This window comes from Suncus etruscus, chromosome 5 (assembly GCF_024139225.1).
Source record: "Suncus etruscus isolate mSunEtr1 chromosome 5, mSunEtr1.pri.cur, whole genome shotgun sequence".
Lineage (NCBI taxonomy): Eukaryota > Metazoa > Chordata > Mammalia > Eulipotyphla > Soricidae > Suncus > Suncus etruscus.
Window position 1 is genome coordinate 946,211 of NC_064852.1, and position 285,740 is coordinate 1,231,950.

A 285,740-nucleotide genomic window follows, 5' to 3' on the forward strand; every position below is an offset into this window, starting at 1 on the left:
GTACAGAGCTGTGTCTGAGGACTCAGAAGGCCACTGACCTCATCCAGGACTCCCTGGGTGATGACTTCAAGATGGGACAGTGAAGAGAGGGAAACAACTGCCCAGACACCAGTGGCCAGAAGGTTCCAAGATCCCAATTCCCCCCCCCCGCTGTGTGGCTTGATCAAGACCCCATGCTTGGGGTCACCATGATGTGAGCTCAGTGTGTCTCGGCATCTGGAATAGTCAGTCTGAGCGTGGCCACAGATGGGGTCCTCAGCTCACTCCTGCCAGGCCTGCAGATGCACATCCACGTTCTTGGTAGTCAGCCCCCAATCAGTCTATGGATTATATCTCCATATGCATATTATATATAATAGAATATTCATTTCCTAAGTTAACATTACTATATTTTTTGCTCTATAAGACTCACCTGACCATAAAATGCACATAGTTTTTAGACGAGGAACACAAGAAAAAAAGTTGCAGCAATGAGCAAATAGTCTTCAACGAAAGCTCTCTGTGATGGTGGAAATAGTCTTCAATGAAAGCTCTCTATGTGACGGTGGAAGTGCATTACCCTGATTGCTCCTACCATGGGGACTGTCTGCTCAATAAAGGGGTGCCAAGTGGGTAGTAGATCCTCTTGTCCCCTGCACTTAGGCTTCAGTTCAGCCCCAGACAGTATTTGTTCCATAAGATGCATAGACATTTTCCCCCATATTGGGGGGTGCGTCTTATGGTACGAAAAATACAGTATATTTCCTTTCAAATGAGCATCACGGGCATTTGGGTTCTATCTGCAAGAGCCACTCTCTTGGCAATCCATCTCCTAAGAACCCTGGGTAACAGGAAACCCCAGGGCCTTGGAAAGACACCTGACCATCTCGGCTTCCTGTTATCATGTTTATCATGATGCCACAGACCCACAGAGATGAGCATGTTATCCACATGTGGAAACAGCATAGAAGTACAAGGATGAATCAGTGCCCATCCAGGCAGCTTGAGCTCTCCAGTCAGTCCCCGGAGACAGCAGTTGTTACCAGGTGTCTCCTGCTCTTTGGAAGATGAGCTGCAGGCAGAGAAAGGATCCTGCGGCTCTTGGGTCGCCAGGGAGGAAGGTGGCAGGTCCCAGCACAGCATTTCCAGGACGAAGCTATGGGAGCAGGGCGAAGAATTGGCTCACAGTCAGTGTTTCACTCCCTGACTTAGCTCATGCATTCACCATTGTTGATTTAATATAAAATATAAAGCCTAACGTCCACATGTCTGGGTGAGGTTTTTCTCAGCATGACAGCTCTAGGCCCTTCAGCCAGCAGGTCTGAAGACCTGGAGAAATAGGGGTGGAGAAATAACTCACAAGCAGTCAAAGTTTCATCGGAGTCAGCCAGTTCTATTCCAAGACTATCCGCCATGCGCTTTTCCTCACATGGTTTCTATGCTCAGCTTATTTCAAGCAGCTTCCTCTCTTCTGCTTCTCCCCTGGCTCTCTGTCTCTCTTCTCTTTCCTTTTCCCCCCAGCCAGACCCTTTTCATTATCCTCTAGATCCCACCCACTAGGGTGGGGGGGGTGGCCCTGTAATCCAGGTGTGATTAACATTTCAACAGAAAGCTTAGGGTGTTTGGGGGAATACTTCACAACCATGATTCAGGGGCTGGCCAACAGGGATGAAGAGAGAGGCTGGCCCACATATGGGCCTCCATGTTTGTAAGTCACACAAAGCACTGTAAATGCTCACTTTAGGGCACTGACTGGCCCACATGATTAGCGTGCTTCCAGCTCTCTCTGATTCAAGGGCTGTGGAGACCTTTCAGACCTTCCGTGTGCCTGGAGACATGGTCTGAGAGGCAGGGTGATAGGATAGTGGATAGGGCCCTTCCCTTGCATGTGGTCAACCAGGGTTCAATCTCCAGCATCCTCGATGTCCCCCCCCCCCCCAAGTACCCTCAGGCATGCTTCTTGAGCTCAGCACCAAGATTAAGCCCTGAGCACCACCCAATGTGGTCCAAAGCAGCAAACAAAATGAGATATGACCTGAGTGTGCCTGATAGGTCAAATTCCTAAATTAAAGGGGATGAACCTTTTTGTTTTGTTTGGGTCACACCCAGCAGCACTCAGAAATCGCTCCTGGCAGGCTCAGGGGGGACCATATGGGATGCTGGGAATCAAACCCAGACTGTGTTATCACTCTAGCCCCTTAGGGACAAACATTTTCTTTCTTCTGAGCCAAATCCAGGAGTAACCCCTGAGCGCACCAGGTGTGGTCCCAAAACAAACAAACAAGCAAACATTCACCCTGGCTGGTGAATAGGATGAGTATGAGAAACATGGCAGAGTCTGATGTGAAAGTTAATTTTTGTTTTTCTGATCACAAGCGTGATTAAGACTTCTATGGGGAGGGGAAGGGAAGCTTGGTAGCAGAGGGACCAAACCCAGAGCCTCTCACATAGGAGATGTGTGCGTGACGCCTGCTGGGTTCCTGCCCCACCCTGGATACTCTCTCCTGGTGTGCTGGAAGCCATCCCGGTATCTTTTCTAAGAACCACAGCACATCTCCTTGGCCCATTTTTTTCTACTCATTTTTTTTCTCACTGAGTTGTAGCATCTCTTTGCAGATAAAAAGGATTAGCCTTTTCTCATATTTCTGCAAAATATGTCTTCTCTCTGGGGCCAGGGATATAGTAAAATGAGGAGGGCATGTGCCTTGAAGGTAGCAGTCATGACTTTGATCTCTGGCATTCCTTATGGCCCTATAAACCCCGATGGTGATTCCTGATCTCAGAGCCAGAAATAAACCCTGAGCATCATTGGGTGTGGCCCCAAGCAAGCAAACGTGCTCATTTTGGGCCAGTTTTTGGCAATCAACTACCCCTTTCTCTACCCTCAGCCTTTTTTTTTTTTTTTGGTTTTTGGGCCACACCCAGCGTTGCTCAGGGGTTACTCTTGGCTGTCTGCTCAGAAACAGCTCCTGGCAGGCACGGGGGACCATATGGGACACCGGGATTCGAACCAACCACCTTTGGTCCTGGATCGGCTGCTTGCAAGGCAAACGCCGCTGTGCTATCTCTCCGGGCCCACCCCTAGCCTTTCTAAAGTGCCCACCAGACCACGCCACCCTCCTGCTATATATACAAAATAGGGCCCTGGGCAAATGAGGGATAGTAGTCAGGGCAACTCCTGGACCTGGTTCTATCTCTGGTATCACCTGGACACCCCACCCGGTGGCCCTTGTGGTCCCCAGTCCGAAGTTGCACCCCATACTAAGCCCAGCATTAAACTGTTTGCCCAGTTTTTTGGCCATCAGTGGCCCATCACAGGGCTCCTGAACTTGACCCACTTGACAAACTTGACCCACTTGACAGGCTCCTTCCCCAAAAGATACAAAGCACAATGCCATCATCTCCCTCCAGTTCCAACACCTCACTTTAATTTAGGGCCCAGCTTTCCACTAGCCCCGTGTCATCACAAAGTGACTACATGCATGATGCACAGGGGCTGTGACACCTGGAGAAGCACCCTCCCAGGGGTGGTGGGAGAGGACATTGGGGCTCTTGGCGCCCACAAACCCTAGCACAGGTTGCCCCATGTTTTGAGGATCCCCAAAAGCCCTTCTCCGGTGCCTTCCCCCTTGTTCTTCTTCCCCCACTCACCCTTTCCCCCATGTCTGAGAGCTCCCTGTTCACCTGCCAGAGGACTTCACCTCCTGGCCCCTCCTCTGAAAAGCAGCCAAGGCTTCCCCAGCTGACGAATCCTCCCCTCAGGCCCAGGCAGGCCCGCTAAGTCCCTCTCACCCATGATTCTTGACAGTGAAGCTGAACTTATCCATGTCTGAATCTCATCTGCCAGGGCCCAATAGAAAGGGGTTGTCTGTGTGAATTCATGGAGTGAGCGAGAGAGTGCATGGACAAGCCAGTGACTGGATGAGTGAGTGATGGAATGGATTAGTGAATGAGAGAATGACTGAGTGTTGGAATGAGTGATGGAATGAGTGAGTGTGATGGAATGAATGAGTGATGGAATGAAGTAGTGAATGAGTAAATGACTGAGTGTTGGAATGAGTATGAGTGAGTGATGTAAAGTGAACGAGAGAATGAATTAGTGAATGAGTGAATGAATAAATGATGTGAATGATGGAATGAGTGAGTGATGGAACGAGTAAGTGATGGAATGAATTAGTGAATGAGTGAATGACTGAGTGAGTGATGAATAAGTGACGTTAAGTGAATGAGGGAATGAATGAGTGAGTGAGTGAATAAATGATGGGAATAATGAAATGAGTGATGGAATGAGTGAGTGATGTTAAGTGAATGAGGGAATCAGTGAGTAAATGATGGGAGTGATGGAATGAGCGAGTGAATGACGGAGTGAGCAAGGGAATGGGCGAGTGACAGAACTCGTAAGTGATGGCATGAATGCAAGCATGAGTGAATGAGTGAGTGAGGCATGAAGGCAGCCTCTGATCGCCGAGCTCAGGGCATGAGGAGTGAGGGGTGCACCTCACTTCTTCCTCAGCCTTCTCATCTCTTAGAAAACTGCACACTCGCCTGTTGTACATACAAACGCCCATGGAACACTCTGTAGGGTGCAGGGTTCAGAAATGCAGCAGCCAGTTCCTCCGATGCGTTTGTGTTTGCGTTTGCGGAGGCCTTTCTCACTCTCTCTGAGCAGGAATGAAGACCCTTTCCAGGCAGGGTCTCCCTCGCCAACTCCCTTAGAAACCCCAGGGGACTCTGCCATCAGGATCTTCAGAGGAGGGTCCCCCTGGAACCTGCCTGGTCTGTGGGGGCTGGTGGAATGTACCCCTAGAACAGTTCCTGACCCCAAGCTCCTGTTCTCCATCTGCCCGGCTCTCCTGGCCGACCCTTTTGAAATGTGGTTCTACCCGAAGATAGGTTGGCGTCGCTCCCAGGCTCATGCAGGAGCCCCGATCACAGTGTCTCACACAGCTGTAGGGCCTCCCCCGTTCAACCATGTTTCCTCTAGGTCCCCCAAACCACAGAGCAACACCGGGTCCCTGCCTGGCCCTTGGGGTCCCTCTGGTCTCCCTTGTGAGTGATGTGGTGGGGGGAAGGGACCCCAGAGAGGAATTTTGGGGCAAGCCATGCGGCTCTCTGCTGTCTGCAGAGCTGGCCCATTGACCTCATGCACAAGTCTCCAGCATCTGGTTCAGCACACCATCTAGAATGTTTTGGGGATGAACAGGCAAATGGAGGTCGGGCGAAGGGACGGTGAGTAAATGACTTCCTCCTGCTGGAAACGGACACTCGGGAGCGGACAAAGTCATGTGGGTGAGCCTGGCTGGAAGGAAGTACCTGCGCCCCGAACTTCCCCTCCACACAGTCTGTCCCCATAAATAAATCTGGGCTACTTTTCAGCATCATTGCACGTCCCCTGGAAGGCGGGTCATGTGGCCTGCCGCCTATTAGGGGGCATGCTGAAGCGTGTCATATTGAATTCCACAGCCCACGGAGCCCTCGAACCCCATGCTGCTCTGAGCCCTGCGTGGCTTCAGACACGACGACCATGCATCTTATTTACCGTAATGAAGGCGGTGGATGGGAATCTGCAGGGGGGGTGCCATCCTGAACTCACTTCCTATCTACAGCTGACGGGATGGGGGCACGGAGGAGATTGGAGGGAGCAGAACCATGTGGACCTGGACTGGAGTTGTCAGCAAAGAGATGAGTCTCCGGGTATCGGCGGTGCTCACCTCCCGGCCCTTCCCCACCGCCTCTGCCTTTACTCATACATACACTCACTCATGCACACACATATTTACACATATGTTCCACATGCACGCATACAAACACCTCTGGGCATTTTAAATTTCCAAGAACCGGTCAGCTTTTCTCATTCGTCATCAGTCTCAGCGTGGATCCAGAAACAAGGCTTTGCCTTTATTTGAACCTCTGGTGCGCGAAATAGATGAACTTGAGTGAACTGGGACCCGCAGCAGCTTAGCAACAGCGGAAACAAAGAAGTCGACAGGACAATCCGCAGAGGCCATAGCCCCGGCAGACAGCACCATGGCCTCTCAAGCATTCTCCTTTCCCCAGGCGTATTGAGAAAGGCCACCCAGGCGCTGGGTGGGGGGACCCACCTTTGCCATACTTGTTCTCTCGACTCAGGCCCCAGCTCTCTCTGGGATGGAGAAGTTGAAAAGAAATATCCTGGGCCCGGAGAGATAGCACAGTGGCGTTTGCCTTGCAAGCAGCCGATCCAGGACCAAAGGTGGTTGGTTCGAATCCCGGTGTCCCATCGGTCCCCCGTGCCTGCCAGGAGCTATTTCTGAGCAGGCAGCCAGGAGGAACCCCTGAGCACCGCTGGGTGTGGCCCAAAAACCCAAAAAAAAAAAAAAAAAAAAGAAAAGAAATATCCTCCTTTGGTGAATTTCTGAGAATTCCTTGGGATTCCCTTTCTTGTGTGTAAAAGGTTTCCTTCTCATTATGGTTGAGGTCATTTGTTACAATCATGCTAACTAACATTTAGGACTGATTTACCAAAGTGCCTAAGACTCTCCATTCCTTGTGTCTGCGTCTCCCACCTTTCCCCCTGGCTCTGTTACCTCAGTTCTGTAATGATGGCCAAGGGTTTGGCATCATTCAATACTGGACAGACTCAACCACTGTCCTTGTTTCTCGGTTGCTTCCTGAAAACCCACAGAAACCCAGCATTTTCTTCCACAGAAGAACGCTCCTTTATCTGTGATTTTCTTTCCTTGTTTCAGTTACCTGAAGCCTGTTGGGCAGCCCAACTTCCCCACCCAACCAGTATCTCACTGCTGCATCCATTTGCTATTGTTGAATTAGGAGGAGATTCGATTCCGTGCAGTGCATGTCCCTCCTTCTTGCAGACTGCCCTGCCATCCCACTGCTGAGAGGACGGTTTCATTCTGAGGTGCCTCCTCACTGGCCTGTGCAGGGGGGTCCTGGGCTCCGGCCAATGCTGTGTCCAGAATCACACAAGTCCCGACCCTTGCTCTCAGCAGCAACACACTGCTCCCGGATCTCTGTCCCCCGCTTTCAGGGTCCTCACCAGTCCAGAGTGCCCACGTTCAAGTGAGGAAGGATATTCGTTTGCAAAGGGCCAACAGGGCCAGCCAGGGCCAAGCTGAGCTCAGGGGGACCAGGTATGGGAGGCTTTCTGCCTCAAGGGACAAGGCACCCCAAGAACTTGGGGGAGCTGGCAGGCTCATCCTTGCCAGGGCTACAGCCCTATGAGCAGCTGGCACCTCTTTTTTTTTTTTTGGAAGGCACCTCTTCTTTCTGCTACTTCCAGTCAGGAATCACCTGGGAGATGTGTTAAGCTTCAGGATGCAGAAAGAGATATCTTTGAGAAAGTGGGAAGAAGGAAGGAGGGAGGGAAGGAGGGAGGAAGAAAGAAGGCAGGAAGGAAGAGGAAGAAAGGAAGGAAGGAGCGATAGCGCAGCGGTAGGGTGTTTGCCTTGCACATTGCTGACCCAGAATGAACCTTGGTTTGATCCCTGGCGTCCTATATGGTCCCCCACGCCAGGAGCGATTTCTGAGTGCATAGCTAGGAGTAATGAGTGCATAGCCAGGAGTCACTGGGCGTGGCCCAAAAACAAACAAAAAGAACAGACTTAGGTCATGTCACAGGGACACAGAACTTGAGCTGGAAGTGGGGTTGCCAGCAGCCGAATCTGGGATGGTTTGTGGATTAAGGGAATTCAGTAGGCATGAATGAAGGGCCCTTAAAATAAGATTCTGAGGCCAGACTCAGATAAAAACATGTAAGAAGGGAGGACCTTTGCTGAGGGCAAAATTGGAGCCAGCTGGGGTCGTAGAAAGCAGATGAGGGGTGGAGAACCGTTTTCTGCAGCCATCCAGGAGAACTGATGATGGGCTCCCACTGATGGGGCACAGGGGTGGGGGACACTATGCTCTCAAGTTTCTCCCTCGAGTTGGTTGCAAAGACCACCCCTCCTCCTCAAGCCAAGAAATGCACCTGTGGGTTGGAGCAATAGCACAGCAGGGTGTTTGCCTTGCTTGGGTTCGATCATCCAGCACCCCAAGCCCACCAGTGCAATTCTGAATGCAGAGCCAGGAGTAACCTTAGAGTTCTGCCAGATGGGGTGAGAGATAGGAAAGAGAGAGGACATCACTTCTCGGCCTTTTGGCTAAGATCAAGTGTGGAAAGAGAGAAGAGAGGAGAGACAGGATGATTGCACTCATTTGTGGAATATAAGCACAAGATGATATGGTAATAATATCTAGAGACAAGAGACAAGGGCCAGGAGGACCAGTCAGTTCCTGGTAGAAAGCTTGCCACCAAGAGAGTGTGTGCAATTTGGGCAGGGAAGGGGCCACTATGACAATGATAGTCAGAAATGATCCCTCTGGACAAGAACTGGGGGCTGAAAAGATAGAGATATGCATTATACCCCTTCAGTAACAATATTGCAAACCAGTGTCTAAAGGGGGGAAAATGGAAAGACAGAGACAGAGACACATTTACTTCATAGAGCACTTTCTCAAGAAGGGAGGGTTGCAGATGGGACTCATGTCAATGCGGGAGGGGGTAAAGGTGGCCCCATGGCACAAGACCAGGCAGTTAACCCAGTTGGACAGGACCAAGGCACGCACGAGAAGGAAACAGGTTCGGAAAACACCGGTGTAGACAATAGAGTGGGGCCACCCCTTGCTCGGGTGATAGGAATCAACAGCAGCTGTGGAGGCAGGGGGCCGTCTCTGAGGTGATCTGAGGACAAGGCACGCTGCAAGAAACCAGGCAGAAGTCCACTGCAGGGAGCAACAGACGTGCCAAGCTCTGTTCCTCTTAAAAGGGGTAAACACCTAAATCGCCCTTGGCCCTGGAGTACAGGGAGAAGGACGGAGGAGGGAAACGAAGGTGGCACAAGAAAGCTGGCATGCAACCAGGGTGGGGGGCAGGAGGGGATTTGGGTAGGTCTGGAGTGTAGGGTGGTGGGAGAGCTGAATATCCAAACCAGAGATGACAACACTGAAAATGTGGGATCCAAACTCTAACAGTCCAACGTAAAGGAGCCTGTCTAGTGGCAGATGGGTTGGGAGGGTGCTGGACAGTTAGGAGGCCACACTAATGGACGGAGGTTGACACTGGAGGTGGGATTGGTGCTAGAACATTATACGTCTAAAACTTAACAACAAAGAAAATTGCAAATGATGAAACTTTCGTAACATTTTAATAAATAATAATGTACAAGCAGGTTGGTTATATTCTCCAAAACAGCAGTGGCATGAATGGGAAGAAAGGCCATCGGAATGTTCCAGGCCAAAGACGTCGAAAGGGTTGGACACCATCCGCATCGGCGGCCAAATGGGATCGGCGCCGGAGGAAACACGCCAAAGCATCCATCATGGGATCCGCTGAAAATGTGTACGTGAGCAACCGGAGAACAGTGCGGCTCAGGGCTACGTGAACTAGTTCCCACATGTGGTTCTGTAAGGCACTCACCCTCATCCTGCTATTGATGGCCGAGGGCCTTCCTTATTTGTGAAGAGCTCTGGCAAAGCTGGGGTGGTGGGGACAGGACTGTGAGGGCCCACATAATAAAGCAAGTGAGAGAGGATTGTTAATAGGACCTATGGAAGACATCCAGGGTCTATTTGTCCTTAGATTTTCTGTGTGTGTGTGTGTGTGTGTGTGTGTGTGTGTGTGTGTGTGTGTGTTTTGGGCCACACCTGGTGACGCTCAGGGGTTACTCCTGGCTATGCGTTCAGAAATCGCTCCTGGCTTGGGGGACCCATATGGGGCGCTGGGGGATCGAACTGTGGTCCACTCTAGGCTAGTGTGAGCAAGGCAGACGACGGGCAAGGCAGACAACTTACCACTAACTCCACCACTCTGGCTCCAGGACTTCAGATTTTTGATAATGTGTAAGTATAATCATTAACAAGGAAAATAGATAAATCACTTTTTTTAAATTTTTTTAAAAAATGATAGGCCAGAGATAGTATATGTGATAAGTTGTTTGCTTTGCATGTAACCAACCTAGGTTGATCCTGGCACTGCATATGGTCCCTCAAGCACTGCCAAGAGTGATCCCTGAGCACAGAGCCATCACGAGCCTTGAGAACTGCCTTGCGTGTGGCCCCCAAACCAAAAAGAAGAAATTAAAAAATGGATTAAAATGTGTTTTTGCTTAAATAAAAAGTTCAGAAATCAAGAAACCTTTTATAAAAAGCACTGATTAAAAAAGAGAAAATACAGGGCCGGAGAGATAGCATGGAGGTAAGGCGTTTGCCTTGCATACAAAAGGATGATGATTTGAATCCTGGCATCCCATATGGTCCCAGGAGCCTGCCAGGAGCGATTTCTGAGCGTAGAGTCAGGAGTAATCCCTGAGCGAGACCGGGTGTGACCCCAAAACAAAACAAAAAAAAAAGAGAGAGAAAATACAAAGCCAATATCTCAAAATCTCTAGGTCTATGTTTTTGACACCTTTAGTATTTATCCTTAATAACATCATTTGTTATTTTCAGCTTTTATTCAAATAATAATTATTTGGTTTTGGGGGACCATACCTAATGGTGCTCAGGGCTTACTCCTGGCTCTGGGCTCAGGGAATCTCTCCTGGTAGGGCTCAAGGGGACTATATGTGGTTTTAAGGATCAAACATGAGCCAGTCACTATGCCAATAATAATTGGAGCTCTTGACTGTCCTGACCTTAAACCATTTTGTCCCTCATCTGGAAATGATCACTCTGACCATGAACTGCATACTGAAAGGAGGTAAAGTGATGTGCATGATATTTTTGCAGTAGCAGTATTGTAAACGATGGTGTCTAAACGGAAAAAAAGAAAGAGAAGAAGTGTCTGGCACAGAGGTAGATGGGGGTGGGGAATAGGAGGAAGATTGGGGAAATAGGTGGCAGGAAATGAACACCAGTGAAAGGATGGATGCTGGAACACGGTATGTCTAAAACTCAACAATCAACAACTTTTGAACTCTATTTTACAGTAAAAATTTTTTTATTTTGCTCTACTATCACTCCAGCCCTAAAAGTAAATATTATCAGAAAGTGGGTGCAACAGGTAACGTGTCTGCCTTGCATGCATCCAACCTAAGTTGATTCCACGTATGGTACCACATATGGTCCACCCAGGCACGTCAGGAGTGATATTTGTGCATAGGACCGGGAATAAGCCCTGAGCACAGCTGGGTGGGCCAAATCCTTTTCCACCAAAAAATAATTACTGCTCCCATAGCAGGAAACATTTAGTGATGTCAGGAACTCAGCCGTGCAGGTTGGCAGGCATCGTTTGCCAACCGTCTCCTACTGCACAGATAGATGCTCTATTCCTGTAGTCTTTGAGGAAACCAGGGTTGTTGCCCCAATTTACCTGAGATCATCTTGATGCAGAAACGATTACCCCTACGATAAGAGAAATGACTGTCTCTCACCTTTACTTGTTTATTTTTCTGTTTTTTCCAGTCATGCCAGGAAAAATGGATGCCAGGATTTGAACCTGGGCCGGCTGCATGTAAGATAAGCGCTCTATGTACTGTACTATCACTTGGGTTGCATGCCTCTATTTCAGGGGTCTCAAACTCAATTTACCTGGGGGCCGCAGGAGGCAAAGTCGGGGTGATCCTTGAGTGCAAAGTCAGTAGTAAGTCTTGAACATTGGGGGTGTGACCCAAACAACTAACACAAAACAAAACAAAAAAAGATCCCTCTAGGGCAGGGCCACAAAATGTTGTACGGAGGGCCGCGAGTTTGAGACTATTTTAACAGATACTTAAATTTTTTAATCGGGGCCATCCCTAGAGCTCCTCGGGGCACTCAGATACATGGCGGGTTCAACCAAGTGAACAACCTTCCAATTGCACAGTACTTTTCAAAAACTTTACCAGATGCACATTAGAATTCTGTTGCCAGCTTTCACACTCAGTGCAGTATTAACATCTCTCAATAGAAATTTATTTTTCTACAAATTTATCAGTGACACAGTTTCTTTTTTATTAGATGGCTATGTTTTATTCATCGCCAAAGGCTCCAGATCAAAGCAAGAAATAAGAGCCGATAGTAAAAATCATCCAACAATATTCATAGCTGTAAGGTGTGTGACCTCTTGAGAACTGTCCTCTTCAGAGGAAGTTGTCTTTGCTCCTACACGGAGACGGATCCTTCTAGGTCATTTATCACGATTTTGTTTTTGTGGCTGGCACAGGGCAAACTGACCCAAGCGCTGCATCTATTCACACAATCATCATGCATATGAGCATCATCCTGAAGCTGACCATCCTTTTGAGATGGTCAGAAGAAGTACACCTAAGTCTTATCTAAGGAGGTGAGAGGTGGCTGGAAGAGCTAAGCCACGGGGGTCCAGATGAGGGGCAAAATGGTTTAAGGTCAGGACTGTCAAGAGCTCCACTTTGGACATCCCAATCTTGATGTCACATGGGGGCACATGACCCTGAAACGGTTGTGTAGGGCAATGAGCAGGGTATAAAAATGTGGAATGTGGGGGCTGGAGCAATAAATAGTACAATGGGTAGGGTGCTTGCTTTGCATGTATCCAACATGGGTTCAATCTTTGGCATCCTTTATGACTCCCAAGTCCCACTAAGATGAGTAAGTCCTGAGAACTACTCCAGTGTAGTCTCCAAACAAAATACCACCAGAATGGGGGCCAATCCCTTCACCTCTGGGCCAGCAATAGGGATGGACTTGGGTAGGGAGACTGGGCAGGAGCTGAGAGCTGATGTGAAAGTTGGTATGCAAGCAATGCAAAGAGTGTGACAGGGTAGAAACCCTCCCTCCCAGTCAATTGACATTGGACCTACCTGTGGCTCTGAGTGGGTGCATTGTGTGTGAAGCTGGCTTCTGGCCAGCAGCGTCTGGTGTGATTCCAGAACCCTGTGGGGCACTAGCTGGGCATACAGAGGGTGGAAGTGAGTCCTTGATCCTCCTAGTGAGTCTCAGTCTCAGGGCCCCTTGTTTTTTTTTCACCAACACACTTTTTTTTTTTAAACTTTATTGATTGGTTGGTTGGTGGGCCACACCCAGAGGTGCTCAGGGGTACCATATGGGATGCCGGGAATGGAACCCAGTCCTTCCCAGATTGGCCACATGCAAGGCAAACGCCCTACCGCTGTGCTATCTCTCCAACCCCTCACCAACACTCACTCCCACCAACTCTCCTCCTCACCAGTCTCTGGGGTTCCCTCTCCCCACATATCACTTAGCTCTACCCTCTAAGCTCTTTGCTAGGGAAAGCATAATCCGTACAACTTTGGATCTTGTTGCTGGGCTTTCTCTATGGATTGTGCTGGGTTCTTTCACCCCAGGTGCCAAAAAACTTGTTTCTGTCCTTCCTTAGTGACCTTTCTCCTTCTTGTTAGTCTTTTGCCTCCTTTGTGAATTCCAGTAGGTGGATACTGGACAGCCTGAACTGAGCTTCTAGGTGTCTTCTCCCATTTTCTCTAGGATATTGTGTCCCATTTTTCTGGGAAGCATGCCCTGCCTTTGGAGTCCATCTCTTCTCTCAGATATTCTTGTAAAGAAAAAAATAACCAAACCCTAAAAGGAATTCTCTCATAGTTTGTTCCTTTTGCTGTGCTTGCTTTATTTTCCTGTGATAGCAGCATTTAGGTTATTTTATTTATTTTACTGCTCTTCTCTTTCCTGTACTGTTTCTAATTTCTATTTATTGATTGTTGGGTTCATTTTTTTTTGTTGTTGTTCTTGAATATACACCTGGCAATGCTCAGTTTACTCGGCTCTGCATTCAGGAATTAGTCCTGGCAGAACTTGGGGTTGTATGGGATGCTGTGGATCAAATCAGGGTTAGCCACATGCAGGGCAAGCACCCTACCCATTGTACTCTCTCTCCAGCCCTGACTACTTCCAGCTTTTTTTTTTTTTTTTTTTTGGAGTTTCTGTCATACAATGTCCAACATCCTCCACCAATGTCCCCACTTAACAGGCGTTTACTTGAATTCTCTGTATCGAGATAGTCCTCAGTCAGCTAGCTAAGATCCAAACCTAGAATATTTGGCCTTCAGTGCCTTTCCTCAGTTCCTTTTTGAAAAGGCCTGACAGAAAAGATGGAGGAACAGACCGGTACTACGTGTACATAGGAAAGGATTATCCAGTATTTGGCTTGCACACAGGACATGGAAATGGCCAAACAGCCTTCTGCTAAATAAATAACCATGACATCACAAACACCTAGCAAGTTTGTGTGCTTGATTTACACAGGTACTCAAGGATCCACCCAGGAACAAGCCTGCTTCCCTGTAGCAGAACCAGGACACATTTCAGTGCCGCTGCCCCCCACCCCCATCTTCTGCATAACCTTCCCTGCTAGCAAGACCTGCCCACTTCTGGGAGGGGTCTTTGGGAGGTATCAAGAGGTTTGCCTCAGGGGCAGGAAGAGGATTTGGGGGATTGATTCAAAAATTCAGCGAGAGAGAAGGGGAAGGAGAGCTGGCAGGATGGAGGTAGGAGAAACATGTTAAGATGACAGGGCAGTGGAAGAGGCTGCTTAAATGGTTAGTGTAGGTGGCTGGGGCTTGAAGAAAGCTGAGGTCTCCTGAAACCTGACAGCCTGTGAGTCTCCCCGCCGCTATCCTGAACCTGCAGACCTGCCAGCTGGAGAGGGTTGCAGACGTGTGGCCCGGGCTGGAGGAGAAAGGCCCCTCCATCCATCTCACCATCATCCAGCCCCATCCAGGGTGTTAAACAACATGATGCCATCATCCCAATGACCTGAGATGGAAAAATTCCCACAGCTTATTATTGTCTATCAGCCCCTCAAAGTACATTGGTTGGACAAAAAGAAAAGAAATTTTTTTTTTTTTGGTTTTTGGGCCACACCCGGCGGTGCTCAGGGGTTACTCCTGGCTGTCTGCTCAGAAATAGCTCCTGGCAGGCACGGGGGACCATATGGGACACCGGGATTTGAACCAACCACCTTAGGTCCTGGATCGGCTGCTTGCAAGGTAAACACCATTGTGCTATCTCTCCGGGCCCAAAAGAAAAGAATTTTAAGGGGGAAAAAAGACATTCTTAGACTCATAACACTTACTTTTGCACATGACTATTTCCAGCTTTTTTCCTGTTGACCGGTCTCTCCTTTTGCAACTGCAATCTCACCGTCTCGTTTCTCTAAGATGTCCTACGTGCAAATAGAGGGTCTTTGGCTGGACCAAAGAAGCTTATGTGTTCAGGGAAACTCCAGAGCTAGTTTCTTTAACTTGTCGGAGTGTCTGCAGGAGGTGGGGAGGGGGGCATCCTGGCTACCTGTGATCTTTGCACACACCTGTGGTGTGTATACATGTGTGTATATGTGCTTACAAGTGCCCATGTCTGCACGACAATTGTCGGGACACTGATTCAGTCTGCATTGGGGAAACACCAGAGAGCTTTTTCACTGTCACTGTTCTCCCAAAGACTGTAGTCAGCAGCCTGATCCTGAAGTACCCTGACGACAGGAGCTTGAGGGGCAGAGGCCTGCTGTACCCCACATGACCCCCTGGTTCTGCCTGGAGAACTCAAGTTCAGCTAACCAGATTCCCTTACCCCCAGTCCCGAATATTCCCCAGTTCCTTCCAAGAGGAGGCTGAGACTGGCACCAGTATTGCCTTCCACTCCCAACCTCTTGGGGTTCCACAAGGCCTCATCAGCGGTTTTCTAGCTCATGCCCCACCCACTCTGCCAACTTAGCCAACTCAAGCCATCAACAGCCACTTGCATTTCTCCAGGGTCTCTGTGGCCTGCAGGCTCCTCTGTTCCTCTGACCACGCCCCAAGGGTGGTTTCCCAGTGGGCAATTCACACCCCCCCAAGGACAGGGTGGGGGTATGGTAGCAGCCTCAGGTGGGGACAGGTGATTTTGTTTCTGAAAAGGTGGTGCAGGAGGCCCAGGACATCTGGGTCACTCTCTTCTAGGGGTCCATCCCTCTGGCTTTCTTGTAGGGTTTGGGGAGGGAGGTGCATGTCTGGGAGGTTGAATGTCTTATCAATTCAATACTTATCTTTCATATTTTTTCCCCATGGCAGTATTTCTCTCACCTCCTTCCTAATTAAACTGACCAGGTTTCATTACTTGGAGACAAAGAGCAAGACCTCAAGATTTATTTTTTTTCTTTGAGCACCCAGTGGTGCTCAGCTTGGCTCTGGGCTCAGAAGTCACTCCTTGCAAGCTCAGAGGACCATATGGGATTCTGGGACTCAAACCACTGTCTGTCTTGGACTGGCCTCAGCCTCGTACAGCTGTGCTATCTCTCCGGCCCTGACCTCAAGATTCTTTAGACAACTTTCTAAGGGTTTCTTATTTCCATTTGTTGCATGTTAGGGACAGACTGGGTACTGCTGGAAAAATAGGGGGTTGGTCTCTGGCAGTAAGATGAGAGCTTGGCAGATTTCCTATGAAGAAATTCCGTCACTATTTTTGTTTTTGTTTTTTTTTTTTTTTTTTTGGTTTTTGGGCCACACCCGTTTGACGCTCAGGGGTTACTCCTGGCTATGTGCTCAGAAATCGCCCCTGGCTTGGGGGAACCATATGGGACGCCGGGCTAGCACTTGTAAGGCAGGCACCTTACCTCCAGCGCCACCGCCCGGCCCCAGAAATTCCGTCACTATTAAGGCCCCCTGGATGGGCCTCCAGTTGGGATGTGACCGCCTCTGGCTCTCCCTCAGGCCTTGCTCAACCCTTGGGCACAGCTAAGCCCACCGCAAAAGCTCACGGCCTCGCTGCCTGTTCAGAGGCACCCCTGGTTGCTGCAGTTGCTCTTAGTTTGGATGGATGAACCAAGGACGGGCCTTTGGGTGTACATTGGGGAAGGGCTGGGAGGCGGGAGGTGTGGGGCAAAAGCCGTTGTGTGCAGAAGTGGGCAGAGAAAGACTGGCCACAGGGAGGGAGGAAAGACCTAGGCTGGGACTGGTCAGGAGGAACTTGGATCCTGCAGGATCAAGTTTGGCAGAGACTGAAGGTGTGGGTGCCAGGAAGGCAGGACCCAGTGGGGTCTGCTTGGGAAGGAAGAGGGGGTCCAGGGAAGCTGCAGGAGAGGAATCGTGGCAGGAACAGAGCTGTGAGTGGGGGGAGTGACCCAAGATGGAGAAAAACAGAGAGACAGGGTAGGATCACAGAGTGGTTAGGTCTCCAGACTGGCACTAGAGACAGGACCCCTCAGCCCATCAGCACGGCCCAGATGGATGTCTATCATCATTCTGCAGTGCCCAGCACCCAGAGATCTGGCAGGGGCTGACGCACAGTTGCCCAGAGCAGGGCGCACCCTAGGGCCAGGCTGGGTGCAGAAGGCAGGGAAGACACAGAGCTCTGGGGAGCTAGACACGCCCAGTGGCCCTTGTGAGAGGCTCAGGGGGCAGGACACAGCCGCCAGTCATCGAGCCAGAGCAGAGGGCAGCACTTTTTCAAGGGTCTGAGCCTGGGGGAGGAGCAGGGATTGTGCCACAGAGGAAAGGTACAACGTTCCTCCCCCAGTCGCCAGTTTGGAGCCACTCAGAATTTAGGGGAGAGTCAGGCTGGCATGAAGCACCCCCAGCCTAGGGCTTTCTTCCATTTATTGGCTCCAAAGCCAAGAGGCACCTCTGGAGCTTCCCTGAGGCAGTGCCGGGCATCTGGTCCCCCATCCTGGAGGGGCTGAGAATACCAGATGGGCTCCAGGGCGAGGCGCCCCCCTGCCCTGCAAAGCAGTGCCCAGAACGCGGGGGTGGGGTGGGCGGCTGTCTCTGAGCATAGGCAGCAGGGGTCTGTGCATCTCAGCCCCAAGCTGCGGTGATCCTAGATGCCCGTTCCCTCCCCAACTTTCCTGAAGGCAGATTCGGGAAGGATCTCTGTGAGGGGGTACAGAGACACCCTCTCGGGGAGACCTGGGACCTCACCTTGAAGCTGAGAGAACATAGACCGTGAGAAGGGACAAACCTTGCAGTGAGCTGTAGCCACTGCCTCCTCCAGCTTTGGGGGACCCCTACTCCCCCTCGGGAAAACACCTCAGCCCCTCACTCAACTCCGTCACCCCTGGACCTCGTCCCGAGGCAGCCGGATGGAGAGGCGAGGCAGGCTTAAAATAGCTAAATAAATCTTTAATATTTCTAATTGCAAATGTACAGAAATTGCACAGCCACACATGGAGAACACCGACCACTTTCTCTGTACAGTATTACACAGTTAGGGTCACGGCTGGGCGGCCAGTGGCCCCAAATGTTTGCATTATTTCCTTTCCACATACTTACAAAAGGGGGGGGGAGTTTCAGGGGCGGTGCAAGGGGCCAAGGGTGGGGTATATAGAAAAGAGGAGGTGGCCAGACAGAGGGGCTGAAGGGAGGGGTGCCGGGGCAGATGCTCTGCCCAGGGGCAGGGGTGAGCGGCGCTCTGGCCTGGGATTCACTCGCACCCCTAATCCGGGCAGCCGTGAAGACTTCTCTTGGAGAAGCCGGGCAGTTTTCTCCACCCAAGACGTCGCGGCTAGGCCAAGAGGCGGACCCGGGGCGGCTTCACTCCCGGCTGCCCTAGAGACACTGGCCGCCCCAATCGTGGGGAATGCCAGTTCTCCTGTCCCCGGCATGGCACGGGGTGGTGGGAGGGGGTCCCCGCCAGCCAGCTCGCTGCCCAATCCATGCCCGGGACAGGGACCCCACGACTCCCCAAGATTCCAAAGCACTTGCCACCCAACTGTCCCCTGGGTGAGAGAACCACGTCGGGCCCAGGCAGCACCAGGACTGAGGGAGGCTGCGGAGCCTGTAGGCAAGTCACAGCAAAAAGTCAGACACCACTAACATTTACAGAGACCGCACACGTGTGCGGGTCCCACCCCAGCTGGGAGGCGTCTGGACGACATTTATACAGTTTTTGCTCTGGGTGGGGGGTCCAGGCTCTCGGCCCAAGAGCTCAGAGCCCACGCCTGGGGCTGCCAGCACCGACTCCGGGGCCCTCGGGGAGCCCCCACCCACACCCCGTATTGCTAAGACGAGCTCGGTCTGAGGTCGCTCGAGGCTTGTGGGAGGACGGGCGGGTCCTGCCTGAGTGGCCGGTAGAGGCAGAGTGTGCGGCCCACCCTTCCTTCCTGGGGGCCCCGCCTAGGAGAGTGCCCCTTCCCCTCAGAGCCCGGGGTGTCGCGCTCCTGCCCACCTGCACCCCACAAGGGGATGCATGGTGAGGGCCAAAAGATCCCACTCAGCCTAAGAGCCGAGCAAAAGGCGAGGGTTGGGGGGCCCACCCCGCCCCACTGAGTGCAGCGCCCGGGTCCTTGGAGGGGGGGCAGGAGGGTGAGGAGGCGCCGGGCCCGCTGCAGTGCCGGAGAGGGAGCAAGTCTCTCGTCCAGGGCCGCTATTTCCCATGCCGTGCACACGCCCAATTTAAAAGGCCCCTGGCTTCCAGCGAGTGAGCGAGAGAGAGAGCGAGCGGGCTTTTGTTTCTAATGCATACTGTGAAAGGAAGAGAAATCGCAGTTATCCATCTCCTCGGGGCCGCGGGCCGCAGAAACCTCTTGTCTATGTGTCCCTGAAGAGAGGGGCCTTTTCTCTTGGGGGGGGCGCCGCTGACCACACCAAGCCAGGTTGTGGGCCCGGGACAAGGGCAGGCACCGTGAGGGTGCCAGGCGGACTGCCTCGGCCCAGGTCTTTGGCATCGGGGAGCCCTTGAGCACCCCGAGAACACCTGTGGCTCAGGGGTGGGGCAAGGCCCTCGCATCCCCACTGGTCCAGGGGCCCGGAGCAAGCCGGGGTCCTCCCTGTGGCCTATTTGGCAGTGTGAGTAGTGTGGAGGGAGGGCGTGGGGGCAGGTTCAAGGTGGGAGTCTGCGGACAGGTGATAGGGTGGGGGCACCTCGTTCCTCAGACGTGCATGCAGGGGCGGTGGCTCCGAGGAGAGGGGCTCTGCCCCGCACTCTCCCTGCCAGCTCCCTCGGAGCAGAGGCTGGCTGCCAGGCAGCCCCCAAAGTAGGCCTCCTGCGTCCTGCACCCCACGTCTCCAGGAGGCTCCCTCCCAAGGGGCACATGCACTTGGCTGGGTCAAGGAGGACACGGCGGCCACCGGGCGAGGAGGTGATGGAGCCATTTCAGTGGCCCCCCGCTGCCACCCCCGTTGCAGTCTCTTCTGCCCGCTCCCACACTCGCTTCTTGGCCAGGAGAGCGGGGCAGGCCGCAGCCACCCCCCCCCCCCCAGCGTCTCAGCAGTCTCTGGCAGCTCCCTCTGTGGCCGGGGAAGGGGAGCCGAGCTTGGGCAGTTGGGCAATGGCCTCGCCCGGGCACCGCAGCGCCGCCCTCCATGGGCAGGTCAGCAGTTGCTGCTGTTCCTGAACTCGCCGTTCTCGGTTATCTGCAATTTGGTGGGGTTGGTGGGGGAGATGCCGTTACGGGCCTGCATGCTGTACCTCTCTTTCAGCTGTGTCAGCGCGCTCATGAGGCGGGCGTTGGCCGCATCCAACGAGGCGATGCGCTTCTCCTGTGGATAGAGAGGGTGCTAGCTGGGGGGGGTCTGGGGTGGTCTCTGGGCCACCTACAGACAGGGCGGGGGGGGGGGTGATGAGCCCAGGTCTTGAGGGCATTGTGGAGGAGAGGAAGGACAGACCTTGAGGATGCCTGAGAGGGGGGATGGTGGAACCAACGGGGATGCAGGTAGAGGAGGGACAGGATGAAGATGGGCTGCAGCGGGGAGGAGGAACAGGGATGCAACAGGGGATGCAGGAGAAGAAGTGACCAGGGAACACTAAGATGGGTACAGAGACAAGGGGGAACAGGAATGATGGGAGCAGGGTGGGGGCAGGTGATGCGGGGAGGGGTGCAGGAGCAGAGATGAAGCAAACAGGCTGGGTGATGGGACAGGGATGAGGGGTACAGGGATGATGGGGACGAGGTCATGGGGCAGGGATGAAGGGCGCAGGGGGGAGCAGAAACGCTTTGGTCTAGAAGGAAAGGCCCTAGGGCCATGGGACGAGCCTCCAAGGCGCCAAGACCGGGTGGGTCACCCGCCTGTCATCCTGGCTTTCTGCACACCCTCCCTGCCTTGACTTAAGGCACATGACCTAGCACATGAGCATATGTGACCCAGAGTCTTTGCGGCATAGCCTGAGACAGCAGGCCCCATTCTGGAGGACCAAAGAGGGTCTTTCATGGCCCCCCGAGTGCTGTGTGAGACACAGCCTCTCGCCCACCTGGGCATCGATGATCTTCTGCTTGGAGTCCACCGCTGCCTGCATCTCTGCATGGTCCTTCTTCAGCTCCTCCTCCACGGACATCAGCCTGCCGAGGGAGAGGCGTCAGGGCCGTGGAGCCAGCGGGGCTGGGACAGGCCTCATTGAGCCGGCCTGGCTTCTCCTTCCACTTGCTCTCACCAGGCTCTGTTCCCAGGTCCCAGGGGCTTCCCCATTCCTGATCACCTCCGGATCCAAAGGGTGGGAATGAGGGAAAGAACCTCTGCACCCCAGAGTTGCCAAGTAGGGTCCTATCTCAGGACCTGTGGACAGGTGGGTGTTGAAGACTCTTAAGACGTTCTCTAATGGAACCAGAGCAGAGCAGTGGCAGAGCGTTTGCCTTGTACATGGCCAAACTGGGACAGACCTGGGTTCGATCCCTGAATTCTGAGCACAGAGCTAGGAGTAACCTCTGAGCACTGCTAGGTATGGCCCAAAAACAAATAAAAAAATAACAACAACAAAAAATAATTTTTCTACTGTCTGCAGCTCCACAGTGTGGGGCAAGGACAGCAGGAAGTGTGTGTGTGTGTGTGTGTGTGTGTGTGTGTGTGTGTGTGTGTGTGTGTGTGTGTGTGTTCGTACCTACAGGAGATAGGTGTCTATGTGCAGCGGGTGAAATGTGTGTGAGCACTCACAGGTGAGTGTCTATGAGCACGTATGCACATGAAGGGGCTGTCACAGACAGTGAAACAAGCAAGTGATGGCCACCACCTCCACAGGGAAGCATGGAGGACAAACAGACTGAATGGGGAAAGGGCGGTGCAAGACAGCTGCGACAGGGCTGTGGGCAGCCAGGACAGGGATGCAGGACAGTGTAGCCTCACTGGTTCCATGACCATCCCTCCTCCCGACTTCCCTGGGCGTCCTCACCTGTCTCCCCACAATCTCAGCTCTGCGCCCCAGGGCAGATGTGCTGGAGGCCTCCCTCTGTTTCATGGTCCCCTCTCTCCTCCCCCAAGAGTCCTCCCTCTAGTTCCTGAGACCCCTGCCCTCCCCCTTCATCTCCTAAGACCACTCCTTCCTCCCTAAGACTCTTACCTCCTCCCCAAGACCCTTCTCTTTCCCCCTCCACTCCTCTACCAGCTCCCTGTGTCCTCTCCCTCCATTCCTCTATGCCAGGGGTCCTCAAACTTTTTAAACAGGGGGCCAGTTCACTGTCCCTCAGACCATTGGAGGGTCTGACTATAGTAAAAACAAAACTTATGAACGAAATCTTTTTTTTTGTTTTTGTTTTTTTGTTTTTTTTTTGGGCCACACCCGGCAGTGCTCAGGGGTCACTCCTGGTTGTCTGTTCAGAAATAGCTTCTGGCAGGCACGGGGTGGGGTGGGGGATATGGGACACTGGGATTTGAACCAACCACCTTTGGTCCTGGATCGGCTGCTTGCAAGGCCGCTGTGCTATCTCTCCGGGCCCATGAACGAATTCTTATGCACACTTCGTATATTTTGCAATGAAGAAACAAAACAGATACAAATACAATATGTGGCCCGCGGGCCATAGTTTGAGGACCACTGCTCTATGACATCCCCCTGTTCCAATCTACCCCCTTCATCTTGTTCCCCAACTTTATCCCTCCCTTTGCTCCCTTCACCCTCCCTTCTGTTCTGTCCCCCCTCCCCCCTTCCCCTGCATACTGAAATCCTCTCCTCATGACTCTCACAAACCATCTCAATGGCCATCTCATTCTCCTGGCCATCTCAGTTCGAGCGCTACAGAGGCTGAAGGAGGAGTGAGGCGGGACAGATACAGGGAAGGGGGCACAGAGCAGAAGAAAGGGGTCTGGGAGGCTGGTTTAGGGGGCTGGGTCAGGGCAGGAACTACATCTTCCTGCCAAACACCAAAGGAGACGAAACACCACGAGAGCCAGATGGGCTGCAGGAAACAAGGGTCTCCAGCACCACCTCAGCCACTGCGGGGACCACGGGGAGCCCCCCTCTGCCTGAGAGTACAGCAGAGCACAGCTCTCAGAGTGAGAGGACCCCAGCGGACTCACATTAGAGATCCCTCTGCATTCCATGCCATGGGGGCAGCCGAGCCCCCTCGTGTGCCCAACAGAATCCCCAGAAGGAAATGGCCTTCGCAGGGCACCTGATCAGACCTGCAGCAGAAGTGACGGGGATGTGCCCCAACAAAGCTTAAAGGCAGCAGCAAAAACAATCAAACCACTTCCTGTAGCAGCCTTCTTGTGTCCTTATTGTGTCCCGGAACAAAGGGAACTGGGACATCTGGCACCTGAGGCCTAGAGACAGTGCTGGACCCCGACTCCCAGAGGCTGGGCATGCAGAGAAACTGCACCCAAGAACAGGAGGGAAGTCCATGTCTAAAGCAGGCTATAGGAAGCAGACAATGCTGAAAGCATAACTACAGGACTTGCTGGGGTGGTGACACAGGACAGCCCCAGCACTGACATGAGCCATAGATAGACCTGAAGCCAACTGCAGGCTTGGAGACAGACCACCCAAAGGTCAAATGGAACAGACGGCGGGAGCTGGAGAGAAGCCAAGAAAAGTTCTAAGTGGTGGGGTCGGAGCGATAGCTCAGCAGTAGGGCATTTGCCTTGCACGCGGCCAACCTAGGACAGAAGGTAGTTGGATTCCCGGCACCCCATATGGTCCCCCGAGTCTGTCAGGAGTGATTTCTGAGTGCAGAGCCAGGAGAAACCCGAGTACCCCAGGTGTGACCCAAAATAAACAACAGAAAAGAAAAGTTCTAAGTGGTGAACCCCAAGAAGCAGGGAAGAAGCGCCCAAACAAGTTGAAACTGAAACAATGGGGTCATGGGACCCAGAGAGCATGTGGGGGACCTGTGATGGGCAGGGGTCCTAGAGGGATGGAGACACGGGCCGACAAGCCCAAGAAATGAAGAGGACGTTCCCTACGGTGTAATCCTGGGATCAGCACAGAAACGGGGGAGTGGGCCCGGGGCTGCAGTGCTGCGGAGTCTCAAGAGCAACAGCACCCTGGAACTGGAGACTGAATCCTGTCCAAAGGCCCAAACAGTCACCTTGGCCCCAGAAAAAAAACCCTTAAATATACACCCTTAAAATACATACATACAACAGACAGGTGTAAATGTTCACACAACCTCACAACAGACAGATGCACACTAACATGATCACACGTGTCAACTCATGCACACAAGAGCCCACATACACACATGTAGACACGCATATTCATGTGCACAAAGTGGCTCAACAGATAGTGGACCTCGTAGAAGCAAGTGCTACTTTCTGCCTGGACTGTACAGATAAAAAAAAGGGGGTGAGGCTGACAGTGACTGTCACTCCCAAACCTGTGGACATGATGGTTTCTGTAACTGGCCAGGCCACATCGGAACCACTAAGCACTGACATTTTCCCTGCCCAGGAAGGAGATGCTCACAGCTATACAGTGCCACATGACAGGCCATCAGCTCGGGAGAGTTAGGGGGTAACCAGGGACAGGTCATGGGTGGGGGGCACAGACCTGGAGACAAGCTGCATATGGAGAGCAATGAACCCCCCTAACAGTGCCCTCAGAGAACCAGCAGGGACCTTACACCATCGCACACACCACACCAAGCTTAGCATCACTCTCCCTGGGCCCCCGCCCCCATCCCACATTGGGGCTCTTAGGAGAGTGGTGGGACCGGTCCTGTCTTTTCCACCCTCTCTCTATCACTGCCATCATCCCCTCCCCAAATGGCGCCTGTGTGTGTGAGAGTTTTTCCTGGTACCCAACTCTGAATTCTTCGGAGAGCTCAGCGCTTGCCGAGAGGCCGCACACGGGGCTGCCCACCCACCAGCTCCCATGCCCGCCCATGCCGTGCCGTGCCATGCGCACCTGTTGATGATGCCCTTCATCTGGATGTCCTTGTCTTCCTGCTGCCGCCGCAGCCGCTCCTCGCCCTCTTCCAGCCGCGCCTGATACTCCAGCACCAGCTTCTGCGTGGTCTCCTCCTGGCACTTGAAGAGCGTCTCGTACTCCTCTAGCTTCTTGGTGGAGATGCGTAGCTTGTCCTGCAGCACTGCCAGGTCCTGCGGGGCGGGCGGGGGCGGGGAGGGGGCGGCAGCAGGCACCGCACGGGACAGAGCACAGCCTGGTGAGCCCCGGCCGGAGGTGCCTGCCTCGCGCGGCCCAGCGGCAACAGGGGCGTGAGGTGCGGTGTGTTTGGGGGGGGCTGCTTGGTTCAGGACTTGAAGCCTGGCCCTACCCTGAGCTCCCCAGGTCCAGTTCCGTCCACCAACCCGGCCCTGCAGCCTAGTGGGGAGAAGGGAGTAAGGGGCCAAGCCACTTCTCAGAAGTGAAGGTCGAATAAACCAAAGGTTAGTAGCCCTGGTCTCTGCAGGAGGGAAACTGAGGTCCAGGAGGTGAGCTGAGCCAATGACCACGAAATGGGGACGAATAGGACAGGGAGGGAGTATGTACTGAAGGCAAAGCAGCACCAGCTGTTGGGTTGTGTCCAATACCCAGAATTTAGGGGAGCGGAGTGCTGGGACACACACCAGATGGGTGGATGCGATGTGGGTCAGCACCAGGACTGAAAATCGGGGTAGGGAGCTCTGAGAATACAGGTTACTGGGGACAGAAGGGACCTGCCAAGGAGGGCAACAGGGCCTTAGTTTTCTCCTCATCATAGGGCTTTCCCGAGGTCAGGAGACCATGAGACGAGGAGACAGCTCCAAGACCCCAGAGCTGACCCTGAAGCAAAATCAAATTCCAAGAGCCTGGCCCATTGGAGGAAGGGACTTGGGGGCCCATTTTGGGCACCTGCTCTGCTGGCTGGGCATGAGCAGGGGGCAAGGTACATTCCAGAGACACTGAGCCTGGTCTCCAGGAGACCAGACACAAGGAGCACGGAAGCAAGTGAGTCGCTCACGGGCCAAAGAGGAGAGGAAAAGGGCAGAGAGCCTGGTGGTGAGATCCTCGACCCCAATCTCCAAAGCGAAACCACATAGGGCACCTCAGGGGATGCCAGCTCCTGCCTGAGCCCACCACCACCACCACCGTGCTCGCCCCAAACCCATGGCCAAAGCAGGTGGATGCATGGTGGGTGGGATGCAGGGGATGGGGTGGTGGCAGGCAGACAAGGACTGCAGAGCCTCTCATCTTTTCTCTGGTGGAGAAAGACCTTGAGGGTGAGCAGTGCTCGCCCAGGGATCCCCCTCTCTCACTCCGTCTGGGGGGACTGGGCCAGCCAACACATGGTGAGGACGGCCATCTGGGAGATACCACCAGGCCTCAAGCTAATTCTGTCCGCTGCTCTCCTTTCTCTGCCCTCTCGGCTGCCCTCTGTGGGGTGTGGGTGAGTGTCCCAGGGACCAGGGCTCCACTGGGCCTCAGAGTCCCTGCTAGCTGGCTGTCCCCGAGGGCGGCCCGCCCTGCCCCGAGCTCCAGGCTCCGGTTTACCTTTTCTGCTTGGCTGAGATCTTCCTTACTCCTTAGCCTATCCCTGTGGGGGGGGTCTGGCCCCAGACCCTCGTCTTCTAACAACTGCGCGTTCATAGTCAAAAGCCAAGCGGCCGTGCGGTCCAAGGCATTGGGACTCACGGGCGAAGGGCCCTACAACGAAACACAGCCGTGAGAGGGGCTGGCAGGCGGAGGGCACAGGGCAGGTGGGCAAGTGGCAGAGGTGGGCGTAGAGGGCACGGCAGAAGGACTGGCCCTGGGGGCTCCGTCCTGGGCTGCCCTGGTGGGAGCGAGCAAGGGAGAGAACAGAACTGGGCCCGCAGACCGACCTGGAGGTCAGATGCGGAATGTTCCGTGTGCAGGGTAAAGGGCTGCGTGCAGATGGGCTTACCCTACGCTGGGTGAGGGTTTTCGCAAGCTGGAGAGAGGGGAAGGACAGTGTCCCCTCGTCTCTAGCATCCCAGCCTCAAGGGGCTCAGAGGGAGCTGCTGGTGGGGCTGGGCAGCTTCCAGTGGCAGGAGATGGAACGTGGGTTCAGGCTTGAGTGAGATGGGGAGGGCAAGCAAGCGGCATGAGGGGGATGAGAGCCCCACGGCCCCCCACCGCAGCCCCCAGCCATACTCACCGGCTTGTGCGGGGCCCGAGGCTTCAGTTCGGGACTGTCACCCTTGGAGGACGAGGACTGTTGGCGCAGCCGGGTCCCGGGGCCCGCCCAGTCAGGCGAGGCGGATGCCAGGGTGCCGCTGGAAGGCCGCGGGTACTGCAGGGTGCTGAGCAGTGTGGGGGGTGTGCGCCCGCGGGGTGCAGGCGGGGGTGGCGGTGGGGGCGGTGGGGGCTGGTCGATCCGGCGCTGGGGGCCGGCACTGTTCTGTCGGGGCACCGTGGGCGGTCCGGCCTTCTCCGTAAGCGACATCTGTCGCCGAGCCAGCTCGCCGGGTCGCCGTGCCAGTTCCTCGGCGCCGAAGCTGCCCAGCTTGGCCGCGGCTGCCAGGTCCTCGCTGTTGCTGTGAGAGCTCAGGGAGCTGTGTCCCTCAGAGCCGGAGTCGCCCAGGCCGCGAGGGGACAGGGGCAGGCCAGCCGCCATCTGGTACACAGGGTTCTGGAAGGAGAGCGGTGCCAGCAGCTGGGGCCGGCCCGGCGCGCCCTCCGAGGTGCCGGGTGTGGTGGGCGTCTGGCCTGCCCGTCGCACTGTGGCCAGCCCTGCTAGGTTCACGGGGGCAGCCGCCCGGGCCGGCCACCCGGCCACCAGCTGAGCCATGGCTGTCTGCCCATCGGCGGCGAGGGCGTCGGCACCCGTGGGGGAACTGGCATCCCCGTCCAGCGCGCGGGCCTCCTGCAGGTCCACCATGGACAAGCTCTTGCCGCCGTTGGCCATCTGGAGATCGGGCTCGTTGGCTTCCGAGTAACTGGAGCTGCGGGCAGGCGAGGGCTGGACCCCGGAGGACCTTGTGACAAAAAACAAGTCCTTGTTTTCGGGGGTTGGAGACGGTAACCGGGTGAAATCTATGAGACTGCAGGAGACAAGCACACACAGGGAGAGAAGAACCGTGAGTGCGGCCGGCCGCCACGGGGCGGACCCCCGGAGCACCCGCCAACTGTTGGGCCTGGGATCCAAGCCCTTCACTGGGGCTGCAGGGAACCAGGCAGACCTGAGTAGCTCAAGCAGGAAGGCCCTGGGGATTGGCAGCAGAAAGGCAAGCCACAGCTCGGGCTGTGATGCCCAGAACTGCTGGGCCAAGACAGCACTATCCAGGCACGGACTGCTGCCCGGAGGGGAGGTGACCAGCCCGAGATCCACGCCAGGCTATCGGCCTGGTGCCCTCTGCCCTCATTCGCTGCACCCCAGAATAAGGGGTGCTGTGCCCAGGGGTGCTCTGGGAAGTTCCCACCAGCTGAGCCCACCCCCCCACAGCGTGGCACTCCTCAGGGGTCCAAGGTTCCTGCTCAGAGAGCTCTGACAGAAACAGGCTGCCTCTGCCTCTGCCTGCTTGCTCTTCATTAGCCTCGCAACCCGAGTGCGGCCTGGGGAGGCTCCTGGCCCAGCCTCCCGCTGCCACCCCTGGTCTGACTGGCAGGCGGGGGCTGGAGCTCCTGGGAAAAACAGGATTCAGAGGAGGATCTTCCTGGCATGACTCAGGGGGAGGTCGCCCCGCCCACCTCCCCTGCACCCTCTCCCTGCACCTCCTGGTCCAATCCCTCTGCACCCTCTTCCTGCACCCCCTCTTGTGCCCTCTTCCAAAACCTCCTGGCCCCACCCGCCTTCCCCTGCACCCTCTCCCTGCACCTCCTGGCCCTGCCCACTTCCCCTGCAACCTCTCCCTGCACTTTCTGGCTACCCCCAGTACCTCCTGGCCCTGCCCACTCCTCTGTACCATCTTCCCAGCCCCAGTCCCCTAGAAGAGCAGGTGGAAACTAGAGGGAAGGACATAGGGTTGAAAGAGAACTGAATAGGCCAAAGGTATATAGGAGGTCTTGGGGTTTGATAGGAGCTGAAATGGGGCAGCAGAATGGGGGGGCCTCACCCTGACCCCTAATGTCTCAGCCCAAGAGGTTTGGGGCTTCACAGGAATTGGAATGAGGGGCCTTAGCTGAGCTCGGGATGGGGAGAAATCTCTGAGCCCCACCTCGGACTGTGGGGAGCTGTGGGCAAGGGCAGTGGTGACCTTCCCTGTGCCTGCAGTGTACCCAGGTCCTCAGGACCCTGGGACTGGTCCATTTGGGGTCAGTGTGGGGCCCTCTGGTCAACAGGTTATAGAGATAGACACCTAAGGATTCAGAGAGGGTCTGAGCAATGTAGGGCTCACACAGGGCCAGCCCGAGTTTGATCCCTAGCATCCCATATGGTTCTCCCAAGCCCCACCAGGAATAATTCTTGAATGCAGAGCAGGAGTAACCCCTGAGCACTACTGGTATACCCCCCCAAAAGGCTCTCAAAATCAACAAAATGAGATGAAACAATGACTCAGGAGTGTGCAATGGCCTCTGCCTACTCAGCGAGCCCCCGCCTGAAGCTCTCCATCCACTCTCTTTCCCCTGAGCCCAGGCCAGGTTTCTGCAGGCAGAGGCAGGGCTCAGAGATGTCTCCCCATCCTGGGCTCAGCCAGTGATCACAAGCCTTGTTCTAATTCCTGTTAAGTCCAAGAACTCCTAGGCTGTCCTATCTGTGCAGGCCGAGACATTAGGGACCAGGGCTCAAGATCCCAGTGATGGGAGCTGGGGGGAACGTGCACATCAACTTGGGCATCAAGACCAAATTCTGGACAAATGATCCTCACTTCGACGCCAGTCTCTGGAAGATTTGCCTCCCCTCTGCTGCGAGCTTCCTCCTCAGGGTCCCGGACTAACAGGCTTCCCCCAACACTACTCCCGCACACACATCCTCTGGGACTTCCAGCCTCCCAGCCTGACACCATCCAAGATTTAGCCAGGATAGGCACCTCACATCTCCCAGGAATCCGGAAAAGGAGGTGCAAGGGATCAGCGACTGTGGCTTTAGCGTCTACCAGTGAAAATATGCTACTTCTCCCCAAAGAATCTAGCACTCTCTTTCCCCAGGAATCTACCCTGATTTTTCCCAGTGGAGCCTCCTGGGTTTAGGACCTGGCACAACTCTCCTGTCTCACCCAATCTGCCTTTTTTTGGGGGGAGGGCGGATGTTTGGGCCACACCCAGCGACACTCAGGTGTTACTCCTGGCTCTGTGCTCGGAAATCATTCCTGGCAGGCTTGGGGACCAGATGGGATGTTGGGGATTGAACCTAGGTGCATCCGGGTAGGCCGCATGCAAGGCAAAGGCCCCATCACTGTGCTCCGGCTCCGGCTCCCAATTTGCTTTTGTAAACACTGCTGGTCTCCGGTTGAGACCACAGAGGAGCAGGCCCTTGTCTGCATGTGCCCAGCCGACCCCCACCTCGCCCCGTCCTCTTACCCAGAGAGATCGTTCTCGATCACCATCTTCTGCAGCCCGGCCGAGATGCTGCTGCTGCCAGAGCCGGGCGTGGAGGCCAGGTCGTTGGACCCCGAGAGCTGCCCACTGCCGGGGGCACTCAGGGCTGTGTGGACGTCCCTCAGGATTCGCGGCAGGGGCCCCAGTTTGGCGATGATGCTCTGCAGCGACACAGCACAAGAGAGCACGGAGGTGACCAGGTGGGCCCAGGACAGGAGGTCAGACCCCATGAGTCTCGGTGCAGCTCGGAACCCAGGAGCCCATCCGTGACCACCAGATCCCCGAGAGGACCCTGATCCAGCCCATACCCTGCAGCCCCAGCAAACTCCAGTGGACAACAGCACACCTGAGTCCCAGGTGATGGTTGGCCTGGCCCAGCGTGGGCACCATCCGTCAAATGGACCACAATGAACCACAAATGGACAGGCAGAAGCCGGTCAGGGTTAAGGCCAGACTTAGCACTGAGGCAGCCAGTGGCTGGCGCAAGCTGCAGGGGAGAGGCCTGAGCTCTAACTGCACTGTCCTAATCGTGCCTCAGAGGCAAGGGACAAGTGTTCAGCAGGAGAGATGCAGCCTGCTGGCCTACAGGGGCCAGAAAGATAGCACAGTGGTAAAGCGTTTGCTTGCACACAGCTGACCCAGAATGGACCTGGATTCTGTCTCTGGCATCCCATACCCAAGCCTGCTAGGAGCGATTTCTGAGTGCAGAGCCAGGAATAAACCCCTGAGCGCCACTGGGTATGGCCCCCCCCCCAAAATAAACCCCCAAAACCCCCACAAAATTCTACTATAGAGACAGAGAGGCCTAGCCCTGCCACACACTGACCACTGTAGTGGTCATATGTAGCCTGTCCGCTACATATCTGGTGGCTACGCAGTTCAGCACACATTGTGGCATCCTGGAAGGCACAGTCTTTGCTGGACCTCAGACTGGGAATGAGGGTTCGGACGTGGGTGGGGGGAGCCCCAGGCCACAGAGGGAGCATTTCAGATACAGGAAGCAATGCCTGTATCTGAGGCATGTTCACGGGCAGCTGGAGGGACTTGCAACATTCCCCCGCCCCAGGGAAGGGCAGCCCTTTTAGTCTCTTTCGTGTCCAAGGCTTTTCTGCTCATGGCCGGGAGGGACCTGGAGAAGCAGCTGGCTGCCCAATGCCCCATGCGCATGACCGGTCCTGGAGCACAGGGGCGGGGGGAGGGGGGCAGGCACCTGCTCCAGCTGGCTGACGGCTTCCCAGAGAAGCGAGTGCAGGCTGGAGAGCTCTCGGCCCAGGTCGATGTAGCCCTCGAAGCCGGCCGTGTTGGAGATGGTCTCAGGGTTGGAGATCTCCAGCAGGAAGCGCTGCATGTTGGTCCACTCGTGCTCCAGGAACTGGTTCATGAAGGACATGTACTCCTCCTTGCTGCCGAATCTGGGACGGGGAGGGGAGGGCACGCAGGGTGAGCCACGGGGCCGGCCCGCCAGCCAGTCCACCACCCCTGTGATCAGCTCTCGATTCCTGCACCACCGCCCACCCCACTGGCCAACCTGCTCTGTGCATGAGGCCAAGAGCTGACTGGACATGCCTGGGCCCGCCCGGGGTCGGCCACTGCTCCTCACACAGGGCAGGCCCAAGCCCACAACTCCAAGCTTCAAGTCACAGCTGGGCCTTGCCACCCCTCACAAATGCTTCCCTGTTTCCCCCAGCTCTATGGCTTTTCTCTTGTTTTCTTTGGAACATACCTGCAATGTGTTTGGGGCCAAACTCAGGGCTCCCACCCTTGAACTCTCATCCCGGCCCCTCAACTACCCTTCTTTGCTGGAAGCACATCATCCTGGTTCTCGGCTCCTGTCAGCCTGACATGCACCAGCCTACCCTGCCCTGGACCCGGAGGTCAACTCTGGTGGTGAGGAAGAATGTCTCAGAAATGTCTCGGAGCGTCCTCCTTCCAGCTCAAAGTTCCCAGGCCTGCCCCAGAGGCAGGAAGGAGGAAACTCAGCTCCCAGCATATTTCCCAGGAAGTCTGTCTCTGCACCACCCTGCGCCATGGCTGCTCAACCTCCTCCAAGCTGGCTGCTTCCCTTCCCTCTGCTGCCTGCAATCCTCCTTGCCTTGACACAGCAGGACCATGCTGGGTGCATCTTCGGAGCAGACCGCCTCCAACATGGAGGTCGTAGAAGTCACTGACCCACGTGCCCAAGCCTAGGGCTTAGAACATGTGGGACCTTCTGGATGCAGGGGCATTTAGTTAGCCCATGGAGATCAGGCCCAGGGCTGGTCAGGATCAAATGCCCACTTAAGACAGTGGCAGATGGGGCCGGGAAGATGGCGCTAAAGGTAAGGTGTCTGCCTTGCAAGCGCTAGCGTAGGACGGACCGTGGTTCGATCCCCCAGCGTCCCATATGGTCCCCCCAAGCCAGGGGCTATTTCTGAGTGCATAGCCAGTAATCCCTGAGTGTCAAACGGGTGTGGCCCAAAAACCAAAAAAAAAAAAAAAGAGTGGCAGAGACCTGGGTTCGATTTCCAGCATTCCACAAGGTCCTCCGAGCCTGCCAGAAATGATTTCTGAGTGCAGAGCCAGGAGTAACCGAGAACCACCAGGTGTGGCCCATAAAACAAAACAAAACAAAACAAAAAAAATGATGAAGAGGAGCTGGAGTGATAGCATAGCATGCCTTGCATGCGGCCAACCAAGGATGAACCAGGGTTCGATCCCCCGAGCCTGCCAAGGGTGATTTCTGAGCGCAGAGCCAGGAGGAACCCCTGAGTGCTGCCTGGTGTGGCCCCAAAACAGACAGAAAGACAGTGGCAGAAAGTAATCTCTTGCCTTTTGGCTCGTGGGAATGAAGGAGATATTTATTTCAGTGACAGGTGCTGGGGGCGAGAAGGAGCACAGGCACTAGCAGCTGCCCTTGGAACAAGAGAGGAGAACAGTGGTGACCCCGGGGGACCAGAGAGGCATGACACTCACTTGGCGAAGTTAGCCAGGTTCTGGGTGACCTTGGCGATGAGGGTGAGGGTGCGGGCGGTGCGGTCGTCGGGGTACTCCTGCAGCAGGTGGAAGAGGGAGGGCGACATGATGGCCGGGCACAGGAAGCGCAGGAACAGGGAGGCACTGATGAGCCGCTCGCTGATGTCGGGCCGCCCGCGGCTGCTGCACTCCTGCCGCCACGAGGCAAACACCTCCTTCAGCTCCCGGGGGAACACGCTGGGGGGGGGGGGGGACAGGTGGGGTCAGCCAGGCCACAGGACGAGGGCTCAGCTGGCTTTGGGGGGACATACCTGTAAGGTGCTTGGCATAAGGGGAACCATACAGTGCTGAGGACCAAACCTGAGGATCTCGCATGCGAAAAAGTGCTTCTGACCTTTTTAGTTTGTTTTGTTTTGGGCCACACCCAGCGGCACTCAGGGGGCTACTCTGGCTCTGCACTCAGAACTCACTCCTGGCAGGCTCGGGGGACACCAGGGGCCTCAAACTCGAAGCCCGTGAGTTGTTGCGGCCCTCCGTACAACACTTTATGGCCCGCGGCCGGCCTTCAAATATTGCAGTATTCGCGATTATTCGCTTACCGAATAAAAATGGCATATTTGAAGGCAGGCCACAAAATGTTGTACGGAGGGCTGCTACAACTCCGGGGCCGCAAGTTTGAGACCCCTGCCAGTGGGATGCTGGAGATCGAACCCGGGTTCGTCCCAGGTTGGCCTCATGCAAGGTAAACATCTTACCGCTGTGCTATAACTCTGGTCTTTAGTTATAACCCTGACCCCTTAGTCACTGGTTAGGCTCTGGCACAGGGGGGAATTCTAGGGGACAGGGACACTCAGGCTCCAGCCAGGGTGAGAATAGGACTGAACACAGCAGGGTGTGAGGGCTGGGGCTGGTTCTGAACAGAACTGGGGGAGACCCTAATTCCCAGACAGCAGGTGGAGGTGGAGGACAGACCAGCACTGCCTCCATGCTCACCGCCTTTCCTTACTTGATGTGAGAGCTCCAAGGTATCAGAAGGGTTTAGGACCCTCCAGAAGAGGCAAGCTGGGAGGCCCCAAAGAGATAGCCCAGATGCTAAGGCGCTCACCTTGCCCGTGGCTGACCTCAATACTGGGCATGATTTACTTAAGAACCACCCGGGGCACCCCTGGACTGAGTCAGGAATACCCCTGAGAACTACTGAGCTTGACCCTCCAAAACCAAAAAGGCAAAAGGTAAAACAAAACAAAACAAAATAAAATAGGGGCCGAAGAGATAGCATGGAGGTAGGGCTTTTGCCTTGCATGCAGAAGGATGGTGGTTCGAATCCCGGCACCCCTTATGGGCCCCCGAGCCTGCTAGGGGCGATTTCTGAGTGCAGAGCCAGTAGTAACCCCTGAGCACTGCTGGGTGTGATAGAACCGGAGGGCCATCTCTGCGGGTGTGAGGAGTGGTGTGGGGTTCCTGGGACCTGATTGAGGGCTCTCTCTGCTGGGACCCTAGAGGCCCCTATAAGGCCTTTTCACCCTGAAGGCTTGGGGTTCTGGGCTCCAGACTCAACCTCACCCTGGCAGCACCAGCTCAGGACATACTGGTCTAGTTGTTTCCTGGTTTGCATTTCCAACCCCTCAACCCCTCATTCAGAGAACCAGGATGTTCTGGGGGCCCTGAACCCGAGGCTGGATCTATCAGACAGGCCTCTGAGGGGTAACAGCTGAGCTATTAGGGGTGTGGGAGGCATCGCCCCGAAGGAAATGGGAAGAAGCATCTGTGGACAAATTGGCCCTTGCCTGGACTGCCTGGGAACAGCGGCAGAGCACAAAGCGACCCTGGGCCAGGCCAGGCTGGGCTAGTCCTAGGATCTCTGCCTGCTCTGAAGAGGGAGCACTCTAGTGAGGGAGGACTTCCCAGCCCAAGCACCCTGGGGATGCCAACAGACACCCTGCTACTTAGGATCGATAAGGCCCTCCTCACATGCAAAGAGCAGGGCCCGGGGATGGGCCAGTGAGCGGCAGCATCCCCGAAGCACGAAAGGCTCCACCTGCCTCCTCTGGCCAACCCTGGCACCTACGCAAGTCCTGCCAACAGACTTTGTAACTGTGTAACAGGGCCCCTCTGAACGGACCAACGCCTCCATTTCCCCAGCACATGGGCCCTTGGTGATGAAAATATAAACAGGAGGATCTTGCTTGGGATCTGGGACCCTCCAAGCATGGTCCAGAGCCCAAAGGAACCAGCCGGGGGGGGGGGGGGGGGGGGGGAGGGGTCGAAAGAAAGCAAAGTGGGTAGGGCATTCACCTAGCAAGTGGCTAAGCTGGGTTCCATTCCCATCATCTCATATGGTCCCTCCCAGCACTGCCAGGAGTGACCCCTGAGTACAGAGCCAGGAGTAAGGCCCAAGCACCATCGCATGTATGGACCAAACAACAATAAATAAAGCAAACAACCCTAATCTTTGCTGTATGTGGCACTTGACCCCTCCTCTGTCACAGGAAGTCTTTTTAAATGGTTTCATATATCTCATCTGTTATCATTTATATAAAAACAGTGGCTTTGGGAGAGTATATGTAGCTTAATCAAAATAGATAAGGAAGTGCTTTAGAAATATTTTTACATGTGTAGCATATTTCATATATCTCCTACAGAATAAGATGGAACATTTGAGGTCAACATAGTTTAGATAACTTTTGTCTTTGTTTTTGATTTTTGGGTCACACCCAGTGGCACTCAGGCGTTCCTCCTGGCTCTATGCTCAGAAATCGCTCCAGGCAGGCTCGGGAGACCATATGGGATGCCAGGATTTGAACTACCATCTGTCCTAAATTGGCTGCATGCAAGGCAAATGGCCTAACTCTGTGCTATCTCTTAGACCCAGTTTAGACAACTTTTTAAAACTATCTGGAAAAGCTCTCTTGGCAAGGAATTCATTAACTGAATGGGCCAAAATGTTTTTTATCTCTGAGAGCTATGTCCTTCAAAATTTTTTAAAATTAAAATAAAAGGGAGGCCAGAGCTATAGTACAGTGGTAGGGCGTCTGTCTTGCAGGCGTTCAACACAGGGCCGCCAGCATCCCATAAGGTCCCCCGAGCCTGACAGGGGCGATTTCTGAGCGCAGAGCCAGGAGTCGCCCCTAAGTGCTGCTGGGTGTGACCCAAAAAAAATAAAAATTAAATTAAAATTAAATAAATAAAACAGAAATAAACCAAGGGTCATGCGGCCCAGAGGTTCAGCAGGTACAAGGCCAGATGTGCCCCCACCCCACCCTGCCCGCCAGCCTGCAAATGGGTAGGGACTGTGCTGGGCAGGTGGCACTGACCAGTAGGAGTTGATGATCTTGCAGAAGGCCAGCTCGCAGCACATCTTGAGGTTGCCTTGGTGCTCGGGGAGGTCAGCGGCTGAGCACTTGCTGGGGTCCACCTCACAGTTCTCGTCTGACTCATAGAGCGCCTTGATGAACTCTCCTGGGGGAGGGAAGGGTGTGAGTGCCCGGCAGGAGGCCCCCTGCCCCCACCCCCCACTGTCCCACACACCGCCCTACCTAGTGCGTCCTGCAGGTATTTCTGGCCCACCAGCTTGAGGTACTCCTCGATGGCCTTGGTGGCCAGCGTGTTTTCCCGGAAGATGAGGTGCTCATTGTCCCCGCAGCGGTCCACCTCAGACATCATCAGATCTGTCAGGAAGTCCTGGAAGACAGGAGGGAGCGTTGAGGACGAGGAGGCCCCCCCCATGACAGGTAAATGGAACCCTGGCATTCCAGACCTGCAACCTGGCCAGGAGAAGTCTCTGCTTCTGAGGACAACCACCTCTTCGGCTATGGGACACACCTCGGGGCAGGGAGAGACACACCCCAGCAGCCTGTGAGGGGAGGCGTGGAGAGTGGGTGCTGGAGTCAGGCTCCAGATGGGCATGAGCAGATTTTCTGCTCACCAACAAGAGTCAATGCCTTTGAGCTGTTGGGTTGCTCCAGCCAGACCCCTGCACAGGCCCGGGGGTGAGGGTCAGAGCAGAGCACCGTCCTCAGTCCTCCTGGTCCTCGCACGCAGGCGAGGGAAGCCAGGCTGTCCTGACCCCCATCCATCTCGCCTTCGGCACACAGGCCAGGTGCATGGCTGGGGTCAGGGTTCTAGGTGTTCTAGACACCTCAAGAGTACCGGCAACATGCCCGGTGCAGAGGGTCAGAGAGCTCCAGAGGCAGACCACAGGCAGCACCAGCTACGGCCCTTATTAGCATGATCAAAACAGTAATTATCATGCTAGGAACAATAGAACACAAAAGGACAATTTTGAGGTCTCTTGAAAGCAGAGGCCCAGAGAGGGCCGCAAGGTTGGGGGCTCTTCAACAAGGCCCTGAGAAAACTTGAGTCAGGAGCCCCAAGGGAACTGGCACCACTGCAGAAGCCTGGGAGCCCCTAAAGAGCAGGGGCAGGGCCAGAGTGAAAGTACAGCTGATCCAGGTTTGATCCCTAACACCCTGTATGGTCCCCTGAGTGATTCCTGAGCACTGTTGCATGGGTGACCCAAACAAACAAACAAACAAACAAAAAACAAAAAGAAAAAAGAAAAATAAAGAAAATAAAGAAAAACAAATAAAAGCAGGGGGTAGCAGGTAGGATGGCCAGAAGGAAGCCCTGCGCTCCCAGTGGTTCAAATAGGGGCTCGCTCCTTCCTTCACTGACCGCACTACATGAAGGCCAGCGCCCCCCATCTCGTCTCACATCAAGGAAGTCCAAAGTCATCTCAGGCCCCAGTGCAGTCTGATAGAGGAGACCGAGAAACCCTTGTGAGCGCAGGGAACATGGCAACTCTCCTATGTGCATGGGGACTCCAGGGCATGGAACCCTCTTGGGTATGGGAGAACCCTGGGTATAGAGACACTCCTGGGTACAGGTAACACCTAGGACCTGGGTAGGGGTATCTGGGGTATTATGGGTATGGGCATCCGGATGGATGGAGGGGGACCCCCAGGATACAGAGACCTCATGGGTATGGGGACCCCAGGGACAGACTTGCACAGGTGCAGTGGCAACTCCAGGGACTCAGGCTCCTTCCACCTCCTCCTCTCCAGCTCCCACACGTGCAGGGACAGAATGGCCCAGCCAGTACTGTGAAGCCAGCATGAGGGGTCAGAGCACTCTGGGCCTGGGCCATGCAGGGCTGCACAACTCCATGCCCAATGGGCAGTTCTGGGGAGTCAGTCACTCTAGGGATCCTGAAGGGGGATCACACACCACAGGCTCTGCTCTGGAATATTCCAGTCTTGCTCCCAAAGCCCAATCTGTACCTCCCTGAACCCCAGGCTGAGGACTCGACAAGGACCCCCTAACCCAGGGGTCTCAAACTCGCTTTGCGGCCCTCCGTACAACATTTTGTGGCCCGCGGCCGGTCTTCAAATATCGCAGTGTTCGCGATTATGCGCTTACCGAATAATCGCAATAAAAATCACATTAGTAAGAAAAAAACCGCATTAAACATTTGCATACCCGGAGCAGTTCCGTTCACGGTATGCAAATGCTTAATGCGATTTTTTTCTTACTAATGCAATTTTTTTTGTTTTTGTTTTTGGGCCACACCCATCGGAGCTCAGGGGTGACTCCTGGCTGTCTGCTCAGAAATAGCTCCTGGCAGGCACGGGGGACCCTATGGGACGCCGGGATTCGAACCAACCACCTTTGGTCCTAGATCAGCTGCTTGCGAGGCAAAGGTCGCTGTGCGATCTCTCCGGGCCCACTAATGCAATTTTTTTTGTTGTTGTTTTGTTTTTGGGCCACACCCATTTGACGCTCAGGGGTTACTCCTGGCTATGCACTCAGAAATCGCCCCTGGCTTGGGGGGACCATATGGGACACCGGAGGATCGAACCGTGGTCCGTCCTACGCTAGCGCTTGCAAGGCAGACACCTTACCTCTAGCGCCACCTTCCTGGCCCCTAATGCAATTTTTTATTGCGAATATTTGGTAAGCGAAATCCCTTATGCGGCCCTGCCTCACCCCGACTTTGCCTCCTGCGGCCCCCAGGTATATTGAGTTTGAGACTCCTGCCCTAATCTCTCTAAAGCCACCAAGGTCTCAGAACTGCAGAATCAGACTTTCCTGTAGCATGCCAGGCCCCTTTCCGAGCCTGAATGAACCCCACTGAGAGATCCCCCTTGGGAAGGACAGGGATAGAAAAGAGTGGACCTGAACCCCACATAATGGGGGAGGGCTGTGGAGATGGACAACAGGACAGGCTGGACCAGATTAAGGATCACGCAATGGTCACATCCTGGTGGACTCAACCACACACCTCTAGACAGAAGTGCAGGGAGGGGCTACCCTGGGGCCATGGAGGGAGACTCCGAAAATTTAGCCCCCCCTTGAGGCTGCAGACTGGAGGCCTCGCTCCAGGCAGGAAGAGCAGAAACGCGCGATTTCAGGCTGCAGGTGGGGACAGGGCTTCCAGGCTGCGCACACCTACCTTGACCTTCCCCGTGCTCTGCAGGATGTGCACCAGCGCCGACGCCATCTCCTCCTTGGTCTTGGCGCTGAGGATGGGCTCGAGGGCGGCACACAGGCCCAGGTAGTGGTTGGTGATGTGCTCGGCAAACTCCTTGTACATCTCCATGGGCAGGATGGTGATGGTCTGGTAGCGCGCCTTGATGCGGATCATGGGCCCGGGGCCCTTGCCGCCCTTGGGGTTGGGCGTCACCACCGGGTACCACTTCTCCACGAACTGCCGTCCTGCCACCGAGGCGGCAGGCAGGCTGACCAGGCCCAGGTAGCTGCTGCGCTCCTTCTTCTTCTTCTTGTCAGTCTCTCGGTACAGGTGCACCGTGACGGTGCGCAGGGGCGGCAGGTTGTGGAACTCGAAGTGCTCGCCCCAGAAGACGTTGTCCGTCTTGAGCTTGCCCGTGGTGCGCGCGTACAGCACATCATCCAGGCACAGCTCGCAGAGGTACTTCTTCTTGGCCGGCAGGTCCTTGGCCTCGATCACCCACAGCTTCAGGACATGCTCCACGCGCCGGCTGTTGTCCTGCAGGGGTGAAGGGGCACCGTGAGACGGCGCTCGGATTGGGACAGGCTCAAGGGCAGCGGGAGGGGGACAGGGCCTTTCTGCTCGCACCAGCTCCCAGGCAGCTTTAAAAAGTCTCTGCCCCCTCTCTAGAAGAAGGAAGCTGGAAACAAAGATGCCCATCCTGCAAAACCAGCGAGATGCTCCAGCTCCTCTCTAGAATAAGGAGACACTCTGCCCCTTCTCTAGAATAGAGGGTTGAAGAACTGGAGTGATAGCACAGAGGTAAGGGCATTTGCCTGGCATGTGGCGACCCAGGATAGGCCTAGGTTCGATTCCCAGATCCCATATGGTTCCCCGAACTTGCCAGGAGCAATTTCTGACTGTAGAGTCAGGAATAATCCCTGAGCCCCACCAGGTGTGGTCCAAAAACAAACAAACAAACAAACAAAAAATAGAATAGGGGGGTGAGAATGCAGTAAAGAAGAGGCTGGAAGAAGAGGCTCAGAGAGGGGCAGACAGCGGAGTTGTGCTGCTGAAGTCACTCAGAGGCAATGCCTTTCATGGGTCATCATGGGGGCCAAAGACAAAGCTCAGGGCAGTCAGAGATGCTGGCCATGATAGCTGGGATCCCCTGAACCTGGTGGGGGAGTCCTGGGGGGATCCGTGGAGGAGGGACAAACAAGAAAGCTGGGACTGGGTAGGAGAACAAGAATGGACTGGGGTGGTCGTGGGGTCAGGGGCAGCTAGGAAAGCATGGGTGAGAAAACAGGAGTTCCAGAGAGAGAAACTATGTATCCAACTTTTGCTTAAGACCCCAACCCTCCAGTCAGACTCCAGCCTGGCCTCCTGCATCTCTTCAAGGATGGCACCCCAGTACCCTGTCAGCCTGGCTGCCCAGAGGTCCCTTCAGGGGGCTGGGGTGCTAGCACAGCAGTTAAGGCATTTGCCTTGCACACGGCGGACTTGGGTTCGACCCCCAGCAACCCATACTGTCCCCTGAGCCTGCCAGGCGGGATTTCTGAGTGCAGAGCCAGGAGTAACCCCTAGTGCTGTGGGGTGTGGCCAGAAACCAAAACAACAAAACAAAACAAAAACCAACAAAATGTCCCTTCAAAGCCTACCTGTTTCCCTTTCACTTGGGGGCATCTAACTGTGTCCAGTCACCCCACTCCCACTTTAATCCCTCTATCCTTCATACGGAAATCTGTTCCACTCACAGGTGAGTTACAGCTCTGTGGGCTCCAGGAAGAGCGGGTGCAGGCCTACCTTGTTGGGGTGCACCGCTCGCCGCAGGTTCTCCATCCACTTGTCCCGCTCGGCAGCTGACCGGCAGGAGAAGCACTTGCTCCCGGATGACGTGGTCACCTGTGGGGTGGCAGGGCATGGTCACAGAGGTGGGGTGGGGGAGGCAGCCTGGGGTCCACAGCCTGGTCAAAGGTCAATTCTTAGCCTAAGCTCCACAAACACACCAGGAAGACAAGTGGGGGCAACGAGTGTCCCTCAGCTCCCAGTGACACCTCTGGATGGGACAGTACTGACAACAGGCAGGTGGCATAGTGCCTTGCGGGGGGGTGGGGGGGAGTCACACTGGACACAGGGGGCGGAGCGAACCGGGCTGCCTGGTAGTGCCTGTCCCCTCCAGCCCACTGGTCTCTGGCTGGTCCCCCATCTGAGGGGACAGTGCCTCCATCTCCCCCAGATATTCCTGTTGGCCCTGCACCTCTGGGGGGCTGTGAGGGAACCACCAAACTCTACCCTAAGGCCCGTACAAGCAAGTCACAGCAGCCTGGCAGTGGCCACGTGCTGATGCCCATATGAGCCACAGCCACTGGGGGGTCCCTGGAGCTTGTTCCTCACTCACCAGAATGGCTGGGGGAACGGGGGTGGGGGGGGGGAAACACACAGGCTGGGAGATGCAACCCAGGGCTCCTCAAAACCATGGCAGCTTGGGGATCGCCCCTGCCTGGACCCCTTCCCTCCAGACCTAGGTGTCCACCGGGGAGCACAAGCTCGAGAGTGGCAAGTGCGCTCCCAGCGACCCTTTCCCCTCCCGCCCTGTCCCCGCAGGGCCCTCCAGGAGGCAGCGGCACCCACCTCGAAGCAATAGTCCTGGCCCAGGATGCTGCTGTGAACAGGCTTGATGAGCAGCTGCTCCTCCATGCTGAGGTCCAGCGCCTCCACCGCGCTGCTGGGGCTGAGCAGGGACTCGTGCGAGCGAGACTCCCTCAGCCTGGGCATCAGATGGGACCTGGGGAAGGCCAGGCATCAGCGGGGGGAGCTTCGTCCTCCACTGCGCCCTCCCCCTGCAGGACTTGGGAGTGTGATTTGCCCTAGGTGTGTGTGTGGGGGGAGATCGGACAAACACTGCCAGCAGCTGGATATTGGGCAAGTCATATGGTTGGTGTGGCCAGAGCTGTCCACAGCCCCATGCTCAGTCTTGATAGGGGCTGTCCTTTATTATTATTTTTTTTTGGTTTTGGGGTCACACCTGGCAGCACACAGGGGCCACTCCTAGCTCTATGTTCAGAAATCGCCCCTGGCAGGCTCTGGGGACCATACGGGATGCAGGGATTCCAACCACCGTCCTTCTGCATGCAAGGCAAACACCCTACCTCCATGCTATCCTCTCTGGCCCCTAGGGCTGTCACTTGTTTTTTATGGGTCACACCCAGTGGTGCTCAGGGGTTAATCATGGCTCTGTACTCAGAGATAGCTCCTGGCAGACTAGGGGGACCATTTGGGATGTCAGGGATTGAACCCAGGTACATCCCTGCCCTGCCCTACCTTACAGCTGTGCTATTATTCTGCCCCAGGGGCTGTCACTTATCCCCACTCTGCCCAGAGCCTCTTGTAGGCTCCAGGGACATTACCTAAGGGACACAAGAGACAGGCAGAAGAAACTCAGCAGACAGGAGATGGGACATGTGGGTGCCCCATGCCACCCTGTCTATGTGGGAGATGCAATGACCGATGGGCTTGGCTGTGAGGAAGGGACACCACCATGGTCCCGGAACCTGGGGTCTGAGCCAGGCCCTTCTTTCTCTCTGAGTCTGTTAACCAGCTCCTCATTTGAGGACAGAGAACAGGGCTGCTGCCCCCAGACCTCCCCCAAACCCCCACCCAGGCTGTTCCAGCCTCCACACTTCTCAGGTCACCTCAGATCAGATAGGCCTGAGCCTAAGACCCACAGCCTGGCAGCATCACATCCCTCCCATGGCCCCCTGTGTAAGGGGTGGGGGTTTGAGTTCGGCGATGTGTGGACTCGGGAGTCCAGAGAAGCTCCCCACCCCCTGAACAACAGTCCTCTGCTGAATCCACCTGACACAGTCCCGAAAGCACCAGAAGTGGTAGCTCGGCCATTGGGAACCCCCATCCCCGAATCACCACAGATGGCTCCGATATTGACGCTGGCGGCTCTTCTGATGGACAAAGGGAAGGAGGAAGGGCACAGGCCAGGGTGTCTTGGGGGAGGTACTTTGATGCCCCCTCAATATGCTTGCATGTGGGGCTTGCAGACTTTCTCCTTGAGCACCCCCACCTGAACTGCTGCTGGAAATAGTCCAGCCACCATGGCCCCTGGGCCTGCCAGCCAGGGCTGCCACCGCCAAGCAGCTTCTGGCCCAGCGCAGTCTGGACCTAGGAAGTGAAGTGTGGGGGAAAGGGGACGGAAATTCTGGAACCTCCTCCTGCTGGGTGTGTGTGTGGGGGTCTGCTTGGGGAAACCCTGCCCCAAGCGCCCAGTAGCCTGGCAGCCACTAGGTAGGCCCCAGTGTGGCAGAAGACATGATCTGCCCCCACCATGCTTCCCTCACGGGGAGGGCCATGGGGAATCTCCATGGCCAGTCTGGGCTCTCTGGGGAAAGTGGGATGGTGGGCAGGTGCACCTGGAGCCCGGGGCATCCCAGGGCTCTCAAGCTGCTTGTGGCCAACTGTGTATGCCAGGGCAGGAACCACAGAACAACAGAGAGGCATTTGCTTTGCACGCGGCTGAGCCAGGTTCAATCTCTGGCATCCCATTTGGTTCCCAAGCAAGGCCGGGAGTGATTCCTGAGTGAAGAGCCAGAAGGAACTCCTTAGCAACACAGGGTCTGGCCCAAAGATACCAAAGAAAGAAAGAAGAAAGAAAAAGCGTGTGTGCCAGTATGAACGGGCATGTCTATCTATGTGTCTGTGTCCGTGTCCGTGTCCGTGTATGTGTGTGTGTGTGTGTGTGTGTGTGTGTGTGCGCGCGCGCGCGCGCGTGCGCACACCTGCATGCACAGGACGGGACCAGCAGGATGTGTTCCAAGTCTACCTGCTAACCAGCCTCAGTGGGCAAAAACGGGCATCTGGTGACCAGGCCCTTCAGTCCTCATGCTCGCTGAGCTTGGAGTGGGCAGGGCCCCTGTGACTGTGTGACAGCGTGGGACTTGCAGGAAGACCAGCGGGTCTGAGATGGAGGCCACCCTGGACACAGCAGGACAGTGGCCAGGCCCTGTACTCCCAACAATAGGAAAAGGGGAGAGAAAGCCATGAAGAAGAGACTGCAGGTGGAGGGGGGATTAAGGACAGCCTCCCAGCTTGGGTATCTGGGCCATTGAGGGGCTGCTGCTTGCCCTGCCCACCTCTGCTCCACGCCCCTCTATCATGAAATAAGAACCAGTAGGTCTGGTGCCCCCAACTCTTAGGTTCCTCCCACACACACTGGAGGTTGAACCCCAAGATTCCCGAGTCCCTGTGGTGGTGGTGATTGAAGCCTGGACTCCCAAGACCCCTTTACCCTGTATCCCCCACCCCTCCTGTCACTACTCAAGTCCCAATGTCTCCCAGGAACAACTCAACACCTCACCATGAGCCCAATCCCAAAGGGGGGCCTTGCCCCAGCCCTTCCCTAAATATACCCCCCACTGAACTTCTCTACCTTGCCCCTTCCTTTTTCAGCTTTTAACCCTGCCCCCCCCCCAAATGCTGCCACCACTATGCCAGGTCTCCAGATGCATAACGCTCCCAGCTAGGAGGCAGGGGGAGCCCCACTCTCTGTACCCACACCATGGTCGCATCTCGGGAAGGACGGGTCAGCAGTCAACTCTTAGCAAGGAGCTGGGCCGCTCTCAGGCCTACCATGAGCCAGGGCACAGAAGGGAAACCCCACTAGTCCTGTTCCAGTCCCTAACCTAAGCATGGGGAGGGCCAGGCCACACGGAGCCCAACAGCAACCCATTGTGCGGCCACTAGCATTCACAATGGAGCATTGTCCCTCCAGAGCCTTATCTGATGGCCTTCCAGCCAACCCCAAGCTTTTGTCCAGCCATCCATTTCTACCCCAAAGACTGGAGATGCAGAAGTTAGGCATATTCCCCATTATCTCCAGAGGGAAGGAGAGCCCACCTATGTGGTAAGGCGAAGGGGTTCCAGGCTAGGGTGTGGGGGATGGTGAACAGTGCAGAAAACACAAGGCTGAGTGTGACCACGAAAAGTCCCATGGCAGGCCCCCTCCACAGACGCCCTGTCCTGCACAACGCGGTTCTGCCCTCCCCGGGGCTGTGGTGTGAGAGGCAGAGAAAAAGCGCAGAGACTGACAGCGCAGCCAGCAGCAAACATACCAGCACACACCCCCACACAGCCAAGGGCAGGGCCCTCCAGGCTCTCCTGGAGAAAAAGAAAGGCTGTGGGACAAATGTGACTCTGAGCCTACAGGCCCCGCCCCAGTCGGCCCAGCCAGAACCAGTGCCCAGGTCACACACAGCACAGGCAGAGGGGAGGACACGTGCTGGTCAGAGGGCTGGTCAGTGCCAGACAGCCCTGGGGGTGCAGGCAGGGCTCAGCCATGGGCACCTTTTACCAGGATGAGCAAGCGCCTCTGCCAGCGCTGGCACTCTTGACCATAAAGGCCGAGAGAGCCTGTGTCGCCGTGTCCTGCCTCTGACTCCTCCGACTTCCCACCTCCCCCTTGTCGGGTCCTCACCTCCCCCCTGCAAAGTGGGACTGACTGAACTGTACCACCAGCAGGCTCTGTGGGACCTCAGCAAATACGAAACAAAGGCCTCACCAGCCAGGAGTCAGAAGACATAGCAGCACACACACCAGGCCGGCTCGGGGCCTCACTGATGGGAGACACCCCGCAGCTCCCCACTCAAGTCAAGTCAGATCAGGCCTGTCATAGCCGGGCCAGGGGTGCCGATCTCCTGGGAACAGGACTCCTGGACACACCGGGTGGAGCCCCATCCAGAGCGGCCAGCCCGGCCCTGCTAGCCTGGGAATGGGCTGCTGGGCTGGGCAGGGCCGCACATGTTCCTGGCCCTCAGGGTCCCAGGGGACGGGTAAAGAATGCAGGGCCCAGGAGACGGCCTGTCCTTAAAAGGCAGGAGGCCAGCCCGAGTCTGGGGAGGATCCTGCATGGTGGGACAGTGAGAGAGCACAACCACAGCATGGGGGAACGGGCCTGGCAGCACTTCCAGCCAATGTGACTGACCAGCACAGACATACACACACAGAGATACACACAGATACAAACACTCGTGGAGACAGAATACACATGCCGACATACAACGAAGCAGAGACGGACAGACACAGACAAAAACACTGACAGACGCACAGATAAAGTCATGCAGACATACACAGAAACGGACACACACACATGTAGACACATGCAGAGATGCAAACATATGCAAGACATGCAAACATTCAGACACATGCAGTCATAATCATATACACATGTAGTGATACAAAGACATCATGTGCAGAGATACACATTCATAAACACACTGACCCACGGGGTGTCTCTCTCTCTCTCTCTCTCTCTCTCTCTCTCTCTCTCTCTCTCTCTCTCTCTCAGACACACAGAGACACACACACACACACACACACACACACACACATCCTGGCCACACAAGGCTGAGCTGGGAAAGGAGAGACACATTCCATTTCTTTCCCTTTCAGGGTTTGTTAAGGGCACATGGAGAAGAGATTTAAGAAAAACGAAATAAAACTTTCCATCTGATCCTCATGACCTTCTGCAGCCTGAAACAGGCGGGCCAGACACACCAGGAGGGACTGCTCAGGCCTACAGGTAGGTCAGGGACCCCCCCCTCCCTGTGGTACTCAGTTGTGGGGGATCTTGACCTCTCACTGGGCACTCTCACCCAGGAGTGCCCTGTGGTGCCCAGGCGCTCCCAATACCCTGCTCAATAGGCTCTCAGAGGGAACGGCAGAAGAATCCAAATAAGTGTGGGGAACCTATAAGGTAAAAGTCTGGGGACAAGGGGAAAGGAGCAGAGTAAGTGTTTTGGCCAAGGCTGGAGTGGGGAAGTAATAAAATCCAAAAGCCTGATCAGCCTTTGGACAGTCAGGAGGACCCCATAGGCAGACGTACACCGACTCCAGACACCAGGAGAGAGGAAGAACTGAGCCCGTGGGCCCTGGACCACTGTCCTGGGCTCCACAGTCCTCTATGAGGACCGCTGCATGGAACCCTAATATCAAATCTCTTTCAGGGTCACACAGAAATACTTAAATATCCTACACCCTCGGGGCTGGGCGGTGGCGCTAAAGGTAAGGTGCCTGCCAGGGGCTGGAAAGATAGCATGGAGGTAAGGCATTTGCCTTTCATGCAAAAGGTCATTGGTTTAAATCCCGGTGTCCCATATGGTCCCCTGAGCCTGCCAGGAGTGATTTCTGAGCTTGGAGCCAAGAGTAACCCCTGAGCATTGCCAGGTGTGACCCAAAAACCAAAAACCAAAAAAAAAAAAAAAAAAAAAAAAGGTAAGGTGCCTGCCTTGCCAGCACTAGCCTAGGACGGACCGAGGTTCGATCCCCCGGTGTCCCATATGGTCCCCCAAGCCAGGAGCGACTTCTGAGCGCATAGCCAGGAGTAACCCCTGAGCACCGCCGGGTGTGGCCCAAAAACAAAAACAAAAACAAAAACAATATCCTACACCCTCGCTGCCCATTCTGTAGCTCAGGGCCACTCTTCTTCCCTGATCACTAACTTTGAAGTGGCTGGAGTCCATGTCAGGACATAGCCCGCTGACTGGGAGAGGGGGGGAGCCCAGAGCCAGGGGGTCAGTCCCTAATCCTGTGTTTCTGAGTACGACAGGGAGACCCTCAGCACAGTGTCTAGACTAGCCCCCTCCACTCCTGTCTCTGCCACTACCTAATGGAATTTTCAGTCCCGTTGACGAACACACATCCACGCCACCCTGTCTCTGCCTCGGTGGGTGGAGGTAGCCGGGGCACACGGAAAAAGAAGGAATAGAAAGAAATACCCTTCCATCTAATCCCTCAAGTCATCCTGCAGCCTGAATAATTCCAGGTTTTTAATCAATAGCTGTCAGACTTGTCAAATTACTTTGGGGACCGCAAAGCAGTTTTTAAACATTCATAAACCTCTGTAGAACAGCCAAGTGCCCTGAATTTTAAAAGAGAATCCGAGGGACCGTCACGGAGCAGGAGGAAATGGGAGTGGAGGGAAATGGAGAGGAGGGAGGGACGGATGTGTGCCCCACCTGTAACATGGAGAAGTGCTGCCCTCCCTGGCCCCCAGGTGAAATAAGATGAAAATCTGGACCTCTTAGTCAGTCTCAGAGCTCTGCCCACCTATACATCCTGCCTGTCAATACAGGCTCATGGCACACCCCCCTCCACCCTGTACCCCCTTCTGTCAGCCTTTTCCCAATTATCCAATCACACAGTTCCTGAAAAGGCTCCAGCCAGCCCAGTGTCCCTCCCACACAGTTCGTGCTAACCCCTCTGGGGTAGCACACCCTATCAGCTTGCCTTGCAGAGCAAACCACCAGGTTTGGGGCTGTTTGGGGTGCCTCCCTGTCGCTCACCGAGAACTCCAGTCCCCCTAGACTCACTGCCCAGGAAGCTCTGAGACATGACACACAGCCTCTGAACTCTGCATCTCAGTTCTATGCGGAGAATGTGGGAGCCCCAGGCCCGGTTCTCAGCATTCTGCCCTCTGGGGCCCGGGCACCTGTGCCAGGGGCTTCAAGATCTTTTCCAGAGGCCTTGCTGACTCTGCAGGCAGGCAGCCTCCTTCTGCTCACCCCGACAGGTGCAACCCTAGATGGTTCCATACCAACAGATGCCAACAACCTTAGCTCCCTCACCCCATGCCCTGGAAGATGAATGTGGGGTGTGCATGGAGGCAAATGCTGCCTCCCTCCTCTAGCCACTGGGAGATACAGGGGGCCTTGGGATGCGGGTGGAGGGCTCCTCCAATCCCTCATTCCCTCCCTGCCAGAGTTTGCTGAGGAATAAGATGCCAATGGTCTCACTCTCACCCAGCCTCTAGCGTCTCAGAGGTGCCCAGGAGCCAATGCCACAGGCCCCTGGAACTCTGTTCCAGGACTCTGATGAGTGGGAGGCCGTTAGGACCTGGGACTGGTCCATGGGGCAAAGGCAGAGAAACCAGAGTATGCCCGGAGTTCCCCCAGCTCCGAGCACTACAGCCAGCTGGGGGTGTCTACCCAGCTCCTGGCCCTCACCCACGTCTGCTGACCCATGCACAGGTGAGGAGATTGCTGGGAGATGGGCCCCAGAGAAGCCCCTTAGGCCGGAGAGGCCGCACAGCGGGCAGAGCCAGCCTGGGTTCAATCCCCAGGTCAGAGCCAGGGTAAGCACAGAGCTGGATTTGACTCAAAAATCCAGGACTCCGAGGGGGCCGGCCCTCTCCCTGGCTCTCCAATCAAACTGGTCTCCTGTGTTGGCCCAGCCACGTCCTTCCTGTCCCTTGCTGCCCCATCCAGGACCAACCACCTCCAGTTGGCACAACCAAGCAGAACTGACCACTCCTTCCTGGGTGGGTCCTGGGTGGGCCACCCCCTGCTCCAGAAAAACTGCAGCTCAGGGAGGCCTGCAGGCCCAAGGTCATGTCCAGGCCCTGGGCAGGGCGGAAGCCTTGCTCTGGGCTCCAACCCCAGACTCCGCACGGCCCAGCCACACCCTCAACTCTGCTCAGCAGGAAGGGAATCCCAGGGCAAAGGCGCCAGCTTCTGAGAAATGAGCCGGTCCCTGGGGTGGGAAAAAGTGGCGTGTTCTGCTCTGCACCCTCCCATGTGGCCTGATGAGGGCACCTCACTGGTCGGCATCTGAGCGACCACACGCTCCCAACACCTCCCAACACCGCTCACGAGAGTAGCCAGGTCCCTGGGACGCAAAGTGGGGGGGACTTTGGGACTTGAGCACAGACCTGGCTCTGGACATGGGTTCTTAAAATCTCACAGGAGTGCTCTCCTAGGCCCTCGAAGGCAACAAAAAGAGGAAAGACCTAGGCACCTAGGGAGAACCTAGGTGGAGAGGATGGGTCCCCGAGTCCCTGCGATCACCCCAGCACAACCTGAGGCGGAGAGGAGGAGAATACAAAGCAAAGCAAAAACCAACACACAAACACACACACACACACACACACACACACACACAGACACACGCACGCACGCACGCAAAACGAGTTTTCCTGGGCCAGAAAACTTGGCCACACTTCTCTGCTTCCCTCAGGGAGGTGGGAGGGAAACACTGATTTCTGCGTTCCCACTCTAAGAACTGGCAAAGGGGTTCGGAGAATAGCCCAGCAGTAGGGCTTTTTTTTGCCTTGCACCAGGCTGACGGAGAACAGACCCAGGTTCGACCCGGTATCCCATACGGTCCTGAGAGCCCAACCCCCCCTCCCCAAAAGAACTAGAAAGGGCAGCCACACTCGGCGGGGTTCCCCGCTTTCAACCACAACGGCTCCCACACAAGGGACCCACCTTGCTATCCCCACACTTGTGTGCTCTCTGCAGTCCCATCTCCCAGAGGGGCGGCTCTCTAGCGCCCAGTCCCGGCTGCCCCCTCCAGCCGCGCAGCCGGGCCACTCACCATGCCTCCCGGCAGGCTTAGCAGGCGGGGAAAGACCGGGGGCTTGGGCTGGGTGGCCGTTGCCGGCGGCGGGTCCCCCCAGGCCCTGGCCAGTCCAGCCGGGCTCGGGTCCTCACCATAAGCACTCCAGCCCGGCCCATTGGGATAATCGCTGGGCTAGTTAAACAAAGGCCAAGTTCCAACTCCCAGCAGAATGTGCTTTTTAAAGGGCCAGTGCCCCGGCTGCCGGCTGGGGCTGCAAGAGTTTAAAGGCACAGACGCCCTTTTTCCTACAGGAAGAAAGGATCTCGGAAAAGGGTACCAGCTGCCAAGACGCCCTTGATGTGCCCGCCACCACTGTCACACGGGGAGTCACGGAGCGAAGGAGACACTAGGAGAACTGCCAAGTGTCTCCCCTTCTGCCAGGTCCCCACAAAACCCCACCTCAGGAATCACAGCATGCCCACCTCTCGGGCAGCCCCACAGAGGAACCAGGCAGCACCAGACTCTTCCAGCACGTCCATCCTCCTCCAGGGAAAAAGGTCAGGAGGGAGCAGGCCTCAGCCCTGGGCTTTCCCTCCACCCCTGCCCCCAAGGTCTTTTCAGATAAGGCAGAGGGGAGACAGGAGAGGAGCAATCTTCCAAGAATGAGGGAGACTAAGCCAGAGGAGGGACAGCAGGAGGGAGGCGCTCTGCAACACCCCACTCCCCATTCCCCAGAATCCAAGGTGGACAAACCCTGCCTTGCTCCTAGGAGGGCCTGGTCCCACCCACTCTGCCCACTGGGGCCACCTTAGGGCTGGGCCAGTGTCTCAGGCCTGCAGCCCTTAGGGCGGTACTAGAAGGACCCACCCACAGCCCCTGTCCATCTGGTGAGCCGTGCTTGGAGAAGGACAGGCCACCCTAAGTTATGTGCTCTAGGACAAGTCCTATATTCCTTGTCACCACCTGGGATCTGGTCCCCGTCCAGGCCTGGGTGACAAGGGCCAACCAAGGTGCTTATCTGCAAGAGGCAGGTAATGGGTCAGTGAGCAGATCCGAGCTGGCCTGGGGGAGTGCCTGGAAAAGAAGAGCAGATAAGCAAGTAGGGGGAGCTGCCCCAGGATGCTCTGGAAGAGAGACAGGACTTCAGCTAGGGGTGGGGGCCTCCCTTCCTCTGGCCTTGGGGCCTTTCTGGGAGGATGGGCCTAGGCTGAGAGGGAGTCAGCAGTGAAGTGGCTGCTTTGTACGGTGAGGCCCAGGGTTGGAGCCCCAACACCCATGAATGAGGGGTGCCCTCAGACACACTGAAGACCGCACTTCACATCAGCATATCCCAGCGACCCTCAGAAAGGCCGGGGTGCACCCCAAAGCCCGGAAGCGGGAAGAAACAGCAGCAGCCCCAGAGGAGTTGGGAATTTTGTCCAGAGCCTCTGAGAGCCCTGCTGGGGTCATGGACTCCAGAACTCCAGAGGGGACCTTGCCTTGCTGGGGTGTCTCCCTTCGGTGTGGTGCTGAAGGCGTTGGCCACCCACAGGGTGTCCTTAGCAGCCACCAACAGTCACAGTGAGCGTGAGTCCCACATACAGCCCAGATCCTGCCTAGTTCCCTAGTTCAAGGCCTGTCTCAGTCCAGGGGGTATCTAGACCCACCCCTCCTTTAACTTCTCACCCTAACGATGGCGGGTCAGCAACAGGACCTAGGGAGGATGGGACCAGTGAATAGTACAGCAGATAGGATGCTTGTTTGCCGTGCATGCAGCAGATCTACATTTGATCCCCCAGGATTATAGGCTCCCCCAAATTGTGACTTCCGTGACCCCTAATCCCAAACAGAAACAAAAGAACCCTGGAAGAATGAAAGTGCTGATGTGGGTTGCAATTCTGGGTTACTAATTATGGTGTGGTGGGCAAATTCTTCCACTTTCCTGAGCCTCAGTTTCCCCCAGTGTGCTAAAGAAATACATGAACCACCTGCAGGTAACATGCAGAGACACTGGTTGGCTGGATGTCTCTGCAAACCACCTGAGAACCCAAAGATTCCTTAGTGCCATTTACTCCAGTGCCAAGAATCCAAAGGGGGTCCAACAGATGAACCCTGCTAGAGCCATACAGGTTCTAAACTTCACCCCCCTCACACCCCAAAGTCAGCCCAGTTTGGGGGGAAGCCAAGATCCTGGTCTCCAAATCATCCCAAGAAATCCTCCTAACTTGCCAGGCAGTCCAGCCAAGAAAAGCTTGCTGGGCGAGAGTGAAGAAATCTAGCTCTGCTCCAGCACAGAGAGGGAGACACACACCCCCAACACACACTGAGAAAACCCAGCCTCATCTGACGCTTTTATGGAGGACTTGGACCCACAGAAAGATCCAGAAAGGGGAAGGCAGGGTCAGTGATTGGGTTAGGGTGGGGCAGGGACTCAGTCCCCAGCCAGGAGAGTTCCAGAACCAGAGCCTTGATGGACATTGGATTCTGAGGGCCACGCCAGCCTCCTGAAACTGTTTGCTTCCAACATGGCTGAGGAGGAGAAAACCCCTGTGGAAGCCGCCATCTATCTGACCAGCTCACTGGTTTCATGTCCCCGCCACAGCTGCATTCCTGCTGACATACCTGCCCTGATCCCCAGAGGCCACGGTGAGGCCAAAGCCACGAAACAGGTTTCTGTCCCCTCCTGGCCCCCCGGCCAGCTTTTAGCGATGTTAGTAAAGTCCCTTGGGGACTGTGGCCACCCCTGAGCTTTGAACACCCTTGAAGTGCCGTGCTCAAGAGAGCAAGGTGGGCACATGCTGGCCCTCCCGGCACAGCCTAACAGTGTGGAGGGAGCCCCCGACCAATGTGGGGCTTGCAGTGTCCGGGGCACAGCACTGTCCCATTGGGGCTCGAAGACCGGAAACCACTTGGGTTTCAGATTCCAGCTGTCGGTGAACCTCACCACCGCCATCTTGAAGCTCGTCCCCCACTAAGAGGCACCAGAGGGTCAGAGCAAACACAGGGGAAATGCAGATTACAGTCAAACTCAGAGGGTACAACAAAACCCTCCCTGGAGGGGATGGCAGACCATCTGTGGTCCGCCCTGACCTCCTGCATTCTGCCCCATCCCCTCTGCAGCCTTTATCCTGTCCTGCCTTCCTTGGGGACTTTGCACTAGGGGTTCCCTAAAACATCTACTTCCTGGAGTCGCCTGGAACCCACAAGACTGCCAAGGGGTGGGCCTGTCTAGCTCAGAGCCCTGCCCTGCACCTCCAGCCCTGAGTTGGTTTCCTCTGCCAGCAGAAAGTGGTACAGTACCAACCACATGTTCGTGTTGTCCACTTGCTGGGAAAGCCATAGGCCGTGCAGGCAGCCCAAACTCCCAAGTACAAACACAGGAGGTGGCCCCAGGAGCCACTGTCACTCCCAAACCAGTAGCTCAGTGGTCCAGGGTTGTTTGTCCTATTCCTGCCTCCCAAGGAAGTCTGGCCCCTGGGTGGCAGCTCAAATGCACATGCTGGAGCTCAGGTTCCTTTGTTTGGCTGGTTTTGGGGGGGCCACAGGGCTTACACTCAGAGATCACTCCTGGAGGACCACAGTTCATTATAGAGACGGAACGCACAGAAGGCCACAAGCTAAACAAGTGCCCTGATTGCGGCGGCGGGAGTGACAGCACAGTGGCAGGGTGTTTGCCTTGCATGCAGCAGACCTGGGACGAACCCAAGATCAACTCCGGATGTCCTCCGAGACTGCTAGGAGTGATTTCTGAGTGCAGAAATCTGAGAAACCTGAGCACGGCTGGGTGTGGCCCAAAAACCAAAAGAAAAACAAATGGCCTGCTGGTTGTACTATCTCTCTGACCCCCAAATACTCAAGCTTAATTTGGGGGGGAGGTGCCCATACCCAGTGATGCTCAGGGCTTCCTCCTGGCTTTGTGCTCAGGGATCATCACTCCGGCCTGGCTAAGAGACAAAGTGGGGACGGGGGAAAGGGGCATTCAAACCGGATTAGCTACAGGGCAAACTCCCAACCCTCCTCCACATGATCTCTTAAACCCTGGAGCCCAGGCTCAATCCCGGGTACTGGAGTGATCCCTGAGCACCACAGGGGTGCCCGCCCCCAAAAGAATCCAAGCCTGGGAGAAGACTCGAGAGATTGGAGCACACACATGGGGAGATGCTGAGTTCCATTTCAGGCACAGTGCATGGTCCCCAAAATACACCAGGCCCGAGTTGCACTGCATTGAGGGACTGTACTCATAACCCATCATTCCGGGTTGGGGATCATCTCGAGAAGGTCTGGGTCACCCCAGCTCTGTTGGAGACCCCCAAACACCCCCTCAAAACACTGAGAATTCAGCCCTCTTGGCCCAGGTCTCAAGTGACTTGGAGGTCTCTCTTCGATGGGCGATGCCAGAAAACAGAGGGCTGTCTGGCAGGCCTGGCCTGGCCTGGCCTGGCCTTCGAGGGTTTTCCGGGAGGGCTGAAATCAGAGAATTCCCCCCTACCCATGCGGCCCACCCCCTAATTTAGGAAAAAAAGAGAAACGAAATAAAGTGCATGATGGGAGGACTGTTCATTGCTCTAGAAAAAAGGAGCAAGCCTCGCTCCAAAGGACTCTACTTTTTATTAGCGCCGGGATCAATAAGAGTTTTAGGAGGAGAGCGCCTCTCCTGCAATACTAAACCGCTGGAGAAACGGGCTCCGATTATTAAATCTCTCTCCAGGAGGCAGTGGCTCAGGCCCCAGGGGGTTCGCCCTTCTCCTCCGCCTTGAGATCCCCCAAAATTGGCTCCCATCGGGTGTCCCTGTGTCCCAAGGCCCTTTTCACGACACATCCCCCACGCTGCTTCTCCGTCACTTTTCCTTCCATGCCGTCCTCCCTGGTACCACTGAGCTCAGAGGACCTGAGAGTCCCAAGAGGAAGGAGCCAGGCGGCTCTGTCTTCTGCCCCGAAGCCTAGAAGGAGCCCCCTGTTTTGCTGGTACTGGAGACAGGGGTGACCACCGCCTCAGCTGCCATCCAGGACCCGGTGGCCGGTGGGACCCAAAGCGGAAGCAGCCCAACATCCATCCGACACGGGAAATGACAGTCCCTGCTCCCAAGCCCCCCGGCAGCCCCTCACGAGGTCACCCACAGACCTGGGCGGCAGGGGCGCGGGCCTGGGCACCGGGGGCCCTCCAGGCGCCAGGCCCGGCTTCTGAGGCGCCCCTGGTGGGCGCCACAGCGGCGCCCCGCGGGCCCGGCCCAGGATCTTGCCGAAGTTGTCGCCGAGGAGTCCGAGGCCGCAGAGACCCATGCCGGGGGCCGCGGCTGGGCCGGGCGGGCCCGGGAGCTGCGGCGGCGGCGGCGGCGGCTGGTGCTGAGCGCGCGCGGGCTGCCTGGGCCCCGGCTGGCATCTGAGAGGCGCGGCCCAGGTGGGCTTCACCCCTCCTGCCTGCGGGCCCCCAGTGGCGTCTGTCCTCCGGGCAAGACCTCAAGACCCGGCGGGGCGGGGGGACGGCCAGAGGGCTCAGGCCCCGCGGGAACCGGTGGGAGTCACGGCCTGCACGCAGGTGGCCCGGGGCTACTGGCCCAAGACGCGGCCCCAGTCTGGGCTCTGCTGCGGGTCCCGGCCCTCCAGGTTGGCTCCAGGTCGGCCCCGCCCCGGGCCCCGCCCACTCACCCCGCCACGACCAATAGGACGCGCCTGTACCGGACACGCCCACAGACACGCCCCTCGAGCCGGCCTTCCCTTCCTTTCCCGACGGGACAGCCCGCCCCGCCCTCCCCGGACCAGGCCCCGCCCACTCACCCCGCTACAACCAATAGGACGCGCCCTGCAGCGGACACGCCCACGGACACGCCCCTCCCAGCGGGTTGCCCGGGCCATGTCCCGCCCACAGCCACCTGGGCCCCGCCCACTCCACACCAGCTCGGACCAGGCCCCACCCCGCCTCTCCCCACCCCCGGGCAATGTACATTCCACAGGCCACCAGCTACCTGGCTGCCCCCAGACCCGCCCACGACCCCCGCGGGCGCCCCACCCGGGACCCTGGGCCCAGGACCCAGGGCCTGGACCCGCCCTCACTGCATCCCAGCATCTGGAGCAAAGGCGGGCTGAGCCCCTGCCCCTAACCTTGCCCTTGCCCTTGCCCTTGCCCCTGCCCCTGCCCCTGCCCCTGCCCCTGCCCCGCCGCAGGGACTGGCCAGGGCTCAGTTGCACTGGGAGGGCTGGGCTGGAGCACTCACCCAGGGCGGCTGGGGTGGGCAGCGTCTGCACCCGGCCTCCCTCCGAATGCCACAGGTGGGGCAGGCCCCCTCCTTGCCCAAATGCCATGGCACCAAGCCAGCAAGGCCTCCCAGGGGTGACAGGCCGCTGCTGGACGGGCACACCGGCCACTCCCAGCATTTTTGCTGCCAGAGGCCACCCCATCTTAGCCACTCACCACCCCCCAGCAGCACAGAGGCCGGGACGGGCCAGGCGGTGACCAAAGAGCCTCCAGCATGAAGCAGGAGCCGGTCTTCGTGCAGCTGGCTTGGGAGAGGCCGCCTGAGGGCCTCGGATCAAACAGGCTGGCCCGCATGCCACCCAGACCCCTGATGTTCAAGACAGGCGGCTGGCTGCTGCGGGAAGTTTGCATTTGTTGCTGTTGTTGTTGATGATTTTGGGCCACACTGGACACTGCTCACCAATTACTCCAGGCGAGTTCCCGATGCTAGGAGGGGCGTTGGTCAGCAAGGTGTGAGCAAATGCCCTACATGCAGGCTCAGGCCCCAGGCTTTTTCTTGCAAGAACTCCCTAACCTTATCAGGTGGGAGATGGCCCCAGAGGGCTGGAGAGCAAGTTTTAATCATAGGAGCCCTGAATTTGATCCCGAAACACTGCTAAGTATGTCCCCACCAAAATCAGAGACTGGGGTGTGGATGGAATCCTGCCTGGGCCCGCCCACTCTGTGCCTTCCAGAAACAGGGGCCTCAGCCCCCAATTTACCTCACCAGGAGCCAGAGAGATAGCTTCCCAGGCAGCCAACGCAAGACAGACCTGGGTTCAATCCGCGGCAACCCATATAGTCCCCTGAGCCTGCCAGGAATAACCCCTGAGTGCCACCGGGTGTGGCCCAAAAAACAAACAAACAAAAACAAGATAATTTACCTCACCAGGCTGGGCCAGCGCTAGTCCCTTCTGAGCTCAGGCAGACAGGGTCCTGAGTGGGAGGCAAGTCACACCATTTCCTGGTTCTGAGCACCCCAGGTTACAGGGGTTATAACAAGGCTTCCCCCAAAAGCCCAGGGGAATCCCATTCTAGGGTGCTTTCTGGCCCCCCTCCTTCAAGGCTAGGCCCCCTTTGGGTCCATCTTTCCTTCAACAGAACAGAGAGGGCCGGGGCAGTCAAGGCAGGCTACACTCCTCCAGGATGCTCCCAGAAGCAGGCTCGGCACCTGAGCTCTGACAGACAAGCCGGGCAGACGGACAGACACTGCTGATCCAGTCATAGTCAAGAAATCTGATCCAGGGAAGCCCAGCACCGGCAAGTGACTTATTTCAGCCAGCCTCCAGCATGGATCACAACGCCCACGGCTAACTTGAAATCTTGCTTCCTCCTGGAAGTCTTTCCCAGCGTCCCCAAAGCAGAAAGCATCCCACAGGATGATGCCCACAGCTCTAAAGTTCTATTATAACAAAAGGCACCTGGGCACCTGGTCCCCTCAGCACTGCCTGGCAGCTGTCACAGGAGATGTCCATGAGCTTAAACGAGCTGGTCTGGGGTCAGAGACAGCACAGCGGTAGGGTGTTTGCCTTGCATGTGTCTAACTCAGGACAGGCCTGGGTTCGATCCCCAGCATTCCATATGGCCCCCAGAGCCTGGCAGGAGAGATTTCTGAGCACAAAATAAATCAATAAATGAGCTGGTATTTGGGGTTTGAAGTGGATTCCCTGGAAGCAGTTCCTCCCTTCACACCCTCTGACTCTCTAATCAGCATAGCCAGCTTCTTCCAAGGACACCTGAGGACAGCCATTCTCACCTTTAGTCTCCCAAATTGCCATACCCTTGCTCCTGTCTCCCTGAGTCCCCATTTCCCAGACTTCCCCTCAAGGGGCCCACTTCAATTGGCCCCTTCCTGGCAGAGAGGAGAGAAAACCTTTCCCAGCATCCCCAGAGGGTGGGGTGTGTTTCTTCCGTATCCAAGGCCTGCTCACAGGCCCTCCTTCCAGTATCCCACAGCCCGTTACCTGCACCCTATAGATCCTCCTTCCTGGGGTTCTGAGCTGCGCTCCATCTTAGGAGCAGAAAGCGTTTGTGGTTTGAATTCCTGGCTCGAGCACTGGATTTCCTTTCTCGTACCTTTTCACCGTGTGAATTATTTTCTGCGGATCTCTACAACTGGGGCTGTTCCCCCTGACCTAAGCAGACAGGGGAATGGGAACGGCCTTTCCTGCCTGGGAGCTCGGTGGGAATCAAACCTTCACCAATCTTCTAGAGAACGTGATACGTCAGGGGTGCTCAGTCTTAGGGCCTGAGGATTACAGCCCTGGTGTGAGGGACACAGCACAGCTGCTCCCTGGGATAAGCTCTCTGGGTACCTCTGGAGCCACCCCCCCCCCCAACCTTCAGGAAGGTCCCAGAGGCTGGGGCCACTGAGGGTCACTTCCAGGTCATCCTGAGCCCCACACACTGGTGGGTGCTAGGGACACCAGGAGGAAGGGTTTTACCGGACAGGACTCACTCCTTGTGAAGGAAAAGACAAGGTGGAAGAAGACTGGCTGAGGCCGTGGTGGTGGGAGTGGGCTCCGAAGGAATCTGGGCTGGCTAGGCTGCTGGCAGACAGACACAACCCCTGCCTGCTTGCGGTGCCCAGGAGGATACGAGGGACTCGAGTTTTTAAGAACTGTGTGTGTCTCTTTGTCTGTCTGTCTGTCTGTCTGTCTGTCTGTCTGTCTGTCTGTCTGTCTGATCATGGTCCTCATTTACAGGTGGAAAAATAAGCCAGAGTGGAATAGAATAGTGGGCCGCAGCCATGCCCGCCAGCTGCTCATTTATAGGAGAACCTCTTGCTAGTGCCGGTTAATCACCCCCCCCATAAACAAACACCTCCAAGGTGCCAGGCCCGGTGCTAGCATTTTGCACGTTATGTCTCCCCATCCTTTTTCCCACCTGCACCTCCTAGAGTGTGGTGTTCACCTCAGACACCAGCAGGGGGCCCAGAGAGGTGGGGGCACTGCCCAAAGTCCCAGAGGGACAGCCAGCGGGAACTGGGGAGTCACAGCAGCCCCGGCCTGTTTTTCTGGATGAAGCAGGCCCCAGCCCCCCGCCTCCCCACTCACCCTGCCCGGCCACGCCACGCCACGTGGGGGTGGGAATAATGTGCCTTGTCAGCTCCACCGCTCCTCTTCCTCCTTCCCTCCTTCCCTCCTTCCCTCCTCCCCACGAACCGGGCCCCCCCAGACCAGCATCCTGAGGAAATGACCTCAGCTGGCAGAGGATCCTGGAGCCGTTCCCTCCTGCCGGTGACATGTCTGCAAAGAAAGTGTCTGGTTTCCCCAGGCGCGCTCAGGGGAGCCGGTTTCCACCCCGGGGACACATCCTTAGAGGAGCCTCTATCCGTATTCGTGTGAAGACAAGGCATCCCTTTGGCACCTAGAGGAGGCACTGCGGGTAACTGGTGGCCACCCCACCTCCGTGACCCCTGGGCCCACCACTCACTGTGTTGCTGATTTCAGTCAGCCCCTCTGTGGGGCCTGGCCCTAACAGCCACCACCGAATTGTGTCCACCTGGGGGTGGATACCTGAGTTCAGCCCTCTGCACCCCTCACCCCAGTGCTGTCAGGTCCCCAAAAGTGGCTATGGGCAGATGGAGGGCCATTGAGAGCCCCCGGGGTCCCCTGAAACCTGCTTGGACTGTCCAGTCCGCTCCCCTGAAGGTCAGCTATGGGGACAGTTAGGGTTCCTGCTTCACCCCCAAGGCCACAGGAGGAAGTCAGGCTGGCCCTGGGTGTTGCAGGTAGTAGCTGGGGGGGGGGGTGTTTCCGATTTGTCTTGGCGAGCTTTGGAGGAGAACCCTCCCCCTTCTCATGTCTGCAGAAACAATCACCCACCAGTTGGCACTCATAGCCCTTCCCTGAGCCCTGTCCAGTGTGTGTGTGTGTGTGTGTGTGTGTGTGTGTGTGTGTGTGTGTGTGTGTGTGTGTGAATGTGAGTGAGTCTGATCTCTATCCTCATTTACAGGTTTTGGAAAAATAAGCCATAGGCCACCAAGGTCCAAGATGCAAGCTAAAACCCAGGTAGAAAGAGGGTGGCATGCAATGCAACACAAGCAAGCAGACCAGACATGCAGAATCTGAATTTCAGTAGTAGGTCTGAGGGAGGACTTAGGGGGTTACTCGGGACTTCTCAGACTGTGTGCCCCGAGGAGGCTACAGATGTGGCACGGGGCCCTATAATGAGGGATGGCCAGGGGCAGAAAAGAATTCCTTCTGTGAAGGGCATCCATGGAAGAACTGGGGACCCCACTGTGATCAGGGCCGGGGAACACAGTATGGACAGAGTCCCAGGGTGGTGGTGGGCGGTGGTAGGCAGATGCAGATCCCACACTGAGAATGCCAGATGTTTGGCCCAGTCAGTCTCCTAGAGCTCCTGGGGACCCGGGTGGGGGGGCTCTCAAAGCCCCCCATCCACCTCAGCCATTTTGCTAATCCCCATAAGAGACCAGGACGAGTGCCCCCATAGGCACCCAGGGCCAGCAGATGGGAGCCCGGCCAGCCACGGAGGAGCCCCTCCAACTTGTGGGCTGAGTGGACCCAGCTTGGCCGGGCCTGGCTGAGGCTCCGGAGTGATCCGTGGGGGGCCGCAGCTTGCCGGAGGGGGAGCGGGCGCGCAGAAAGAGCTGAGCACAGCACTACAGCGACTGACCCAATTCAGGGCCGCGCTGTCTCCGGGAAAATAATTGAGTTTAAATGAATAGGTTTCTCACGTCCCCTCCAGCCCATGGAGAGGGGAGAGGGAAAGGGGAGACAGGGAACAGCCCGCCGGGCTTGGTGTTGGTTATTTTTGAGCCATTAGGGCCTGTGAAAGGCTCTTTCTTTTCTCGGGGGCCAGTGGGGGTTTGGACCAGGCTGGACGGGGGAATGAAAACCACAAGAGAGGGACCTGAGGAGAAGGTGAGGGTTCCGAGGCCCCCCACAGCTGAGCAGCAAGACCCAGGAGGTCTCCGGAGTAGGAGTACCACCACGAAGGCAGACCCAGCTGGCTGAAGGCTTTCTGGGGGCGCAGCGAAGTCTGGGGCATGCATGGAATGAAAATGCCGGATGTGCAATGTGGCTGCATCTGTTTTGGGCCTTTGGGTTCCAGTATATTTTTTTGGAGGGGGAGGAAGGGTGAGAGTTGGACTACATTTAAGAGGTCGGGGGACCTTAGATGGTCAGCTGGGAAGAAGTAACAGAAACCCAGATTTTTCCAAGGAAATATTTTAGGCAAATATTTTAGTGGTGGTTATCGGTGACCAATGAATAAATAACACCTCCCAACACACATACCCCCAAATGACTTGCCACACTTCGGGATCAAGGGAGCCCACCTCACATCTCAAAGCAGATATGGGGGCTGGAGTGGTGGCACAGCGGTAGGGCATTTGCCTTGCACGTGACCTGCCCAGGACGAACTTGGCTCGATCCCTAGCATCCTTTATGCCACCACCCCCAGCCTGCTAAAAGCGATTTCTGAGCACAGAACCAGGAGTAACCCCTCAGCGCCGCTGCCGAGTGTGGCTCAAAAGATATCAAAGCAGATATGACTTCTGGGGAGGCGGGAGGTGTGTGTGTGGGTCTCTCATCCTGTTTCTTAGCTTGAGAGAGTAGCTATGTGCTTAGCAGTGACCCCTGGCAGTACCCGGGAGAACAGAGGCAGTACAGAGGATGGAGCAGGGGTTGGGGACACTGTCTTGGGCCTGTAAGCTGGGCCAGTTCCCTTAGGGCCTCCAAACTTCTTGTGCTCAAAGTGGGGGCCCTGAGGGGCCTTAAGGAGAGAAAGCCTCAAAATAAAAGGCAAACTCATGTTTCTGGCCTTCCTGGAATGGCGACACAGAGCAGCCAGAGGCCAAGGGGATCTTGGCTCAGCTCTCCCACCCCACTCTGCCCCAGGCTTGGCTCCCTAGGCACAGAGGTTGCTGTGCTGAAATGAGAGCTGATGCCTATCGGTGCCCGTAGGATGCTTGGCACAGAGCGGGGCAGAGAAATCCCAGGTTTATTATTCTCTTTAGTGCGGAGGATGCCGGAGAATCTGACTCCGCGATTACAATCATGCAGCATAACCAGGCGAACTCGTCGGTAAGGGGGCAGCCACCTACAATTACCCCCTTGGCCTGCATGCCAACGGTGCGGCTCTGGGCTCGGCACAGGAAGGGCGCTTTGAAGTGTTTTTAAAGAACCCTCTCCCTGGCCACCTGCCCTCCCCACGTCCTGTTTACACTATTAATTCCATTAGCAAACATTTTCGTCATTAGGCAGGACGGGATTCCATACGGGAACATGTTTGGGATCACAGAGGCTGCCAGCCCTGCCCCCTGCCTGCCGAGGCCAGAGGGGCGCCTCCTCCCCATGCAGCTTCTCTCCAAGTTCCCTGTCCAGGTTCCCTGTCCAAGCCCCCTCACCCCCAGGCGCTGAGCAGGCAGGAGAGAGAGAAGGATGGCATGTTCCTGGCAGAGCGGGCACCAGGCTTGGAACGAAGACATTCCCAGTCAGGGCACGACCCTATGAGCCGATCAAAAGACCGTTTCTCTTAGGAGAAACCTGAGAGAGGGGAAGGAAGACCTGGGCTCTGGGTCACATGGATGCAAAGTGGCGGAACTAGGTTCCAACTTGGCTTCCTCTCCCATCTCTGGGGTCCAGACCTTTGGCTCTGCCTGCTCGGGCCCTGCCCGGACCCCCAAGAGAGCAGAGCGGGCAACCCTTCTTAAACTCAATGGACCCTGCATCCCAGGAGAGCCAAAGTCAGAGCCCAGTGCTGGGCAAAGAGAAGTTTCTTCTGAGGTTTGCCCAGGAGAAGCAGCAAGAGCTGGGACCCATGTTTTCATTGGTTGGGGTTGCTGCTCCTGCATTCAGGGCTTAAACACGAGATGCCCGCTGCACCTTCTTCCTGGAACCAGACCCGTTCTCACCCCCCCCCAACACACACACACACAAACAAACACACACACACACACACACACACACACACACACACACACACACGCAGAAGGGCAGAAGGAAATTGCAGGAAACATTGGGGGGATTCAGGCAAGGCACACAAAGAAAGACGGGCGCAGGATCAGGGAGAGAGCAGGAGATCACCCTCGGGAGACCCTGGCTCAAGTGGGGGTTCTCAAGGGTCCCGCTGGGCAGCCATGGCTGGACCCAAATCCTCCCACTGGGAGAAACTGAACATTGTGTCTCCACCCACATCAGTGAGCGCCCCCCACACCCCACCTCTTAGGCCCCAACCACACACTCTCTCTCTTTGGTGCCCACTTCCCAGGTTCCAGAAATGGATGGTCAGGAGCGGGGAACCACCTCACCCTTTCCCAAGCTCTCAAGAACCTTGGTAATGCAGATTCAGGTCCCACAAATGGGCACTGCTCAGCCCCTGCCTGCCTGAAGATGCCCTCAACAGGGGTGTGCCTAGGAAGGAGGCCCAGTAAGGTTCCCAGTACCAGTGTGTGTGTGTGGGGAGGGAACCTGTGGCTTTCAGAGGCCCCAGACTAAGATGTGCCAGAGCCGGAGGAGGCCACGTGGCCATCAGGGGCACTGATACCTCAGCTCCAAGGTGGGAACACAAGTAACTCACGTGGACAGAGGTGGAGTACAGGGAACCACAGCCGGGCATGGGCTGGTAACCTGGGGCAGGCCTCGGGGCCTCCTGACTGCACACACTCAACTCCCACCTCCTCCTCCTGGCCCACCAACATCCAGGGGGTACACAAGGCAGGGCCTCAGTGGTCCAACCTTAGGGAGGAGCCCTAAGAACAGCCTCGGACCAGCTCGGTCGCCACTGTCTGCGCTTCGGCACGGAGAGGGGACCTGCGCCTTCTGGCAGGTAACGGAAGAGAGGAGACCTGAGGGCAGGGCCAAACCTCGGTGACCGCAGCCATCATTCCCGCTTAGGGCCACTCTTCAGAGAAGGGACCCAGCCTCATGGCACAGGTTACAAAGGAGGGCTGAGACCCACGGGCAGAGCACTCTAAGCCACCAAATGCAAAGAAATAAGGGTAAACTAAGAAAGACACTAGCACCTGAGGAAATAGAAATCCTAGCAAGTTTCCAAGTCCACTAAAACGCACAAGCCCAATAGATGAGGACCTAAAAGTGGCAATGAACGCCATAGCAATAGAAATCAAGGAATTGCAAAAAAAGAAAAAGAAAGAAAGAAAGAAAGAAAGAAAGAAAGAAAGAAAGAAAGAAAGAAAGAAAGAAAGAAAGAAAGAAAGAAAGAAAGAAAGAAAGAAAGAAAGAAAGAAAGAAAGAAAGAAAGAAAGAAAGAAAGAAAGAAAGAAAAGAAATCACGGACTCGCTAGCCAGCAAGATTAAGAAATCCATAGATGAACAATTCAACCAGCTCAAAGAAGAACTACAGAAGATGAGAGAATCCATACAAATGGAATTAAGGGAAATAAAAAAGTCTTAGCAAGCCATAATAGCAGAATTACAGTTGGAGAATCTCATAGAAGAACTTGAAGGAAAACTACAAACCAAGACATCAGGCCTCTGGCCAGGAGGCATGACCTGCTCGCAGGGGTTACTGCTTATTGTTTACTGCTTACAACAGGGACCAAGCTAAGGGGTGGCTTGGCCATTTGCTGCCCCGAGCTTTGTGACACAGGGCTGGGGCATGGACCTTCCAAGGCAGTAAGGCCAGAATCCTAGCAGAGGAGTTTCCTGGGACACCACCTGGGTTCTTCACAACTGGTCCCCCCAGCTGGCAGTTTAGAGGAGCATGGTGGAATTGCCCCATGCCCTTCCTTAGGGGAAGGCACAGAGTGCCCCTGCCCCTCCCTCCTTAGCAGACCCTGGGCAACCCAGCCATCTCTTTGGGATGCCTGCAGGCACTCTGAGAAGGATCATGGAGACGAAACCATCACTCCCACAGACTGAGAGGGACTGGGCAGAGGTGGACTACAGGGGACCACAGCAGGCATGGGCTGGTAACCTGGGGCAGGCCTCAGGGCCTCCTGACTGCAGAAGGGTGGACACCCACATGGTCTCCCTAGCCTGTTCTGTGCTCCTTTGGAAAAGCAGTGACACAGGGGTCTCAGGGCATAAGAGGGGCAGCCACAGCTGTGCTCTCCCCAGGAACTCCCCATCCAGACCCCAGGTGCCTCGCTCCCTTTCTAGCCCAACCCCTCTTTCTGGGGGGTGCTGGTTTGCTGCCTAAATTTCAGGGAGGCAGCCCCTTCTTCTGGCAGAGGCAGTGCTGAGGCCTCTTACGCCGGCTCCAGCCCAGCTGGTTCTGAGCTCAAGTTCACTTCTCTGATCCCATATGCTCACCTGGGAACCACGGAAGGGCATCTGCCTTGCATGCCACAGACCTGGGTTTGGGTTTGATCCTTGGAACCCATGTGGTCCCTGAGCCAGGAGGGATCTCTGAGCACAGAGTCAGAAGTAAGCCCTGAGCGTCACTTACTGTGGCCCAATGGGATACCCCCCCACCCCCAACAACAACAGAAAAAGTTGAAGAAGGCTGCTCTGGGTTACTCGTCTCAAAAGTGAACAGCTGGCACTTAGTACTGAAGTGTGTGTCTGTCTAGTGTTAAAATTTGTGACACAGGGGCCAGAGTGATAGCACAGCAGTAAGGCACAATTTGCTTTGCATGCTGCCAACCTAGGACGAATCCTGGTTTGAATCTCGGCATCCCATATGGTCCCGGGAGCCTGCCAGGAGCAATTTCTGAGTGCAGAGCCAGAAGTAAACCCTGAGCACTGCCAGGTGTGGCCCCCAAATCAAAAAAAATTGTGATATATTTATTAAAGTTTTTAGATAAATAAAAATTTAGTAACAAAAAATTTTAATTTAAAATCTATGGGATGAGACTGAGGGACATTCACACCCATGTAGAGGCATGTACATGACACCACGTAGGGTGTCTTTGAAGCACCCCTCCCAAGCCCTGTTCCTCAGCACAGCACCTGTGGAACCCCGGAATCTGGCAGTGAGTGAGCACTGTGGGCCAGCACACAGGGGGACCCAGGAGAGAAGAGGCCACATCTGGGGTGTGGAGGAGGAAAGAAGGGCCTATGCCAGCAGACCATCATCACAGACTGAGTCAGGAGCAGGGAACAAAAGGGGTGGGAGGAGGCCTGAGAGGCATAAGGAGGGAGGATGGAGCAGCAAGGCTGTGCTTGGGGCTACAGAAAGAGCCTGGAGACGGAAAGGGCAAGCTGGGGGCTCCTTGTCTGTAGCACTGGCCAAGGCTGGTGCTAGGTGTCCAGTCTGTGTCCTCCCTGAGTCCTCTGCACAGTGACTCCAGGCTCACTTACACACACACACACACACACACACACACACACACACACACACACACACACACACACACACACACACACACACACACACACAATGTTGGGGGAACTGCTGGCCCCCGAGCTGCACAACTATCGTACTTCCACACCAAAACAGATGGGGGGAAATGTCCGTGAGTCGTACGGAGTGAATGCCTCTTGGAGCTGAGGACTCTTGGGGTTCCCAAAAAACTAGAAGAGGACTCAAAACTTAAACTCTCACCATTTGTTAATGACAGTTAATGATTCTTTACTTAAAAACACTTTTTGTTTGGTTTTTGGGTCACACCCTGTGATGCTCAAGGGTTACTCCTGACTCTCTGCTCAGAAGTCGCCCCTGGCTCAGGGGACCATATGGGACACAGGGGATCGAACCCAGGTCCATCCTGGGTTGGCCGCGTGCAAGGCAAGCACCCTACCACTGTGCTGTCTCTCCGGCCCTAGTCATAATGATTCTTAATGTCATGTTAATGCTCTCACTTACCACGACTGAAATATTATTCTGTTATAGTTTATTAAATATTTTAGGATCCCATTTGCCTTAGGACATAAATTTTTTCCTTGTTTTCCTCATCTAAAACTCAGGCACATGTGTTATGGTCAGGTATGTCTTCTAGAGTGAAAAATACGGTAAATGCAGACCTTGGAAGAGGCCAGGAGGCGGGCAGCAACTTCACCCCTGACCCCTGGCGAACATGCTCGAGTAGCCTGGCAGGGTCTGCAGTCTGGCCAGCCGGGGCTCTGAGGCCTTGCCCGGTACCTCCACCCACAAAGAACCCACCATTCAGTAGCAATAGGTGCTCCCCAGGCTCCAGCTTCTTCCAAGCAAGGCTTGGCCAATGGGGGGGGGGGGGAGAGGAGAGAGAGAGAGAGAGAGAGAGAGAGAGAGAGAGAGAGAGAGAGAGAGAGAGAGAGAGAGAGAGAGAGAGGGTAGTGAGAGAGAGAGAGAGAGAGAGAGAGAGAGAGAGAGAGAGAGAGAGAGAGAGAGAGAGAGAGAGAGAGAGAGAGAGAGAGAGAGAGAGAGAGAGAGAGAGAGAGAGAGACGAGGAGCCTCCTCCTTTGGCCCTCCTGCCACAGACAGGAGCCCTCCCCCATAGGAAAAGATAGAGCCGAGGTCTGCAGACACCTACCAGCCCGCAGTGGGTTCCTGCAGGACAGGCAGATGGGGACTCGCTGATTCTTGTCCGGGTCCCCAGGGCCTGGCACAGGTGAGGCAAACCAGAAATAGCCCTGGTCCCTAGGTTTATCTATGCAAGGTGCTCCAGCCTGAGGTAGGGTGAGTCAGCTAGGAAAATCCCTCCTCACCCACTCCTACCTCGCCCTACAGACACAGGGAGTAGGCAGGAGAAACCCTGGTGTGGTCAGCAGTGCTGGGGGATAGATGGACCCTGGCGAACCAGGGTTTAACCTGGCATCCCCCCCCACAAACACACACACAGCTCAGACCTTCTCCACACCAAGTTTCACCTACCAGTTGCCCCGTCCACTCACCCACCCGTCTAAGGCTCAGGAGTCGGTCTCACCCATCCCTGCTGCTCCGAGCACCAAGACTGAGGGCTGGAGCAATAGCACAGCGGTAGGGTGTTTGCCTTGCAAGCTGCTGACCCAGGACAGCCTGGGTTTGATCTCAAGCATCCCATATGGTGCCACGAGGCGGCCTAACCCTAATGTGATTTCTGAGTGCAGAACCAGGAGTAATCCCTGAGCACTGCAAGGTGTTTCAGCCCCCTCCCCCCCAAAAAAAGAAAGAAATAGGGCCCGGAGAGATAGCACAGTGGCGTTTGCCTTGCAAGCAGCCGATCCAGGACCAAAGGTGGTTGGTTCGAATCCCGGTGTCCCAGATGGTCCCCTGTGCCTGCCAGGAGCTATTTCTGAGCAGACAGCCAGGAGGAACCCCTGAGCACCGCCGGGTGTGGCCCATAAACCAAAAGAGAGAGAGAGAGAGAGAGAGAGAGAGAGAGAGAGAGAGAGAGAGAGAGAGAGAGAGAGAGAGAGAGAGAGAGAGAGAGGGAGGGAGGGAAGGAGGGAGGGAGGGAGGGAGGGAGGGAGGGAGGGAGGGAGGAAGGAAGGAAGGAAGGAAGGAAGGAAGGAAGGAAGGAAGGAAGGAAGGAAGGAAGGAAGGAAGGAGGAAGGAAGGAAGGAAGGAAGGAAGGAAGGAAGGAAGGAAGGAGAGAGAGAGAGAGAGAGAGAGAGAGAGAAAGAAAGAAAGAAAGAAAGAAAGAAAGAAAGAAAGAAAGAAAGAAAGAAAGAAAGAAAGAAAGAAAGAAAGAAAGAAAGAAAGAAAGAAAGAAAGAAAGAAAGAAAGAAAGAAAGAAAGAAAGACAAGATTGAGAAGGGTCTGGAGATATAACAAAGTGTTAGGGCATTTGCCTTGCAAGCTGCTGACCCAGGACAGACCTGGGTTTGATTCCCGGCATCCCATATGGCCCACCAAGCCTTCCAGGAGACACTTCTGAGCACAGAGCCAGTAGTAACCCCCTGAGCCACTGGGTGTGACCCAACAACAACAACAACAGCAGCAAAATGTTCCTTTCTCCATCCACATTGCCATGTGCTCAGGACCCACTGGCCCACTGCTTGCTGTTTTCCTGGCCCCCGAACCCTCACTCAAAACCCCACTGAGGTCTACAAGACCCACAGCCAGGCAGGGTTTGTGCATGCACAGGGCAGCTCAGCTGGGCACAGAATGAGTGGCTCAATCACCAGGGGGCTACTACTTGAAACACTTAGGGACCTTCCCTCCTTCCCAGTTTCCTCACCAACCTCCATCAGTGGCACTGAGCCAGGCAATACCTCAGGCCATGAACCACCTCCATGGACTAACTTAGAGGGGAGAGGCCCTCTGTCCCTGCACCAGCACCCTTCACTCGAGCACACTGACCAGCAGCACCCTGACAACACAGACTCCCAGGGTCGTGACACCCGGGCCCGCTGGCACCCCACCAGGAAGCTTCGGCTCTGTCTATGTGCCCACCAGGGTTCCGGGAGCAAGGTCTCCAGCGCAAGAGTGCAGCCCTGTTTGGTCAACATGCATGTTTTATTTTGCCCACACGTTGGCTGACATTTTTTAAGTTTGGAATCAAATGCCACATTGAAAGATGTGAAAATTGTAAATGTCACCCAAAAGCTCTACATTTCTGGTTTCTCTGAAAAAAAAAAAAATCTGTGGGCTCATGCCTCAGAACTAGGGCTACCACCACCCTTAGCAGACCAATGCACTATTCCCCCCCCCCCCAGGGTCCGAGGCTTTTGGCGGGTAGCTGGCACATCTGGGGCAGGAGGTAGTAGCTGAGGGCACCTTTCTCACTGAGTGTGGGATCATGAACAATGGGTACCACGCCCTGTGCCCGGGCCTTCTGCCTGCCTCCCAGCCTCCTATCAGAGCCCAAGCAGGGACACAGCCATGCCCTTGGCTCCTGGGCACCCTCTCAGAGCCTGCTGGGCACACCTGTGGCATGGGCAATGGGAGGGCTGCGGGGACGGGACCCACACTGGTGCCAGTCTCCGGGCTCTGCTTCAGAAGCCGAGGTTTCTAGATGAGCACATCTGGCCTCGAAAAACAGCAGGACTCCAGGCAGGGACCCAGACGCTGATCCCGGGACTTTTGCAAAGCTGCTAAGAAGGAACGCTGCCACAGAACAGACAGCTCAGGCGCCCCAGTGCCCACCTGCCCGCCCTCCTTGGAAGCCCAGGGCCACCGCTTCCCTTTTCCTGAGTTTCAAGGTCAGAGTGCCCCATGTCCTGGTGGAGGGCACCTCTCTGGTCTCCCTCCTGCTGACTTACCCCTGCCAAGCCCCAGCGCAGACATCCAGCCCTACCTGCGACCGAGAGGCACTCACTCCCCTCTGTTGACAAGGAACAATGAGAACCAGGTGTGGAGGGGTCCCGGGGGGCCTGCCTCTGGGAGACAGGGTCCCTGCTGGCTGGGGAGCTCCACCTCCGCTCCACAGGTTGTTGAGAGCAGCTGCCAGCCCTGGGCACGCCCACTGTCCCGGAAGCCCCCCAGGAGACATGCCTGGCCTGCCCCTGCCCCAAGCTGAGGGTAAGACCTGGGCGACTCTGGCCTCAGCCTATTGTTAATAAGTACCTGATTCAAGGCCGCCACGACCAGCCTCCGAATAACGGGCCCCAGTGGAGAACCGGGACTTGTCTGGTGCCAATTGGGCACTGGGCTCAGTGGGCTGTGAAGGTGCAGAAGTTTGCCGGACATAGACACAGGACCGGGGTCCTGGTGCCTGCATGGGTGGGAAGGGCACCCACATAGAGGAGAGATGGGCCCTCGGTGAGGGTTATGAGGCCCCTGGATTCCTTCCAGCCACACAGGCGCCCTCCCGGCCACCTGCAGGCTGGCAGGCAGCAAAGGGTAGAGCTGGAGTCTGCTGACACCCAAGACATGGTTTTGGAAAGGATTCGTGACCAGACCCCCAGTGTGCCTGCAACACTCTCTTGTCGGCCAGCAGGGAAAACAAGGCAAGCTCTGCCCCTCCATTCCCAGAAAGGCGGTGCCACCCTGTCGTCAACAGAGCCCAGAGCCTGGCAGTCGGGCACCTTGCCCAGGTTCCTGCCCACGGTGTCCCCTTGAGACCTTAGCCAGGTCCCCTAGGCTCATCCCCCCCCCCCTCCAGCACTCTCACCCCTTCCCTTGTCCTCTGATCCCTCCGCCCATCCGGCCATCCCCACCTCCCCCTCACAGAAAAGGCTGATCTTCTGGACACTGCCCACTCAAGATGCAGCCCCCATCTCTCTGGGCCAGCCCTGCAGGAGCATTGGGCAGACCTCAGCACCATGGCAGACCCTGGCACTGCCCTACTCTGCCCCTGCCTGGCTTAACTGCCCTGGGTGGGGAAAGGAGCCTCCGTCGTGTTCACAGGCACACTGGGTGGGGGGGGGGGGAGGCTCAGCTCCATGCAAGAACAGGGCTGGGTGCCTTGGTCCTGCCTTAGGGGGCAGGAGAGACGCTGAAGTCCAAGGGACCCAGCCAGAGCTCCTCGGGACCCCACAACCAAGAATGGTGGAACAAGTAGAATTTTTTTTTTTTTGTGGTTTTTGGGTCACACCCGGCAGTGCTCAGGGGTTATTTCTGGCTCCAGGCTCAGAAATTGCTCCTGGCAGGCACAGGGGACCATATAGGGCGCCGGGATTCGAACCGATGACCTCCTGCATGAAAGGCAAACGCCTTACCTCCATGCTACCTCTCCGGCCCCACAAGTAGAATTTTTAAGGCCACTGGAATGGAGCAGGGGGTGCAGGGGGCTTCAAGCAGGCAGGGGGAGGTGTGGAAGACAGGGAGCACCAGGTAGAGGGAGGAGGAGAGAGAAGGCCCCCCACCCCTCACTGTTGCCTAGAAGACACAATGTGTGGGGTGCGTGAGAGGGGACCCCTGGCACGAACTTTTCTGAGCATGTGCGAGAGCAGGGGTGACCCCACAGGGGCCAAGGCTCCGGGGAGTCCGGGGCGTGCTGAGAAGGCGCCTGGACTCCCGGAGGGACTAGCTAGGACCTGAAGTCAGGCTTTGTTTCCTGCCTGCCTGATGGACGGACTAGGACTAGCAGACCTGGGCTGGCTAGGTCTCTCGTGCTGGGACTGACTGTAAATGAAATAAATCCTGGGGTGGGGTGACCCCACCCACACGTGCAAGCTCCATGGGAGGACCCCAGCCCCCTGCTTCCTTTGCACCATCTGCCTAGAAGCTGCGGGAGCCAACACTGCTGAGGAGAGCAGTGTGGAAGGAGGAGGAGGGAGACAGAGGGAGGAGGGCCGTGGGTGATGGGGAGCAAGGAGGAAGGAGGAGGGAACCAAGCGGGAGGGGAGGTGGGCAGGGGAGGGAGGAGGGGGAGGGAGGCGGGAGGGGAGAAGAAGGGGGGCACGGAGCAGCCACTCAGGACCCACAGCTGCCCGCCACACCAACGGCTGCGTGTGCGCTGCGTGAGTGCCGAGCTGTTGCCGGGCAGCTTCTGGAGTCTGCCTCCTTCCTGGCGGCTGCTGGGCGCCGGCCCTGCAAGGTCCTGGACCAACGCTTGATCTGGGGAGTGGGGGGGGGGGGGCTCCCAGGCAGGGTCAGGGCCTCATGCAAGCGGGAATGGAGACCAGCTGAAAGGCCACGAGGACAGGAAGAAGGGTCCTTCTTGTAGCCTGCCCAGGACCTCACTCGGTTCCGACGACCCCTCCTCCCCAGCAATGCATGACACCCCTGGAGGCTAGCAAGTGGAGCCCAGGATCCTGGCCTGGTGTCCAGTCCCAGGAGAGACAGGGTCCCTGAGCATGTCCCAGGTGTGGGCAGGGGGCAGGGAAGGGGCCGAGCAGTTAGGTCAGGTCCGCTAAGGGCCGGGACAGACAGATGGGAGAAGGGCGGTGCTCCCCAGCACCAGGGGGAGGCAGCTTCCTGGGTGCTGAGAAAGGTCCCCTCCCCGTGGGTCCTGGAGACCCACAGTACCACCAGCACTCATCCGAAAAACCTGGCCCTCTGAGCATCGTCAGAGGAACTTGTGCCCTTGGGCATGCTAGAGGGGAGGGGCAGAGAAACAAAAACTAAACGAATGGACCAAAGAAAGGAATCCACTTTCATCACACGAGTGCAGAGGGCAGACAGAGACTGCCAGGCTCTGCTGGCCCCAAGGCTTGATCAAGGGGCTGGAGCGACGGGACAGCAGTAGGGCATTTGCGTTGCACACTGCTGATCTGGGGCGGTCCCAGGTTCGATCCCCAGCGTCCCATACGGTTCCTGGAGCCTGCCGAGAGGGATTTCTGAGGGCAGACCCAGAAGAAGTAACGTTACCCTGAGCACCACCGGGTGTGACCCCAAAACCAAAAGAAAAAAAAAAGGCTCAAGAGAACCCAGCAAAGGAGGACAAATGGCCGTGGAGTCTGTCTGCCAAAGTCCCACTACTAGAAGGCAGACCTGGCATGCAGTCCAGAGAGGGCAGCTCTTCTCTGCTGGGCTGCTGCGCGGAGGGCCCTATCGATGAGCACTAGGGCAGGAGCAGGGCTGCAGAGCTGCTTGGGAGCACTCTCCAGTATGAGGGTACGGCACAGGACACCGGCTGTGGGTGTAGATAGGCTAGAAATCCAGGCGTACCTAGCGGCCGTGAGGACACGGAACAGCGTGAGAGGGTGTAGACTTGGGTTTAGAAACCCAAGTCTGCCCAGCGGCCATGCGGACAGATAACGGTGCCCAGGTATAGACAGGTTGGAAGCCCTGGTGTGCAAGCAGCCGGGCATGAAGAGTCCAGCACACAGGTTTAGACGGTTGGAAACCCTTGGATGCTAAGCCACTGCCACTACCGGTCTGGGACCTGTGTACAGAAGAGCAGTGTGGCCTAGGCGCCCCACGTGTGCTCAGGCAAAACAAGCGCGGCGGTAGGAGACTGGCCTTCTCCCCTCCTCCAGAGACTCAGGAACAGGGAGGCAGTCACACCCCCCAGGGACTAGTAGCTACAGAAGTGAGGGAGGGACTCCACAGCCATCACGGGGCCGCCACAATCCAGAAAAAGAGGCAGCAGGGCGGACTGGTCACCAACGCCCTGAGCTGCTCAGAGGTCAGCCAGCCCCTGCCAAGCTCCGTGGACGGACGGGGTGCAGGGACATCAACACTCGGTGTCAGGGTCATCAGACGACCCAGAAACTTACCATGGACACCTGCCCGCTCTTGCTCGCTTTCTCTCTCTCCTCTGTCTCCTCCCTCTTGTTCTCTGTCACTTTCCCCCTTTCTCTCCTCTCTGTCATTCTTTTTCATTCCCCCTTTCTTTCTCTCCTCTCTGTGTCACTCTCCCCTTTCACTTTTCTCTGTCTCTCCTCCCTTTCTCTCCTCTCTCTGCCTTTCTCTTTCTCTCTCTCCCTCTGTCTCTCCCCCCTCCCCTCTTTCTTCAGGAGCAAGTGCAGAGAGTTTGCCAGAGTCCCTGGGCCACCAATGCAGGACTGGCCCTCCCCACCTCCCTCACACAGACACTCAAACAGCCTGTCAGGGCCAGACCCCGCCCCCCACCCCACCCCCTGGGCTGCCTGAACCTCTGCAAGTCCCACTCTGCAGCTAGTTCAGGAAAAACTCATACCCTTCTTTCTGCAAGGGGAGTGTGGCTCAAAGAACACAGCATGGGCCTCCCCAGCCAGACCAAAACCCTGAGCCTTGGGCTGGGGTGACACATCCATGTGGAGGGGCTGGAACAGCCGTTCTGATCTGAGTTTGGGCTGAAACTTGGCCTTTAGCCCTCTGAAGTAGCAAAGGGCCTCGGGCGGCATTTCTGCCCCTACTGAGTTGAGGCTTGCTGATCGCCAACCAGTCTGCCCTCTGGTCCAGAAACACATGACCTGGGGCTGGCAGTGGGGCAGGAGGACCCCAGCCCCAGGCCATACCTGTTACCACACACACACCCCTAAGAGACGTGGGGACGAAGAATCCTGGGGGTTCTCTTCCAGGATCAGCACCAGAAGGGTCTCATCAGCAGAAGCCTGGGGCCAAGCCAGATTCTGGACCTGGGTCAACCGCAGGGATCACATTAAGGTTCCCAGGTACCATAATTCTCAGCAACACCCAAGGATCCCACGAGAGGGTGGGTGATCTCTGAGCTGCCACCACGTCCTCTTCCCAGAGCCCATGGGCAATGCTCGGCCACTCCCCGCTGGCCAGGTTTCCTAAAAACCAGGAGCCCAGGGGTCCCCACGCACCCTCATCTGACCGCCCCAACCCACCCCACCCACCTAAAGCTCAGCGCAAGAATCCACAACTTGGATGGTGGGAGGAGCACATGTTCACTTACTCGGACTTTGAACGGACCGGGTGCTTGGTAGCAGACTTGGTATTTTGGATCCCCAGAAGGTTGGCATTCGAGGGAACAGGCCAAGAAGGCAGAGGTACAGCAGGGCAGGCCTACCAATCCCTCCCTCGGGCTGAGGCCCCTAGCAGGGGCCAACGCCAACGCCCCAGCCAGCTGGGCAAGCTTCTTCCTGGGTTACACAGGCCGATGCCCAACCCCAACTTAGAACTCTTCGGCCTAGTTTTCCTCCCTCTTGCGAAGTGAGAGGGGAGAGGACATCCTGGGACAGCCACCAAGGGGATGGCTACCCAGGTCCAACTGGTCCCCCGGGGAGGCGGGCCCCTACACCCACTGCTCAAACCCCTCATTCCGGGACCTCCTCCTTCAATGTGCATGTTGCTGGAGCAGCACCCCACATCAGCTTCAAGCTCCCTCTCTTGAAAAAAGGTGGGACCCCACACAGCACAAGCCCCACCCCTGGCCACACCCCCATTCCTGCGACATGCCCACAACAGGACACACCCCTCCTCCAAATCACACCCACTCGCTGAAACCACGCCCCCAACTCAGGTGCCTTGGGCCTTGCTTGGCTCCTCCAGGTTGGCTCGGCCATGGTGTCCCTTCAAGGGCCCTTCCAGACCACCTGGCACCTCCGGGGCCTTTCCTTCAGGGCTGGTTCCACAGGCTCCTCTCCCTTGTCCAGTCACACTTTCTGGGAGTTTTTAGAAGAACCCCAGAGTCACTTGCCAACTCTGTTCCCATTAGCCTCCCAATGCTTTACATTCCCCCCACCCCCCCATAATGAGTCCATTTAGCAGCAACAGAGCAATTGAATAGGCCACCGAATATTGATTTTCTAAGTGGGAGAACCGACATCTCCTCATGCCTGTGTCTAGCCCCCTTGTACCAGGACACTTGCTGTTGAGGGAGTAGTCGAAGGGGAGGAGGGGAGGGTGTTGGGATCTCAGGGAACGCACACAAGCTGGGGTGCCCAGACTGTGCAACAGCAGAATAGGTAAGCATATGCACCCACCAGGCTGGGATGCCGGGGGGGGGGGGGGGTCAGTGTGCGTAAGAGTAAGGTGCCGGGCCAAATTGCCTGGGGTGTGGGGAGCCATATCCAGCTAGGACCACGTGGGGCTACCCTACTCCTTCTCTCTGGGAACAAGAAGGGGCATCGCAGACCCCAAAGGTGACCAGGAGAGGAAAGGGTTCGAGTGGGTCCCAGAGTCCCACCTCTATCCAGGCTACAGCCAGTCACCAGCCAGGAAGGGCCTCGAAGGCTGGAGGGCAAGGTGGGAAATCTGTGTCTCTGGGGGTTCCCACAGCTGGTGACTCTGGGCCAGTCGTCAGCTCACCTTCCAAACCCCTTCCTGGGAATCTCACCCCAAACAAGGTGGGAACAGGTGCTCCTGGTTGGTTCCGAGAACCAGGCAGAGGGCATCCAGGAGGTCAGAGGAAAAAGCGAAAAGGCCAGCAGGCACTGGGGAGCATCCCCTGAAACAGCCAGGGAAGGGGAGCCCACACACACGCCATGGACAAGCAAACCCCACGAGAGTGCAGGAAAAGAAAACAGTCCGGCACACCTCCCACCTGCCTCCATCCAGAACCACTTAAGCACCCCAAACCTCCCTGGGTCAGAAGCTAAGGAGAGGACTTGTTTCCATTCAGAGGGGCTCTGCCACCCCTGGGCGAGGTCACCCCCTCACCTGGAGTGTCCAGTCACGCCTGTGAACTGTGGCGTCCCCTGGAACCCTGTCTAAAGAACATTCCTGTGGAAGCTGTGGGTGATGACGCAGAGGCAGCCAGGAGGAACTACAGGATTTTCCCCAAATCCACCCCCACAGCAGGCGCCCTGCCACTCTGCTCCCTCTCAGCCTGGCAGGAAGGCTAGCCCCAGAAGCTCACCCTTCACGTGAGGCCTCCGCAGGGCCCACCCCAAGCCCTGTGCCACCTTCTCCTCCTGGGGGCTGGCTCTCGATCGCAGGAGAGACGAAGGATCCTGGGCACCTGCGGACCCTGGCAGAGCTCACGGCAAACCACCCATAATGGAGCCCGTGAGGAGCCCAGCAAGGGCAGAGCATCATTTATTACTCAGGGCACGTGCCATTATGCAAATCGGCGGACAGCCTCTGCTGGACCACCCGCTGCCTTGGGGGGCCCTGCCCAGAGACCCAGCTGCCCCGCACAGGCAACGCACTGGCACCCCTGGGCCCACGGAGGCCTCTGCCCGCAAGAGACACCACGAGTTGAGTGTGGGATGATGTGTGTGGGGGGGGGGTCACATCTTTCTCAACCCTCGCTCCTGCTGCTGAGCCAGCAGTGCCATCATGGGGTACAACCAGATCCCTCTTAAAATAGTGGCTGACACCCTGGAACCAGAGATAGACTGACAACGATCCCCGGCAGCCCCCAGAGGCTCCTGAGCACTGCCAGGAGTAAGCCCTGAGCACCCCTGGCTGTGGCCTAAAATCAACACCAAAAATGTGATGCCCCCAACTTGTTTCTGCAGCAGCTCAATGCTTCACAGAGAGAAGGGTGGATGGTGTTGGGCTGGGGGACATGGTGGAACTGGTTTTATTTGGGGGACACCAAGCAGTGTTCAAGGGTCCCCACGATCCTTGGCCATCCAGGTGGAGACGGTCTGGTTCTAGACCAGGTTCTGTGGGGCTGGGGTGTGCGGGACCCACCAGGGCAACACCAGGGGGAAGCGCAGGGATGTGGAATTAGGGGCCTCTCGGAGCCGTCCGGTTGCCCTAGCTCCAGGGTGCCCACAAGCACTGTGCAGGGAAACCCCTTGCCTTCCCCCAGGAGCTCAGGGCTGATCCCAGAATCTCTGGGTACCTTGAGTCCTCCCTCCCTCAGTGGCTCCCTGTGGCTCAACAGACACCTCCTCCAATATGTGTGGGGTGGGGGTGGGGCTTCAGGCTTGCACCCCCAGGGCAGCTGCAGTCCTGTACAGCCCTATCTCCTCCCACTGGCCTGAGATAAGCCCGTGCCTAAGACCCACTGGGGATTACGACTGAGAGCCAGTCACAGGAACTCCAGGAACTCTGGCTGAAGTCAGCCAGCCCGACCCCTCTATGGAGGGGCAAGGATGAACGCCAGCGCCCTGCTTGTGCCCAAAGCCGACTCACAACCCTCTTGAGCTTTCCACCTCCCCTGGCATCCAAACCCATAGATGCAAACACGGTTTGGAAGAAAGACCCCGTGGCGTCGCTGCCAGGCTGGGCAGCTTGGCATAGAACCCTGTTCCCCAGGACAAGGAGGATGGCCGTCTCCACTGGCATCCCCACCGTCCCAGATCACAGCTTCTTTGTCACCTAGAAGCTGGGGAGGACAGGAGGGCGACCCGGAAGAGGGGACAAAGTGTGGGTCTGGAGTGGTGGGGTCTGGGCACTTGCTCACACTCGGAGCGACTTCTAGCCAGGGGTGCTCTGGGGCTCCCGTCCAGCTCGGCCTCTCGGGAAAGCTGTGCGGCTCTCTCTCCGTGACCCGATTTTCTTCTCTGCAAAAGTGGGGTGCTGCCAGCGCTTCCAGTTGAAGGGAGGGGGAGCAGAGTCTGACTCTCCCTGGCAGAGAGATGGGATGTGGGGGGTCCGAGCCCTGCTGCACCCGAGGCTCTGGCCCACAGCCCCAAGCATTGTGCCTTTGAATGCAGGCCCCAAAGGCAGGCAGGCCCGGTGCTCCTGCGCTGGCTGCTCTTCCCAAGGACCCCTGGGCGGCCTAAACAGGCCTCCCTGCTTGCCGGAGTGAGAAGTGGAAACAGACTCCCAGAGATGAGTGGCTGGAGCTGGCCCTGGACTTGGGGCATCCCTGTGCTCCCCACATCTGGGAGGGGTGCCTGGGCTCCAGTGAAGAACTGAGCCCCTCAGGCTGTGCCGGGGCTGCTCCTTCGCCAGGAAGGACGGCCCACCCAGAACTGACCGCTTGCTGGTGAGCTGAGGCAAGTCCCTGCCAGTCGCTCCCCTCCCTCTGAGCTCCTGTTTCTGCATCGACAAAAGAAGAAACCAAAACTCCTTTTACTTGAAAGGGACACAAAGCACGGAGCTGGGCAGAGCAGCCGGGCACATGGGGCGAGTGGCCGGCAGCAGGCCGGATCGGATCTAGGTCCCGCGCTTCTTCGAAAGAAAAAGACCCCGCCAGGGTTCAGCCCTGAGCGTGGCCTCAGAATCTGCATTCTACATGCTGGTTTTGATCTGGGAGTCAGGGGGAGGCCGGCCAGCCTAGCAGGGCCAGAAAGACTGGCACGACAGGGTCCGAAGTGGTAGCACATCGGTAGCACAGTCTTGCATGTGGCTGACCCAGGAGGAACCCCAGTTCGATTTCCAGCATCCCTTATGGTTCTTCAGTCTGCCAGGGGTGATTTCTGAGTGCAGAGCTAGGAGTAACACCTGAGCACTGCTGGGTGTGGCCCCAAAACCAATCAATCAATCAATCAATCAATAATTCAATAAAAAAAGAAAGACTGGCAAGACAAAAGAAAAAGTAGGTTTTAGTCCGTGCTAATCCGGGGGTAGTTTGTGCGTGAAGTGGGGGAGCTGGACGCGGGGGATGGGTGATGGCCAGTCATTCAGGGACTAAGGAGCGACAGGGTGGTGGTGGATTTTGGGGGGGGCTGTAAGCAATCTCGTAGTCTCCTCCCCCAGCAGGAAACGGTACTTGCCGGGGCTCCACATCCTTCACGTGCCAACAGTCCGCAGCGGCAACACCACGCTTTGATTACAAATGTCAAAAAGATGGAGCATGAAATTACCTTCCCCTTCATGGGGGGGGGGACAGGGAGACGCCGCACTAATTCACTGCCCTTGGTGCGGAGACTCCCCGTGACAACGTCACATCACATTAGGGACCATGCTAGCAGGGTGGCATCTCCATCCCAGGCCCGCAGGCGCTTCCGGACGAGCAGCAGCTGGTCTGCACGTGGGGTATGGGGGACCCTGAGACTTCGAGCAAGGTCGGGACAAAAGGCCGCTGACCACAGAGCAGGAGCAGCACAGAAAAGGCCCCCACTCCCCCCCCCCCACACACACAGAAGCACAAGGACAGGTAGCAGCAAGAAGTGACCCACAGACGCTCCAGGAAACACGCAAACCCACCCTCTCCCTGAGGCACCCACTCACTGGGGGGACGGGGCCAGAGCCAATGCCCGCCAGCCTGCCCCCCACAGAGCCAACAGCGCTGCACCCAGGAGCAATTTCTCCACCTCCAGTACTCCCCACCAGTGGCAGTTGGATGGGAGAGACAAAGCCAGGCTCAGCCTGCCTCTGGGACCACCAGGCTCGAGCCCCCTCCTGAGGTCTGAGGAAGCCACAGCTCAGACAGACAATCACGGGGCACACCCTAAGGGAGCCCCCCAAGAGCGGCAGTCTGGGCACCAAGGGAACAAGCCAAGCAGGAGGGAGACACCATTCCTTGGGCGAGGCTCCAGCCAAGGGGTCTCTTCCAACCCACCCCAGGAGCGCTCAGGGTTTCCCCAGACAGGCAGGCAGTACCTGTCATCTCTCCCTCCTGTGGCCTTGCCTAGCTCAGGTCATGTCTCCGTCATGCCACCAGTGGCTCCATAAGGTCTTGACCCCCAAAGAAGTGGGTCATAGAAGGTTCCTCTCATGTACCACCTAGAGGTCATGGGTAGGACTGCAGACAGGAGCTGGTGTGGCAGGAGGCTGTGTCCCTCTGCATTCTTGCCAAGGAGAGACACAGACTGACTCACACACACACACACACACACACACACACACACACACACACACACACACACACACACACACACACACACACCAGGACCCCCTTCCCGGCTCCCCACATCACCTGAACAGACCACCGCTGGGGGTGCTCAAGGCACAGGGCTAGCGGGCACCAAGGGATGCCAACAGGTAGCCCAGAGGCCCAGGGCTTCCCTTGGAGCAGACTGGCCAGAAGGGATATGTCTGACCCCAGCTAGCTATCCATAATGACAGATATTCCTCCCCACAGGTGGATGGTTGTGTGCTTGCACAGGACTCTTGCTGCCCCGTGACTGGCACTGGACATTAGGGCCAGGCAAGTGGGGGGCACTGGATCTTTGCCTGCTTGCCCTTTCTGACCATTTGGCCCCCGGTGGAGCCAAATTAAAAGCCATTCATTGCAGCCGAATCACTAAAGTCCCAGTTCTGGCCGTCTTTTGCAGAGGGACCCTGTCAGAGGAACCATTTGCATATCTCAGACCAGTGGCCTGGAAATAAACAGGATTACCTGGCAAGGTTGACGGAACCCAGAGCACCCCTCAGGGCTAGTACCCTGAGCCTAGGTTCTGCCAGCACCTAAAGGTAAGAGGCAGGAGGCGGAGCGAAAGCTCAGTGGTAGGGCGTTTGCCTTGCACGCGGGCAATCTTGGACAGACATGGGTTCAATCTCCAGTGTCCCATTGGGCCCCCTGAGCCTGCCAGGAGCAACTTCTGAGTGCAGAGCCAGGAGGAACCCCTGAGCACCGCCGGGTATGGTCCCAAAACACCCAAAAATAATACTAAAAGGAAGGTAAGAGGCAATGAGGAGGGTAGCTGGCCTGGCACGCAGGAAGGTGGGCAGCATGACACGACATGAGCAATGCAGTGGGCACACAGCACAGGAGCACAGAGGTGGCCTCCTGAGAGGTGCCTGTGCCACGGACACCCTCATGGAAGGGTGGACGTGCACACACCTCACACGGATAACAGGCCCAGTGACACAGCCATAGCCAGCGCTGGCTGAGCTCAGAGCAGGCAAACTACAGGGACACTATGGACCTGCACAACACTACCAGCACAAGGGCCAAGAGGAATGCCAAGAGGAAGTGCCAGGCGGGTGCCAAGTGCTGCAAGGCGACTCAACCTTTCCACGTGCACAGACATGTGAGGCGCCTGCAGGCAGGCAGGCAGGCAGGCACACACACACACACACACACACACACACACACACACACACACACACACACACACACACACACACACACCCCGGCACCTTTGTGGGAGGGGCAGCTATGTGCCTGCCAAATATACAGACCAGCAGACGGCCAGGCGGTCGGGCACAGGCCTTCAGATTCTGGGAGAAGAAGCATGGTGCCATTGAAGAGATCCAGCCCAGGCCACTGCCCTCACCAGCTAACTTCCACCATTCCTAAAAATACTGCCCTGCTCGGATCTCCAGGACCCCTACCAGCCAGCCACAGACCTATAAGGAGGTAGTTAATAAAAAGAGAAAGGGGGACTGGAGAGATAGCACAGCAGTAGGGCATTTGCCTTGCACGCGACCAACCTGGGACAGAACCAGGATCGATCACAGCATCCCATATGGTCCCCTGAGTCTGCCAGGAGAGATTTCTGAGAGCAGAGCCAAGAGTAACCCCTGAGCGCCACAGGGTGTGGCCCAAAAACCAAAAAAAAAAAAAGGGGGGGGGTTGGAAAGTGAAAATAAATGGGCTCTCCTCTCTGTCCATATCACGTTTTGTGGCTCATAGCACACACCCCTTTTCTGGAGATAAGGTCCTGTACTCCAATACGGGCTACATGGGGCGGCCCTACCCGTGCCTGATGCCGCAGGTGGGCTGGCCCTGGTCAGTCCAGCTCAGATTCGGGGGAGTGCCCCACCTTTGCTTCACTTTGTGTCTCGAGCTCTAGGAACCTCACCACTCCTCCTCCTCACTGCCTCCCTCCCTGTCAGGGCGAGCACCTCTCCAAGCGCTGTGTAAATGCCAGGCCTGCCTACGATAATTGTCTGATTCCCCCAGGAAGAACGGCCGGCCTGGGTGGGGTGCAGGGTGCCTTCCCGGCAAGCCATTGCCGGGTTCTCCATGCTGCGGCAGACAAGGCCAAGGCCTGTCCGCTGAACGGGATCCACAGCCACACTCTGAGCAGACAGGCACAGGCCAAACAGCCCAGCAAGAATGCAGCGGGGGGGGGGGGGGGGGGCCTGTCAGAGTGGTCGGAAGGAAGGCAGAGGACAGGGACAGACAAGGCTGTCTGCTGCTGTGCGATGTGGGGAAGGAACAAGGGACGGCTAAGAAGCAAGGAAACCGCGTCCCACTCAGACTGAAAGAAACATCTGGGTGTTTTCAACCAGGTGAGGCCTCTCAAAAACAAAAAATAACAACAACAAAAAAAGTGTTGGGAGAGGGTGAGTTAATTCCTGACTTCACATAAGGGGGTATTTTAATCCATCAAAAACTGAGGGGCCGGAGACATAGCACAGCGGTAGGGTGATAGCCTTGTGTGCGGCTGACCCGGGAGGGACCCCGTTCGATTCCCGGCATCCCATGTGGTCCCCCATCCTGCCAGGGTGATTTCTTGAGTACAGAGCCAGGAGTGACTCCTGAGCTCCACTGGGTGTGGCTCCGAATCCAATCAATCAATAATGAATCAATCAATAAATAAAAAGCTTAAAAAATGCCCTATTGTCCCCAATTGTCCTTATTCTCTGACCTAAGAGTTCTAGTTTTAAGACTTTATCCCATTGAGCTAGACAGAGAAGATAAATATTTGAACTTTTCTTGAATTCAGGCCAGGTCAGCTGTTTGCAAGGCAATTGTGTTCCCCCCACTAGATCATCCTCTGACCCCACCATCATGTTGAATAAAGAAAAACTAGACACAACGTAAATGTCCAAGTAGTTTAAAAAAATGAAAACAAACACAGCCCACCCCTAGGATGGAGCAGTGAACTTCTAAAGCAAGCCTGAGAAGCCTGGGAGCAGGGCCACTCAGTCGGCTGGCTTTTCCTTTCGTCTCAAGTTATGACTCGGACCTGTCTGCCCTACTGAGGGGCCGACCTGTCCAGGACAGCTCTGGAACCTTCCAACCACGCCCAGGCCTGCTTGATGTTCTGCCCACACAGCAGAGGAGAAACCGAGGAGTGCCAAGGTAGAGACTCTTCCTACCCAGGCCAATTTACGGCCCTGACTGGAAAACACAGTCCGTGGGTCTCATCTTTTTCTCCTATTATTCTCTCAACTGAATTTCAGACGCATCGAAGATGCAAGACCTGGTACCAGTTGCTAAGGAAACGAGACTGGACAGACACAGGCGGATGCGTCTAAGGGCAGTGCTTTGTGAAGGGCCCGTTATGCAGCTATGCAAACTGAGGCCGGGAAAGGGTAAGCGACTTGCCCACGGGGCCAGAAAGATAGCACAGCGGCAGGGCATCTGCCTTGCACGTGGCCGACCCAGGGCTGACTTGGGTTCAATCTCCGGGATCCCATACGGTCCCCCAAGTCTGCCAGAATTGATCTCTGAGAGCAGAGCCAGGAGGAACCCGAGTGCCGCCTGGTGTACCCAAAAACCAAAAAAATAAATAAATAAAAATAAAGAAGAAGGAAAGGAAAAGTGACTTGCCCAGGAAGAAGGAGAAGGAAAGCCAGGCTGGGTCTCCATCCTGGCTCCTGGTCTCCATCAACTGTCAGCAGCTGAAGCAGGCAATGGGATATCATGTCATCTTCTCTCATATTCCCACCACGACGTCTCTCCCGCCTCTGGGCCTGCCTGACCCCAAGTCACGTCACCCACTCCTGATTCAGGCTACTGAAGGGTCCCAAAAGTCCTCACTTCAATGATGGTCCCTAATCTTCTGGGGGGGGGGGCGGGCTACTGGAGCACCCCAGCAACTTTCAGCCTCTGGTTGAGGGAACACCAGCCACCACACACAGACCCAGGAAGCAGTGACTGATCTCAGGCCCACAGGTGCCACCGTGCTTATGAGACAAGCCTGGTACTGGGCCAGCTGCAAAAACCGGCAGGGGTTAGGGGTCGAGGCTCTTGGGAGTAATGACAGGGATTGGGGGACCAGGGGAGCACGAGTGGGCCAGAGTCCTGGCGTGCATGTGGGTGCCAGTCACCGGGAAAGTGTCAGGGAGGAGAGGGATGGGTGAGGAGAGCGGAAGAGTGTCTCTGACCCTCCTCATTACTCAGGAAAATAAATAAATAAATAAATAACTAAAAATAAAAGAGTGGTTTGGAAATAGATCATTGGGGAAGGCAGATCTGCCACGTCCTCCGGTGCTTTTGACCAGCAAGGCAGTGACACCACCTGCGGCAAAGGCGAAGCATTCTGAGGGGGCAGCTGGGGGACCCTCTCAACCTGACCTTTCCTAAATCTCTGAGAAGTCAGAGTCTGAAGGGGCTTGGGGGGTCTGGCGGGAACCTCCCTCCAGAAAGGCTTTAGAGAGAAACCGACTGCTAAGCTGCCCCCGCCACCCCGTGCCCACCAGTACCCCTGTCCAGGGGTCGAACCTGCGCCCCCTTCCCCAGCCCAGCTCCGTGTCCCCACCCCCAGACCATCTCCTTTCCTGGGCACAGACAAGTCCCAGCACAGAACCAGCTGGCCTCCCACATCTCTAGAAAAATCGGCCCCAAAAGCCCCGCCTCCCCGCCAGCCACTGCTCGGCTAAGCCGCCCAGCGGCCACCGCCAGAGGTGCCCCCAAAGTCACTCAGAGCCCCAAGTGACCGCCGGAGCACCGGGGGGGGGGGGGCTGTATCCTGACACGGGAGGGCCAGAACCCTCTCACATACACAGGACAGTCTGGGAGCCTCCTGGCCCCCACTCCCAGCCCCAGAGTGAGACTCCAGTCTGCACTGCACTGACCTCTGCCTCTCGCCAGCCAGAGGCAAAGCCACCCAGAGGGGGTCCCAAGGAACCCCAAGATGCCGAACATCCCCTCCATTCTCCCAGCTGCGCCCCTCCAGAGCAGGCTTTGTCCCGATTCTAACAGCACAAGCAGACAGACCAGCAGACAGGTACACAACAATCACCTGGGACCCTGGCAGGGGGACCTGACAACGAGTGTGGGAGGTAGGGAGGGTGACCCCCAAGGCTGCTTCGACTCAGTCAACTCCGGAGGCCGCCCCCCAGAGAAATACCTGGCAGGAGAGATCACGCACGCTTCCCACCCCAACACCCAAGCAGGAGACCCCCAAGTGTAGGAAGCCCTGATTTTGGCTCCCAAGGCCAGGCAGAGAATTTCAAACTCGTCCTCTTCCCATCTGGGGGGGGGGGGTTAAAAAAATCAGGACACCCTTCTTCCCATGCCTGAGAAGCCACCAGACCAGATTTCACGAACAGAGAATTCAGAGCTATCCGCCCGGCTGCCTGAGAGCGATGCTTGCCTCCACTGTCCCCCGATTCCAGAGATAGCTTGTCTTTGCCTTCCCAGCCCCCCCCCCCCATGCTCCCTCCTTTGGAAAATCCTGATTTGCAACCGAGCTGGGCGGAAGCCGCCCGGGGGTCAGGGTGCCTGTGCCCGAGTCCCAGCACTTCTCGGGGTGGGGTGAAGGTGGGGGGAGGCATAGGGAGAGGCAACATGCCACGCAGCACGCCACCCGCTCCCAGGAGGGCAGCGGCGCTCCCTCCAGGGTCCAACCAACCGGCACATGCATGCACACAAAAACGGGGTACGTACACAAGCCCCCGCATGCGGGCGCAGAGGGTCCTGGCCCCTGCCAAGGAAAACGCCGAGAAGGGCATGCTCCAGTGGGAGAGAAGGCCTGCAGGCTGGGGGCACGGGGTCCCCCCAGGACGGAGGGAGGGAGGCAGGAGGCAGGAAAGAAGGTGGCCTGCGCCCAGACAATAACAAAGATGGGGAGCGCGGTCCTCCAAGACGCAGTGGCTGTGCCTGGCCTGGCTGCACGCTCCCTCTGTTCCTGCCAGGGCACGCCTGGTCCCCTGGGGCACCCGGGGTTGGCAGGGAACGGCCGAGGGGGTCCTGCCTCTGCCTCTGGGCTGGGCTTGGTGGCCGGGACAGGCAGCAGGGAGGATTCTGAAGGGAGAGGCTGCACGGGGCTGAGGAGAGTGAGGAAGGGGTGCAGATGGCTGGGGCGGTGGAAGCACCCGGGACAATTCCACAATTCCGGGGTCAGCCGGAGGGTCCCCGACCTGGATCCGGAGTTGTGAGTGCCTGTGAGTTGTGCTCCTGTCCTGTCCTCACGGGGATCAGGGGACGGGGGAGAGGCGTCTTTCTTCTCCCCTCAGCAGGGAGGGCCAAGTGACCTGCCTTGCGCGCTGGCCCAGCCAGGCAGAGGTTGGTGGGTGAAGGGGTGTGCTCAGAAGCCCCCCGAAAAGCTGAAGGCCCCCCCGAAAAAGGTGCCCTGCCCGTCCTTTCACCTCCACCAAGCCCAGCGGGAGGAACACGTTGTGACTGGCAGTGGAACGAGTCCACCACCGGCCGTGCCCGAGCCAAGGTGCCGCCTGGCTGGGGCAGGCAGGAGGGTGGGTGGGTGGGTGGGAACCCGAGAGGCTGTCGTGAGCCCCCCCACCTCCTGCCAGGCTGCGACCGCCCCGTGGCCCCTCTGAGCCCCGAGCCCCGGGCTCGGACGGTAAAGGGCTTGTCCTTGCGAGCCGAAGCCTGCCTGGTCCCACGGCTGCCGGAATCTGCACACCTGCCGCCGGCCTCGCCCGGGGGAGAGGAGACGCGGGTGGGTGAGGGGGGCAGGGAGGGGGACACCCCTGGGGGCCGCCTCGGGGTCCATTCATCCCCCGTGCTGCCCATCGGTGCCATGCCGTGCCGTGCCGCGCCCAAGCCGTCCCATCCCATTCCAGCTCGGCTCGTCCCCAGGCGGACGGGGAGAGGCCTCGCAGCGCCCACCGCTCGCCCTCCTTGAGCAGATGTGCTTCGTCTCCCGTCCAGATGTGCACCTCTGGATGGGAGCCAGAGCGGGAGCCCGGGGAGCTCGGGGCCGGCCGGGGCCCCCGGGGCGTGCTTGGGCGGGTGGTGGGCGGGCTGGGTCCCAGCGGCTGGAGCCGCCTCCCGGAGCGTCCCCGGCCCGGGCCCATCGGGGGCCCCGCGGCGCCTCCCTCGCCGCCCGCCGCCCGCCCAGGCGCGCCCCTTTGTCCGCTGCTCACCTGTCATGGTCCGCGCCGGGGCCGGGGCTGGCGCTGGCGGCGTGGGCGCTCCGGAACCCGGGCAGGACGTGTCGGAAGCTGTGGTTCCGGTCCAGCTTGGGCTGGCTCTTGGTCCGCTTGATGGAGCCCTTGAGGCGGCGGCTGAGGAAGCCCTGGCCGGCGACAAGGAGGCGGTTAGCGCCCGGCCGGCCCGCGGGGACCCCGCCGCCGGTTCCGGCCCGGTTCCGCGACGCCCGCCCCCGCCCGAGCGGGCTGCACAAGGGGAGGCAGAGGCAGAGGCAGAGGCAGAGGCAGAGGCAGAGGCAGAGGCAGAGGCAGAGGCAGCGGCAGCGGCAGCGGCAGCGGCAGCAGCAGCAGCAGCGCAGGCCCGGCCCGGCCCGGCCCGGCCCGGCCCAGCCAGCGCCGCCGCCGCCTCCTGCTCCTGCTCCTGCTCGGCTCCGGCCCCGGCCCCGGCCCCGACCCGGCCCGGCCCGGCCCGGCCCAGCCCAGCGCAGAGCCCGGCCCGCCCCTCGGCGCCGCCCCCTGAGCCGCCGTTGCCGGGCGACGCCGAGCCGGCCGAGCCCAGCCCGGCCGAGCCGCATGCAAGGACCCACCCACCCGCAGACACACACACACACACACACACACACACACACGCACACACACACACACACGCACACACAGACACACACACCTGGGCACCCACACACCCATCCAGAAACTCACACACAAAGACACACACAGACACACACACACAGACACATCTGGGCACCCCCCACCCATCCAGAAACACACACACACACACACCTGGGCACCCACCCACCCACCCATCCAGACACACACACACAGACACAGACACACACACACCTGGGCACCCACCCATCCAGACACACACACACACACACACACACACACACACACACACACACACACACACACACACCCTCCCAGCGCCTGACCTGCCCAGCTCCCAGGGATGTTCTCTGAGTCCCTTACAAGGGCCAGGAGGGATGGGGGACACGGAGGCAGGGGGTCAGGCTTCAGGGCTCCCGTTCGGATGCAGCCCAGGGTCACTGCACTTCGAGGTGGGGCCCCTGGCCCTCCCCAGAATGCCTAGACCCCACCGGGCCAGCTAGCAAGGGACCCCCGACTGGAGCAGCAGGAGCCCAGATTGCCCCCCTTGGGGCTTAGAGACTGGCACCCCCGTGCCCAGAGTGCTGAGGCCCAGGGAGGAGGGTTAGGGAGCACATCTAAAGGGAGGAGGCGGAGCTCAAATGAGGGGATCACAAAAAAAATCTAGGGCATCCTGGATTTGGGGGCTGCAGGAGACAGTGGAGGGGGAAAAACTGGGAAGTTGTGGGGAGGGGACAGTTTTCTGGAAGTCACCGGCCCCCCTGAATTTCAGGTGGATGGATGGAGAGTCGCTCGGTCTCACTTCTCACTTGAGCCCAACTGCAAAGCGGCTCATCCCCCAGTGGGACCCCCACAGAACAGCAGGGCCAGCGGTACTCTCTGCCCACCCAGGAGGGTTGGCCGATTGCTCCTCCCCGAGTTAGAAACGGACCCCCTCTCGGGTCCCCAAACTCTAGCAAGGAGCAGGTCAACCTCCACACCACGTCCGAAAACCAGACCAAAAGGGTCGAAACGAAGATCTTGCTCAGAGAGGCGGAATCCCCGCCTGGGAAACAGTTTCCAGGCCTGCCTCCCTCCAAGGCTGTTTCCACAAGACTCACAGCTGCCCACCCCATCCAGCCCAGCCTCCTCTAACCCCAGCTTTCTCATGCCTTTCAAAAAGGTATTTTTCGTGGGGGGCCAAAGCGATAGTACTGTGGGTAGAGCCTTTGCCTTGCACACCGTCAACCTAGATTCGATGCCCAGCATCCCATAGGAGCCCCGAGCCTGCCAGGAGTGATTTCTGAGCACAGAGCCTCGAGTCATTCCAGTGTGACCCAAAATCCCCCCAACTTTATTTTTATCCTTTCTTTTTCTTATTTATTTTTGCAATGCCAGATATCGAATGCAGATCAGCACACAAGGATGCCAGTAACATGTGCTCTGCCTCTGAGCCGTCTCCTCAGCTCTTCCCCCTCCTCTTCCTCCTCATCCATCACGATCTCTTTCCCTGGGGCCACCCGAAAGGATCCTGAACATCCAGAAACCAACAGAAAAGCCACCTCCTCCAAAAGGCCTACTTAGGGGCCGGAGTGGTAGCACAGTGGTAGGGCGTCTGCCTTGCACGTGGCTGACCCAAGACGAACACAGGTTCAATCTCCAGCATCCCATATGGTCCCCCGAGCTAGGGGCAATGTTTGAGCACAGAGCCAGGATATGGCTGCAGGGTGTGGCCCCAAAATACCCCCAAAACAACAGAAGACCCCCCCTAGCCAGGATGCCCACTTACCTCTCCCCATTGGCATCAGTTCTTACTACCTATCTAGGAGCCCTTACAGGTGCAAATCTCTTAGGTGCCCCCAGAGGGGTGACCCATAGACAAGGCCACATCTAATTGAGAGGAAGCCCGAATTCTGGCAGGCCAGGCAGACGCTCACACCTCCACAGAGCTCCCTGCTCCAGGCCCTGGCCTCCATCCAGAATTGGGGGGCGGGGAAATAGGGGTACACCTGGCTGACTCGGATCGGCTCTGCTCTCACAGGTGGTGCTGGCAAGCAAGTCCCCCAGCAGGCTTGTACTTTGGCGTGGTTTTCACTTCCCACCCCGAGGAAAATTTCACAATTTTTTACACTCTCTGGGTACAAAGAAACCATGAAACATGTCTCGCAATTTATGGGGCTCATTATGGAGCCAGAATGACAGCTCTATCCTATTTCTGAGCTTTAAAAATTAAAAAAAAAAAAAAAGATTTTTTTCTTCTCTCTGGGAGACTGAATGGGACTCATGTCACTCACTTCCTCTCACCCACCCCTCTCCTCAGGGCTGTTCTTAGTGGGTTTTTGGACAGCTGCTGCACCCAAGAAACTTCCCTGATTTTTTTTTTTTTGGCTTTTGGGTCACACCCGGCCATTCTCAGGGGTTACTCCTGGCTCTGCGCTCAGAAATCGCCCCTGGCAGGCAGGCACGGGGGACCATATGGGATGCCAGGATTTGAACCACCGTTGGTCCTGGGTCGGCCGCTTGTAAAGCAAACACCCTACCGCTGTGCTATCTCTCTGGCCCGGAAACTTCCCTGATTTTGTCTTCTGCCACCCCACCCAGCCTGGTCTATAGAAGCTCTGCCCACCACCTATTGGTTTGCCCTTTACACGGTGGCCACTGGGTGCTGGGCATGATGACAGCAATCATTTTCTTTCTTTTACGGCTTTTGGGCCACACCCAGTGAGTGGCTCTCAGGGATTCCTCCTGGCTCTGTACTCCCCTGGCAGACTCAGGGGACCATGTGGAATGCTGAAAATTGAATCCGGGATCGTCCTGGGTAGGCCACATGTAGGCAAACGCTCTCCTGCTGTTCTATCACTCCAGCCCCTCACCATCATTTTCAAGAGAAGCAGAGTCCATGTTTCCAAGAGGAGGTAGGGGTGGTTGTGGGGGTGCTGGACTCCTGGACGGGTCATGCATTGCATGCAGGCACCCTGGTTCATTCTCTGGCACAGCCTGGGTCCCGGGCACCACCGGAGCCGGAGCCAAGCCTGGAAGAGCCAGGAGTAACATCCCGGAGCACTTCCGGGACAGGCCCCCAAAGCAAACAATAATTACGAAATAAAAGGCTGAGTAGAGAGATTCTAAAGATGGAATGGGAGGAGTCCTGTTAGGTTACACCTTAATTTGTTTTTTAATTTTTGTTTTTTTTTTTTTTTTTGGATCACATCCGGCAGCGTTCAGGGGTTACTCCTGGCGCTTTGGCTCCTGGCAGTCTCTGGGGACTGTATGGGATGCTGAGGATTGAATCCAGGACCATCCCGGGCCAGCTGTGTGCAAGGCAAACACCCTACTGCTGTGCTATAACTCCAGGCCCCTACACCTGATTTTACCCAAAACAAAGATCATCCCTGGTTCCCCTATATGTTTGTTTACAACTTGAATTTACCCCCAAACAGAGATTGAGATGGTCTTCCTTGAAAACCTGGGCCGGACTGGCTCAGGAGAGCCTGAGCTTTTTGCTCTTATTCTGTTCTTACTGCCCCACCCTGGGGTGGTCTCTGGACTCAATAAAAATGGCAGTTCTGGCAGGCAGCTTGCTCTCTATCCGAGGTAGAAGACGGATAGACTCCACGTTTCACCCTTAGCCTACTTTGGAGTATTTCACGAGTGACCCTGATTCAGACTTGTTCCCCTGGACTTGGAGATGCGGTGTGGGGGGTAATTTTATAGAGTCCCACTAACTCCTCAACACCCAACACAGGACCTAGCACAGGGCTCAAAAATCAGAGGCTACAAGACAAGAGGTGATACCCAGAGACAAGAGAGATGAGGTTTGGGAGGACCGGCCCATGATATGAAGCTTAGCACAAAGAGTGGTGAGTGGGGGCCCAGAGAGAGAGCACAGTGGCATTTGCCTTGCAAGCAGCCGATCCAGGACCAAAGATGGTGGTTGGTTCGAATCCCGGTGTCCCATATGGTCCCCCGTGCCTGCCAGGAGCTATTTCTGAGCAGACAGCCAGGAGTCACCCCTCAGCACCACCGGATGTGGCCCAAAAACAAAACAAAAAAAAAAGAGTGGTGAGTGCAGGGAGAGAAATAACTACACTGACAACTATCATGCCGATCTTAATAAGTGAGAGAAGTAGAATGCCTGCCTCGAAGACAGGAAGCGGGTGAGGGAGGAGGGAGATTAGGGGCATTGGTGGCAGGAAGATTGCACTGGTGAAGGGGGTGTCCTTTTTTATTTTATTTATTTATTTATTCTTGGTTTTTGGGTCACACCTGGCAGCGCTCAGGGGTTCCTCCTGGCTCTATACTCAGAAATCGGTCCTGGCAGGCTCCCCAGGGGGGCCATATGGGATGCCGGTATTCAAACCACTATCCTTCTGCATGCAAGGCAAACAAATGCCTTACCTCCCTGCTATCTCTTTGGCCCGAGTGTTCTTTTTTATAACTGAAACCCAACTACAGTCATGTTTGTAATCATGGTGCTTAAATAAAGATATTAATAATAACAAAAAGAGGTGTGGAGGGAGAAGCCTAGGGAGTGTCACACGGCGAGGTTCCATAGACCCCCGCCTCACAAGCATCTCTCTGCCTAACTTTCTGGGTTAGGTGGAGGTCTGGGGCAGCCCTGGCTGAGCCTTCCCTCTTGTCCCTTTACAAGCTCCGAACTCAGGCCGCAGGAGAGGGATGGACCCATTGATGTTGAAGTCAGATCATCCTGTTCATCCTTGGGTGAGGGAGGACCGGTGGGCAAACTCGTTCCTTCTTTGGCTCTTTACTTGGGGCGCGGCACTCAAGCCATGCTTAGGGGTTCAGGGCTGTTTGAGAGCCAGAGAAGGTCCCCTGGGTACCTACATGTAAAGACACTTTGCATTACACACAGCTGACCTGGATTCAATCTCCAGCATCCTACATCGTCCCCGGAGTCCAACAGGAGCCATTACCGAGTACAGAGCCAGGAGTGAACCAACCCGGAGCACTGCCGGGCGAAGCTCCAAAACAAAAGCACAAACACATCCCAGGGGCAGTTTCTGTGTTGAGCGTAAGGGAACCGTGAAGTTTGGAGGTGGCCTCCACCGCTCCACCACCACTCCCGGCCATCCTGGGTTTTGGACACCCCCTCTCCTGAGGTTGTCACTGCTCCTCACACCCCTGGGACCTGACACTGTCCCTTTCTTTCTACCCTGACCACCCCACCAGACCTGTTGGTCTCACCACCTTCCTCCTCAAGCCTGGAAAGTGAGTCCTGGGGAAGCCGGATCTAGGGGTGGGGTGGGGGGGGAGAGGGGGAACAAAGGGCAGTGCAGTGTCCCAGGGAATTGGGAAGTGGGAGGCCGTGAGTACAGGGTGGGGCTGGCCAGCTGTGGAGCCACCAGCTGGCTTTCTCAGGCTGAGCCGGATGTGACTCTGTGACCTCCTGCCTGGCAAGACAGAGTTTGGGGCCCTGTGACAAGGGCAGGAGGCTGGCGGGATTGCCCGGGAGAGGGACAGGCTAGGTGCAGATCCAGGGGACACCTGAATGTCGCTCCAGAGTACTGAATATCATCACACTTGGTTGTTTAGAGTTAACTCAATAAGCACCTTTTTCTGGCTTGTTTTTATGTTTTATTGTGTGTGTGTGTGTGTGTGTGTGTGTGTGTGTGTGTGTGTGTGTGTGTGTGTGTGTGTGTGTGGCTCCAGACTCACTTTGGTCTCTGCATTCAGGAATTACTCGTGGCAGTGCTCAAGAGACCATATGGGATGCCAGGGATCAAATCTGGGTCTGCCGCATGCAAGGCAAGCACCCTAACCGCTGCACCATGGGGCTCTGGTCCTCAACAAGCACCTTTTCCCACCTCACAGAGTCTCCAGGTACAAAACGCTCTAAGCGGGGCCAGCAGCATACCCCCACCCCAGATGGGGTACCCAATGTTCTCACTCCTTTAATAGGACTCAGGCTCTCCCTTTGGGCAGCCTCTGGTCCTCCCTCTAGCTGCCCCAGAGGCCACCGTCCTGTATGATCATGCGTCAGGGGATTCAAATGCCCCGCGGTCTAAATGAAGGCAGGTCAGTGTGGGCCAGGCTGGACATGCAAGTTCTTTTTTTTTTTTAATTTTATTGATTGATTGATTGATTGGTTTTTGGGCCACATGCAGTGGTGCTAGGGGGGCACTTCTGGCTCTCTCTGCACTCAGAAATCACCCCTGGCAGGCTGGGGGCCACAGGGGATGCCGGGAATCAAACCAGGTCCCTTCCAGGTCGGCAAAGCAAACGCCCTGCCCTACCGCTGTGTTATCTCTCCAACCCCAAAATGCAAGTTCTCAAACCCCAACCTCAGGCCCCAAACCCCACTGCCAAGGCTGTTCTCAGGGGTTCTCAGAGTTTCCTCAGGTAACTGTGTATGCGCTATTTCGATCCTAGGCACTAGGATTCAGTGGCAAAACATGGGCCCTTCAAGTGGCTATGACTGGGCACTCCCTGAGCCCTTCCTTACCCCAAAGGGTCATCCGCCCTATGCAAGGGAACTCTTGGGCATTGCAACCCAGTGTGATATGGGGTTATGGAGGTTCAGAGAGGTTGAGCCACATGCTGAAACCAGCCCAGCAGTGAGATGACCGAGCTGGGCCAGGAGAGTCCTCAGCCTGTAAGCAGGGCAGTGATCTCTATACATGGAGTGGTGGAGGGGTGTACACACACACACACACACACACACACACACACACACACACACACACACAGGCACTGACCACTCAGCTCCCTTCCCACATAAGGTACCGAAAGTCAGCCAGAGCAAAACAAGTGAGGACCAAACTCAGCCTGGCCAACCCCAAGGAGACCTCGGCCCAGCAGGGCTGACAGCCCGCAGCCAAGACTCGCAAACCACACAGAACATCAGCCTGGCATCAGCTGGGGCTCCACCCAGGCCACTTCCTTCTCGGCCACAGGGGCATCACCAGGCCAGCCTGGACCCCTAAGTGCCAGCCCGGCCAGCTGAAATGGACAGTGGGCAGGGGGCCACATGGGTACCTGGGGAGGGCCCTGCCTGCGCTGGGCACGGAAGCTGAACCTCCAGCATTCCTGCCCACCTGTTCTTCCCCTCTGGCCTGCACCCGCACAAGAAGCATTAGCAAAGGCAGCTGTGGTCCTGGGCACGAAACTTTCCAGGACTCTGCTCAGAAAACGTCACCTAAGTAAGAGGGAGGCAAGAACCCCTCACAGCCCCACCGTGGGGGGAATTATCGCCCTGCTCCCAGGGTTTTTGGTTTAGGGGTGCGTCAAGATGTGAAGGTTCCTTGGTACAATCAGAGCAGCAGGCCCAGCAGGCAGGGACTCCTCTGGACGCCCAGGGCAGGGTAGAGCTTTGAGGCCCTCTGTCCCCACATGGTGCTCTCCCACCCACACACGCTTCCTTCCCGATGCCAGGCTCCCACCTCCCCTTCTGTGCCAGGGTGGGTGGGTAAGTGATGGACTCTGGTCTTGAACCTATGTTTCAGGGCCCTCAAAGGTTTGGGGTGCCACCTGCCAAGCTGGCTCAGCCATGCCAGGACTCAATAGTGCCAGTGAGGGCTGGAGAGAGCACAGCGGCAGGGCATTTGCCTTGCATGTGCCTGACGCAGAACGGACCTGGGTTCGATCCTCGGCATCCCATATGGTATCCTGAGCCTGTCAGGAGCAATTTCTGAGCACAGAACCAGGAGGAATCCATGAGCATTGCCAGTAGAGCCCAAAAAACAAACATTAAAAAACAAAAACCCAAAAACCAATGCCATTGAATTCAGAGTGAGAGGTGCAGGTCGAACGAACCCCTTAGAAACATGCTCCCTCCTGCCTGCCTACCCTGGGCTCTGGGCCTGGGACACAGGCACCGTGCTAGCAGGTCCTGGGACAGATGACTCACGGAGCACGCCAGGCTGTGACAGGTGTCAGATGGGACATCTTAAGCCCAGATTGAGCCGGACCTTCCTGGTCCTCCCACTCACAGGCCTTCCAGTGCCTGGCAAACCCTCCCTCATTCCCAACAGGGTCCTCCCTCGCCCCCTCCCCCCAAAAATCTCCAGTTTAGGCAGAAATGGCAGCTGGGGACTTAGGGATCCCCCCACATTCTGGTTCCATGGGCCCAGAGGACCAGGCAGGGGGGGCCGGGTGCACTGGCCGGCTTCCCGTTAAAACAGTGGCGGGATAACACGGCTCGACATGAGTGCCTGTGGGGGAGGAACACGCTGAAGGTCAAGGACGCACATGCACGCCCACGTGTGAGGAATCTTCCCACAAAGAAAAGCACGCAGAGCAGCCATCACACATGAGGACACACGCCCACTCGGGCATGCTGACCAGTGAGCACACACACACACACACACACACACACACACACACACACACACACACACACACACACACACACCCCAGAAGCACGACACTGGCAGACACAGACACGCATGTCCACTGACAGAGACCCGCGGACCCAGTTGCCATCCGGCTTGCACGAGAGGAGGCCACACACAGTGGCCCACTGTGCCCGGGTCATGCCACAGCAGGCCAGGGAAGCGCTTGGGCAGGGCGAAGAGGCAGACACCAGCTCTTGAGTCAGGGTCCCAGGCAGGAAACAGCTCCTTGTCTCCTGTCTGCTATCTAATTGGCCCACACTCATCACATAAGCTCCCTCCCTCCTTTTCCCTCTCCCTCCCTCCCTCCCCCCCTCTCTCTCTGTTTCTCTCTCTCTCCCCCCTCCTTCTCTTTCTTTTTCCCTCTCTCCTGCTCTCTCTCCCTCCCTCTTATCCCCTCTCTCCCTCCACATTCTGAACTCCTGTATCTGCCTCTCCCCCCACTGCAAGCCCAAGGCCCCCACCCAAGCCCAAATTCTTTCCCTCCAAGCCCAGCAGCCCACACCCCCTCTCTGCCCACTTGGAATTCCGCTGCCAGACACACTTGTCTCGGTGTTCAGGCGCCTCAGTCTTCAGGAATCCCCAAAGCAAATGCCCCACCAGGAGGGGAGGCCAGTGACCTCTTGCACCCTCTGGAGGATGGGACAATAGCAGTGAGCTCATCGGCCACTGTCACGAGCCCAGAGACGACACCGTGCAGAACGGAGCCAGTCTGCTGGCACACAGGAAGAGTCAGCAACAGTCCCCATTGCCACCGCTGCCGCCGATCGATGGCCGGGCCACTGGCCAGAGGAAGCGGGCCAGGAGGGGACAGACACCTTCGAGACACTGCTCAGACCCAGCCACACTCAGGGCTCCCTTCCCGGCCTGCACGAGGGGTGCACGGGTGTCCCAGGGCTCACTCTGGGTGGCTCCCGAGCCTCACCACAGCCCCCTCCGGCCTGGTTTCCCCAGCTCCAGACCTGCTGCCCCCCACCCCCAAGTCATTCAGCAAAGGCTTCCCAAGGGGCCTCTGAGCCGAGCCACACCCATTCTCACAGCGCCCAGGACTCCAGAGGCAAAAAGTTCCAGGACCCCAACCTCCCTGTACACCTCACTTCTGCACCCACACCCCAGCCCCAGCCTCAACGGCTTCTGTGGGACTTGGGCAACCATCAGCTCCTCCTGGCCACAGGGCATTTGCAGGGGCCATGCCTACAGCCTGGACGGAGGTGCCTTTCCCAGTAGCCACAGTGTCCCTCCGTCTCCCTCTTTTTTGGGGGGGCACACCTGGTGGCACTCGGGTTCCTCCTGGCTCTGTGCTCACAGAGCATATGGGGTGCCAGAATTCGAACCACCGTCCTTCTGCATGCAAGGCAAACACCCTGCCGCTGTGCTATCTCTCTGGCCCCCTCCCTCTCTTGATTTGATTTTATTGGGCCACACCAGGCGGTGTTCAGGGATTACCCCTGGCTCTGTGCTCAGAAATCACTCCTGGCAGGCTCGAAGAACCATATGGGATGCCGGGGATCGAACCCAGATCCATCCTGGGTTGGCTGTGTGCAAAGCAAACGGCCTACCACTGGGCTACCACTCTAGCCCCAACCTCTGTCTCCCTCTGGCTTCTCCCCAGAGACCTCAACCATGTCCTGAGACCAAGTCGGGTCTTGGGGCAGATGAGCAGGAACACACGGACTGTGGCCTACAGACGCCCCTTCCCGCACAGGACTATGGGAACCAGGCCAGCCTCAGTACCTAGTGCTGTACATCAGGCAGATGGCCCAGAAATACTCCCTGAATGCATGACAGACAGGCAGGCAGGCAGGCAGGCAGACAGACAGACACGTCCATGATCCAAAGGGGGAAATTTGGGAACATCTGTGAAGGCCTTTTCCTTCACTGGGCTGCGTTCTCCCAAGTGGAGCTCAGGGACAGGGGCCACTTCTAGCAATGGGCCAGTGCTAGGTCCCAAGAACGGTCCCAAGAAGCTGCTTGGGCCTGGTGATTCTGAAGACCACCAGGGCTTTATGCTCCGGTCCTGGCTAGCAACTGGAGCCATATCAATAAATTTTAATTGAATCATCTTGAGATGCACAGTTGTTCATGATTGATTTTCAGTCATGCAATGTTCCAATACCCGTCCTTTCACCAGCGCACGCTTCCCACCACCAATTTCCAGTTTCCCTGTCTCTCTCTCTGTCTCTCTCTCTCTCACACACACACTCAGACACACACACACACACACACACACACACACACACACACACACACACTCCCAGAGGCTTTTTAAAATTTTTTATTTTATTTTTGTTTTTTCTTTGGGGGGTCACACCCAGCAGCATTCAGGGTTTACTCCTGACTGCTCAGAAATCGCTCCTGGCAGGCTCAGGGAAGCATATGGGATGCTGGGAATCAAACGTGGGTCCGTCCATCCTGGTCGACCACATGCAAGGCAAACTCCCTCTGCTGTGCTATCTCTCCAGCCCATCAGACACAGATTCTTGAAGTCTCAGGCAAGGATGTGACAACCCGGAGGCGCCAGAGAGTGACTCAGGGTCCCGTAAATCCTCCAGCCAGCTGACACTTGCTCAGCGCCAGGCGCCAAAGAGGCCTGGAGGAGCCCAGTCGCCACCTCAGTCATTCCAGCCCTCGCTGGCCAGCTAAGGCCTCTCCTCTCTCCCGCCCCGTCTTCCCTGCTGTCCTCCGTGGCAACATAGCTGAGGTGCCGGCACCAGGCCCAGGTCTTCTCGAGGGAGACACTGATTTTTGTCCCCATCTCCATGTTCCCAGCCCGCATGCGCTGTGCTCCAGGGGAGGGGAGGTTCTGAACAGGGGCTTCTTGGATGAGAGCGAGAGAATGAGAACAGAGACCGAGAAGGGGCCGGGTACGCAGCTCAGCAAGAGAGCACTTGAGCCTCTCGAGCTCAGCCTCAGCACTGCCGGATGACCTGCCCAAGGCTAAGAGGCTCAGAGAAGTCAAGTCATTGCACAGGCCACACACAGCCCAGAAGCGACTGAGCAGGACCCAGGCTAGTGAGATGGATAATTGCAGAACTCGGCTGTTCCACGATTGCACGCTATGGCCCTCAGCATGTGGCCCTGTGACTCAGTCTCCCCACCTGCCCAACAGGAGGCTGGTCGGATCTTTCCTGGTTGTCTCTAGCACGGCCAATTCCATCTACCCCTCGTTGGTGGCCCGCAGGGACAACGGGAGGGGCAGAGCTTGCCAGCAGGAAAGATGCCTGTGGAGGCTTCAAGTTGTGTTTATATGGGGGTGGGGGTCCAAGAGCCCCACCCCATGCACTACCCCGCTAGTCCTGGGTGGCCCCTGCAGCAGCAGAGCAGGGGGGAAGGAAGGGCTGGATCCAGAAAAACCAGGGAGCACAAGGGCCTGGGAAGAGCAGAGAGGAGATAAGAGGGCACAGCCAGGGGCAAGAGCGATAGCACAGTGGTGCGGTGTTTGCCTTCACAATACCAACAAGGGACAGACCTAGGTTCGAATCCCAGCATCCCATAGGGTCCCCTGAGTCCGCCAGCAGTGATTTCTGAGCGCAGAGCCAGGAGTAACCCCCTGAGCACTGCCGGGTGTGGCCCCCAAACCAAAAATAAATAAATAAATAAATAATTATTCATAAAAATAAATAAATAAATAAATAAATAAATATCTTTTAAATAAATAAATCTTAAAAAAAAGAAAGCCCTGTAAAATCAGCTTCCCCTCCTGAAGCTGCCAAGGTTGGGGTGGGGCTTTAACCAATAAGGCTGGCTGTACTATCAGAGCTGGTTGTCCCACTAAGGCTGAACCACTTAATTAAAGCAGCCTGCAGCATTGGGCTGGTTGTACTAACAGAGCAGGGCGTACCACCAGAGCCCGTTGTTCCATAGTGGCTGGTTGGACCAGCAATGCTGTCAGTTTTGGTTGTATAGACTCGGGGCTGGCTGTGTGGCTGGTGGCTGGTGGCTGGTTGTAACATCAGGGCTAGCTAGCTAGCTAGCTTGTTGGGGGTGGCTATATGGTCGGGGCTGGTTGGACCGCTGGGGTGTATAATACCATTAGAGCTACCTGTCCAGTTGGGGCTGGCTGTACAGTATCTTTTTATTTGTTTTTGTTTTAGGACCATACTCAGGGGTTACTCCTGGCTCTGCACTCAGAAATTGCTCCTGGCCGGCTCAGAGGAGCCTACGGGATGCCGGGATCAAACCTGGGTCTGTCCGGGTTGGTAGTGTGCCAGGCAAACGCCCTACTGCTGTGCTATCTCTACAGATCCTGTGTAATATCTTAAGGACTGCACAGGAAAAATCATGGCCCCAAGCAGAGTGGGACGCCACCTCCAAGGAGGGCCTCCTGTCTCCAGAAACAGTGCCTGCCCCCCCAATTCAGACGGATGATATCTGGGGTCCAGTCCCAATGTCCTGAGGGGAGCAGTGTAGGAAAGGTTTCTGCCCCACACCAGTCTCCCAGGAGAGGAGGACCTGCAGGGCGGGAAGAGGGAGGCAGGTCCTACCCTCCTATTCCAGGTCTGCCCCCCACAGACCCCTTCTGACTCCTGGGGAGGCCCACACACTCCTGTGTGACCCCAGGCAGCTACCTCCCCTCTCTGGGCCTCCCAGTTCTCAGCTTAAACAGAGACCAGGCAGCATGGGAGGACATCCACACCACCCTCCTCTGCCTTGGCACAGAAACTGTGCCCGTCTCTCAGCTGGGCGAGCGCCTGGAGAGATGCAGGACGGAGCCGTCCTTGGGCCTGACCTGAGGGAGCAAAGAGGCCCCCAGAGCCCCTCGGTATAAGAGGTGCTGGGGGAGCGAATCTGAACCCAGGTCAACAGGACTTGGCGCCTCCCTCTGACCCACCCAGCTTCTCCCTGGACTCCCACCTTCTCTGTCAGAGCACTGATGACCTCGAGCTTTATCGACACGGAACAAGACATAGACAAAGCTGTCCTCTGGGGCCAGAGAGAGAGCACAGTGGTAGGGTGTTTGCCTTGCACGCGGCCAACCCAGCCAACCCAGGACAGACAGTGGTTCGATTCCAGCATCCCATATGGTCTCCAGGAGTGATTTCTGATGCAGCGCTAGGAGTAACCCCTGAGCACTGCTGGGTGTGACCCCCTCCTCCCCCCCCCCCCAAAAAAAAAACCCAAAACTGCTCTCTAGCTCTACCTGGTGTCCCCGGAGCAGCCTGGGAGCGTGCAGGGACATGCCACAAGCCACCCAGGTCCAGTCAGCTGCCCGGATCGAAGCTTCCCCTCTGACCAAGGGTCTCTGCAGCCTGTGCCCTGGGCCCTGGAGCGCCAGGAGCTCCCCGCACACCTGGGCCTTCAGTTCTGAGACTAGCTGCCTTCTGCTGCCCCCCACTGGCGGGAATGGGCCCTGCACGAACACCTCCAGCTCCCCCAGGGTCTATTCAGGAAGAGATGGTGTTGGGGTTCTCTGGTCCTCCCCTGAGATAGAGATAGAGATTGGTCCAGCAGGATTGGCCATAAGCAAGTACCATCACCCCCTCTCTGTATAGGAACTTATTCCCCGTAGCTCTCTCTGGGGTGATGCCACTCGGGAAAGGCAGGTGTGGGGAGCGTGAATAAGGGTCTGCCCTCCCCCGGGTTGCAGGATGAACTGATGGGGCGGGGTATATTCCAGGCCACAGCTGGCCTGTGATGGGGGTCCCTAAGCCCCTTTACGCTGAGGAAAGAGGCTCAGAGCTGGGCAGTCGCAAAGGGGAGCTGTGTGGACAGGGTCCAAACTCTGTTCCGCCCCAGGAGACGTCGGCTCTGCAGCCGAAATACCTTCCAACAGAGCCGGAGGTTCCAGTGAGTGACGCGGTCACCCGACTAACAGGCCCCCACTGAGTCCAGGGTGCTAATTTGGGTTTGGGCTGGCAGCCAAGCTCCTGAAGGTACTGCTGGCAATGCCCAGCAGCCCATGTATTTTTTTTGTGGGGGGGTGTTGGGTTGTGCCAGCCCCGGTGGCACTCAGGGGTTACTCCTAGGTCTGCACTCAGAACTCGCTGCTGGCAGACTTGGGGGACCATATGGGATGCTGGGAATTGAACCCAGGTCCACCCAGGATTGGCTGCCTGCAAGGCAAATGCCCTACCGCTGTGCTATCTCTCTAGTCAGCCCATGTTTAGAGACAGACATGTAGGACTCTGGGATAAGGTCTGCCCTCCTTGACCCCCATGAGACATCTAAGCTCAGCTGTGGAGAGGCTCCCTCGTACCCCACCTGCTCCCTCCATCTCTATCCTCCACCCCCCTCTCCATCCACTGAGGCACCACCCGGCCAGGATGCTGCTCGGAGACAGGAAACAGGCTGCCCCAGGTCTGCACAGGCCTGCTCTGACCCGCCTCTCCTCCCGCTCTGGAGAACCCCTGTTCATGTTGCTACGACTTTCCATCCTGCTGGCTCTGCCAGGGACCTCCTGGCGCTCCCACTCCTCACACCACAGCCCCCACACTGCTCTCCCTTCAGCTAAGTGACCCTCGTCCCGCTGACTGTGACTCTCGCTGCACCCTCCGTGGGCCAGGGGGACAAGCAGACACAAACCCTGAAGCACCACCGCCTTAGATGCTGCTTGAAGTGGCCGGAGTGATAGCACGGTGGTCGGGTGCTTGCCTTGCACATGGCTGACCAGGACAGATGTGGGTTTGATCCCTCACATCCCATATGACTCCCTGAGCCAGGAGTGATTTCTGAGCGGGGCCAGGAGGAACCCCTTACCGCCACAGGTGTGGTCCAAAAAACAAACAAAAAGTATATATAAGTTTCCGAAGAATGAAGAGGAGGGAGAGAAAGGTGCTTCTCATGTGGGCAGGGCTCCCTCACACCACTGGGCCCTTACCTCGGCCGCCCCCCAACTCCGGAAGCGGGACCCAGTGCCCCCACAACTCATCTTGCTCTTGCTTTCTATTGCCAACCGTGAAGGTCACGACATCCCAAGCCTGGGGTCAAGCCCTCCCTGCCAGACCTTTCTGGTCTCAGGCTTCCGGCACCAACTCCAACACCAAATAGCCCCTGGCCCAGGCTGCAGGCCCCGAGGCCAGCCGTGCCCTGGCCAGCGCCTATGCGGGGGAGTGTCTGCGTCGCTGAGGATGGGGGACTCGCCTCAATGGCGGCCAGCATTTTCTTTCACCGCCTAAGCCTGGGCTCCACTCCGGGTTCCTGGGCTCCCCCCTCACCAGGGCAGGGGACTCGGGTTTCCTCTTCAGCCTCAAGCAGGGACACAAGCGAAGAGGAGAAGGCACACCGTGGCATGCACAGACACCATCGCAGCCCCCTGAGCACGTGCCCACACGTGCATGAATGTACACACAAACGCACACACACAAGTTGGATATAGGCACAAGCAGGGACCGTGTAATTAATTGTGCATTAGCCTGGAATGAGGACAGGAGCCCCGGCAGAAAGGTGTCTCTGGGCCTCAGTTTCCCCCCATGCAGAGACAGAGCTGGCTCTTGCGACCCACGAGGCTGCCCATGGGCCTGTCCACCATCACAATGTCCAGCGTCAGTCCTGTCTCGTTTAGCAGAGTGGAGGCAGACCCTGAAGGAAACAGAAAGCCAGCCCTGATTCCCACAGTCACTCCCTCCTTCAGGCAGCTGAACTGTGGGAGAGATGTAGCACGTACCAAGACCAATGGCCAGGAGATAACAGTGCATGAGGGGCAGGAAAGGCCAGTAGGGCATCATCTTCCTCTCTGGAAAACACCACGGATGTGTGGAGGGGGCTCAGTGGCATGGAAGAGATGGCAGGATGAAGAGCATTGAACAGGAATATGGAAGGTACCAGGCTCAATTCCAGCTCTGATCTAGAAGTGCTGTGTGACCTGAGAAAGGCACCTGCCCTCTCTGAGTCTGTCTTTCCTCTAGAGATAACTAAAGGGTCAGAGAGATAGCACAGAGGTTGGGAGTTTGCCTTGCACACTGCCAACTTGGGACGAAGCTGGGTTCAATCCGTGGCATCCCATATAGTCCCTCGAGCCTGTCAGGAACAATTTCTGAGAGCCTGGAGTAACCCCTGAGTGGTCCAGGTATCCCCCCCCACCCCCCACCCAAAAAAACAAAAAAACAAGAAGCAGCTGAACCAGACGATTCAGTGTTTGGGGAAGAGAGTTGTACCCACGGGGGAAACTGCACGTTTTGCTCATATACCTGTGTCTATGCCTGAAAGGAACAGAAGCCGAGATGCAAAATGGTACCGAGCTTCCCTCGGATTCAGTGAGAAGGAAGGAGAGTAAGATGAACAGAGCCTTCATTGGTCCCCCCAACTTCCTGTGTGTACCTTCCAAAGGAAGAGTGTGTGTGTGTGTGGGGGGGGTGGTGTTCCACAAGGTTCTCATCTGTCCCTCAGCCTCATAGCACCCTGTGCCTGGGCCAAAGTGCCCACGGTCCCACAGTCCTAGCCTGTGACGCTGCCCCCACCTTGCTAGAATGAAGCAATGCCAGGCCCCCAGGTTGCTTTGCACTTCAGAATTGTCTGCTTCTCTCTGTGGGTTTGGGGTGGATTCAGAGGTGGACAGAAGACAGTTACACTGGTGGGGCGGATGGGGAGACGCAGCAGTCTCAAGTGTGCAAGAGCTAAAGGGAACCCAACCTGGGCACCAGCGCGCCCTGTTTCTCCCAACCACCATGTCATTGTATGATCACTAAGGGGAGGAAGGAGGGGCAGCCAGAAACCTCAGCATCCCCAGGGCAAAGACCTCCTGAGCCTCCTCTTTATTCTTTTCCATCCTCCTTGTGTCCGCTAGGGGGAGGTCCAGCTCAAACGTCACCCACTTTTCTCTCCAGCCTTCTCCAGGCCTCTCCTGCTCAAGCAACACAGACAGGGCCCCAGGCTCGTTTCGACTGACAAACTCCTATGCAGCCGTCAAAGTCCTGCCCCCAAAGACACACACACCCCTTCGCTGAGAATTCTTCCCTACCCTGGCCAGGTCAGCCGTGACTGCCGCTGGTTCTGAGTTCTCACAGCACCCCGGAGCAGACCACCGAGAAGCACCCCAAGAAGGAGCTGTTCGAAGTGCCCGCTTCGAGAAGCATCTGGGATCTTCCTCCCCTGGCCCGTGCCGAGATTATCTGCAGCCTCTGCCAACCGACCCCCTGAGTGTTCCCCTCCCGACAAGTCTCCTCCAGCTCGCAAAAAATAGCCCCAAGACCTAATTTCAGAGAAGCCTTCAAACACGACTCTCCACTTTCAACTTGTGACAAGGGAACGACTGGCTGTCAGGTTTCCCCGGTGTCTCTGCTACTTCCCTGCTGGGGCCCCCCAGAACCTCAAGGTCAATGAAGGGAGCTGAGTCCAAGGAAGGCAGCAGGCTGAGGGGTTTCCTGCTCAAAAAGACCCTCTTGTTACACCCCAAATCAAATTGTGAACTTCACTTGCACAGGTGGAGGGGAGTACGTATTGCACTGAAGGTCTTTTTCGTTTTTTACTTTATTGATTGATTGATTGATTGATTTTTTGGGGGCCATCCAGCTGTTCTTAGGGGTTACTTCTGGGTCTGCACTCAGAAATCGTCCCTTGCAGGCTGGGGGACCATATGGGATGCCGGGAATCAAACCGGGTCCCTCCCACGTCATTGGTCACATGCTAGGCAAATGCCCTACTGCTGTGCTATCTCTCTGGCCCCCACAGCTGAAGGTCTCTTGGAAAGAGAAGCAGGTGCTTGCTGCTTAGTCTTCACTCTCCCCCCCCCATCCTGACACCCCTTTTTACCCAGGGTTTGCTGATAACACAAGAAGGGAGAATGTCAGTCTGCACCTCCCACCTCTGCAGAGCTGAAGGTTGGGATCCCTGCCCCGCCTCAGAGACTAGTCCTGCACCCTATTTCACTCTCAGGGCAGGAATAGAGGCCCCCTCTGGGACATGTCACAAGACAGCAGGAGGCTCAGGGCCCCACAGTTCCTTCTCGGCACCCATGCCTAAACAGAGCCCAGGGGCTTCACAAGTCCAGGGAGTTCAGCCAGGACCTTCCCTGGGTCTGTGGGTTCCAAGCAGGCTCTCTCTCGAGCCCGAGTGGCCGCTGTAGCCTTGGCTGACTCACAGCTGAGTCCAGACTCGGCAATGACCACCGGACGCTGTCACACGCTGTGACGCTTCCCTGACAGTGTCACAGGGGAAGGACAGAATAAGCCCCACAGACCCCACCATGATTGGGTGTCGTCCAGACCCCAGACCAGTCCTGCTGCAGAGCCACCCCACCCCCGTGATGGGGGAAGGAAGACAGTTTCTCTCTCGGGCCCTCAAGGAAAGCCATCATCCCTTGGTTCCCTCGAGGGCCACCAGAGCAGTGGAGAAGAGAGGGCAGGGGCAGGAGAAGAGAGGAGTGATAGTACAGCAATAGTGTGTTCGTTCACACATGGCCGACCTGGGACGGACACGGGTTCTATTCCTGGCATAAGACCCATAAGGTCTCCCGAGCCTGCCAGGAGCGATTTCTGAGATTTTTTTTTTTTTTTTTTTGGTTTTTGGGCCACACCTGGCAGTGCTCAGGGGTTACTCCTGTCTGCTCAGAAATAGCTCCTGGCAGGCACGGGGGACCATATCGGACACCGGGATTCGAACCAACCACCTTTGGTCCTGGATTGGCTGCTTGCAAAGCAAACGCCACTGTGCTATCTCTCCGGGCCCCAGGAGCGATTTCTGAAAGCAGAGCCAGGAGTAACCTTGAGCACTGCCAGGTGTGACCCAACCCCCCCCATCCCAAGTATCACTCTGGTCCCAGTGTTTGTACCCTAAGATGTCATCCATTGTAAGAATAGGATGACAGACTTTTTGCCACCGTCAAGAACAAAACCCACCTCTCTACACACATTTCAAGACTGTGCTTTTTTACAACTGAGAGATGAGGTGTGAACACAGGAGCCCCACGAATGAATCCCGAACCTCCTCATCCCTTCCTTCCCCTCTGGGCCGAGCCAGAGACACCTGGAGAAGCTGTCTCTCCCACACGGGCCCCCTCCCTGGGGGCTGGGGCCATGCTGAGTTGAACTGAGAGCAGCCGCACAGTGACCCAGTGACTGGCGGAGACCAAGCACAAGGAGGACGGGCTACTACGCTCCCCATCGGTGATGCTCCAGGAGGGGGTGCGGTGGGACCACAGAGCAGAAGTGACAATGACGCAGGGATAGTTACCGTGACCCGGAACGGCGTGGTGGCCGCGGGCTCCATGCTGGGGCTCTTCTCCGAGAGGCTGCCAGGCAGACTGCGCCGGGAGCCGGGTCTTTCTTGGGGCGACTCTGTTAACAGACGAAGAGAAAGAGAGGGTGAATGAACATCAACACGTGAAACGTCCCCCAGTCACGCCATTCAACCTGTCTTCTGGTCCTACTCAGGCCAACCAAATGGGCCCCCAAAACCAGTTAGGAACCAGTTGCTATTTTTGACCCGGTACTTCCGCTCCTGCATCTATAGCCTTGCAAAGGTGAGAGGGAAATATTTGCATCCAAGGGGAGAAGGGAACCTGGCAGATCCCTCAAGAGGAAGGGGCAAGTTGTTAGGTTACAACATTTTTTTTTACCCAAAACAAAGATCATCCCTGTTTTTTGTATATGTTTGTTTGTTTGGGGGCCACACACGGCAGCACTTGGGTTATTCATGACTCTGCACTCAGAAATCGCTCCTGGCAGGCTCGAGACCATAAGGGATGCCAGGAATCAAACACAGGTCTGTCCCAGGTCAGCTGCATGTAAAACAAATGTGCTATCATTCTGATATCTCTATAGCCCTGCATATGTTTGTTTATAACTTGGTTTCATTCAAAACAAAGATTGTCTCCTATGTCAACCTGGGTGGGGCAGGTTCAGGATAGCCTGATCTATATCTGTCCTTACTATGTCCTTAGTGCCCCACCTGGGGTGGTCTCTGGACTCAAAAAGACAGTTTTGGGTGGAAAACAGCTGGGTGAAAGATACAGGTAGAAGGCTGCCAGACTATACATGTTTCAGTCCGGGTCTGGATTATTTCATGAGCGACCCTGCTTTATACCATTCACCTGCACATGGAGTAATTTTAAAGCAAGTGGGGTGGCCCTCCATCCCCTGAGCATTTCTGCCTCTGTCTCTAAACAGCAGGCCAGACACAGATGACATGCCGCCCCAGAGGTGGGATCCCTGGCCCGGGAATTACTGCCTAAAGAGCTCAGAGCCTCCGTCCTGGCACAGAGAGGTCTGAACGGCGAGGGCTGGGCTGGCACTGACCCTGTGTCTGTCCATACCTGCGCATGCCAAGAGATGCAAGTGGCAGCAGCTGTTATGTAATGCGCGCTGCACTGTGCTGCGAAAAGCAGGTCAGGAGCTGCAGGCTGAGCCCCGCATCTGGGCTGCAAAGAACTGCCCGTTGTTGACCGGGCTTGACAAGCAGCATCTCCCCACCCACAACTTGCCCTCCGCAGCCTCCCATTCGGACCCTTTCCAGGGGGCCTTAAACTGGACTGAAGAGTGAACTCACAGGAGAGGGACTGAATGGTGGAAGGACTACCCTCGAGGTGGCCCTAGCTTTGAGGGATTCAGAAACAGCTAGGTTTTATTTTTTAATATAAAAGACTGCTCTTTTGGGGTCAGAGCAATAGCACGGAGAACACAGGTTCGATCTCTGGCATCCTATAGGGTCTCCGAGCCTGCAGAAGCAATTTCTGAGTGCAGAGCCAGGAGTAAGGGTCCTGGATCACCTGCGTGCAGGGCAAACACCCTGCCGCTGCGCTACCACTCCAGCCCCTGGGACATTATTTTTAATATGCCCACATCTACTGGCCTTTAGAACAAAAGCGAGTTTGGTCCACACCCAACTGTTCTCCGGGATTATTTCTAAGTCTGCAAGCAGAGTTCACTCCTAGCATGCCGGGTGGGCCATATGGGATGCCAGCGATCGAAAGGCAATTGCCCTACCTGTTGGATTGCAACACTCCAACCTCAAGAGGAGATTTTCAACTCTTTTCCAAAATCCCACATTCTGCCCACTGGGGGGCAATATTGCTCCCATAGGGAATGCAGGTTCTAGGCCCCTCAACTATAACCCCCCAGTTACAACTAGATAGGGCAGCTTTGCAAACCCTGTTTTCCAGAGGAGGAAGCTGCAGTTCTGAGAAGCAAAGTCCTTCTTCCAGAGCACCCCAGGGAGGAAACAGGAATGAGCATTGAGAGTAAGCACTGAGAACCTCTAGATCAGGGGTGGCGAACAGGTTCGACACAAAGAGCCAAAATTGTAAACTGTGAGAGTCAGAGAGCCACATCACGCAGTGACCTGCCAAGACAGACAAACACTCACACAAAAGCATATAATTTTAACAATAATATATTAAACATATATTGCATTTCGCCATTTTGAGTGAGGGTCAAAATCCTGCAGTGATGGTGAAGTTGTGCTGCGTCCTCCACACTAAGAACTAATGGCCAGATGTGACCCAACATGTGACACATGGGTCCCCCGCTCGCTGGCCGTGCAGTTGTTTCTGAGGGATGGGAGCCCGGATGCCGCAGCCTGGGGGCGGGACTCCGTGCTCGGAGATCTCTCCTCAGAGGTCCCTCCTCAGAAGCAGCAGAACAAAATCCAAACTTGGCAAAGAGCCACAGTATACAAAAGAATGATAAGAGGCAAAGAGCCACATTCATTTTGGCCGGGAGCCGCATGCGGCTAAGTCACCCCTGCCACCCTTGCCCTAGATGCTCCCTGTAAGCCCCACGTTTCAGGCCAGAGATGGGGCTCAGAAGGAAAGGGAGCACCCACCTGCCTTCTACATAGAACACTCCGGGTTTTACCAGAGCCCTGGGCAGGATGTAGCCCCTGAACACCACGGGGGTAGCCATCTTGGGGAACAGTTTGATCCGCCTACCCAGTCTGGCCGCCTCTGAATTCTGGCTCAGGGGCCAGAGAGAGAGCACAGCCATAGGGCGTTTACCTTGCACGCAGCCAACCCAGCACAGACCGGCTTGATCCCCAGCATCCCATATGGTCCCCCGAGCTTGCCAGGAGCGATTTCTGAGTGCAAAGCCAGGAGTAACCCCTGAGCGCCACCAGGTGTGGCCCCAAAACCAATCAATCAATCAGTAAAGTTTAAAATAAAAGAATATTTGAATTTTGACCTAGCTGATTTAAGGAGACACACACGAGGTGGGGGTGTTGTACCCCCAAAAGCCCACACCTCAACACAGATGCAGCAGATCCCAGAGAGAACCCCCACCCCTGTCACCTAATCTGTCACCTAGCTGGAAGGAGACAGCTCGAGAGAGGGACTGCAGGGAGGCAGGATGGGGACCTCCAGGCTCTTTTCCCCAGGCCTGGAGCACTGACATGATGTCCACCCTCTGCTGAGACCCACTAGGTGACCTTGCACACCTCCGGGACTTCCCACCCGCAGCACAAAAGCCCAGGCCCAGCCGGTCCTAGATTTCCTCGCCACAGAGCCCAGGAGATGACCCTCGTCCTCAAAGGCCAGGCCACTGCCGACCAGCCTATGCCTGGCAGCTGAAGCCAGGGAAATGCATCTTCACCTTCGTGTGTGTGCAAAAAATAAATAAAATAAAAGGGGTTTCATTCAAATGCTGTTGGCTTAGTTGCCATGGAGACCGACTAATCATGAAGGATGGCTGTTACTCGTTCCCATGGAAACCCGGAGGCCCCTAGAACATCCTGTAATTTCAAACAAGACACCAAATTTCAGTTGTCGGGTTGCGCCGCCCAGATCTGAATGCAGAAAAACAGGCAGAGGCAAGGCAGCACCTCTGTAACTGGGGCTGGGAGAAAAGGAAAGAGCAGCTAGAGAAGAAGTTTAAGATGAGAGAGAGAGAGAGAGAGAGAGAGAGAGAGAGAGAGAGAGAGAGAGAGAGAGAGCTGAACCTCAATCGCAATCAGGGAAATGCAAATAAAATGGACCAGATACCATCTCACACATTTAGGACACACACAAAATGGAAAGCGCTCTAACTCGGAAGAGTGAATGTTTCCAGCACCGCCAGGAGTGGGAAAGGGCTTGGGGCCTGTGAGACACATAGCGGTAGGGATACCTGCCTTGCACGTGTTCACCCGGGTTCAACCCCTCGGCACCACCTATGGCCTGAGGACCGCCAGGAGTAAGCCCTCAGAACAGAGGCAGGAGTGACTTCTGAGCATGAACAGGGGTGGCCTGACACCTCCCACGGAAAGAAAAGGGTTTTAGGGGATGGAGAGATAGCATGGAGGTATGGCATTTGCTTGCATGCAGAAAGGCGATGGTTCGAATCCTGGCATCCCATATGGTCCCCCGCGCCTGCCAGAGGCGATTTCTGAGTGTAGAGCCAGCAGTAACCCCTGAGCGCTGCCGGGTGTGACCCAAAAACCAAAAAAAAAAAGAAGGAAGGAAGGAAGGTGTTGGGGACTGACTTGTTTGAGGACATTTTGCTGTTCTCTCTGCCATAGCCCAGCTTTTCACCTAAAAGCAATATGCAGTCTTGCTGTAAAATTTTGAGCTAAGAGAAAAGAATGTACAGCTGCAGGACATAATTTAGCTCTTAGCCCGGAGGAGAGTAAAAACTGCCTGGTACAGTTATCAGAAACTAGGCCCCATTCCTTAAGACCACATTCCGGAGTAATTTAGGCTGTTATCAATAAGTATATGCTATATTGTCTGTTCAAGATCACTTAGGCAAGCACATATTGCACCATTTCCTGATAGTCAAGCAATTAGGAATGCAGCTAGTAGGACACTAGAAGTTTCCATTGAAACAGCACGTTCAGCATAGCTTGAAGGTCATCCAGCCCCTAGCCCACTGCCCACTTCCTTATGAGCCTTCGCGCCAAAAGTATGATTGACATCACCTTTGTACTGCCCCTTTTTCTCCTTCACTATTTAAGAAGGAACTGTAGCCAATAAAGACACCCTTGAACAGTGAGACGCTGCCTTGGGTCTTTATTATTAACCTCTCTCAGATTTTTTACAGTGTGGTTGTGCTTCTACTCAGCAAAATAGAAGTGCGGTCGTCTGAGAAGCCTTCCCAGCTAATTCCTGCTGGCCGGGCCCCCCTGGGGGGCTTCTGGACCCTGCATTTTGGCGCCCAACGCTGGGCTCGAAGATCACCGCCACACTCCGAACGACTACAGGTCGGCGAGTCTAGAGCTCCTTCGTAAATCGCGGAAATTACCTCATCAGGGTAAGCGTTGAAACGAGTTAGCCTTAATCAAATATTTAAACTGCAGTTTTTCCAGTCGTTCCGATCGCCGCCCCTGATTGGCTTTTGGGGCTTAACCCATAGGATACGCTACCATGGGTAATTCTTTGAGTACTGAACTTAAATTCATTAAATATATACAGTCTGAGTTGAAAGCCAGACATATAGAGGTTACCAAAAAAGATATTTGTAATTTTTTAATATTTGTTCATGATGTTTGCCAAAAATCTAGTGTTCCTGGGCTCCCTCTCGCTCTAACTCTGTCTCTCAGTTTCCTTCCTCTTCTGACCCTTCATCTTTACTTCTGCCGCTGCACCCTCTGTGCAAAATCCTAAACAGCCCTTCACTTCCCTAGCTTCAGCTCTGTCCCTGTTCCACCAACTCCCCTCCTTAACCAGCAATTGCAACAATACAAAGCCTTTAATTGGAAAAGCCTCACAGCTGTTTCAAGCCGTGTGACCCCAGCCCCTTACACGCTCTCCTGATTGAAATCTATTGGGGGCGGCGCTGTCTCCCCCGCTGAAAAGCTGAACTCTTGCAAAGTTAACTTTTTCTCCGCAGTAAAATCTTTCCTTCCAGCAAGCAAGCACAGATTCTAATCTCTGAGCTCATCGCTGGCTTCACCTTAAAGGGACAGCGCCCATTTTCCAAATCCCAGCTTAAACCCGGTTCCACACGTAGCAACAAACTTTTGCTACTCCCCCCCCCCCTCTTGGCCATGCGGCAGCTTCAGCAAAATTCAGCGAGCAGGGCGAAAACCTCCCATCCCTTACTATACAAATGCCTATCTTCCCTCAGGCTTTTATAATTGTCTCTCTGGTGCTACAACTGTTCCCTTTTCCTGAGTTGGGATGCCTAAGTTGAAATGTTTTTCTAAGTATAAAGGCCACAGTTGGTAAAATTAAAAAGTCTTAAATGTGTTACAAAATGTCATAATAAGTTTAACCTACGCAAAGGTGACGTACCTGTTTTTAAAACTAAGTTTCTATGTAGCTAAAATGCAAAAAAAAAAAAAAAAGCCCGCCGTTTTTTTTTCTCTCTTCCCTGCGCTGTAAGCTCGGCCTCTAAGCTTTTAAAGGCGCAGTGTACATTTTCCAAACCCTAGCTTGTCAGCAGCTCTGTGCCTGAGTCACTCTCCAAAGTCTGTGTCACAGCAACAGGAAAATAACAGCAATAAACACCCTTGTTCATGCCTCTCAAAAATTTTAAAGCAAGGTCATAATTCTGTTACTTGTAATAACAAATTATCAGTAAACAAAAAACCTTTTCGTGCTTTAAAACTTAAACAAACACACAAATATTAAAATTTAAGTCTTTTTTAAAATTATTTTTAATCTTAAAAGTATATGAAGTTTGTAAAATAGTTCATGTCATGGGCATTTTTTAGTAGCTTAGGCTCCTTAATCTGCATTTAAATATTTCTTATATTTTGTCTTTTTAATTGCTCTTTCCTTCCCATGTTTGCCATTCAAATCTAATAGTTAAATAACATTTTGTAACATTTTAACTTTGTTTTTAAGAACCTCTGCATTGGGAAAAAAAGCAAAACTCCTTTGTTAAAATTACTGCACATGTTTAGAAAGTTAATTTTTTAAGAACTAAAATAATACAAGTGAGCAAAATAAGTTGGTCAGCTTTCCTTAACAATAATGTATAAACATTCCAAAACTCTAAGCTAAGCCTAAGCTCTTTTGAATGCATATAAATATAGCAAAATAGCATTGCCATTTGAAAAACTTAAACCAAATAATCTAAACCTTAAAAGTGGTTAGGCAGTTCAAATAGTGGCATAAAAGCCATTTCAATAACAAAAACAATATGATAACTAGTTAAATAAATTTGTTCATAAATTATTGTTCATAAACTTAAACCTTAAGTAGCTTTATTTCTTTTCTTAATTTCAAGCTTAATTTTAAACTCAAAGGTAAGTACAAATAATTTTGCATTTTCCAAGTTTAATCTTAAGTTGTCTCTGTTCATGTTGTGGTTAGCCCTTTTTAAAATAATATTGTTAATCAGTATCATAAAAGTAACTAAATTTTATAAGCAAATTAACAAGTATTAAAAATAATTTTGGTCTTAAGCTCTAGGTGTGTAAATGCATCAAATGTCTTTAACTATATTTTATAATGTCTAAACATTTTGTCAATTTGGTATCTAATATTTTTTACAAATTATTCACTTTAAGTCTTCAAAGTAAAAACAGTTGTTTTTTAAAGTCAGTTTTTTATACCTTTAATAATCATAGTTCATGCTCTTGTGTTTAATCATAAAAATTTTAACACTTTATTACAGCTGTCTTACTATTCTACTGTAAAACCAATTTATAACAAACCTGTTCCTTTACAGCAAATGATATCATACTTCAGAGTGCAGACTCCTTCTACAGTGCTCACTAAGCAATTTACTTAACAAAATTTCAACTGCTAACATTTTACTTTATGTTTTCAACTTTAAATTACAATTGTTTTAAAAATGTTTTGTGTTAAAGCTAAACCTTAAAATTTATTTTCAGCAGTTCCACTCCAGCTACGTTAACAATTTTTTTACAAACATGCCGGCTAAATATTTAAAAGCGCTTGTCAATTTTTCCAATGCAAATTTTGAATAAGTCCTCTTGTCTGTTCATGTGTGTGTGTTATGCGTGAAAGTGGCCACAATGTTGTGTTTCGTGTTTGTTCTGTCTGTCTATTTGTTATTTTTGCATTTCATATAAATACAATTTTTAAAGCCTTATCCATTTTTGAAATTTCAATTAATTTTTTTTTAACCTGGCTTAGTCTGGTCATCTAACAAACTGTGAAATCCTGCTAAAAAATTCTGTGCTAAGCTAGCTTTGTTCTATCAGCATGGCAAAAAAGGTAGGGGATGGTAAACCCCAAAAATTTCTCAAATGGCCATCAGGAATAACTTTTTCCTGGAGAATTTCTGGACTTTGCAATCCCCAGTTTTTCTGCTGTGTGTAGTTAAGGCCAATACTATAAGGCCAAATGTGGCTAGAAAAAGAAGCATCTAGCTTTAAAATAATAACTAAGAAGTTTAAAAAAAAAAAAAAATCATTTAAGTTCAGTTTAAAGGCTTTTGAACAATTGGCTATCATTAATTATAAGATTTTTTAAAAGTGCTAAAGTCTGGCAAAAGTCAGAAGGCATTTCTGTGGCATTCAAAAATAATCATTTTACCTCCTGCCAAGTTGTTTTCTTATAGACCTCCTACAGCTTCCTGCAGTCCTGTCCTCATTCACTTCAAAAAAGCCTGCCACCCCACCTGCTAGCTGCCATTACTGCGAACCTGTTTCTAACTGACTCTGCCTAAAGAAAATGCTGAAATTGGTACTCTGCCTGGCTGTCCTTGATGCCCACTGCCACCAACCACCCCCTTCGCACCAAGGCTTCATTAATTTGTTTGCTCCACTTCACTCCCTTGCAAGACGATGGCAACACCTCTGGTTCCTTCCCTTCCCCTTTTATGGTGCCGCATACATAGCCAAACCCCTCCCACGCATCCCCTAACCCATCCTGGAAGTAGCCCTTTGTGCCCTCACCATGGGTGCTAAGGAAGAGTGAGCCACCCCCAATCAATTTTGCCACAACCTGGCCCATTCACCCATTCCCCAGGACACACTGGCTATGTCAGCTCAACCTCTCCCATGCCCTGAGCTCTTCAGGACTCTGCCGGCTTCCCCACCCTTCCAGCCCATGCTGTCCTCGGGACCCCCCCTCCTCTTCTCAGCTCATCCTTGTCATGATCAACGCTTCCGCCCTCCGTCCAGACGCAGACGCCTTCGGTACCTGCTATTCACCCACCTCGAACCTCATCCTGCAGATGGTCAACGCCTCCACCATCACTGACCCTGCCTATCTGCTATTCATCTCAACCGCCCTTCTGCTTTGGTAACCCCCTGCCTGTCTCTAACCCCTTCGCTCTGCGATCCAGCCCCAAGCCTCACTTCAGCATCACCTTGTAACAGGTGGTAAAACTTGAACTTTGCCTTTTGGTACCCAATATAATTCCCCCTATTGAAAATTGTAATCAAATTCTTGTCATTAATTCCTCCTTTCAGTTCATAATTGCCCCCAATTTAACGTTTCTTGCCTGTTTCACTGGTTTATCTCCCCCATTGTTTCACATTTGTTTTTTCAGTCCTAAAACTACTGTGTTTTCATTGTTTTAATGCCTAACTTACCTGTCAAACCTGCTCTCACCCTAGCCTTAATCATAGGCCTGGGTGCTACCGCTGTAAGCACAATAATTTATTCATTGGTTCATACTCTAAAATCTGTCAATGCCTTAAGTATAACTGTTGTTAATAATGTTTACAAACTTAAACTAAGTTTACAACACTTAAAGCACATTGTTAAATCCCTAGCAAAGATAGTGCAGCAAAACCACCATGCTTTAATTTGGTTTCCTTTTTTTTTGAAGAAAGGGGGAATCTGTGTAGCCCTTAAGGAACAATGTTGTATTTTTAAAGACAAAACAGGTTTAGTTAGAGATAGCGTTCAACATATTGGTGATGGTATAAAAGATTTTCAAAAACATTTCGATGAAGAACAAGGTTGGTACCAGGATTGGTTTTTCTCTTCCCCTTGGTTCCACACAATCTTGTCCACTATTTTGGGCCCTCTTATTAGCCTCATGCTGCTCTTTTCTCTTGGCCCATGGATTTTCCGCAAAATTACTGCCTTTATTAATAACCAGGTAGATGAAAAGGCAAAAACCTCTATTCAGGTTAACTACCAGCGTCTAACCCCGCGTGACTCCTGTGAAAACTTGGCTTTAGTCACCAAGCCGCCTTTCCAGCCACTAGTTTCCAGGAGATAGAGCGCATAGCTAACAGACGGAGCTCGCTCCGGCACTTGTGCTCTCGGCTGTGGAGACACCTACGACGGGATTAGCAAGGTCCCAGTTAGGGCACGGCCCTAAAAGGCTACAACGCATAATTCGGATCTCTGCGCGCACCCACGGCGCTTGTAGCCACCTGTTAAATGCGGCTTTGGCCGTGTCCGACCTGGTCAAACCTTGTATGCCTAAGACACGGTTCTTCCACCCGCTCACGACTTTCCTTCTTTTATTAGAAGAGAAAGGGGGAGATGTTGGGGACTGACTTGTTTGAGGACATTTTGCTGTTCTCTCTGCCATAGCCCAGCTTTTCACCTAAAAGCAATATGCAGTCTTGCTGTAAAATTTTGAGCTAAGAGAAAAGAATGTACAGCTGCAGGACATAATTTAGCTCTTAGCCCGGAGGAGAGTAAAAACTGCCTGGTACAGTTATCAGAAACTAGGCCCCATTCCTTAAGACCACATTCCGGAGTAATTTAGGCTGTTATCAATAAGTATATGCTATATTGTCTGTTCAAGATTGTTGGGGACTGACTTGTTTGAGGACATTTTGCTGTTCTCTCTGCCATAGCCCAGCTTTTCACCTAAAAGCAATATGCAGTCTTGCTGTAAAATTTTGAGCTAAGAGAAAAGAATGTACAGCTGCAGGACATAATTTAGCTCTTAGCCCGGAGGAGAGTAAAAACTGCCTGGTACAGTTATCAGAAACTAGGCCCCATTCCTTAAGACCACATTCCGGAGTAATTTAGGCTGTTATCAATAAGTATATGCTATATTGTCTGTTCAAGATCACTTAGGCAAGCACATATTGCACCATTTCCTGATAGTCAAGCAATTAGGAATGCAGCTAGTAGGACACTAGAAGTTTCCATTGAAACAGCACGTTCAGCATAGCTTGAAGGTCATCCAGCCCCTAGCCCACTGCCCACTTCCTTATGAGCCTTCGCGCCAAAAGTATGATTGACATCACCTTTGTACTGCCCCTTTTTCTCCTTCACTATTTAAGAAGGAACTGTAGCCAATAAAGACACCCTTGAACAGTGAGACGCTGCCTTGGGTCTTTATTATTAACCTCTCTCAGATTTTTTACAGTGTGGTTGTGCTTCTACTCAGCAAAATAGAAGTGCGGTCGTCTGAGAAGCCTTCCCAGCTAATTCCTGCTGGCCGGGCCCCCCTGGGGGGCTTCTGGACCCTGCAGGAAGGAAGGAAGGAAGGAAGGAAGGAAGGAAGGAAGGAAGGAAGGAAGGAAGGAAGGAAGGAAGGAAGGAAGGAAGGAAGGAAGGAAGGAAGGAAGGAAGGAAGGAAGGAAGGATAAAGAAGAAAGAAAGAAGAAAGAGAAAGGAAGGAAGGAAGGAGAAAGAAAAGAGTTTTAAAAGGCTTTAGAGAACAATTAGACAAGATCCTCTAGAAACTGTGCACATACACTCGCTCGCTCACACACACACACACACACACTATATATATATAACTATATAACTATATATAAGGGACTATATAACTCCCTTCTCCAAAGTCCAGTCTAAGGAAATGAGCCTCCTTGCACCCAGATTCAGGGCCAAAGGGCTGCTGGGCTGTTTTGGCAGCAAAACTACCAGCATCAGGGGCGACGGCACCTCACCTTGGGGTAAGCCTAGAGTTGTATATGCGTGTCCACATGCGGTGGCCGAGCACTCCACAGCTAGGCAGAGGGGCCGGTGCCGGGGATATGGAGACTTTGGGGACATTTATTTTGTGTGTTTTGGGGACACACCCAGTAGTGCTCAGGGATTACTCTTGGCGAGACCCGGGCAGACCCTGACCCACAGCCCTACGTGGCCCAGCACCTAAGCTGAGATGTTTCCTAATGTCACAGCAGCAACAAAAGTGTTCCAGGAGGTTCCTCTGTCTCTGTGTGTGTGTGTGTGTGTGTGTGCGTGCTCGCGTGTCACAGTATATAAAAAGTAGAGTCAATAGTGAATAGTAGGGGCCAGAAAGAGAGCACAGTGTAGGGCGTTTGGTAGGACAGTGTAGGGCGTTTGGTAGGACAGATGGTTCGAATCCTGGCATCCCATATGGTCCCCTGAGCCTGCCAGGAGCAATTTCTGAGCGCAGAGCCAGGAGGAACCCCTGAGTGCTGCTGGGTGTGACCCAAAAAGACAAAAAATATATATATACTGAATAGTATACTGAAGGAATTGGCCTGTCAGTCCACTGCAAACTGATGGATCTCAGGGGCTTAGTGAAGAAAGCTGGGGGCTGAGAGTATGGGAGAAGAACAGTATTTTTTACTCTATAAGATGCACCCGACCCTAAGATGCACATAGTTATTAGATGAGAAAAACAAGAAAAAAACATTCTAAAGCAAACAGAGCAAAGGAGACAATGGCTGGGAACAACCAGCCCGAGAGGCCGAAGTAGGTTTACAATACTCCGGCCTACAGCTGGTTAAGCACATTTACATAGCTTTTTTTTTTTTACATCAGAAAATAAAAAAACATTTTGTTTAAATACGCAGGCTTCAACTCTAGACAAGCACTTGCTCCGTGAGTCGCACAGACGCTTTCCCCTCATCTTTTGGGGGGAAGGAGTGTGCCTGCAGGTAGCCAACTTTGGTTCAATCCCTAGCCCCACATACGGCCCCCGAACACCGCTGGGAGTAGCCCTTCCTTGAGCACCGCTGGGTGCGGCGCCACGTCCAGTTAGAGAGAGAAGCGCAGCAGAGAGATGTAAAAGCACTGGAGGTGGGTAGTGTCTGGCAGATACAAAAGCTATGGGGCACTCAGCAGTGGGGTGCTCGCTAATTAGCAGAGCCCCAAGCTCAAAAATGAGGATCTGGTGAAACGTGGGTTTGGAAGCAAATGCTGACGCAGGAAATAATCCACACAGTGAAAAGGTGCAAGAAGGGTTCAGGAAATGCAGCGCTCAAGCCAGGAATCCCACCATACAAGCCTTCTGCTCCTAAGAAGGAAAGAGGCTTAGTGGAGGAAGACGAAGAATAAGCCTGCCTTCCTCAGACCCCTGCTTTTAGATTTGACGGGGGCCTGGGGGCCACATCCGCCGGCATTTAGAATTTACTCCTCGGTCTGCACTCAGAAATTACTCCTGGCAGGCTCAGGGAACCACATAGGATGCTGGGGGTCGAACCCAGGTTGGCTTGCATGCAAGGCAAGCAACTGTCTGCCCTGCTATTGCTCCAGCCTCAAGCTATTTGCATTTGGCATCTCCACTGTCTACGATCTGTGGTGCCTCAATGATTTCCGCCTGCACCCCAGCCAGGGTGGGGTAAGCACCGCAAAAAGGGTGTGACCCCTGGCAATTACGGCCAAACTCCCCACTTCCAAGCACACAAGCAACCAAGTAGTGTGAGCACCGTCACCGCACATGCCAAGTTCCGTGAGCACCACAACTAAGACGAGCAAGTATGGTAATTAGGCATATCTACTGCCCCACCAGCACTCCCAAAACTGTACCAGGCCAGGTGGGATGGGGGAGACGCACGGATGAAGAGAAGCTTAGGTCAGGGGAACAGACGAGTAGGAACGAAAAATCAAGACATGGGCCGGAGAAATAATACAGCGGGTAGGGTGCTTGTCTTGAATGCAACTGATCTTGGTTCGATTCCTGGCACCATGTACAGTTCCCCCAAGATTTGTGAGGTGTGATCTCTGAGCATTCAGGTATGGGCCCCCCAGAAAAACTCACTTTGCAAAGGCAAGTGGGTGCCTTCCCTAATCTGGGACCCACTCACCTTAACTTGGTGTATATATTCTCAGTTCACTCTCCTCAGGAGAAGCCCATGCTCTGTCTCAAACATACTTCACCCTTTCTCCCTCTCATGTTTCCTGACTAAAGACTGCCTTCTTTTTGTGTGTGTGTGGGGGGGGGAGGGGGTTGTTGGATCACTCCCTGCGGTGCTCAGGGGTTACTCCTGGCTCTGCACACAGAAATCGCCTCTGGCAGGCTCAGGGGACCAAATGGGATGCCAGGGATCAAACCGGGGGTCCACCCAGGTTTGGCCTCATGCAAGGCAACTAACTGCCTTTCCACTGTGCTATCTATCACTCAGGCCCCAATAAAGATTGCTTTTTGTTTGTTTGTTTTTCTTTTTGGGGCCACACCCATTTGATGCTCAGGGGTTACTCCTGGCTAAGTGCTCAGAAATCGCCCCTGGCTGGGGGGGGGGTACCATATGGGACCATATCGAACCTCGGTCCTTCCTTGGCTAGCACTTGCAAGGCAGACACCTTACCTCTAGGGCCACCTCACCGGCCCCAAAGATTGCTTTCTTTTTTTGTGTGTGTGGTTTTTGGGTCACACCCGGCAGTGCTCAGGGGTTATTCCTGGCTCCAGGCTCAGAAATTGCTCCTGGCAGGCATGGGGAACCATATGGGATGCTGGGATTCGAAAGGATGACCTCCTGCGTGAAAGGCAAAAGCGCCATACCTCCATGCTATCTCTCCAGCCGAAAAAGATTGCTTTCTTATGATAAAAGAGCGACTAGCCTCTTTGAAATCCGCAGCCAATGAGGAGGCCCAGAAATGTAAAATCTCTTCAGGGTTCCCTGACTTCTTTAGGCTGATTCGATGATAAATGTGGAGTTTCCCTTTCTGCCAAGAGCAACGTGAGTTCACTCTGACAAAAACACCCTCCAAGACTTTTACTCAAAACCTTCAGAGGCAGGCCAGAGTGATAGCACAGCGGGTAGGCATTTGTCCTGCATGTGGACGACAAGGGTTCGATCCTCAGCATCCCATATGGTCCCCTGAGCCCTCCAGGAGTGATTCCTGAGCACAGAGCCAGCAGTGACCCCTCAGCACCATTGTCTGTAGCCCCAAAACAAACAAGCAACAACAATAATAAAAATAAAACTTTACGAGGGGCAGATCAGGGAGATGCTACAACAGGCTGGAGCATGTGCTGTGCATGTGACAGGCCTGGTTCTATTCCAAACATTGCCTGTCCCCTGAATGCCACTAAGAAGTGACCCCTCGGCACCAAAGTGGGAGGAGTCCCCAAGCACCACCACTGTGGGCCCGAAAACAAAACAAAACTTTATCAAGATTCTCTTTGGATAAATGGCTGGGGCTGAGACTAATAGACCCGATGAGAAAAGAATCCTGACATCCCAAAGCCAGCAAAAATTAATGTATAGATAGGGGCTCTGTGGATTCAGAACAAAGAATATCCTCTATGTGAAGAGGAAAGAGGAAGAGAAGAAAACTCAAATCAAAACAATGTCATCAGGGGCCGGGAAGGTGGCGCTAGAGGTAGTGTTGCCTAGCAAGCCCTAGCCATGGAACGGACCGTGGTTCTATCCCCCAGGGTCCCATATGGTCCCCAAAAGCCAGGAATGATTTCTGAGCGCATAGCCAGGAGTAACCCCCGAGCGTCAAACGGGTGTGGCCCAAAAACCAAACCAAACAAAAAGTCATCGAAAATCAGCAGCCCCAATGACCTGCCAGGTGGACAAAGCAGATCAGGAGAGGGGGTGTGGGGGACCCCTGGGCTCCTCACATAGGAGCTACAGCTGGCCAGGCCCCTCTGTGTCCAACTCTCCTCCAAGTGTCCAAGTGGATTCTAGAAGAATCAATGGTATAATCAGCATAGAAATAGATCGTAGACTCCTCAGACTGCTGGAACTTTCCAGACAAGGTTCTTCAGTTGACGTCTCAGTGTTCACCTTCACACACACACACACACACACACACACACACACACACACACACACACACACACACGCGTGTGTGTGTGTGTGTGTGTGTGTGTGTGTGGTGTGTGTTGGTAAGAGGCAAAGTATTTGCTCTGGCACCAACTTGACACCCTGATGATGAGGAAACAGCAACAACTTGATCTGAAGGTAGTTTGCCCACCTCGTCACCCCACAGTGAGATGAAGTCAGAAGACCCTCCGTCCTAGGATCTGTGCAAAAACCAAGATCACTAATGTCAGAAGACTGACCACAACAAACGCGACTGAACATTACTTTTCCTGGGACCATAAAGAAAGACTATTCTAGGCTTTGTCCTAAGATCTGTGCAAAAACCAAAATCTCTAATTATAGAGGACTGACTTTGACAATTGCAACTGAGCAGAACGTTTTCTGGCACCATAAAGAAAGACTTTGTGGTTTGACAACCAACATGTCCCGAGTCTGTAGTCAGTCTCATGACAGTGTGCTTCACGGGTAGAAACGCCCTTAGGCCAAGAGAATTACCTTTCTTGTTTTCCCATTATTTATTGCTCGTATCCCCCCCAAAAAACTTGCCACATCTACCCCCCATTTTTAATTTAATTTTATTTAAATATTTTTATGTATATATATCTTTTCTTCTTTCTTTTCCTTTCTTTCTTCTTTTTTTTTCGGGGGTGGGTGGGAACCACACCCAGTGATGCTCAGGGGTTACTCCTGGCTATGTGCTCAGAAATTGCTCCAGGCTAAGGGGACCATGTGGGATGCTGGGGGATTGAACCTCAGTCTGCCTAGGTTAGCCGCATGCAAGGCAGATGCCCTATTGCTTGTGCCACTGCTCCGGTGCCTCTTTCTTTCTTCTTTTAATTTATTTTTATTTATAAATTCTAGACAGGAGCTCCCACCTGCTTTATTTTTTTATTTTTTACAGAACCGTAGAACATGCCTCATCTTGTTCTGCCTCATATTTCTATGTCTTCCTACAAACTGGGGGGCGGGGGAAGTGGATGAGACCTTCAGGAGCATTGAGTAGGGGAAAAAAAATGGTCAAACCTAAATGCCCAAACCAAAGTCAACAACAATAGACTCAAGAGACCCAAACTACAGCAAGCTAGACACAAAAGGGACCTGTGACATTAGCAGTCCAGTGGGATAAAGGGGTAGTCATGGGATGCATGCTGGGAACTTTGATGGAGAGAGGTCAACACTGGTGGTGGGATGGCCCTACTTCACTGTCACTATCTACCTTAAACACAACTGTGAAAGACTTGAAATTCACGCTGGTCTAATAAAAATTATTAAAAAAAAAAGGCAAGGCATTAATGAAACAATTAATTCTGTGTTCCTACTATTTGTTCTCAGTTGTTAGCCAAGAGACTGTTTTGTTAGGAGGCTATGTATGGTACCTGTCTCCTGCAGGCCCCTGGATCCACTCTAGCCTCTGCCATCCATCCACGGTTGGCGCCAGGAAACAGATATTCCTTATCAGTTAACAAGGAGCTGCCTAAGGAACCCACCTCCTGATTCCGGAAACCCCAGAGTGTATTCCTTGAGCGGCAAAGGGACTTTATTGATGGGATTAAGTTAAGGATCTTGAGCCGGGAGATTATCTTGGATTATCTGGACGGGAGCAGTGTCTTACAGGGGTATTTCTGAGAGGGAGCTGGAAGGGTCAGAGAGGGCAGAGGTGACGTCAGCAGAGTGGTCTGTGGACATGACTTCCAGCAAGTGAGTAGCTTCTAGAAGCTGGAAAAGGCCAGAACACTTGCGTACCCCGTGAGCCTCAGGAAGGCACGAGTACTTCCCTTTCTTCCCAAGAAAACGATCTCTGAGCTCAGACAATAGTTGGGGATGTCCAAAGACACTAAGCATGTGGGTATATGATTGAACAGCAATGGGAAATTAATTCTGCCATAAACCATGGTCCCACTTCTCTAGTACAGAGAGGACAGTGATATCCAATCATTGGCCCTTGAGGGCTGTGACCCAAGTCTCCCCATTGCATTGTCCAAATCTACAGCTGCTTTCCAAAAGGAGTTTTCTTCTATTTTGTTTTGTTTTGGTTTTGGTTTCTGGGTCACACTCAGTGGTGCTCAGGGGTTACTCCTGGCTCTAGACTAAGAAATCACTCCTGGCAGGCACAGGGGACCATACAAGATGCCGGGATTTGAACCACTGTCTGTCTGGGTCAGCAAATGCCCTACTGCTGTGCTATTTCTCCAACCCCCTATTTTTTTTTCTGTGTTTATTACTTTTTGGGCTACACCGGGTAATGTTCAGGAATTACTCCTGGCTCTGCACTCTGGAATCACTCCTGAAGGGTTCAGGGGGTCATATGGGATGTCAGGGATAGAACCTGGGTTGGCCGTGTGCAAGGCAAATGCCTTATCCTCTGTGCTAGAGCTCCAGCCAGTCTGAGCTGCCAGGTGTAGCACACACACCTATTAGAAGGAGGAGGAGAAAGAAGAGGAGGAGGAGAAAAAAAGAGAAGGCGTCCTCCTCCCCTTTGGAGAAGCCTGTGTGCTCTCTCTCTCTCTGTCTCTCTCTCGCTCGCTCGCTCTCCCTCTCTCTCTCTTCCTCCCTCCTCACCCCCTTAAATTTCTCAAGTAAAGATATGTCAATTAAAGAAAAGGAAATAGGGGCCAGAGTAGTGGCACAGGCAGTAGGATGTTTGCCTTGCACACACTAACCTAGGACAGACGGTGGTTCGATTCCCCAGTATCCCATAAGCCAGGTCCCTCAAGCCAGGAGCAATTTCTGAGAGCATAGCCAGGAGTAACCCCTGAGTGTCACCAGGTGTGGCCCAAAAACCAAAAACCAAAAAAAAAAAAAAAAAAAAAAAAAAGGAAATAGAGGAGTCATAGTGATAGCACAGCAGCTAACTAGGGCATTTGTTTTGCATGAGGCCAACTTCAGTTTAATTCCCAAAATCCCATATAGTCCCCCACTGGAGGCTGCCAAGAGAATTTCTGAGGACAGAGCCAGGAGTAAGCCCTGAGCGCCATCAATTGTGGCCAAAAATATAAAAGGAAAGGAAAGGAAATAGAAAATCCATCACCACATACATCATGAACTTCTCCACAGAGCTCAGATAATCAAATGACAGATGTAAAAGGGCTTCAAAATACAATGGGATGAGGGATCTTTGATGTGTTAAGGCTCTATATGATGAGATCTTGTATTTCATCATACAGTGGAGATATTTCCAGATTTGTACATATAAAACATTTCATCTTTTTATAGTCACACAGTACCCCGTGTTTATTCCCAGTATTGATGCTAATTACACCGATAATCCGTCAGGGTACATAAATTCTAATTATAGCACTCTAGAGGGAGCGAGGATTACCAAAACCTAAATATTTGGATGTACAGTGAAATGTAACCTATTCTCATTTCATTCAAAAAAAAAAAAATAGAAACCATTTCTTTTCTTTCCCCATCTCTCCCTTAGCACTTAAGGTTTCATAGTTTTGTTTTGTTTCAGGAAAATCATCAAAATAGAGCAATACAAAGAGACGATAAAACAGGTTTGTTTTTCCCAGTAAATAAAAACAAGCATAAGGTTTTATGTGCATCTATGGTGGTTTTTACATCAAGCTCGAAAACTCTACCTTTGTGGATTCACAACTTGGCATTTGAATGTTAAACGAGCTCCAAGTTTCTACATGAATCATTTCATGCTGAAGAGAATGGAATTTCAGTTTTCTGTGTAATTTGGAGCCAGAGACACGGCTGACCAGGGTTTGCCTAGCAAATTCTGGAAGGGGTGTGAGGTCGTATATCGTTTTCTGCTCTAAGACAGAACCTCAAGGGGCTGGAGGGATAGCACAGCAGTAGGGCATTTGCCTTGCACAAGGCTGACCCAGGATTGACGGTGGTTCGATCCCTGGCATCCCACATGGTCCCTGAGCCTGCCAGGAGCAATTTCTGAGTGCAGAGCCAGGATTAACTCCTCAGCACCACCAGATGTGGCCCAAAACACCAAAAATAAATAAATAAATAAATAAATAAAATCTTTAGGATGGTCCCAGGAGCTTGAGCGAAACAAAAATAAAGGCCAACAGGAAGGAAGCTCATACAGCCTGATGAACTCCGGACCTCGAACTTTTTGTCTTAGATGAAGGGGCCTAGAACTTTCTGCCCATCATGCAACTCCCCCAGACTAGCAGTTAGGTTGCAAGCCAGGCAAAACCTCCACCTATCTTAGTAACTGGTTGACAGAGTATTCAAACCTCTTGGGAAGAAATTTAACAAACCAGAAGATAGCGCAGCAGGTCGGAAGCTTGACTTGTATGCAGCAGACCCAGGTTCAATGCTGGCATCCCTTCTGGCCCCCAAGGTCGCCAGGAGTGATTCCTGAAAGAAGCCCTGAGCACTCAGGTGTATACCGAAAACAAAGAGAAAGGGAAAAGGAAATCTTGAGAGATATACTGTACTGATTCAAGGGTTGGAAAACCTATTTTTAAGATGGCATTTCCCTGACTCCAGGGGTGTGGGGATGAGGGAAGTCCTGTAGCTTCAATTAACCCCCAATCAAAACCCTGGCAGTCTTTGGAAACTCCTCAGAAAGCTCAATTTAAAAATTGAGATGGGGACTGGAGAGATAGTATAGTGGTAGGGCATTTGCCTTGCAAGCGGCTGATCCAGGAGAGACCCAGTTTGAGTCCCAGCATCCCATAGGATCCCCCAGCCTGCCAGTGGCGATTTCTGAGTACAGAGCCAGGAGTCACCCCTGAACATTGCCGGGGTGGCCCAGAAACCAATCAATCAGTCAATTAATCAAGTTTAAAAATAAAATAAAAGGCCTGGTACACAGACAACAGGACAGAGTTGGGAGACCATGTTCCTTAGTTTCCAGACAGAGTCAGGCTGAAGGCATATCTCATCAAGATGTCTGGCCATGGCAAAAGATTCAAGAAAGATCCTGGGCCATAAGAAGAAGTCTAGAATAATGCCCCTCACAGATGGTCAGTGGATTAGGAGGACTCAGGAAAACAAAAGTAAATCAATGGTGGATAGGCCAGATCAAGAGCTCAGCAGGTGGGCATTTATTTGCCTTGTATGCTGCCAACTCGGGCCCCACGGTTAGATCCCAGTATCCCACATGGTCTCCACAGCCTGCCAGGAGTAATTCCTGAGGGTAGAGCCAGGAGAAAACCCTTGAGTGCCGCAGGGTGTGGCTCAAAATCAAAAACAACAAAAAGTAAATCAATGTTGGAAAAAATAGTGGTTCTCCTCACAACCAATGATACTAGAGACATTGGCATATCCAAATAAACAGACCAGGGCAGAGGGGTAGGCACTTGCCTCAACATGGCTGACCCAGTTCCATCCCTGACACCACAACCCATCCTGCAGCCCAACCTGGACTGCTCCCTGAGCTCAGAGCCAGGAAGGAGTAAGCCCTGAGCTTCAATCAATAAATGAATAAAGAAGAAAACAAGTAAATAAGCAGGACCCAAACAACAGAGAGAAAGAGAACTTAGGGAAACTAAGTCTGTGCCACATCTGGTTTGTGTGTGTGTGTGTGTGTGTGTGTGTGTGTGTGTGTGTGTGTGTGTGTGTGGTTTTTGGGCCACATCCAGCAGCGTTCAGAGGTTAGCTCCTTTCTGGCTCTGCACTCAGAAATCACTCCTGGCAGGCTCAGAGGACCATATGGAATGCTGGGAACCAAAGCTGTGTCTGTCCCGGTTCAGCTATGTGCAAGGCAAATGCCCTACCGCTGTGCTAAGTCTCTGGCCTCATCATCTGTTTTCTTTCTTTTTTTTTTCTTTTTTTTTTTTTAATCCTAAAACTGACTCCTGAAATAAGAAACAACAGTTCCAACTTTAACAGGAAGTGACATTCAGAAGCATCCTCTCTGGAACAGAGACCCCACAAGGAAACACATTCAAGCCCAGAGATATCTGCATGGAGAGGCTGGCATTAGGTATGGACGGCATGGCTGGCATTGGGCATGAGATGAGAGAGGACCATGAGCCCACATCCCTCAGTGCCCTCCTGTGTCCCCTGCAGCTCCAGATTCAGCCTTGGCATCAGAGCAGAAAGAGAGAGGGGCTGCCCAGCATGACTTCTCACATGGGCTCCAGAACTTTCCACAAAGCCACAAAGAAAATCCATTAGCCCAGTGGAACCAGTTTCCATTTCTTTTTCCCAAGCCTGGGCTCCCCGCAGGGAAGGAGGCTGGCGATGGCCAGGAGAGGCTGGCTCGAGGATGCCAACCCCTGCCCTGCCCATCCTTCCTCGGGTCACTGGAGTGACTCCAAGAAGCTGGAGGGGGGTGGAGAGACAAGGTGATTGATGCTTGGAAGGAGGGAGAGAAGAGCAGGTGGAAGGGTGCCCCCAGACCTAACTGTCCTGAGCTCTCTCCAAAATTCAGGTTTGCTAGAGCGGCCTCCTTAAGTGCATCCCTCAGAACACAGACCCAGGTACTACTCTGCTCTCCTCCTGGGCCCTTTCGAGGCGGATCCTGAGGTCGTGATCTTTCCAAAAGGTCCCTCAGTGCACCAGCCGGCTCCAAGCAGCGGAGAGGAAGGAAGAGGCTTCTTCGCCCTCCTCGACACTCTGAGGCTTTCTTTCCGCTGGCCTAATGCACTGTCACCTACTCCATTTTTACTGTTTCCTTTACTCCTGAAATGCAAGCCACTGCCACCAGACCTAGCCAAGGACAGCATCGGGCTGGCGTTTTAATAGGCACAGTTGGAACACTGGAGAGGGGGCAGGTTCTGGGGACTCAGGGAGCATGCTAGCTCCTTTCAAGCAGGTGCTCTCTCAGTCCCCCACTTTCTCAGTCCCGCTCTCTTGATCCCCATTTTCAAACACACAGACATGCTTCATATCCTTGGAGGCATTTGCACGGAGAACAGAAAATGCGAAAGCAGAGCTGAGGGGAGCCAGCTCGGAAGGCTGGAGGGCACACAGGGTTTGCACGTGGGGATCCCGGGCCCCATTCCATGGAGCTACGTCAGGAGTGACAGTCACCACTCGGCTCTCACAGGAGTAGGCTTCAAATACCCATGAGGGCTTCTCCTCTCACTCACTACACCCCTTCCCCCAAATTTCTTGATACGAAGAATATAGTGCTGAGTGAAATGAGCTGAAGGGAGAGGGACAGACATAGGAGGATCCCACTCATCTGAGGGATATTAAAAATATGAGAATTATTATTAGTTATTAAGGATTATTGTTAATAATAATACCCAAAGGCAATCGCGATGATGGGTGGGAAGTGTACTTAAGACAGAGAAGGGATCACCATGACAATGTGAGTTGGAAATGATCACTCTGGACAAGAACTGGGAGCTGAAAGGAAGGGTACGTATGGTACCCCTTCGCTAACAGTACTGCAAACCATAAGTCTAAAAGGATAAAAGGGAGGCTGGAGAGATAGCACAGCAGTAGGGCGTTCGCCTTGCACGCGACTGACCCGGGATGAACCCGAGTTCCATCCCCGGCATCCCATACAGTCCTCTGAGTCTGCCAGACATGATTTCTGAGTGCACAGCTAGGAGTAACCCCTGAGCACTGCTGGGTATGGCCTGAAAACCAAAAACCAAAAACCAAAAAAAAAGAAAGAAAAAAAGATGTGTGAGAGAGAGGTATCTGACATAGAGGTAGGCTCGGGGTGAAAGGCGGGAGATGGGAGGTAAACTGAGGAACTGATGGCAGGAAATGAACATTGGTGAAGGAAGTGTGTTGGAATGAAATTCGATGATCAACAACTTTTTAACTCTGTATCTCATGGTGATTTAATTTAAAAAAAAGGTAAAATCCTGGAGCATAATACAATGACAGGGCGTTTGCCTCGCATGCAGCCGACATGGTTTCAATTCCCAGCATCCCATATGGTCCCCCGAGCCTGACAGGGGCGAATTCTGAGCGCAGAACCAGGAGTAACCACTGAGTGCCACTGGGTGTGGCCCAAAGACCAATCAATCAATCAATATAAAAAACAAAATTAAAAAAATATAGTTTCCTTCCAGGTATGGCAAGTTAAGTTTCATGTCCCCCTCCCAGGTCATCCACTATGATCCTGCCTTAGATATAGCCACTGAAAACTATTCTTAGCTCCTCACAGAAAAACAGGCCGGTGGATCTGGCCCTGAGTCCTTCCGCCTGCCCCCCCCCACCCCCCAGCCACAGACCTCTGCAACACCTGAGTTATTTCCTTAGGAGACATGGAATAGAAAACATCACATGCAGTTCTGTGACACTGTATTTTTCATATTTAAAAAAAAAAAAGGACTGGAGTGACAGTATAGCAGGCAGGGTGCAGGCAGGGTGCTTGTCTTGCCCCCACTGCCTGCTACACAACAGGCCATGTTGAGCAGGTTCCTGGGCCCCAGGGGTCACCGGCCCACCAAGTTCCTGGGAAAGCAGCGCCTCTTAGTTCCCTTTCACCGACACTGGCCCCCCTGCAGGATGCCGCCCCCTCATTGCAGCTCCTCTGGCCACCTTTCTACTCTCCAAAGGACCCCACTGGGCCCACTTTGATGCCACCCTCTCCACTCACCAAGAGCCTGGGTAGCCCCACCTACAGCTAGCTCCAGGGTCCAGCCCACAGATCTGCGGAACCTCGGACCTGCAGGCTTCCAGAACTACCTTCTCTTCCCCAGACCAACTCCTACTCCCATTTCTATCAAGAGCTCTGGGCCTCTCTGCTCTGAGGCCACAATCCTCTCATTTGGAAAATCCAGGGACCCAAATGAAGGTGCATAAATGAAAACAATGGAGCAGTAAGATTCGGGGATGGGGCTGAAGGCCCCTCGACTTCTGCAGCACAAGGCTGAAACAGTGACCAAAGGGGCGCTCTCACAACGGATCCGAAAGACACCATCCTGGGCCCAAAGGACAGGCAGAGGGTGAAGGTGCCTGCCTTGCCCACCGCAGTTGACCTCAGTTGAAAGCCCCAATACCACAGCTGGTCCCCCAGATATCACCAGGAGGTCACTCTGGAGCACTGAGCCAAGACCATTCCTGAGTACCACTGGGTGTGGCTTAATCTTCCCACCTAAACGCCTCAGCAAAAATATAGATAGAGAGATAGGTAGGTAGGTAGATGATAGATAGATAGATGATAAAAGATAGGTACGTAGATAGGTAGGTAGATGACAGAAAGACAGGTAGGTAGGTAGATAGATGACTGGTAGATAGATGGTAGATAAGTAGATAAATGGAAAGAAGATAGATAGATGATAGATATAAGATAGGCAGGTAGATAGAAGATGATAGATAGATAGATAGATAGATAGATAGATAGATAGATAGATAGATAGATAGATAGATAGATAGATGGATAGGTGGTAGATAGAAGAGAGCTGGAAAATAGATAGATTAAATGATAGAAGATAGGTAGGTAAATAGGTAGGTAGATAGAAGATAGATAAATAGATGGTAGATAGGAAGATAGATAGAAGATAGATGATAGAAGATAGGTAGGTAGAAGATAGATGGACAGAGATAGATAGATAGATAGATAGATAGAGATAGATAGATAGATAGATGATAGATAGATAGATAGATAGATAGATAGATAGATAGATAGATAGATAGATAGATGGATGGATAGATGGATAGATGGTAGATAGAAGAGAGCTGGAAATAGATTAAATGATAGAAGATAGGTAGGTAAATAGGTAGGTAGATAGAAGATAGATAAATAGATGGTAGATAGGAAGATAGATAGAAGATAGATGATAGAAGATAGGTAGGTAGAAGATAGATGGACAGAGATAGATAGATAGATATAGATAGATAGGTAGATAGAGGATAGATAAGTAGATAGATGGTAGATAGGTAGATGGAAAATAGATAGATAGATAGATAGATAGATAGATAGATAGATAGATAGATAGATAGGTAGATAGATAGATAGATAGGTAGATAGATAGATGATAGAAGATAGGTAAATAGATAGAAGGTAGATAGGTAGATGGAAAGATAGATAGATGATAGGTAAATAGATAGGAGGTAGATAGGCAGATGGAAAGATAGAAAGATAGATAGAAGATAGATGAAAAGAAAATAGATAGATGATAGAAGATAGGTAGGTAGATAAAGATAGATGGAAAGAAGATAGATGATAGATAGATAGGTAGATAGAAGATAGATAAGTAAATAGATGGTAGATAGGTAGATAGAAGATAGATGGAAAATGATAGACAGATGATAGAAGATAGGTAAATAGATAGAAGGTAGATAGGTAGATGGAAAGATAGATAGATGATAGAGATAGATAGATAGATAGATGATAGATAGATAGATAGATAGATAGACAGACAGACAGACAGACAGACAGACAGACAGACAGACAGACAGACAGACTGGGCCAGAGCACTAATACAACGGGTAGGGTACTTGCCCTTCATGCAGCTGACCCAGGTCCAGTCCCCGGCACCCCATATCCCATATCCCAGCCCCCAGTCACTAGGAGTGGTTCTTAAATGCAGAGCCAGAAGTAAACCCTGAGCACCACCCAGTATGGCCCCAAAACAAGCAAACAAAAAAATGCAAAAGACAAAGACCATCATCCCAGAATAAGGACAAAGGAAGCCCACCAAAGGGGATGGCATGGGAAGCTTACAGATCTTGCCCAGCATGCCCACATGCCCAGCTGGGAGCTCAGGGAGGCCTGCCTGCCACACCTCCTTCAAGCTTGTTTGTGCCTCAGCTAACCCAGACTCCACACCTGTTAGCCAGACCCCTCCCCTGCAAGCAGCAGTGACCTCTTCACCAGGGCTCCACACCCCACCCCTCTGTGTCCTCAGGACCTTTCTAAATCAGAGCGGCCCCTGCACACTGAGAACTTCTGGTCCTCTTCTTCACCTTGGAACCCCACACCTGCAGGGAGTTACCTGCAACCACTGACATCTCATTTCTTCCCTCCCCTACCTACCTCTTGACCGTCAGCCACACCCCTCAACCATCGCTCTGTTATGAAAAGAAAGAGGAGCCAGGGACTGGAGGTATCACAGCAAGTACGGCATTTGTCATTGCATGTGGCCAACCTGGGTTCGATCCCCAGCATCCTATATGGTCCCCCAAGTCTGCCAGAAGTAATTTCTAAGTGCAGAGTCGGGAGTTAATCCCCTGAGAACGACTAGATGTGGCCAAAAAAGGAAAAAGCAAAAAGGGCACCACAGCCTGGTGTCATTCGGGGTGAGACGAGAAGACCACAGGCCCCATAGGCTCTGCTTATCGGTCAGAGCTAGGAGAGCTGATAGGGAGCACATGCACATGCAGAGGAGCTGGCCTGGAGCCTAAACATGGGGAAGGGCCCATGATGGGAGCTGCAGTTGCTACCGTGTTTCCCCAAAAATAAGACATCCTCCGAAAATAAGACCTACTTACAGGTTTCCTTCTGGGTGAAATATAAGGCATCCCCTGAAAATAAGCACCCACCCCCAGTCTCTGTCTCAGAATGCCCAGACTGGCTACTGTAGGATTCAGTTTGTCTGGTTTGTGATAACAACTACCGTACTACGGTACCATATACAGGTAATAAACTTCCTTTATTTTCATTGAACAATCCATGTGTACCATATTCTTCTTCATGGAAAAGTAAGAGACTCCCTGAAAATAAGACCTAGTGCATCTTTGGGAGTAAAAACTAATATAAAACACTGTCTTCATTTTGGGGAAACAAGGTACAATAATTGAGGCTACCTCCTCTGCCTCTGCTCTGGGGCCCTGGGGCCTGCCAGGAGGGCTCCGGCCGTTTGGCCTGAGGCTGGAGGCCCTGCCTAGCTTCCCATCTGCTATCCTGATTCCTGTGCTTCTTCCCCTTGGGCTCTGCTCGCAGAGGCAGGAAGGAGGGCCTGGAGCTGGCCTCCTCCAGAGCTTTGGCACTGGGTAGACAGACCGGAGGTGACTCATGGAAGAGGACCCGCTCAACACAGGTACAAGGGACACTTGTAGCAGCCTCGAGCGAGGGGGCTGCCAAGGAACCATCTGGACATTGCTGATGCCCACAGGCCTCGGATTCTGTTTCTAGATCCTTCCTGAAAGCTGCGATTAACCCCTTGGGCTGGGGAAAAAAGATGGTAACACTCAACCCACCTAGCCTACAGAATGCTCCCGTAATTAGGCTGTATCACATTTGGCAGGAGGAGCAAGACACAGACACCCAGTGGCCGGAGGTCAACATGTGGCCCTTCTGGTCTAGCTGGAGTCCTTGGGTCTTACCCCTGAGCCAAACTCGGTCTTCAGAATAGAGGCAGAGATGGATTAGACGCCACGTTTTGGGAGACTTGGCCAGACTGCCAGCGTGATGGTCTCTAAGCTCCAGATCCAAGCTCACAGTCACCCTGTATTCCCTCAGGGCCTGGCCAGAGTCATTTTCTTTTCTTGTTTGGTTTTTGGTTTTTGGTTTTGGGGCCACACCCAGTGGCAGTGCTCAAGGGTTACTCCTAGCTCTGTCTCTTGGAAGGTTCGGGGGACCCTATGGGGTGCCAGGATCAAACCCAGGTCTGTCCCGGGTCAGATGCATGCAAGGCAAATACCTTACCCGCTGTGCTATCCCTTGGGCCCCCATCCAGAGTCATTTTCATCTCATAAGCATGTCAGCGGTGTCTCCCCCAATTCCTGGAAAAAAGAAACTAGCTGGGCCCTGATGAAGATGGTGTCTCCTACCAACAGAGAAAGAGATACTGAACAAGCCAGAGCCCAGAAGCACAGCACACCCCACTTCTGGGCTACCTAGCAGCTATCACAGGCAACACAGGAAGGGGCAGAGGTGCCAAGAAGGGGGAACCCAGCCCCAATATAAACCAGGGAGTTGAAGGAGTCTGGGACGCATGGACCGAGTCCGGGGTCACATTCCCGTGGCGTGTGGGCCTGCCCACAAGCCCGTCTGGACGGCGGGACCCTTCTTCCCCGAGGGACCCTTCTTCCCCGAGTGCGCAATGGTCTTCTTCACGGTATAATTTATGGTTCTTGGAGGGTTCTTGAGATTTCCCGGGGTGGCTCCCTTACTTATGCAATCAGAGCCCCAATCACAGCACCCGGAGCTGCTTCCAGACGGGTCCACGTGGGCCTATTTCAGATGGATAATTAAATATTGAACAAATGCCGAAATGCCTGGTCTGGATGGGGAGCGGCTAAAAATAGCTTTGCCCACACTCCACTCCACGGTCTTTCTCGGGGGGAGCTTCCCCAGAGGGGAACTGCCAGGAAGGAGTGCAGGGAGGGGGAGCGGGCCAGGGACCCCCATATTCCGCCTTCACAGAAAACAAAACTTCAGCTCCCAGCAAGCTCCGAATGTTCCTGAGCAGGAAATACTCTCCCTTTCCTGACATTTAACCGAGCGGCTGGGAGAGGAAGGTGGAAGGGAAACGCTGCAGCCAGTGCCTAAAAAAAAAGGCAAAGGCTGCGAGTCATTTCTAAGCAACGTAGGTATGTGGGTATGTGACCCCAGACGGAGGGAACAGCTCCGATGACCCCGGAATTCAATCAATCTCCAACCCTTCCCCAGGGCTAACAGAGTGGCAGGAGGAGTCTCAGGAAGATGGGAAGGATCAGGCTGAGTGATAGCACAGAGGTAGAGCGTTTGCCTTGCACGTGGCTGACCCCAACAGGCACGGGTTCAATCCCAGGCATCCCATATGGTCCCCCAAGCTGGCCAGGAGAGATTTCTGAGTTCAGAGCCTGGAGTAACCGCCAAAGAGCACCTGGGTTCTGAATAAGGAGCTGAGAGCATGCTCTGTACTGGAGGAAATGAAACGTAATCCCCGGCACAGGATCACTGGGCATAACTCCCACACACCAGACACTGAGTCAAGAGTAGCTTCTGAGGGGCTGGAGGGATGGCTCGGCAGTAGAGTTTGCCCTGCATGTGGCAGACCCAGGACAGACGAGGGTTCGATCCCCAACATCCCCTATGGTCCCCAGAGCCTGCCAGGAGTGATATCTGAATGCAGAGCCAGGAGTAATTCCTGAATGCCACTGGTGTAACAGAAAAACTAAACCAACAACAACAAGAGTAGCTCCTGAGGATGAAAATTATCCACATCCCCCCAAAAAAAAACCAAAAATGAGAGAGGGGATGTTTATATTCTATTGTATTATTATTTGGGGGCCACAGCTGGTAGTTTAAGGGATCACTTGTCACTTGTGGTAGTGCTTGGGGACATGTGTATGATACTGGAGAAGAAGCTAGGTTACCCCCATCTACACACACACACACACACACACACACACACACACACACGCGCGCGTGCGAGCTGACATTCCAGCAGTCACTGAGGGCTCAGAGCCTTGAAGAACTTGAAAAGCTCTGGGGACTGGGCTCAAACGCTCTCGCCAGGGACTTCAGCGTGGAGGGTGCCAGACCCTCTGCACAAAGGAATCCGACAGAAAGAAGGAACTGGGGCCCCTAGAGTCATGTCCTGCCAGGGGAAAGGGCAAAGTTAACAGAAACTATAGGAGAACAGGAAATGGGGTAAGGGCAGAGAAAGGGCACGGTGTCGGGGTCACCTGAGTCACTCTGGGCAGGCACAGGAGCTCACCAGGAGTGCGGATCCCCAAGATGCCTCCCTAAGGGTCACCTCCTTATCTCCCTCCCCCTTCCTCACCTGAGAAGGTGGAGGAGAAAGTCCACAACATAGAGGTGCTGACTGAAAATGGGGAGTGGGAGCACCACAAAGTCAGGAAACAAAGTAAGCACGGGCTGTTGCTGACCCAGAGGAAGACAAGATGGTCCTTTTACTGGCTTGGCCCAGCCAGGATCCCCTCTCATCTCTTCCAGAATGATGGCAGTTCTGGGGCCTGGGAAATAACTAGCACAGTGGGCAGGGGCTGGCCTTGCACATGCCAACCTGGCTTCCATCTCCGGCATCCCATTTGGTTGGCATCCTAAACACATCAGGAGCTGCTCCGGAGTGCACAGCATCAAGAGAGAGGCATTTACCACATATTCCTTCATTGTTCTATAAAACTAAGAAGAAAGCGGTCTCAGATGCATCGGCAGGGAAATAAATAAGGATAGAAGTAAATATCCAAGCTGAAGCTGAAGTCAACGATAATAGAATCAAGGGACTTAAACTTTGACGATCCAAACTCAAAGGGCTGTTACACCGGCAGGCCAGGGGGCAGAGGGTGGTGGGATACGGGGATGCACTCTGGGTGGAGGGAGGTTGATGCTGGAGATGGGAAGGGCCCTGACTCACTGTATATCTCAAATTCAACTATGAAGGATTCTATTGATCACAATTCTTTCAATAAAATTAAAAAAAGAAAATAAAAGAAAAGAAAGAAAAAAGAGACAGCAAAGAGCAGAGTACAATTTCCAAAGCCTCATTCCGGCTTGGGACAAATGATAAACCCTGGGCCCTGGGGAGACACTGTAAGGCTGAGGTGGGGGTGTGGGGGAAGGCAGGCCCAGAAACGGGGTCCAGAGCAAGAGTACATACATTGGGTAAGGCACTTGCCTGGCATACGCCGGACTCCATTGGGTTCGATCCCCGCCATCCCATTGGGTCCCTTGAACGATTGCAGAACTAGGTGTGATCTCTGAGTATTGCAAGCAAACAAAAAACCAACACAAACAACAGACCCACCCAGCCCCAGCCTCTAAGTAGTGGTTCTCAGGCCTTTTCAGCCCAGGTTGCTCAGCAGACGGCCCAGGCACTTGTCCTTCAAGCCGGGGTCCCCAACAGACTGCCTGGCTGCCCTCCTCCTTCTGGGTCACACGGGTCCTCCCCTACACTGCGGTCACTCAGAAGCAGCTGTGTCAAACAAGCCAACATCATTTCCCGTCATGGTGATGCCTTCCCAGGATTTGCACCCAGTTCTGGGAAGGGGCCCTCTGTTGTGTCTCAGTGTTCCCATGGGACTGGGGGCTGGATCACTTGGCTCTTTTAGAGGCTGGAGCACTGTAGCAGAGTGCTTGCCTTGCATGCTGTCAACCTGGGACAGGCCCGGGTTCCATCCCCGGCATCCCATAGGGTCCCCCGAGCCTGCCAGGAGCGATTTCTGAGCGCAGAGCCAGGAGGAACCCCTGAGGGCCATTGAGTGTGGCCCCAAAATAAACAAACAAACAAAACTTGGCTCCTTTGTAAGGAGTCTCAGGAGGTCACCCAGCCCAGGGCACCTGCAGCCAGGTGAGACTGTGGAACCTGCAGAAATCAGCCAGCATTGCTGAGAAAATATCTGTGAGGGACTAGTGGCCAGGCAGGGCCCTGTGGATACGGCTGGTGTCAGGGACAGCTCAGAAGAAGAAAGGGACCAGCAAACAGCTCCCTTAAACAAGGGTCCCACCATTCCAAGACGCTCATCAATGAATACACAAGCCAGTCGGGCAGGCTCAGCCCCTCTGGACAGATGGGGAAATTCAGGCTCCCAGTCCTCGTTCAGGGCTAAGCTAGGACAGAGACTCCATCTACCACATCGGACAGCTACCTTGCCTCAAAAGGCCACACTAACACCAGACAATGTCATCGCCATGTGAGCTATAAAGGAGGGAGCCCCCCAGAAGTTGGTAGTGGGGTACAGAGATAGTGGGATATGGAGAGGTGAGTTTGGGGGAGTAGTTGGATGTGGGGGCAGTGGAGTTGGGGGTAGGGGTGTCAGTGGTTTTGGGGAGCAGTGGGAGTTTCGGGCAGTGAAGTGCGGAGGGCAGTGGATGTGACGGGCAGGGCAGGCACAGTTTTCTCTGAGGTGGCAGATGCCAGCCAAGCCTGGCAGCACTTTTCTGTTTCTGAACACTCCCACCCCTGCCCTGGACTTGGCCCGTGCCCTTCCTATCGGGGGTGTAGCCTCCCCATCCCCAGAAGCCTTCAAGCTCCCTATCAGAGCTGGACTCAAGGCCGAGCTGATCTTGGCTGGGGCTGGAGACCAAGTCCCCAAGCAAGGGGGTTCACTGAGGCACAAGTTTGGAAGGGAGTGGAGGGCCTGGCTCTCCGCTAGAGCGGGGCAGAGTCAGCCCTGAGTGGGAATGGGGACATTAAAAAGGGGAACCCCCTCCCCAACAGGCCGGGGTCCTCTAGTTTCCACCTCTCACGGAAGGAGGAAGGATCCCCCATCTCACACCCCCAGTTAGGGGCCCTACAACTCCCGCTCTGTACCCAGGGCACTGTCCCCAGGGCTCTGTCCCCAGACCTATGGCCTGCAGACCTCCTCACACGACCCGTGTCTCTACTCCGTCAAGGCTCCAAGGGTTTTTGGGGAGGTAACCAGGCAAAGAAAAGTTTTGTGCAGAGCTTGGCTTCTTGAACCCCAGTCTGGCTTGGGGGTGGGAAAACTAACCATATTGCAAGAGCAGTGTGGAGAGACACGCCCTCCATGTAGCCCTCTGTGATTTCCCCAACCATAACCTCAGTCCATAACCTCAGCTCCCCGCCCCCCCTCCTCTTGATCCCCAATAATCCATGCACTGTCCCCATTAAGGCTGGGACTCATAGGACACACACAGGACCTGGGAGTGGGGACTGGCTGGATTTGTGAAGGATTTGCTGCTCCTAGGAAAACGAGCAGCAGGGGCACTCTGGTGAGGGACAGAGCGAAGGAAAGGTCACACCGGGCATGGTGGGGTGGCACAGGAAGAAGTGTGTGGGGGGGGGCATTCCTGATGTTTGCAACAAAGCCGTTTCCTAGCAGACTCAGACAAGCCTGTGAGCCAAGGACCCTGAGGAAGCGACTTCCCCAAACTCTCTGATCTCCCCGGCCAGGCCAGAGCCTCTTCCCAAGAGGCTGGGAGGGGGGTGAGGTGACCACAGGTCTGGAAACACCCAGAGACAAAAGCCCACAAGCACCCAGCTAGACTCAAGTCTGACCCCTTTCTGGCAGGCTGGCCTGTAGCTGCCCCTCAGCTGGGAGAAAAAACCAACAACAAACTCTTCCCGTTCTAGGGGGAAGCGAAGGAGCACAGACCAATGAGCACTGGCCAAGTGAGTGGGAGCCCCTCCGACTCCCTGCAACCTGCCACCCAGGAAACAGAGGGCAGTTCCACCTACCCCACCAGTGTCCCCGGGGAGGAGCAGGGTCTGACCCGCATCTCCCACTCCCCAGCACATCAAAGGCCCAGGATGTCCAGAGTCCACCATTGAGCGAGGGTGGGAATGAAGCTTGGGGCGCTGCTGGAGGCTGCCCAAACTCCCTCCTGGGGCGGCTTGGTGCAGGGACCCTGCCTCCCCGGGGTCCCCCCACCGTGCAGAGGGGGTCCGTTCAGTGCTGTCCAGTCCCAAGCAGCCCTGGAAGTGCAGGCGGCTCCCACCCTTCCCCCAGCCCAGCGACGGATCCAGTTACTGGAAGAGAAACGCGGCCGCACCTCCCCCTGCTCGGGCAGTCTGGGGTCTGGAAAGAGGAACCGCTTCGCACAGAATGGGGGGCCCGCCCGGCCACAGAGGGGCTGCCGAGCCGCTAACAGCCCGGATAGAAGATGCCTTCCGAGCGCAGCACCCCATCCCCGGGCTCAACTGCCCCCGAATTCCACCCTCGGGCCAGTCAGTCCCTCCACTCGAGACGGGGGAGCCTGGGACTTTGGGGTCCCCGAGAGCCAGAGCAGAAAGGGCCAAGGCGAAAAACGGCAAAGCCAGCCACCGTTACTTGAGGGCCCGGCTCCTGGGTAGACTGAGGCACAGAGGAGCGGGAGGGCGCGCACAAGCGACAAGGTGTTTTGGAGAGGTTGGAAATGACGAATTCTGTCCCTTCCAGCAAATTCCTTCCCCCGTCCTAGCTTGGGACTTTGATCCGGACTCGGCCTCAGTTTCCCCAGCAGGGAAGGCACCGGGGGTCCCATTCTCCATCCCCACTCCAGCTTGGAGTTTTGATCCGGACTCAGCCTCAGTTTCCCCAACAGGTAAAGGCACCAGGGGCTTCCTGCCTCAACACCCAACCCAGCCTGGGGCTTTGATCCCGGGCTCGGCCTCAGTTTCCCCAGCAGGGAAGGCACCGGGGGTCCCATTCTCCATCCCCACTCCAGCTTGGAGTTTTGATCCGGACTCTGCCTCAGTTTCCCCAACAGGTAAAGGCACCAGGGGCTTCCAGCCTCCACCCCCAACCCAGCCTGGGGCTTTGATCCCGGGTTCGGCCTCAGTTTCCCCCAGCGATCTAGATGCAGGGAAGGCACCGGGCTCCCACTCTCCACCCGCACCCCAGCCCGGGACTCCGATCCGGACTCGGCCTCAGTTTCCCCAGCAGCGAAGGCACCGGGGTCCCATTCTCCATCCCCACTCCAGCGTGAGGTTTTGATCCGGACTCGGCCTCAGTTTCCCCAACAGGTAAAGGCACCAGGGGCTTCCAGCCTCCACCCCCAACCCAGCCTGGGCTTTGATCCCGGGCTCGGCCTCAGTTTCCCCTGCAGGGAAGGCACCGGGGGTCCCATTCTCCATCCCCACTCCAGCCTGAGGTGTTGATCCGGGCTCAGCCTCAGTTTCCCCAACAGGTAAAGGCACCAGGGGCTTCCAGCCTCCACCCGCACCCCAGCCCGGGACTCCGATCCGGACTCGGCCTCAGTTTCCCCAGCGGGAAGGCACCGGGGTCCCATTCTCCATCCCCACTCCAGCGTGAGGTTTTGATCCGGACTCGGCCTCAGTTTCCCCAGCGGGAAGGCACCGGGGTCCCAGTGTCCCCCAGCGGGCGGGCCCTACCCCTGGCGGGCCGGGTGCGGCTGCGGGAGCGGCTCCTCTGTCGCTGCAGCCGGGGCCTGCGGAGCAGCCGGTAGTAGTAGGACGGCCTCGCGGAGCTCTTCCTGGCGCCGCCGCCCGCCGACATGCTGCCTCCGGGGCCGCCGGGCGCCGGGCACCGGGCAGGGCACCGGCCGGCCGGGCCTGGCCGAGCTCACTCGGGCCCCATCGCGCGCGCGCGCCCGCCCCGCGCCGCCCAGCCCAGCCCAGCCCGCGCCCGCCCCGCCGCCCCGCGCCGCCCTCGCGCCGCCCCGCGGGGTCCGGGGACCGGGGCCGGGCTGGCACCGGCCCGGAGAGGGAGAGCGGCGCGGCGGCGGCAGCGGCAGCGCCGGAGAAATCCCGGCCTGGAGTGCGAGGCCGGCGGTGCGCCCGGGACCCGTCTCCACTCCGGGGCGCACGGCGGGGCGGCGGCTGTGGACGGTCCACACCCCGGGCAAGGGCAGGACTCGCTCGGACACCCCGCCCGGAGCCCTTCGGACCCAGCTTTGGGGTCACCCGGCCCAGTCCCCGCCTCTCATTCGGACTCCAAGACGGCTCCAATCGCAGGACGCGCGCGCGCGCAAGGCGGGACGGCGGGTGTGGACGGTCCACGCCCCGGGCAGGGGCAGGACTCACTCGAACACCCCACCCGGGGTCTTTCGGACCCAGATTTAGGGCCGCTCGGCCCGGCCCGCGCCCTTCGTGAGGGTCCCAAGGGGGCTGCAGCGCGCGCAAGGTCGCTCCTGGCACCGGCGGTCCGGGGCGCACGGCGTTGCGCACGGTCCCCTCTCCTCTGGGTCTCCTCCGCCCTTGGGCCCTCGCACCCGACACTCGCCCCAACCTGTCCCCATGCTCGTCCCCACTGGGCGGTTTAAAGATCACCCCTTCGGACGCCCCAAAGTCTTGCAGAGTTAAAGGCACACGCTCGCCCGGAGAGGACGCGCCTGTCCCCTCTCTCTCTCAAGACGCTCCAGGGAGTCCACCGCCGGGGAAGTGGCCACGACGGGTCTCGGCTCCCCAAGTCCTCGAGGTGGCCCCGCAGGACATTTCCCCAGCAGGCTGTGGGGAAGGCTGGACCCCCCCCCCCCGACCCTGTCCCCCAACACGCTCCAAGAACCTGCACTTTCCCAGGCCCGCAGGGACCAAAGCCAGGAGCCCACCGCCCCAAATCACTTTGACACCTTGTTTCCACTGCTCCCCACTTTTCTCTGCCAGGGCGAGGGAGCCCCCGGTGGCCTTCTCTGAACACCCTGGGGTCTCCCTCTCCTCTCCCCTCCCTCACAGGCAGCTTCTGAGCTCCTGCCTTCCTGGCAGGAGGGGAAACTGAGGCCAGGCAGTGATGGAACTCATCTCCAGTTCCATGAAAAGTGACAGCGCAGTGGCGCTAGCCAGGGGCGTGGGGTGTCCCATTTTAGGGGTGCGTTTGTGGGCTAGCCCCCCCTCCAAGGATGCCGGGCCGAGTCCCCGCTAAGTTGTGGGGAGCAGCTCAGACCGAAGAGGGGCCCGGCTGGGCGGGAATCCAGGCCGGGTTTTGCACCTGACAGGGGCTCCCCCCTCCTGGCTCCCTCAGCCGGGGGCTGGGCCCCCAGGTCCGGAGGAGCCCGGAACGCAGCTGGAAGCCAGGCGCCTTCCCAGGGCCGGGGGAGGGGCGCCGGGGTCTGCTCCTCAGAGCCCGGTCTGGGCACCCACACGCAGCCTTCTGCTCCCCTAACCTTCCCTGCAGGGGCGGCCTACCCGGCTGTTGAGGACTGAGACCTCCGAAGACCCCCCACTTCAGCCCACTTGAGCCAAAACAGATCCTGCTTTGCAGACAGGCCAGGCCAGGAGGGTTTCCAGGAGCGCAGAGACCCCTGGGAAGCCCTTTGCCAGCCCCCGGAGCAGAATAGATCTTCTGGGCACCCTCCTCCCCCTGCTCTCCCTCTCCTCCTCCTCCAGCTTGTCCTTCACCCCCAGAACCCAGAGCTGAAACATCCCACTCAGGGGAGTCCCTCAGCACTTGCAGAAGGAAGAATCTAACCAGAGCAGGCAGATCCACAGGTCTTGGGGGGGTTGAAGGACCCCCAGGAAGTCCTGCTGAGTGTAGGGGGGGGCATGGTGCAACTCCCAGATGCGTCTACCCCATTTCCTTCCCCCATACAGAATTGCCCTGGAGTGAGGGAGTTGCTGTGGGACCCTGAGAGGGTAGGACCCCCTTGAACAAAAGGAAGAGAAGAGGAGGACATTTTGGGTTCTACGGGCCTGTGGGTATAGTTTCTGGCTCTGTGTGGTGGCTCCTCTCACGTCCTGCCCTGTGCCTCAGTTTCTCCACCTACAGTGAGACACCACAGACTCCAGACCTGCATGCCTTGTGGAGGGAAGAAGGTCGCTAGTGTGGAAGAAGCAGCTTCTGCGTTCCTGGCTGGGGGTGAGGGGCGGGCGGGTGTGTGGGCACTGCCAGCCACCCAAGCCGAGCCTCCCCAAAGGCCTCGGTGGGCACTAAATAGGTACCAGCTGGGGGCCTGCGTGCATGGCAGGAGCTTGGAAAGAAGGGGCCCTCCGCCGCAGCCCAGAACCCCGAGGCTGCAGCACACAAAGGCCCTCTCTGCAGCTCCACATCTGGAATCTATCCCTCCCAGGGCCACCCCCAACCCCAGCCCACCCCGCCTCCCCTAAACAGGAACAGGCAGGCACTGGGGGAGGGCCACCTCAAATCTCTCCATGGCATCCTGGAATAGCCCTCTCCAGAGACACACCCACTGCTGGCACCCCTGGGCTGTGAGCTCCAGACCCCACCAGGCTGAGTCTAACCAGTGGTCTTGCTCACAGCCTCCCTCCGGCCTCCAAATGAGATTCCCCGGTGGCTGCTCTGGGCCGGAATCCAGTCATCCCACTCGTGAAACTGTGCCTATTCCTGAGCCTGCCAAGGGCGATTTCTGAGCGCAGATCCAGAAGGAACCCCTGAGCACCGCAGCCAAATGTGGCCCAAAAACCAAAATTAATAAATCGATTGATTGATTGATTAAAGTCAGAGAGAGGAGATTGGGCAGGAGCAAGAGATAGTGCAGCAGGTAGGGGGCTTGCCTTGCCAATCTGACTTCGATTCCTGGAACCATATATGGTCCGAGCCTCACCAGGAGTGACTCTTGAGCAGAGTCAAGAAAATTCCTGAGCACCACTCAGGTGACCCCAAAGCAAAAACAAATCAGAGAGGGAGGGAGGAGGTAAAAAAGCATCTTGTTCAACAACAGCCCTTGAAACTGTCCCTCAAAAGCAGGGGTGGGGGGCTTGGAACATCTTTCCGGCAAGCATGTGGTTGAGAATTCGAATCCCCAGTGTTCCACCTGCACAGCAGATGATCCTGGTGGCTTTGCCCAGCCACACCCTAGCCAGGGGGGTGCAAGGACCACAAAAAGGAAGACATGGAGTCCGAGAGATAGTATGTACAGCGCGAGGGCACTTGCCTTGCACTTAGCTCACTTGGGTTCGACCCCAACACCACAAGACTTTCTAGGAGTTGGAATATACTGTTTTCATATTTTAGAAACAAATCCCATAATGCACTTGGTAGGGGTGTTGGGAGGGGAGCAGCAAAGACATGTAAGGAGTATACGAGCCACTTTGTACTTTGAACTCGAGTCACACACCGAAAACCGCCTGGAGAACAAAAGCTATAGTAAAAGAAAAAGAAATGATGTTTTTGAAAACTAAAAACCCAGGTGCCTAATAATACCCAGAGACAATAGAGATGATGGCTGGAAGGTCCAGCCCATGATCTGAAGTTTACCACAAAGAGTGGTGAGTGCAGTTAGAGAAAGAACCACACCATCAACTGTCATGACAATGTGGTGAGTGAGAGAAGTAGAATGCCTATCTCCCATACAGGCAGGGGATGGGAGCGGGAGACGGGGGCATTGGTGAAGGGAAGGTTACACTGGTGAAGGGGTGTTCTTTTTATGACAAACCCAACTACAAACATGTTTGTAATCATGGTGCTTTAATACAGATATTATAAACAAATAATTTAAAAAAACAGAAGCCTGAGAGAGACAGACACACAGAGCACAGTAGGTAAGGTATTTGCCATGCAGGTAGCCAACCCGGGTTTCATCCCCCGAAAACAGATTATGCCCTCAGGTGAGCAGCCAAGGCTATAATTAGTATCAGTGCCACAGGAAGTATGATTCCCAGTGAGCATGTGTGGGAGCATTAGAGACATCACACACACACACACACACACACACACACACAATACACGCACGCACACGCCAACCCCACAACCTTGTTTGCCCTGGAAGGGTTCGTAGAGGGTGAAGTTTCGGGTTAGTGATGATGCTGAAGGCTCCACCTCAGTTCAAGGCTCTGTCGTAAACCCTCAAAACCAAGAGTCCCAGGAGGCCCATCAAAGTGGCATCACCTTCCTGTGACAGAATCCATCAGCACAGGCCCAGAGGGGGTGAGCAGTTCCCAGAGATCTCACACACAGCTTGCCCGAGGAGGCGGGATTCGAACCCAGCAGGGCTGGAAAGAACAGAGATGGGTCTGTGAGGCTGACCAGGTAGAAAATGGAAGGTAGAAATATGAAAGAAATAGAAATAGACCAAAAAATTAAAAGAAAAAAAAAAGGATTGGGGTCAGAGCAATAGCACAGCGGTAGGGTGTTTGCCTTGCTTGCGGCCAACACAGGATGGACCCCGGTTTGAGTCCCGGCATCCCATATGGTCCCAAGAGCCTGCCAGGAGTGACTTGTGAACACAAAGCCAGGAATAACCCCTGAGCGCCATGGGGTATGAACCAAAAACAAAACAAACAAACAAAAAAAGAAATAGAATAAATAGAAATATGGAAGGTAGAAATATAAAAGCTTCCTTCAAGAGCCCAGCCATGGCCCAGACAAGAGGCAGTGAGTGAGTGAGGAGGGCCAGGAATCCTGACAGGGGAAGCACTGGAGCCTACACGGGGCCCCCACACAATGGATGTCTGCGGGGCTCGGACCCCTCGGGCTTCCTGTCGGGACAAGTGTGGGCTGCAGTGGCCTGCAGAAGTCTCCGGCCAGCCGGCCCTGCACACATCCGCCTGCCCAACTGGTCCCAACTTTGAATTTCTGGGGGGATGGTGAGCCCGGGCCTGAGTAAGGTCGCACACTGTCCGGCAGGCAGTGAAATCACTGCTGGTTCAGGAATGAGGTTGGACCAAGCGGGCAGAAGGGACAGAGGCGCCCCACAGGTCAGGCTCAAGGCTCCCTGAACACTGAAAGTGAGTCACCTCCTCAGTGGAAAAATGCTCCGTCCTGGGCCAGTGATCCCTGGGGCTTGGAGACTTGGTCCCCCCTTGTGAGTGTGGGTTTGACCTGGAGGGAGCCATCTAGCAAAAGCAAATGCGTCTGGTCCCACGGAGAGAGCTTGGGGGGGGGGGGGCTTTTAAAGCAAGCCACCCAAAATGGAGCAGGAGGAGAGGCTTCAGGTGAGATCAGGGCTCTGGCAGAAGGGGGACAGAAGGGAGGGAGGGAGGGGCAGTCCTGGGGTGCTAAGTGCCTGAGAGAAAGTCGCAGGATATCTCCACGTCCCAGATTTCCAGGTGAAACAGGGATGAGTCATCCCTTCCCGGCACAACCCAGAAGGTTCTGTCAGGATCTAGAAAGTTCCCCAGAGCCACCAGCTGTGTGTCCCCCTCCACCCCCCCCCAAGGCCTGGGAACAAGGACGGAGCTCACTGAGAAGCAATAACCTGTCAGATGTCAGAGTTGGTGACTCCTGAAGTGTCACCAGCTGGGGGTCCCCCTTCATGGAGATGACCCCCACCTCTTGCCTCAAGCATAGTCAAAGGAGACTGAGAATTCTCCCGGGAGACAAATCCTGAGAAGGGAATGACCTCCCACCCTCACAATGAAGTTGGGGGTATGCCAAGCCCCCCACCAAATCACATTCTGGGTCTCCGGAGTGCCCACTGGCTGTGCCCACAGGGCTCCGATCCTGGGGTAGGAACTGGGATTCGCCCCAGACACACAGCCCTCCCTCTCTCTCCCTCCTTTCAGCCAGATGGCCAGGCCAGAGAATGGGCTCTCCGCCTCTCCCTCTTACCGACCTGACCCAGAAACGCTGCTGGGCTCCAGGCGGGCCAGGAGGTGGGCACAGGGTTCTGCCTCCCCTTTCGGTCAGTGGGTCCTGCCCGCAACGCCCCTCCCAGCAACCAGAGAGGGTGGCATATGGCCCCGGCGGGCGCTCTGCGAACCCCCCTCCTACTCGCTCTGGTCATCTGTGAAGTTTCTTGGCTGGCACTGCTGCAGGCCAAGCTGGCAGGAGGCAGAGACCTGGCTCAGACCCTGCAGGTCCCGGAGCAGAAGCAGCACCCAGGAGCCAGCTCCAGACAAGGAGGGGAAGGGCCAGGATTGCGGGGAAGAAGGAACCTGAGCTGTATAGCTGTGGGGCCAGGGCAATGTCTCTAGCACTCTGTGCATTTCTGTCCTCCATACAGACTGGGAATAATGATATAATAGTTTGTGGGGATCACAGAGGTCGGATCACAGCCCTGAGCATAAACTAGCCCCCATCTGCCACTGGACAGCAATCTATATGGCTATATAAATATATCACATGTGGGGCCGGGCGGTGGCGCTGGAGGTAAGGTGCCTGCCTTGCCTGCGCTGGCCTAGGAGGGACCTCGGTTCGATCCCCCGGCATCCCATATGGTCCCCCAAGAAGCCAGGAGCAACTTCTGAGCGCATAGCCAGGAGTAACCCCTGAGCGTCACAGGGTGTGGCCCAAAAACCAAAAAAAAAAAAAAATATATCACATGTATAAATATACTGATGTCAGATCTCTGAGCGTAAAGCCAAAGGGAAGATCTGAGCATGGCTACCTGCGGCCCTCCAAAAAACAAATCCAGGTCCATGTTTACTTGGTAATGTCTGTTGTCAGGGCTTTACTCCTGGATCTGTTCTCGAGAACCACCCCGGTGGGCCTCACACAGCATCTGGGGCTCTGGGGACTGAACCCCTGGGTCGGCTGCTTGCCAAGGCAGGTGCTCTACCCACTGTACTATAGTTCCAGTCCTGGTTGTTGTTTTTTTTCCTGTCCCTCGGTCCCAGGGCACATTATGAGAGAAGCTGTGGGGCGAGGCTGCAGGGTGGCCTCGGCAGTTAGGAGTAGCAGCGTCCATCCAAGCTGGAGTTAGTACTAGGGAATTTGAGAAGGGAGAAGCCCTGAGGGACAAAGTCTGGAGTCTGGAGGACGAGGCATTGGCACGGAGATAGAAGTTGGTGGAGAGAGCTGAAATATGCATTTAGGGGGCCAGAGTGATAGCACAGTGGGAGGGTATTTGCCTTGCACATGGACCTGGAATGAATTGGGGTTCAATTCCCAATTGGAGATTGAATGAATTGGGGTTCAATATCTTGAGCCTCCCAGGAGCAAATTTTGAGTGCAGAGTCAGGAATAATTCCTGAGCGCTGGGTGTGGCCCCAAAATAAAACAAAAAAAGTAAAAGTAATACTGTTAATAAGTTTAATCATTAAAAATATTGGGGCCGTGGGGCTGGAGCTGTAATGAAGCGGTAGGGCATTTGCCTTGCACAGGCTGACCCAGGACAAACCGCAGTTCGATGGTCCCCCAAGCCAGGAGCAATTTCTGAGTGCAGAGTCAGGAATGACCTCTGAGCATCACCAGGTGTGGCCCAAAAACAACAACAAAAATATTGGTGCCGGAGAGTTAGCACCCAGTGATAGGGCATTTGTCTTGTATACTGCTGAATCTCTGGCATCCCATCTGGTCCCCTGAGCCTAACAGGAGTGATTTCTGAGTGCAGAGCCAGGAGTAACCTCTGAGAGCCACCGGGTGTGGCCGAAAAACCAAAAAAGTAATAATAATAAAATAGATAATTAACATTTTATTATATATAAATATAGGACTGAAGAGATAACACAGTGGTAGGACATTTGCCTTGCACACAGCCAATCCAGGATGGACGGTGGTTCAAATCCCAGCATCCCATATGGTTCCCTGTGCCTGCCAGGAGTAATTTCTGAGCACAGAGCCAGGATTAACCCCTAAGCGCCGCTAGGTGAGACCAAAAAAAAAAATAATAATAAAATAAATAAATAAATAAATAAATAAATAAAGGTCTTTGAGTCTGGAGCAGAGGATGAGATGGGATTACGGAGCTGGTCATATGGAGTATCTTGGGGGTAAGATAGAGGAGACGAAATAGGAAGATTCAACCAAGCAGCAACAGGCCACAGGCAGCCCGTCTGGGAGGGTGAAGAGACCAGGAGAGACAGGGCAGGGGCTGGTTCCCTGGACCAGTCTGCTGCTGTGTTGTGTGGCGTGAGTCTGAACCCATGGCAGTGACTGGGGCCAGAACGACAGCACAGCAGGTAAGGCACTTGCTTTGCATGTGGCAGATCCAGGTTCTGTTCCCTACATCCCACAGGGTCCCCAGAGCATATAGCCAGGAAGGAGAAAGCCTTGATCAGGGGTGGCGAACAAGTTCAACCCAAAGAACCAAAATTTTAGACTGTGAGAGTCAGAGAGCCACACCACGCAGTGACCTGCCAAAACAGACAAACACTCACACAAAAGCATATAATTTTAAACAATAATATATTAAATACATATTGCACATTGCCATTTTGAGTGGGGGTCAAAATCCCGCAGTGATGGTGAGGGTGTGCTGAGTCCTCCACAGGAAGAACTAACGGCCAGATGTGACCCAACATGTGACACACGGATCCCCCCTTCCCGTGATCCCCCCTCTGGCCCGTGCAGTTGTTTCCGAGGGATGGGAGACAGGATGGCGCAGCCTGGGGGCGAAACTCTGCGCTCGGAGATCTCTCCTCAGAGGTCCCTCCTCAGAAGCAGCATAGCAAAATCCAAACTTGGCAAAGAGCCACGGTATACAAAATAAGAGGCAAAGAGCCGCATTCATTTTGGTCTAGAGCCTCGTGTTCGCCACCCCTGGCCTTCAGCATCACTGGGTGTTCCCTCACACCCCATAAAAACGCTGTATTAGCTTCTCTGATATTTTGTTATAACTATGGAAGCAGGAGCTGGCTCGGGAAAGGAGGTCGGTCTGCAGGCCCAGGAGGAAGCGAGGAGTGCCAGAAGCAAATCAGACAGCTTTTTCTCAGCACCAAGTACCCCAGCACCCCTTAATCCAATTTGTTTTGGTTTGTGGGTCACACCCGGTGGCACTCAGTAATGGCTATACACTCAGTAATCACTCCTGGCAGGCTCGGGGACCATATGGGATTCTGGGGATTGAACCCAGGATCAGCCCGGGTCGGCCATGTGCAAAACAAAGGCCCTACCGCTGTACTATCACTCTGGACCTTCTTAATCCAAATCTTGATAGGAGTGTGACAAAGAATTCCTGTGTGTGTGTGTGTGTGTGTGTGTGTGTGTGTGTGTGTGTATGAGAGAGGGGGGGGTAGGGGGAGGGGAGAGAGAGAGTGGGGGGGAATCAGGGATCAAACCTGACCCATGTAAGGCAAATGCCGGATCACCGAATTCTACCTCTGGCCCTTGGAATTTATGCTGTTGAGAGAATTTACAAGCAGTTTTTTAGGGGGAACCACTGGAAAAGACGATGGCCCTGAACTTGCCTCTCTTCCCAGGCCTGGAATGCATGAAATCGCGTTCCACCACAAGCCCTTGGCACAAGCCCTCTGTCCCTTCAGCCCAGAACATCCTGTCCCCAGGGCAGGTGCTTGGCCCCTCGGGTCATTCGGGCCTCACTCCCCCATCATGCCCTCAGAGTCCTTCTGGACGCCTTATCTCACAAGCCTCTGCCCGGGTCCCCACACCCAGTCCTACTACTGCCCTGCTCTATTGTGAACACCCCAGCACTATCTTATCTGTGGGTTTCTCTGTTCCCTAATTGCCTCTTTGGCTGGAATGAGGCGAGGCGGGGACCCTGCCAGTCACAGCCCAGCCCAGTGTTCAGGAAATGTTTGATGGATGAAGGGGTAGAGGGCCAGGCTGGGGGTTGGGGGGCTTTTCCCAAGAAAGGCAGCAAGGGGAGCTGGAGAAATGACTCCCCTCTGGGCCCAGGCAACCCTTGAGGCTGGGGAATCAACTTTTATGTGGCAGCCAGGGACCAAGAGATGGCATGGAGGTAAGGCATTTATTCGCCTTGCATGCAGAAGGACGGAGGTTCGAATCCCGGCATCCCATATGGTCCCCCAGGCCTGCCAGGAGCGATGTCTGAGCGTAGAGCCAGGAGTGGCCTCTGAGCGCTGCCGGGTGTGACCCAAAAACCAAACCAAACCAAACCAAACGAAAACAAAACATCTAAGTCTCTCCTGATTGTGTGCCGGGAAGCAGTGACTGGATGGACGATGCATCTGAGCTGCTCCCCTCGCGAATTCAGAGTCCCAGTTCCCTCCTGCAAAGGGAGATTGTCTTGGTGGCCACTCAGAGGCCGGTGTCCACACTGGGATGGAAGCAGGAGCCACAGCAGGTGTCCGGGCCCAGCCCGGCCTGCCTTCCTTCCCTCCCTCCTCTCACCTCCCGGCCTCCCTGGCCTCCCAGCATCCCAGGCAGCAGAGGTGAGAGCCCTAGGGGGCTGAACTCCAGCAAGCTGTCACCCCCAGATGGCCCTCCAGACCAAAAACAATGCCCGCCCCGGCCCTGGCCCTGCCCCCTCCCTGGGAACTGGGTTTTGTCTGGAAATTCCACCAGGGGGAGGAGGAAGGGCTGAGGCCTTAGAATTTCTGCGCCTGCTTAAACAGGAAGTAGCTCAAAGTTTGGGGCCAAGGGAAACACACACACACACACACACACACACACACACACACACACACACACACACACACACACACACACAGAATCAAACTGCCCCCAACTCCTAGGGCTCACTTTCCTCATGGCAACAGAGACAGATGCTAGTGTGGAGGCAGGTTTGAACAAAGAACATAGGCAAATGGCTGAGTGAGTGGAAGCGGGAGTCCTTTGTTTGGTCTGGCATACCATTGAGGACGGGGAGCTCACTACCAAATCTTCAGAAACTGAACGTGGCCTTTGTTGATTTTTTTAAATTTTATTCACTTTTATTTTGAGGCCATACCCAGAGGCCCTCAGGGGTTATTCCTGGCTCTCCATTCAAGAATCACTGTTGGTGGTGCTTGGGAACCAAATGGGAATCCAGGAATCAAACCCAGGTTGACCAAGTGCAAGGCAAGGGTCCTATCAGCGATACTATATCCTTGCAGAGGCCTTTAGAAGGGAACCCCCACCATGAGCCAAGCTCAGAGAGCTGCCCAAAACATACATACAAATGCGAGCTTACCAATGCTGGTAGAAGAGTATCTCTGTATAGAATTCATGTTAGAACCAAGTTACGGGGAATATTGGACTTGCTCCCTCAGCCCCCAGATGCACCAACAATACCTTGTGGCATTGTTTCTCTTTTGCATAGGCACATTAAAATGGGAAAATATGGGCCCGGAGAGATAGCACAGCGGTGTTTGCCTTGCAAGCAGCTGATCCAGGACCAAAGGTGGTTGGTTCGAATCCCGGTGTCCCATATGGTCCCCCGTGCCTGCCAGGAGCTATTTCTGAGCAGACAGCCAGGAGTAACCCCTGAGCACTGCCGGGTATGGCCCAAAAACCAAAAAAAAAAAAAAAGGAAAAATATTATATATGCAAACAAGTTCTTATCTAATAGAGATGGGAACACAAATTTTGTAATGCAGTTAAGCCTTATACCCTGAACACTGGCATAATGATTTGGTTTAGGCCTCTGAAAAATGGGCATCGCCCATACACCTTTGAACAGTGGATATCATCTATGGAAACAACCACAATTGACTATAACATTACCAGGACGCAAACCTCTACCAGGGAAGACTCTACCACTGCTCTGGCATTGACTTACTCCAGAGTGCTCTCAACACCAGACAACTTAGCAACAACCTGCTTGCAGGGTCTCTCCGCATCTAATTGTGAGGTGAAACTAGAGGATGCTCCACATCAGTCTGACTTTGATGAAGGAAATGCACAGAATCCAGAATCTTTAACTACAGGAACCTGATACTAACAACAGCTAAGGTGTGAAAAAGTTTCACCAAGACCATGAATGACTCAGGCAGGGGTTGGACAGACTGGTATGCCTGGAGCCCAGAGTCAGTCTTATGCCAATAAACTTCTGAGGTGAGGCCTTCTTGTAATTAGGTCAAGGATTTTTTTCCAATTTTCCCCACATTTTGCTGGGCCTATGCAAACAATGGCGATTGCTACATTCACACCTTTACTACTGTATTTTTTAAATACATATCCTTTAAGAAAAAAAAACAGCTTAATGAACTTAAAAAGATATAACTAGTAGAGCACCTGTCTCAAATACAGGCAGGGGATGGGAAGGAGGGGGAAGGAAGGGTGGGAATGTTGCACTGGCGAAGGGGGGTGTTCTGTTGTGACTAAAACCCAACTATAATCATGTTTGTAATCATGGTGCTTAAATAAAAAACTTATTAAAAAAACACACAAATGCGGGGCCAGAGAGATAGCATGGAGGTAAGGCGTTTGCCTTTCATGCGGTTCGAATCCCGGCATCCCATATGGTCCCCCATGCCTGCCAGGAGCAATTTCTGAGCCTGGAGCCAGGAATAACCCCTGAGCACGGCCAGGTGTGACCCGAAAACCACAAAAACAAAACAAAACAAAACAAAACAAAAAACACACAAATGCAAGCTTACTTATGTGTAGACACACACACACACACACACACACACACACACACACACACACACACACACACACACACGGTTCCCAGCAGTGGATGATTCCCAGGAAACTGAGGCTGGAGTTTGGGTTCAAATGCCAGATTAAGATTTGGGGGGGGGGGCGGAGAGATAGCACAGCGGCGTTTGCCTTGCAAGCAGCCGATCCATGACCAAAGGGGGTTGGTTCAAATCCCGGTGTCCCATATGGTCCCCCGTGCCTGCCAGGAGCTATTTCTGAGCAGACAGCCAGGAGTAACCCCTGAGCACCGCCGGGTGTGGCCCAAAAACCCAAAAAAAAAAAAAAAAAAGATTTTGGGGGCCAGGGGCTGGAGTGATAGCATGAAAGTAAGGCATTTGTCTAGCATGCAGAAGGTCATTGTTTTGAATCCCGGCATCCCATATGGTCCCCTGAGCCTGCCAGGAGCGATTTCTGAGCCTGGAGCTAGGAGTAACCCCTGAGCGCTGCTGGGTGTGACCCAAAAACCAAAAACCAAAAACCAAAAAAAAAAAAAAGATTTTTGGGGGCTGGGGGCCGGAGCAATAGCACAGAGGTAGGGCATTTGCCTTGCACATGGCTGACTCAGGACAGACCCGAGTTTGATTCCCAGCATCCTATATGGTCATCCCCCGAGTCTGCCAGGAGCTGTTTCTGAGTGCAGAGCCAGTAGTAAGCCCTGAGCGCCATCAGGTGTGCTCCCCTAAAATATCTAGGGGGTTGACTCAGGGTTGCCTCTGTCTGTGACGGAGTACCGAGGACGTGGTGCAGCCCTGGAAAGGTGCCTGGGTTCCAGGCCCCCTGCACAGTACCAAACACCCCCCTCTCCTCCCTGTGTCCTCTGACCCAAATCACCCAGACCTGCTTCCTCTGATCTGATCTGGTGGTGAGTCTCTGATGTCCACCAGGTGTCCCTTTCCTCTCTCCTGCTTCCACCAGGCTCACCGTACCTCCCCCACTGGGCCATATCCAAGAGGAACAGCACCTGCTGACTGGTGCTGCCCCCTGCTGGACAGTGGTGGCCTGGGACAAAATTGCCCTTGGTCCCCAGTGTCACTGGGGGGTGTTGTAGTCGGGCTGGGGGCCCAGCGGGCCGGGTGACTTGGTCAAGTCTTCCCACCCACCTATTCTGAGCCCTGCTTGAACCTACGAAAACGCAGAATGCCAGGCCAGGACTGTGCTTAGTCTTTCCAGCCGAGAGCCCATTTCCCTTGATCAACTCTGGGAAGAGTGGGTCCACACTGGCCACAGGACCCATTTTCCTCCCTCCCTCTCCGACCCCCAGACCTCGACTTGGACAGGCTGGACTCTAAGCTCCAGGACAGCAAGGACCCACCCCAGTTCCTCCAGCCTCCCTCTGTCCCCACCCGAGGCCCACAATCTGGGGCCCAGAGGGCAGGTGGGTTGGTGCAGGCTGGGCGGGAGCAGTAACTGGCCCCCGTTTGTCCTGACTCTGTGCCCTTGACCCGAGCAGTTCCGGGGCGAGTTAAAGTATCCTATGATGGTTCCCAGGCTGGTGTCCCCTTACAGGGCCCTTACAGGCCTGGGAGGGACATGGCCTGTGAAGGCCCAGCATTGTTCTCTGCAGCTTCAGCTGCCAGTAGGGGGACAGTGAGAACCTTTCCCCAGAGCACGTGCAGGTCTGGGAGGACAAATTGAAGCTTGGGAAGTGGAGAGATGGCGATTATGCCATCATATTTATCTCCTGATGGCTGCCTCACATCTGTTTCTACTGCACGCTGCGGTCTGGGCTGAGCTGCAAACCGTGGACTCCATGTCCCCACCCTGTCATAGGGTGCCCGCCAATCCAGGGGAGGGGGTCACTGCCATGTGTCCACCAATATGTGCATGGGAGCAGTCACTGGAGCCCCCCACCCCACCCCGCTTTAGGCCTTCAGAAGCTCCAAGCTCCAGGGTTTGCAGTGATCTGCAACCCCAGACCCCCGACAGGACCCACCTGGGACCCGCTCATTCTCCTCCCCGCAGGATTCAGCGCTTTCCACTCTTATGATTTATAGCCCGTCCGATCCATTCTCCCCATGATTTTTCACAGGCAGCGCGCTGCCTCTGCCATTTAATAATACATTTGGCTCGCAGGGGCTCTCCCAGGAGAAGGCTCGGGTTTGGCTGTTAACTCGGAGCTGCCCTGTGAGGTGGCCACGTGGGATTCCCAGGGCTCCTTTCAGACCTCTCTGTCTGCCCTCTCTGCCCCTGGCAGGGAAGGATGCTGGGCCAGGTGGAGGGCGGGGGCTCCAACCACATGGGGTCCTGGGGCCCCACAGCCCCACAATCCTGATCCAGTCCAACTTTCCAGTTCCCAGGGCAAAACCTACTAGACCCATTCCTCAGGGCCACAGATAGCCATGCCTACACCACCCCCAAGGCCCTGTGGTTTCTGGATTGATGCTGCCAGGGTGGGGACGTCTTACCTTCTTTTTGTATGTGTGTGCGGGTTTGTTTTTGGGCCACACTCGGCCATGCTTAGGGGTCACTCCTGGCTCTGCGCTCAGAATTTGCTCTTGGCAGGCTCGGGGGACCATACGGGATGCTAGGGAATCGAACCTGGACCCAAGGGACTTCTTAGCTTCTAAAGGCTTTCATGGGGCCACATCCTTGTGGCCGACACCTCAGTATCCAGCTCACAGAGCAAAGTCAGGAAGTTCTGAGTGGCCCCTTGCACAGATGGACAAATGGAGCCTATGAGAAGCAACCTCCTGGGGCCAAATGTGCCCACATTTAATGGGCCTGCTGTTCCCTTTCCAGGAAGAAAGTAATATCAGCCAGCAGAGCCTGGAAATCCACTTTCTCTGAGCAAACAACAGCCTCTAGCTCTCCCCGAGAGGACCATCGCACACAGGTTTTTCCAGCAGCCTTTTGGGGGGGAAACATGGGTCGGGGGGCTTTGAGGGGTCTCATACTTCAGAGCCGAGCTTCCCTCTCAAACCCAGAAAGAGAGGCCAGGAGAGAAAGAGCTCAAAGGGTTGGCGAACAGGTTCCCAGTGGGACCCCAGCACTGCATGCCCCCACAGCACCCCCTGAGTACTACTGGCTCTAAAAATAAAAAAAAGTGGGGGCTGGAGCGGTGGCGCAGAGGTAGAGTTTGCCTTGCACGCACTGACCTAGGATGGACCTCAGTTTGATCCCCTGGCATTCCATCTGGTCCCCCTAGCCTGCCAGGAGTGATTTCTGAGCGCATAGCCAGGAGTAACACCCAAGCGTCACCAGGTGTGGCCCCAAACCCAAAATAAATAAATACAAATTAAAAAGTGGGACTCCGAACTCCAGGAGCAAAAGGAGCGGGAAGGCTGCTTGGGACCCGAGGGTGGCAGTCCCAGGGTGCCCCTCCATGTGATGGGTGTGAGCGCATTAGCTTCTCTCTGTCTCGCCCTCCTGAGTAGGACTCCGGTCTTCCTGGGCTCATCACAGGCCTGAAGGAGGCGACACACGCGGAAGGTGCCCCTCTACAGCCACCAACGTGTTGGGCTGGCTGGGCCAGAGCTGCCTCTCGGAGCACAGCGCTGACCGCACTCTGGTACCAGGCCCTTCATGGCCAGAAAGGGGCCCAGCAGATGGTCCTCCTGCATCTGGGGCCGGTGGTCTAGGCTCCAGGCCTTCCAGCATCCCCCAAACACACACCCCACGCGCTGCAGAGATAGCACAGCAGTAAGACATTTGCCTTGCATGCAGTTGACCTGGGTTTGATCCCAGCATCCCACATGGTCCCCCAAGCCTGCCAGGAGCAGGTTTCTGAGTGCAGAGCCAGGAGTAACCCCTGAGCACCGCCAATGTGCCCCCCCCACCCAGTACTACCAAACACACACCACAGTATCAGCTACTGGGCCTGCCTCCCTCCCTGCCTCTCCTGCTCTAGAAGTTTCTTCAGAGGCCACTTTCTTGTTACCATGACAACCACCTCTCCGCCTCCGACCGTTTGCTCTAGTGTCACTCTGCCCTCAGAGCGGGCGAGCTTCTGTCTTCGGAAGAAAAGTGGGGAGCCCAGGAGAAAGAGGACAGAGAGGGCTAAAGGCAGACACAACCTGGGGCAGCCACGAGTCGCCTCCAAAGGATCTCTGGACCCAAGACCACCCTCTCCAGGGGAGGGTCTCTCTCCCACAGCAGCCCTTGGGTCCCCTTAGGCACACTGGATCGGGGACTGAAGCCCTGCTCTCTGACTGGGCCAGACACGGCTTCTGGCTGCCTGTCCTCGCCCTCAGTTGGGCCGACCCATGGTCATTGCATTCTGCTCCCCCTTTCTGCTCAGGGGTTCTTATTTTTATGGTTGACCGCCTTGGTGATGCTCAGGCTTACTCCTGGTTCTGCACTCAGGAAGGATTCCTGGTGGTGCTCAGGCGACCATATGGGATGCCAGGGATCGAACCTGGGTCAGCCATGTTCCACTGACCTAAGTCCCCACAGGGAGGGGATAGCCATGCTAGAATGGCTTTGCTGAATATCTCAGACCTCGTAAATATCAAACACTGGCCTAGATTGAATATTCCCTATTGTTCCAAAGATATACATGATTCCAAAGGCTTTCTAGTCTATGCCTGACATATTTAATATTAATAGTGGAAAAAGACCATCTTCTTACTGGCATATGAACTTTTGGTTTATAATGCTACTCTTGGGTAGATTTCTTATCTCCTTTGCAAACTAATTCCAGCAAATTCTGTCCTCAGTGATTGGGGTAGAATACACCTAGATCACTCTTCAATTTTGAATGACGGTCCAAATGTCTTAAGGTTTTGTAGACGAAACAAATGCTGCTATCAGTCAGCTGCAAGAATGTACTTTACACACATATGGCAATTGAGGCAAAGAGGTCTCTAGCCAATTAATAAGACTATTTTAAGTTGTTTTAAATTGTGGACATACAGGGCTGGAGTGATAGCACAGCAGTAGGGCATTTGTCTTGCATGCTGCTGACCTGGAATGGACTCGCGTTTGATCCCCGATATCCCATAGGGTCGGTCCCCTGAGCCTGCCAGGAGCAATTTCTGAGTGCAGTGCCAGGAGTAACCCCTGAGCACAGCCATGTGTGGCCCCAGAACCAAAATAAATAAATTGTGAACATATATATTGACTTTATGATAATTGGATGTACCAAAAATGGAATAAAATACACTAAGAAATAAATAAAAGTGTGTGACCGACCTCACACCCGGGTCAGATCTCCCCTCACTCTGGTGGCCAGCATCTTTCCCGGGAGGGGAGGTGGGTCTTATAGGCAGCAGACTGGCAACAGAGAAGGAGCACCACAGTCGAGTCCCCAAACAGCAAGCCGAGGGCCTCCTTCACAACTTTGCTCTAGGACTCCATGTTCTCGATGGGCAAGGAAGGCTGAAAAGCCGCTTCCTCCCAGTCTTCCAGAGACTGAAGTGAGCCTGTAGGTCTGAGGAGCTGAGGAAATTCTAAACGACTATGTCCAGCCCGGGATTATTTTTAGGCATTGAGTTTGTGCCGTGCCGTGAATGGCCGGGGGGCCTCCCTAACCCTGTGGGCCTCCCGGGGCCCTCTCCCCACAGGCCCTCTCTCTGGACATGGTGGGCACGACCACTCGACAGCCAGCACGCACAGCACAGCCACCCTCCACCAGTTCCACACACTCACAGTCGTTCTCACGCACACGCATTCTCTCTCACACTCCCATTCTCACGCGGCTTCTCACTTAGACACATTCTCATGCAGACCTCAAACACTCGCATCCTCTCACACACAGTCCTGACTCTCACATATGTTCACACTCGAACACTCGAACACACATAGTCCCTATTTATATTTTGAATTTATTATTTTCCTTTCTTTTTCTTTCTTTCTTTCTTTCTTTCTTTCTTTCTTTCTTTCTTTCTTTCTTTCTTTCTTTCTTTCTTTCTTTCTTTCTTTCTTTCTTTCTTTCTTTCTTTCTTTCTTTCTTTCTTTCTTTCTTTCTTTCTTTCTCTCTCTCTCTCTCTCTCTCTCTTTCCTTTCTTTCTTTCTTTCTTTCTTTCTTTCTTTCTTTCTTTCTTCCTTCCTTCCTTCCTTCCTTCCTTCCTTCCTTCCTTCCTTCCTTCCTTCCTTCCTTCCTTCCTTCCTTCCTTCCTTCCTTCCTTCCTTCCTTCCTTCCTTCCTTCCTTCCTTCCTTCCTTCCTTCCTTCTTTCTTTCTTTCTTTCTTTCTTTCTTTCTTTCTTTCTTTCTTTCTTTCTTTCTTTCTTTCTTTCTTGGTTTTTGGGTCACACCCAGCAGCACTCAGGGGTTACTCCTGGCTCTACACTCAGGAATCGCCCCCGGCAGGCTCGGGGGACCATATGGGATGCTGGGATTCGAACCGCCATCCTTCTGCATGAAAGGCAAACGCCTTACCTTCATGTTATCTATCCAGCCCCTTTTTCTTTTCTTTTCGTTTTTTTAATAAGTTATCTTTATTTAAACACCATGTTTTATTTTTAAATAATATCTTTTATTTAAGCACCATAATTTCAAACATGTTTGTAGCTGGGTTTCAGTTATAAATAAAAAGAACAACCCTTTCACCAGGGTAATCTTTCCACCACCAATGCCCCCATCTCCCTCCTCCCTCACCCCCTGCCTGTGTTCCAGACAGGCATCCTAATACTCTCACTCATTAACATTGTCATGATAGTTGTGAGGGTGTAGTTATTTCACTAACTATACTCGCCAAGCTTTGTGGCAAGCTTCATATCATGGGCTGGTCCTTTCTAACCTCATCTCTATGGTCTCTGGGCATTATTGCAATAATGTCTTTTATTTTTCTTTAAATCCATAGATGAGGGAGACTATTCTGCATCTATTTCTCTCCCTCTGACTCATTTCACTCAGCATGATAGATTCCATGTCCATCCATGTCTAGGAAAATTTCATGACTTCATTTTTCCTGACAGCTGCATAGTATTCCATTGTGTAGATGTACCACAGTTTCTTTAGCCTCTCATCTGTTGAAGGGCCTCTTGGTTGTTTCCAGAGTCTGGCTATTGTGAATAGCACTGCAATGAATATAGGTGTGAGGAAGGGACTTTTGTATTGTATTTCTGTCACATACATATTCTCACACCCACACATTCACACAGTCATAACATGCTCTCCTTCACTGAAGCCCCAGTCAGAAGGGAATAACCCACCCCTGGCTGCCCACTGCCTTCTCCTGACCCATCACTAGCTTCCTTTCAGTGCCTGCTTTTGGGGTGGGGTCGCCAGCATCACTCCTCAGCCTCAGTCTTGGTTCTGCCTCACAGAGAGGGAGGGAGGTGCTCTGTAGACCCCCGGCTCCAGGTTCCGACCTTCCGAGTTGCTCATAGGCTTGCTCATGGGTCTTGAATGGCATCATGGGCCAGGGTCCCCTGGAGCTACAGTGCCCGCTACCTCCAAGGCCTGAGGCTCCAGGGAAAGCAGCCGGGACCTGTGGCAGGACAGAGGTGGAAACAGACAAGGGTCTGTTCAGCAGAGGGTGGAGGACAAGCACCTGTCCCTGTCCCTGCCCTCCTTCTTCTCCCAGCTCAAGAGCCTCTCTGGAAACCAGGCCCTTCAACAACACCAGGGCCCCACGGGCCAGCTCAGAAAAATCTAGACCAAGGTGCTGAAGTGATAGCATAGCAGTAGGGAGTTTGTCTTGCATGCGGTTGACTTGGGATGGACCCAGGTTCGACCCCCAGCATCCCATATGAGCCAGCCAGGAGCTATATTTGAGTGCAGAGCCAGGAGTAACCCCTGTGCACTGTTGGGTGTGGCCCAACAACCCACCAACCAACCAATAAATAAATAAATAAATAAATAAATAAATAAATAAATAAATAAAGTGGGGCCGGAGAGATAGCATGAAGGTAAGGCATTTACCTTTCATGCAGAAGGTCATCAGTTTGAATCCCGGCGTCCCATATGGTCCCCCGTGCCTGCCAGGAGCGATTTCTGAGCACGGAGCCAGGAAAAACCCCTGAGCACTGCCGGTGTGACCCAAAAACCACACACACACACACACACAACTTCAAAAATAAATAAATAAATAAATAAATAAATAAATAAATAAATAAAGTTTAAAAAATCTGTACCAAGTACTGGAATGGTCCTGGAGGGGGCTCCAAGAGGGAGTACTCTGAGTGCTGCAATATGTGGTCCAAAACCAAACTAACAAAAAAGAAAACCGTAGATTCTGCCCTGGTGTCCAATGCGGTGGGTCTGGTTCCACCCAGAGCGGCCTAAGGTCCACTGCCCTTACATTCTCACCCCACCAGAAGGACCTAGAAGAAAAGGCCCTTCCCAGGTAGCTGAGACCAGCTAAGTTAAGTTCCTGGGATCCAGAACCAGCTGAGATAAGTCTCTGGGACCCAGAAGGACACCCCCCAAGGCCTTTCCCAGGGAGCTGAGATAGCCGAGACCAGCCCCTGCGACCCTGTGTGTTCTAGTCACAGCTGACCCAGTGCCATGGCCCGGAGGAGCCTGCCAGCAGCTAAGAGTCCCAAAGAAAAGCATCTCCTCGGGTTCCAGCGCTTGACAGCATTCCCCGCCAGCAGGAAGTGGCTCCCCTATCTAACCTACATCTCCCCGCTGAAACCTAAACCCACTAACTCAGGAGCCCCGGGATGGCAGAGCATGGGAGCTGCGAGGCCTCACGGGGTCCTGTGGATGGCCAAGGAGGGAGGTGGGAAGTGGCGGGGGGGTGGGGGGGGGAGTCAGCAGGCACAGACACCCCGGCACTGACCGGCGGGGACAAGGATCCCTTTGTGCCTGATTAATTTATAGACCTGGCAAGGACAGGGCACTCAAGGCTCGGGAATGTCCGCGCTGGGCCCCTCAGGCTTCCCTGAGCCAGTTCAGAAGCCGCGTTCATTGGGCTCTGCAGTGGGACCTTCCCACTCAGCTCTGCTCCCAGCGTGCTCGGGGCACCCCAGGACATACTCTCAGGACTGTTTATTAAGATTAACACACACACACACACACACACACACACACACACACACACACACACACACACACACACACACACACACACACACGCTTCTTCATGCTCTACAAACCACGGAAAATTTATTCTCCTACATCCCTAGCCTGTAGCAGTGCAATTACTTAGTCTTGTTCAAGCTGGAGCCCGAGAGAGAGAGAAGGTTTGTCGGGCCAGTCGAGGCCTTGGTGAAACTGTGACAAGATGCATACCAGGTTTGGGAGCAAGCGGATTTCGAGGCTCCTGACTTTCTGCACTAGGGCCAGGCCCAGAAGAGTCCCCGTCCCTATACAGCAGACAGGTCAACCAGTGGCTGGAGCAGAGATGTCCAAATGTGTCTGACCTATGGCCCCCTTTATAGAAAAGAACTACGCAGCGCCCTCTAGAAATTGACCTTGCTTGTTTTATTTATTTATTTATTTATTTATTTATTTATTTATTTATTTATTTATTGGCTTTTTGAACCACATGTAGTGGGGCTCAGGGGTGACGACTGGCTCAAGGATCACTCCTGGCATTGTCAGAGATGCCAGGAATCAAATCTGGGTTAGCCATGTGCCAAGGGAAGCGCCGCCCCCTGCTGTACTATTGCTCCAGCCCAGAAATCTACTTTTTGGTTTGTTTTGCTTTTGAGCCACACCTGTGGTGCTCAGGAGTTACTCCTGGCTCTGTGCTCAGAAATCACTCCTGGTAGGCTCGGGGGACCATAAGGGATACCGGGAATTGAGCCCAGGTCTATCGTGGGTTGGCCACGTGTAAGGCAAGCACACTACCACTATGCTATCACTCTGGCCCCAGAAATCTACTTAAAACAAACCTTCAGAAAGTCTCACCCAGGGGCCGGAGCAATAGCGCAGCAGGGAAAGCATTTATCTTGCATGCAGCAAACCTGGGTTTGATCCCTGGCATCCCATAAGGTCCCCTAAGCCTGCCAGGAGTGATTTCTGAGTGTAGAGCCAAGAATAAGCCCTGAGCACGGCCAGGTGTGGCCCAAAACAACAAAGCAAACAACACAGGAAGTCTCACCTGGGTCATTTAAACAGGGTGGGAGAGACCCTGCTAACTCTGGGCCTCCTCAAAAAGGACCAACCCCTCGGAGGGGGGTCCCCCACCTCCTTCTCCTGGAGAACAGGGTGAGTCTGAAACTAGCAGGGGTGCCTAGACATACGGCATTTTGTGGGGCACACCTGATGGGTCAGCAGCATCAGGCTGACTGTGGGGGAAGCTGGCGGGTGCAAAAGGGGGGGACTCAGCCGTTCCCCATCTAGCCCTCTGGGGTAACCCGGATGCAGTGACCGTGGCTGGGTCCATGCGTCGCTCCCATGGCTTAGACGTGATATCTCTCCTCGCTGTCCCTTCCCATCCAGCCCTGCCCCAATGAGTCAGCGTCCCAGGCAGTCACCCCAGAGTCCACCCAAGGCCCATGAGCCTTGGAGAGCCTGATCCACGTGCCCGAGGCCATGGGGCTAGCAGGGCAGAGCCAGTGACAAGCATCCATCGCCTTTTTGGTCTCTGGAATCTTCCACTGTGCCTCTGCCCACACACTCTGTGCTTATGAGGACCTACTCCTGGGCTCCCTTCAAGCCTCCATGAGTCTCTGCTGTGGCTACCTGGCCTCCAGCCTGATGTCCTCTGACACCACTATGTCCCTCCAGATAGAAGCCAGAGGGCCAGCCCTGGACCCCAAACCTGTCCACTTAGCATCCGTGCTGCTGAGCCCCTGGAGCACAACACAGGGTCCATGCTCTTCCCCTGGGCCCTAGGGACTCCCACTCCAATGCACGCCGCGCCCCCACCCCTGCCCTCTTTCTGCACCCCATCCCCACTGCAACCTCTTCTCTGTCTCAGCCACCGTCACCATGACCTGTAGCTCTGACAGTGTCCCAGTGTAGAGTCACCGACCCTGCTCTGAGTCCCCAACAACACGGGGTCTCGCTGACTTCTGCAACATTTTGGGGGGAGGTCTGTGTCCTCTGTCCCTGAAGAGCCCTGGAGGACAGAGCTGCTCTCACTGGGAAAGGAGTCTTCAGGCTCCTCGAGGAGGGTGTACTGTAGACGGACCCCTCGGACCAAGGAATGCCAAGGCTCAGCCCAGGTGCCCAGGCCAGGAGCATCCCTTCCAGAGCCTCCCAAGGAGCCCTTTGCCTTTCAGAGATCATGGACCCCTTTTCAAAAAGGTCCCTAAATGAAAGAGCAATTTTTCCAAAGGAGACGGCTATGCTGAAATCGAACACTGTCAAACTATTATCTTCTCTTTTTTGGGGGGAGGGGACCCATGCCTGGCTGTGGCCCAGGCTTCCACCTGGCTCTAAGCTCGGGTATCATTCCTGGCAGGCTCAGGGCACCATATGCGGTGTTGGCAGTGTGCAGAGCAAGTGCCCTACTGCTGTTTGTCTTTGACCTTTCAAACTCTTTTGTTTGTTTGGTTTTGTTTGGGGACACAACTGGCGGTGCTCAGAGGTTACTCCTGGCTCTGTGCTCAGAAATTGCTGCTGGCAGGCTCGGGGACCATATGGGATGTAGGGATTTGAACCTGGGCCTGTCCTGTGTTGGCTGTGTAAGGCAAATGCCCTATTGCTATGCTGTTGCTCCAGCCCTCAAATTCTTATTTTATTTTATTCATCTATTTATTCATTATTTATTTGTTTTTTATTTTTAGGCCACACCCAGTGACGCTCAGGGGTTACTCCTGGTTATGTGCTCAGAAATCGCTCCTGGCTTGGGGAACCATATGGGATGCTGGGAGATTGAATTGTGGTCCATCCTGGGCCAGCCGCATGCAAGGCAAACACCTACCATTGTGCCATTCCTCTGGCCTCTCAAATTTTTTTTTATTTTGTGTGTGTGTGTTTTTTTTGGGTCACACCTGGCAGCGCTCAGGGGTTATTCCTGGCTCCACGCTCAGATATTGCTCCTGGCAGGCTCAAGGGACTATATGGGGCACCAGGATTCGAACCGATGACCTCCTGCATGAAAGGCAAACACCTTACCTCCATGCTATCTCTCCGGCCCCTGGCCTCTCAAATTCTTATCTTAAAACATACAGTAGTAAATATGCTTCTGAGTTTTTGTTTGATTATGTTCAAAAAAAAATAGCACCCCGTGGTGTTCAGGGCTATTCCTAACTCAGTGCTCAGGGAATCATACATTGCTGGGGACTTTATCCTGGATTCCACATGCAGAGCATGTACTCAGCCTTTTGAGTCATCTCCCAAGCCTTCTGTTTCTTTCTTTTTTGGGAGGGGAGGGGTTTGGGCCACTCAGGGGTTACTCGTGGCTCTGAACTCAGAAATCACTACTGGTAGGCTCGGGGGACCCTATGGGTTTGCCGGGTGTCAAACCCAGGTTGGCCGCATGAAAGGCAAATACCCTACCGGCTGTGCTATGGCTATGGCCCGTCTGTTTCTTTGAGTTTGCTTTAGTTTGGGGGTGACACTCAGCGGTGCTCTGCTCGGTGATTGATCACTCTTGTTGGTGCTTGGGGGACCAAATAGGATGCCAGAGATCAAACCCGGGTCAGTTGTGTGCAAGAGAAGCGCTTTACCCTCTATATTATCTCAGACCCATGAATTTCTTTATTAATGACTTTAAGCCATTAGGGATAAATAATGACTATAATTCTGGAGTACGAGGAAGAACGCAGCATTATTTCAAGACACTCACAAGGCTAGACTGACAAAAAACTAGAAAGTTCTCGAGCAAACACCCTGTTCTGTGCTTTCTCACCTATGTCTGAAGCCAGAAGATGATTTGGAATTGGGCACTGGTGAAAATAAAGGTGGGCTTTCTTTTTCACGCTTGAGTTGTTAGACATGCTGAATGTGATTTAGAGACTCATAGGTCCTCATGGGCCTGGCTAAGAACCCCTAAATTTGGAGGCTGGAGTAACCCCTGAGCACTGTTGAGTGTGGCCCAACAACCAATAAATAAATAAATAAAGTTTAAAAAAAATCTGTACCAGGTACTGGAATGGTCCTGGAGGGGGCTCTGGTTTAGAGTTAGGACTTAAGACCCTGGAACCCAGGTGAGACCACATGTTCCTCAGCACTCCCCGGACCTCCTCCACCACTTGTGTCCACCACCATCCACCACCCACCCTAGTCAGATCACAGAGGGTCGACTCCTGTGCCCACAGCCTGGCCGATGCCAAAGTGCCAGTGGAGTGGGCTCAACTGGGGGAACGAGGGAGAATGAATGGCCTGCTGCAGTTTTGTGCCCCAGACAGCGGGCTGAGTGTCCTGGCTGCCTCCCAGGGAACTTGGTTTATGTCCCAAAGAGCAGCCTGACAGGTGATAAATCGCCACGGGAGACTGGAGAGGGCTCCAACTGCCTGCCCGGCGCCTGCCCCGCCGCCCTGCTGCACTCACCGGAGGCCTGAAAGCGCCATCAATTACCCAGAAGAAGGGGCGCCGGGATGACTCGCCGGGGCCACTCGGCCCAGCTCTGGCCATATATTCCAAGAGCAGCGCCACTCCAGCCTGTCCCACCCCTCTGTCCTTCTCCTGTCTCCTCCTGGATGCCCTAAAACTGTCCATCAACCTGGGTCCTGTTCCCACCACACTCTTAAGAGATCACTTTTTGCAGACGTCAAAGATAGTGCCCCACCTGGGGGTGAGGCCCCATCTTGGCACAAGCCCATCACCGCACTCTAAGGCCTCTGATCTAGACCCCTGATTCCCCCTCTGGTCATGGTCCCATGCCCAGACTATCACATCACTTGTCCTGTAACCCACAACAGTCCACAGCAGTGCCAACCTTGAAACAGTATTTGCTCCAGTGTGTGTGTTGGGTGTGTGTGTGTGTGTGTGTGTGTGTGTGTGTGTGTGTGAGTGTGGGAGTGGGTGGGTAGGTGTGAATAGGTGGCTGCGTGCCACACATATGAATGATGAAAAGAGCAGAAACCATGTCATCAGCACTTCATCTAATGGAATTAAGTTACTGTCTAGGGGCACCTCTCAGAAATGTTCAGGGGGCCACCAGGGGCATACTTTCTGGTCAGAAGGGAAAGGTCACTGTTGCCAGGGATGGAACTCAGGGTCTTGTGTAAGCTAGGCACCGGACCTACCACTTAAGCTATGTCCCAGCTCTGCCTTGCCATGTCACACCCTTCGGTGGAACCTTGTTTGACTATAAATCATGGGACTATAATGTTTTCATATTTTAGAGACAAATCCTGTTACGCCACTTTGAAGGGGTGCATAGGGAACAGCAATGCCGTTCGGGGAGTATATGAGCCACTATCCACTTTACACTTGATTCTGCTCACACCTAAAACTGTCCTACAGAACAGAGTCTATTCTAAGAGAAAAAGAAATGATGTTTTATTTTATATTTTATTTTATTTTATTTTATTTTGGAGTTTAGCCCAAATTTGCTCAGGGGTTCCTCCTAGCTTTGTGCTCAAAAATCGCTCCTGGCAAGCTCAGGGAACTGTATGGGATGTCAGGAATCAAACCTGGGTCTGTCCCGGGTCAGCTGCATGCAAGACAAACAAACACCCTACCACTGTGCTTTCCCTCCGGCCCCCAAGAAATGATGTTTTTAGATATTAAAAACCCAGATATCTGAGAGAGAGCACAGTGGGTACAGTGCCTGTCTTGCACGCAGACAACTCGGGTTTGATTCCTAGCATTCTCTCTGGTCCCCTGAGCACTGCCGGGAGTGATTCCTGAGCAAAGACCCAGGAGAGAGCAAGCCTTGAGCACAGCCAAGTGTGGCCCCCAAAAACCAATGAGAGAATCTAAAGCCGGAGAGAGAACTTTGTCCTCCAGAATCAGGCTATTTCTCCAGGAGTTCCTTGTCCCCTCCTCATTCTTGGGCTTGCCCTGTGAAGCTGGACCTCAGAGCTTAGGAAATAGGATGCTGCTGAGCTCCCAGCCCAGATCCCCAATCCTGTAGGTTTTCTCTATTCCCTATTCCCAGGGGCAGGGCACTTGCTTTTACTTGCATGTGTGAGGCCCTGCGTTCGATCCCAAGTGCCACAAGTGCTGTGAGCAGGCCCCCCGTGGCCCCCCTGTTCTGCCTTGAATGATGACTCTCTCTCTCTCTCTCCCTCCCGAGAGACTCCTGAGGCTCGGCCAGGAAAGGAAACATCTGAGCAAACAGTGTAAGCCAAGAAAGGGCAAGAGGGACACACAGAGCAGGCAGGCCAGGTCCCTGGGGCTGCAGGAAAGCTCTCGTGATGCTGGCTGTGACAGAAGAGACTCCCACCTCTGTAAGGGAGACGGTGGCAGCGGAGTCACACTTGAAAACCAACACCTGTGTCCCAGGTGCTGTGACCCGGGCTGCAGGCTGGACCGGCCCTGACTTCCTGCCTGTGAGTAGTTGTGATTTAAGACAGAATATCCTCAAAGAATTTTTTCAAGATGGCACAGCGGGTAGGGCATTTGCCTTGTACTCGACCGATTGGTCCTCCAAGCCTGCTAGGTATGGTTTCTGAGCACAGAGTCAAGAGTAACCCCCTGACAGCTGCTGATTATGCCCCCCCCACACCAAATATAAAAACCACACACCAAAATAAAAACTGTTCTTCAAAGGGTCAGAGAGATAGCACATCGGTAGGGCGTTTACCTTGCAAGCGGACGACCAGGGACGAACCCAGGTTCTATTCCCAGCAATCCATGTGGTCCACAGAGCCTGCCAGGAGCGATTTCTGAGCTCAGAGTCAAGGAGTAACTCCTGAGCACCGCTGGGTGTGGCCCAAAAACCAAAAACATAAACTTTTACACAGAAAAAAAAAAAGAAATGAGGTGGGAAGATGAGAAAGGGAAGTACTAGGGAACAGATTTCAGGGTTTTGATTATATTGGGATGTGAACTTTATATCCAAAGCACATTCTCAACAGCACTAAACATGGGATCGAAACTACAGCCACCAAACTTTATAATACGCCTGGCAATGTGGCAGGAGGGGTGGAGGTGGTGGTTAAGGGAGAATGACAGAGTATGGAAAAACACTGGTGGTAGGATTGGTGTTGAAATATTATATGCCTAAAACTTAGCTACCAATAACTTTGTAAACCATAGTTCTTTAATTAAATTTTTTAAAAATTGAAGTGATAGCACAGCTGTAGGGCATTTGCCTTGCATGCAGACGACCTGGGAGAGACCTGGGCTCAATCCCCGATGTCCCATATAGTCCCTGGAGTATGCCAGGAATGATCTCTGAGAGTAAAGCCAGGAAGAAGCCCTGAGAACCATCAGGTTTGCCAATAAACAAACAAACAAAGGAACAAATGATACACGAATATGAAGAAACTGAAGAAGACAACAGATCATGGAGGCAAGGCATTCGCTGGACCCCAAGAACAGGAAGGAGGCCTCTTGCCCTGGCCAAAACTTCCATTGTTCAGGCACCAGCACCCTAAATCTTGGTATCTTGGGGTGTAGGGAGATGCAACTCAGTCAAGATGGATATTTTAGACAGAAACATGTTTCCTCAATTCATACACCAAATGTTAAGCCCCAGCCCCTCCAAATGTAGCCACATTTGGAAATGCCAGTTTTTAAAGTAGTCTCGAATGGGACCAAAGAGATAGCACGGGGCAGAGCACTTGCCTTACACATGGCCAACGGGTTTGATCCTCAGCATCTCGTATGGTCCCCCGATCACCGCCAGGAGTGACCCCTGAGTGCAGAGCCAGGTGCAAACCCTAGGTGTGCCGGGGTGTGGCTCAAAAGCAAACAAAAAAATGTCTCCTGCAGAGGTGCTGAGGGTCTTAGTTTGGGGGCCATATAATCAAGGGGCCGGGACAGGGAACAGATGGTGGGTACCCTGAGTGTTCCTCCTACCTTGCCCTTTAACTACCTAGAGACACTCCGGGCCTCTGGAGAGCTTGAGGAAGCCCCAGGCCAGCAGGCTTGGCAGTGGCAAGCAAGCCCATTCTCATCTACCTGTTTCCTGGTCAGACTCGAAGGCAACCGTGATTTCCATCTTCCCCAGGGTCAGGGTGGGAGCATCTTTGTAAACCATAAATATCTAGGGCTGGAGTGATAGCACAGTGGTAGGGCATCTGCCTTGCATGCAGTCAACCTGTAAGGGACTTGGTTAGATTCCCAGCATCCCATATAGTACCCCCCAAGCCTGCCAGGGGCGATTTCTGAGCACAGAGCCAGGAGTAACCCCTGAATGTCGCTGGGTGTGGCCCAACAACCAACCAACCAACCAATCAATCAATCAATAAGGTTTAAAAAAAAACAAACACCAGGTACATCTGTTAATTATTGCTTGGGCCACTTCTGTTCGGCTTGCACCGCCGGGTCACGGGCCAGAGTGGCCCACCCCTGCACCTTTGAACAATTACCTCCCATGAGAAATGGGGGCACAGAGACCTGCTCGCTGGTGGAGCCAGGTGGAGGGATGGGGAGCCCAAACCCACACTCGAGGCTTCTAAACATTGAGTCCTGGCGAGCAGAGCTCAGCTCCATACCAGCACTAGGGGCTGGGGAAGGGGCTTGCCTGCCCACCTGCCCACCCTCAAACCCTCCACTTCTGAGCTCCCACTTTGCCACTGGACAGGCACTCCTGCAACTCGGTGGTTCCAGACCCTCCCTTAGAGACCCCAGAGGTTTCTGGGCAGTGCCCCAATGTGCCACGCTGCCCGCCACCCATGTAGACACTGAGAGGAGCCAGGAAGGGGAGGAGCACAGATGTGGCTGTTTCCGCCACAGGTGGGGCCACACAGGGACTGGTCAGTCCCTGCTGGCTCCGTGGCTCTGGTCAGACCAGGGAGGGTCTGGAGCAAAGGGCACTGGCTGAAGGGACAACATTCCGGAAGGGAGACAGGAAAATAAGCAGGGCAGGAGGACAGTGAGGCCCTGGCTGGCTGGCTGAGCTCCTGAGAAGCAGAGAAGGGAGCTTGGGCAGGGAGAGTCCCCAGGAGTTGGCTCTGTGGCCGATAGTTTAAACCCCAATGCTGCTCAGATGTACTGAGATCTTCCTTCCAGCTCTGCTATTTGCGATCCCTAGTGAGAGAGAGAGGGCCAGGAAGATGACTCAATGGTGAGGCGAGGTCCTGAGCTTAATGCCCCATTCCAACATGGGCACAAACCTCACCACCACCCCATCCCACTTTCCCAGCCTGGGGGTCTTGGCAAGGAAAAGTTGGAAAAAAAAAAAAAACGAGGGGCCAGAGAGGTGACGCAAGCTGTATAGCATCTGACTTGCACATGCTAACGACCTAGGATGGACCGCGGTTCAACCCCCTGGCGTCCCACATGGTCCCCCAAGCCATGAGCGATTTCTGAGTGCAGAGTCAGGAGTAACCCCTGAGCATCACCGGGTTTGGCCTACCCCCCCGACCCCCCAAGAAAGAAAAGAAAATGCCCACTGGAAATCTCTAGCTCTCCTCCCCTCCCCCAGAGGGGGACAGAGACGCCCTCCTCCCAAAAGAGGGAAGTGGGGAGGGGGAGGATGTGGTTTGCAGGGGACAGGAGAGGCAGCCCATTGTGTCCTTCCCCTGACAACCACTTCTCCAGGGGAACTCCAAGAACAGGCACGGCATGAGGCTGCACATTGGGGCTGGGAAGCGTGTGTGTGAGGGGTGCTGCTGCCTGAGCCTGATTGGGGGCCCCACGGGAGAGCCAGTGGGGAAAGGGAGCACACACCTGGGATAATGGCTTTACATGTGGCATCTCGAAGCATCCGAGGGCGGGAAGGGACGGAGTCTGGGACAGGGCCGCACAATAGTGCCATCCTGACCACCCCAGGCCTCATGACTGATCTGTCTGAAGCCCTTTCCCACGCTAGGGCAGGGCTGGAGAGACAGCACAGAGGGTAAGGTTTTTATTGGCCCACCCCGGCTCTCTCCTTAAAGGGCTCCTCAAAATGGTTCCCCGAACCCGGCAGGAGCGATTCAAGTGCAGAGCTAGGAAGAGGTGTGCCCTGAGCACTCCGGGTGAGACTCAACCCCTGTACCCCCAGTTCTTATACGTGGGAGCACTGATCCACCTGATTCATCCCTCCAGACCCAGCCTTAGTCCCTGGGGTTGGAGTTGTTATTCTGTCTGTCTCTGTGTCTCTTCCTCTCCTCTTTGTCTCTTTCTCCTCTCCTCTCCTCTCCTCTCCTCTCCTCTCCTCTCCTCTCCTCTCCTCTCCTCTCCTCTCCTCTCCTCTCCTCTCCTCTCCTCTCCTCTCCTCTCCTCTCCTCTCCTCTCCTCTCCTCTCTCTCTCCCTCCCTCCCTCCCTCCCTCCCTCCCTCCCTCCCTCCCTCCCTCTCTCTCTCTCTCTCTCTCTTCTCTCTCTCTCTCTCTCTTCTCTCTCTCTCTCTCTCTCTCTCTCTCTCTCTCACACACACACACACACACACACACACACACCTCCAGTCTTGCCCCCAGTGGTTCAAGAGTCCATCTTTGTGGAAATGCTGGTGAAGAAGGCACACCGGGGGCCCAGAGGGGACAGAGTGGTCGCAGCTCATGACTTTCTCCCACACCCAGGGCTGAGGGGCAGCTCCTGGCATTTCCTCAGGCAGCTAGCTGGACTGGAGCCAGACCGGACCACTCTGAGCAGACAGAAGGACCCAAGAGGTGGCAGCAGGGGGTCAGAGCCTGGAAGGGCCTTTTGTTGGCATTCCCTGCCCTTTAGGATCCAAACTTGGGAAAACAATGAGGTCCAGAAGCCATCACATGACCGCAACTGGACGGTGGCTAAGTTTAGCCCACAGGGTGGGGCCGGCACAGAGACCGACACTGCCAACTGGATGGCCAGTCTCACGCCTGGGGTCCCTGTGCAGCTCTCTCCCCAATTCCAAACAATGATTTTTTGCAGGATCAGGAAGACGGTGCAAAGCATCTGGTGGGGAGCTTCCCCCCAAGAACACAACAGATACTGGTCCAGAGAGAGACAATGTGGGGGGTTAAGACACTCCCTTGGGGGACGGAGAATAGGGCATTTATTTGCTTTGCGCGTGGCCAACCCAGGACAGACCCGGGTTCGATCCCCGGCATCTCATATGGCCCCTGGAGCCTGCCAGGGGCGATTTCTGAGTGTAGAACCAGGAGTAACCCATGAGCACTGCCGTACATGGTGTAATCCAAAAACAAACAAACAAACAAAAGAAATATAAACAAATAAATAAATACATTCCCTTGCCTTGCAAGCAACAGAGTCCATTTCAGTTCCTGCCCCAGAGCTCCTCTAGGAGTGATGCCTACACACAGAGCAGGAGCATGCCCTGGCACCACGAAACGTGGCTCCCAGGACAAGACGCTCCCTTTCAACCCAAGGACACGCGCATGCTGCCACGGTCTCTGTGCAGTGTCCCATCACCCCCTGAAGCAGGAAAGGGCAGCGTTTAATCCTGAGGAGTTAATCACACACGGAGGAATGCCAGGCATCAGGTGTGGTTGACTCCTGGCGCCCCGCCACTTCTCAAGCCACAAGGAACTGCCGCCTGGCACCGGGTGAGGCACGGCCCACACTCCGGAGGCCTCGAGCTGAGCTTGCTGTTGTGTCAGCCAAAGGCCGGGAAGGCCTCCCTGGTCCACCCCCCTCAGAGCAGAGGCCACACCCTCCAATCACCCCTTCATCCCAACCCCTCACTCTGTAATTTAGCGGCAGGAAGTAGCTCTGGGGCGGAAAGGCCTTCCCAGCACGTCTGGTTGCGCCTTTAATGTATGGGGTGAGGGATCTTTCCACAGCAGTTATGTTCAACCTGGAGGTTTTCGAGCTTCAAAGCATTTTTCTGAAAGCCAGACTCAGACGAGAGCAGGGAAGGCCCCAGTCACTCGCCCCAAGCTCGGACATGCCTCCCAGACCTCAGACCGTCTCTCTGCCAAGCTGAGGCTAGCTTCGGGCCTGTTGCCACAATGCCCAAGCTCTGGCTCGGAGGCCACCGGGATGTACAGCAGGCTGGCGGGGAGTGAGTAGGGGATGCTAGGACCCTGCCTTGGGTGGGGGAAGGCATCTTGGCAGCCTTTGGATTTACAGCCCTGCCTGGTTCCCAGCAGACAAGCCGTGCGTACAGGTCTTCTGCCGGTCTGTGCCTGCATTTATTTGCCCCAACTCCTTTTTTCTGGGGCCGGCACCCCAGTTTTCCTTGTGGACTCTTCCTTTCCTGCCAGGAAAGAAGATGCCCTCTACAGCCACTGCCTGGCACTTGCCAATATCTCGCCAGCCCCCGGCCTTGGCTGGCATCCCCTGCTTCTGCACAGTGCCCAGACAATACCCGGCAGCACCAAATGACCCGAATCAATGGCTCCAAGGAGGTGCCCCGGCTAGCCAATAGGCCCGGGAATAAAGCAGCAGAGAATTCCCACCATCAGGTAGTTGCTCCATCAAGAAATTCAGAGAATAAAGGAGCAATAGAAGTGAAATAAGTCAGAGGGAGAGAGACAGACACAGAATAGTCTCACTCATTTTTTATTTAAGAAAAATAAAAGACATCATTGCAATAATGCCCAGAGAAAATTGGAAGGACCAGCTACAATTTGAAGCTGATCACAAAAGTGTGAGCACAGTTAGAGAAATAACTACACTGACAACTATCATGACAATGGTGGAGAGCGAGAGAAGTACAATGCCTGTCTGGAACACAGGCAGAGTGGGGGAGAAGAGTGTTGGGGGGCATTGGTGATGGGAAGTTAGCACTGGTGAAGGGGGGGTTCTTTTTTATGGCTGAAACCCGACTACCAACATGCTTGTAATCATGCTTAAATAAAAAAAATGTTTTTTTGATTTTTGGGTTTGGGGCCACACCAGCTGACGCTCAGGGGTTATTCCTAGCATTACGCTCAGAAATCGCTCCTGGCTTGGGGACCATATAAGATGCCGGGAATCGAATCTGGGTCCGTCCTGGGTCAGCCACATGTTGGTTTTGTTTGCATGGAGAGCAAATGCCCTATCGCTGTGCTATCGCTCCAGCCCCTAAATAAAGATATTATTATTATTAATAATAATAATATTAAAGAGTTTCCTCCAGAAAGGAAGGGGAGGCAGTGCCTACTGAATCAAAGTCTCATCTTCTCTTGCCTTTTTCTCTCTTTGGGGGCTACACCAGGAGGTGGTGCTATGGGAATCCCACAGGAGACAGGTGGGCTGAGTTCCTGGGCCCCACAACTGAAAATGTGTGACCTCTGGGCCTTCCCATAGGGGGGCACAGGCAGTCTTGGGTCCCATCATGCATGGGACACAGGGTCTGGAGCATCTTTTCTCTCTAGAAGCTCCATTGTCTCAGGCCCTGTAAGGCCAAAGCTCTGCGCCAACTGGGCCTCAGGCACCAGGGCCTCAGCCCTCCTCACCCTCCAGTCAGGGGCACCTAAAAAGGAGAGACGTGTGTGGATGTGTCTGGGGCATGTGGTGAGGCCTCCTTGGTCGGGACAAATGGATTCTGACTGATTGTCCGCAGAAGGCAACATCCCTCAGTCTCCCTCCCACCCTATTGGGCAGGTCTAGGCTAATGCCATTTCACAGATTTCTTCTGTTCGGAAAAAGCAACCTGACAGTGTTGGTGTGTGTGTGTGTGTGTGTGTGTGTGTGTGTGTGTGTGTGTGTGTGTGACACAGTGCCAGGGGTCCCCGTTCCTGGCTTTCCTGATCCCCCTGAGGAGAGGCAGGAGGCCAGATGACCAGGTGACAAAGGCCTGTTGGGGGCACCAGAGGGGAGTGTCACAGAGAGCCTGGAACTGAAGTGGATCCGAAGGAAGGGGTTGGGAGCAGATGGGGTTGGGCAGGGTCTGCATGGAGGGGCTGGCTCACAAGAGGCGGGAGAAACAATTTTGGGTGTCACCTAAGTGTGGCAACAGAGCCTAGGCGTGAGGAACACAATGGCTGGATTGTTGGGGAGAGGCACCTGCTACGGGGGTAGGGTGGGGAGGCAGGCATGACTGGGGAGCAGACCCCAGCCTTCCACATGTACATCAGGTGCTCCAGCCCTCCCAGGCACCAGGGACACAACTTTCCTTTTATTCTTTATATATTCTTTTTAGTCTTTTATTTATTTATTCATTTTTGGTTTTTGGGTCACAACCGGCAGCGCGCAGGGGTTCCTCCTGGCTCTATGCTCAGAAATCGGTCCTGGCAGGCTTGGGGGACCATATGGGATGGCGGGATTCAAATCACCGTCCTTCTGCATTCAAGGCAAACACCTTACCGCTGTGCTATCTCTCTGGCCCCCTTTTTATTCTTTTATATCTCTTTGGTCCCACCATCTTATCAATTTTTTAATTGAATCACCCTGAAATACAGTTACAAAGATGTTCGTGATTGGGTTTCAAACACACAATGTCCTTCACTCACCCATTCCTCATTGCACATTTCCTACCACCAATGTCCCTTCCCTGTCCTCCTCAATGGCAGACACTGTCTCTCTGTCTCTTCCTTTGACACTGTCCAGGGACAAGCTGCTTTGAAACAGCAGTGACCTCCCTCCCACCCCACACACACAACCAATGTGTCGGCTCCAGATCTCACACCCCTGCAGCAGTGACCACCCCACCCCCACAAGCACCTCCATTTCAGAGCTTAGACTCTAACCCTTACACTTCCCAGCCTCAGAGCCTCAAAGAACAAAAACCAAAGCCATGGGCCCTAGCAGGGTGTGAGAAAGGCTTGGTGGTTTGAGCCACTGGCATTCATTTACATTCCATCCACAGGGAGTCAGAGTGATAGCACAGCAGTAGGGCAGTTGCCTTGCACGCGGCCGACCCGGAAAGGACCTGGGCTTGATCCCTGGCATCCCATTTGCTCCCCGAGCCTGCCAGGAGTGATTTCTGAGTGCAGAGCCCGGAGTAACCCCTGAGCGCGGCCGGTAGTGCCCCCCCCCCCCAAATAACAAAACAAAACAACCCGTTCCACCCACCAGGACATCCCAACAGGTACACAGGCCCCTGATTCCATATACTCAAAGGAACTCTTCTGACCCATCCTCCTAGGAGCGAAGGGAAAAGAAGCACCAAAACACGACCTTTGGCTAAGCACATGGCCAGTGCTTGAGGAACAAAACCTGCAGGATTGGGGGGCCGGGGAAGAAAACCTGAGCATGAAGTCATCCAGTAGCTGGGCCCTGCAGAAGGCAACCTGGGCCGCTTCCTGCCGGGCGGGACAGCAGGGCCCAGCCGCCTGCAGCCGGCATCGGGTAAGGTCATTAGGCAGACAATGCAAAGGGAGAGGAATTCCAGCAAGGATATAAATACTTCAGGTCTCTGCACACGCCACAGTGAGGAGAATGTCAACAACAGGAACTTGGCGCTGTGAGCCCGGGGTGGGGGCGGCAAGGTGTGTCCCTGCCCCAAACAGGGAAGGCAGCCGGCCCAACGACAGACGGACGGATGGGCACTTGGCTGGTGCCAGCTCGGAGATAAGCGCTCCTGGGCCATGATCTCACTCTCGCCTCCTCCAAACTACCGGGTGACGTCACTGCTGCTATTATCCAGGACAAAACTGAAGCTGACACCCCAAACACACGAGGGGCCAAGTCTGTGCCCGCCAAGCCCATTCCTGACCCACACCCTCCGTTTCCTTTCCAAACAGCACCAGAAAGGCCCTAGGAAACAGTCCGTTGCAAATGGGGAAACTGAGGCCAATGGAGACCTCTTTTCCCACTCCCCATTCATCCCCGGCTAAACCCAGGAACCAGGCTGTCTCGAGGAACCAGGAGTTGGCAATTTTATTACTTTTTTTTTTGGCAGAAATCAGTATTTGGGCCTCCTAAACTGACTCCAGTTTCACTTCCTCCAGGAAGCCCTCCCCTGACTCCTTATCCTTCCTACACAACAAATCTGTGACCTCTCCGAAGGCTGGGACACACTGTCCCTGAAGGTGGGTCTGGAGGTCCTGGAAGAGGGAGGAGGTTGGCCAGCTCTTTCCAGCTGCTCTGTTCCTCGACAAACACTTTAGCAACTTGAACCCTCACAACTGTGGAATGTGAGGGCTTTGCAGGAGAGAGTGCTGCAGCGCGGTGAAGCAGCCTTCGCCGGAATTGCCCCCATCCCTCCGCAGCTCTAAAAACCCACATTTACCAGGCCCTGAGCGATAGCACAGCAGTAGGACACTTGTCCTGCACGCGGCCGACCCAGTTCCATCCCCAGCATCCCATATTGTCGGCAGCCCAGCCTGCCAGGAGTGGCTCTTCTCATTGTTTTATTTTATTTTATTTTATTTTATTTTATTTTATTTTATTTTATTTTATTTATTTATAGTTTTTTTGGGTCACACCCGACAGCGCTCAGTGGTTACTCCTGGCTCTACGCTCAGAAATCACCTCTGGAAGGCTCGGGGGACCATACAGGATGCCAGGGATCGAACTCAGGTCTGCCCTGGGTTGGCTGTGTGCAAGGCAAACGCCTACCACTCTACTATCGCTCTAGCCCCCATCCAGGAGTGGTTCTTGAGCACAGAGCCAGGAGTAATCCTTGAGTGTGGACTAAAAACGTAAAATAAAATAAGAAGAAAAAAAAAAAGACACCTTTCCTGTTCTTATTTGGGCAATTTGAATTACTGTGTCTCTTTGTAAGAAAAGGAAGTTGGAGGGCAGAGAGATAGTACAGAAGTTTGTCTTGCATGTGGTCGACCAGGGCTTGATTTCTGGCAGCCATATGGTCCCCACGCCTGCCAGAAGTGATCCCTGAACACAGAGCCAGGTGTAACCCCTGAGCGCTGCCATGTGTGGCCCAAAGCCAAAAGGAAAAAAGAAAAGAAAGGGATGTTGGATTAGAGGGATAGTACAGAAGAGAGAGCCTTATAGGCAGCCAGCTGACTTGGGTTCAATCCCATATGGTCCCCTGAGCACTACGAGGAGAAATTGTTGAGTGTAGAGCCAGGAGTAACCTCTAAGCATCATTGGGTCTGAAAATAAAGACAAAACAAACAAAACAAAACAAAAAAACCCACATTTAAGAACACTTTTCTTATTCGGACAATTTGAATCACGATGTCTCCTTATAAGTAAAGAAACTTGGGACTGAGCGACAGCACAGCAGTCTGGGTGCTTGCCTTGCACACGGCCAACCCCGGTTCTATCCCTGGCATCCCATTGGGTCTCCCGTGCCCAGCAGGAATGATCCCTGAGCACAAAGCCAGGAGTAAGTCCTGAGTACCACGGGGTATGTTCTCCTTATACAAGAATTAATAAAAAGGGGTCGGAGCAACAGCACAGCAGGGAGGGCCTTGGCCTTGCACGCAGCTGACCTAGAAGCCTGAGCACACAGGCTGTGTCTCGAACAACCACAAAAAAGGGAACTAAAACACATTTGTCTGTTCTATTGAAACCTTCCCACGCCCACCATTGTCTTCATCAAAGGAATCGGGGAGTGATGGTCACGCCCCTTCTGGACTGAATGAAGCACCAGCCAGCAAACCCCAAGGTGAAAGGGATGGAGAAGGTGCCCAGTGATGCCCAAACAGACCCTGCAAAGCTCCCCTCGCCCCAAGGGGTACAGTGAGTGCCCAGCACCAGGCTTCCTTCAAATCCGACAACCCCTACCCCCGGACAGAACACCTGGCAGGGGCCAGAGCGAAAGCACAGCAGGTAGGATATGTGCCTTGCACACAGCAGGCCCAGGTTTGAGCCCCAGCATCCCATATGGTTCCCTGAGCCCCTCCAGGAGTGATTTCTGAGTGCAGAACAAGCCCTGAGCAGTGTGGGATGTGGCCCCCCAAACCAAAATCAAACCCCCACCAGATAGAGGTGTCATTCTCCTTTGACAGTCATGAATCTTGAGGATCGGGGAAGCCTAAATTGAAGGAACTCAAAGATAGGACAGCCCGGTCACTTCATTTCTCCCCAAATTTCTCCCCAAGCATAGAGCTCAGTGACCATCAAAGGAGACGGCCACAGGGTTCTGGCCAAATGAATCGTCCCAAATCTGGATCTACACCCAATGGGCACCCCAAGAGGAGGAGATACCCCAGCAACCAGCCTGCTCCTCAGGATGCCTCCTGAGAGGGAGCAGGCAAAATCACATCCGCCTCAGCTGCTGGTAGAGGGACAGGCCAGGCCAGAGGCAAGAGCTCAGGGGACGAGGCTCCTGCTATGTAAAGCCGGGACCTGAGTTTGATCCCTGCACTGTACAGAGTCCCCGAGCACTGCCAGGTGGGCCCTGGTGGCCCCGGTCTTATGGGACCTGAGCAACTTTGATCAGCAAGTCCAACCGACCCAACGCACTTGGCCAAGATAGTCAGGAACAGACCAGATTCCTTAATACTTCAGATGCTCCCACAGAAGAAAAACAAAGGAGGAAAAAAAAGACCATTCTAGGGCCAGCTGGTGTCGCCTCAGGCCTCTTCGTGTACCATTTCCTAAGGGGCCTGGAAACAGCCCTACCTGCTTCCCACCTCCCCCCTCTGGAAAGACTAGAGGGCCCAGTGGAGAGAAGAGATATGTGGGGTAGAGAAGAACTCCTCCTCCTCTCCTTCTGCTTCCCCACTTGCTCGACGCCACCGACTTCCTCTGCACTTAGGGTGCTCGAGGCAGGAAGGAGTTTCCTGACAGGGCCCTGCCAGCTAGGTTGTCTCAGCAGCATGTCGCTCAGCCCCTCTACGCCTCAGTTTCCTCATCTGCAAACCGGAGCTGCGAAGGGGGCTCCCGGGCTGGGGTGGGGGCTGAGGGTGACCCTGGGAAAGGCCGGTGTCCTGGGGCCAGTCCTGGAGTGGGTTCGCCAGGCCCCTCACGCCAGCTCTTTTGCTCCCCGTCTGGGCTCGTTCTCAAGCGGGGGCCGCTCCCGGGCATCTGTGCTGCGCGCTGGCCCGGCCCACCCATGGCCTCAGCCTGCCAGTCGGCAGCCAAGTCCAAAGTCCCAACCAACAGGTTTGTTTTCCTTGCAGACACCACAAACCCAGCCGGTGGCTTCCAGCGAAAGTTCCCGGCCTTGGCATCTCCCCCACCGTCGAGGTGAGCAGTGATCTCACCGGTGACTAAGCCACGCTGGACGCCAAGAGCCTTCAGTGGGAGCCTGCAGCCTTGGGGTGCTGGCTCCCAGCCCCGGGAGGAACCAACCGGCTTCTGTCTTTGCTGCCCAGGCCGGGAACCCTTGGCTTCTCTGGGGAGCCGTGCAAAGGCCCGGAGTCCAGGCCTGCCACCAGCTGCCAAGACTGGCTGGCCTGTGTTTGCCCGATTCAAGCGCGTGGCAGGATCACGGGCTTCCAGGGCTGGGTCCCGACTCAGAGCTGCGTCGTCTGCTGCCCACCGAGGGCCTGGCTGGGATGGGAGTTTGGCTCAGCAGGAAGGAGAAGTGGAACTGGGGCGGCAGAGGGGGAAAGAAAAAGGTGACGACCCTCTCCTGGAACAGGGCCACTGAGTCAGAGCAGCAGAGGGGCTGGAGTGATAGCACAGATGAAGGACATTTGCCTGGCACATGGTGAACCGGAGACAGATCAGGGTTCGATTTCCGGCATCCCACATGGTCCCCTGAGCCTGCCAGGAGAGATTTCTGAACACAGGGCTAGGAGTAATTCCTGAGTGCGGCTGGATGTGGCCCCAAAACCTAATTAAATAAATAAATTTGGGCCCGGAGAGATAGCACAGCGGTGTTTGCCTTGCAAGCAGCTGATCCAGGACCAAAGGTGGTTGGTTCAAATCCGGGTGTCCCATAGGGTCCCCCGTGCCTGCCAGGAGCTATTTCTGAGCAGACAGCCAGGAGTAACCCCTGAGCATAGCCGGGTGTGGCCCAAAAAATAAATAAATAAATAAATTAAAAAAAGAGGGGGCTGGAGAGATAGCATGGAGGTAAGGTGTTTGCCTTGCATGCAGAAGGACAGGGGGTCGAATCTTGGCATCCCACATGGTTCCCAGGGTCTGCCAGGAACGATTTCTGAGCATAGAGCTAGGAGTAACCCCTGAACGCCGAAGGATGTGACGTAAAATGAAAAAAAAAATGCAGCAGAGGGGAGACCCCAGCCCCTCACAGCCTTGGCCTTCTGCTGCTGCAAGGCCCCTTGTGCCCTTAGAGACTGGGGAGCCAGCTGACATGCAGCCAGGAGCAGCCAGGTCGGATCCTGGAGAAAACAAACATGCAGAACAGAACATGGGGGCCTCCACCTGTGCTCCTCTCTGTGGAGGGAGATGAAGTAAAACCAGCCGCTTGGCCCATCACCATCCAACATGCCTGTACGAAAGCCAGGAGCTGGGGCTGGAGTGGTAGCATGCAGCCGACCTAGGATGGACCCAGGTTATATTCCCGGCATTCCATATGGCCCCCTGAGCTTGCCAGGAGAGATTTCTGAACGCAGAGCCAGGAGGAACCCCTGAGCACTGCTGGATGTGGCCCAAAAAGCAAAATTAAGAAGAAAAAAAGGTTAAAATATTCTGCTCAGGGGCCAGAGCAATAGCACAGCAGGAAAGGCAGTTGCCTTGCAAGGGCTGACCCAGATTTGATTCCGGTATCCCCTATGGTACCCGAGCATTGAAGGAATAATTTCTGAGTGCAGAGCCAGGAGTAATCCCTAAGCACCAACAAGAGTGGCCCCCAAACAAACAAACAAACAAACAGACATACCAAAGGAAAGCCAGGAGCCACGTGCCCCCCACTGTCCACAGGCCAGCCCATCCCTGCGGTGTCCTGGGCTGTTCTGTGGCACCCACGACCTAGTGCCTGCTCACAGGGCAATTTCGAACTCCCATGCCCCCAGTCCTCGATTTTGGGGCCCTAGAGAGGGGGGCTTTTCTGCTTCTTTCTCTCCCTTCCATGGCCCCTTGAGGTCTCTGACCTGGATCTTCTGGGAACTCTGGCTCTTACGCTAATCATGGCCCTGACTCTGGCCTCTGGCTGTAGGCTTTCACTTAGAAGAGCAAAGATGCCAGGCGTGGGGGACAGACCTGGCAACTTTTGGGGGGCATGACCTCCCAGTGCATGCCAGCCTTGCGGCTCTGAGTCCCTCCATGAGCACCAGGAACCATGTGGTTCTCTCTGCACGGTTTCCCCAGGGACACCAGCTCCGGGTTGGGACCAGGAGGCTATTTTTAACCCCACATCCTGTCCAACAACAAATCCCTAACACACCCTCTGGGGGGGGCCGCGGGGGGGCCCTACAGAAAGTCTCTCTCTCTCTCTCTCTCTCTCTCTCTAACCAGAGCCTGCAGCCTGCGCTTGTCCCCGCTGTTTTCCCTCAACCGGGAAAGGTGGCGCCGAGATGTTCCCTTAAGTCTGGCCCATCAAGCTGCTGCTTCCTGGGGGCCTCTGTGGTCACCAGTGCTTCCAGCAGGTGACAGCCGGACAGGGCCGCTGAGAGGCAGAGAAGGGCCTTTTATTTAGTTGCTCCTGAGCCCCCACACTCTTGCTTTCCCTTACTGAGGGTGTGTGCTGGGGCCACCTAAGAAAGTGCCCAAGTCTGGGGCAGAGGCAGGTGAGGGATGGAAACGGAAGGCACAGACACTGCCAGGTGTCTCTCAGTGGAGTTGTCTGGCTACTCAAATGCCAGGAGACGCAGCCCACAGACCAGAGAAAGGAAGGGAAATGGGACGTGGCTATGTCGTGCCCAAGAAGGACATTGTCACAGGAGCATAGAAGGTTTCGGGGTTAACCAGGAGCCCTGCCAGCCTCCCAACCAGACAAGGGACTTACTTGAGTGCCATCTTGGGACAAAAGCAGCCATTACCTCTCATACTCCTTGGTCTCTGCCTGAGGTGGGTCTTCTTGAGGTCATAGTGCTCCCCCCACTAACTACCCCCCAGGCAGACAAATGCTCCCCAACTTCCCAAAGGTGTGAGCCCCCTGGCCCTCTGGTAGCCTCAGTCCTAAGGCCCCTTCTCGCTCATTTTCCTGAGCTCCTCTCACCCCTAGCCTGTGTGGTATGAACTGGGAAAGGTTTTTTATTTTTCCCGATTTGAATTTCTGAGGGAAAAGGCCTTGTTGGCAAAGGACCAGGATGCACTCTCTGGGTTCGGTGACCCCCTGGGAACTCAGGGACACTGGCTCAGCAACTGAGAAACAGCAAAGGGTGTCAAGGGCTCTGAGGCCTGCCCCTTCAATGCCAGTAACCCCAGCGTGCCTGTTAGAATTCCACTATTGGGGCTGGAGGGATAGCATAGTGGGTAGGGCATCTGCCTTGCATACGGCCAACCTGAGTTTAATCCCTGGCATCTCCCCACCCCCCAACACCACCAGGAGTAATTCCTAAGTACAGAGACAGGAGTAAGCCCTGATCACTGCCAGGTCTGACCCCAAAACGAAACAAAACAAAAGCCCTCTAAGGGAACAACAAAAAGTACAGCAGGTTAAGGCACTTGCCTTGCACTTGGGCAACCTTGATTCAATCCCCAAATCCCCTATGATCCCACAAACCCAATAGGAGTGACCCCCACCAGCCCAGAGTCAGGAGTAAGCAAGTCTTGAGGAAATGTGAAATCCCTCTTCAAGTCCACTTCCAGACCCCTCTCTCTCTGGTGCCTCCGAGCCGGGGCTCCAACGATTGGTTTATCTGTACCCATGTGGTGTGGGCCCCCGATTGCACAGCCCCAATCTGGCCTGCCCACAATGGAGTTTTAAATCAGATCAAGAGAGGCCGGAGAAACAGCACGGCGGTGGGGCATTTGCCTTGCACGTAGCCAACCCAGGACAGAGCCAGGCTCAATCTCTGGCATCCCATCTGGTCTCCTGAGCTTGCCAGGAATGATTTGTGAGCACAGAGTCAGGAGTGGCCTCTGAGCACCACCAGATGTGGCCCCAAACCAAAAATAAATAAATAAATAAAATAAAATAAAATAAAATAAATAAATAAATACAAGCAGATCAAGAACATACATGGCAGGCCTGGGACATCGGTCTGCAAACCCAGACCCCTCAGCATGGCTCAGCGGAGCCTGGAGCGGAGTTTAAAAGGGTCCCCCTTTAGCTGCATTGAGAAATGGGGTACAAGTAAATGGAACAGTGCCTAGAGCGTCTGGGCCTTCACACAAGACAGTGAAGCCACCTCGGTGAGACTGTAGGGGCGAATGCAGGACCAAGAATGGACACGGCTGACCCCAAGCAGGAGATGCTGAGATCAAGGCTGGAGTTCCCCGGAAGTTCAAAGGCCCCCTTGAGAGTGAGGCAGCAGTGCTGGGCACAGCTTGGCCTGTTGGCTGCCACCCGCCACAGGTGGCGCTTGCTCCAGAGCTGGGGTGGCAAGAACCCAGGCCATGAGCAGTGGCCACGGGACATGGCATTCCAGGCTTCCCCAGCAGACACCAGCTACAGGGAGCAGAAGGGCCCCTTTGCAGGCAGGCATGGGGTCCTGATCACCAGCTAGGAAGTCTGGGCAGGCACTGAGGAGCACAGCTAGGAAGAGGAGAATGATAAGGGGGTGAAGGCAGGGGTGAAGGGAGGCAGTGGCAGACGAGGGTTGGCTTAGGAAGCCAAGCTACTGGTGAGGGTGGCCTAGGCTTGAATATGAAGCTTGAATATGAAGGACCCCACCCCCAGCCAGTTGCTTGGGCCCAAGGACAGGTCACAGCCAAGAATGCCCCCCTCTGGGCGGGGGGAGGGCTGAAGAGAAGCATAGTGGGTAAAGCATTTGCCTATGTGTGGGTGACCTGGGTTTGATCTCCGGCATCCTATCATATGGTCTTCTGATCCTACCAGGTGTGATTTCTGAATGCAGAGCCAGGAGTAATCCCTTAAAACAAATCCCCCAAACAAAGCAAAACAAAAAAGAATGCCCCACTCCAGGGGCCAGAGTGATAGTACAGCAGGTTGGTTGCCTCGTATGCAGCCTACCCAGGTTCGATCCCCAGCACCCCGTATGGGCTAGAGACTGATTCCTGAGAACATAGCCAAGAGTAAACCGTGAGGACCGGGGCCGGAGAGATAGCATGGAGGTAAGGCGTTTGCCTTTCATGCAGGAGGTCATCGGTTCGAATCCCGGCGTCCCATATGGTCCCCTGTGCCTGCCAGGAGCAATTTCTGAGCCTGGAGCCAGGAATAACCCCTGAGCACTGCCAGGTGTGACCCAAAAACCAAAAAAAAAAAAAAAAAAAAAAACCGTGAGGACCACCAGCCATGCCCCCCAACCAAAACCAGTAATAACAATACTAATATCCCCCCGAGCACTGATGCCAGTTGAAGGGGTCAGACTCAGGAAGGTTGGGGCCACCCAGAGGAGACGAGGAGGCTCAGGAGGGAGTGAGACACAGTCACGCTGTGTGTTTGTTTGCTTGTTTGGGGGCCACACCAGCAATGCCCAGGGGTTACTCCTGGCTCTGCTCAGGAATCACTCCTGGTGGGCTCAGAGGACCACACGGAGTGCCAGGGATCGAAGCCGGGTCAGCCTCCTGCAAAGCAAGTGCCCTGCCCATTGCACTATTTCTCTGGCCCTCATAGTCCCTTCTGTTCTTGGGACTGAGAAAGCACTCAAGTGGGGCGACCTCAGAGCCCCCTTTCCTCCAGCTCCCTCCCACGCCTCTAGTCATTTCTACCCTTCTCTAAAGTGCTGTTTAATGTCCATAGATATTTCATTTTATTTATTTTTGCAGAGTCAGGGATAGAATTTAGGGCTCCACCTCCTCAATTCCTGTGCTTTTTAACTGAGAAGTTAACACCTCTGCCCTGCTTTCCTCAGGTTCCCTGAGCCCCACAAATGCTGCCCTGAAGGGTTCCATCACAAGCCCAAGGAGCACTAACACCGAACAACTCACCCACGTGTGGAGCGCATCCCAGGACCCTTTTTGTCTGAAAAAAGCGGGAAAAGTGGAACCCGGGCTGGAGACACAGCAGCAGTCTGCGGGTGGGCTTTGCATTTATTTTTGGGCCACAACTCAGGCGGTACCAGGATTTTCTCCTGGCTCTGCACTCGGGGATCACTTGTGGCAGGCTGTGGGTGCTGGGGATCGAACCCGGATCTGCCCATTGGAAAGCAAGCTGGCACTCCAGCCCCATCAGTTTATTTTAAGGCTTCAGGGAGAGGACAGATTAAAACCGAGCCCTGCCTATCAGAAACACCATCGAGGGAGCCACAATTATTGCCAGCTCCAGCTCAGAGGGTTGAGTGCCCGAGGCAAGAAGCTGGAAGAGGGCGCAGAAAACTCCAGGGTGCTGTAAGTAATTGAGGCAGTAGGCGAGGCTGGGGGGGGTGGTGGTGTGCAGTTCTAGAGTTCGTGGGTAGAAAGAACAGGAAGACAGATTTCTCCCCCAAACAGGAAGAATCAAAGTCGAGCTGCCCCATCACAAAACCAGCTGCCCGTGGGCTGGCTGTCACCAAGGGAGCCCGGCCAGAAAAGACTTGGGTGGGCATGCAGTCTCCGGGGCCAGGCTGAACGGGAGAAGGGGGGAGGCGAAGCGGGGGACAGGAGGGACTGGGTGGTCTCACAGGTGACCCCAATGGAGGCTCCGTAATCAACTTCTCCTTACCACATGGGATCGAGAGTGTTTGCTCTCCCTGATATTCATCACCTGTACTTCTCACCATCCAGGAGACAGAGAGAGAGAGAGAGAGAGAGAGAGAGAGAGAGAGAGAGAGAGACAGACAGACAGACAGACAGAGACAGAGAGAGAGAGACAGAGAGACAGAGACAGACAGACAGACAGAGACAGACAGACAGAGAGGCCAGAGGAACTTAGACTAAGGTCTTAGTCTGGGGAGCAGGTCGTGGTGAAGAAGACAAGACGGGGGTCTTAAAATTCAAGGCCTACAAACAGACTGACACACACTGAACCCCAGGGGAGGTGCTCTGAGTACTTATCTCTGAAGAGATGCATAGAAAATTGTTCCAGAACCGGAGCAACAGTGCGGCGGGGAGGGCGCTTGCTGTGCATGTAGCTGGCTCAGGTTTGATCCCAGCACCCCATATGACCCCCCCCCAGCACACCAGAACTGAACCCTAAATTCAGAGCCTGGAATAAGCCCTGAGCACTGCTGGGTCTGCCCCCCACACACACAAATTCAAAAGTTGGTCCTGTCAACTTTGAGAGGATGGAAACTGAGGTACAAAGGGACTGTTTCTCTGGCAACAAAAGGGTTCAAGTTCCAGAATATGGTGGACTAGCAACCGAGAGCTCTGGTCCTTTGAGCCAGGTGACTTAGCCCCCCCTTGACAAATTCTTATTATCCTGCCCTAGGGTTGAATCTTTTTTTGCTTAGGGAAGTTTGGAGACATGGCCAATGATACACAGCCAGTGAGAACTGAAGCTGAGATTTTTGTTTGTTTGTTTTGTCACACCCAGTGGCACATATGGATTACTCCCCTCTCTCCATTCAGAATTCTCTTGGGGGACCATATGGGATGCTGGGGATCAAACCTGGTCAGCCATGTGCAAGGCAAACACCCTACCCTCTGTGCTGTCATTCCGGCCTAAAGACTGGGGCTGAGATTTGAAACCAAGTTCTTTGGGCTTTCGAACCAATGTTTGATTTGGTTTTTAGCTTTCCCATGTAAGCTGTCTCGGACTCAAAAAACACAGAAAAGAGTTTCAGGTTTTTACATCAGGAGAAACGTAATGGCAGGAAACGAAATTTCCAGATCACAAGTTCTTCCACCATCAATCAAAACTGGATTTGGGGACGGAGGGACTTGACAGGGTTAAGGACTCTGGTGTCAGTTTCCACCAACCCTGATTTGGTTCCTGGCACTGGAGGGTCCAAGGCAGAGACTCTCAGCACAAAATGGGGGTTGGGGGTGGGCAGTAGACCCAGTCCTGATGAGTATGACTCTCTAAATAGCAACAAACATTTGTTAAAGTTATTTTAATTATTTGGTTTTTTGCTTTTGTTTTTTTTTGGGGGGGTCACACCAACACCAGGCGGTGCTCAGGTGCTACTCCTGGCCCTACACTCAGAAGTTACTCCTGACAGGCTCAGGGGACCGTATGGTATGCCGGGGATGAACCAAGGTCGGTGCATGCAAGGCAAAAACCCTCAACACTGTGTTACCGCTTCAGTTTACATTTGTTTAAATATGAATCAAAACTAACCACCATCAGGGATAAGACATTCTGTTGTTGGGTTACAAAATGAAGCACACCCTTTTAGCAGTCTCATTCTGATGTACTTAAATAAACTAGAATAACAAACAAACAAACACAAACTAACTGCCATCAAATTGCACAAGGGTGATTCAAAGATGAAGGGCTGGATTCCAGAAGAGACACAAGCAGGACATGGTGGGTGCAGGATACCCCTCCAGTCCAGGGGGGTCGGGTGATGGAAACGAGGTTCCTTAGCTACTGGGTATCACAGAGGGCGCAGTGAAAGCAGCCCAGAAAACTAGAGAGGTCACTCCGGGGACACCCTGTACCCTGAAAACTGAGGAGTGGCTTCAGATTGAACAAAAAAGGGTACCCAGAGCTTGCGTCTCCTCAATACCTGGCTCTGAACCGCCGACCTCACCCCGTCTCGGGGTGCTTTAAAGACCGTGCGAAGGTCTTCGCCAGGGGAAGGTCCCTGGGATCATGATTTAGGGGGCTGGAGGAATCTCTTATGCAGGCCCTAGTTGGGGGTCCCTTCACGACCACGCAAAGGGTTTTTCTCAGAGAAGGCAGAGATCTAGGCGGGACTCCCAGGAAAGTGTAAAGCCGGGTCAGGGAAGCCGCAGTGCCGGGTCTGGGTGCTGCAGCGCAAAAGTAAAAAGAACTCTGCTCTGTACCCCAGAATGTTGGTCACATCAGGGACCCCAGGGACCCTCCAAGAGGGTGTCCTGGACACACACGTGCACACACACCCTTCAATCTGCCCCCCTTACCTCTATGAGTCATATCAAATACCCCAGGACCCCTCCAAGTCGGGGTTCTGGACAGACAGACAGACAGACACATTCAATCTGCCCCCTTACCTCTATGGGTCACATCAGGGACTCCCCAGGATCCCTCCAACCCGGTGTCCTGGACACACACACACACACACACACACACACACACACACACACACACACACACACACACACACACCCTTCAATCTGCCCCCCTTACCTCTATGAGTCATATCAAACACTCCAGGACCCCTCCAAGTCGGGGTCCTGGACAGACAGACACACACCCTTCAATCTGCCCCCTTACCCCTATGGGTCACATCAGGGACCCCCCAGGATCCCTCCAACCCGGACAGACAGACAGACAGACAGACACACGCACACACACACACCCCTCGACCTGTCCTTTTAACTTCCATGAATCTCCTCAGGGACCCCAGGACCTCTCCAAGCCGGCGTGTCGGACACACAGACAGACAGACAGACAGACAGACAGACAGACAGACAGACAGACACCCACCCAGACCCCTTCAATCCGCCCCCTCACCTCTACGCGGCGGCCACCCCAAGGTCCGAGGGCTGCGGACGGGCGGCGGACGGCGGGTGCGGGCCGGCCAGTTTCCGGAGCGCCGGCCCGGCCCGAGCCTGCCAAAGGCCTCCGCCTGCGCCGGGCGCCGGGACTCGGGACTCGGGGCTCCTCCGGGGCTCCCGCAGCTCCGCCCGCCGGCCGCGGCCCGAGGAGGCGGGCAGGGGCGGGGCGGGGGCGCACCTGCCGGGCCAATCGACCCCGTCGGGCCGGGCGAACCTCCCACCGCACCCCAAATGGTGCCCGGCCCACGGGGCCCAGACCTGCCCCCGGCACGCACGAGGCACACCCGCCCGGGCCCTCCTCTCGTCTGGGCGCGCCAAGGGGGACCCGGGGCGCGCTCCTCCAGCACACAGGACTTGGAGAGGGAACCCCAGGTCCAGCTCAGAGCTGCACCAGACCCCGGTCCTCTGGCCCCCAGGCTTGGGGCACCCCGGGTGGGCCTAGCTCCCAGGACCCCCGGGACTCGCCTCCTCCGGGGCTCACAGGACTTGCAGATGGAAAAAATCTCCATCCCCAGCTCTGATCTGGGCAGGCCCCAGCCCTCTGGCCCCAAGGGTGGACCTAGGGCGCCAGGACCCCCAGCACGCGCCCTGGAGATGAAACCCCCAGACTCAGCTTGAAACTCTGGAGACCCTCCCCACACCACCACCACCGCTGAGTTGGGGGGCTCCGAGGACAAAGACTTTGGGTGCAGAACTTTAGGGGCACAAAGGGGGCGAGCTGGAATGCAGAAAAGACCCCCAACCCTCTACCGCGCAGACTTTCCCCACCATGCTTGCAAGTGTTTTCAGTGGGGTCTCCCCAAGCCCCCTCGCCGGGGCTGCGCTTGGGGTCTGCAAGAAAGCTTGGAAGTGGGGCGCGCACTTGGGCCCACTCTCTGAGTCGGAAGACGGGGGTGCTTACGTTGTGAATTCCAGGGACAACTTTTGTTTGGACTATTTGGGGTTTGGGCACCACAGCTGCCGTTCTCAGGAGTCCCTCCGACTTTTGCGCACAGGACAGGCACCCCTGGTGCGGGCAGGGGGTGCAGGCGAACCAACGCGGCAGTGCCCAGGAGTCCCTCCCTCCTTTGGCACTCAGGAGACGCACCCCAGATGCAGGTAACCCAGCCAGGGTGGGCCAGAGCCCTCTCCACCGTCCCCTCGCTCCTGCCCCCTCCAAGGGCCACTTTCCCAACTCCAGAGGTGTCTGTGTGCAGAAGCCCCTCCCGGGGACCCTGCCCCCGACCCCGGCCCCCCGGGACCCCCTCCGCGCCCCTCCAGCCGGTCCCCAGCCCTTACCTGGGCCGCGCAGCGTGTGGGCGCAGAGCGCGCCGGCCGGAGGCCCGAGCAGGGGCAGCGAGGCCCAGGCGAGCGCTTGGGAGGCCGCGCCTCCGGCTCCCATCCCGGACGGCCCGGGCCAGCCAGAGGCCCCCGGGCCGGCCACGCGCCCTGGCCCCGGGAGGGACAGCGCCGAGGGTGGTGCGCCTGGCACGGGACCCCGGGGTGGGAGCGCGCTGGGCACCCGAGGGCCGCCGCTCCGCTCCTGCCGCTCAGCCTCCTCCTGGGCCGGCCCTGTTCTCCCCGGAGCCGCTCTCCCAGTCGGACAGACAGAACCAGTTCGCTGGGCAAGGGAAGGCAAGGGAAGGGAAGGAGGGAAGGGAGGGAGGGAAGGGCCTGGCAGCCGCCCGGAGCTCGGGATCTGCAGCGGCAGCCGCGGCTGAAAGTTGATCGCTGGCCTTCCTGCCTCTCCAGGCGGGAGGGAGGGAGGGCGGGAGGGCGGGAGGAGGACGCCTCCGGTTCCTGTGGGGACACTCGGCGTCCTCTTGGGGAGCAGCGCCCCAGTCCCAGGTGCGCACCCGAGGTGGGGCTCTGAGTGTCCTTCTCTGGGCCAGACCTCCTCGCTCACGCCCACCCCAGGCTCTTTGAGAGTCCCCCCCCCCCCTTACCAGGCTCTCCTAAATGTCCCACCCGCCCTACTGGGCTCTAACACGGAGAAAGGGGCGCCAGAAATAGGATCTGGGCCCCCGGCACCCGCAGGAGCTGCCAAGGCACCTCCTTCAGAGAAGGGAGCTCTTTCGGAGCTAGACTAGAGAGCCTAGCTGAGCTCCCGCATGCTTCAAAGGCCCTTAGTGCAGGGCCAGAGCGACCAGTACAAAGGAGAGTGCTGGCCTTGCATGGGGCAGACCCGGGTTCCATCTCTGCCATCCCAGACGGTTAGATTCCTGGGGCATCATCCCATCTGGAGTCATTCCTGAATGCAGAGCCACTAGTAGTAACCCTGAGCACCACCAGATGTGGCCCCAAAACGAACCAACCAACCAACTAAGCAAACAAACAAACAACACCCCCTCCTTCAACACTTTCTGAGTTTCTCCTTCACCTCTGTGCCTCTGTTTCTTCTTCAACCCACAGGAGTCCAAGAGATATCTCTTGGGGTCCAAGAGATAACTAGAAACAGAGTTTGCAGACCAAACCATGACTTGGATGCAAAGCTCGCTCTAGAAAAATCACTGGCTTCTCTAAATCCCAGTCAGAAAGCATTGGAAAGGTAAAAAGACCAAGTGACATTAGCCCAGGGATAGAGGAAACAGGCCAATGGACTCACACAGAGACTGCAAAAATAGCTCCATACTTATATGGAAATTTAAGAGTGGAGTTGCAGGTCACTGGGGAAAGGGCAAATTTCTTTCTTCTTCTTCTTCTTCTTCTTCTTCTTCTTCTTCTTCTTCTTCTTCTTCTTCTTCTTCTTCTTCTTCTTCTTCTTCTTCTTCTTCTTCTTCTTCTTCTTCTTCTTCTTCTTCTTCTTCTTCTTCTTCTTCTTCTTCTTCTTCTTCTTCTTCTTCTTCTTCTTCTTCTTCTTCTTCTTCTTCTTCTTCTTCTTCTTCTTCTTCTTCTTCTTCTTCTTCTTCTTCTTCTTCTTCTTCTTCTTCTTCTTCTTCTTCTTCTTCTTTTTTAAATAAATGCTCATATGAAGTAGCTGGACGGACATATTGGAAGGGAAACAGTAAGATGGGATCCCTACCTCACACCACACAGTTAAAAAAATATTTCTAGGGCCCAGAGGGATAGCACAGCGGCGTTTGCCTTGCAAGCAGCCGATCCAGGACCTAAGGTGATTGGTTCAAATCCCGGTGTCCGGTATGGTCCCCCGTGCCTGCCAGGAGCTATTTCTGAGCAGACAGCCAGGAGTAACCCCTGAACACCGCCGGGTGTGGCCCAAAACGCACCCCCTCCCCCCAAAAAAACAAAAAACAAAAAAAAATATTTCTAATAAAAAGGGGGTGGCTGGAGGAATAGCATGGAGGCAAGGTGTCTGCCTTGTATGCAGAAGGTCAGTGGTTCGAATCCTGGCATCCCATATGGTCCCCTGAGCCTGCCAGGAGCGATTTCTGAGCATAGAGCCAGGAGGAACCCCTGAGCACTGCCGGATGTGACCCAAAAACCAAACAAAAAAAGTAATTTCTGAGTCTAGTGATAAAGATCTTGCCTTCTTGTGTGAGACCTTGGATTCAGTTCCCAAGACTGCCAGAAACAAAAATAGCCCGCAGAAATCAGGACTGGAGTGATACGACAGTGGGTAAGGCTCTTGCCTTGCATTATGGCCCTGAGCACTGCCAGCAGTAATTCCTGAGTACAGCTGAGTGTACCTCAAGAACAAAACCAACCAAACAAACAAACAAAAAATAAAGGAAAAAATGTCGAGGACGTAGCTCAGGTGGAAGTGTACATGCCTAACAAGCTTGTGGCCCCAGGTTCCATCTGCAGCAAACACCTCCCTGGGTACCACCTCGCAGGTTTGGCATCGAGGCCTGGGAGTCCAGCCACGCCTGCACCTCTGGGAGTGGCCCCTATACAATAATCATAATAAAACAATGCCCTGGATTAAAGACGTATATGCAAAGTCAAACCAAAAATAATCACACCTAGTGATGAAGGGAGACTTTATATATGTATATATAAAGTTTTTATTTAGGGATTCACACCCAGTAGTGCGTGGGGATCGTTCCTGGTGCTTTGCTCAGGAGTGGGCCCCTCCCAGGGGCGTGTGGGGAATCCTGTAGTGCTGGGGATGGAACCTGGGACTCCCACATACGAGGTCTGGCTCTTGAACCTTGGATGCTATCTGTCTGGCCCCAACAGGGAGGCTTCTAAAAAGCCCCCAAACACAAACCATCAAGAAAAAGAGTAGGGGGCCTAGAGATAGCACAGCAGTAGGGCATTTGCCTTGCATGCGGCCGACCGGGAGGGACCTGGTTTGATTTCTGACATTCTATGGGATCTCCCAAGGCTGCCAGGGGCGATTTCTGAGTTCAGAGCCAGGAGTAATCCCTGAGCGCCACTGGGTGTGGCCCAGAAACCAATCAATCAATAACTTAAGTTTAAAAAAAGAAGAAAATGGGGCCGGAGAGGTAGCCTGGGATTTGCCTTGCATGGGCATCCCATATGGTCCCCCGAGCCTGCCAGGGGCGATTTCTGAGCGTAGAGCCAGGAGGAACCCCTGAGCACTGCTAGGTGTGACCCAAAAACCAAAAAAAACAAAAATATAAAAAAATTAAGAAAAGAAGAAATAAAGAGTAATAACATTTCATTCAAATGCAAAACTTCTCTTTATCTAAAGATGATGCTTGCAATGCAAATATGCAAAGATCTACAAATGAAATGAGAGAAAATTAGGCTGGGGAATTTGAAGAAGGGGAGACCTGGATGACCAAGAGACATGTGAGAAGAGCATAGGTTTCTTGAGCAATCAGAGAGGTGCAAAAAAAAGTCTAGGAAAGCGTCATTTCCCCCCATCAGAAGGGCAAAAAGCAGAGATTGGAAGGCAGAGAATGGGGTGATGAAGCCCAGAGAATATTCCTGATCCCCGTCTTGGGAGGGCCAACAATGGACAAGGTCTGGAAATGTTATAGATATCAAATCCCATAGAGCCCAAGACTTTACTTCTGGGGTTACCCCAAAGACCCTCTTTTTCATTGTAATCAAGTTGAGTCTAGTGAAATCTGAATGGAACAGGGCAAGTACGTGTCTTTCTTGCCTTGTGTTTGCATAACCCTGGTTTCATCCCCAGCACCCCATCCTATCCTGATCACCACTACACACAGAATTTGGAAGTAACCCCCAAGCACAGCAGAATGTGGCTCCTGGTTACTCCTGGCTCTATGCTCAGAAATCGCTCCTGGTAGGCTCGGGGGACAATACGGAATGCCAGGACTGGAACCAGTGACCTTCTGCATAAAAGGCAAACGCCTTACCTCCATGCTATCTCTCCGGCCTCAGCCGAAAACATTTTTAAAGAGCCAGAGTGGTGTTAACAGTGGTTAGGGTGTTTGCCTTGCACATGGCCAACCTGTGTTTGATCCCTGGTAGGAGTGATCCCTGAGGGCAGAGCCGGGAATGATCCAGGAATGATCCTGGAATATGGCTAGGTCTGACCAAAAAACTTCTTTTAAGTTTGATTTTTTGTAAGAAAAAGAATCTGGGGGCCGGAGAGATAGCATGGAGGGTAAGGAGTTTGCCTTTCATGCAGAAGGTCATCGGTTGGAATCCCGGCGTCCCATATGGTCCCCCAAGCCTGCCAGGAGCGATTTCTGAGCACAGAGCCAGGAGTAACCCCTGAGCAGTGCCGGGTGTGACCCAAAAACCAAAAAAAAAAAAAAAAAAAAAAAAAAAAAAAAGAAAAAGAATCTGAAACTTGGGCTAGAGAAATAGCTCCGTGGGCTGAGTACATGCAAGGCATATTTTCCCACTCCCAGCTATACCGGGTGTGGCAACAGAAAAAAAAAAAAAGGAATTTAAAATAGTCTCAAGTGCATCAGTAGTTAAGTGCAAAAACCAAGCATGGAGCCCAGGACGTTCTAAATAGCAATAAAAAAAAAAAAAAAGAAAGAAAGAAAGAAAGAAAAAGAAAAGAAAGAAAAGAAAAGAACAAACAAACAAAAAAAAGAATGGTTCAGGACCCAGGAGAAAGTTGGAGGACAGGCTGTGGGTACAGGAGAACTGGTCCCATCCCCAACAACACAACCCTTGCCAGAAGTAGCCCCTAAAGAAAAACAAAGAAAGTAAATAAAAGACTAGTGATTCCTTAGAAATGAGCCCACTGTGAGGGGTGGAGTGGCAAAAGATGGAATTCTCTCTGGCATGGAAGTTTTTGCAAACATGTAAGTCCTGTTGATGGCCCAGACTGTCAGGAATGCACGTTAAGGAGTAGAAAACAGCGTGTGATCAGAGTACAAACCACTCAGAGGGATGTTCGAGGCACCACTCAGGCCACTGTTTACTTCTGGGGGCAGGGTGGGATTGTGGGTAGGAAGCAGGGAATTGGAGCTGCTGGGGTTTGCTTTGAATTTTGGTTTCTTGTTTTTGTTTTTAGGCCACACCCAACATTGCTCAGAGATTACTCCTGGCTCTGTGCTCGGGATTTAACTCCTGGTGCTGCTCTGGGGACTAAATGGGATCCTGAAAATCAAACCTGGATCAGCTGCATGCAAGGCAAGAGCTCTCCCCACAGGAATATCGCTCCGGCCTTGGCTTTTATTTCTTGCCCTGGGCAGTGGGCACGCAGCTGTGGTTGTGCTCTTCGTAACGGTTTCTAAAGTACAGGGCAAGGTGGTGATCGCAGAGCCAAAGCCAGGCCGGGCCCGCTCTGAATGTCAGCTAATAAACACTTTAATAACCAAGTCTTGGCGCCAGCGAAGGGCAGGGCACGAGCCAGGCTCTTGATAAAGACTCACTCTTTATCTTAAGGGCGTGAAGGACGAGGTACCCCATCTCCAGTGGCCCTTCAGACCCTAGTTTTGGCCTGCAGGGACATCAGTGCTCATCACTACCGATGAGTCAACCCACCACCACAGCCACCAACTGTCTCAAGGGAGCTGTTTCTGCTTCCTCCCTTTCTTGACTGATCACAGCTAGTTTCTCCCATACCAACTCTGGCAGGCTAACCCAGGGAGACCCAGGCACAACTTCGTGAACAATCCAGACCAGGGGTTTCCCTAGCACCCCACTGTCTGTATCGCACTGGGCATCTGGCCTCGGGATAGATCTGTCTCCTCACAATCAAACCGAGTCCTTACAGATGGGAAGGCAGGTTCTTCTGGGTTGAGGGGTCTTATTGCAGGGGTGTTGTTGGAAAGACACACTGAGTCCTGAGTGCTGTAGGGGATCTTGCAGTGCTAGAGATGAGCCCCCAGCATCCCACAGGCAGTGTGTACTCCAGCCCTTATAGCCTTCTCCCTATCTCCCCAACCCGCAGAAGGCCCATCTGAACTCACACTGTAGCCTGAACATCTGTTGAGCCTGGCCCTTAGGAAGGAAGGTGGGAAAAGTCAAGGGGGTGAAGGGGCACAGAAATAGAAAGGGGTGATTTTGGTCTCACAACAGAATAATGCTCCTGCTACTTAGATGGTCTGCTGTTGCCCTAAAGCCAGGGCCTCCACACGCACCCCACCCCTCACCCCCACTCCCATCAGGTATGCCTGCCCTCCCTGGCCTCCACCTCCAGCATGGCCCAACCGCCCTCCCTTGGAGCCCAACTTCCGGTTACACAATAGCTTATTCCCTGGGGTTCCTGAGCATCTGCGATAAGACAGGGAGATGCTCGGCCTCATTCTTCATCCCGGCAGGCCCAGAGCAGGTGGCAATTACCTGAGGGTTGGCCAAGAGGAAGGTACTTGCCAGGAGGGTGGGGAGCCCAGGAAAGTGGGGCGCTTTTTTGTGTTTGTTTATTTTGGCTTGGGAGGCCATGCTCCTTATTCAGGACTTTATTTCCTGCTCTGTACTCAGGGATCCCTCTGGCAGGGTTTGGGGGGCACGTAAGGGGATGCCAAATATTAAACAGGACAGCACCTTACTCTACTCACTGTCTTATCTCTCCAGCCTAAAGCCTTAGGCTTTAGATGTCATTATATATATATTCATTTCTGGGGGCACACCCGTCAGTGCTCAGGGGTTACTCCTGGCTCTGTGCTCAGAAATTGCTCCTGGCAGGCTCGGGGGACCCTATGGGATGCCGGGAATCGAACCCAGGTCCATCTTGAGTCAGCTGCATGCAAGGCAACTATACTATCTCTCTGGCCCCTTGAGGCTATTCTTAGGAACCCAGGTGGTCTCCGGTTCATTTAGCAAGAAAATACACACCAGCACCCAAGGATGAGAGGGTCACTCAGTGCTCCCTTACGGTGCTCCCAGAGCCACAACTCTAGCCTGGCTGCCAAGTCAGGGGCTGCACTGTGGCACTGGGCTCTTTGGGGTCTGATATCTATAACATTTCCAGACCTTATTGATTATTGTCCCTCCCAAGACGGGGTCAGGAATATTCTCTGGGCTTCATCACCCCACTCTGTCTTCCAATCTCTGCTTTTGCCTTTCTTTTTGTTTTTGTTTTTGGGCCACACCCGGTGATGCTCAGGGGTTACTCCTGGCTCTCTGTGCTTAGAAGTTGTCTCTGGCAGGCATGGGGGGCTATATGCAATGCCGGGTTTCGAACCATGGTTCATCCTGGATCGGCTGCATGCAAGGCAAATGCCCTACCGCTGTGTTATCTCTCTGTCCCCCATTCACTGGTCAGAGTGATTTGCCCTGGTGATGTGAGACAAATGGTCAGACTGGAGAGATACTGCCCAGCATAAGACCTACCACCAGATTGGGTCCTGGAAGTTCCCTGGCTGAGCATCCCTTGTGGGGGGGCGTCTTTCTCTCCCTGCTGACCCTGGAAGCAACTGGACTCCCCCACCCTCACCCCATGCCACCATTATCTCCAGCATTTTCTTTTGGCTACCTCTGCTTCTTTCTTGGCTACCTCAGGTTTCCTCTACTAGGTGACAAAAAAATAGTCTGAGGGCTGGAGTGGTATCACTGTGGTAGGGTGTTTGCCTTGCACACAACTGACCCAGGACAGACACAGGTTCAATCCCCGGCATCCCATATGGCCCCCTAAGCCTGGCAGGGGTGATTTCTGAGTGCATAGCCAGGAGGAACCCCTGAGCATTGCCTGGTGTGGCCAAAACCAAAACAACAACAACAACAACAACAACAAAAAGTCTGAAGTTATCTGTCCAATTCCCTCTAGGCCTTCGACACTCCTGCAGACAGTTTCATATACATTCAGGGAATGAAAGGAAATAGTACAATGTGGAAGACCCAGGTTTGATCCCCAGCAGCCCAAATGATTGCCCTCAAAGGCCGCCAGGAATGATCTCTGAGCCCAGAGCAAGGCGCCAGCCCTGAGCACAGCTGGGTGTGGCCACAAAACAAACAAAAACAATCTCCTGGATCTGGCCCAGGACTCACACCTAACTCCGGCTCCTTCCAGGCCTGCCCGGCAATGTCTGGCGTCTTTGGTCTGGCTTCCCTGCAGCCCTCGTGTGAAGACATCCTTTCTTTTTTGGGGGGATGGGGGAGCACCACACCCAGTGGTACTCAGCTCTACTCCAGGCTCTGTGCTCAAGGATCTTGGGGTACTTGTGTGGTGCTGGGGATCAAACCAAGGTCAGTCACCTGCAACACAAGTTCCTTATTCCCTGTACTATTTCTCCAGCCTCTTTTCTGTTTGTTTGTTTGTTTGTTTTTAGTTTGGGGGCCACACCCGGTGGCGCTCAGGGTTTACTCCTGGCTCTGCACTCAGAGATCACTCCTGGCAAGCTCAGGGGACCCTATGGGATACCGGGAATCGAACCCAGGTCCATCCCAGGTCAGCAGCATGCAAGACAAATGCCCTATTGCTGTGCTATCTCTCTGGCCCCCTATTTCTCCAGCATCTTGAAGACAATCTTCCAATAGCTTCTTTCTCCCTCCATGTTCTCTCCCTAGAGTGGACAGGTCCCTGCTTCCATTCGGACCATCTTCATAGTCTCTCCACCGCTTCTTCTGCCCTCAGCATCCCACAGACCCTCTAAAGACTCGAGGCCCCTTCCCATTCATTCCACCACTCATGAGGACCAGCTGTCCCCTGAGAACCCTAACCACTGCCCCACCCGGCCTTGGTCCCTCTTTTCTCTCCCCCTGCAATTCAGGGAAGCCCTCCAGGCTTTGCACCCTGATGCCTGCAGCCTCTGTCCCTTGTGACAAGCAGGGTGCTTTCCTAGTGGGATCCCTGGATGGTCCAGTAGCTCTGCCCCAGGGGAGCCTGAATATTCCTGAGCACCAAGCTTGTTTTGTTCCTTGTCCCTTTTCCTCCCAACCCCAGCAGAGCTCCCAGCATGCATCTAGGCTCAACAAATGTTTGTTGAATGAATGAGTAAGTGGCTTAATCGGGGCAGGGCTCTGTGTCATACTGGCCTGGTTAACCACTAGAGATGTCTTCACCTGTGCACATTGTTACTTACGTACAAGTAATGCTGCTCTGTCTGTTGTTGTTGTTTGGTTGGTTTTTTTGTGGGGGGCACACCCACTGGTGTCTAGGGCTTGCTTTCAACTCTGCCCTCAGGAATACTCCTGGTGATGGTCTGTCGGGATCATGTGGGATGCTAGGGATCACACCTGGATCAGCCCTGTGTAAGGCAAATGCTCAACACACAATACTATCATTCTGGCCTTCATTGTCCTTCCAGCTCTCAAAGCATTCATGTGGGATGACCTCAGAGGCCCTCTCCTGCACAGCTCCAGGTTGGCGTGTGTAAGGCAAGCTCCCAACCCACTGTACTATCTCTCTGGCCCCTGTTTGTTTGTACGTGTTTGACCCACATGTGTCTCCTGTCATGGCTAAGAAAGATCTATGACTTTATCCATTGCCACATTACTGAGGAGGAAACAAACTCAGGGCTGAAGCACCTTGTAGGACACACACAGCCTGTCCAGGCAGGGCCTACCCAAAACTTCTGTGGGCTTCCCAATGTCAGGGATGAAGTCACGCACCATAATGTGGGTTGTTCATGTATGGCCTGTGTGGCAGTTGCGAGCCTTGCAACACTGTGCCCTGGCAGCCTTGGGCCTTTGCAAATGGTGCTCTTAAGAGGTCAAATGAGGGGCTGGAGAGATAGCACAAAGGTAGGGCATTTGCCTTGTGTGCAGAAGGACAGTGGTTCGAATCCCGGCATCCCATCTGGTCCCCGAGCCTGCCGGGGGCGATTTCTGAGCATAGAGCCAGGAGTAGCCCCTGAGTGCTGCTGGATGTGACCCAACCCCCACCCCCCCAAAAAAAGGTCAAGTGAATGGCTTCTACAAGGATTTTATAAAAAGAAAAATAAAAAAATGTAAGTAAAAAGATTAAATGCTAGGGCTGGAGAGATAGCATGGAGGCAGGGTGTTTGCCTTGCATGCTGAAGGACGGTGGTTCGAATCCCGGCCTTCCATATGGTCCCCCGAGCCTGCCAGGAGCGATTTCTGAGCCTAGAGCCAGGAGTAAACCCTGAACATACTGGGTGTGACCCAAAAAAACAAAGAAAAGGAAAGATGAAATGCTGAAAAGAGAGAAATTGAATGAATGAAGAAGAGGGAAATGAATCTAAGAGGAAAAAGTGATTAAAAAGAGAGAGATGGGCCAGAGCGATAGCAAAGCAATAGGGCATTTGCCTTGTACACGACCAATCTGGGACCAACCTGGGTTCAATCCCCAGCATCCCATATGGTCCCCTAAACCTACCAGAAGCGATTTCTGAGCACGGGTGTGGTCCAAACCCCCCAATAAATAAAAAATAAAAATGAAAAAGAGAGAAATTGAGAAAAATAGATTTATTATATAGATAAAAAGAGATTTAGACACAGAGAGATAGAGAAAATGAGCAAATGAGCAAAAGAGATTTATATATAGAGAAAAATGAGTTAGATAAATAAGGAAAAATTATAAGTAGAAAATATTTGCCCCTTAGATAGATAGATAGAAATAAAAAGTGAAAAACTGATAACCCTACATCTGTCCCCTCTCAGCAGAAAGCAGCTAGAAAGAATTTGTAGCCCCTGGATCCTAAAGGATTGAAGTTTTTCACTTTCTTAGGCATAAGTAGATTAGGCCTGGGGCTTAAAAATTACAAGGTGAATGTTTTATTCCTTAAACACTTTCATTTCTTCTCTACACCTGTTTCTCAGCTTTGAAGCTTCTTTTTTTTTTGTTGTTGTTGTTAATTTTTATTTAAGCACCATCATTACAAACATGATTGTCCTTGGGTTTCAGTCATAAAAAGAACACCCCCCATCTTTGGAGCTTCTAAACAAACTATCAGGAAGAGGAATGCAGCTGACAACCACTAAGGCTTTTGCAGACCATCACCTGAATGAATTCCACTGACCGCTGAGGATAATTCTCATACAAAGTACACACACACACACACACACACACACACACACACACACACACACACACACACACACACCCTAAGGTGGAAACACGCCCCTTGGATACCCTCACTGTAATGACAATTGAACCTGGACACACCCCCTTGTCACGCCAGGTATAAAGGAAAAAAACTTGGACCTTCGCTGGGGGCCCAGGATAGCGACCAGAGCAACGCCTGCCCGCTCTGGGAGGCCAGAGATAAGCATCAGAGAGCTGTTGCCTGCTTTGTGCCATTCCTTTCTCTTTTTCTCCTGTACCAAAGGCCCCCCCTCCTCCCCATCAATCTATCCATATCTCTCTGAAACCCCCAGGCAGCAGAGGCAGGCCTCAGGCTCCAGGAGGAATAAAAAGTACAACTTGGTTTCTCTTTCTCTCTCTCTCTGACCCAGGTGGGCTGTCGCTACTAGTTGGCATCCCTGGGTGGGCATGAGGTCCCACCTGGCAGCCAGGCCCATGAGTTGTGGAAGAGAGGGGGGCTGTCTCCGGGGCTGGACCCCTGGGTAATAGCACAGCTGCAGGGCGTTTGCCTTGCACATGGCCAACCAGGGACAGACCCAGGTTGGATCCCCAGCATCCCATATGGTCCCCCGAGCCTGGCAGGAGTGATTTCTGAGTGCAGAGCCAGGAAGAACCCCTGAGCACTGCCGAGTGTGACCCAAATACCAAAACCAAACAAACAAAAAGAGGACAGTCCCCCTGCAGTGAGTCTGTCAGGCTGGGTGGGGTGGGGAGAATGAACAGAAGAAATACCCAGGCCTGCTCTGGCCCTGAGGTATTGGCCAATGACAGTCAGTGACATGCCTAAAGAGAATGCAGCTAGAGCGGAGGCTAGGAATGAGGGAGGGTCCCTGATGAACCCCCGTTCCCAGGCAGACCTATCTGGAGGGGCCACGGTCCAGCGGGTCCTGGAGGCTTTGATTCTGCCTCTGCCATCTCTCCCACGCCCACAACTACGAAGCCACAGATTCCCCGAGTGCCTGGGTTCAGGTCAGCGCAGCTCCTGGGCTGGTCTCAGAGGCAGTTCTGGGGACAAGGACAGGAAGGAGCTGACCGGGAAGTGCTGGTGCGCCCCTGGGTGCTTCCCTCTAGCTTCAGGGTAGAGGTAAACTTAGATGGGGTGTGGGGGCTGATGCTGCCTGGGCTCAGGGCCACAGGGTGACCAGGGAAAGAATTGCAAGGAGGGCTGAGTGATAATACAGTGGGGAGAGTGCTTTCTAGCACGAGGCCCACCGGGCTTTGGTCCCAACCATCCCATATGGTCTTCCTGAGCCCGCCAGGAGTAATTCTTGAACTGGAGTGAGAAGTAAGCCCCGAGCATCGCATTGTGTGGCAAAAACAACAACAGCAACAGCAAGAAACAACCCTGCCCTAACAAACTAACAAAAGCACAGCAAAAAAAATAAAAAATAAAAAAAAATAAAACAAACTTCAAGGAGATTTGTGTGTGTGTGTGTGTGTGTGTGTGTGTGTGTGTGTGTGTGTGTGTGTGTGTGTGTGTGTGTGTGTGTGTGTGTCTTACTTTGAGCATCCCGGAGAGAAGTCAGTCAGGCAAAGAGGAAACAACACCCAGGACCAGAAAGCATGGCAGGAATTTCAGCTGGCCACCGTGGGGGCTGGGGTGCAGAAAGAGGCAGGGCGGGGTCCCAGGGTGGAGATTGAATGCCAGATTGGGGGGTGGGGTGGAGGCAGCTGCTGGGAGGTCACCAGCAGAGGAGAGACCGTCAAACTGGAGCTTGACAGGAATACAGAAGAGGAAGTTGGACTTCAAGGACAGGAGCACAGCCAGTCGGGAAGCTATGCTGGCCTTCACAGGGTGGCCCTCAACAGGGAAGGATTCACCCCCAGCGGGTGACACGCTGCTGTGAGCTCGTCCTCAGCTGGTGGCCCCTGAGAAGAGAGCCATGGCGCCAATGGGGCACCCCCACCCTGGGTGCCGACCAGTCCAGAACTAACCCAGCCCAAGTAGATTCAGGCCCAGGCCCTTCGGAGCTACCCAGGACAGCTCTAAGGGGCTAGAGTGCTTCACTGCCCCATGCCAGGGGTTGAGCCCTGCACTCGGGCTGCCCGATGGTCAGCAGCACCCCTGCATGGCCTGCTCTTATCCAGGATAAAGTCCTCAACAGCCCCTACTAACCCCCTGCACCCCAATACTTCTCAGAGCCTGCTTTCAGGAGGAACCAACCTATGGCTAGGAGGAGGGCAGGGCCTTTGCTCTGTTGCCTGGCTGGGGTGGGGGAGAGACCGTCCCCAAGACAGTGTGGCTTCAAGACCCCGGAGAGCCAGCCAGAAAAGGGGTGGCAAGTGGGCTCCCCAGGACAGAAGCAGGGGAGCTGGGGGCTTTGAGGGGTGAGGATGAGGCCAGGAAAGGGAGGGAGTCTTGACCTTGGATTGCTCCACCACCCCCTTCAAGCAGCAGGAAGTAGGGCTGGCTGCTCGGAGGAGGAGAGGCACATTAGAGCAATTTCACAAGAAAGCGATGACCAGAGGTGACTTTCCATGAGAAGAGTTGTCCTAGCACGGGCGAGGTGGCAAGGGCTGAGAAGAGGGAGTAGCGGTGTTCCAGGCTGCGCACCCACAGAGGAAAAGCCATGCCAGGCAGAAGAAGGCCAAGGTGCCAAGACATGGGGAAAATAGGGGGAGCAAGGGGGCTTGGGTGCCGGGGCAGAAGGAACGTGAATTTTACACCGAGCTGGAGTTGTTTTTTGTCCTGTGTGATGCTGGGACATTCTCAGTCGGAAACATGGCCCCTCCTGTACTGTGTCACCTCTCATGCCTTCCCTCAGGAGCACCGACGGGAGAGCCCACTTTCAGGCACATCGCAGACCTCAGAGACTTTGCTTCTTCGCTCAAACACCTCGCATTGCTCAAACCTTCACTGGGTCGTTTAAGACCTCTCAGCTCCATCTCTTCCCCTGAAACGCCCTCTTCCTTTATTATTTTTATTTTTATTTTTTTGGTTTATGGGTCACACCCAGCAGCACTCAGGGGTTACTCCTGGTTCTATGCTCAGAAATCAGTCCTGGCAGGCACAGGGGACCATATGGGATGCCAGGATTCGAACTACCGATCTTCTGCATGAAAGGCAAACGCTTTACCTCCATGCTATCTCTCCGGCCCCTCCTTTAATTTTTTCTCTTCTTAAATAATACCTTTATTGAAGCTCCATGATTACAAACATGATATTATTTTGGTTTCAGTCATACAAAGAACACCCCCCCTCACCAGTGCAACCTTCCCACCACCAATGCCCCCCATCTCCCTCCTCCCACACCCCTTGCTTGTATTCCAGACAGGCCACTCACTACCATTGTCACGATAGTTGTGTGTGTGTATTTATTTCTCTAACTGAACTCACCACACTTTGTGGGAAGCTTCATACCATGGGCTGGTCCTTTCAGCCCTCATCTCTATTGTCTCTGGGTATTATTACAATAATTCTTTTATTTATCTTAAATCATACAGGTGGGTGAGACTATTCTGTATCTATCTCTCTCCCTCTGACTTATTGCATTCAGCATAATAGTTTCCATGTCCATCCATATCTAGAAAAATTTCATGACTATATTTTTTCCTGATGGCTGCATAGTATTCCATTGTGTAGACATACCACAGTTTCTTTAGCCACTCATCTGTTGTCAGGCATCTGGGTTGTTTCCTCCTCCTCTTCCTTTTAGTCTCTTGGTCTGGGTTTGCTTTGTTTTATTTTTCTTTACAGGACCCAGGATGGAATCAGCCACTGAGTTCCAGCCTCAGTTTCCTTCCTGGAAATGACTTGTGGTGCCGAGAACTGCAGGCAGCAGGACTGTCAGAATTACCCTTTGGAGCATGTGGGACTCTAAGGATCTGAACCCATGCCCACATGGTTGCAAGGCAGATTCTCTAAGTGGCTGCTCTATTCCTCTGGATGTTTGGGGGGATAATTTTTGGGGAGGGGGCTGCCATTTCTGTCTACTGTTCCAGGAAGACTTCCAGGTCTGTCTGGGTGGGCAGAAGCCCTTATCTCGGCTGATGAGCATCTTAGGCGAGTCATTTCATGCCCTGAGCCTCCATTTCCATGTCTCTAAAGTTAGAACAGATACACCCCCAAGTCTTAGCACCCCCGTCCAGCTGCCTAGGTCAAGACCCTGCCCCCCAAAGGGGCTCAAACGCAAGATGGCTGATGGCTTTGACTCAAAGCTCTGGTAGTTGAATCCACTTCCCAGAATTCACCTCCACAACAGTGGAACACGTATAAATTGAATTCCTTGTAATTAGGAAGATCTTCAAAGAGAGCCTTCAGGGCTGCGGTGAATACCTGGCACACGCACACACACAGGGCGCGGGGCTCCGTGCCCAGCACTTCCTGTCTTGCCAGCACTGCTGAGGGTAGCTCCTGGTGGCCCCCAGCAGCTCTGCGAAGGTCCCCCTCTCCGAAGATCTGGGACTGGAGAGCTGGTTTGAAGGGCTGGAGCACCTCTTAGTGAGCACCTTCGTACCCCAGGATCCCCTGAGCACTGTTACTAGTGACCCCCAAGCACGGGGCTTCGGAGTAGCCAACTCTTGTGCCCCAAAGGAAGAAGGAAGAGAGACAGGAAAAAGAAAGCTGTGAAGACAGTTGAGTAACGATGCCTGGCACACAAGGCTTCTCTCCCCTGGTTGATAGGGTAAACTAACAGCCCCAAAAAGTCTCCTTGGTGACTGCGGCCTCTCCAGCTTGAGACGGGCAATACCCACCTCACGCGCCATATTTCTCTCTCAAGTCCCCCGAGTCCCAGACCGCAAAAAGGTGATTTCTTCTAGCCATTAGCATAATTACCTGACTGGAAAAGCGATTAGATGAGCCTGTGATTTTTGCACAGTTATTTGTCTGCAGTAAGTCACCTGAAGTTCACCTGCCACGGGGATTCATGGCTGCATTCCCTAATCGGAGGGAAACATCGAGCTAATAACGGAGGCCCCTTGATCTAATTGGGTTTCCGTGCCAGGAGGTGCCCTCCCAGAAGATTCAACTCCGGGCGTTCCCAATTTCCAGGTTTGTTACACTTGATTCAATCTGAGGGCGCTGAAGTCCCTTCTTTATCACCCAAAGGCATCTAGAAGCAAAATGGAGTCCAGCTCTGCAAGCTTTCGGGGTGCCTGTGGGGTGGGGGCGGAAGGGGAAGAAGGAGGGATGGTTGACAGGTGGAGGCAGGGCTGAGGAAGGCCACACACTCTCCCCTAATTTTCCTCCACTCCTTCATTAGCTCCTTCCATCTTCTCCTGTGTCAGGGATCTCTCTTGGGCAAGCCCTAGTCTGGCTGTCATTTGAGAACAGACAGAGCAGCAAGCCCTTCCACCACCTTGTCTGTTTTGTTTTGTTTGTTTTGGTTACATTTGGCAGCGCTCAAGGGTCACTCCTGGCTCTGCACTCAGAAATCGCTCCTGGCAGGCTCGGGAGACCATATGGGATGCAGGGAATTGAACCCACGTCTGTCCTGAGTTGGCTGCCTGCAAGGCAAATGCCCTACTGCTGTGCTATTGCTCTGGCCCTACCCTAAAGTTCTAATTCTATTTTTGTTGTTGTTGTTTTGGTCACACCGGCAGTGCTCAGGGGCCACTCCTGGCTCTACACTCAGAAATAGCTCCTGGCAGGCTCCGGGGACCATATGGGATATTGGGATTTGAACCACCGACCTTCTACATGCAAGGCAAAAGCCCTACCTTCATGCTATCTCTCTGGGCCCCTAAAGTTTTCATTCTCACCCAGGAACCACCTTGGACTAAGTCGGGGGCGTGTGGGGGCCGTGTTGGAAACTGGCTGGGTACAATGCCCTCGAGTCACTGGCATCCGAGTCTGGCACTGTCCTAGCTGCTCTGTTCTTATGGCTTTGGGGTCACTCTCCTTCCTGTTCCCCCACGCCCTCCCCCGAAGCCCCTGGTCCCAGAGACCCAGTGTCCTTTGTTGCCAGCCATGTCCTCAAACAAAAGCCACTTTCAGAAGGCCACATTTGCTCCTGTGTGGGCACTCGGCTGAGGGCGGAGCTGGGCGGGCAGACCCAGGAGGTCATGAGCTCTGCTTCCCCGCTGCACCTGGTCCTCCCCTCCCGGCCAGGCGAAGGGGCTTTGGCCAGTACCTCTGTATCCTATTTACATTTATGGAGACAGACAGGTTTGGGGGCCACTCTCAGAGATCACAGTGTTGGGAACCAAATTCAGGCCTTGAGGATGTCACATTTGAGTTCCAGCCCTGATCATCTCTCAGCCCTTGCTCAGTGCTTTAAAAAGTGATTTAGGGGGGCTGGAGAGATAGCACAGCAGTAGGGCTTTGCCTTGCAAGCAACCGACCTGGGATGGATCTAGGTTCAATTCCCGGCCTCCATATGGTCCCCTGAGCCTGCCAGGAGTGATTCCTGAGTGCAGAGCCAGGAGTAACCCCTGAATACTGCCAACAAACAAAGAAATAAAATAAAGCTGAAATGGGGCCAACGTAGTAGGAAAACTAGGGAGCTGGCTCCAGGGACTTTCAGAGACTTATCAGGGCCAGTGGTCCAGCCCTGGTGGCCACCACCTTAGAGTAAGGCCTGCTGGGCCCGCTGTGTCCTCAGGGGCAGGAGCCAGGGGGTGGGGGGGTACTGTCCCCACCCCTCTGGGGAGGGGGAGCGGAAGCTGAGAGACCCAACAGGCTGAGCCCAGGGGTGGCAGAAGTTGGGGAAGTTGGAAGCTGGAACTTCTGTATGAAAATTGGGGACCCCCCCCCAGCCCCGAGTCTATAGACAGAGAATGTGACTTGGGCCATGGGAGCCCTGGCAGCTGTGGGCCTGCTCCCTCTAGAGACCCCCACCCCAAGGATGAGCACCCTACTGGGCTCTCTGGGCTCTGTCCCCCTAAAACACCTCCAAGAGGGATGCTCAGGCCTGGGAGTGTCAGTCATTCTAGCGCTCAACGCTGCACCTCGTTCGTTCCCCCTAGAGCTTCTTCCCTGAGTGCCTGGGCAGGGGGCAGGGCACCCCACACCTCAAGAGACCCCAATGTCCCTCTGGAGGAAGGACAGAGAAACCCAGTGCCAGCAGCCGAAGCTCTGCTGGGCAGAAGGAAGGGTGAAGAATTGGGGGATGCCATGTGCTGTGCAAAAGCATGGGGTTGAGGGGTGAGCCTCATGCCCCCCACTTGGCCTTGCTCAGCCTTGGTGGTCTCATGGCAGCATGGGGGCTGTTTCCTTCCTCTCAAAGAGAGGGACTCCCATTTAAGTGCTCGGCCACAGCAGCCTCGGGGTTTGGTGTCTTCTGGCCACCACTTGCCTGTCTGTGTGCCCCCAGACATCTCACGCTGGCCGAGAGCCTGGAGCGAGATGGAGGAAATTTGGGCCTCACATCCCTTCCTGACCATGCCACCTAGGTCTCCCTGGTGGGGAAACTGAGGCTGCCAAGACTCCGAGTCTCAGCCCTGGGCTGGGGCTTGCGACTTTGCTCGGTGGCAAACCTGAGGCAACCCCAGGTGCCTCAGTCACTCCTCAGACTTTGGGAATTTGCCTCCTGGGGCTCCATCCACACCAGGCCTCGGACCCGAGCCAATCAGTCCACAGGACTGCTGTGTGATCTTGGGTGAGTGGCTCAGCCTCTCTGAGTGTTTCCTCCTCTCTCACCCATAACTAACACTGACCTTGCGGGGCTGTGCCGAGAAAAAGGGAGGGGATGGCCATGAGGAAAGAGCAGAGCCCAGAGAGAAAGACAGTTCAGGGCTGCGGCACATGCCTGGCCGAGGCAGAGCTCAAGTTCCAGCCCCAAGACTGAGGAGCCTGAGGCCCGAAATAGGTTCACGTGACATGGACAGCCCCCACCCCAGGCCTCACGAACCTTCCAAACCAAGCCTCCTCCTTTAGTAGCTCCTGGGTCTGGGCCAGAGTTGGCCCCCTGGGAACACAGTCAGCTTCCTCCTCTGGTGACAAGGGCCGGAGAGGGGGGACACGGGGCCCCTGATTGCTTCCAGCCCAAAATAGCCTCTCCTGGGCTGGCCTGGGCCTGCCGCAGCTGCTCCGAGCTCCTGTCACCCTGAGCTGTCATTGCCTCGTGCGGCTCCTGCCACCCAGCACTCATGCCTGGAACTTTGTCGGTGCCCTAGCTCCCTCGGTCCTGAAGGCATACATCCCACGGTCATAGACTAGTGGGGGTGGGAGTGTTGCGGGCAGCTGGAGCTCATTGACCACCCACAGAGAAGACCCAGGCTAGGGCCGGAGCTATGGCACAGCAGTAGGGCATTTGCCTTGCACGCAGCTGACTTGGGATGGATCCGGGCCCAATCCCCAGCATTTTATATGGTCCCTGAGCCTGCCGAAAGCAATTTCTGAGTGCAGAGCCAGGAGGAACCCCTAAGCACTGCTGTGTATGTCCCAAAAACAAAAACAAAACAAGAAAAAAAGAAAGAAAGAAAAGATGCAGGCTAGATAGCATGGTATTTATATCCAGAGACGATAGAGATGAGGGCCAGGAGACCAGGCCATGGCAGGAAGCTTGCCACAAAGGGTGGGGCATGCAGTTAGGGCAGAGAAGGGAGCCCTGAGACAAGTGACAAGTGACTATGAGAGATGGAAGTGATCACTGAACAAGAACTCGGTGCTGAAAAGAGATAAAGTGATTTGCACGATGCTAACAGCAGTGCAAACCACAGAGTCAAAAAGGACAAAAAGAGGGACCAGAGAGCTAGCATGGAGGTAGCCTTGCATGCAGAAGGTCGGTGGTTCGAATCCCGGCATCCCATATGGTCCCCCGAGCATGAGGGGGGCAATTTCTGAGCGTAGAGCCAGGAGTAGGCCCTAAGCGCTGCCGGGTGTGACCCAAAAGCCAAAAAAAAAAGTCAAAAAAGAGGGTGGGAGTAAAATGCCTGACCCAGAGGCAGTCATCGGGGAAGATGGGAGGGACGCTAGGGACATCAGTGTCGGGAAATGTGCCCTAGTGAAGGGTGTATGTATATTTGTTCAGAGTGCAACTCAGGGCCGGAGCGGTGGTGCAGTGGTAGGGCATTTGCCTTGCACACGCTAACCTAGGACCGACTGTGGTTCGAACCCTCTGCATCCCATATGGTTCCCCAAGCCAAGAGTGATTTCTGAACCCAGAGTCAGCAGTAACCGCTCAGCGTCACAGGGTGTGGTCCCCAAAGCAAAATATATAATTTATATTTTAATATAAATATTACATTTTTTTTTTTTTGGTTTTTGGGCCACACCCGGTACTGCTCAGGGGTTACTCCTGGCTATGCGCTCAGAAGTCGCTCCTGGCTTGGGGGACCATATGGGACACCGGGGGATCGAACTGCGGTCCGTCCAAGGCTAGCGCAGGCAAGGCAGGCACCTTACCTCTAGCGCCACCGCCCGGCCCCAATATTACATTATTTTAATATAAAACAAAAACTTTATCATAAAAATAAATCCCATTAAAATATAAACATGTTTTAATATTCTTAAGCCACACTGTTTAAATAAAAGGAAAAAGGAAAAGAAATGAAAAGAAAAGACCCAGACTTTGTGACTGCAGCCCCCAAGTTCCAGTCTGGCCCTATTCCGGCCATCGCTTAGCTCTCAGGGTGTTGCATTAGTTAATTAACGATGGGGCTGGATCGCGGTGGATGGCGATGGATTTCTTTCTGCCATCCCAGGCCACGTGGCTTCGCAACCCCATCTAGCGGGCGGGTCCCAGGCCCAGGTGAAAGGCGGAAATCAGACTTATCCAGAAACAGGCATCAGGAAGCATTAACTTTATTCATGCCCTATTCACCACATGTGTGTGGCCTATCTCATAACCTTTTAAGCATTCAGCCATTCTAGGCTACCCTGTGTCTTAACCCTTTCAGCCATCTTCCCTTTGGCCTCCATCCTGGTCCAAGACCAGAAACAGAGACCCCAAAGCCAGCGAGCTCAGCAGGGCCGAAAAGGCCCGAATTCCCTCAGTCCAAGGCTTATCTAACTTTTCCAAGACCCCTCCCAGGAATGGGCCGGGTCTTGCAGGTAAGGTCACACCTATTATCTGGTTTCCAAGACCCCTCCCAGAAATGGGTGGGTCTCAGATAGGTACCCTACATCAGGGTTCCATGGGTGTCCTGGGAAGGGACAAGACAACGTGCCTCAGGGGCAGCTGGTCCGGAGGAGGCCGAGAGTGGCCATGAAGGACCTGTGAAGAGTTTTGGCTGAAGGAGGGGACGGTGCTCCTGACATTTGTCACTCTCTCAAGCCTGCCTCTGCCCTTTGGGGGACCCCAGCTGGTCAGCACCAGGGAGAAGTAAAAGCTTTGAGAGGCAAAGAATTGGGAAGTGGGGTAAGACACTTGACTTACATGCAGCAAAATCTAGTTTTTAAAATATTTTTAATATAGTTTTGGGAAAAAAAATATTTTTGGTGGTGTGGGCACACCTGGCAATGTTCAGATACTGCCTGTTTAATTTAAGAAAAGTTGAAAAAATCAGAAGGTGGGGCCGGAGAGATAGCACAGCGGCATTTGCTTTGCAAGCAGCCGTCCCAGGACCAAAGTGGTTGGTTTGAATCCTGACGTCCCATATGGTCCCCCATGCCTGCCAGGAGCTATTTCTGAGCAGACAGCCAGGAGTAACCCCTGAGCACCGCCTGGTGTGCCCCCCCCCCAAAAAAAATGAGAAGGTTGGGACTGAAGAGATAGCACAGCGGTAGGGCATTTGCCTTGCATGCAGCTGATTCAGGACAGATGGTGGTTCAAAACCCGGCATCCCATATGGTCCCCTGTGTCTGCCAGGAGCAATTTCTGAGTGCAGAGCCAGGAGTAACCCCTGAGCGCCACCAGGTGTGACCCAAAAACAAAACAAAACAAGTCAGAAGGTCCGCTGGGCTCCCCCAGCGGAGATGGCTGAGAAAAGACCCAAAGGGAGGTCGTTGCTTTCTTGCAAAGTGAGGGTGGTAGTTGTCAAGCTTAGTAATAGTTGCAAACAATAGTTGCAAACATTTATTGGGCCTCATAAGAACCTCCCTGCTGCTGTGCTAAGTATGTCTATAGTCGAGCATTTACTTCCAGGTGGCAAAATTAGTGAACACAAATACGGAGTGGTTAAATGTCACTTTCCCTGGGAAAATCAGCTTCAAGAGAAACATAAAAAAAACTTTGTGATTAATTCTCAAAGTCAAGTTAGTCTCTTAAAAGATGTTCTGCTCACTCAGACAAAAGGACCCTTTGTAGGAACACCTGGGAAACATGCTCATCTTTTCATTTATATCAGAATTGGCACCCAAAGTCCAGCCTAGGAGGAAAAATCTTGGAGATGTTGAAGTTTGCCCTTAGATTCCAGAGAAGCTTCTGGCTCAACTCCCCTCTGGCTTTTAATTGGAACTTATCATTCAGGAGATTTGTAACCCACACTGAAGACCTGTGAATTGTTTGTTGTGAAGAAACTTATAGATCAGGGGCCGGAGCAGTGGTGCAAGCTGTAAGGCATCTGCCTTGCACGCGCTAACCTAGGATGGATCTCGGTTTGATTCCCCAGCTTCCCATTTGGTCCCCCAAGCCAGGAGTGTTTTCTGAACTCATGGCCAGGAGGAACCCCTGAGCATCAACGGAGGTGGCCCCAAAACAAACAAACAAACAAACAGAAGAAACTTATAGATCAAACAGTCTGTACTGATAAGCTTGTTGCTAACAAGAAAGTACAATTTTTTTTAACTTGGCAGGAAAAGCAGATGTAGGCAGTCTCTCACTAAAATTCATGTTCAAATACATCCTGTAGCATTCAATAAACACACACAATTATGATTCACCCCAACAACTAAGCGTGTCTCCATCATTCGCTGAACCTTGCACCCACTTTCCCAGGGACCCACAAAACTCCCTGAAGTGTCTGGACAAAAAGGCCATGGAACTCAGGCTAATCCTAGCTCTGCATTCAGGAATGATTCCTGATGGGCTCAGGGGAACCATACGGGATCCTGGGATAGAACTTGGGCAGGTGGGAGAGGCAAGCGCCCTCTCTGCTGTGTTATTGCTCTGGCCCGATTCCTGTTCTACCACTGGTCCACATATGGTCCCGAGCACTGCCAGGTCTGGCCCCACATCCCCACAACCCTTGAGAAAAAAATAAAGACAAACACTTGAGGGGAGGGGGGAGGTGGAGCCATAGCACAGCGGGTCAGGCATTTCTTTGCATGTGGTCAACTTGGGTTGATCCCCGGCTACCCATAGGGTCTCCCGAGCCTGTCAGGAGTGATTCCTGAGAGCAGAGCCAGGAGTAGCCCCTGAGTGCCACTGGGTGTGCCCCCCCAAAAAAAACAAAATCAAAGAAACCTTCAAAGTACTTGTGTTCCCTAGAACACATATCACCGTGCATGTGTCCGTGACATCCTCGATGGACTTCCAGACGCCCCCAGAATGCAGAAAGGGCAGTGTGGGTGCCCATGTGCCCAAGCCCCAAGTGGATGCTGAGTGAGGATCAGGGAGCTGCCAGCAGGCAGAGAAACCAACGAGAAGCTCAGCGGCTGCAGATCGGGCGGAGCAAGCAGGAACTGGGTGCCAGGTTTGGCTCCTTGCACCGAGAGACCTGAAGACCTTTGGGAAGTGAGCCCCAAGCAAGGTGCCAGCAGTCAGCCCTAAGCATCTCTGAGTTTGTGTTCCACACACAGAACAAAAAAACAAAGACCAGACACCTTGTTCGGGGAGGTGCTGAGAGGAGCTCAGACACCAGTTCAGGGGCCCTGCTTTCGGGGGACATCTCAAAGCCAGAATGTTTCCGCAGGGGGGCAGTTTGCTCCGTGTCTGACCTGACGTCCTGGGTCTTCTAGGGAGTTTTATTTTCTAAGCTTGTGCTGCTTGAAGCCCAGTTCTGGACCCCTACTCTAGAAAGGCTGGGTCACATCTGTCCCTGCGTCGCTCGTTTCAGCACCAGAGCAAGTGGGGGCCCATTTCCCAGGCTGAGCAGTGGCCAGGCCCCCCTGTTCCAGCTGGTCCCTGTTCTTGTGGGTTTATAATAACCTGTATGTATGTATGTATGTATGTATGTATGTATGTATGGTTTTGGTCCATTGATAGAACTCCACCAAATATCCAGCCCCAGACCTTGGTGCAGGATGTTAAGTGGCATCTGCTCCTTGGACCCAGGACTTGGGGACTTGGAGCGGAGTCGCTCAATCAGTCTTTCTGGGAGTCAGAGGCTGAGCTGACTCTGGGTTGGAACTGGGGGCCCAGACTCCCCTTTCCCTTAGCCGATGTGGCTTCCAGAAAACTGGCAGCAGGTGCAAATGGGAGTTGGCAGGAGAGGATTCCTTGATTTTATTTTTGTTTGTATTTGAGTCACACCTGACGTCACTCAGGGATTCCTCCTGGCTCAGCTCTGCTCTCAGAAATCTCTCCTGGCAGTCACGGGGGACCATATGGGATGCTGGGGATCGGACCACCTGGATTAGCTGCATGCAAGGCAAATGCCCTGCCGCTGTGCCATCTCTCCAGTCCCTGAGAGGGACCCTGTGTGGGCCCAGTTCTGCTCTGTGGAGACATGCCCACAGGCCTCCGATCTCAGAGGTCTATACACACACACACACACACACACACACACACACACACACACACACACACACACACACACACACAGAGCAGGGCTCACTGCCCCCCAGAAGGGCTGCTTCCAGCCAGACTTCCAGTCATCCCCCTGGCCAGGACGCCATCCCCACCCCGGCTGCCAGCCCCCGCCCCCTCAGAATCCAATCCAGGCTCAGGGTCTGTCTGCTCTGGGCTGGAGCTTGGCTAGGACAAGCCGCCTGCACGCCCTCCCACCTTCCTCCCTCCATCCACCGAGGCACAAACTACTTCTCTGACTCCAGCCGGTGCTCTGCCTTCCTGCACTGGACCCCCAAACGGAGCTCAGCCAGTGGGTGAGGGTGGGGGACACTCCCCTCCAGAGCTGGGACTCTCCCTAACCCCCCACCCTGTCCTAGAGGGACCAGCTAGAGGGTCCCTAGCTCCCAGCGCGGCCAACACCACCCAGCCTCCACCCTTCTACCACCATCACCCCCATCCCTGGAAAGCTTTCTTTGGGTTCCCGCTGGAGGGAGGAATTTGGCTTTGGACCTGAGCCCTGAAGCCAGACCTGGAGGGGTGGAGGGCTGGAGGAAAAGAAGTCTCCTAAACAGAGACTGGGGTACCAAGGGGACCCACCCCCAAGACGGATCTGGGCAGGGGTGTGGTTTCTCCCGGAGTGGCCCTTCCGGCTAGCTCCTAAAACTTGCCTCTGCCCTGCCCCATTACAGTAGCCCCCCCCCCCCAAATTCTCTCTTTCTCTCTCTGGTCCCTCTCTCTCTGTCTGTCTCTGATCTCTCTGTTTGTCTGTCTGTCTGTCTCTGGTCTCTGTCTCTTTCTGTTTCTCTATAGTCTGTCATTTTGTCTGTGTCTATCTCTTTCTCTGTCACTGTCTCATCTGTCTGACTCTGGACTCTGTCTCTCTTTAGTCTCTCTGTCTCTCTCTGGTCTCTATCTCTCTTTAACCTGTCTGTCTCGGTCTCTTCCCCCACCCCACCCCCGCTTCCCTTTGCAGTGCCCAAAGTGGACCAGGCAGCACATGTAGGTTTTTTGGGGGCCCGTGCCCACTCAGCAAGCAGACCCTTCCGAACCCAGGCACCCCAGCTTCCCTCGCAAACTCCTGGGCTTGGACCTCCAACCTGCATCCAGCCCTCTGCCCTCTCTGCCAGCCGGCCAGCGAGCGCCCAGCACTGCAGAGACTCAGAGAGCCGGAGTCGGTTCCCCCTGGGGGGCAGCCCCCAGCCCCCACCTCATCCATCCCATCCTGGGGGGACCCCGGGGACCCCAGCAGACGCAAGCGGGCTTCCTGCCAGGCTCTTAATGGCCAGGTGGGCTCATTCCTGCAGCCCGGTTCCCTATCACCAAGCCGTGGATCGAGCTCACTCATCAAACCCCGCTGCAGCCGCAGGCCTGGGGATGGGGATGGAGCCTGGAGACAGACGGACGGACAGACGGCCAGATGGACAGACGGAGGGACAGACGGACAGATGGACAGACGGACGGACAGACGGCCAGATGGACAGACGGAGGGACAGACGGACAGATGGACAGACGGACGGACAGACGGCCAGATGGACAGACGGAGGGACAGACAGGCAGCAAAGTTCTGCCTGAGCTTTCCTGGCCCGAAGAGCCCCCGGAGACACACAGCGGAGACGCACCGCCCCACCCTGGCCCTGCGGTGCTCCCGAGCACTCCCCACCCCTGCGCCCATCTCCCACCCTCACGCCACCCTCCTTCCCTCCTCCCTCCGTCCCTGGCACCGAGCGGGCACGACACGGGGGCTCCTAGGCCCCGGGCGGCCTCCTCCACTCCGCAGCAGCCAACGGCCGCCCAGTGACAGCCCCCACGGCTGGTGATCCTGAGCCGTCCCCAGCCCAGCATCCCGGCGGGCTTACCGGAGGCGGTGTCGGGGTCCCAGAGGCGGAGGCCGGGGGGCTCCATGGTGGGCGCGAGGGCCCCGGGGCCCGGCCCCACCGGCTCTAGGGCCCGGGCCTGTGTCCATGGGGGCCGGGGCCGCTCCCCTGGGGCCCCATGCGGTCTTCCCGCTCGGGGACGGGGTGCTCCCGCGAGCACTGTCGCCTCCAGTCCCGGCCCGGAGCATCCGAGGGCTGGGACGAGGCGAGGCGAGACGCCCCGAGTCGGAGGCTCGGCCGCAGGAGCCGGGCGGGCCGCGCCTCAGCAGGTGCCGAGGGCAGCACCTGCTGGGGCCGGGCTGGGGCCGAGCCGCCCCGGGGGGCCGGTGTGGGGGCCCCGGCCCGGGAGGGGTCTCCTCCGCGGAGAGCCCGGAGCCAGGCGCTCGGCGGGAGGAGCGGGCTCGGCTCGCATCTCCCTCTGCTCCTCCCCCAGTGCTCCAACCCCGGCGGAGTCGCCCACTCAAAGCTGTTCTCCAGACGCTTCCTGCCGGAGGGGGACCGACGAGGCTTCCACTCTCGCCTCCCGCACTGAGTCACCGGCTCCGGAACGGCCACCAGGCAGACACCTGCCAGGCGCTGCTGGCTTCTGGGCCCCCCGCCCCGGAGAGGGCTGCAAGGGGGCTGGAGTCCTTCCTTGGGGCCCGGAGGGCCGAATAACAAGGACTGACTGAGAGTTTCTCCTTGGGGCCCAAGGGTCCAGTAAGAGTTCTTTCACTGTGGCCCTAAGGGTTGATTAAGAGTTCCTCTCCCTTGGGCCCTACGGGTTGAATAGGAGTTCTTCCTTCGGAGCAGTAGTTTTGGGGGGGAGGTATTGAGAATGGGGTTGAGGAGGGTCGAAGGCAGCTGAGAGGGGAGCCGGGGTTCAGCCAGCAGCCTCCAGACCACAACCCCAGGGGCGTCACTGCCTTAGCGCAGGGTGGAGACCCACAGAGTCAGAGTGGGTCCTCTCACCTGTTTTCGACCTTAACGTGGACCAGGGCCCAAGGCTTGTGGCAGGGAAAGGGGCTCCCTGGGGTCCCGTCAGGAGTCAGGGAGGACTGCCAGGAGGAGGAAGGAGGAGGCCTCTAAACCGAACCAGGGAGGGCGAGGTGCCCCTGGGCCGAGGACAGCACCAGACAGGGCCTGGAGGCAGGAAGGTTCGGGGAGCTTTTGGAAAAGTGCCGGAGGGGCCACTGGCCCTTGGGGGGCTGGCCAGCCCTGCTCGTGTGACCCCGAATGTCCTCCAAGGGAGGCCTCACTTGCTCCCCTTCCGTACAACGAGCTGCCTGGCTGCTGGCTGGCTGAGGCTTAGCTCCGGTGGCTGCTGATGTGGCCAGTCAGTCCCACCAGAGGACAGAGATGCGGGTTCCCGGCCTTAATTACAGGGCCTCTTCCTTGCCCGGCTCCCCCCACCCGCCCTCTGCCCTATGGGGTGCAGCTATGGCGGAGGGGCTGACTGGGCCAGTAACGGGTGAGGGCAGGCCCACCTCTCTGGACTCGAACCCTGGGTGTTCCGAAGAAGGAGTGAGACCGGCCCAGCCCCTTTCCAACCCAACTCAGCAGCACATGGCTGGGGATGGGTGGAGCAGCCCCTGTCTCCATGGTCCATCTCCTGGCCTGGCCTGGCCTCAGAGAGAGGGACCCTGAGCTCAGAGATGCTCAGGGCTGAGGAATCTGCCCCCGTCTTGGCTCCTCTGACCCTACCACACTACAGGATGAACAAAACGGTCCCAGTTCTGACCCCCTAGGGCCCCTCGAAAGGTCCCAGGGAAGCTGCGTCTTGCTGGCTATTTCCAAGTGTTTGCTCTTTCCACTAGGGCAGCCCTTTTTGCTGGGCAGGCCATGTGGGTCTCAGGTCGTACTCAGGGCCAGCTGGTGCCAGCACAAGCCACCCGCTTAAGCTGTGGTTCAGGGGCTGGAGTAATAGCACAGTGGAAGGGCATGAGGTCCACCCAGGACTGATGGTTTAAATCCCAGCATCCCATAAAGTCCCCAGTGCCTGTTAGGAGCGATTTCTGAGTGCAGAGCCAGAAGTAACCTCTGAACACCACCAGGTGTGGCCCCCAAAACCAAAACCAAAAGCCTTGTTTCCAGCCCGAAAAACCTGGAATCCTGGGCTCTGTTACCTCTCCCTAGGGGACAAGATGGGGCCACGGATGCCAAAGATGTGTTCCCAGTGGACAACTCTCATGCCCTGAGTGTTTGTCCCATGATCTGTGCACCATGAACTTTGCATGTTCTGTTCTGTCTCTCTATCTCTGTCTCTATCTCTCTCTTTTTGCCACACCCTGCGTCACTCAGGGGTTACTCCTGGTTCTGCACTCAGAAATTGCTCCTGGCAGGCTCGGGGGACCAGATGGGATGTTGGGGGTTGAACCCCGGTTCGTCCTGGGTCAGCCACATGCTAGGCAAATGCCCTACCGCCGCGAGGTGATGGCAGGAGTGTCAGTGCAGAGGCCCCAGCTGGTGTGGACGTGGGGTCAGGATAGGGTGTGGGTCCCAGCTGAGAGGTGCTGGTGCCCGGGAGCACCATGGGGAAATGAGGGGAGCATTCTGGGTATGGGACCCTGCATTTGAAATGGGTTTGGACACATGGCTGGGGAGCAGGTTTGGGGCTGGGACCAGGTTCCAGGCCTTGAGTTCAGGGTCCCAGACTTGGGAATTACTTCAAGCCACACTGCCTGCTGGGCTGTCGAGGGCTGGTTTCTTCCATCTCTGGCTCTGGGTAAGAAGAAACAGCCTGGCAGCTTCCCCCCGGGCAGCCGGGACCTGTCTGGGGGCACAGAACAGGGGTGGTGGGGACAGGAAGGGGTCTGCACTCCACTCCCCTCCGCTTCCCTTCTCTTCCCCATCCTGCCTGTCTCCTTTCCCTTTTCCCCCTTCTGTCTCCCCCTTCTGTCTCCCCCTTCTCTCCCTCTGCCCTCTCCCCCTCCCTCCCCCCGAACTGTCCCACCAACGACCCACCCAGACTCTGGCAACTCCTCCAGCTCAAAGGAAGATTGGGGGGAAGAAGGTCCTGGAGGGATGGCACAGCGGGAGGGCATTCGCCATTTGCCTGGCCCAGCTAGATTCCCCAGCTTCCCATTTGGTTCCTGCTTCCCCAGCTAGCCCAGCTGGGGGGTGGCCCCCAAACAAAAACAATCAGAGGAAGGTTCTACCTCAACCTCACCCCGACCCCTCTCCGAGCTGAGCCAGGAAACTGTTCAGGGCTGCCCATGAGCCACATGGTCTCTCCCTCATTTCCTCTTGAACTCCACAGGATTCTGGACCCGCTGAAGGGTGCAGCTCTGGGGTGTGAGACCTGGGGGCACCCAGGTTCCCAAGCCGGGACTTTTGTGGACTGTGCTCCAAGGCGGGGAGAGGAGGGTGGTTGCTGTTTCTGGGGTTGCTTTCATCAGTTGGGCACCAGACCCCCCACCTCTGCCACCACCACAGGTGAGGGAGTTGTCAGGAAGTCTTGGTTTCTGCCTATCAAAGAAGCAGGAAAAGGCATCTAAGTCCAGGGCTGAATATCCAGGGACAGTTTCTTCTTTTTTTTTTCTTTTGTGGTTTTTGGGTCACACCCGGCAGTGTTCAGGGGTTATTCCTGTCCAGGCTCAGAAATTGCTCCTGGCAGGCACGGGGGACCATATGGGACTCCGGGATTCAAACCGATGACCTCCTGCATGAAACGCAAATGCCTTACCTCCATGCTATTTCTCCGGCCCCCAGGGACAGTTTCTTTATTTTTCATTGTTATTATTATTATTTTATTATTTGGTGTTGGGGGGCCACACCTGACAGCACTCAGGGGTTACGCCTGGCTCTGTGCTCAGAAATCGTTTCTGGCAGGCCTGGGGGACCATGTGTGATGCCAGGAATCGAATCCAGGTCCGTCCCGGGTCAGCAGCATGCAAAGCAAATGCCCTACTTCTGCACCGTCTGCTGTTGTTTCAGCCCAGGGACAGTTTCTTTAAATATGAGGCCCCTGGGACTGGGACTGGGAAGATAGCTCGGAGGTTAAGGCACATGTCATGGATGTGGCCAGCTCTGGTTTGGTTCCCAGCAACACATGATCCCCCAAGCACTGCCAGGAATAACTATTCATCCATCACTTCATCCATCCACCTACCCACCATTCACTCACCATCCATCTATCCATCCACTCACCCACCCACTCACCCACCCACCCACCCACCCACCCATCCATCCGTCCATACAACTACCTATCCACTCACTTACCACCCCTGCTTGCTTCTGCCTGCATCTATGAATTCAGCATTTTTCTTTTTCTTTATTTTTGAGCAGCAGCGACATCCCCGGTCCTCTGGTGTTGCCGTTAATCCAATCCTGTTCCTGCCCCTTCCAGTCTTCATATCTGCCGGAGAAGCTTCTAGTACATGACAGTTCTCGAGAAACTGTGGAGCACCGAGAGAAAAAAGCCGCCTCTTGCCCTCCTGCTCAGTGGAGAAGAAGGATAAAAGACGCGTGATTGCCCAGAGCAGGCACTGTGGAGCTTGAGGGAGCGGAGGAAAGAGGGGCTCCGGATTCCTGGGGGTTGGGTATAGATAGCAGGGGAGAGAGGCCTCTGGGAACAGTGCTCAGTGAGTAGTGTGTGTATGGGGGGTGCGGGTGGGGCTGTACAGATGGAGGTGCTGATCTCAGGGGCAGAGGAGCAGCTAGTCTCGGTGTACTGAGTGTTTTGAGGTGCTGTGGGGCCTTTTGGAAAACAGTGCTTGCTGTGCAGAGCACAAATCTCAGAGGTTCTGTAGCTGGAATTCATGAAAAGCTCTTTTTGGGGGTGGGTTGGGCCACACCTGGCTGCACTGAGTATGGACTCATGAAGAATGCAGCAGGGAGGGCCTTGGCCTTGCACAAGGCCGGTTTAACTGGATTCAAACCCAGCATTCCATATCAACAGTCCCCCTCAGCCTGGCAGGAATAGCAGAGCCAGGAGTAATACCTGAGTGCCACTGGGTGTGGCCCAAAAACAAACGAGCAAAGAAACAAATAGACAAAAACAAAACCAGCCAAATATGGGGGGCGGGGGGTGGACTGTTGCCAGGTCAGGTCATTGCCAGCAGGGACAACAGGGACTGCCAGTGCAGGGACAGTCTGAGTCTGCCTGGCTGTGCACTCTGCCAGGGCCTGGCTGATGCCAACGCTGGGGAGAGGCAGGTCTGGGGGAGGCAGCAGCTGCAGGAGGGGTTGGATGAGCTCAGGACAACACGATCACTAGACAGACGGACACAAGACCCCGGGCATGGGCAGCCCACGGCAGCAGAGCTGGGGTCAAAGCCCCACCTTGGTGGCCTGACCCAGGCAGAGAAGGGGCTGCCCAGTGACTGCAAGTGACTCAGGGAGGATTCAAGTGCTGGATGTCTAAACAGAAGCCGAAGGGACATGCGGGTCACTTGGAGAAGGGGGAACATGCAGGCAGGGAATCCGGGAAGAGAGTGACCAAGGCCTCCCCTCTGAGGAGCTGGAAGTGACATGGGGTGGGGGGGCGTGCAGAACATAAGATGGAATCCTTGATTAGAGATGGAGGACTGAGGGACTGGAGTGATAGCACAGCTGTAGGGCTGACCCTGTAGGGCTGACCGACCCGAATTTGATCCCCGGCATCCCATATGGTCTCCCGGGCCTGCCAGGAGCGATTTGTGAGCACAGAGCCAGGAGGAACCCTTGAGTGCCACTGGGTGTGGCTTCCCCCAAAAGATGGAGGACTAGAGGAATGGGGGTGGTGGCTAAGGGGAAGGAGAGCCAGGGGGAGCAATATTTTGGGGGAGTTGGGGACCATCAGCCGGGCTGGACTTGGGGGATCTGGGAGATCAAGCCTGGGGGAGGGTGTGGGCAGGGCTTGGTGGAGCTGAACCCCAAGGTCTCACTACCTCTCTCCTGGAGTGCAGCCTGCAGTCAGCCCCTGACCAGGAACCCCCTCCCAGCATGGAGGCTGGGGCATGTCAGGAGTTGGGGACACACAAGAGAACCCGAAATTCCGCCTTGGCAGGTGTTGTTGTGTGGCTCCCCCCTTTCTTCCTCTGTTCCAGCCCAAACCCACACAATACTTTGGTCCCTCCTGAGCCCCCTTTCAAACAAGGGGTCCTGGGCTGGAGAGGTGGCACAGTGGACCCAGGACAGACCTGGGTTCGATCCCTGGCGTCCCATATGGTCCCCCAAGCCAGGAGCGATTTCTGAGTGCAGAGCCAGGAGTACCCCTGAGTGACGCCGGGTTTGGCTCAACAAACAAACAAACAAACAACAACAACAACAACAACTCCCAAACAAAACAAATCCTCTCTGCTTCCCAGACTCGCCTGGCCTCGCTTCCTGACTCGCAGTGCCACCATGTGGTAGAACTGGAGTACTACCTCGGGTGGCCGAACACTCCCAGAGCAGTGCTCAGAGGTGGGTGGAGGGATGGGCTCCACTCAACCTGGCCCACAGACTTTCCGGGCTTCAGGGCCCCCCAGGCGCCCCTTTTATTACATTTTAAAAAATTGACACTTTGTTTTCAAGACGGAAACCACTTGCTTTTCGCTGTCATTGTAGGAGAAGCTCATTGAAACAGACACAAACTCCTTAGGTGTGTGAGACTGAAATGCATGTTCCTCCCCCGGGCCCAGCACATCTGGCAAAGAGGGTTCCGGGTTGTTCTCTACACATAAGGCTTGTGTCTATTCTCATGGATTCTGACTACTTTCTAATTTCCCAAATTCACACATATATGTATATATATGTACATATAGACACATACGCAAATGAATCCTATTATATGAATATGCCCAGACTTTGGCCATTAGATTTTTTTTTTTTTTTGGACAATGCTGGTATCTAAAGTTAGGTCTGAGTTTCATGGGATTCTGCCACTCAGCACATTCCCAACCCTATTTGCTTTCTTTCCATCCGTGCCTCAGAACTCTGTGCTCAGAGATCACTTCTAGTTGACTTAGGGGACCATAAGGAATCATAAGGAATCATATGGGATGCTGGGAATCGAATTCAGGTTAGCTGCATACAAGGCCAGCGCTCTATCTGCTGCATGATGATCACTCTGGTCTCTGCTTAATTTTTTAAAATCTCAATTTCCCCCTCCTGTATATTGGAAATGAGAAGTAGAGGCAAATGAGTATTCATTTAATACCTGTAAAGCATAAAACTCTTTTTTTTTCTTGGTTTTTGGCCATACCCGGTGGCACTCAGGGCTCACTCCTGGCTCTGCTTTTAGAAATCACTCCTGGCAGGCTCGAGGGGGTGAAACATATGGGATGCCGGGGATCGAACCCGAGTCCACCCAGGGTTGGCTTCATGCAAGGCAAACGCCCTACCACAATGCTATCTCTTCAGCCCCCTAGCCCCAGTTTCTAAGCACTGCCTGGCATGATCACGGAGGACGGAGCCGGGCCAAGTTAAAGAAAAACTAAAAATATAATAAGAGCAGCTCTATTATCTTTGAAGTGTCTCTTATTTATCTGTGTGTGTGTTTTCTTTACTTACAAACTTGTTTTTCTCTCTTCTCCTGCATGCCTCTGATTGAATTGGTATTTTTATGAGTCTTTTTCATCTCTTTATTAGCTTGTTAGCTTCCCGTTCCTTCGACGTTTCCCTGGAGATTAGAGTCCATATCCTTGATTTATTAAAGTTTAGCACAAATGAACACTCTCAGCACTGGTGGGGACCCACCGCAGCCCTCAGTCACTTAAAATTCCATTTGCCCCCTCCCGACTTACACGGCATTGTCGTATGGTACCATCTGGTATTTTAATTCTTTATATCTTTCAGCCTCCATGAGAGGGTATTATTGTTTTTAGAACAGACAATATTTGTTTAGGTTAACCACAGATTTTCTCTCCCCACTGGCCTTCGTTCCTTTCTGGAGTTCCAAGGATCCATCTGGGATCCGACGTCTTCTGCATGAAAATCATCCCTTCACTGACTCTTCTGATGGGCACGGACGAAGCTGCTGTTGAATTATTAAAGTTTTCATTTGTCCAAAATATCTCTCTTCATTTTTCAAGCAGTATCTTTCCCCACACTCACTGGGGCTGGGAAAGAAAGGCGAGAAAACTTACTGAGAATAAGGAGAAAAGGAAGAGTAAAGAGAGAAACTTCAGGCCAAATATGTCGCATGTTTTGGTTTGTTTTTGGGGCCCACTCAATGGCACTTGGGGGTTCCTCCTGGCTCTGTGCTCAGAAATCGCTCCTGGCAGGCTCAGAGGACCATATAGGATGCCGGGGATCGAACCCAGGTCTGTCCTGGGTTGGCCGCGTACAAGGCAAACGCCATACTGCTGTGCTATTATTGCTTCGGCCATATTGCTGTAGGTTTTGACAGTTCAGTTTGATCTGGGGAGGTAGCTCAGAGCGCAACATACTTGTAGAGGGAATGCCTATAGGAATCGCATTTATGAAGCAGCTTCTGATTCTTAAGTTGCCAACAATTCATAACACCTTCATAAACCTCATCAAGCGAAACTCCAGAGAGGCCCGAGAAGAAACAGGCATCATCAATCCTGACCCCTCTTCCTGCAAACTGACTTCTAGGGCTGCTCAAGCAGCAGCTGCGGGGTATGCGTATCTGCAGAGATGCTGAAATGTTCCTGTGTGTGTGTGTGTGTGTGTGTGTGTGTGTGTGTATGTGTGTGTGTAGGGGACAGTTTTGTTGCTCACCTCCGACACCTTGATGGAGGTGATGGCTGCTTGTTCCCTGTAGTGCTCGAAAACCAGGAGTCTGATGCGAAGCTGGGAGCCCCAGGGGCACCTGGAAAAGTCCCTCAGTGGGGCCTTTGGACTTGCATATGAAGAGTCCCCACAGAGGAGGACTAGCTTTTTGGGTACCTTTAGGATTTTGGAGACCCTAGGCACGGGAGTGGGCATCAGGAGAGTTCAGGTTTTTGGTTTTGTTTTGTTTTTATAAATTGGTTTTGGGGCCACATCTAGTGGGTGCTCAGAAGTTACTCCTGGCTCTTAGCACAGAAATCATTCCTGGCACTCTCGGGGACCATATGGGATGCCGGGGATTAAACTCAGGCCCATCCCAGGTTGGCAGCGTGCAAGGCAAATGCCCTACCACTGTGCTATTGCTCCAGTCAAGAGTTCTGGTTTATATGTTCCTGGAGCTGAAGCTCAAGGTGGGTGTTGAGCCCCTGAGGCACTGGGCCCCTGGCCACAAACTGGGCATCTTACCTCTCCTCTGCTCTGTTCTTCTCCTGGGACAATCAGTCACCTAGGAACAGCTTATTCCAACCTTCGCCCAGGTCCTGTTTCTCCCAAGCGCTCCACGGAGCCTTTGCTCCAAGACTTTGGCAAGGGGAGAGACACGGCGAGTGGGAGGGTGATTGCCTTGCACGCAGCCCTGGGTCAGATCCCTGGTACTCCATATGGTCCCAGACCACTGCGCAAAGAGTGATCTCTGAGCACGGAGCTAAGAGCCAGACTGTCTGGTTAGGTCTGCTTATGGTCTGGTTAGGCCTGTGGTCCCCAAAGGAATAAACAAGGCTGGAGGGTTGGGGGACAGTCCCAAGTGACTGTGCGTTTCTTGCTAAGAAACTAATGCCCACGTGAGAGTGTAGGTTGAGGCCTGGAAGAGATTCCGTGGGCTGTGCCTAGGACCCCCTGGGTTTGATCCCCAGTCTGCCTGGTCCCCTGAGCACCACTGGGAGTGACCCCTGAGCAGTGAGCTTAGAATAGCTTCTGACACACACAAACCCCACCATCCCATGCCCCTTATTTCTCTGAGTCTGGTAGTGAAGCTGGGGACCCCAGGTTACAGCAGAGCCGGGGAGAGGGGGGTCTGCATGTGAACTTCTTCCTGCCTCCATTCCTGCTCCTTCCCTGTTTCCCCAAAAATAAGACAGTGTCTTCTATTACTTTTTGCTCCCAAAGATGCTCTAGGTCTTATTTTCAGGGGGTGTCGTATTTTTCCGTGAAGAAGAATATGGTACACATAGATTGTTAAATGGAAATAAAAGAAGCTTATCACCTGTTTACGGTGCGGTAGTACTGTAGTTGTTAACACAAACCAGGCAAACAGAATCCTACAGGTGCCAGTCAGGGGCGGCCCAAGCAACCAGTTTACAGTAAACTAATGTTCATTCTGAGACAGAGCCTGAGGGGGCTTTTTTGGGGGGATGCCCTATGTTTCACCCAGAAGGAAACCTGTAAGTGGGTCTTATTTTCGGGAAACACCTGGAGCAAAGCCTCCTGCCCTAGCTCCCGCCTCTGCCCAGCCAGCAGGTGGCAGCAGGGTGGAGAGGCAGGCTGAGGGTGAGAAGCGGCAGCAGCGGCAGCTGGGCTGGTCCTTGAGCTTGTGGCTCATCATTGCAGGTCCCAAGGGCGCTGTTGGAGCGACCGAGGTACGTTCTGGGACCCGTGCCTGGCACGTGTCGAGATCTCCGTTTCTGGTGAGACGAAACCCAAAGACGCTCCAGGTCGCCCTGACTTTGACAGAGGACCTGTACAGAAACCTGACAGCAACAACCATGACCGTGAAGAGCTTTTACTGGGACCACAGAGAAAGACTTTGGGTCTGGACAACCTACTATGCCTGGAGCCTGGAGTTGGTCTTATGCTAGGATGCTTCATGGGAAAGGCCTCCTTGTTTTTAGGACAAAGGTTTTTCCTTTCTAGTTCCCCCATACTTTGCTGTGCCTATGCAAACAACAACTGCCACCCACCGACCCACCCACACCCACACACCCCCACACCTTTCTTATTGTATTTTTATCTCTTATCTTTAAAAGAAAAAAGTTACTAACCCTTCTGCTACTGTATTAATGACTTTATTGGAGATACAGTAATTTTCACAAATATACTTGCTACTGAACTTTTTCTTCTTTTTTCTTCCATTTAATTATTTTTTAGTTTTTCTTTCTATTTTTTAATAACTTTGCTTTCATCTTGAAACATATGTATTATGATCAGTTATGTCAACTATGTAATGCATTTACTTTAAATATAAAAAAATCCCCCTTCCACCAGTTTCCTCACGAGGAATGAATAGCCACGATTTCTACCCAGTGCCACAAGTCCCTCTATGCAGACCAGACCCAGTCAGCCGGGCAAGGTCCCTCCTCCTCCATTGCTGCTGCCTCTGTGGTGCCACAGTTAGGGTTTGTCCCCCTCCCCTGTCTTTCCAGTTTTTCTCCCAGCAGAAGAGGCCACAGGAAGGTCACTCAATCAAGAGTGTTGTGCCCAGAACAGCAGCTGTGAGCCCTTGTTGGTGGGAAGTGTCGGCTTTGGTGTAGGGCAGACCTTGGCCAGAACTGGTGTCCACTCTCTGCTGCTCATTTGGTTTCCAGGCTTGGACAGACAGCTCTACCTCTCCAGGTCTCCATTTGCTCATCTGTGAAATGGGTGGATTGAGAGCTTGGAGAATTGGATGAATTCATTGAAATCTGGTGCTAGAGCTGGCTGTTGGATTACAGCTCTTGTCAACAGTTCTGACTGCAACTTCCCCTTTGGTGGAAAGACGTGGAATAAGGATTTGGTCTCAAGAAGCAAACTGGACCTAGGGTAACCCCTACCCTGGGCTGTGCAGAGGGTTCGGCCTATGGTCTAGCGGCTAGATGTTCTGTCATTGTGGACTGGGTGGAAAGCCCGAGACTGTAGGCACAGAAGAAGGAAATCATTCTAAGCCGTGTGCAACACCCCTCTCAGGTGGGTGTTCTGTGTCTGCTTGAATGCTTCCAACGATGGGAGACTCACCACCTTTTCTTTGTTCAGCTCCAGCCATGAGAATAATACCTAATGCGTTTCCTTGTTTCACATCTGGTGGTGCTCACAACTCTGCTTAGGGGTCACTCCTGGTATATTTTGGAGACCATCTGTGGTGCCAGGTATCAAATACTATGTCTTGACGGCCTATACTGTGTCTCTGGGCAACCTTGGCCTTCTTGAAATAGGGTCAATATTCCTCTTCCAGCCATTTTCCAGAGGAATGAACATAGGCCAAACTCCTAGGAGGTTTTCATCCCTCCTCACTTCTCACCCCCATGACTTCTGCTACATGATTAAGTCCTTCAGCCTTGGACTAATCAGATTTTAGGTCTGGCTAGAAGGGGAAAGGTAGGAAAGAGCTGAGCTTCCCTGCAGTTTCGGAGAATTAACTGCTTCCTACCAGGAACCAGTGCAGGGCTGGTGATTGGCTCTGCAGGGCTAGGGACAGCATCACATGCAGCGCTTATGTTCCCAGGGCCCTGTGGCTGTTTGATCCTGAAGCAGTGGGGCATCAAGGCTCAGAGGGTAAGTGGCCAAACTGGGCGCTTGCCTACTCATGCATCTGTTCTCTTTGATATTCTCCAAGTCCTTCTCTGCTTCAGCCCCTGTGCAGGATGCCAGGATGATTGCAGTGAGCAAGACAAAAATATTATGCTCTATGAGACTGGGATGAGAATAAATAAAGAGGGGGTGGAGATAGTTTATGCCTTCAAGAGCTGGCAGTATTCTTCACCCAACCACCCATTCACCCAGGCACCGGGCACCCATTCATCCATCTACCCATCTGTCCACCATTCATTTACTAACACATCCACCCATCCACCACCCACACACTCATCCCTCCCTAAGTCCATCTAATCATGTATCTCTCTACTGCCTATCTACTCACTCATCCATCTTTCTCTCCCTGCCTCCTCTATCTATCCATCTATCCACTTATTCTTCTATCCATTCATCTATCCATTTATCAATCCACACATAATCCTTCCATCTATCCACACATTCATCTACCTCTCCATCCATCCATCCATCCATCCAATCTATTCAATCCAATCCACCCATCCATCAATCCATTCGTCCATCATTTATCTCAAGCCATCCATTGATTTATCTATCCATCCATCCACCTCTCCATCCATCCAGTCCATTCAAACCAATCCTATCCACTCACCCATCCATCCATCAATCCATAGATCCATCCATCTATCCACCCATTCATCCATCCATCCACCTCTCCATCCATCCATCTAATCCATCCAACCCAATCCACCATCCATCAATCCATTTATCTATCATCTGTCCATCCATCAGTCCATCCATTGATCCATCCATCCAGTACATTCAATCCAATCTACCCTCCCATCCATCCATCCATCCATCCATCCATCCAGTCCATTCAACCCGATCCATTCATCAATTCATTGATTCATCCATTTATTTGTCTATTCATCATCCATCCATTATCCATCTATACAATCCAACCCACCCATTCAACAATCCGTTCATCTATCATCTGTCCATCCATTAAACTATCCATTGATTCATTCACCCATCCATCCATCCATCCATCTATCCAGTTCATTCAGTCCAATATACCCACCCATTCACCCACCCATCCATGCTCCATCCATCCATGCATCCATCCATCCAATCCAATCTACTCATCCATCAGTCTATTCATCTATCATCTGTCCATCCATCAATCTATCCATTGATCCATCCATCCACCCATCCATCCATCTCTCCAGTCCATTTAATTCAATACACCCACCCATCCACCCACCCATCCATCATCCATCCATCTATCCACACATCCATCCATCCATCCATCCATCTGTCCATCCATCCATGCATCTATTCATCTATGCATCTATCCATCTATGCATCATCCATTCATGCATCCATCCATGCTCCATCCATCCATCCATGCATCCATTCATGCTTTATCCACCCATCCACTCATCCATCCATCCATCCATCCATCCATCCATCCATCCATCCATCCATCCATCCATCCATCCATCCACCCACCCATTCATCCATCCATCCATTAAAGGCAAGAAAACTAGTGGAATCTTTCCCTAGGGTAGGGTCTGTAGCAGTAGTTCAGCAGGGGGCCCTCTGAAAGCAGGCAGGGAGAGAGACTCGAATTCCGGGGCAGACCCATTTGTCCCCTTTTCTGACCTTTGCTGGGCCTGATCTTTGCAAGACCCAAGACCCAGAGATTTGATCTCTCCCAGACTGTGTTCTTTTCGGGTTGTGGTTGAGCCCCTGCTCTCACACCCATGCTCTTCCTGATACCTGAACATCCTGATACCTCTGACTCTTTGTGCTCTTGCAGCTTCTTTGCTGGCTCCTTGCAGAGTGATGTGTGTGTGTGTGTGTGTGTGTGTGTGTGTGTGTGTGTGTGTGTGTGTGTGCGCGCGCGCAAACCCCTTTGCTACTGCTCTGCTAAGTTCCTCTTTCTGAGGTGCACGAAACCTTTTCCTGCAGCACCTACTCGACTGCTTTGTAGGGCTTTTTCGCTTCCTGTCAGCTCCTGGCCTGGGAGTGACAGAGGCCAGAGTAGATGACTCACTGCTCAAAGCCACAGACACACACACAGCGGGGTCCCTGCTTCCGCTCCTCCCTCACATGTTCCCTTGTCTCTGAACCCCAGCCCCTGGAACCCCTCATCAGGCCACTGGCAGCCACGTCCCAGTCCTCTTGTTTGCTGTTATGTGATCTGACATTTTGGGTGAGTGGGAGGCGCTGAACTTGCCCTTTTCTCCCTCTCTGTCTGTCTGTCTCTTGTTCCAGGGAAGATGAGCAGGAGGTCCCTTCCGGACTGTTCCAAACCTCAGGGCCAGGGTGATAGCTCAGCCAGGCTCTGTGTGTAGTCTCTACCACCCCCAGTCCCCACATGAATCCCAAACCCATTTCTAATCTTAGTTCCTGAGACTTGCCGAATCAAACTCAAAACCAAAACCTCTGACCTCAACTGGTCTCTTCCTTCTGCTCTCTGCGCATTATCACTTTTGTTCAAGTTCCTTGTCCCTTCTCAGCTCGGACTCGTCCCCTGAGCTCTTGCTGTCATTCCTGGCCACTCAGCCAGGTTCCAGCCCAGGCATCTGGCCTCCAGATCCCTCCCAGGTTCCAGGGCCCTTCTCTGATCTTTCTTATTTGCCACACTGGGCACAAAGCTGAACCTGATGCCAGCTCTGATCCCAAAGCTGCCCTCTCCCTCCCTCCTGGCCCAGGCAAGCTGGCTACCATCTAGCTGTCCAGAAATGTGGATGTCATCCCCACTGCCCCCCTTCCCGGTCGTCTCAGTTTCCACACCCAGTTGGTTTCTGAGGCCCACTGAGCCATCCAAGCACTTACCCCTTTGTTATTCAAAAGTAAATTTGCAGGCCGGGCAGTGGCGCTAAAGGTAAGGTGCCTGCCTTGCCTGCGCTAGCCTTGGACGGACCGAGGTTCGATCCCCCGGTGTCCCATATGGTCCCCCAAGCCAGGAGCAACTTCTGAGCACATAGCCAGGAGTAACCCCTGAGCGTTACCGGGTGTGGCCCAAAAACCAAAAAAAAAAAAAAAAATTTGCTCCTGAAAAGCCTCCAGTGATCCCATTTCTTGGATCCCATTCAGGACCCATTTCTGGTCCAAATTGCTGTCACAGAGATGGTGATGGTGTGGCTACCTCTGTATCCCCCAGGACACAGAAAACCCTGAATTATTCTGTTAATTTGTTCTTTTGAGCAGGGGAGGGAATATATTGGGTCTTACCTGGCAGTGCTTAGGGCTTACTCCTGGCTCTGTGCTCAGGGATCATTCCTCTCAGGCTATATTTCTCGGGTCCCTATCTAGTTCATTTTAATTAATTAATTAATTAATTTGGTTTTGGGGCCACACCCAGAGGCGTTCAAAGGGTTACTCCTGGCTCTGTGCTCAGAAATCGCTCTGGCAGGCTCAGGGGACGATATGAGATGCTGGGAAGTGAATCCTGGTTCGTCTTGTGTTGACCGCATGCAAGGCAAACAGCCTCCTGCTGTGCTATCACGGTCCGTCTAGTTCATTTTAATTCCAAACATTGAAACATGTTTTTGGGGGGGACACCTGGTGATGCTCAGGGGTTAATTCTGGCTCATAGCTCAGAAATTACTCCTGGCATTTTCAGAAGGGCCATATAAAATGCTGGGGATTGAACCCAGGTTAGCTGTGTGCAAGATAAAATGCCCATATTGCTCTGGCCCCCCAATAAGGCTTTTTTTTTTTTTTTTTTGGTTTTTGGGTCATACCCAGCAGCTCTCAGGGATTACTCCTGGCTTTGTGCTCAGAAATCGCTCCTGGCAGGCTCGGGGGACCATATGGGATGCCGGCACTAGAACCACCGTCCTTCTGCATACAAGGCAAACGCTCTACCTCTATGCTATCTCTCTGGCCCCCAATGAGACATTTTTAAGGCCAGTTGTTATCTCTGTTTTTGTTGCTATTTTTATTATGGGGGGGGGTCACATCATCAAGTTTGAGAACTATTCCTCCTCCTGGAGAGATCATTGGGAGAATCCTATGTGCCAGGAATTAAACTTGGCCTTCCTCCATGCAAAGCACGTGCTCCAGTCCTCTGAGAGATCTTTCCAGCCCAGTGCTGGGTTTTCAGACACTTTCTACCCATCTCCTCTCCCCACTTTGCTTTGTCACCGCTGTGGTGAGGACAGGAGTTGCAGTTTTTACTAAGCATCTGTTCACAGATGTCCAGGGTCATACCTCTCTGACGTGATGGTGCATTACACACCTGTGTATTGTGTGCTGGAAATCAAAACTGGTGTGTGCGTGGGGGTCCCTCTCAGCCTCTGGAAACACACGGAACATGCGGTACGCCAGGGGAATCACACTCACAGCTTCACGCAAGCAAGGCAAGAGCCTTTAGCCTGGTCTGAGAGACCGGCAGGAAACTGTCAGCTGTTTTTCTTGCCCATTTCCTGCTTGCCGGTTTTTGGCACAGACCCAACATGTGTCTTGTTTCCCAGAGGCGTCACGCATGCAGCCTTGCTGGCAGGCTCATCCTATCTGCTGTCCCCTCTGCTGGGAAGCCTGTCCCCATGCCCCCCACCCTTGTATCTGCTCTTCTCTTGGGGTTGCAGCAGGGGGTCCCCTCCTCCTCAAAGTCTCTCCGGGTCCTACTAAAGGCTCAGCCTCCTTTCCTAGTGGACAGAGGCCTCTGTGTCCTTGGACCAAGTCCGGTCAATTGTCCTCCACCCCTGGTTGGTCCAGCTTGCAGTGGGGGGCCCCAATCCAGCTGGAAACTCCCGGGGAGCCCGGAACCTTGTCCAGGACCCCTGGCTTTCTTTTTGCTCTGTTGGCCCGACTCCCAGTCTGGGGTGCACCCTCCCTCTCCTCCCACATTCCCACAGAAAATGGTGTCCACCCCGCCTCCTGCCCCGGGCCGGATTACACAACGCTGAGACAATGGGGGCGCTGGGCCAAATTTCCACAGGCCTGCCAATGCACCCTCGCCTGCACATCTGCACAGATGCTGGCAGCCAGGCCACAGAGGGCAGGGCCAGGCCTGGGGGAGGGAGTGGTGGGGAGAGTGAAGGGAGCAGATGGCCAGAAGCAGGATCCCGGGTGGACCTGCAGCCCCTGAGTCTGAGGCTGCTGGCAGACGAGGTGAACATCCTTGGTGACGCCCAATTGGTTGTTTTTCCCTTCTCTCCCTCCTTTTTTCTTGGGTTTTTGGTTTGGGGTTTTGGGCCACACACCTGGCAGCACTCAGGGGTTACTTCTGCCTCTGCACTCAGAAATCACTCCTGGCAGGCTCGGGGGACTATATGGGATGTTGGGGATTGAACCCGGGTCCATCCTGTGTGGGCAGCATGCGAGGCAAACGCCCTATCGCTGTGCTATCTCTCTGGCCCCTTCTCTCCCTCTTTTTAGGGGGTGAGGGCCATAGGGTCCCATCTGGCCATGCTCAAGGGCTACTCCTGACCTTGTGTTTGGGGGTTGCTTCCAGAAGTAGTCAAGGGATCACAAGATGCTAAGAATGGAACCTGGTCTCCGTATAGCAGTGCTCAGACCCTAGAACTCTCTCCAGCTCATTCCCACCCCTCTCCTCTCCATCCCTTCTCTTTCTCCCTTCCCTCCTCGTCCTCTGTCCTTAGGGACTCCCCTCTGTGTGGGGTTTTATCTTCATGGTCCTGCCACAGTCTTGGGGTAAAGATGGAAGAGAAAAGACTCTCATTTTCTGGTAGGGTAGAATCAGCATCAGAAACCCCCAGATCCTAGACTATGCTTATCAATGCCCAGAAACCCACTATGGGCCCAGGGAGCTAGTAGAGGTAAGGTACTTACTTGCCTTGCTGGGCCAAACAGATAGCATCTGGATAAGGTGTTAGCCTAGCATGCAGCAGCCCGGGTTTGATCCTCGGCATCCCATATGGTCCTGAGCCCACTCGGGGATGATTCCTGAGTGCAGAGCCAAGAAAAACCCTGAACACTACTGGGTGTGCCCTCTCAATAAGACAAAATAAAATAAAAGTCCTTAGTCTTTTTTTTTTGGGGGGGGGGCACACCCGGTAAAGCTCAGGAGTTACTCCTGGCTATGCGCTCAGAAGTTGCTCCTGGCTTGGAGAACCATATGGGACGCCGGGGGATCGAACCCCGCAGTTCGTCCAAGGCTAGTGCAGGCAAGGCAGGCACCTTACCTCTAGCGCCACTGCCCGGCCCCAAGGTCCTTAGTCTTGCATGTGGCTGATGTGGGTTTAATCCTATGGTCTCCCGAACACTGCCAGGAGTGAGCCCTGAACACAGCTGCGGGAACTCCCTCTGCTATAAAACAACGCCTTCTCCTCAGAAAAGAAAACCCATGTCTCAGTCTTGTGACCTGGCTGAAGGGCAGGTAGGCAGCTCCAGCCCTTCCAGAATTCGCCTTCCATAGGGAGTGGCTCTAAGAAGTGTTTCCTGAGGAATGGGGCTACTAAAACTGTTTCAGTAGGAATTAATTACTGGACTATGTCAATTATCCATTCACTGGAATGTCCCTTCCCCAACGCCTTACCAAAGGGCCCAGATTAGCCCCAGGGATTAGTTCTGAGAGCTGCAAAGACTATTTAAGGAAGAATTCTATTATCTCTGGATTTATTGCCCTACTATCTAACATATATATATATATGTATATACACACATATATGACATATATATCATGAATGAGTGTAACCATTCTATGTCTATTCCTCTTCCTCTGATTTTAATTCACTCAGTAGAATAGTCTCCATAGCAGTTTTCATAACCTCACAGAGGCCAGGAGGAATTGTCCATGGTAGGAAGCTTACCACAAAGAGCGGGGCATGCAGTTAGGGCGGAGGAGGGAGCACTGTGACAATGAGAGTTGGAAATGATCATGTTGAACAAGAACTGGGTGCTAAAAGGAGGTGAGGGATATGCATGACACTCCTTTAGTAACAATATTGCAAATCAATGTATAACAGGAAAAAAGGAGAGAGAGAGAGAGAGGGGGGAGGAAGGGAAGAAGGGAAAGAGGGAGGGAGATAAGAAGAGAGAGAGAGAGAGAGAGAGAGAGAGAGAGAGAGAGAGAGAGAGAGAGAGAGAGAGAGAGAGAGAGAGAGAGAGAGAGAAATGTCTGCCATAGAGGCAGCAGGGAAGGGTGGGAGGGCAACCGAGCACTTTGGTGGCTGGAAATGTGCACTGGTGAAAGGTGGTGTGCATTGTATGACTAAAACTCAAATAGAAACAACTCTGAAATAGTGTCTCTCATGGCAATTCCATTAAAATCATATATAGGGCCAGAGCGATAGCACAGCAGTAGGGCATTTGCTTGCACACTGCTGACCCAGGTTTGATCTTGGTTTGATCCCTGGCATCCCATATAGTCCCCCAAGTCAAGAGCAATTTCTGAGCGCAGAGCCATGAGTAACCCCTGAGCGTCATGAGGTATGGTTCAAAATAAAAAAAAAAAAATAGGGCTCAGCAGTTTCTTTTCAAGGTTTTTTTTTCTGTTGTTTTAATTTTGGCTCTGGGTCACACCCGGCTGTGCTCAGGGGCTACTCCTGGCTCAGCACTCAGAAATTGCTCCTGGCAGTCTCGGGGGACCATCTGGGATGCCGGGGATAGAACCCGGGTTGGCCATGTACAAGGCAAATGGCCTTTCTGCTTTGCTATCTCTCTGGCCCCAGTTTCTTTTCAGTTTTGTGATTTCCCTCAAAAGAAACACTAGCACCCTCCCAGGCCCCATCCATCTGTCTGTCTGCAACAGCTTGACTTCCAGTCCCAGACGCAGCATGATCAGCTTTCAGCAACAAATTACAAGGCTGGCTGAAAGAGAAATAAAAAAGAAAAATTAGTGTGAAGAGACAATGCAAGCATGGAACAAGACTTTGGAATCTTCAGATAAAGACATAGGAAAACACAGGCATGCACTAAGCAGAGACACTCAAAACAAAACAGGGACAGAGAGATAGGATAGGTGCTAAGGCAGATGCCTGAAGGGTCTTGTTTGTCCTCACCATCATCTCTTGACAGATGACAAGGTTGGGAACACAAGAAGGTGGAGTGACTTTCCCAAGGTTGCTCTGCTTTTATTTATTTTTCGTTTGTTTTGGGGTCACACCCAGCAGCGCTCAGGGGTTCCTCCTGCCTCTGCACTCAGAAATCGCTCCTGGCAGGCTCAGGGGACCAGATGGGATGCTGGGATTCGAACCACCATCCTTCTGCATGCAAGGCAAATGCCCTACCACTGCGCTATCTCCCCGGCCCCTTTGCTTTTATTTTTATTTTTTAAAAATAAATCTTTTATTGAGACCACTGTGAATTCCAAGTCTTCCACAGTTGTGTCTCAGGCACGCAGTGACAGTGAATTGGAGCCATTCCCAACGCCAGTGTTGACCTCCCTCCGCCATAGTTCCCAGCATGCCTCCCTTACCTCCACCCTTAGCTCCCCAGACTGCTCGCTAGTGTCACGGGTCCCTTTTGTGATAGCTTATTGTGGTTTGGGTCTCTGGATTCTACTGTCATTGATTTTGAGTTGGGTATTTAGGTCTGACCATTTTGATTTCTACTCAATGCTCCTGAGACCACTTGGCCCCCGGGTGCCATCCACTTTTTGCTTTGTTTTGTTTTGAAGTGACACAGCGTTTGAGTAGATACGGTAATTGGAGGGGGAAGCTTCAGTATACGTATTTCCCCCTAAGCACTGCCAGGGGTCACTTTTCAGCACATCCCCATAGTGGTGTTAGGGGTGATGGCTCAATGCTGTCTATTTGACGCTAATTCTCTCCACCCCAAAGGACAGATGATCTGAAACCACACAGCAATTAAAAACAAAAAGCAGCTGGCCGGGGAGCTCAGTGGTAGAGCATTAGCTCGGCATGAGGGACACTCTGGCTTTGTTTCCTGCCACTGCATGAGTAGGAAAAGGAGACTGTACAGGTAACACACACACACACACACACACACACACACACACACACACACACGCGCACACACACACACACATGCACACACACAAATGTATGTTTTCAGAACAGGAAGAATGAAAGGGGCAGAAGGAGGTTTTGATGATACTGACCAAGAATTTTCCAACATGAATGACAGACTTCAAACCACAGATCCAGGAAACTCAGAGGATTTCCAGCAATAGCGGAAAACTGGAGACAAAGAAAACGGGATAGGAAATCAGAAATGAAATAAACTTATCTGGGAAGGAACCGATAAGAATGACGTGGACGTCTCAGAAATCAAACAAGTGTGGAAAGTTAGTTAACCTTTGTCTAGAAAGTTTTAAATGGAGCCAGGAAAAGGCTTTTAGGAGAAACTGTATCACAGGTCTTATTTGAACTGGATCAGACACCTCTGAAACGCAGCAACACAGCAATCGCTTCAGGAACCAGGAGGCAAACAATGTTGGAGGTTTTCATCTGGGTCACATCAGGCTGGATGGCTGGTGGTGCTATGGACTCAGGCTAGAGCGAGGACTTGGGCTTGTGGACTCTTTGGCCTAAAGATAGAATCAGCCACCAGGCAATGTGAAGCCAAGAATAGCTGAGACCTGTCAGCACCAAAAAGCGCCTTTTATTTTTTGTTTTGTTTTTGGGCCACGTCCAGCTGTGCTGCAGACGAGGTGAACATCCTTGATGAATCCCAATTTGTTTTCCCTTCTCTCCCTCTTTTCCCTTCTCTCCCTCTTTTTCTTTCTTTCTTTCTTTCTTTCTTTCTTTCTTTCTTTCTTTCTTTCTTTCTTTCTTTCTTTCTTTCTTTCTTTCTTTCTTTCTTTCTTTCATTCATTCATTCTCCCTCGTTCATTCATTCTTTCTTTCTCTTCCTTCCTCCCTCCCTTCCTTCCTTTCTTTCTTTCTTTCTTTCTTTCTTTCTTTCTTTCTTTCTCTTTCTTCTTTCTTTCTTTCTTTCTTTCTTTCTTTCTTTCTCTTTTCATTTCTTTTCTTCTTTCTTTCTTTCTTTCTTTCTTTCTTTCTTTCTTTCTTTCGTTTTGGGCTACATACCTGGCTGCACTCAGGGGTCACTCCTGGCTCTGCTCTCAGAAATCGCTCCTGGCAGACTCGGGGGACCATATGGGATGCCCGGGATTGAACCTGGGTTTGTCCTGGGTTTGCAGCATGCAAAGCAAACACCCTACTGCTGTGCTATCACTACACCCACCCCCCACCCCAAGCTCTTTTTATGCCATTTACCTCATTCTTCTCCTTTTCCTCTCATTAAAACCATGTCCATTTGTTTCTTTCCTTCTCTTTGGGATGCGACTTGAGTTCCTCCCGGTACTTCTGGAACTGCAAACTATTGGTTCAGAGCATCTGCAGGGCCCCCAATCCTGTGGGGGTGAGGTCTGGGAGCCTTGAGCTGCAACCCTCAAGAGGGGAAGAATAAAACCAACACCTGATCCAGCCAGTCTGCTTTCGGGGATCGTAAAAGAAGGGAACAAAAGCACCAACAGCAAAGAGATATCCACCCCACTGTTTACTGCATTATTTATCAGAGCTAAGTTTTGAAAACAAAGGGCCACTGGACAAAGAAGATGCGGTCAAGTAGCTGAGGGGCTCAGTTATAAAATAATAAGACAATCAGCCTTCGTGGCAACACAGAGGAGTCAGATTTCAGCAAACTGAGATGCGTCTGCAGGGAAGGCGATGATTTTAATGCGGGTGGAAAATGGCTGGCAAACATGAGAAAAATCAAAAGACAAACAGCTGATGTTAATAGCAGAACGAGGTAGGGTGTTCGCCTTGCACACCACAGATCCAGGTTAAACCTGGGTTCGATTTCAGGCATCTCGTATGGTCCCTCGAGCCAGGAGCAGTTTCTGAGTGCAGAGCCAGGAGTAACCCCTGAGCGTCACTGGGTTTGGCCCAAAAAGCAAAATAAAATAAAATAAAATAGAGGATTGAGGGAAGGAGACAGGAGGAAAGGAGGGTGTGAAATAAGGAGAGAAGGAAACGGAGCCAGAAACATAGAACAGGGAGCGGGCAGGATGTTTGTCTTGCACGTGGCTAAATGATTTCCCAGCACCTGATATGGTTGCCTTGCCCTGGCTCTGAGCATTGCTGGGAGAGGCCCCCAAGCATACAACATTTCCACTTTTTATGCCACTGATGAGGTCTTTTAGTTTTAGGGTGCTTGCTTTTAGGTCACCGCTGTAGTCAGGGACCAACACCCATCTCTATTTGTGTTGGAGTGCTGTTGGTAGAGGCCTTTGGATCGGTCCTCATGTTGCCTTCTGATTTGATGTCCATTGATCCTTTGGTTTTCCTGTTAAAAAGATGATTCCCTCATTGCCTCCTCATCTGGCTTTTCCCCTCCTCTTGGGGGTGGGCGTGGTGTTCCCAATAAATGATGCGTTAGAGGCCTGAAGGGGAAGCTGCCATCTTGGCTCGTGGTTCCACGTGGTAGAGAAACTGGCTTGTGGGTGAACAACTTGCGGTGTGAGTTTCTGGACCGCTATTCCTTTCTAATCATGTGTAGATTATTTCCTGCATCGGATTTGCTGCTGGACCTCAGTATCGTCCTTCCTGGACTTGAGGCATGGGGGTCTCTGGGGATTGTGGAACGCACAACCCACCATTTCACAGGGTGCTCCTGGTGGTGCTTGGGGGGTGGGGAAGCATATGGTTCCAGGGTTTGAACCTAGACCTCCCATGGGAAAGCACGTGCTGTGTCCTCCCATGGAAGCCTGCCAAGGACTTGCTGAGTTTTCTGTAACTTCTACCAAAACTTTCTTCTTATTTTTATTATTTATTTACTTATTTTATTTTTGCTTTGGGGCTACACCCGGCAGCACTCGCGTGTTCCTCCTGGCTCTATGCTCAGAAATCACTCCTGGCAGGTTTGGGGGACAAGATAGGATGCTGGGAATCCAACCTGGGTCTGTCCACGATTGGCTACATGCAAGGCAAATGCTCTACTGCTGTGCTATCGCTCTGGTCCCTTCTTCTTCTTTTAAAATGTTTTATTGGGGCTGGAGAGATAGCACAGTGGTAGGTCATTTTCCTCACATGCGGCTGACCTGGGAGGGACCTAGTTCAATTCCTGGCATCCCATGTGGTTCCCCAGCCTGCTGGGGGTGATTTCTGAGTGCAGAGCCTGGAGTGAGCCCTGAGCACGGCTGGGTGTGGCCCAAGAACCAATCAATCAATAAAGTTTAAAAAATACTAAAATGTTTTATTTAGGGGCCAGATCAAATCAAACCAAACCAAATCAAGGCACAGCCACAGCTGGGAGGCCAGAGGAAGTTCTTCCACACTCACCCCAGGACAGACTCAACTGGCATCTCCAGGAAGAAATGAGCTGCGTCCTGCTGTCTTTCTGTGAACTATCAAGGCTCATAGCCATGATACGCTGACTTCAGATCTTTCCCACTCTGAGGACGGGTTTAGCTGAAGCCAGGGTGAGCCCTGTCACCCTGTGTGGGGCTCTTTCCTCCTTCCTCATCTCTTCAGTGTGATTGGAGAGAAAGCTCTGGAGCAAAGCAGATGGTGTTGGGTCAGTCTTTAGGAGGTGACTTTGCTGCCTGTGACTCTCGAGGGAGCCATTGAGTCCGGCCCTTCCTGTTGTTTTCTCTGGAAGTGAGTCACTCTCTGCTTGGGGTCTGTTAGCAGGCAGGGTCCTTTGCGCTCGCCAGTCCTGCCCTTGGAAGCTAGGCTCTAACCATGGCTTCAGAGGCAGCAAACGGGAACTTCCCAAAGCCAAAGCTTACTCCAAAAGCAAAGCTTTTCCTGGGCAGTTTCTCTTTTGGGGTGGGGAGGGCCCCCCAATCAGTACCCATGGGACCCCTCCCAGGCTACATCCAGCAGAACTCGAGCCCTGCCCCTGCCAGAGTCCACCTGGGATCAGGAATCAAACTCAGGTCTTTGTGCTTTAATGCAGGTGCCCTTGCCTCCTGCAGTGTTCCCCGTGGCACTGGGGGACCTTTCTCTGGACCCAAAGGCCTGTGTTAAGGTCAAGGTTCAGAGGTGGCTCAGGGGAACTGAAGGAGATCCACAGACACCGTTTATTGTGAACATGAATTTATTGTGACAATAGATTTTTCCTGCGCTGGTGATTCTTGAGAATTGCATGAAGATTTTGCATGCAAAATTTGGAAGGTTGGGGTTGGAGAGATAGCATGGAGGTAAAGCATTTGCCTTGCATGCAGAAGGATGGCGGTTCGAATCCCGGCATCCCATATGGTCCCCCGAGCCTGCCAGGAGCGATTTCTGAGAGTAGAACCAGGAGTAACCCCTGAGAGCTGCCGGGTGTGACCCCACCCCAAAAGAAAAAAAACACTTGGAAGGTTAAGAAGTGACAGTTTGGGCCCAGAGAGATAGCACAGCGGCATTTGCCTTGCAAGCAGCTGATCCAGGACCAAAGGTGGTTGGTTCGAATCCCGGTGTCCCATATGGTCCCCTGTGCCTGCCAGGAGCTATTTCTGAGCAGACAGCTAGGAGGAACCCCTGAGCACCGCCGGGTGTGGCCCAAAAACTAAAAACCAAAAAGAAAAAAGAAAAAAAAAAGTGACAGTTTATTGCACAATTTTTTTTTTATTTTGATTTTTGGGCCACACCCGGTGATGCTAAGGGGTTCCTCCTGGCTCTGAGCTCAGAAATCGCTCTTGGCTTGGGGGAGCATACGGGAGCATACAGGGATCGAACCAAGGCCCGTTCTGGATCAGCTGCAAACAAGGCAAATGCCCTACCACTGTGCTATTGCTCCGGCTCCAGTTTATTGCACATTTTAAGTCTCTGGGCCCAAGTCCCGCCCTGAATGTCTAGGTCTCTCCTCTCCCCATGTATAAAGGTCTCGCCCTGTCCCTACTGCTGCCCCATCTTCATGTACAGCATCTTAAGTGCTGTCCCTCAGGCTGGAGGATGGCACAGCAGTAGGGCATTTGCCTTGCACACAGCCGACCCTGGACAGACTCGGGTTCGATCCCCGGCATTCCATTTTGTCTCCCGATTCTGCCAGGAACAATTTCTGAACTCAGAGTCAGGAGAGACCCTGAGCATTGCCAGGGTCAAAACAAACAACGACAACAGCAACAACAACAACAACCACAAACTAAGTATCGTCCCTGTCTCTGGTCAGATTCCCACGCTGTCCTCTGTTCAGGGCAAGCTGTCCTCGGCTAAAATCTTCTGGCTGGGCCTCTCTTGGACTATCCCACAGCAGCCTCTTCAGCTTTCCTTGGTCTCAGCGGGCATTCGGGCGAATCCTTGTGCTTAGTACCACCTGTGGCATGGTATTCGAGCCTGGCCTGAGCCTACTCCTCTCCGGCCTCGAAGCCTGGCCTGTCTTTGATCATCTCTGTAGCCTGGGACCTTGACACGCTGTTTATCAAGCCGGGGGAACAAACCCCACCTGATCCGCAAGTTCATCCGGACACAGGTGAGTGTGGAGAGAGAGTGGGTAAAGACTTCCTTTCATCTGCTGTTATCCAGACAGCCTATAATCTATTTTGATTGGCTGCTGCTAAATGGGGGGGGCTTTTATTTATTTTTAATATTTTGGGGCCACACCCAGCTGTGCTCAGGGGTTACTCCTGGCTCTGTGCTCAGAAATCGCGCCTGGCAGGCTCGGGGGACTGTATGGGATGTCAGGAATCAAACCAGGTCAGCTTTGTGCAAGGCAAATGCCCTAACACTGTGCTATCACTCTGGTCCCATGACGGGGGACTTTTAAAATGACTAACTACATTCACTCCTGGATTATGTGAAAAGGTCACAACACGCTGTCTAAAGTCTGCTGCATCACCATGGCAGCCTTTATCTGGTTCTAGACTATGGGCTCTTGTCTGTGACGGAAGTTCAGGGCTCGCATCCTCCTTATCTTGTCCATAACTCTTTCCTAGAAGCGGCTCTTTCCTTGTGGTGAGCTGATTGAAGCTGAAAAGATCCCTCATCTCATATTTGCAGGGACCCCAGGAAAGAAGTGTGTGGGGTGGGGGAATAGGTCACATGGGTCTAGAAGTGGCATTGTAGGCTGCACCACAAGCCTTGATTTCTTTTTGTGCTAGTTTGTGTTTTGGGCTACAGCTGACAGTGCTGAGGGGTTCCTCCTGGCTCTGCGCTCAGAAATCACTCCTGGCAGGCTCAGGGGACCATATGGGATGCCAGGGATTAAACCGGGGCACATCCCTGTAGGCCACATGCAAGACAAACACTCTACCTCTGTGCTATTGCTCCAGCCCTTCAAGCCTCGATTTCTGTCTGCCTCACCCCCTTTAAAAGCTCTACAGAATTCCACTGGCTGAGTGGTCTGCCATCCATTTTAGCCCATTTTTCTTGCTCACAGCTTTTTTTTTTGGTTTTTGGGCCACACCCAGCAGTGCTCAGGGGTGACTCCTGGCTGTCTGCTCAGAAATAGTTCCTGGCAGGCACGGGGGACCATATGGGACGCCGGGATTCGAACCAACCACCTTTGGTCCTGGATCGGCTGCTTGTGAGGCAAACACCGCTGTGCTATCTCTCTGGGCCCGCTCACAGCTTTTTAACTGCTGCCAAGAATGTTCTTTTACATTTTTATTTGGGTTAGAGCCTTCTCAGCACAAGAACTAAGCTGACAAGAAAAGAAAAGCAAATACCAGAGGACTGGAGAGAGATAGTACAGTGGGTAGGTGCTTGCCTGGCACGTGGTGGCAGACCCTGAATTGGTCCCCAGCAGCCCCAGGAGTAATTTCTGAGAGAGCCAGGAGTAACCCCTGAGCATAGCTGGTGTGACCCAAAAAACAACCAATCCCAAAACTCCATAACTGGGCCAGAGAGATAGCATGGAGGTAAGGCTTTCATGGAGAAGAACGATGTTCAAATCCCAGCATCCCATATGGTCCTCCCGAGCCTGCCAAGAGCAATTTCTGAGCATAGAGCCAGGAGTAACCCCTGAGTGCTGCCGGGTGTGACCTCAAAACCAAACCAAGCCAACAAACAAAAAAACAAACAAACCCCACAACTACATTATTTCTGTATCCTTTTCTCTCCTGATGCCTGTTGGATGCCTCTAAGATGCTGCTCCTGAAAAGCCTGGCATGCGAAACCCCTGTAGAGCTATTGGCTCCAGGGGACCCCAGAGTGATTGTTCCTGAGATTCTCTGTGAGGCTGAAAGCTTTGGAGACACCACTGCACCAGAGACACCAGAGACGGGGACAGCACAAAGAGTGGCACCATATTCCTGTGTTTGGTGATTAATAATTGGGCTTGATCTTGTTCTTCCTCCCTCACAGAGAGCTTTGGTTAAAGAAGATAAGACTTGTTAACACTGTGTTTCTCCAGGGGCACTCATCAACCACGTTGTTTATCCCTAGCTTCTCTCCAGTGCTCACCAACCCCCTGGTAGATGTCCTGTCCCCTGGGCTATGTGCTGTTTCCTTTCAGACATCCCAGTTCCTCTTGTCCTATATCAGCTTTGTTAGAATGGAATAAACTGTCTCTAGTCATCAACCTGGACCTGGTCTTTCCCAGTCATGAGTTGAAAGGAAGGTCCTTGGACCCTTGCCACCCTGCAGAGTGAGCACAATATCCATATATAAATAAAGGGGAAGAGAGAGATGAGATGAGTTGGTTCCTTTCAAATTTCCCCAAAGTTTACTGCACTGATGCAAAACCCCCCCCCCAAAAAAAAAATAAACCACATAAATATTTGCCACATATGCCCCCCAATGTTTTATTTCTTTGTTTTCTTCTTTTAATTTTATTTATATTGATAGCTTCTAGATAGGGACTCCTGCCTTTATTATTTTTTTAAAACCATAGAACATAAATCATTTTGTTCTGCCTCATATTTCTTTGTTTTTGTTTTCTGTTTTTTGCTTTGGGGCCACACCCAGTGATGCTCAGCGGTTACTCCTGGCTGTGTGCTCAGAAATTGTTCCTGGCTTCGGAAACCATATGAGATGCCGGGATTAAACCTTGATTCGTCCTAGGTTAGCTCATGCAAGGCAAACGTCCTACCACTGAGCTATTGCTTCAGCCCTGCCTCATTTTTCTAGATCTTCCTAAAAATTAAGAAAATTAAAAAAACAAAAGTGGATGAGACCCAGTGGGCAAGTGGTCTCAGGAGCATTGATTGATTGGAAATCAAAAATGGTCTTGGGCCTAGAGAGATAGCACAGCGGCGTTTGCCTTGCAAGCAGCCTATCCAGGACCTAAGGTGGTTGGTTCGAATCCCAGCGTTCCATATGGTCCCCTGTGCCTGCCAGGAGCAATTTCTGAGCAGACAGCCAGGAATAACCCCTGAGCACTGCCGGGTGTGGCCCAAAAACCAAAACCAAACCAAACCAAACCAAAACAAACAAACAAAAAAACAAACAAAAACCCCCAAAAAAGGTCAGACCTGAATAACTAACCCAAGGTCAATGACAATAGAGTCAAGAGACCCAAACTACAACAAGCGATACACAAAGGGACCTGTGACACCAGCAGTCCAGGGGGCTAAGGGTGGAGGTAAGGGAGGCATGCTGGGAAATATGGTGGAGGGAGGTCAACACAGGTACTGGAATGGCCCTAATTCACTGTCACTATGTGCCTGAAATACAACATTGGAATTCACAATGGTCTCAATAAAAATAATGAAAAACAGTGAGTTGCAGATTGGCTTAACAGGACAACAGGTGACTTGCAGGTGAGAATTCCTGGTTCAGTTTTAACCACCTATAAGGAACAACATAGAGAGAAATATGGGGAGGGAAGCTAATCTAGGTTTGGCACCTCCTGGTCTTCTGAGCTCCTCCCAAATCAGACCTTGCTCCAACCAAGGAATAGATGGATAAACGTATGGTGAATAGAGAGATACAAAGTGGGCCAGAATGATAGTACAGTGGGCAGGGTGCTTGTCTTGCAGGAAGAGACCTCTTTTTGATCCTTGGGACTTTCTATGGCCCCCAAGTGCAGAGCAAGAAGCAACCCTTGAGCATCATCATGTGTGGCCCCCAAAAACAAACACAAGGGCTGGAACAATAGTGCAGCAGTAGGGCATTTGCCTTTCATGTGGCTGATCCAGGACAGACCTCCGTTCAATACACAGCATCCCATATGGTCCCCCAAGCCAGGAGTGATTTCTGAATGCATAACCAGGAATAAACCCTGAGCTTTACTGGGTGTGACCCAAGAACCCAAAAACCAATAATAATAATAATAAATAATAATAATAATAAAATATAAAAAAAGTAAAAAGAAACTGCAGTAGTGTCTTTCAACATGTATTATAAGATTACATTCAAAAGAGCTTAGAATGAGCATTCCAAGGGGTGGACGATAGCACAGTGATAGGGCATTTACCTTGCATGCTGCCGATCTGGGACAGACCTAGGTTTAATCCCAAGCCCCAGCATCCCGTATGGTCCCCCGAGCCTGACAGGAGCAATTTCTGGGCACAGAGCTACAAGTAACCCCTGGGCGCCATCAGGTGTGGCCCCAAAATCAAAACAAAAAAAAAAGCCAAAACAAAACCAAAAAACAAACACAAAGGATTTATAATGGACTGAAGAGGAGCATGCAGGAGACCTGGGTGCAAGCCCCAACATCACATGCTCTCTGAGCACCAATCCAGGAGTACCCCTGAGCACTACAGGGTGTGGCCCGAAACAGAAACAAGAGAGTTCTATAATCTAAATTTATAGAAAAGTGCGTACATCTGAGTAACTCCCATCCAATCTGTCCCCCAATTTCCCTTCCTGTCTTGGCCTCCTTACTGTCCTCCAGTTTCTGCCCGACTGTGCACAGCCCAGCTCTCAGGATTCCCAGCCTGTGTCTTAATTGCTGGCTCCTCCGGGCACTGAGCAGCTCCAGAGCCTCCAGCCCACACACACGTCCTGTGGAAAACACATTTTCCAGGATCTGTGTTCTGTCGTTTTCTTCCCACGGCCTTTCTGGAGCTGACATGACTCATCTGTCATGCTTGAATTTACCCATTAAGTCCCTGGACTCTGTTCGAAAGTTCCTCCTGCCATCCAGCCACTGTATCTTTGGGTCAGTGTTGGGGCCCATGAAACAATATCCTGAGAGTTGGGTGACACTACAGAAAGGCCCACCCTAGGGTCTTTGTCTCTGCCTTCACCTAACCGACATCCCCTCCTGGAAAACCAGGTTTCATTGGCTCAGATGAAACATCTCTGTGTATTTTCTTTACTTCTTTTTCTTATCTTATTTTTAGGTTTTGGGTCACATCCAGTGCTGTTCAGGGGTCATTCCTGGCTCTGCACTCAGGAATCACTCTACGTGTGGGATGCCAGGGATTGAACTCGGATTGACTGAATGCAAGGCAGGTGCCTTACTTGCTGTATTATTTCTCCACCTTCACATGCATTTTTCTTAAGTCCTTAAATTAAAAAAAAATCTTTTTTGGGGGGCTGGAGAGATAGCATGGAGGTAGGGTGTTTGCCTTGCATGCAGGACGATGGTGGTTCTAATCCCGGCATCCCATGTGGTTCCCCCAAGCCTGCCAGGAGCGATTTCTGAGCGTACAGCCAGGAGAAACCCCTGAGTGCTGCCAGGTGACCCAAAAACCAAGCCAAAACAAAACAAAAATCTTTTTTGTTGGTCCTCGAGGGCTTCTTCCTGTCCATCTCTATACTCAGGTCACTTCTGTGGGTGCTAAGTGGTGCTGGGGCTCAAACACAGGATTTTCACATGTGAAGCCTGGCTCTAGCCCTTTGGCTTTCACTCCAGCCCCCTGTTGTTGAGGCAATACAGTTAGAAGAGTGTTTGGGTTTATGCTGTTGGGGTACAAAGTTATTCCCTTTCCACCACCACTGCCACCGCCGTGTCTGAGAACCTCCATCACTGTCTCTCTCCACTTCCTTTACTGTTTTTTATTTTGGGCCACACCCAAGGTTCAAGGTTTACTCCTGCTCTGAGCTCAGGGATCATTCCTGGTGGAGATGAGGTGAAAGTACCAGGAATTAAAGCCAGGAAGAACATGTGCTAGGCAAGTGTCCTACCTGTTGTACTATCTCTCTGGACCCTCCTTATGTTCTTTAAAATACTTTTGGGGGGACTGGAGTGATAGCACAGCAGTAAGGAGTTTGCCTTGCATGTGTCCAACCTGGATAGACCCCAATTCAATTCTTGGCATCCCATATGGTCCCCCGAGCCTGCCAGGAGCGATTTCTGAGTGCAGAGTCAGGAGTAATCCCTGAGAAACACTGGTGTAACCCAAATACCCACCTCCCCGAAAGAACCTTTTCAGAGCCAGAGAGACTATACAACAGGAAGAGCACTTGCTTTGCATGTTGCTGACCTGGGTTGGATCCCTTGCACCCCGTTTGGTGCCCTGCCAGGAGTGAATGCTGAGCACAAAGCCAGGAATAACCCCTGAACATTAACTGGGTATAGCCCCCAACCAAAACAAACTTGAAATGACCCCAAAAAAACACTCTCAAATTTTGGGAGGCCAGAGAGATTGTACAGCAGCTAGGGTATTTGCTTTGCATGTTGCTGACCTGGGTTAGATCTCTAGCATCTCGATGGTCCATTGAGTCTGCCAAGAGCAATCCTTGAGCACCACCAGGATGTGGTTCCCCCAAAACTTTTGTCTGGAGAAGATTTTGCCAGCAGAACTGTTTTGTTTTGGTTTCTCCTGGAAGGTGAATTCCAAGCATACGCTTTCTGGCGAGTGCTACAAATACATCTTGGTTTATGCAAATCTCTTCCACATTCTCGAAAAGGTGCCAGTAAATAGTTGTGGAATGAGGGAATTAATTCTTGGCTTGACTCAGGCTCTCTGTGACTCGGGAAGTCTCTTCGACTCACTCTGGACTCCACTTGAGCCAGCTTTATTGGCAACGAACACTCTCCTGGCTCTGATGTTTTCTCTCTAAATCGCTAGGACTATGACAAGCGAAGAAGAAGTTTGAGCCTTTCCCTTTCCTCCTTTCACACACCCTCCCACATTCGATAGGGGCCCCCATGTTTTCCATCTCTATAAAGCCACAGGGGGACGCTGGGTGGCTCGGTGTCTGACATGCCTGGCTGGCAACCACCAAGCCTCGAGCTTCATCCATGGTGTTGTCTCATGCATGAAGCAGCTCTATTATCTGTGATCTTTGGCACGGCAACTATTTCTGGACATACAACTGCAGAAAAGGATATTTTAGTCCTTGGCAAACTCCAAGATGCAGAGTGCAAGCTCTTCAATCAAGCATGCAACCCTGGGGCCTGAGAGATAGCACAGAAGTATGGCATTTGCTTTGCATGCGGCCAACCTGAGAAGGACCCGGGTTCTATCCCCAGCATCCCATAGGGTACCCTGTTCCTGCCAGGAGTGACTTCTGAGTGCAGAGATAAGAGTAAATCCTGAGAGCTGCTTGGTGTGCCCAAAAACTAAAAACGATAAAAATAAAAAGCATGTAACCTTGATCACCTCCTCGAGGTCAGCAGAGGAAAAGGAAGGGACACAGACAGCTGTACTAACAGCAGGAATGAGTTCAGCAATGGAGCGAGCACTGCTATAATCTGTCTTTACAAACACCGCCCGTCATAGGGAGGTATGTTTATTACTCCTCATTTATGTAGGAATGGATTTGATCTACTTACTGTTTGGTTTTTGTGTCACATCTTGTGATGCTCAGGGGTTACCCTGACCCTGCACTCAAAAATTACTCCTTGCAGCGCTTAGGAAACTGTAGGGATACCAGGGATTAAACACAGGTTGGCTGTGAGGAAGGCAAATGCCCCACCTGCTGTCCTATATGGTTCCAGTCCCAAGAATGCATGAGTTTTAGAAGTTTGCTATTCTGGTCACTTTCTGCTCGTCCAAGCCCCGTGTCCTTTCAGCCAGGCACATGCACCACTTTCTCTATGGCCTCAGCCCGTTCCTGGAGCCCTGGTTGTTATTGCATGGCTGGTTAATGCCCTGCTCGGTCACTTAGTCCACAGCTGTCATCATCAACTTGTCCTAGAGTCCGTGACAATTTAATTTTCTTGACAAAAACAATAGGGTTTGAATTTAAAGAAAAAGTTGTTCCTGTATTACTTTCAAATAATGTAATTAAAATTATTTTTTGGTTTTGGTGCCTCAACTGGCAGCGCTTAGGGGTTACTTCTGGCTCTGCAGGCATGGAGGACCATATGGGATGTTGGGAATCGAACGCAGGTCTATTCCGGGTCAGCCGCATGTAAGGCCAATGCTCTCTGCTGTGCTATCTCTCTCCCTAATCTGTGGTTCCAAAGCTTGTGCATTGCTGTCATTGGTTCTTCAGCTGGTGTTCCACCCTCAGCACCACCCATACCGCCACGGGCACTCTCCCGCTTTGCCAGATTTTGCCAGAGTGCGTCCTCTTCAGGTCCATCGTGTGCATTCCAAACTCCCATCTTCCTGAAGAGAATTTCCAGTGGTATAAGATCCCAACGCCATCACCATGTATGTAAACCGTTTTAGGGAAGGGATCTTAGTATTCCCCCCCCCATCATTGTAGAAATAGTGTAAATGGCTTCTAAAGAGCTTGTTTACACAGATTGACGATCCACTTTGGTGCCGAGAACTCTAGACTCACCCATGCTTGTGCCAGAAGACAAATGTGCAGCCATCTGTCGCTGTGAATACATGTGCTGCTCTGGTTACTTCTTGTTGTGAGCCCTAAAAGGATGCCTCAGTGTTCTGTTTGTCTTTTAAGCAGCATTACTAACAGAATTATACCACATGACAATGATGCCATGAAAGGTTAGAAACTGACTAAAAACAAACTAAACCAAACAAAGCAAAACACACACACACACACACACACACACACACACACACACACACACAGGATGGAATGATTTGGTGAAATGCAGTATATCGCTACTCTGGACTTCATTAGCATCAGCATTCTGCTCTGGACAGAATGTGCATGAAAGGCTTCCTTCTTTCCTCCCCCTCCCTCTCTCTCCCTCCTCCCTTCCTTCTCCCTTCCTTCCTCCATCCCTTTCTTTCTTCCTCCAACCCTTCCTTTCTTCCTCCATTTCTTCCTCCTTCCTTCCTTCCTTCCTCCATCCTTCCTTTCTTCCTCCATTTCTTCCTCCCTTTCTTCCTCCATCCCTCCTTCCTCCCTCCCTTCCTTCCTCCTCCTCTCCCTCCCTCCTCCCTCCCTTCCTTCCTTCTTCCTTCCTTCCTTCTTCCTTCCTTTTCCTTCCTTCCTTCCTTCCTTCCTTCCTTCCTTCCTTCCTTCCTTCCTCTTCCCTCTCCCTCCCTCCCTCCCTCCCTCCCTCCCTCCCTCCCCAGGGCCTTGTTCGTCCCTGAACAGGTCCTCCCTATAAGAAGTGGTTCCCTCTGCTCTAATAGTGAAAGATCAAGTCAGAGAGCTGAGTACTTGCTCTAGCAGAAGGGCTGGGTTCATCCCTCTGTCACCTCTATGACTCCCCCAAGCATCACCAGGAGAGATCCCTGAACACTGCCGGATGTGGTCTCCCCTAAAGGGTGAAGTGGCCCCTCCCTGTCATAGAAAGCTTCCGGCTTTAGCACCCCGGCACAAGAGCCATATTCCAGCTCCACCGCCTGATTTTCCTTCAGAACCAACAGCCATATGTTGCCATTCACTTGTTTTTTCCATCTACTAATCCGACAGATGCAGTTTGGGTGACTCACCCAGCCAAGATTGCTGAGGCTTTTCCCTCATCCTTCTCCTCTGTGATTGTGTAAGAACCGAGATCCACCTCCGCCCCCAAGTCCATGATAAGGAACTCTAGACTAAGATGAGCCCAAACCCTAGTTAAGTGGACTTTCCATTCCTAGCTGAAGGCAGAGAGAGAGAGAGAGAGAGAGAGAGAGAGAGAGAGAGAGAGAGAGAGAGAGAGAGAGAGTTAACTCAGAAATAAAGCCAAAGTTGGTGCCCCCCAGGAATCAGGAACCAGGGATTGAGTGAGCTTGGGATGTTCTATCTGAAAAGGCTCCCAGGAATCAGGAACCAGGGATTGAGTGAGCTTGGGATGTTCTATCTGAAAAGGCTCCCTTGACAGCCAAAGTTGGAACCAGAGTTGAGCCAGAAAAATAGGTGATGAATTAAGACAGCTATGCAATGAAATGATTGGACTGTTACGCTTGTGATTTCCATATAAGCTGCTTGAAGATTTGCCTCAGGGTCCTTGCCAAGACTCCCTAGTTGGATGAGGCTCGGACCTCGGTTCACCGAATAAACTCCCTTTTGCACCTTGCGTTATGAGAGGTGGTTTTGGACCCTCAGCATGGGGTGTCAACTCAGACCTTAACAGTCGCACGGACTCCTCGACTGGGGTATGTCGTCTGGAATCCAGCCTTGGCCAGAAAGGTCAACAATGGCACTGTGGGCTGCAGAGCTTAACATGCCTTCAGGAGAGCAGTAAGGCCCCCTCGGGCCCTCTCAGCCCCCTAATGTCCAACTCGGTCAGCAGCTGCTTCCTTTGCTTCTGCAGATGGTTCCAGAAGCAAGATGAGAGGCCTTCCTCCCCTGTGGGACTGGGGGAATGTGCTCTCGGCTGCATTCCCTCTGGCTCATGAGGGACATGTACCAAAGATTCCAGACCCAAGGGATCTTTTTTTTTTCCTTTTGGTTTTTGGGCCATACCCTGCGGTGCTCAGAGGTCACTCCTGGCTATCTGCTCAGAAATAGCGCCTGGCAGGCATGAGGTGGGGTGGGGTTGGGGGGACCATATGGGATGCAGGGATTTGAACCAACCACCTTAGGTCCTGGGTTGGCTGTTTGCAAGGCAAATGCAGCTGTGCTATCTCTCCGGCCTCAAGGGATCTTTTTCTAAATCTGGGGATAGAACCTAGGTTAGATTCCTAAGCACAGAGCCAGGAGTGACCCCTGGCTATCACCAAGTGTGGCCTAAACAAACCTAAGAGCAGATGAGAGTGGTTCTGAGTGTCTGCATTTCTCAGCAGGCCAGGCCATGCTTCTCTAGCCGAGGTGAGATTATGATCTTTGCAGAAAGAAGAAAAGGTCTGACCTTTGCTGCCTTCAGGAATATTCTCTTTTTAAAATTTTATTGAAATTTTTTTTTCTTGTGCTGGCAATTACTCTACTAAAGCTTCTTGCCTTTTATTGCAGAAAAGAATTTCCAGGAAGCATAGTAAATCCAAGCAGTTGTATTTTGTTTTGTTTTGGTTGGTTTGGTTTGATTGGCTTTGGTTGGAGGCCACACACAGTGGTGCTCAAGGGTTATTCCTGGTTCTGCACTCAGAGATTCCTCCTGGCAAGCTTGGGGGACCTATTGGGATGCTGGCAGCCAAACCCGGGTTGGCCGCATGCAAAGCAAACTCCCTTCTCGCTGTGCTATCGCTCCAGCCCAATTCAAGAAGTTTTATTGAGGAAATAAAGAAGAGAAAAGAATTCAAGAAAGTTGAATCTCTCAAGTGGGGGCTGTATACATTCACCCTTTACCAGGGACTCCAAGACTATACCAAGGTGCCAATAGGTGACAATCTACTAAGTATGGAGCTGCAGCATAATTCTTGGGGGCCAACGGATAGGGCCAGGGGCACAGGAAGGAAAGAAGAAAGGAGACGCAGTGGGGCAAAAAGGGGAAGCAGCCATGTGAAAAATATCCCAAGTGTTCAAGGGAGGCTGTGGTGGCTCAACCAACTGGACACTGATGACAAGCGCCTTTTTTGAGCTGACTCAGCCCAGGGCTGTCTGTCTGAGCAGGAAAATAATCCCAGACTAGGGCCTTTGTTGAGGCCTTAGAAGCATGATGATCTTCTTCATTTGGCCTTTAGTGTTTTATTTTGTCTTAGGGACACACACTGCAGTGTAGGGGGACCAGATGGTATCATGCCAGGCAGGGCTTCAGCCCTTCGAACTAGCACAGCTCCCTGACTCAGGATTGTTCCTTTTTTTAAAAAAAAACTTCATTTAGGGGCCGGTGAGGTGGCGCTAGAGGTAAGGTGTCTGTCTTGCAAGCGCTAGCCAAGGAAGGACCACAGTTTGATCCCCCGGCGTCCCATATGGTCCCCCCAAGCCAGGGGCAATTTCTGAGCGCTTAGCCAGGAGTAACCCCTGAGCATCAAACGGGAGTGCCCTCCCCCAAAAAACAAAAAACAAACCCCTTCATTTATTGATTCATTGATTGACTGACTTTTGGGCCACACCCAGTGGCACTCAGGGGTCACTCCTGGCTCTGTACTCAGAAGTCATCCCTGGCAGACTGAGGGACCATATTGGATGCCTGGAATCGAACCGGGTCCCTCCCGGATAGGCCACATGCAAGACAAACATCCTAATGCTGCGCTATCTCTTCAGCCCCTCAAGGACTGTTTTGTGGCTCCCCAAAATGCCTCCTGAGCAGCTGGGCTGGAGGTAATTGCCCTCCAGATTAAGTCTCTCTCTTGTGATTAAGCAGGCTGATTCCCTTTCCGTTTAGACCTGCCTTTTATGGCTGTGAGCAGGATAATCCCACGTCAGAGACACTGTTTTTATGACATCTTGAAAGTTGTTGTCAAGGGACACCTCTTACCCCCCAATTCTGTCCTGTTGTTTGCTTCTGTTCCTCCGAGCTTGACTCATTTATTGTTCCATCTTCAAGACTGTGGGATCCTGAGATAGTCCAGCCCAATTCTCAGTGAATCTGGAATCAACTGTTGGGTTGGACAAAGGCCTAGGTTAGCACAGAAGTGGATTATTCCTGAGCTTCTGGGTTCCTGAGAAGTGTATGAGAGATTTGTATGCACAACTCGGGTTCCACAAAATTAACACACAAAAATCAAGAGCTCTCTAGCACACAAATAATGATAAAGAAGAAATGGACATTAAGAAAACAATCCCAGGGTCAGAGAGATAGCATGGAGGCAAGGTGTTTGCCTTGCATGCAGAAGGACAGCAGTTCGAATCTCGGCATCCCATATGGTCCCCCGAGCCTGCCAGGAGCGATTTCTGAGCATAGACCAGAAGTAACCCCTGAGTACTGCTGGGTGTGACCCCCACCCCACCCCACCCCCCCAAAAAAAAACAAAAACAAAAAAAAAAACCAATTCCATTCACATTGATGCCATTCAAGCTCAAATACCTTGGAGTCAACTAAATCTTTTTCTTTTTCTTTCTTCCTTCTTTCTTCCTTCTTTCTTCCCTTCTTTCTTCCTTCTTTCTTTGTTTCTTTCATTCTTTCTTTATTTATTTGTTTGTTTCTTTGTTTCTTTCTTTCTGTGTTTCTTTCTTTCTTTCTTTCTCTTTCTTTCTTTCTTTTTTCTTTCTTTATTTCTTTCTTTCTTTCTTTCTGTCTTTCTTTGTTTCTTTCTTTCTTTCTTTCTTTCTTTCTTTCTTTCTTTCTTTCTTTCTTTCTTTCTTTCTTTCTCTTTCTTTCTTTCTTTCTTTCTTTCTTTCTTTCTTTCTTTCTTTCTTTCTTTTTTCTTTCTTTCTTTCTTTCTTTCTTCTTTCTTTTTTTCTTTTCTTTTTTTTCTTTTCTTTCTTTTCTTTTCTTTTCTTTTCTTTTCTTTTCTTTTTGGTTTCTGGGCCACACCTGGTGGTGCTCACGGCTCACTCTTGGCTGTCTGCTCAGAAATAGCTCCTGGCAGGCATGGGGGACCATATGGGATGCCGGGATTCGAACCAACCACCTTAGGTCCTGGATCGGCTGCTTGCAAGGCAAACGCCACTGTGCTATCTCTCCGGGAACTAAACCTCTTTCAACTGAAGAGGTGAAGGACCTAAACAAAGGAAACTACAAAACACTGCTTCAAGAAATAAAAGAGGACACAAGGAAATGGAGACCTAAACCCTGTTCATGGATTGTGAGGATTAACATCATTAAAATGGATATAATGGGGGGCCAGAGAGATAGCACAGCAGTAGGGTGCTTGCCTTGCACGCGGCTGACCCAGGAGGGACTTGGTTCTGATTCCCGGCATCACATATGCTCCCACAGCATGCCAGGGGCGATTTCTGAGTGCAGAGCCAGGAGTAACCCCTGGGTGTGGCCAAAAACCAATCAATCAATAAAGTTTAAAAAAAATAAAATGGGGGCCCGGAGAGATAGCACAGCGGTGTTTGCCTTGCAAGCAGCCAATCCAGGACCAAAGGTGGTTGGTTCGAATCCCGGTGTCCCATATGGTCCCCCATGCCTGCCAGGAGCTGTTTCTGAGCAGACAGCCAGAAGTAACCCCTGAGCACCGCTGGGTGTGACCCAAAAACCAAAAAATAAAATAAAATAAAATAAAATGGCATTAATCCTCAAAGCACTGTACAGATTTAAAGCAATTCCTCTAAGAATACCCATGACGTTCTTCAAAGAAGTGGATCAAACACTCCTGAAATTTATTTGGAACAACAAAACTCAAATTCCTAAGAAATTAAAGCTTATTACATAGTGCAGATAGAAGACTCTGGGCCCCCCCTGTGTGAGGTCACTCATCCATCTCTCCACACCTGGTACAGTGTCCAGCATCAGAAATCCTGCCCTTCACCACCTGCTCACCTCCAGTGGATGATGGCCTGGTCTTGTCCTTAGCCTGTTTCTTTTTTTTTTTTTTTTTTTTGGTTTTTGGGCCACACCCGGTAACGCTCAGGGGTTACTCCTGGCTATGCGCTCAGAAGTTGCTCCTGGCTTGGGGGACCATATGGGACGCCGGGGGATCGAACCGCGGTCCGTCCAAGGCTAGCGCAGGCAAGGCAGGCGCACCTTACCTTTAGCGCCACCGCCTGGCCCCTGTTTCTGCCCAATGTACCTTTCCCTGCTCTGGAATCTACAGTGGAGCCTGTCGCCTGTGTCCATTTGCTGAACTTGCTGTCTGGTCACCTGTCACTCCTGTCACTGGGCCTCCCTGTCCCTTGGTCTCCTTGGCCACAACTGTGTGTGTGTGTGTGTGTGTGTGTGTGTGAGAGAGAGAGAGAGAGAGAAAGAGAGAGAGAGAGAGAGAGGGAGGGAGGGAGGGAGGGAGGGAGAGAGAGAAGAGAGAAGAGAGAAAGAGAGAGATAGAGAGAAAGAAAAAGATAGAGAGAAAGAAAGAGAAAGAGAGAGAGTTAGTGATGATCTCTGCTGTCCTGCTGTCTGTCTGGGTGTAGATGAGGAGACAAAGGGAGTGTGGCCTGGCTGAGGGCTTCCTTTGCTCTGTTGTCTTCCACCAGAGAGTCTGAACGCAGGCTTCCCCAGAGGAGAGAGCTGAGAGTACACATCATCTCAGATTAAAACTCAAGACACGGGCCACCCCCAGACAGGGGAAATAAGTATTCAGCTTGACTTTTCAGAATTGGTTTTATAGTTTTCCTCACAAAATGTCTGCACACAGAAATGAAAATCTGTTGCTAGGGTGTTGTCAAGGAGAAGAAATTGGGCATTTTTGGTGTTTACCTTCCTGATTTTCTTTAGCGGGGGTGGGGTGGACCACCTGCCCGTGCTCAGGGTTTCCTCCTGGTTCTCTGCCCAGGGATCACTCCTGGGGGTGCTCAGAGGACAATATGAGGTGCCTAGGAGCAAGCCCGGGTCAGCAGATGCAAGGTAAGCATCCTCCCCACTGTAGTACTCTCTGTCATTCTGGCTCCCAGTGATGGGGTAGGAAATGAATGCAGCTTTTTCTAAGCCTGTGGCACCTTTCCTAGGGGAAAATATTACACTCTGGATGGCCCTTTCTTATGTATCACTGGCTTTGATTTGATTAAAGAAACTTCCATTTCTTTTCCTTTTTTTTTTTTTTGGAGTGGATTTCCAATTAAAAAAATACCTGTGATTTATTGCTCTCTGAATAGAAATTGAGAGTGTAGAAGTACAAGTTTTGGGATGTAAAATAAAAATAAAAATGTGGGGGCTGGAGAGATAACACAGCAGTAGGGCGTTTGCTTTGCACACAGCAGACCCAGGATGAACGGTGGTTTGAATTCCAGCATCCCACGTGGTCCCCCGTGCCTGCCAGGAGAGATCTCTCATGGGAAAGTCAGGAGTAACCTCTGAGTGCTGCTGGGCATGGCCCAAAAAACTAACAAAATAACTAATAATAACTAATAACTATTTAGATAAATAAAAATTCCTCGAGTTGGATGAGCCTGCCCCAGGCACCATATTTCTAACCCCTCAGGCAGATGGGTCTGATGAAACAGGGTAGCAGCAGAGAAATAGCACCAAGGCAGTCAAAAGATTCATCGGAGCTAGTCTGCTTTTTCCTCACGGCCTCTCTCTGCCATATGCTACCTATGCCATGTGTTCTCTCTATGAAGACCAAAGCCAGCCTCCTTTCTTTATTCAAACCAACTCCCAATGCCAGTAGGGGAAAGATCAAGTCAGATACAAAAGCAACTGTCCAGTGGATTTTTACATCTCAAAGGAAGAGAGGTTAGGAAAAAAGGAAGTTGGAGGAAACGTTCGCCTTATACTGGGTATTAAGCATAATCAGTAGAACCTTGTAGAAAAATGAAGTCATAAAATTTTCCTATGCACGGATGGACATGGAAACTATTATGCTGAGTGAGATAAGTCAGAGAGAGAAAGAGATAGACACAAAATAGTCTCACTCATCTGTGGGATTTAAGAAAAATAAAAGACAGTATCGTAATAACACCCAGAGACAATAGAGATGGAAGGACTGGCCCAAGGTATGAAGCCTACCACAAAGAGTCGGTGAGTGCAGTTAGAGAAATAACTACATCAAACAACTATCATGATAACGGTAGTGAGTGAGAGAAGTAGAATGCCTGTCATTAATATAGGCAGGGATGGGGTGCATTGGTGGTAGGGAGGTTGCACTGGTAAAGAGGGGTGTTCTTATTTTTTTTGTTTGGTTTTTGGGTCACACCCGGCAGTGCTCAGGGATTCCTCCTGGCTTTATGCTCAGAAATCGCTCCTGCCAGGCTCGGGGGACCATATGGGATGCCAGGATTTGAACCACCGACCTTCTGCATGAAAGGCAAATGCCTTACCTCCATGCTATCTCTTCGGGCCCAAGATGGGCATTCTTTTTTATAAATGAAACACAAATACAAACATGCTTGTAATTATGGTGCTTAAATAAAGATATTATAAAAAAATAAAGCATTTCTATTCCCACCTGTATGAACTATGATGGGTCCTGTGCAAGAGAAACTCTTTCTCTATCTAAGCATTATGCTGAGAAGGACCAGAGGGATGATAGAGTTTCTCTTGCACAGGGCCAAGAACTACATAACTGAAGTGCCCTTGTCTATGCTTCATGATATTCCTTGGTTCATAGTTTCCTGTTCTGTGGCTAAAGACTAAGGAAAGTTGAAATGACAAGGAGCCCAGTGACAGGGACAAAGCAGAGACTGGACAAGTAAGTGACCTTGTACACAGACATCTGGGCCCATCCATGTGGGATGCCAGGGGTCAAACTCAGGTAGAGCAGGGTAGAGCCTGCACGTGGCCAACCTGAGTTTGACCCCTGGCATCCCACATGGTCCCCCAAGCACTGCCAGCAGGGAATCGTGAGTGCCGAGCCAGGAGTAACCCCTGAGTATTGCCAGGTGTGGCCCCAGACAAAAACAAAACCTAACGGACTAAAATCCTGCCGGGAGTTCAGAGTGGATCTATTCCTGAGCTCCTGAGTCCTTGAGAAGTGTCCAAGACTCGGATGCTTCTGAAGTTCAAGTTTATCGGATACTTCGAGCAGATGGATGGGCCCAGATGTCTGTGTGCAAGGTCACTTACTTGTCCAGTCTCTCCCCACCTGGTCCAACCCTGTAGTGGATGATGGATGATCTGGTCTTTCTCCATGCTGCTCTTTTCCCAGTGTTAGCTTCATGATCTGGAATCTGCAACCAGAGCCCGATCTCCCACCTCCTTTTGTGGGACTTGCTGCTTTGTCTCTGTCACTGGGCTCCTTGTCATTTCAACTTTCCTTAGTCTTTAGCCACAGAACTGAAATGTGGGTGAGATCTCTCCTGTGCAGCTGTCTGTCTGGCTTTATTCTATTTTATTTTGGGTTTGGAGCCACACCTGACAGTGCTCAGAGCATACTCCTGGCTCTGTGCTCAGAAATCGCTCCTGGAGGGACCAGAGAAATAGCATAGAAGTAGCGCGTTTGCCTTGCATGCAGAAGGACAGTGGTTCGAATCCCGGCATCCCATATGGTCCCCCGAGCCTGCCAGGGGCGATTTCTGAGCCTGGAGCCAGGAATAACCCCTGAGTGCTGCCGGGTGTGACCCAAAAACCAAAAAAAAAAAAAAAAAAAAGGAAATCGCTCCTGGCAGGCTCAGGGAACCCTACGGGATGCCGGGAATTGAACTGGGGTCCATCCTGGGTTGGCCACGTGCAAGGCAAGTGCCCTACCATTGTACTATTTCTCTGGCACTTTGCCTGGCTGGGTCTTCCTTTGATCTTTCTCCCACCTCCAGCCAAACCAAGATCTACCTTGATTTTATACCTTTTCAGATGGGCTAGATTTAAAACGATCCACTAAACTGTTCTCCCTCTTTCACTCCTACTGTTTAAACACCGAGGATTGTAACTTTTAACTCTCAGTTTATTTTTTTGTAATTATTGTGAGTATCCTCTCCCCCAGCTCATCTATCCCACCTGAATTCAGAACTGCCCACACCTGGAGTGGGTGGGTAGAGGACTCTGCAGGGAAGAGAGAGGGGATAAGAAGGAGAGTTAGAGCAAGAATCAAGGAGAGCCATCATCATCAGAGCTACAGCATCAGATTCAGCACCAGCAACTCGGTATCATCGAAGCAGCAGTAGCAGGAACATCACCAAAGAGCGTTGGTCAGTCTGGAAACCATTAGGAAGCCTGGAAAAAGCAGCTGAAAGAGAGCCAGAAGGAGCAGAGAAGTAGCTGCTAGGAAAAGGCTGAGTATAAGAGGCCGTGTGAGGAGGTGTGCATGGCGATAGGGACCCTAAAATAAAGCTGGCTGACTCCTGACTGCTTTGGGAATCTCTCCGCCTTCACCCTGCAACCTTCAGATGGGCCAGGCGGTAGGGGCTGTGGAAGCCAGGTCCAGTCCAGAAAGGCCTCACCATCTGCCTACCAACTCTAGGACTATTTAATTTAGATGACAACAACAATTATGAATGTGTTAGAACGTGGCGAATGCTTTCTCTGTATTAATGTAGTCCATGACATCGATTGATTTGCTTATATCCAATCATCTTTACATCTTCGAGATGAAGCCTATTTGGTCACGGTGTATAAACTTTTGGATCTATTGCTGGTTTTGGTTTGCTGATATTTTGTTGGGCATCTTTGCATCTCTGTCCACTAGGAATATAAGCCTTTAATTTTAGCGATGTCTGTCTGTCTGCTTTTGGGATCAGGGTAATATTTGCCTGTTTTGGAGGATTCCTGTTACTTCAAAGATTTTCTTTTGGGGGGGGGGGCACACCCGGTGGTGCTCAGGGGTTACTTCTGGCTGTCTGCTCAGAAATAGCTCCCGGCAGGCACAGGGGACCATATGGGACACCGGGATTCGAACCAACCACCTTTGGTCCTGGATCGGCTGCTTGCAAGGCAAACGCTGCTATGCTATCTCTTCGGGCCCATGTTACTTCGAAGATTTTAAAGAGCTGGAAAGGACAGGTAATAAGCAGGTCTTCTTTAAAGATTTGAAGAACTTACTCATAACCCCGTCTGTGCCTGAGGTTTATTTTTTGGGGGGAAAGTGGGAGACTTTTTATGACCATTTTGATTTCCTTGATAATAATTGGCCTGTTCATGTGCTTTGCTTTCTGTTGATTCACCTTGGAAGGCTTAAAGTCTAAGATTGTTTCCATTTCTTCTAGATTATCTCAGATTTATGGAACAAAGATTTTCCTAGTAGTTCCTGATGATCTTTTGAATTTCTGTGATATCTGTTGCGACATCTTGCCTTTCGCTTCTGGTTCGGTTTACTAGAGTTCTTTCTCTGTCTCTCTTTTCTTTCTTTCCATCTTTGTCTTGCTAATCATTTTCAGTCTTGTCCATTCTTTCAAAACTACAGCTCTGATGAATTTTTCTGGACTTTGTTGAACTTCCAGTAGTTGATTATGGTGATTACCAGGTGACTTAGTTTGTGCAAACATAATGTGTTGGTCTTTTCCATGTTCTTTTGAGGTTTTATTGTTTACAAAACTTTTTTTTTTCTTTTTCTTTTAAGAGACAGGGTCTCGCTATGTTGCCCAGGCTGGAGTGCAGTGGCTATTCACAGGCGCGATCCCACTACTGATCAGCACGGGACCTTTGACCTGCTCCGTTTCCGACCTGGGCCGGTTCGCCCCTCCTTAGGCAACCTGGTGGTCCCCCGCTCCCAAGGGGGGTCACCATATTGATGCCGAACTTAGTGCGGACACCCGATCGGCATAGCGTACTGCAGCCCAGAACTCCTGGACTCAAGCGATCCTCCGGCCTCAGCCTCCCGAGTAGCTGGGACTACAGGCGCGTGCCACCACGCCCGGCTGTTTACAAAACTTTTATGCTAGAAAAGTAGTCATTGCATGTTTGACAAAAGTCCCTACACGGGGCCCGGAGAGATAGAACAGTGGCTTTTGCCTTGCAAGCAACCGATCCAGGACCAAAGGTGGTTGGTTTGAATCCCGGTGTCCCATATGCTCCCCCGTGCCTGCCAGGAGCTATTTCTGAGCAGACAGCCAGGAGTAACCCCTGAGCACTGCCGGGTGTGGCCCAAAAACAAAAACAAAACAAACAAACAAAAAAGTTCCTACACCAGAAAAAGGATCCGAAACTGTTGCATGAAAGAAACCTTGCACGAAACAAACTTGGGAACCCTCCTTGAAAGGTGGTGTCTTGTCCCACCATTTCTCTTTTGTTCCCACACCCCTATTTCCTATTTTGAATCAACTCTCCTCTCCCTCAAATTTCTCCTATCTCCTGGTTTTCCTTCCCATCTCTTTGAGATCCTGCTCTCTCCTGCTATCCCCTCAAAACTCATAAACTTGTAGTATGTCTCTACAAGTGTTGGAATGACTTTTAAAAAACAGCTTTAGGGCCGGAGAGATAGCATGGAGGTAAAGCGTTTGCCTTTCATGCAGGAGGTCATCGGTTCGAATCCTGGCGTCCCATATGGTCCCCCGTGCCTGCCAGGAGCAATTTCTGAGCCTGGAGCCAGGAATAACCCCTGAGCACTGCCGGGTGTGACCCAAAAACCACAAAAAAAAAAAAAAAAAAAAAACAGCTTTAGAGGGCCGGAGAGGTGGTGCAAGCAGTAAGGCATCTACCTTGCCTGTGCTAGCCTAGGACGGAACACAGTTTGATCCCTGGCATCCTATACTGTCCCCCAAGCCAGGAGCGATTTCGGAGAGCATAGCCAGGAGTAATCCCTGAGCATCACTGAGAGTGGCTCAAAAACCAGAAAATGAAAAAGATTTAGAAGTTAACAAGATTCCATCTCTTGTCCCCAGTCTTCCAAGCCAGGACAATCACTTGCTAATTTCATGCCAGTACATGCTGTTATATGATGTAAATTTTGAATCATAAGGTTGAGTGAAACCAGGAGGGGAGCCTTCCGTGTAGAAAGAGGGGTCAGGAAACCAAGAAAAAGAAGATGAATGTGTAGCCAAGTCACTTAGGAAATTTTATTCACGGGCAAGAAAAACTTAGGACCAAGTGGCCACAAGATAGTTGAACAAGACAACGGTTGTTTGTAAGAAAGATAGAAATGCAGTGAAGCAGTAAAGATAGCAATGTTTACTGATAGAAGCCAAAAAGCTTTGTGCAAACCTTGAGTTTATGAGGAGGGAGGGTGGGAGATTGGGGAAGCCTGTACCTGCTAGTTCTTTCCATGACCCTTTTCTCCCATCCATAAACTAGAGACCTTAGTCCATAGATTAATGTGGTTCGTCACTGGGAAATATTTATTTGATGGTTGATTTGTCTGTATTGGTTGGTACCTCCTTTCCCATTTCCTCATATTTTGTTAGACACATGCGGATCCTTTTCTGTCCCCTTTCTTTTCCCTGAAAAATAGAATGACTAAAAGAGTTCTTGGTACTAAAAGAAGCAGCAGCGGACTTCAAATGGAGCAAAACTTCCATTGGCTGCGTTATGCTTTTCTTTACCAACAACAGATGAAAAAAAGAAATGCTCAGATTTACAATAAACCTGATTATCAAGTCAAACGAAAACTGAAGGAAGAAGTGGAATGAGAGAATCAGAGGTCAGGGAAAAAGAGGAGACAGAGAAAGGGAGAGAGAGAAGCAAAGTGCCAAGGGCTGGTTCTGGACTTTTCACGGGCCGTGTTCTCAAGATGTGGGAGGGAGGATGTCTTCAACTAGTTTAGCATTATTTTCCTTTACTGAAATAATGTGAGACTCCAGGCTCTGTTTGGAGGACCTAAAGAATGACTTATTGGGGCCAGAGTGATAGCACAGCGGCAGGGTGTTTGCCTTGCAAGCGGCCACCTCGGGGTGGACCTGGGTTTGGTTCCCAGCATCCCTGAGCCTCAGGTCCCCTGAGCCTGCCATGAGTGATTTCTGAGCACAAAGCCAGGAGTAGCCCCCCTGAGCACAAACAAACAAGAAACAAAACCTGATGGTTGAGTGAACTTTTCCTCAGTGATAGGGCCTTTGTTTGGTTTGTTTTTGTTTGTTTATTTGGTTTTTGCTCACACCCAGTTTTCTCGGATTACTCTGGCTCTGCACTCAGAAATTACTGCTGGCAGTGCTTAGGGGATCATATGGGATGCTGGGGAAGTAACCCAGGTCAGCTGTGTATACAGCAATAATAGCAATACCCACTGTACTATCTCTCCTGCCCCCCTTTAAATTTTTTTAGGTGAGGTGCTAAAAAATAAATACTTTTATTGAGGTGCTGGGACTTATAGTATGTTAATTCTATTTTTTGTGCCTCTGTTCTTACAGCAGCCTCCTTCCCATCACCTCTGTCCTAGACATCCCTCCTGCTGCAAAAGTGTTGATTTGCTTTTGCTTTTATTTGGGGGCCCCATCCAGCGGCCCTCGAGGCTGGCTCTGGGCTGGTCCTCAATGCTGGCTCTGTGTTCAGGGATCACTCTTAGCAGGGTTTGATGGGATCCGGGCAGCAAGGTCTGTTCAATCTAGGCTCGTGTCCTGTCTACCCTCTGTATTGCCTCTGTCCCTGCAAACATTCTGAAAGGCTTGCTTTGGCCCAATCACAGCCAATAAAATGCAGTGGGGCATCTTCTCCTGGGCTGAAGTCATCACACCCCAAACTACAAGCTTCAGTTCAGTCTATTTTAGTTTTTCCTAACCCCAGAGAGTCTTTTAAGGTGAGAGAGAAGGGGAGAGAAGAGACAGAGTTGCAAAATGTGCTGATGGTTTGGTCTTCGTTTTTGGGGCCACACGCAGCTGGCAGCTGCTTAGGGACTCCTCCCAGTACAGTTCCAGGGAAAAAGTGGAGAAGCTCTCCCAACAGTTCTCAGAGACCTCACAGTTCCAGAAATTGAACCTGAAACTCCTGTATACAAAGCACATTCTCATCAACTCTCTATCGCACCTCATCCTCTTTTATAGCTTCTGGAAGTCAGCTCGAAGCCCACATACGTGAGGCAGGTGCTTCCCTGTTTTTGTCCCAGACTTTGGCAGTAAATATGGGTTTTCATTTTCCTTTTGTGGCTACCCAGTTTGGGAAATCTGGGTGGATCAGGTGACCCCTTTGGGATCAATGATGGCCACATTTTTTTTCTTTGGGGGCCACACCCGGCACCACTCAGGGGTTACTCCTGGCTCTAAGCTCAGAAATTGCTCCTGGTTGGGGCTGGGGAGATACCATGCAGGTATTGTGTTTGCCTTGCAGGCAGAAGAACAGTGGTTCGAATCCCGGCAGCCCGTAGGATCCCCCGAGCCTGCCAGGAGCAATTTCTGAGTGTAGAGCCAGGAGTAACCCTTGAGTGCTGCCGGGTGTGACCCAAAAACCAAGAACCAAAATAAATAAATAAATAAATAAATAAATAAATTGCTCCTTGCAGGCTCAGGGGACCATATGGGATGCCAGAATCAAACCTGGGTTGCCCTGGATTGGCTGTGTGCAAGGCAAACGCCCTACTTACTGATGTGCTACCTCTCCAGCCCCAATTATGGCCACATTATCACTTGACTTTGAATCAGATAAGCTGGGCAGTGCTTATCCTAGGGCTAGATCAGTCACGCTCAGTCCCAGCTGGGCACTCACCAGCAACTTGTCCTTGGGTATAAAATAAATCCCCACACACAGCGTTTCTAACCCCAGGTGGGGGGGGGGTCTGAAGCAGGTAGGGTAGCTGCAGAGAATTAATAAACCAAGGCCAGTCAGGTGAAAGTCATGGAGTCAGTTTGCTTTTCGCCTCATGGTCTCTGCATACCAAACCAAACTGGCCTTTCTTTATTAACCAGTACAAAATTCACCAGGATGGGAGAAGGTCCAGTGACAGACAAAAGAACCTATCCGGGTGAATTTTTACCTATCAAGGGGATAGGTTTAAAGAAAAGAGGAAGGGGGGGCCAGAGAGATAGCATGGAGGTAAGGCATAAGACCTTGCATGCAGAAGGTCATTGGTTCGAATCCCGGCATCCGATATGGTTCCCCGAGTCTGCCAGGAGCGATTTCTGAGTGTAGAGCCAGGAGTAACCCTTGAGCGATGTCGGGTGTGACCCAAAACCAAAAAATAAATAATAAATAAATAAATAAATAAAAAGAGGAAGAAAAGGAATGTCTTTGGTTTGGGTTAGTAGCGGGGTGTCATCTTATAATATCACCTTTCTTTTAAAAAAAATTTGAGAAAGGCTACAAAAATTTTGTTCTGCTGTTCTCTATCAGAGGAGGAAACCTGAGATCAGAACTAATAAAAGTGGCTGTATTTTGCATAGGCACAGTAATAGTTGGCTATAAAAGTGTCAACGTTTAGACTGTGCAAATGACATTTTCAAAACAGTCAGCTTTTTTTTTTTTTTTTTTTTTTGGTTTTTGGGTCACACCCGGCAGTGCTCAGGGTTTCCTCCTGGCCCTATGCTCAGAAATCACCCATGGCACGCACAAGGGACCATATGGGATGCCGGGATTCGAACCACCGCCCTTCTGCATGAAAGGCAAACGCCTTACCTCCATGCTATCTCTCCGGCCCCACAAATTTTTTTCATAGACTACTCTGAACATAAACTTTAGAACCTTTCTGCATGTACACTTGATTTGAAAATTCTTAAACATTCTTACACTGAGCACTGTAATACAAGTGTATAACATCCGAACTCCTTTTCATAAACTTCTCTAAAGAAAATCATAGAAACATTTCTGCAAATACATATACAGTTTGAAAATAAGTTTTTTTAAAAAACATTCTTATAAAGAGTACTGTGACAAGAGACTATAGTACCCAAGTTTCTTTTTCATAGACTTCTGTGGAAAAAGAAATTAGAACATTTTAGCAGACATATGTTTGAGAATAAGTTGCTATATAAGATACACAATCAAGTATCACAGCAATTAAAAACATTCACTAGGATAGCTGAGAACTATTGAAAATCTAACAACATTGTACATTTCCCTGGAACTGTGCAAAAGAATATTAAACCAAGAGAGTTGGATACATAATTATTTGCTTGCAGTAGGGCATAGAACAAAAGAGTAGCTATTAAGATCTATACAGGTAGAACACACGGTTTAACTAGCAATATAGGGGCTGGAGAGATAGCATGGAGGTGGGGCATTTGCCTTGCATGCAGAAGGACGGCGGTTCGAATCCCATATGGTTCCCCAGCCTGCCAGGAGCAATTTCTGAGCGTAGAGCCAGGAGAAACCCCTGAGCGCTGCCGGGTGTGACCCAAAAACTAAACCAAAACAAAACAAAGCATCAATATAGTAATGATGCATAAAGGAGCAAGAGATTAACCTAGAAGAGAGTTCAGGAGATTCCAAAAGCAGCTTCTCCTCAGCCGGTCTTTGGCTGGGCTGGGATCCTCTGTCTCCTCCTCCATCTTCGCCTTCTGGAGTAGGCTGCTAAGGTGTTGGGGATAGAAATGTCTTTGGTTCCTAGGCTAAAATCTGGGTGGGGGAATCCGCTCATCTCCCAGATGTTGTCCCCTCTTTCTTTCTGACTTCTACTGCATCAGTGACGTTGATAAGATGCTGCAGGTTGGGATGGGCTGAGGTCCTCGCATAAAGCACCTTTGGTAGAAGAAAGGCAGTAGGCATTGGCCTCTGGGATGCTGCTCGGAATATGCAGCTCTCTCCCCTTTACTGCCCGCTCTGTCCCACCTTAGGGGGCCTCTGCCATGTTCAGAACAGGGGCCATGTGCACTGATGTTCTGGTGAAGGGCACTGCACACTCAGGCCAGTTCAAGGAGGCCACCAGAGGGTCAAATCATTCACCATCATTGGGGGCTTTTCAGGTCCTCAGATCTCTATTTGGGTGCCCGTTGTCAAATCAATCCCCATTTGTAAAATTACCCCACACATTGTATTTCCACCTTCAGGAGCATGAGTCTGAAGCAGGTAGGATAGTTGTGAAAAATGTATAAACCAAGCCAATCAGGAGAGAATTAGTGAGTCAGTTTGCTTCTGTCCTCTTGGTCTCTCCCTGGGCCTGTACCTTTGGACCTGACGCTTCCGTCTTCTGATCTCTAACAGTTGCCATGCATTTTTCCAGTGAGTCATTGTGAAATTGAAGATAATGTGTGGACATAATTTGGCCATTAGAGTAACCCCAGCAACAGCAATGCTGGAGTGGCATGCAAAGTCACCACTGTACCATTTATCCAAGATAAGTCCGATGAGGAATTCCGTGTCCTGCAAACTGCTGGCTTCACATCCTGTCATTTCTTTTTTGTATTAATGCCAGAGCAGGCAATGGTCGGTCTTACTCCTGGCTCTGCACTCAAGAATCACTCCCGACTGTGCTCCGGGGACTATAGGGGATGCCTGGGGTCCAACCCAGGTGGGCCCCATGCAAAGCAAACATCTTACCTGTTGTTCTATGGCTCTGACCTCATTTTGCTGCTTCTTGGAGCACGAACTCTATGCCAGAGTCCCCAGTTCTGGCTGGTGATGCCCGACATGAGCTGGGAGACGTCTTTCTATGAGCCGACTTGGATGCTGGCAGATGACACGGAGTCTGGTTAGGGACAAAGTGCTGTTGATTCCCAGTGTGGTTCACCTGGACTTCATGGCGGAGGGTCAGGGTCCATGTGGCCTGATGGCGTCAACACCGGCACCAACACTGTGGGAATTGGGATCGAAAGGTCTGCAGGAGCATTGACCCTGCATAGACACTTAGGACCAGGCAGCCTGACAAGGCAGTCAACAAATCGACCCCACCAATGTGTTCTTTGGGAGCTGTGAATTCTCAAACAAGAGTGAGGTTTACTCTTGGGACAAGGGGTCCCTCCTGACCACCCAGGTTTTTCAGGGTCCATAGAAAAGAATTTCAGGAAGGAGATGCACAGAAACCAGAATCTTTACAGAAACCTGACACCAAAATAGCTAATGTGCAAAAAAATTTCACCGGGACCACAGACAATGACTCAGGGGTTGGACAACCTAGTATGCCTGGAGCCCAGAGTTGGTCTTATGCCAGAAAACTTCAGGGGTAAGGTCTCCTCGTATTTAGGCCAAGGCTTTTCCTTTCCGTTTCCCCCATATTTTTGCTGTGCCTATGCAAACAACAATTGCCACTCTCACACCATTATTACTGTAGTTTTATAACTCTTTTTTTTTTTTTTTTTTTTTTTGGTTTTTGGTTTTTGGGCCACACCCGGTAATGCTCAGGGGTTACTCCTGGCTATGCGCTCAGAAGTTGCTCCTGGCTTGGGGGACCATATGGGACACCGGGGGATCGAACCGTGGTCCGTCCAAGGCTAGTGCAGGCAAGGCAGGCACCTTACCTTTAGCGCCACCGCCCGGCCCATAACTCTTATTTAAAAAAACAAAAACAAGAATGGGGCCGGAGAGATAGCATGGAGGTAGGGAGTTTGCCTGGCATGCATGCATAAAGACAGTGGTTCAAATCCCGGCATCCCATATGGTCCCCCAAGCCTACCAGGAGCGATTTCTGAGCATAGAGCCAAGAGTAACCCCTGAGTGTTGCCGGGTGTGACCAAAAAACAGAAAACAAAACAAAACAACAAAAAGAAGAGCTTACTAAAATTTCTTTCTTTCTTTCTTTCTTTCTTTCTTTTTTCTTTCTTTCTTTCTTTTCTTTCTTTTTTCTTTCTTTTTTCTTTTTTCTTTTCTTTTCTTCTTTCTTTCTTTCTTTCTTTCTTTCTTTCTTTCTTTCTTTCTTTTTTTTTTTTTTTTAGTTTTTGGGCCGCACCTGGTAACACTCAGGGGTTCCTCCTGGCTATGCGCTCAGAAGTCGCTCCTGTCTTGGAGCTTACTAAACTTTCTGCTAGTTCATTGGTGATTCAAAATCTTCAAACATATACATTTTTTTCCTTTCCTTTCTCTTCCATCTCTTCAATTTTAGTTTTTTTTTTTTCAATTTTCTATTTTGAAATCATGTTACTTTTGGTCTTCCTAAAACACGTGTATTATGATCAGTTATGTCAACTATGTGATGCATTTTCTTTAAATAAATTTATAAAAACAAAAAGCATTTCAGGAGAAGAGAGTGGAGCAAAGTACTTCTGTTGGGGAGATAGGAGAGAGAAGAGGGAACCCCCTAAGAGGATACACATTCCCATGTTGGGATGCAGCCATTCCACAATGACATGTGTCCTGTTGGCTTTTGCAAACATTGGTTTTCTTTCTTTTTTTTTTTTGGTTTTTGGGCCACACCCGTTTGACGCTCAGGGGTTACTCCTGGCTATGTGCTCAGAAATCGCCCCTGGCTTGGGGGGACCATATGGGACGCCGGGGGATCGAACCTCGGTCCTTCCTTGGCTAGCGCTTGCAAGGCAGACACCTTACCTCCAGCGCCACCTACCCGGCCCCAAACATTGGTTTTCTAAGGTGTTTAGTGGCTAGGTGTGGAGATAAAACCCTTGCTAGGACATTGCCAAGGGCAAAAGGCTAAGTGTTAAGCAGTCTTATTTCCTTTAATTAAGGGATGTGGTTTCGGGCCATACCTGGCAGAGTTCAGGACTTACTCCCGGCTCACTGCTCAGCAGTCACTCCTGGTAGTGCTTGGGGGACCATCTGGGCTGCTGGGGATACAACTGGAGTCAATTTTATGCAAGGCATGTGCCCTCCCCTTGTGCTATCTCTTGGGCTCCTTTCAGTCTTTTTTCACATTCTTTTTTTCCTGAGGGGGACGTTTGGGCCACACCCAGCAATGCTCAGGAGTTACTCCTGGCTCAGCACTCAGAAATTGCTCCTGGCAGGCTCAGGGGCCCATATAGGATGCTGGGACTCGAACCCCAGTCAGTACGGGTTGGCCCACTGAGTGTAAGGCAAATGTCCTACTGTTGTGCTATTGCTCCAGCCCTTCTTCTTCTTTTTTTTTTTTTTGGTTTTTGGGTCACACCCAGCGGTGCTCAGGGGTTCCTCCTGGCTGTCCGCTCAGAAATAGCTCCTGGCAGGCACGGGGGACCCTATGGGACACCGGGATTCGAACCAACCACCTTTGGTCCTGGATCGGCTGCTTGCAAGGCAAACGCCGCTGTGCTATCTCTCCGGGCCCCTCTTTCACATTCCTTTTTTGGAGGGAGGGGGTACACTCAGCGGCACTCAGGGGTTACTCCTGTCTCTGCATTCAGAAATCGCTCCTGGCTTGGGGGACCATATGGGATGCCAAGGTATCAAACTGCAGTTTGTCCTAGGTCAGTGCCTGCAAGGCAAACACCCTACCTCTTGCCCCACTGCTCCGGCCCCTCCTGGAAAGTTTCAACTGAAGTTTCACCTCCAAGAATTCTTGGAATAAAAGGCCTTTCCTCTTCACTCTGCTATAAAAAAAATCAAATGTGTAACCACAATATGCAACGGAATACCACTCTAGGGAGTGAAACGCTTTCAACATTGGAACACTGGCTCATGCAGACACATTGCTTTCTTGTTTGTTTTTCTTTGGGACCACACTTGGGTTACTCAGGGGCTACTCCTGGCTCTGCACTCAGGGATTACTCCTGGTGGCGCACAGGGAACCAGTCAAATGGAATGCCGGGGATTGAACCCAAGTCAGCCTCACTCAAGGTAAATGCCCTACCTCTGGTCCCGCAAACGGGGCCAGAGTGTTAGCACATAGGTAGGGCATTTGCCTTACACTCAGCCAACACAGGATGGACCTAGGTTTGATTCCAGGCATCCCTTATGGTACCCTGAGCCTGCCAGAAGGATTTCTGAGCCCAGAGCCAGGAGTAACCCCTGAGCGCTACCAAGTATGACCCAACCCCCCAACAAAACAAAACAAAACCAAAACCAAAAAAAAGTTCTTATGAAAGGTCTCTAGGGCCCGGAGAGATAGCACAGCGGCGTTTGCCTTGCAAGCAGGCGATTCAGGACCAAAGATGGTTGGTTCGAATCCCGGTGTCCCATAGGGTCCCCCGTGCCTGCCAGGAGCTATTTCCGAGCAGACAGCCAGGAGTAACCCCTGAGCACTGCCGGGTGTGGCCCAAAAACAAAAACAAAAACAAAGGTCTTTAGACAGGATGTGTCCTGTTTATTAATTCTGTTTTATTAAAGCGTAATTGACATACAGCATTATGTGAGTTTCAGTGTACAGGCAGTCTGTCTGTGAAATGACCCCCAAAGCAAATGGGTTTTTCCCTCTTGGCAATTTCTCCCACTTGCATCAAAGCCCTGTTCCATTTCTACTGATTGAAGGACTCCAGTCCCCAGCCCCCCCCCCCCACACACACACACTTGACAGATTGGGAAATGAGAGTTCTAGTCATGAAGGGATTGGTACAAGCAGTTCTGGTAGGGGCAGAGTGAAAACTCGAACCCTGGCTGGCCTCACCTCACAGAAAGCCTGCAGAGCCTTCGAGCCAGGGTCTCTGAGAAGCTGCCCAGGGAAGCAGGAGAACGTGTGTGTGTGTGTGTGTGTGTGTGTGTGTGTGTGTGTGTGTGTGTGTGTGTGTGGTGTGGTGTGATTTCCCACCTGGGGCTGTTCTTGCTCAGAATTCGGGGTGGCCCCATTTGGCTGGGGTATTTAGTTCTTCATCTCTGGGGTGGGGAGAGAAAGGTGAATAGATCCACAGACCCCATCAGTGGATTTATTCTGTTAGTCTTGGCAATAGTGTTCATTGCCTCCCTCCCTTCTCCCTTCTATTTTTTTGGGTGTGTGTGTGTGTGTGTGCCAGGCCTGTTGTGGTGCTGTGGGGTCCTCCTGTGGTGCCTGGAGCTTGCTACAGTGCCAGGGATCAACCCCAAGACAAGTACTCAGCCCTTTGATTCAAGCTCCAGTCCACCCCTCCAACACACCTAATGGACACACATCTTTCTTCAGGGAAATGCCAGGAGCCTTCTCAAATCACCGCCAACTCATTTCCTTCCGTTTCACTCTGCCCGTCCCACCCCCATGGTGGCTTTGAGTCAGAGCGCCACAACCCTTCCCCGGAGCCTCAGCCCAGACCCCAGGCTTCTGGTGCGCCCAGATACCGTTGTTCACAGCCTCAGACCTCCGAGGAATGCCAGAGAAGGAGGGTGCAGTGGGGAGGGTATGGGGGGGATGGATGGTACCCCTAGGCTGCCCCGATTTCTCCAATTGTGTCTCGGTGACACTTCCTCCTCCGGCAGCAAATGCCAGGCCATCTCAACTCTCAATTTCTTTATTTTTGTTTTTCACTTATCATTTTCTTAATGAAATGTTTATTTAAATACTGCCAATTTCTTAAAAAAATTTTTTGCCTGTTTTCTGATTTGATTACTCATGGTGCTTAAATAAAGCTATTATTATGAGAAAAAAAAAAAAACAGACAAGATTGGTAAGCTGAAAAAATTCCAATTAACTCTCAATTTCAGTTAACCCCAGCAGTGCCCTGTTCACACTTAGCCCTTCCCAGGAAGCCCTGAACCCAGTCCGGGAAGGGGAAGGAAGGCCCAGAACCTGCATGGAGGCCCTGAGTGCTGCAGGCTGGGTAGTCTTTGTATCTCCAGGAGTCAGGTACAGGCACTGTGCCTCCTGGGGACTCAGCCAGCCACTTCGCCCCCGTGCCACGCTCTGGTGCTTGCCCCCTCCAACACACAGCCAGGTGGGGATAAACCCTGCACCTCCAGTGGGTGACCTCACACCAGCCGCCAAACTCAAAACGAGGTCTGAGACATGCAAGTAGTGAGCAAGCACTAATGCCCGGGACCCTCAGTGAGCCCCACGGCCAGGGGAGCCAGCACTGCCCCTGGCCACGCATAAGCCCTGCCAGGCTCACAGCAACAGAGAAGGGAAGTGAGGGGGAAACACAACCCAACAATGATTCTGGTATAAACCTATGTTGCACACCGATGAAGGTGGGAAGAATGTATTTATGAACCAGAACCACCAGCAACAGAGAAACTGGGCAACTAGATTCCTCCTGCAGACCCATAGGAGATCCACCCAGACATGAGATAAAACTATGAGCGTGAAGCAATAACACCCGGAAACAAGAGGGTTGAATCTTAAAATCATCTGGGACTTTTAGGGACCAGAGTGATAGTACAGTGGGGAGGACGCTTGCTTTGCACGCAGCCGACCTGGGTTTGATCTCTGGCATCTCACTTGGTTTCCCCAAGTCCATTTATGAGTAATCCCTGGATGCAGAGTCAGGAGTAAGCCCAGAGCACAGCTGGGTGTGGCTCCAAAAATGAACAAACAAATCATTTTGTCCACTTTGGGGGAGGGGCGGGAGTGTCATTGCCTTACATGAGAAAAGTCCTGGGTTCGATTCTTTCTGATGATGGTGATAATGAAGAAATCCAGGGCCAGAGAGACGGCTCAGAGGGCTGGAACGCCAAGACTTTTTTGTTATTTGGTTTCTTTGAATGATAAAAATTTATTAAATTCTGTGCTGCCTACACATACAGAAAATAATGGTCATGAAGACTACTTTAAGCACAAGTTTGGAAAGTCAGGAGAGTTTGAATAAAAGATTTAATTCAGGGGCCGGGCGGTGGCGCTAAAGGTAAGGTGCCTGCCTTGCCTGCGCTAGCCTTGGACGGACCGCGGTTCGATCCCCCGGTGTCCCATATGGTCCCCCAAGCCAGGAGCAACTTCTGAGCACATAGCCAGGAGTAACCCCAAAGATTTAATTCAGAATGAAAAGGCTTCATTAGTGTCTAGACTATTGTGCTTATTGCTGTATACATTGTAATAGGCACAACTGATTAAGGAACCCCAAGTTTTTTATTTCTTTGGATTTTTTTGGGGGGTGATGATCAGGGGTTACTCCTGGCTCTGCGCTCATAAGTTGCAGGGGACCATGTGGGATGCCAGGATTCTAACTGGGTGGAACCCCGAGTTTTAGAAGCAGGTGTCCTGGAGTTTGGTCCCTGGCACCACAGAGTCCCCTGACTAGGCAGACAGAAATTCTTTGAGAAATGTGGGGAGCTGCTTCCTTTCTGCATTGCTGGAAAGTCTCCCCCATTATTTGGGGGCGGGGGCTGTCAGGTCATTGGATGTTACCCCATCCCCATTCTTCCTGTGTAACCTTATCTACAAGAAAGACCTGCCCATTTCTGGGCGGGGTCTTTGGTGGGTTACAAAAGGTTTGACCTGATGGAGTTTGGGAGGAGATTTGGAGGAGGAGTTTGGGGAGAGATGGAGCAAGGAAGATGGATGGAGAGAGATGGCTGAGGGACAAGGTATAATACAGGGCTGAATAGGGATCCAGCGTAAGTTTATAGGCCACACATGTGGTGGCTAGGGCATGAATAAAGCTGATATCTCCTGGAACCTGTCTGTGGATGATTTCCTTGCCTCTACCTGAAACAGCAGACCTGCCGGCTTATAGGGGGTTGGAAACACATGGTCCTGGGCTGGAGGAGAAAGGCCTCTCATCCCTCCATCGCCATCCACCACCATCCAAGCCCATCCAAAGGGCTTTTATGCAACAGTTGGAGACAGATAGCAAGACAGAATATGGACCAAACAAAAGCAAAAACACATTGCTTAGATATTTCCATGGACAAATGTAAAATCACCCCCACCCATTGTATCTCCATGCCCAAGTGGCCAGGTACGAATCAGGATTGGCATGAGATAATCCAGACCAGGCTGAGGGCAAAACACACATAGACTGGCAGTATTCTTTTTTGTTTTGTTTTGGGTCACACCCAGCAGGGCTCTGGGGCCACTCCTGGCTCTATGCTCAGAAATCACTCCTGGTAGGCTTGGGGGATCATATAGGATGCTGGGATTTGAACCACCGACCTTCTGCATGCAAGGCAAACACCCTTCCTCCATGCTATCTCTCCGGCCCCAGACTGGCAGTCTTCTACCTTGTCTCTCCTTCCAACTGCCAGCCAGAGCTGCCTGTTTTGAGTCCAGAGACCACCCCTGGGTGGGGCAGTAAGGACAGAGTTAGAACAGATAGTTCAGGCTCTCCTGAGCCAGTTCCACCCAGGTTCACAAGTAAGACCATCTCTATTTTAGGGTCAATCCAAGTTGTAAACAAACATACAAAGGAACCAGGGATGGTCTTTGTTTTGGGTAAAATAAGGTACAACCTAAAAGATAAACTCTTTTGGAAGAATGAGGGAAATAATGACAACATGATGTGACAGACACTTTTGGGTGGCCCAGTCAGAATGGATGACATAGGAGGTAGGAGCAATAGCACTGCAGAGTAAGACATTTGCTTTGCAAACTTCTGATCTGGGTTCGATCCCCAGCATTTCATCTGGTCCCCCTAGCCTGACAGTTGTAATTTTTTTTTTTTTTGCACAGAACCAGGAGTAATTCCTGAATGCCCCTAGATGTGGCCCCAAATTAAATTAAATTAAATTTAAAAAGCACTGGGGCCGGGCGGTGGTGCTAGAGGTAAGGTGCCTGCCTTGCCTGCGCTAGCCTTGGACAGACCGAGGTTTGATCTCCCGGTGTCCCATATGGTCCCCCAAGCCAGGAGCCATAGCCAGGAGTAACCCCTGAGCATCACCGGTGTGGCCCAAACCCCCCCAAAAGAAGTGAGGGATAATGTGCCTCCACATATTTGCAAAACCAGGAGCCCAAAGGCTGGGTGCAGAACCCCCCAAAAAGCAACTCCTAGGGCCACTGGCATGGCTCCTGTTTCGAGCAGCTTGGCCTCTGAGAGCTGGGTTCTGTCCTCCAAGGCAGTTTACACTCTCTTGCCCTTGTAACTAGGTGTGGCCCCCACAAGCAATAAAAGATGTTTTCTTGTGTCATTTTTCCATCATTCCAGCATGTTATGTAGTTGTTCCGTGCACACAAACTTCCTTCCTTCTAAACATTTGTATTGGCTGCAGAACTCAGATCTTGTCTTTTTTTTTTTTTTTTTTGGTTTTTAGGCCACACCCTGTGATGCTCAGGGGTTTACTCCTGGCCATGCGCTCAGAAGTTGCTCCTGGCTTCTTGGGGGACCATATGGGACGCCGGGGGATCGAACCGTGGTCCGTCCTAGGCTAGCGCAGGCACCTTACCTCCAGCGCCACCGCCCGGCCCCCTTTTTTTTTTTTTTTTTTTTTTTTTAATCAACCCAGGGCTGCTTGGCTGCACTGAGGCCATTTTTATTTTATTTTATTTTTATTTTAAATTTTATTTTATTGTAACAATCATGATCACCAGTGTCCTTCCTAGTTGAATTAGAGATATACAGTGAGTCAGGCCCTTCCCACCTCCAGTCAACCTCCCTCCACCCATGGCCCCAGAGTGCGTCCCCTAGCCCACCACCCTTTGCCCCCTGTCCTGCCAGTGGAACAGCCCCTTTGAGTTTTGGTTTCTGGATTCTATTATCGTTGATGTTGGCTTGGATATTTAGTTCTGTCCTTATTTATTTCCCGCCAATGCATCCGAGACCACTTGACTCCTGACTCCCAGTCTTCCTTGATTCCTTTCTTCTTAGTTTTATAGAAAAATGCTGGAATATGTGGTAAAACAAAGTAATCTGGGCCCGGAGAGATGGCACAGCGGCGTTTGCCTTGCAAACAGCCGATCCAGGGCCAAAGGTGGTTGGTTCGAATCCCGGTGTCCCATAGGGTCCCCCGTGCCTGCCAGGAGCTATTTCTGAGCAGACAGTCAGGAGTAACCCCTGAGCACCGCCGGGTGTGACCCAAAAACTAAAAAAAAAAAAAAAAAAAAAAAAAGAAAAGAAAACAAAGTAATCTGTGTCCCAAGGTTCTATGAAAAAAGGCAGGACCCCCAATATAAAAGCTAAGAGATAAAAAATTAAATAAATAATTAAAAAAATGTGTGCATGGCATTTGTTTTAATAGGCATAGCAAAATATGGGGAAATAGAAAGGAAAAACCTTTGGCCTAATAACAGGGAGGTCTTACCCATGAAGCATCCTGGCATAAGACCAACTCCAGGCATGCTGAGTTGTCTAACCCCGAAGTCTTTCTCTGCGATCTCTTCACAATCATGGTTGTTGCGGTCAGGTTTCTGTTGAGCCCCATTTAACTCTCCAGCTGGGAAATGGAGAAGCTGGAGCTCCTGCCTGCAGGGCCGGTGGGCGGCTCCCCTGCCACCTCCTGAGCCCCGCTGGTTGGCTTGGGTGGTTCTGGAGGCAAGTGGGATTCGAAAAGTCTGGGCCTGGCAGCGGGATCAGAGCTGAGTGGACAGAAATAATCTGGTACAAAGGGATCGCCAGCCCCCTGCCCTGCACTGGTCTCTGGAGGCCCTCACGTCCTCCTCTAGCTCTGCCTGTGTGTTTTGGTATTTTTATTTTTGGGGGGGGGGGTCACATCCAGCAGCCTTCAGGGGTTACTCCTGGCTCTATGCTCATAAATCGCTCCTGGCAGGCTCGGGGGACCCTATGGGATTCGAACCACCGACCTTCTGCATGCAAGGCAAATGCCTTACCTCCATGCCATCTCTCCGGCCCCTAGCTCTGCCTGTGAATGAGGCCCCTGAGACCTGCCATTTTGGAGTTTACAGTGTCCTCTTTGGAGTACTTTTTTGGTATTCTTTGGGGGTACCTCTGAGTACCTAGAACCTGCTATGCGGATGGGGCCAGAACAGTAGCACAGTGGTAGGGCACTTGCTTGCACACAACTGACTCAGGACGGGCCCTGGTTTGATATCTGCATCCCATATGGTACCCGGAGCTTGTCAGAAGCGATTTCTGATCGAAGAGCCAGGAGTATTCCCTGAGTGTGCCGAGTGTGACCCAAAAACAAACAAACAAAACAAAACAAAACCAGAGCCTGCCATACTCTGCCTAGCTTTGCTGAACCTATGGCTCAGCCCTGGGGGGAGTGTGTGTGTGTGTGTGTGTGTGTGTGATGGGAAGGGGTCTCAGGCAGGTGTGCAAAGTCCCAAGAGGTGTGAATGGAGTTATGACAGGCTGAACACAGCTGCTTTTTGCCAGAGCCCCACAAAGCTTAGAGGCAACTTTCTGAGATGGTCTTGGGGACTGTGATTGTCCCCATGTCTACTAGTGGGTCTCTGTAAGTGAAGTTAGTAGGGCCCAAGAGATCAAGATCTTCTTTGGAGGGGGCTGTAACGGTGATGCAGTGGTAGGGCATTTGCCTTGCATGTGGCTGACCTAGGACGGACCTTGGTTCAATCCCCTAACGTCCCATTTGGTCCCCCAAGCCAGGAACGATTTCTGAGTGCATAGCCAGGATTAACCCTTAGCATTACCGAGTGTGCCCCCAAACCAAAAATAAACCAACCAACCAACCAAACAAACAAACAAACAAACAAACAAGAAAAAGATCTTCGGAGAGGCCAAGTGTTTAGCAACTGGTCATTACAGAGGATGTAGATTGCTCCATCAGACCCACCCAGACCAAGCAAAGGGCCTTGAACTCTGGACTCTGGCCTTGCGCTGCCACTGGTCAGTTTTGACTAGCAGACATCTTACCTGCTCTGCCTGGTGAAGGTGCAAGAGGCCAGAGGGAACCCAGAGTAGGGAGTGT

At 53.2% G+C, this 285,740-nt stretch overlaps 1 protein-coding gene across 4 annotated transcripts; it reads right to left on the reverse strand.

The window, feature by feature from the left end:
- Positions 1–19,163: 19,163 nt before the first annotated feature.
- Positions 19,164–222,065, reverse strand: DAB2IP (DAB2 interacting protein). Of its 4 annotated transcripts, XM_049773064.1 has the most exons (17): positions 221,859–222,064; positions 109,328–109,431; positions 89,280–89,431; positions 42,512–42,665; positions 41,684–41,782; positions 39,881–40,435; positions 36,966–37,110; positions 36,744–36,888; positions 33,430–33,666; positions 31,688–31,889; positions 30,460–30,638; positions 27,158–28,043; positions 26,533–26,685; positions 24,967–25,160; positions 21,103–21,190; positions 20,323–20,393; positions 19,164–19,376 (listed from the first exon to the last, which is right to left on the reverse strand). In XM_049773064.1, exons 1-17 carry the CDS (start codon positions 221,902–221,904, stop codon positions 19,367–19,369), a joined length of 3,420 nt encoding a protein of 1,139 aa, XP_049629021.1. In that variant the 5' UTR covers positions 221,905–222,064; the 3' UTR covers positions 19,164–19,366. The 4 variants fall into 4 exon arrangements, with proteins under 4 accessions (XP_049629021.1, XP_049629020.1, XP_049629019.1 ...); XM_049773063.1 differs by lacking the exon at positions 19,164–19,376 and having other exon boundaries at positions 19,945–20,393; positions 27,158–27,977; positions 221,859–222,065; XM_049773062.1 differs by lacking the exon at positions 19,164–19,376 and having other exon boundaries at positions 19,945–20,393.
- Positions 222,066–285,740: the final 63,675 nt, after the last annotated feature.

Excerpts from the sequence above, each read along its gene's own strand:
- DAB2IP (XM_049773061.1), bottom strand. The coding sequence starts at position 144,553 with ATGTCGGCGGGCGGCGGCGCCAGGAAGAGCTCCGCGAGGCCGTCCTAC. Across the intron at positions 89,432-109,327 it reads CCACGCCGTTCCGGGTCACG|GGCTTCCTCAGCCGCCGCCT; the intron begins GTAACTATCCCT and ends GTCGCCGGCCAG. Across the intron at positions 36,889-36,965 it reads ATACCTGCAGGACGCACTAG|GAGAGTTCATCAAGGCGCTC; the intron begins GTAGGGCGGTGT and ends TCCCTCCCCCAG.